This window comes from Anser brachyrhynchus, assembly GCF_964034855.1.
Source record: "Anser brachyrhynchus genome assembly, chromosome: 1".
In the NCBI taxonomy this organism is placed as follows: domain Eukaryota; kingdom Metazoa; phylum Chordata; class Aves; order Anseriformes; family Anatidae; genus Anser; species Anser brachyrhynchus.
The window spans coordinates 74139995-74383787 of record NC_137694.1 but is presented as its reverse complement, the minus strand read 5'-3'; the positions used below and the strand labels follow the sequence as shown (position 1 = coordinate 74383787).

The following is a 243793-nucleotide window of genomic DNA, read 5'->3' as shown; positions in this document are numbered from 1 at the left end:
GCTTCCAGGCACATACGTCTTCTCCTCGCCTTTTTCTTTTGTCTTTTAAACTATTCTTTCTCTTGTTACTGTCAGATATAACTCTCTCCTTGGGTTCAGCAGAGCTTCTCCTGCAGAATCAGGGCTGTGCTTACCTCTCTGCTCCAGCACCAGCCTCTGCCATGCTGCTTGTTTATGCTGCTGCTCCCTGTTCACCGTCACACAGCAGAAGCAAAGTACCTCTTGGTGACTGCAGTGTAAAAGCAGACACTAACTTTTTAAAGTGACAAACAAGGTTTATCACATTGTCTTTGGAGAACTTCTATTCTGGCCTGTTTGTGGAAAGCTTTTTACTTAACTTTTCTACAAAGTCAGAAAAGGAAATAAAAAGTACCATATTTTTAACATGTTCCCAAATGTTGTGTGCTTCCCAGTATCTCAGATAAAACTATGCAATTAGGCAATTTTAAAACTTGTAAAAGCTGCAGACAATGCAAGATCAGACAATACAGCATAGACATAACACATTAGACTGTGTTACTTATAAATTAAGAGACGACATGCATAATAGGGAAAGGAGTGAATTGAGGGCAGGAAAGGAAATGGAGGGCTGAAATTCCTTCAGCAGTCTCAGTGGTTCTTAAACAATTGTATCTAGTTGCATGCTCCAAGTGTTTTTGGACTTGTCTTGTTGCTCTGTAGGGTGGGAAGCTCTTCCTTCTGTGGCTGTTCCTTCAGAACAGCCAAGTACCCTTTTTCTATTCTGGGCTCAGGCTTCTTTCCTAGTTTTCTGTAAACTCATGCACTTGATGCAGGCATGATCTCTGCAGCCATGAAAAAACAAAGTCATTGTGGCCTGATTTAATACATTTTGGCAAATAAGCATAGTGAGTGGGATTCTCAGCAGAAGTTTGGCTACTGAATACGGCTTTAATTCTTGGGTCTCTCTCTATTCCTTCAGCTGCCTGGCTGACGGACAGTCCCAGGCAACACTTACCAGTGCCCTATTTTTTTTATTACAGTATTCCCAGGCATTAAAAGAAAAAGGCCTTTGCCCAGCTCAAACTCCATAGTGCCTGATAAAGCTGATATTTATATTTTTTGTATGAAGCTGTCTGCAAGCCATAAAAAACCCTCTAACCATTACAACATACACTCTGCCACTGGGACCCTTTTAAGGGGTGACCTGCTTTCTTAAAGAGCTTCAGGCTTGCAGAGTTCTTCATTAGCGAAGTGTATGGGAGAGAGGTTGTAGGGCACTCTGGGACCTGTGACTGTCCAGAAGTATCCGATCTATCTTCTTAATTTTAATTATCTGCACAGTAGTGAAGGCAGTATGTCAGAACTTTGTTCCACATTGGGAAAGGGAAAACATATCTCTGACACTTTGCCTATAATACTATATTTGATTTCTTCAAATGATGGGCAGGGTGCTAACCAGAATCACACAGGAGAACTCTACAAATGCTATCAATTTCTATTTAATAAGTTAGGAGTGCATATACAGAGAGGCAGCAGAAGATATAGAGGTATTTATGTAGAATATTCATTTTTGTACTTAAAATCTTTCTCTGGTAGTTCAGGCAGAGATGGCACTCTGTTCACCTCACTGGGGGAACTCAGGGTTTAAATAAGTCTTCTCTAGCTAGTTAAAATTTCTTGGCAGATTATTACCTTTGTCCTTAATTGCATTCATTTCCCTGTGGAGAATCCTTGGAGAGAGGTTCTCCATTACATGGCTGCTGGGAGATTTCCAACAATTCATATTTTTCCCAATTAATTTCAGGCTGAAATATTGATTCATTTTTGCAATTAACTGATAATAGGACTGAATTTCTGGGTTGGAGAGTCAGATCTGTGTACCATGGGGTATTATCACTATATACTATAAATTTATGCCCTGTTGGATGAGTCTGTAATGTCTGCTGTATAGATGAACTCACCCAGTTTTGCTTCAGAAGCAAATTGAAAGGAATAACATGATGATGACTTAATGCCTTTGAAGATAATGAAAACATCAACAACTCTTTAGCTCGTGGTGTGAGAAGCTGGTGAGAATACAAGATCTGAATGCTGTAAATAACAGATGTTCAAATTGAAAAGTTTGTAGATGGTAGATAAACATTTTCTCCACTTAAGCCTAAAATATTACATCGAAATCAGTGGATATCATGCTATGGTATGAATAAGTTGTCAATGGCTGTCAGGTTTTAACAAGTCCAACTTGATATGGATGCAAAAAAAAAAGAGCCCAAAAGCATTTTCAGGCTCATTGCTAGGACTTCATTCTGTCTGTATTAGTTTTTAACCAGTCTCCTGACAGCACTGTTGAAAAGAGACATCAATTTGAAGTTAAAACATAGCATGGCATCCCTGCTTTAGTTAGGGAGCACAATATTAGGACTTTCCTCAATGTCACTCTCCAAAAAATGACTCCTTAAACTGTCAAAGTACCTTAAAAGGAGCGAAGTATAAGGGTGTGTGGGTTTCTGTGACAATGTCCTCCAGACTTTCCCCACTTCCAACTTCTTCATGTGCTGCTGTTTCATGAGATGATCGTAGAATCAAAGAATGGTTTAGATTGGAAGGATGACATTGAAGATCATCAAAGCACTTTTCCTATGGAGACAGGCTGAGGGAGTTGGGGTTGTTCATTCCAGAGAAGGCTCCAGGGAGACCTTACAGCAGCCTTCCAGCACCTAAAGGGGGCCTACAGGAAAGCTGGGGAGGGACTCTTTGTCAAGGGCTGTAGTGATAGGACAAGGGGTAATGGTTTTAAATTTAAAAAGTTTAAATTTAGACTACATATTTGGAAGAAATTCTTGACTATGAGGGTGGTGAGGCAGCGAAACAGGCTGCCCAGAGAAGCTGTGGATGCCCCATCCCTGGAGGTGTTCAAGGCCAAGTTGGATGGGGCTGTGAGCAACCTGGTCTGGTGGCAGGTGTCCCTGCCCATAGCATGATGAAAGCTCTGCTGGACTGCCATAGCCCCTGGCAATTTTTGAGTAAGTAGCCCCACTGTGCTGGTGTGCTTACACCCAATGAGACCTCATGTTCTGAGAACTGAAATGATTCTTACATATTATCAGATATCCTTAGATTATGTTAATAATTTACTGTTTCTTGTTATAGAGGTCTGCTATTCTATGCAAAAGGACTATTTAAAGTAATAAAACCTTTCAGCTTTAATCACCTGAGAAATGCCTGTGTCTTCAACTAATTCCCAGAAATAATGCATGTCCATGAAAGAGAAATTTAGTCTGATGTGAGTGTACTTTTTGGCATTCATATTGCTATTAGCCAGAGATTGCTACAGATCTGGAAACAGTCTACAACATCAGTTAAATTGAAATAATTTGCATTTTTTTCTCAAGGTATCTGAAGAATTCTCCATAATAGTAATAATTTCAACAGGACATATGTATGTGTATGTGTTAGAGGTTGAGGGGGGGCGTTGTTTCTTTATTTTTCACTAGCAAGTTTATTTTCCTCCATAAAATGTTTGGATTTTGTATCTATTTCCCATGCGTATTCCTTGGATCCATTACCATACGTATTATGACCATATATTATATGACCATAGCATTGTAAATGCTCAGTCAGAGAAAACAGTTGTAGCAATACACAAGTCAACTAGAAAATTAACAAGCTTTCTTGCAAAGCAGAAAGAAATCTGCCAAAGCACAGGACACAGATAACAGCAAAAGTATGAATAATATCTGTCTTTAGGATATATGAACTTCCAGATATTACTTACCTCTACATCTTTGAAATGTAATTCTAGCACCACTGTACTTTTGTCTGGCTTATGACTTTGGGGGCTAGATGTACCCCTAAAGGGAATCAAAATACCAAAGCAACCATCGCATCCATGTGTGTAATTTAATATAACACCCCCCCCCCAAAAAAAAAAAAAAAAAGAAAAAAAAAAAAAGAGCTGGAAAGGCATCATAATCCCTGAGGCTGGGCTCATACAAACAGACCAGCAGTGATTCATTAGATTCATTTTCACCTTGGTGTCAGGGTCCTGGGGAAGGATACTGCCAAGCTCTGCAACCTCTTCTCCCACGCTGGGGGTTTGGCTGATGTGATGCAGACACATGCCAGGCTGCAGGGAAGCCAGCTAGCTCAGGAGAAAGAGCTGTGAGAAATCTTGCCAGTGACCTCCCCTTCTGTCTTGAGTTCCGTGTTTCAATCAAGCCTCAGCCTTGGTCCTTGCTTTAGCTGTTCTGCAGGCATGCTCTGCCTGGCCATGCACCTTGCTGATCCTGACTGTCTTCAAGACTTGACTTCCCAGGCTGGTGCCTCAGAGCTGCCCCATCACTGCAGACATATCTGGAAATCATAGGAATCTTGGCTGACCCTGATCAACATCACCAGACCCTGTCTGCTCCCCTTCCACTGCTAATAATGGGTCTGACCCCTTGTTGGTGAGGACACCGCCCCAGCCTGTCTTGCAGTTGCCTTCAGCTCCTTGCAGTCTGCCTTGCTGTTCCTTGACTTTTGTTAATATATTTTCATTCATCAGCTAAATATCAAATTATGATAAAAACAACAGTTAGCATTTCAAACAAGCTTACTAAACTGTGTATTTGAGATGGAGAAGGGGGTGGGACATGGTGAGAAGATGTGACATTCTGGTCAGGAGTTTTTCCAACATTTAGTACCTTCTCAGATCATTTGGTTCCCCCCATATGACAGGACAGTAAGCACTTTATGGGGACATAGAAAATGGAAACTTAGAAAATACGGTGTTTTTTAACTGATGTCAAATATTCCTGCCTATTATTGCTTCATCTGAATATATTTGCCTAACATAGCACAGCAGTACTTGTCACAGTGACTTGGGATTGAACTGGCACCTTTGACACTGTGTGAGCTCTACATCCTCACAAAGAGACTTTACATGCAAAGATTATTTCCTTTTCCTGTATTAAAGGCAGATAGAAATGACTGGAGAAAAATAAGTTGATTGCCACTAATCATAAACTTTTGTATTAAGGTTCCGATGGTACATCTCATACACCAGGTTGCTATAGTCAGGGTCTGAGCATTTTTGAGGGGCTCTGACTAAATGATAGGGACAGAAAATCTCAGATATCGGATGAGCAAGGGTGGGAAAACAGGGGAAGGGACTGGGCCTGTGGAAGAGAGGGGACTGGTTAGGAGCAAAGGGGGAACATTTAAGGGGAAAAAAAAAAGTCAAAAGAAAGACAGAAGAAAAACTCTAGATGGATAGAAGTCACTGTACTCCATAGCTCAGCAACCTGTATTACCTTTATTTTCTTTCAGCTGCCCCATCAGTGCATCACTCAGGTTATTCACACATCACATTGTACCATTTTGCAAGAGCAGCTTTCGTCTGTACTTCCAACACATGGAGTCACAAGCTTCTGTGACCTCTGAGAAGCCAGACACGATGGCAAAGAGGAGGTTTCTGTGGGCACTGCTTCTCAAAAGTGAAGTTAGCGCTTTCCTGCAGGGAAACAATCTCTTTGGTGTACTTCAGTGCTGAGATAACATTGTACTATCTGCAAACAAATTATCTGTATTGATCTGTCCAACTAGGTGTGTCTGCCAACGTCATTAACTCCCTTCTACAGCTAGAGGAGCAAAAGACACCTCAGGTAGCTGATAACACCATTTAAATGCATTCTTCCTGCAGATATTTCATTCCCCTAAGAACCCCGTGGAATTAGATACTCCTTTTAATTATTTAATCCTGGACCATTTCAGATTCAGACATTTAGTAAACATGCTATACCCTATTGTAGGAGATTATAAAGCACGTGCTTGGCATGCTTGGAGCTGAAAAAGTTACTAGATTTATTATTCACAGCCACTGGTTAAATTTTTGTACGCAAGTAGGATAGACAACTCTAACAACTAGAAAGAATTTAGTGTGGAAAAAAGAATTAGTACAAATATTTAATCTTATTTCTGTTTTCTGAAAAGGAATCTTGAAGTAAAGCTGGGCTGAAAAAAACATGGACTCCCCTGCTTACCGTATAGATGAAAAGTCTCATCTCTCTTCTTCCTTGTCTTTTGCCTAAATCTTGAAAAATAATTATCATATTATACACTTCCTTAACACAGTTTATTTTTTTTTTGTTTTTGTTTTAATCACAGGCTCATAGGCTAGCTGCAATCTTTTTTTTTTTTTTTTTCAAGGAGAATTTGAAAAATGTACCAATCAGTTCCTGACGTTTAGCTTTCAATGTTGTTTTAGAAGCCTGTAACCTATCAAAATTAAATTTATTTTCATCCATCTGGGTGAAAATCTTTTAAAGGGTCAGGGGGTGTAGTTTCAGAGACTGATATTCTCTGTCCCATCAGGAACTCCTATTGCAGAATAACCTCCTGTGAAGTTCTCCCATTTAGATTTGACATATCTTTGAATGTTTCTCTTCAGCTGGCTTCAAAGATCTTGAACCTGATGCATCACTAGCATCCTCCCTCTTCCTTAATATTAGTGTTCACAAGATATGAACCTGGCAATACACGAAAATGAGACACTGTTTCTCATGTATTTCAGTCACTTGTCAGTTTACAACAAATAGTTAACCTACTCACCTTTCAGAGGTTTTGAAGGAGGAAAGGACCATGAAGAATTCCTGGTGCTGAGTGGAAGAGGATGCAGTACAGAGAACACCACAAAATCAAAAGGACAAAGTCTTAAAACAGCATTCAGTTAAGCAGTGGAATTTCTTGCCCCAGGAAATTGTGGGTGACAACAGTTTACACAACTTAAAAGGACATTTGACAGGTTAATATAAGAGAAATACAATTGAAGGTTGTTAAATACAGTGGATGCCCCTGAGACACAGACTGTTAGAAACTGGAAGAATATTACTGGAAAATGTCGTGCTTTGTCTGTTCTAATACTTCTACTCCCCCTCAGACAGGTACTTCTGTCTCTTGCTGGAGATGGGATACTGGCAGAGATAGACCTTTAGTTTGACCCAGGGCAGGTCTTCTTACATTCCTGTGCAAGTAACCACTTAACTGGGGTGGAGGGAGGTATTTCTGGCTTGGGTTCTTTTCTGGGATGGCATGTCAGAGGCCAAAATGGGACACTGAGATTGGGGGAGAGAATCACAGAATCACAGAACTGTAGGGGTTGGAAGGGACCTGAAGAGATCATCAGGTCCAACCCCTCTGCCAAAGCAGGTTCCCTAGAGCAGGTTGCCCAGGAAGGCGTCCAGATGGGCCTTGAATATCTCCAGAGAAGGAGACTCCACAACCTCCCTGGGCAGCGTGTTCCAGTGCTCTGTCACCCTTACCGTGAAGAAGTTCTTTCACATGTTGGTGCAGAACTTCCTGTGTTCCACTTTGTGGCCATTGCCCCTTGTCCTGTCCCCACAAACCACTGAAAAGAGGTTGGCCAAATCCCTCTGTCTCCCACACTTGAGATATTTATAAACATTAATAAGATCCCCTCTCAGTCTTCTTTTCTCCAGGCTGAACAGACCCAGGTCTCTCAGCCGTTCCTCATAGGGGAGATGCTCCAGGCCCCGTATCATCTTTGTTGCCTTCTGCGGGACTCTTTCGAGAAGATCCCTGTCTTTTTTGTACCGGGGAGCCCAGAACTGGACACAGTACTCCAGGTGAGGCCTGACCAGGGCAGAGTAGAGGGGGAGGATCACCTCCCTTGACCTGCTGGCCACGCTCCTTTTAATGCACACCAGGATCCCATTGGCCTTCTTGGCCACCAGGGCACACTGTTGGCTCATGGTCAACCTGTCGTCCACCAGGACCCCCAGGTCCTTCTCCGCAGAGCTCCTCTCCAGCAGGTCATTCCCCAGCCTGTACTGATACATGCGGTTGTTCCTTCCCAGGTGCAAAACTCTACACTTGCTTTTGCTAAACTTAATTTGGTTTCTTCCTGCTCAGCTCTCCAGCCTGTCCAGGTCTCGCTGAATGGTAGCACAGCCTTCTGGCCTGTTGGCCACTCCTCCCGGCTTTGTATCATCGGCATACTTGCTGGGGGTGGACACAATTCCCTCATCAAGGTCGTCGATGAAGATGTTGAACAAGACCAGACCCAGCACCGACCCCTGGGGAACACCGCTTGTCATAGGTCTCCAGCCGGACTCTGCGCCGCCGATCACCACCCTCTGAGCTTGGCCAGTCAGCCAGTTCTCAACCCACCTTACTGTCCACTCATCTAGCTCACACTTTTTCAGCTTTGCTAGCAGGATGTCATGGGAGACAGTATCGAAAGCCTTGCTAAAGTAAAGGTAGATGACATCACTACTCTCCCCCCATATACCCAGCTGGTGATGCCATCATAGAAGGCGACGAGGTTGGTCAAGCACAACTTCCCCTTGGTGAATCCATGCTGACTACTCCTCATAACATTCTTCTCTTCCAATTGCTTGGAGATGGCATCCAGAACAAGCTGTTCCAACACCTTTCGAGGGACAGAGGTGAGACTGACTGGCCTGTAGTTTCCCGGATCCTCCTTCTTGCCCTTCTTGAAGACCGGAGTGACATTGGCTATCCTCCAGTCTTCAGGCACCTCTCCTGTTCTCCAGGACCTTTCAAAGATGATAGAGAACGGTTCGGTGATCACCTCCGCTGACTCCCTCAGCACACATGGATGCATCCCATCAGGGCCTATGGATATGCGTGTGTTGATCCTACTCCGACTCTCCTGAACAACTCCTTCATCCACCAGGGGGGAGCTCTCCATTTCCCAGACTCTTTCTCCTCCCTCCAGGGTCCAGGAGTCCTACGGGGGAGTCTTTGAAGCAAATACCAAAGCAAAGAAGGCATTCAATATCTCTGCCTTCTCACTGTCCCCCGTTACCAGGACACCCCCCTCATTCAGCAGGGGACCCACGTTATCTCTAGTCTTCCTTTTACTGTTTACATATTTAAAAAAAAAACTTCTTATTATCCTTTATCTCTTTTGCAAGCTTCATCTCCATGTGGGCTTTAGCCTTCCTCTTCACGTCCCTGCAGGCCCTGACAACACTCCTATACTCCTCCCAAGAGGACAGGCCCTCTTTCCACATTTCGTAGATCTTCCTCTTCCTTTTGATCTTGTTGATGAGCTCCTTGCTCATCCACGCAGGTCTCCTGCCCCCCTTCCCCGATTTCCTAGTCTTAGGGATGCACCAATGCACTGATCCTGAGCTTGGAAGTTCTTCTGTAAGGTGTTTTTTTGTTGTTGTTGTTGTTTTGTTGTTGTTGTTGTTTTTTCTTATCAAAACTTCAGTACAAAATGTACTTGGTTCTTTAAAATCATCATGTTTTCCCATATCATCTTTCTTTTTTTCCCTATCTAATCTAAACTTACCTAACTATTTAGAGAGTCCTGGATTCCTTTAACCTAGCTTCAAGTACCAAGCTAAAGAATCTATATTTGGATCAAGGTCACTGTAGGGTCCCTCTGCAGTCAGTGAAGAATGCTAGGCAGTTCCACGGGTGATTCATAGCATAGTTGGGGTGCATCTCCCTCAGGAAGCATGAATTAGCTATGTAAAAGCCTAACATGACCTTGTTTCTAATTTAAGCATTTAAGCACATCAGCTAAGTAACTAAATTGTCAAGTCCTCAAGTTAGCTAGGAACAGTGTTTGCTGTCGTTGTACCTGCATTCTAGATTTATTATGTGCATGTGTAGTGAAAAGTCATTTGCTCTTTCAAACTTCTAATCCACAGAAACCATAGAACAAGTGTTGTGACATGAATGTAAAATCAAAATATACAATAAACAAAAATGAAGGTCAGCTGCTCAGAGTCCTTCATTTCCAGACAGTTTTCATACACAGACAAAGAACATTATCAGGATAAAACCGAACAAATTTAATAAGCAGGATAGAGCACACATAACACCATGTAAAATCAACATTTTTCCTATCCATCCAACAATACAGGTCCTGCTATAATATGTGGCTAATCGTTCTTCATTTTCCAAATACGATAAGAAAGACCCATAAGGATTTTATTTGCCATACTATTGTTATATCTGTTTCTGTTGGAATTCCTTTTTAATTTAGTAATCAAGCTAATTTTGTATGCAATAAAATGTCACGATAGCTTAATTTTGCATTTCCCTAGGAAAAAAGAAGCAGTGCATAAATGAGGTTTTGCTAAACTTAATTTGGTTTCTTCCTGCTCAGCTCTCCAGCCTGTCCAGGTCTCGCTGAATGGTAGCACAGCCTTCTGGCCTGTTGGCCACTCCTCCCGGCTTTGTATCATCGGCATACTTGCTGAGGGTGGACACAGTTCTGGAAAATTCTTGGATACTGGCAAGCTCTGCAACCTCTTCTCCCACACTGGGGGTTTGGCTGATGTGATGCAGACACATGCCAGGCTGCAGGGAAGCCAGCTAGCTCAGGAGAAAGAGCTGTAAGAAATCTTGCCAGTGACCTCCCCTTCTGTCTTGAGTTCCGTGTTTCAATCAAGCCTCAGCCTTGGTCCTTGCTTTAGCTGTTCTGCAGGCATGCTCTGCCTGGCCATGCACCTTGCTGATCCTGACTGTCTTCAAGACTTGACTTCCCAGGCTGGTGCCTCAGAGCTGCCCCATCACTGCAGACATATCTGGAAATCATAGGAATCTTGGCTGACCCTGATCAACATCACCAGACCCTGTCTGCTCCCCTTCCACTGCTAATAATGGGTCTGACCCCTTGTTGGTGAGGACACCGCCCCAGCCTGTCTTGCAGTTGCCTTCAGCTCCTTGCAGTCTGCCTTGCTGTTCCTTGACTTTTGTTAATATATTTTCATTCATCAGCTAAATATCAAAATATCAGTGACTGATGGACTACAATGTAGTGCTGTTATTCAGAAGAACCTCAACAGGCTGGATAAAAGGGCCAACAGAAATCTTATAAAGTTCAGGAAAAGGAAATGCAAAGTACTGCACCTGTGGAGTTATAACTCCATGCACCAGTATATGCTGCAGGATGACTGGCTGGAAAGCAGCTCTGTGGAAAAGGACATAGTGGTCCTGATGGACACCAAGTTGAAAATGAACCAGCAATGTGTCCTTGCAGCACAAAGGCCAATGGCCTCCTGATCCGCATCAGAAGAGCACTGTCAGAAGACTGAAGGAGGTGACCCTTCTTCTCTGGTCAGCAGTGGTGAGACGCATCCGGAGTGCTGGGTCAATCTATTGGTTCCCAGTACAAGAGGGACATACTCGAATGAGTCCAGCGAAAGGCTATGAAGATGATGAAGGGACTGTAGCATCTGTCATACAAGGACAGGCTGAGAGAGCTGGGATCATTTAGCCCAGAGAAGAAAAGGCTTGCGGTGATGAACTTAAAAAGTTATATAAATATTGACTGGGTGGGACTGAAGACAAGAGATAATGGACATAAATTGAAATACAAGAAATGCTCTTTAGACTGAACATCTTTATTTATTTATTTTTTAATGTGCAGTTGACAGAATGCTGGCACAAGTTGCACAAGCTGCCAAGAGAGGTTGTGAAGTTTCCTCCTTGGAGATCTTCAAAAGCTGCCAGGATGTGGTCTTGGGCAACCTACTCTGGGTGGCCCTGGTTGAGAAGGGGGTTTGGAGCAGATGGTCTCCAGAGGTCCCTTCCAGCCTCAGACATTCTGTGGTTCAGTTGAATAGGGTGGTTTGTCTTTGGTATCAAAGAACTGAAGCCTGTGCTGCCATTTCTGAGCTATACCAGATAAAACTTGATCACATTTGTTACAAATATCATATGAAAACAGTCAACTGCAGGGCATCGATCTCTTTCTTTAATGGAAAGGTTGGTGCTTGTGAGAAATAACTTTTCTAGAAACACATTTGGAGAAAGAGCAAGATGTGTATACCTTACTGAGTTTATTTCCAGATAACAGAACGATAGCTAGAACAGAAGAACCCTTAAAAAAAAAAAAGAAAGAAAGAAAGAAAAAAAAAGCTTATACAGCTTTTCATTGCAACATGGCTTGCAGTCCCAGATAGCTGATTTTAATAAAAGAGTCTTCTTCACTTCTGCTAATCAGATTAGGAGGCATGCAATTAAGTATCAGCTCTTACTAAGATAGAAGATTGAAGACCCCTTCCCAGGCATTGATAGGATAAGGAGCTGGAAAATCTTTTCTGTGTATTTGGTAGAAGGGAGTAAAAGAATGAGGATTATACAATATCACAGTGAATTTTAAGAAAGAAACTCAAACACATGCCATTAAAATTAAACCAAGTATCCTGCTAAAGGAAATAGAAAGCTTTCTGTTTCTGGGCCTCTGAAACACAGCAGAAATATTCAGGACTGCATTCAGGATGCACAGAAAATATTTTGCCTACAAATGATGCCCTTTGGGTGAGAATCACAGTATATTGGTAAGAGAGGGAAAAGCTCCTACTGTTTGTACTAGTGTATGGTGTTACTTTCCATGAATAAGAAGGTTTGGTCTGCAAGTCTATCAATTTAACAGACTCCTCAATTTAACAGAGTGAAAGCCCCGCTGTCTTGCCCGTGGAAGAGGACCTCTTCTATTGCTCTCAGTAGTTACCAGGCCCAACTCTGGCAAAATAAACCCAGGAATCAGTAGTCACTGAAGAAGCTTTCACCTCTGACTTCATCTTGCTCTGTGTCAAGGGCTCTCAAACTGTGGCATATAAACTGTTTCAAAGAGCTGTGCCTGTACTGTGCTGCTACCATGGCAGCTGTGAATCTCATCCCAATTCATTTAACAGCAAAGACAAAGTGAAAAGCATCAAGTGGTCCAGCAGCTTGGTGAGGCTGAGCACCCCTGCAAAAGATGTCCTGGAAAAAGCAAGATGTCCTGCAAAGCAGGGTTGGGATAAGTACAAGCCCACCTATGTCCAAGCACAAAGCTTAGGATGTAGAAGTACAAACAGAGCTTCCCTAATCTCTGCTCATGTGTACAGCACCTGGCAATGGCAACATTTGCTGCTGAGAATGACAAAATCTGGTCAAAGAAAGTTTGGTCAGTATTACTTATGACCAGGTATACAAAATGGAGGCACCAGGAAGAAGCAGAAAATGAATTGTGAATGTTAATGAATTTCCTCTTGCAGCTTTCATCTCATACATCACACATTAATGCAGCCTTTAAAATTTTATTTTATTTTTCTAAAGTCAGTAATAGAAAAATTAAATTATGCATAATATAACTTACAAAGAGTCTGAAGACTTTCAAGAAGGTGAACAGAAATTTCTGAGACTATTGCAAAAAAAAAAATATTATGGTGCTACCTACTGAGAAAAGTATTTGGAGCCCTTTCTAAAACCACTCCGAAGTGTGTTTGTGGACACCATCAGCTACAAAGGATTTACTGCAAGGATGGCAACTCTCAAAGCTGGTGACAGACTGGAAATGAAGTTGGCTTTGCCATTCAGGACAGATTGGTGAGTACTCCCCTGTCCAAGTGCATGTTACACGCGGATGTAGTTCATACAGTTCCATTTGTTAAAGTGAAAGGTTGTTCTGTGGCATTCATCAGTCTGAAAACAATTACTGATCTCATAAAAAGTAATTGCCACACAAAGCATCTTGCTTCTCAACAAAGATATGGAAAATAAACAAACAAACAAAAACGAAACAAAAAAAACACAAACCACAGCTCTCAGGGAGACTGTTAGTAGAAAGAAACTCTCCACACAAATTGCTATGTCAGTGTTACAGAGATGTGTGAGCTGAAGCAGATGTGTGATATCTGATATGTGTGAGGTGAAACATAAACCAGAATTGGACAGTAACCAGTCTGCATTTTCAGAGATCTCATGCCCATAAAAACAGTTTAAAATGGGTTTCACAAAGCTCTATAATGAGAAATTGTGCTTGGGAGACCAGATCTGCTTTGCCAGCCTGGTCACAAGCACCTTGCTGCCCTCAGCATCATCCCTGCTCATCCCAGCCTCAACCTCCCACTTAGGGGAATGGGCAGAGCCATGCTCCTCTGCCTTGCAAAGACCTCCCATGTCTCCCCACCATGAGGCTACTGTTCTTCTAATAGTCAAACTTGTGCTTTAAAAAGCCTTACTCCTGCACCCATTTAAACAGCGTCTTCCCATTTTTATACACATATTGAGCTGCTTTCAGTACAAAGTATAGTATATAAAGCAGATCCCTTTCCATAGCATGGCTATGTGGATATAAAGATGGCAGTTTCATTGTTACTGTTACGCATAGGGCAAAGAAAAAAGTATTGACAACAGCTGAATGGATCCATACTAAGATTTCTATCTGTATAACCATAAAGAAATCCCTGCTTAGCTATAATAGTTAAACCAGCACAAGAACTGTGCTAAGAACTGTGGTCATGTAATCCAGAGCGCCTGAAGTACTGGGATTTACGTTACTGCACATCAGCAGGGTACCATGATAATCTGTAGCCTTCAACATACACTAACTAATATGAGTGTATAGTTCCTTTAAGCTAATTTTACTTCTCGGATCAGATGGATTAAAAAGAGCATGAACAGAGTTGCAAACAGAAATTTGCAAAGTGGTGGTAATATAATAATACTAAGTCATAAAGCAATATCCTACTTTTCTTATGCTGCCAGAGCTGGGGTGAAGTGACATTAGTGCAACAGAAAGAAAGAGATTGCTTTTGTAGACTTCCTGGGCAAGGTCTTTCAGTGGGGTGTACCAAGCTGAACAGAATCAAGCCTCCCCCCTTACTGCAGTAATAAATAATTACTGAACCAAAGCAGATAAGGGAAATTACCAATGATCTTGAGAATGGTTCTTTTAATATGGAACAGAGCACTGTTAAAGCAATTAAATTGCTTGTAAAAAACAACAACAACAACAAACACAAAAAACACACAGCAGGATTTTAACAGCTGCAGGTATGTAAGTCTATAAACACTACTGCTGTGTTTTCAGTCAGGCATGGTTTACACCACGGTCCTAATCTGTTCTACGGTGCCGCTTCTCCTGTCATACTTTGCTACTCCTTTTTCCCAAAGACTGTATGCGCATTAGCAGTGAGAGGCAGCAAACCCTGCCTGCCGTAGTGATAGTTTATGCAGTCCCTTCACACCCTGCCACATGCATGAAGGGAAGTCTGTCTCAAATTCTGAAATGTTTCCTTTTGAGCAGGAATGGAGGCAAGGAAAGGAACTGTGCAACAGAGAGCTGGGAGGGAGGGAAGCTTTTCTGTAAGTCACAGCATGGGAAATATAAGAAGAATTTCCAAGTGGTAAACCCAGAATTCAATTCAGGACACTTACCCTCATGTTGAAATTCTAAAAAAAAGGCATTACATAATCTTTATGCAACAAAGTGATAAAACACAGCTTGTTTTTATGCTATCAAGGTCTCAATTTGCTTATTCAGATTAGAAGCATCTGTTATTGAACTGAATTTCCTTTACTATGTGAGCTAGTAAATGTAGCTCCCAAATGAGCTACATAGCTGAAAATATTTGTGAATATTTTTCAGTATATGTTGACAGAAGCTTCTCTTAGTTTTTCTTTCAAAACATTGCTGATTGGGGTGGGATAACAAGAGATAATACCTGCACGTTTGTCCTGGTTTTAGCTAGGATAGAGTCAATTTTCCTCCTAGCAGCTGGTAGGGTGCTATGTTTTGGATTAGGATGAGAAGAGCGCTGATAACATGCTGATGTTTTAATTGTTGCAGAGCAGTGCTTACACCAAGCCAAGGACTTTTCAGCTTCTCGCTCTGTCCTGCCAGCGAGCAGGCTAGGGGTGCAGCAGGAGCTGGGAGGGGACAGACCCAGGACAGCTGACCCAAACTGGCCAAAGGGGTATTCCATACCATCTGACGTCATGCTAAACAATATATAGGGGTGGCTGGCCGGGGTGGGGGGCCGGCTGCTCGGGGATAGGCTGGGCATCGGTCAGCGGGTGGTGAGCAATTGCATTGTGCATCACTTGTTTCGTACACATTATTATTAGTAGTAGTATTATCATTATTATTTTTTTCCATCTTAATAAACTGTCTCTATCTCAACCCACAGGCTTCATTTTCCTGTTTCTCTCTCCCATCCCAGAGACGGAGAGGGGAGGATGAGCGAACAGCTGTGTGGTGCTTAGCTGCCGGCTGGGTTAAACCACAGCAGTCCTTTTGGAGCCCAACGTGGGGCCCAAAGGGTTGAGATAACGACAGATCTGACCAGAGTGTGTTAAACCAAAATTAGTATAAGTATTAGACCTGCTTAATAGTTGCTAGTCACAATGTTGATTGCTTTTATCTCGGGTCTGCTGTGCCTGTTTTCCAAATTGAGTTATATAGCACATTACTTATTGTATGTGTTCCCTGTTGTGCTGTTTATCCTTTCTGGGGCCTGGTTTAAGATCATTATTTTACTGTGCAGTGTAACACTGGCTTATGGTATGATGAAATTGCTGATCATGAGACTAATCTGGTATTTGTACTCAGCACTGTTGTCGACTGTACTTTGGAAACCATACCTCAGAAACTATTATCAAGTACACCTATTACCTTATTTCTTCAGGTAGCCAATGCCAGTTTTGTGCTTCTCATATATACCTGCTGTTCAAAGGTTAAGTTTAGTGACATAAAACATTCTCTGTCATGATGATTAATTGAAGGATATCAGCTGATAGCCACTGCACTGAAGTCAGAAGTTTCATACCTTCTTGTTGCTTGACAACAAATTCCCAAGAAATAACATGATACAATGGCTTTCTACTGGCTAGTCATTCTTGTATGTGTAAAAAAGAGGATGGATTTCCTGATAAAAGTAGAATGCTGTTAAGGAACACCTTTTCAGAAGTACAGAAATAGAGAACTGTAAAGCTTTTATACTACAGATGGACTAAATACTGTTGTATCTTCTGCAAGTACGGAAGCTGGCCCAATTACGACTTCAATACAATCTTGGTGAATAAAGAGGTTTTAAGGCATGTCTGAATTACTGCATCTCTGAGCAAAGTGAGAAAATGACAAATGAATACAAGTTTCCTAGGGGGAGATATTTTTTCCTACTTGTTCACTCTCCCTTTCTCCTTCACCCCCCTTCTTATAATGCAGGCTAGTTACGATAGCTTTTCAAGATTTTGAATACCCTTGGGATGTTCAGACCAGCATGCTGTTATTGTTATGTCTCCTGAATGCACTTCAGATTTTGTTTAAGGTTAAACAACTACTTAGGAATGCCATCCAGAGATCTGTCCTGAGGTGGGATGGTTATGAGTGGCAGGGAGTGTGGGAGGATATGGGCAGGTATCCAGAGCAGTGGGCACCTCCAGTACTTTGGAAATTCACCCCTGAACAACTGCAAAATCCTAAAAAACTGGTAGAATGTTTGAAAAAGGGGTGTCATCATTCTGGCAATTCCAAAGAGACACAAATCACTGCAACGTGCTGGGGTCTGGCCTGTGCCTATTGAGCTGCAATCGATGCCACTATAAACCTAGTGACAGACCCTGCGGCCACTCCAAGTCCTGCGACAGGCCCAACGGCCACTCCAACCCCTGCAGCCACTCCAACCCCTACGATGGACCCTGCAGCCACTCCAGCCTCTGCAGCCACTCCAGCCCCTGTGATGGGCCCAGTGGTCATTCCAGCGCCTGCATCCTCTCCAGTGGCCTCTCCAGCTCCTGCGGCCACTCCAGCCCCTGCGGCCACTCCAACCCCTGCGATGGGTCCAGCAGTCGTTTGAGTTCCTGTGACGGGCCCAGCGGTCGTTCTAGCTCCTGTGACGGGCCCAGCGGTCATTCTAGCCCCTGTGATGGGCCCTGCGGTTGTTCCAAACCTTGTGGCGGGCCCAGTGTTTATTCCAACCCCTGTGGCGGGCCCTGCATTCATTCCAACCCCTGTGGCAGGCTCTGTGGCTGGCTCAGAGAAACGAACTGTAGCAGTGCAAGTTGCCCCTGTAGCCAAGGTGAAAAAATGGTTTAGAGAGTCAGATTGTTTAGAACGCAGAGAAACTCCTGCTAAGACTAAGCATGGAGAATATGAGTCCGGGCCTTCAGAGGAACAGAAGGATGAAGATGAAGATGTCGAAAAAACAGAAGTAATTACCCGAACCCTATACCAGCGTGAGCTACAAGATGTACGAAAAGATTTTGGTCGCTATATAGGTGAGCAGCCTGTCACCTGGCTGCTCCGGTGCTGGGACACTGAAGCCAATTGTCTGGAATTAGAGGGCAGGGAAGCCAGGCGGCTGGGATCCCTTGCTAGAGACGCAGGCATTGACAAAGCAATTGGAGATGGAGCACCACCTTACAGCCTCTGGAGGCGTCTCCTGTCAGCTGTGAAGGAAAGGTATCCCTTCAAGGAAGAACTTGTATGTCTACCAGGCAAGTGGACCACCATGAAGAAGGGAATCCAGTACCTGAGGGAATTGGCCGTATGGGAGGTGATTTATAGGGACCTAGACAACGAACAAATATCCACAGATCCAGATGAAGTCAAGTGTACATGACCCATGTGGCGGAAGTTTGTAAGGAGTGCACCACCATCATATGCCAGCTCATTGGCAGTAATGGCCTTGAAAGAACATGAGGAACCCACAGTGGATGAATTGACTAAACAACTCCGGCAGTACAAAAATAATCTCTCCTCTTCCCTACAGGCCTGTGTCTTGGCTGTGGAGAAACTTTCTGAAGAGGTCCACCAACTTGAAGAGAGTTTATTTTCCTCCCCACCTGTACAAACCAGTGTCTCAGCTATCAGGGGTAAGCGTCCATCCGTGCAAGGAAGACGATACAGTGGGTACACACCCCGTGCCACCCTGTGGTTTTACCTACGTGACCATGGAGAGGACATGAGAAAATGGGATGGAAAATCTACCTCAACCCTAGAGGCACGGGTATGTGAGTTGCAAACAAAAACAATCGGGAAAAAGGGGTTCTCTGAGAAGCTTGCTGCTCCAACTTCCAGCAGGCAGTCCTTCAGACACAGAAATGTAGATTCTGACCAGGATTAGGGGGGCCCTGCCTCCAGCCAGGGGGAGGAAAGGGACAATCGAGTTTACTGGACTGTGTGGATTTGATGGCCTGGCACGTCAGACGCACAGAAGTATAAGGCTTTAGTAGACACTGGTGCACAGTGTACTGTAATGCCATCAAGCTATAAAGGGTCAGAACTCATCTGTATTTATGGGGTGAAGGGGGGATCCCAGCAGTTTACTGTATTGGAGGCTGAAGTGAGTCTAACTGGGAATGAGTGGCAAAAGCACCGTATTGTGACTGGCCCAGATGCTCCGTGCATCCTTGGCATAGACTATCTCAGAAGAGGATATTTCAAGGACCCAAAAGGGTTCCGCTGGGCTTTTGGCATAGCTGCCTTAGAGACAGAGGACATTAAACAGTTGTCTACCTTGCCTGGTCTCTCGGAGGACCCTTCTGTTGTGGGGTTGCTGAGGGTCGAAGAACAGCAGGTGCCAATCGCTACCACAGCTGTGCACTGGCGGCAATATCACACCAACCAAGACTCCCTGATTCCCATCCATAAGCTGATTCATCAACTGGAGAACCAAGGAGTGATCAGCAAGACTCATTCACCTTTTAATAGTCCCATATGGCCAGTGCGAAAATCTAATGGTGAGTCGAGACTAACAGTGGACTATCGTGGCCTGAACGAAGTCACGCCACCACTGAGTGCTGCAGTGACGGACATGCTAGAACTCCAGTATGAACTGGAATCAAAGGCAGCCAAGTGGTATGCCACAATTGATATCGCTAATGCATTTTTCTCCATCCCTCTAGCAGCACAATGCAGGCCACAGTTTGCTTTCACTTGGAGGGGAGTCCAATATACTTGGAATCGGCTGCCCCAGGGGTGGAAACACAGCCCTACCATTTGCCATGGACTGATCCAGTCTGCGCTGGAGCAGGGGGAAGCTCCTGAACACCTGCAGTACATCGATGACATCATTGTGTGGGGTGACACGTCAGAGGAATTTTCGAGAAAGGGAAGAAAATAGTCCAAGTCCTTCTGAAGGCCGGTTTTGCCATAAAACAAAATTAAGTCAAAGGACCTGCACGAGAGATCCAGTTTTTAGGAATAAAATGGCAAGATGGACGTCATCAAATCCCAATGGATGTGATCAACAAAATAACAGCTATGTCTCCACCAACTAGCAAAAAAGAAACAAAAACTTTCCTAGGTGTCATGGAGTTTTGGAGAATGCATATTCCAAATTACAGTCTGATTGTAAATCTGCTCTACCAAGTAACCCGTAAGAAGAATGATTTCAAATGGAGCCCTGAGCAACGACAAGCCTTTGAACAAATTAAGCAGGAAATAGTTCATGCAGTAGCCCTTGGGCCAGTCCAAACAGGACCAGATGTAAATAATGTGCTCTACACTGCAGCCGGGGAGAATGGCCCCACCTGGAGCCTCTGGCAGAAAGAACCTGGGGAAACTCGAGGTCGACCCCTAGGGTTTTGGAGTTGGGGATACAGAGGATCTGAGGCCCGCTACACTCCAATGGAAAAGGAGATATTGGCAGCATATGAAGGAGTTTGATCTGCTTCAGAAGTGGTCAGTACTGAAGCGCAGCTCCTCCTGGCACCCCGACTGCCGGTACTAGGCTGGATGTTCAAAGGAAGGGTCCCCTCTACACATCATGCAACTGATGCTACATGGAGCAAGTGGGTTGCACTGATTACTCAGCGGGCTCGAATAGGAAACCCCAGTTGCCCAGGAATATTGGAAGTTATTATGGACTGGCCAGAAGGCAAATATTTTGGGATATCACCAGAGGAGGAGGTGATCCGTGCTGAAGAAGCCCCACTGTACAACAAGCTACCAGAAAATGAGAAGAAATATGCCCTGTTCACTGATGGGTCCTGTCATATTGTGGGAAAGCATTGGAGATGGAAGGCTGCTGTATGGAGTCCTACACGATGAATTGCAGGAGCTACTGAGGGAGAAGGTGAATCGAGTCAGTTTGCAGAAGTGAAAGCCATCCAGCTGGCTTTAGATGTTGCTGAACGAGAAAAGTGGCCAGTTCTCTATCTCTATACTGATTCATGGATGGTAGCAAATGCCCTGTGGGGGTGGTTACAGCAATGGAAGCAGAACAACTGGGAGCGCAGGGGCAAACCCATCTGGGCTGCTACATTGTGGCAAGATATTGCTGCCCAGGTAGAGAACCTGGTTGTAAAGGTATGCCATGTAGATGCTCATGTGCCCAAGAATCGGGCTACTGAAGAACATCAGAACAACCAGCAGGTGGATCAGGCTGCTAAGATTGAAGTGGCTCAGGTGGACCTGGACTGGCAACATAAGGGTTAATTATTTATAGCTTGATGGGCCCATGACACCTTGGGCTATCAAGGCAGAGATGCAACATACAGATGGGCTCACGATCGAGGGGTGGACCTGACCATGGACACTATAGCACAGGTTATTCATGATTGTGAAACATGTGCTGCAATCAAGCAAGCCAAACTGTCAAAGCCTCTTTGGTATGGAGGACGATGGCTGAAATATAAATATGGAGAGGCCTGGCAGATTGATTACATCACACTCCCTCAAACCCGCAACGGCAAGCACCACGTACTTACAATGGTGGAAGCAACCACCGGATGGCTGGAAACATATCCTGTGCCCCATGCCACCGCCCGGAACACTATCCTGGGCCTTGAAAAGCAAGTCTTATGGGAACAAGGCACCCCAGAAAGAACTGAGTCAGACAATGTGACTAATTTCCGAAACAACCTTATAGAAACTTGGGCCAAAGAACATGGCATTGAGTGGGTGTATCACATCCCCTATCATGCACCAGCCTCTGGGAAAGTTGAGTGATACAATGGACTGTTAAAGACTACACTGAAAGCAATGGGGGCTGGGACATTCAAAAATTGGGATACACATTTGGCAAAGGCCACTTGGTTAGTCAATACTTGGGGATCTGCCAACCGATCTGGACCTGCCCAATCAAACCTGTTACGTACTGTACAAGGGGATAATGTTCCTGTAGAAACATGCTGGGTAAGACAGTCTGGGCTACTTCTGCCTCAGGAAAAGGCAAACCCATTCGTGGGATTGCTTTTGCTCAGGGACCTGGATGCACTTGGTGGGTAATGCAAAAGAATGGGGAGGTCCGGTGTGTACCTCAAGGGGATTTAATACGGGGTGAGAATAGCCCATGAGTTGAATTGTATTATGTTAATTATTATATAATACTGTATGTCATCACTACCATGATTGCTATATGTCAATGTCCTATTAATGGTATCACAGTAACAGCCACACAGATAATAATGAATGAATTTTGATGGAAATGGACAAGCACAGAGATGTGATGGAACGAGAACAGGCTTCAACGTGTGACGATCCAACATCACACACCATCTCTTCTGCCCTGAAACACTGCCATGACAGATGAAGCCTGATGTCAGTCACAGACTATGCAGACTCAGTGGACATTCCATATAACATAGATGAAAATGGTGATTAATTGGAATGTATTGGAAAAGGTATAACCTGAGCATGACAAATGGTATGGAATAAGGGGTGGATATATGTCCTGGTTTCAGCTAGGATAGAGTCAGTTTTCCTCCTAGCAGCTGGTAGGGTGCTATGTTTTGGATTAGGATGAAAAGAGCGCTGATAACATGCTGATGTTTTAATTGTTGCAGAGCAGTGTTTACACCAGGCCAAGGACTTTTCGGCTTCTCGCTCTGTCCTGCCAGCGAGCAGGCTAGGGGTGCAACAGGAGCTGGGAGGGGATAGACCCAGGACAGCTGACCCAAACTGGCCAAAGGGGTATTCCATACCATCTGACGTCATGTTAAACAATATATAGGGGTGGCTGACCAGGGTTGGGGGCCGGCTGCTCAGGGATAGGCTGGGCATCGGTCAGCGGGTGGTGAGCAATTGCATTGTGCATCACTTGTTTCGTACACATTATTATTAGTAGTAGTATTATCATTATTATTTTTTTCCATCTTAATAAACTGTCTCTATCTCAACCCACAGGCTTCATTTTCTGGTTTCTCTCCCCCATCCCAGAGAGGGAGGGGGGAGGATGAGCGAACAGCTGTGTGGTGCTTAGCTGCCGGCTGGGTTAAACCACAATGTTCAAAATCCATTCTTGTTGAGTCTTCACACTATTTAGAGCCTCCCTAGGTCCTGATGCTCCGCTTCTTCTCTTTTCTTTATATGTATTTCTGGAAGGGGCATCTTGCTGATGGTTAATTAATACTCAAATATGGGTAAACTGCTATGCAAAGGAGCACTTGAAGTGTCCAGACCTTTCCAAAGAGGTGACAATGGATATGGCTTGCCCTCAGGAGGATTTGCTACCCATGTTCAGCTCAGGTTCTATAGGCGGCTTTACATTATGGGCATCCTTCTAATTAAATTTCAATAGTTTGAAAGGCTATTACTGCTTATAGGATTGACTTCCAAACCCTAGAACATTGCTCTTCTTAGTTGTCTTCTCTCTCATACATTTTTAGAGAATTATACTAACAATGACGGGATTAATATTTAGCCATTTCATTATAAATGGGTTGGATGCACTGTTAATATCTTGAATTAATCTGCATTTGGTAAACACATCCCTGCCCTTGTCCTTCTTTCCAAAAGAAACGTAGAATGACAGATTCCTTATGTGTCATAAATAAAATGACTGAAGGTAACCTGTGAGACAGGAGTGGATACCTTTTACAAGGAAGGAAACTAAGCATACCTTCCAAAGAGTCATGGAAACTACACAAAACTACAGATGTTTTTGTTTGCTTATTCCCTCCTCCTAGTTTCTGTCAAACATAACAGCTGGTTTAATCAGCTCAGATCTTTTTGTTGTTGTTGTTGTTAGGTGCTGTATGGACAGTAACAATGAAAAGGCTCACACCTTTCCCCTTGAGCTTGTCAAATGAAGTCAGTTTGCTTTGAGATGGCTTCAGCCTCCCTGCCTCTGCAGTGATGCAGTCAGACACCCACGTCTTCCGCAGAGCCAGCCACCTGCCAGGCCTCCACCACACGTGGAGCAGAGGAGCAGAGGGTTCAGCAGAGCAGAGAGCTCAGCCTGAACCAAGTCACGCTTTGCTCTCTGGAAAGGGGCTAGGGAACTGGGCAGTGCTAGAAGGAAAGAAAATCAACAACAACGACAAAAGACTTCCTGAATTATCTTCCCCTTTGCAATGCAGCCAGCTAAATGCAGTCTCCAGCCTTCCTCTTGGCGTGGAGGCATCTGGAATCAGATCCTGCTTTAGGCGGGAGAGCAGATGGAGATGTCAAAGGGATAGGAAGTGGTCCTTCTGAGGAAGAAACTCTGAGGGAGGCTTGGGGACTGGATGCTTTCCAAGATTCACTTTTTGATAATGGTACAAAAGCCACGTTTGAGGAATCACTATTATTGACCATGTTATTGGCCAAATAAATCACCAGGGCTTCCTAGAGCAGTTAAGCAGCCTGACTTCCCGCATCAGGCATTGCGCAGGTTGAAGTGGGGTGCAGGAAATAAGGGATATTACTTCAGGCTTCTGCTTGGCTTTGAAGTGAACTACTGCAGGCCAGAGGAGGGGAAAAAAAAAAGAAGAAAAGGAAAGGAAAAAAGATCGATTTTCCTTTTGGCAAATATTTGGCTATAAGGATGTGCTCATCTGTCATTTGTCTTGCCTCAAGAATTGGCCTTTGCAGAATGAAACAAACAAACACTGCTACACTATATGGCAATTTGTATTGACATAAAATCCTCACTGAGGGTAACAGACATTTATAGAGCAATTCACATGACTTTAAAATTATCCACCTTTGCCTTTGCTTAGTGTTATTTAATCTAATAGTTTTCGTTTGTTATTTGAAATGTACACAGAGTAGATTGTGTTGCTCACAGCTATGTGAAAAGCCTGCTGTCTGTTAAGACTTATCCTTTTTGTGTGTTCTAATGTCCTCTCCTGATAGCAGGATTTTGGGTAGACAGTTACAAGAAGACAATGTTCCCCACCTATTCTTTAGAGGGCGCAGGGACTGGATGCACCAGCCTAGATTCCCTATAAGATCTATAAAATTCCCTAAAAGACCCATATAGAGGTTTTCCCTGTATACAGCAGGTTGGAAATAGAAAATATGAACTGTTATACTTGCTCTGATTGTGCTCAGCTTGCCCCTGCTCCCTTGAAGATCATTGCCAATTGCCAGAGGTTATCATAATACTGCAGCTTCTATAAAGCTGCTGCGTGGCCAGGCAAAATTCAGGGGCATGAAGGCAGCTCGCTCACAGCAAACTCCCTGACAGTTCATCCTGTGCATTTCCTACCACCTGCTCACACACAACACTCCTTACTTTGTGAGCACTTGGTGAAACAGGGAATTGGGCTTTTATTACAAGTCTCATCCTGTGGGTACTTTCTGCGAGGTAACAGCTTCACTGTGAAGTCCTGTGATGCACAGCTAGGATGTGGTCAACCAAATGAAAGAAAGAAAAAAAATGTTCTTGCATCTATCAGAATATAATTCTATGATTCTATAATTTAATTATTGAATCTTCAGCTAAAGTCCATTATCCTTCATGAAGAGTGAATTTGAACCAGGAACATCCACATTCTGATCTTCACCATTGCTCATCTTGCTTTGCTCTATCACAAAACAAAAACATGGATAATTTAATTGGCTGGCTGACAATGCATAAAAGAATACTCCAGAGACAGAGATATCTGTGCCTGAATGTAGGGCTCACATTCTTATTGAGGTAGCTGGATAACCACTCTGACTGTCAGGGTTATTATCATATCAAAATTTTAAAGGCAGCTGATCCAAATAGGTATAACAGAGATGCCACTCAGGCCCAGCTTTTCCTTCTTCTTTTAGAGATCTAGGAAACCTTCAGTAAGTAGATGATACACAATGTATACTTTCGTGTAGGCTAAATCTTAGAAATTTTGTCTGATACTGAAACATATTTTACTGATAACCAGTGGAAAACGTAGCATTTTAGAGCATATTATCATTTTAATACAAATTCTAGGCTTTTTCCCATGCAGTATTAACTTATTAAGTACAAGAAAAGCCAGTAAAAAGTTGGGAACACCCTAACAATCAAAGCTTTCATGACCATACCAAATAATTTGATCAAGGATACTTCTAAGAGTAATCTGAACTACTATCTCTAGTGATATCATAAAGAACAAGTGGAGACTGCAAATACCTACGAAGCACAGCAAAAATTGCTTCTCAGTTGCCTTGTCTACTGCGTTTCAAGATTTCAAAGTGAAGACATTTTGTCATGGTATAAGAACATGTGCCCAAACTTTTGGTTATGGTTAGATTCTGGAAAACACTGTACATGCAGATGCTAGCAGTTACATTTACTATATGGTTTACCAGAGATGTCTACCTTCAATATGGAGGTAAATACACGGCACATCAATGGTACACTGATAATGGAAACAGTCTTCCTGTTTCAGGTAGCCCTTTTCAGTAAAGACTGAACAGTTGTTTCAGTAAATAATGACCGATATTCTTAATAGAACCATTTTCTACTTTTTCACTGGAAAAATAGTGTTAATACATGTTAAAGAGAAGTTTATTTTTTTTCTTAAGGTATGGGGACAAAGCAATATGAAAGCCTAGTATTGGTTTCATGTGATATTAAACAGACTCCAATCAATGAAAATCCCTAGCACTAACAGCAGTGCAAAAAAATACACAGGCTTATGGGCACAGAAGCCCTTCCTAAATTCTTAAGTGGAAGCAACAGCCTTTAAAGCTAAATGCAACCGAGTATAAATGCAAGTTAGCAGACTTCTCTGTTAGACTGGTTATGTCAATTGTTTAGACAATCTAAAACAAAAGGTGGTTGGTACCTGTGAAATGATATTAGGGGCTAATGCGTTAAGCTGGCTGAGGCTGCTGGAACAAGGAAGCATTGCAGCTCCACTAGCAGAGACTGTTGAAGGCAATTCACAGTTCACCTGAGCCAGGTTTAAAGCCATGATGCTTCCTTTCTTTTGTTGCAATGCTGTGGATGCCTGAGATTCAAGGATTAGGATATGTGACATTTTCACAGCATGAGCCTCAAGCTAGCAGGCTCTTAAATCACTGTGTCCAAACAGTTTTCATTGTGCTCTCATCCATTCTCTGCAAAGTAAGATCAGCAGGGGAAAAACTGCCTCCATATATGAAACGAGAATAGTACAACACCTGCTGGGGCGGAAACTGTATTAATGAGGTAGGTAAATGAGTTGACAACAGGAGGACGATTTAACTGGTCCTGCAGCATAAACGCTGCTGCAGCTAACACAGATTTTCTAAAGTATATAGGGTTCATGAACTAAAACCTTGCTATTACAGAGGCAAGCAGTGTGTGTTTTTCAGGAAGCCTATAAAGTGCAGGTAATTTAGCCTCATCTCAGGGAAAACAAACAAAAAAGATGAAAGTAACAATTCCAGAGTATCAAAAAGGCCTAAGAGGCTTGCAGATGTCCATTCACAGAAACTCTAATAGACACCCAAACCTATGAAGGTTCCTGCAATGATCAGCCAGCACCATCCTTCTCCATCCAAATGCATATTACTTCATAGAAACAGGAAGATATTTTTACCCATAGTGTTAAGTGTGGTATTTGTTAGAGGGAAGAAACATTTCTCAGCACAGCAGACTTGGTCAGTCCTCCACCAGCACCTTTGGAGAGTTCCTCTTTATAGGTGCTGGCATTAGAAAATGAGATAGAGCACGGCTGCTTGTCATCACAACAGCACCAGGCTAAGATCCCTAAGCTAGCTCTCCATCAGAAGCAATATAGACACGTTAATGAAACACTACTTCTCAGCCAGGTGAATGAACCTGGGCAAGGTAGCATGTTAATTCACCTTCCAGCTGAAGACGTGCCCTGATGTCTCTGAGCCAACGGATGGCTGGGGACCTCCTGAAGTCCTTTCTGATTTGAAGTATCTTATTGTACTATGAACAAACCATCCTGAAATCTGGTAACAAAAACCTGAAATGACTTTCTAGAAGTAAAAATCATGTGCCTGATTTCCACTAGTTTTTCCTGAAAAAAATGCTTTTTCTCAAAGGTACAGGGCAAAGTAAAGATGTTTTTATCTAGAAGTCAGATTTTGTAATGTATTGCAAACAAGTTGCCTCCATGGGGAATTCATTTCAATTCAGTAAGATTACTCCAGGTAAATAAACACTTATCCAATAGAATCGAGCATGGTTTTGACCATTAGTTTCAAAATGTCTAGGAGAAAAAGACCTAGTCATGGATGGTATCAGCCAGCGACTAGATACAAGCAATATATCAACAAAATGCTAAAGGTTTTTCACTGCCAGAAGTATTTTCTGGTTCTATTTCAGTTTTTCCCTCCTTCTTTTTAAAATTTTCTCAGTATGTGAACTGGTATATTGATGATGAACCTTGTCATTAGTCCTTTGCTAGGTCATTCTTCAATTAAACTAAATATAGCCATAAAATCCTCTGTTAGATAAGATAATAGAGTGCTACAGTAATAATCTGCCAGCTGTTAACAAGAGCTGTTAACTCCCTCAGAGAGTCAGAAGGGCTGGGACTGCTGCCACTGATGAATGGAAACCATCCTATGACAGTAATATATATGTAGATGCAATTAAGAGTGGGGCTAAGGCAACGTGAATGTATGTGCTGCAACACTGGCACAAGCAGAGACCAGCATAGCTCAGATGTGTTTTTAGAAGACGTAGTTTTTAACTGGAATAAAAACCAATCCAACCAGTTCATATCCCATAACGAAGATAAACAAAGTAGCTTCATTACTGTTCAAACAGTGCTGAAATATTTTTGTTTATGCTGGCAAATTCCTGAATTAAGTGAAATGTCTGATTTAGATAATAATAGATGGTAATTGCTTGCCTTTGCTAAAGGGTAAACATGACTGATAACAAATGACTTCTTCTCGCAAGAAAAGGCTCAGACATGGTTGTAGAGGAGAATCAGTGTGTTAACTCACAGACTGCTGTTAAGGGCTTCTTACATAGTGTTTTCTGTTACATTACAACTATGTTGCTGTCCTTGTATGTGATTATATGGTATGCACGCATAACAGACTGAACGCAGTCTATTGACACAGTCACGAGCATGAACACAGTGTAAAGGTGATAAAGAACAAATACAGAAAAAGGAAGAAAGAGAAAGACAAAAAAGAAAGGAAGAAGAAAGGGGAAAAAAAGAAAAAAGGAAAAGGAAAAAGGGAAAAGAAAGAGGGAAAAATAAAAGTAAAGGAAAAGTATTCTATCAGCAGAATAAGGATGCCCACGCAGGGGATGACAAAGGCATATGTCTTCACAGTACACATTTCTGAACAGGCAAGGTTCCAGGCAGCTCTGGTTCATGAGAGGCAGGTGTCAGCTCTTTTAGCATGCTGGACAGACATACTCCCTTCCTTGTAGACAGTCTCCAGCCATACTAAGGCACTGTTATATCTGTATAATGTTAGCACTTTAATTTCACATTCTAATTCCTAATGGTATAGCTTTATACAGACCAGTACTGAACTGAAAAATTTGGTCATGTTGGATGTCTTTGGGTACGAAACATATAAACACCTAGCCAGAGTTTTAGCCTGGGCTTAGTAAGTACAAAAAAAAAAAAAAATCAACACCGAGAAAATAAAATTCTCTAGGGTGCTTCTTCTGAAAAGATGTCAACTGACTATGCAGCAATTCCCCACTGAGGGATTTCACTTGGTGGCTACCATCGCTTTGCATGGACTTTGGAGGCAGAATAGTCTGAATCTTGTGCTGTACCTACACAGGATCATGAGAGAAGCTGAGGATGCTGCAGAGCTGAGCAGAGAAGTCCATGGAAAAGAACACACAATCTGAGTGAGCAGGAAATTTGCCAGGCAGATATAATGGACCTGTGTGGATGAGTGTAAAAACAGAGAAGGGATTATGTGGTGTTTAGCTTGAAAAAGAGCCAAACAAACCCACAATTGTGTCTTCTTTTCTTTTTTAACCCAGATTGTTTCACAGGCTAACAAACAGTTAAATCTGAATATAAACAGTAGTAGGAACTGCCTACCAAAGAAGCAAGGATAAAATGGTGAGCTCTATACCTGTTTATAAATTGGATGAGTCACCAGTGCAACAGTTTGCTTTGCTACACTGATAAACAAATGGAGGCTTTAGCCTACTCCTGGTTAACGCAGTTGCTGTTCAGAAAGATGCTGCTTGCTGTAAGGCAGTCTTTCATTTGGCAAAGGATGGAAATCCACCTATCTCCCTTATATTTAGAAAGGGGGAAGAAGTGAAGTAGGATGACTGGGTATGCAATTAGTGATTTATTTGTTAGGACTTTGCTGCTGTAAACTTACGCCAAGACAGGGCTGCAAGTTTAGCAAGCTGGAAGACCCATCTGAAGTGCCTGGATATATCACACTCTATTTATAATCCCCTTGGACCAGTAGTAGCATTGATGCTGCATCCAATATGACTACGGGCATATTTGCACAGGGTAGTTTAAGCACCGAGGCATGGATCACCTAGCTATGCTTTGCCGCATTAGACTGGGACTGCATCCAGATATGAGGCAAGAGTGCTCTCAGAAGATCACATTTCTAAACTGCTTTATACCTGCAGAGAGTTCAGGCAATTTGTAATGACATTGCTTCTAATAAGGCCAATGAGTAAGGATGAAATATGGGCATGTCAGAGAAATGCAAGTAACAGATCTGACAAAGAACTAGGGTGGCATGAGGATAAGGGGAAGAAAGAACAGGATGGTTGTGAACCACCATTTCCAAACTGGAAAGCCTGAAGCACTCTGCCAATTTCCTTTAGGCAACCTTAACTTGCCCCTGTCTACAATGCTGGGGAAAGTTCCTTACATTGGCCTCTTGAACGAGCTTTCCAAAGACGCTCTAATGACATGCATGGACACCTTTGCCAGAACCACTGTGAATGAAAAAGGAGACTGTCCAGCTCTCAGAGACAGCATCACCTGTATTGTGTTAAGGAATAGGTTGTGTGCAGGATTGTGACTTCAAGAGCTGCTGCCAAAATGCCCTCTGTGATGACTCATACCCTCTAGGTGCACCCTGCTGCGCTAATGGTGCAGCAAAATGCAGTAAAAATGCTTTGTGCTGTGTGGTATCCAAGGTTTGGCAGCCATGCGAACAGATGGGAGGGAGGCAGAGCGTGGCTGGGAGCATTTTCAGTTTGCAAGGCTGCTGCATCAAGGATATCTGATCAGTGGCACTAGGTGCCCTAGGAGTTGGTGCCTAGAGCATTCCCACTCTGTAGAGAGCTGAGTGCCTTGCTCTGCACCTCTGGATGCCCCAGCTGTTGGTGTAGGAAGCCCACTGCCCTCTCACATCCCACTGCAGTACAGATCTGGAAGGTGGAAAAGGCAGATTTGGCTAAGTCAGATGCTTGTTCCTGCTTTCCCACGCTCAATTTCGATGCAGCAAAGATGTAACACGTAAAGCTGATATGAAGCTGGTACAGAGAGAACTTTTAATACTTGAACCAACTGATGCTTTTCCACTCAAAAGACTTCTTTGTAGTTTTCTATGCAAAAAGAAAGGGGTGAAAAGAACACAAGAACTCAAGACCCCTGTTAGGTATAATTTTCTCATACTAATTCCTCTTCCCAGGATTTGGACAGGACATGACTCCTGCAGACTTCTTACAGACGAGCTGGAGAATATTTCACACTATATATATGCCAGACTGAAACTGTCTCCTCAGAAGTACAAAATAGCTTTTCTACAGTAGGGTTCGACAATCTCAGCTGAATGTCTCTTCATTTATTTGAATTTTGAGAAATCTCACTTAGACATTTTCCACTCCTGACTTTAGAGAGTCTTTGGATTTTTTTTAGATAAAAACTGCAGTGAAAAAATCCTGAATTTTTATGTCGTTTCTGTTAAAAATAATGGTGCCAAATTATGAATGCACTGAGTAGCTATGTTGAGAGATGTCTACTATTTACAAAACACCTTCCTAGTTGTCTCGTATTTCAAGATTCTGAAATCACCTGAGAATCTCTGGGAAGTAAAATTTAATTCAGTTTCTTGGCACGTGCAATTAGTTGGTTGCCTTAGCTACTCCTCAGATGAATGTGTTGCATCCAAATGAAGGTTGAGCCAAGGCATCTGTGTTGGGTTGTTGGTTAAAAATGAGATTTAGAAACCTGTGCATATAGGATTTAAGCAACATCAAAAATTCTGGTAACTGATCAAAACCTTACTCTGCTCTTGTTAGTGAGAACTTTATCATTATGTTTAACGCACTCAACATGATGCAGATTTTACCCTTTAGCTTTGTTTGCATTCAGGGATGTCAGCTTTTTTTGAAATATCTACTGCAAGTGGATATTTTAATCCAAAAGAGATACTGAGGTCTTTGTGCTTGGACAGACAGAGCAATGCCAATGCAGTCTGTCCAAGGCAGCTTGAGGCTCAGCATGCAGAGCCCATTTCAAAGATGTTGTTAAGAGAACTGGAAATTGGTCCTTCTCGTTCAGCCCAACACTGAAATATCCAGATAAAGAAGGTTCAGTCCAGCTGTGCACATGTAAGTCTTCAGTGCCTTGGGCGTCCTGCCTGGCAACCACCTGCCGCACCAGAAGAGCACAGGTCTCCTGCAGGTGCCATGTCATATCTGCCACGTGGCCATCCCAGACACTCTAGGGCATCACAAAAGCACGAGGGAAATAGATGACACGTTTGATATTTTCCTGTGGTGCCAGAAGGGGCAGCTAGGATATTATTAGATAAATAAGTCAAATAGCTCCCATGTATTAACAAAGCCCAGGAGAAGGCACTGCTGACCTGCATAAGCTGAACACCTAGAAACTGTCTTACACAGACAGGTAAAAGTAAATACTGAAAACCTTCCAGTGTGGTCCTTGCTGACTGAGAGAGCTATAGTTTGCAAAACACTCTCATTTTGAAATTTTTAATGTAACTGAAAAGTGTGTAATAACAAAACAGTTATTTGTGTTGAGCATCAGAGTTTGAACGCTTTATTAATATCAAACATGCTGGAAACTGCAGTTATTTGTTTTTAAACACTTTTCAAGGTAAGCATGCTCAGCATGACTATCCACTTGCCTCTTCCCTATCCATATACAAATACACACACATACAGCCCCTCCAGTCACCCATACTATGAATTTACTTTGCTGAAACTCAGGTTCCAGTTCTAGCAGATACTTGCGGATATGTCTGGTGAGAGAAGCGTAACTACCATGTGCTCAGTTTAACATGTGGATGACTTGGCTCCTCTGCTTGAGGACAAGAGAGAGCTGGGTATGTCTCTGCTGACTGCCACCCTACGAAATCTTCAGGTTCTTGGGCACACTGCGGTGCCTTCACTCTGATCTCAATCACCTTCAACAAGGCATAAAGACCTGTCTGTAACTGAGAGCAGAATGGGTACGAGACTCAGTATTTCTGCTGATACCATGAAAAAGGCTATACCTCTCTCATAGCCAAGCAATTTTTAATATATTTGATCAGGGCTTTCATGTCAATTTCTGCTATTTATATAATTGTCCTGGTTCCAGTTAGGACAGAGTTAATTTTCCTCATAGTAGCTGGTAGGGTGCTGGTATTCCTGTCTTAATAAACTGTCTTTATCTCAACTCACAGGCTTCACTTTCCCGTTTCTCTCCCCCATCCCAGAGAGGGGGGAAAAAAAAGATATAGTGACACAAAAATTATATGTAGCTTCAGTCTAAATCAGGACAGGGCTCTGAATGAATCTAAATAGCAGAACTCTTCAGTCAGATGGTGACTTTTCCCAGAGTCACATCTCAAGAGTATAATTGTACTTTAAGTGCTGCTTCAGTCCACTCGTGTTTCACAGTTATAAATTGTTTCATTTTCTTCTTATTGCATAACACATAGTGGTTTCCAGCTCCCATTTCTCCTTTACAGACTGAACTTAAATCAAAAAGACCGCATACTTATTTTCTTCTATGGTAAGCTCAGCATGTGCTTGCTTCTTAAGCTCTGTCACTGACAATTGCTGGAAAACAGTTGCTGGAAAACAGTATCAGGAAAATGTTGACTAGCCCAAAGGTCCTTCTCAAAACTACAGTCTGCAGTCAAGAGGTAATTAACTTAAAGTATTGATTCATGAGCCCTGGTATGGGGAGAATCACAGTAAGTTATCAGCAACGCTACGCGTGGAAATTTTGTATTTACTGACACTACATTCTAGGAAGTACTGCATAGAAATGAAAAAGGTGTTGCTTACAAATTTGAAACATTTTCATTTAGAGTTGGCTTTAATGGTGCCTTATTTCTCAGCATTATTATTAATATGCAAATAGGAGAGCAATCTTGTATAAGCAGTGACCATGATTTATGCCACCTGAGCACATTTTCTGGTAGAAACAATGGCATTTGTTATCATGAAAAAGTAACATTATGTGGAGGAAGGGAAGAGAAACCAGCAGAAAATAGATATATTCTGTTTCTGATGTGTATGCTTCAAGTTTCTGTAGTTACCATGAACGGTACAGAGGCTTTTCAAGCAGATCTCATGGACTCAGTGGCTATTACCATATCCTAGCTCTGGCTGTATTTGTGAGATGGCTTGAGACTGGATGGGGCCTTGGCCAACCTGATCTCGTGGGTGGCATCCCTGCCCATGGCAGGGAGGTTGGAATTAGATGATCTTTAAGGTCCCTTCCAACCCGAGCCATTCTGTGATCATACGGTCCCGCATGGGTCTGCAGGGAGGAGTACTCAGAAACACCCTGACAGAGCAGGTGACTATGCTTGCACTCTGCCATGTACTGGACTCTCTGGTTCTTGGCACGTGCCAGAGCAGCATATCGGGGGCTTCTGTGGCAGCTTAGGTTTCTTTTAATGAAGCTTTTTGCTACCTGAGTGGATAAAGGCTGGTTCAAAAACAGGGATCCAAATTCACATTTACCTAGTGATGGAGTGGTTCATACCATCTTTACCGGTTACAAGTTTCTAGGACAACACCATTTCAGTGGATGCCTGACTGAATACTAAGGAAAGTGAGGTTTGTAAGACCCTAATGTTGTAAAAAATTGCAGGACATATTTAAATTTACTCACTGAAGTTAATTTCACTCATTTTGGACTACTTTCTTTCATATTAGACTTGAGGACTTTAGACAGCAAAGGAAAATCTGTAACTCATATCTGAATAGAGACTGAATGATATATTTCCTCTGCTTCCCTAAGCCCTTTTAGACATAACACAACTGCTTGATAAAAATAAAAGTATTGAAAATAACATATATATAGTGTATGACAGCTGAACTGAAACAAAACCTAGCCCTTTGAGGGTCAAAATACCTCCCATATGGTTGTAAAAGAAGTAATTTAAGAAAGCTGGGTATTGAAAACATTATTCCTTTTTGGTATTAAGAGCTTTATTGCTGTACAGGGATCTTGCAGATGGCTCGCTGCATATTTGAGTGTCTCCATTTAATTAAGCACTGCACAATGTTGGTACAAATGAGCTGGAGTCTCAGGACCCAAGATCCCGACTCAAAGCACATTAAAGGCAATGCAAAGACTCCCATCACCTCTGATGGCTTTAGGTCAGGCTATAAATGAGCTGAAAATCTTGAAAAAACATTCCTGAACTTGCCAGAGAATTTCAAAGTCATGAGACTGACATATTTTCGCTCTTCTTGCAATACAAAAGCAGCTTTTCATTGAAATTAAATCCATCTTTCTTCTTATAATACATGTTAAGACTTTTCACCTTCCTTTATTTTGAACAACTCCTGAAACAGCTGAAATATGGAGAATAAATATAACTACAAGGAAAAGAAAGGATTTATAAAATGCCATGTGTCATAACAGAACACAGTACATCTACATCACTTAAAAGGCTTTTTCACTAAAATACCTTGTAGAAAAATATAGCAAAGGATTGCAACTAAATGAAAAGATGAACTTAACCTCTCTGGTTTTACACCCTTCTGCCTCCCTCCTATCATCTTCTTTTGTCCCTTTCACACATGGGAGTCACCCTAGACCTTATCTTCTATTTTGGTTTTCCAAAGCATTATTTTTCCTTTCCCTGGTATTCAAGAAACTACTTGATCCATCTGGCCCAGCTTCCTAGAAAGGGAACGCAGATCCCCTCCCCTTAGAGAGCACTCAGTCATGAGCAGCCATGCCCTCGGGAAGATCAGGTCACAGAGGCAATGTGCGATGTAAGATGCTTTCCACAGGGACCCTTGGGGGTGGCAATGTGGAGTTTGCCACAGCACAACAGGCCACAGACAGTGAACAGTGAGGGCTGGAGGAAAGGACGTGGCTTGTAGGATGCAGTGGGTGAAGGAGAACACTTGTTTACAAAGTCCTCTTTTTTCATCCCCTTCAGTCTAAGCTTTCTCTGTTGTTTTTAAAAGTAAGACCATACATTTGTACCTTTCTTCATCATTTCCCTTAAACCTTCTGTCTTTTGTAAGGGTCGAAAAGGAGGGAAGGGGAGGCATAGGAAAAATAAAATAATCCCAGACATGGGAACATTATTTTTTGGCACTTGTGTAGGAAAATGAAAAATGTTAAAAAATATATAAAATCCACCAAATGACATTGAAGGCTTCAGTTAAAACGCAGTTATTTATCATGAGCTCTAGTTTGGGACTGTCTTTTTGATTTATGATCTGTAAAGTTATTCATTGAAATAATATGCAAATGTCTATGATCTGAAGGCAGAAAAGCGAGCAAAAAAAAATAAAATTCAGCTCATCAGTTTGTTGAGTGTTATTTACTAAGCTACAATGCTGATGGCTCACTTTTGATTCTGGGCAATGACCCCAAGAGTCTTGCTTTTGTGGATTCTCTGGTGATAAGAGAAGTGAGCCACCGAACTAAAAGAAACATAGTCCATGGCATGTGGTGACGCTGCAGTTACTGCACCCAGTTATCACAATGGACTGGTCTGACACGGTGTGTGGAAAATTGCTCAGTACACTGAATTGGCCAGAGAGGGGCTGGGTAAAAACTACTGCTGTTCCTCTGTAAAGATAACAGTGATTTATTGGGTTACGTACTTATTCTGCTGACACCAACCATCTCAGGGACTGCATGCAGAAAGAGAAAGCATTAATCAGGACAACAAGGTGAAGTCATTTGTGTCTCTTGCCTGCACCAAGCCAGAGGTATTTTTCCAGGTAATGACTGAAGCAAAGACTCAGCTGTAGTTTTTGGCTTCCCGATCTTTGCTTTTAACTGGGGTTCACAACAAAATGAAGAAATGCCAAGTTCATTGACTATTTCAGGAAGTTACCTGTTGTACAGTCTTTTCGGCTCACTGATACAGACACGGGGCATAAACAAGATATAGCTCTGTCAAGAAAAAGCTCCTAGGCTGTATCACCTTGCTGATGGTCATATTACATTTTTTGAGGTCTCTAACTTTGTTGAGTTCTGCAGGGCATAAGCAGAAGACTAGCCTGTCTTTCCAAAGGTGCTTCTTAATTAAAGCAGATGGATCGATAATGCTGGATAGACACAGAAGAGACTTCCTGAAGGGTATTAGTCAAAGACAAGGCAAAGTTTGCAATGTATACGCAAAGAGTTGCTACTGGGGAATCACACCCCACTCCCATAACAAAATCGCTGTGACTACATATACCAAGAACTAAGAGAGAGAGAAAAAAAAGAAAGATTTGGGAGTAATTAATATGATTAATGTAAATATGGTTATTATTATTTAACCATACCGATGATATGCAACATGAAGTAACAAGGCCTGGTGCAGGAAACCAAAGCCTAGTGTCCTCACAGAGTTGTCTCTGAACTCTTCAGAGAAGGAACAGATAAATGTCTCCATTTTACAGGCAGGGGAATGGGTGCTTGGTGAGATTAAGTTGTTTATCAAGCTGTTTATCAACCCCAGAACTAGGACTAAGAGCTCACGCTTCTTAAGGTAAATTTGACTTTCTATTCACTAGGTATTTTATTCTCCATTTAAGTATATTCCTCCATAAAGCATCCATAGTACAGAAAAATCTGTGTTAGGTCAGAAGAAGAGATTGAGGGAAAACACTGTTAAGAGGGATATTGCTTATTCTGTCACTTTCACATACTGAAATTGCCAAAAGCTTGAGAGGCATAGCCTTCTCTTGGTACATATAAACACTAATGGCATTTATTAAACACATGCACTGAGAGGGAGTCACAGCCCATTGAAATGAGATGAAAAGCAAACCCTTGAATTTCATAAGCCTTGCATTCAGTTTGGAGAGAGATAGGTAGAGCAAAATCTCCCTTTCTCTTCTGACTAATGCACAGAACTAGTCAAGGGGAGCTGCTAATGTAGTAAAATTGTATCAAGCAAAAAATCATAAGGAAGGAGACTTAGCAGTATTGTCTAAGAGGTTTCTTTTACAAACATGAACCTTGTTCCATTGTGAAGTTCACCACTTGCCTGCAAACCAACATTTTTCAGAAGGGAATAAGTAGGAAAAAGCAGGTAAGGCTTATGATAAATCACACTCAAAGTTCATGTATCGGATCTGATGAACTTTTCTTTAGGGATTTTAAAATGCTCAAATCTCAAAATCTCATTGTTTCGGTTAAAAGCTACTGTCTAATCTATTAATCTATGTCCTTTTTTTTTTTTTTTTGCTGCAAGGTAAATGATTCGCTACAAAGATGTTCAGAAAGGCTCCTTACCTCAGCATGCAGCAAACCATGTCTTCATCAGTTTACTGTTCATAGCTCCTGGCCGTGTCAGGGCAAGTCAAGGGCAGAGGAAAAACTGAGATTCTAGATTAAGTTACATTGGCAGAAGCCATCAGGTGAGGTTTTACAGATAAACATTTACAACCGGGGCCTGATGAATCCATTTCTGTTTCATAAGAGATTACTTTTTTCCCTTCTGAGGGTTAAGAGGTATATATCAAAAGCACGATAAGCCTGGTTACTGCTGAATGTCTCCAAAATAAGCCAAGCAGCCATCCTAGCCGTAGAAGTGCATTGACATGGTAAAAGGCTGTGGATATTTATGAACAAAAGAAAAAAGGGAGACTCTTACTCCACTGCAGATGGGTGACAAATTGTTTTAAATACTAACTTGTTATTCTATGGGTAGGCTAGACAGTATTTACCATGCTATCCCCATCATGCTAAATACTAATTAAATACTTGTGTTTCATATGGTTCTCTCATCCTGCAGTACTTTACCACCCCTTTTCAGCCTTTCAATAACAGCTTAACACCCTCATGCCAAGCTGTGGAAAATTATATTGCAGCTGCAGCATCTGCTCCCAGGCTAACTCTGTGGATAGCAGTGGTGCTGGTATTAAAGCCATGGCTTCACACAGTACTTTGGTGGGCAGCTCAAGGACTGTGGGATCTCTCATTTCCTCACTAGGTTTTAAATGAGAGATGTTTGGTTGGGATGTGTGTCATAAATGCATTAACAACTAAATCACATTCATGTGCTGTGCAGAACATCTACTTATCCTTGGATAAGAAGCTACATAATGACAAAATGCTGAGATGTGGCTTCCAGGTGATGAGGTTACAGACCTTTTGTGCCCGTGTTGTGCACCTCCAAGACCTTCATTTCCAGATACTGTCTTTAATAATTCCTTATTTCTGTTGCTTCTAATCATAGAGATCTCTTCCTGAAGGACAACCTATCTTGGCAATTTTTGGTGATAACTTCTTAAAATCTCAGTGTTTCTGGCCTCTTAAAAAGAAAGCTGTTGTGTGTTATAGAGGATGTTGCACTGGAGATGCTTTAACTATTCCTATTCTAACCAACAGCTGTCCTACCCAACAACAGGATGACAGTTTTCCTGAATCGTTTGCAAAATTTGTACAAAGAATGATGCATCTTAACAGAAAAAGAGAGAGATTAATGTTTTGCTTTTATGGCAGACTGCATTTGAATTTTGTAAGAGGTAGGATGGCCTTTACAGTGCAGTGTTTTTTTAAACATTCCCAAGATTCTGTTTTTCAGACCTTTCTTACTTAAAGGTGAGAAAAAAGTAGATTAAAGAGCTACATTTCCCAGCTTGTACTCTTTTAAATTCATTTATAATCACTCACAGAAGTCCTGATCCTTCAAAAGAATTTTCCACATAGAGAATCTTGTAATAAATTATACCCCATCATAATGTTGTTTTCTAGTTCTATAGTCGCTTGTAGAACACAAATGTAAATAGGTATAACAAATTAGAGCTTGTTAGGCATCATCCATCTTTACTTCTCCTCCTACAAATGCTGTTTGTGCAAGCCTGAATGGTTCAATGAGAGAATTTTAATTTTGCAAAAAGGGAACAAAAATCCTTAAACATTTAAAAACAAATGGCTTGTTGAAAGGTGAGCAGCTGATGAACTGAAATCAGTGTTTCTGGGAATCCTGTCACCTGAAGAAAAACAACTATTTTGACTCTTCTTTCATCATTCCAGGAGATTGTTTGTCTGTTTGGTTTTAAAAGCTTGCATTTTTTTGTAAGATGTGATTCCAGAATCGTATCTTGATCATATCTTGATCATCTTGAGCTGCAACTGAACTTTTATAATTGGCTGATTTTCATCATTCAGGGTTATTATTACGATATGTTTCATATTATTAAACAATTTTAATACTGAAAGAGGCTCCCAAAAAAAGCTGATTAGTCAGCTTCTTCCTGCCTAAGATATAGGAGGGTTTAAAATATTCTTTACTTATATTACCGTCTTATGAACTCATGTAACTGTTCAAATACACTAATTTAATTTACATGATAGTATTGTTCATATTTTATGATCACATACTGAAAACCTATTATTATGTTTCATGATCTCATTTTAAGACTATTACATTTATCTTTGCTGTTCTGCATTACTACCATGAACACACTCCACCTACAGTCTGAGATTAGCTCTTTTATATTTTTGTCATGTTAAGAATGCAATATAGAAATTAATTTAACACCACAAAAATAAGTTGCTGCTGCTAACACATTTAGATGGTTTCAACACATATTTTTGAATAATTGCTAAATTAGGAACTCATGCAGTGGTAGATGTTGGGATGTTATATTTTAATCGTCTTTATCCAAAATTGCTGTCAACCCAGAGACAGTGGAAAAGCGGAAAGTCTACATAAGTCTTATGTAAAAGAAAGCACAAGTCTATGCAGAATGGGATTTTGTTTGCATGCAACCTCAACAGTGAAATTTGAATAGAGTTGGCTATAGAAATAAATGGCATTTGGGCATTGATTACATGTTCATTTACCTCCAAATCTCAGCTCTCCTTAAGACTGGCTTTGTCCCATATTTTCAGTCTGATCCTGCATTGGTACTGGAGCTTTGGGATGTTCATTCAGCAAATGCAGATGCAGACATCAGCGTATGAGATTTAGTGAATTGGTTGTATCAGATTTTCAAAACCGCTTCCCTATGACAAAATTCATGTGTTCTCAAGCAGCCCAAAAAGTTATGGAAGGTGTTCTGAATTTCTGAGTTTGTTTTCAAAACATATGTCAGTGCCAAGATGTCAGTACTAACACACAAATACATCTAGAGTAGACAGGGCTGATGAGGGTCCTCAATGACCAAAGACATGGCATTTATAGGAGATCTGCTTTTAGCCTATTAAGACAACTTTCAGCAGGAGCTTCTGAGAATACCTGGGGCACCTACGGGTGTCTCAGAGCCCTGTGCAGGTGCATTTTGTATTCAAGGGTGAAGGAAGGTTGCTGTCTGTGACTTGGCTGTGGAGGGCAGTGGAGCTACTGGACAGGATAGGTGCATAACACTGCAGCAGGGAGAGATCGGAGACAGATGACATCAAGTAAAATATAATCCTTGGCCTCCTTTCTTTGCTACTAGCTATACATTTTCCTTGACAATGGTGTATCTCATTGCTTATTCAGCAGCCCACTTTTTCCCCCCCCGCTTTTTACTGAAATCTTCCTCTCCTCACAATTGCCCTAAGCAGTAAGTTTTTAAAGGACTCAGCCTGACATCAGCATTATTTTATTTTTAAAACTGCTTTTTCTGCATGGTTTGGAATTTTCAAGGCAATGTGTTTGAGGGAGGCCAACTGAGCTGGGTGCTTACATTTTTCTCTCATGCAATATTGCTGTAAGAAAGATTTTGCTTCATCTGTTCTTGCTTCTCAAACTGATGATTTTTAAGACAGCCACTCACCTGGTATAAGTTGAAACCATTTTACTGGTGGCCAGCTCAACTTGCACTAAGGGAAAATGTGGCCCTTAACTCATGAATCAACAATTTTTCCCAGATAACATGTAAAAGAAGTTTTTCCACTGTTTTTATAGGTATGCTTTTTCTGGTCTGTAGCAACAGATGCATGTCTTAACTGTCATTACAAAAAAAAAAAAAAAAAAAAGCACAAATCACCCTGTTTATTTGATACCAAAGTGTAAAGATAACAGGAATGAATTCAGCACATGTAGCAAATTCATTTAAGGTATTTATAGCAATAGACAGGGCACTGAACTATTGAAATGCAGCTAGGATTTTTTCTTAGAACTGAAATTGATACTGATACTTGAAATGTTAAAGGTGCCAATAGCAGTGAGATGTTAACAAGAGTTATATTTGACTTCCATTATGTCCATAAGTTGAACAGTAGGAGAATTTGCTCAGTAGAACAATTCTGATGCCATGTGAGAAGAAAAGATGCACTGAGGCTATGGAAGGAAAGCGCTTGACGACGTCTGTAGCATTAGACACGGTTGCATGCTAACCAATTGCTTGATCGCAGCAGTGGAACACTGTGTAGCATCAGGACAAAATCTTTTTGCTATATAAAGAGCGGTCAGAGGTCCAGGCTGGCTGGGAGCCCCCTCAGCTCCAGCCTGGAAACACACCACATGCAAGAGCACTTGCACCACCAGCACCGAACTTGGGTGTACGGAGGGTCTGTCCCAAAACCACCTTCAGCTTTGTGAGCAGTGAGGTGCACAAAGTTAATCCCAAGTAGATTGCGAATTTCTGTTCAGCTAGGAGACGATTTCAGTGGGAGCCAAATGCCCAAAGAGATTCTGTCTTTAAGGACCTGGGTCAACATTGGCAACTGCAGGTCCTGCAGAAATGTGCAGCAGAGGCAAGGACCAAGAGAAAGCTGCTGGGTCCCAGCCTGGAGCACTGAATGCAATGTCCTGGTCATTTAGCCACCGTTGCATGTTTTGCCTGTGCTCCCTAGACTGAAATGATTTTTTCACTGTATTTTTCCCTTCTTGGACATTTGTATCGTATTATATCCCTTCACATTGTTTGCCCATTTAAAGTGAATAAAAGTAAATCTTACAGATTGATCTAATAGATCATATTTTTAAGGTTTCATACATTTGAGTTGGACCTTTCCACTGTAAAGCATTAATATAAGTTATCTTTCACAGACAGATACAATTCTCCAGGATATATCCGTACAAGACAGATAGTGGATGTTTCTCCTTATGGTATGCTATCATAATTCTGACAATATAATTTAGTTTCTTATAACAAGCTACTTGTCTCTTTCTTTGCTACCACTTTGTAAATGCACAATTCATGCTTCTCCAGTAGGCATCCCTGTGGGGACCGTCACTTCCTCTATTCCTGGCCCTGAGGCTCCCTTCTACACCATGCATTCATGCAGACTTAGCCTCTGTTCCCATCAGCTATCAACTCACCCTGACTGGGCAAGCACTGCACTTGGCCACAGCACTCAGCCATTAAAACAGTAAACCTTATTTAATGGGTCCCTCAGTCGCTCTGCTCAGGATGAACGAATGAAGGAGCAGCCAGACTTACTTGTCTGACATCCTAAAGCCTCTGCAGAAATGGTGCTGGGGTGTGTGAGGCTCGCAGGCACGGTGAGGTCCTTCACACTGTCCTCGCCAACCACCCCACCCTGCTGGAAGATGTCCACCCAGGCTGTCTGATCTGCTCCTCAGCTGGCACATGAGCCAGGGCTGTTTTCAGCTTATGTTATGCCAAACTGAAATGGAAACTCCCTGTGGCGGGTTTGCAAGCCAACAGTTCTCCCTCCCTCAAAGAGAGGCATGGCAGCTAGGAGCTGGGATGCTGGTGCTGACGGCTTCCGGCAGTCACCTGGGTTCTCTACAAGCTTTAGGATGGTGCTTCACATATGTAGGCGGCAAACAAAACAGCGCTCCCAAAGCTTCTCTCACTTGAGTCATCCCATAATAACCACAGGATACCTCAACAGGATTTACTTATTTAACATTAAGCGCGCTCTTTTGTCCATCCCTCTTTAACAAATGACAAATATATATTTTGTCAGTTCAGAGGTAGCTAAATGCTTAAACATGCAATCCACTGGCGCTTTTGACAGAGATGATTCTCACAAATAGAGCTTTTAAAATACCAACGCAGGGAGGAAGGCACGGCAAAAAGTACCTTCTAACATGTCAGTGTGATTATTTTTTACAGGCACTGTTTCCCAGCTGCTTATGTCCACCAGAAGTTTTCCCTACTGTGTTGTGCAGACAAACAACACATGCTCTCTGCCCTGCTCCCCCAAAGCAGATCTTCCTGGTGCAGCAGTGCTCAGCTTCCAGCCCACTTCCCACCTCCATCTCCAGGTTTTCATTGTCTATTGGTCTCCACAAGTCCACATTCCCTTGCTGATAAGTCAGATTCTTCGACTGTTTTTCCACATTACCATGCAATTCCACAGAATAGTGACATGGGGCCAGCTTCCAAAAGGCACAATGATCCCAGGGGAGGGTCCTTAGCACCGTGCACCGCTCACTATTTGGGTCAAAGCTGCTCAACCGTTATAATCCTGTTTCTACAAAGCACTGCATTCCCAGCTCTTACTTAAATGAGCGTCCTGTGCTGGGCCAATGGGCTTGAATACCTTCTAGTCTCTCACAGCAGTTTTAGGGACTGTGCCATAAATGAAAAGCAGATACAACATAACAAGACACAAAGAGTTCTTTTAAAAATAAATAGAGGACTCTGCAACAAGGACTGAAGCACAGACTTCAGTATATATGCTGTAATATTAGCTCCACGCTTAAAAGTCCTTCCAGAATTAGGGTCATTTTTGCAAGTTTTTGGCAGGATGTTTTACAGCTGAAAGCACTCTTTGTATCCTCACTTACAAACGTTTAGCAATTCCTGTCAGTGGTGTGCTTAGTGCTTCTTTCAGGATGGGAAAAGGGAGCCTCCTGGCTCTCAGGCCAGACACAGCCTTGGAGGCATTTCCCAGTGCTTGCAGCTGGTGGGCGATGGAAAGGTGGGGTGCCCAAACATCAGCCATTGTTACTTGGTGTGCTGCTGGAGAGCGGCACTGTGTGACCTACCTAAGGTATTTCAGAGTCCCAAACAACTTTTCGTATGGGAGTGTTACCTCTAGGAGGATGGGTAGCTGTGCATGCCTGAGAAGTAACAACCTGAAACAGCGTGTAGAAATGATGTTGATGTAGAGTTTGTAAAACATCCCCTGCAGCACTGAAACTAAACTTGTGTGCAGAGCCTGGGTTCGGTAAGGGTCTAAAGAGATACTTAACAATAACTCTAGCTCTGCTGCATACCCCCTTTACAAAGCTTTTAAAGAAAGCTTGAAGTTTATTATTCCCAGGCATGTTATTTATGTAAGCAGTGGGCAGATGCAGTCTGTACTGTGTGCAACTTGTTAAAAGCTTTTAATAATACATGATGAACCAGGCTGAAAAAGGTCAAGTAAATAGTTGTAATAATACTATAAAAATATGCTGTATTAAACTTTAAAACAGGTTGTTTTCCTAGTACTAACAACTGTTTCTTTATTTTGTGTTGTTGCTTTGCAATATTTTAGAAACAAATTGCTTTGTGTTTTTCTAGATAACACACTGCAGATGTGCTAAAACTAGCCATGCGTACTGGAAACAGTCGAAATTCTGGAGATCTGTCAGCTCACATTACAGTGCCCTAGTGTTTGTCATCTTCTAATATGCCATAGATACATTACTGTGATGCCACATCTAGAGTCAGATACTCTACCTATTTAATATTAAGTGGCGCTAATGAATGGAGCACAAGTGCTCTGCAACCAGCAAGGGAATTTTCAGAGGACAAGGGTTAAAGTTTCATAGAATCATTTAGGTTGGAAAAGACCTCTAGATAATCTGGTCCAACCTTTAACCCAGCACTGCCAAGTCCATCATGTCACGAAGCACAACATCTACGCATTTTTTGAATAACTCCAAGGATGGTGACTCAACCACTTCCCTGGGCAATACTTCACAAACCTTTCAGTGAATAATTTTTTCCTAATATCCAAACTAAACCTTTCCCCAGTGCATTGTTAAAACTAGTGGGTTTTAACAATCATTTACTCCTACAATTCCATTAAACCATTTAATGACAAATAAAAATATTGAGTAAAGTTGTCTATGAATTCAATTACTATTTTTTATTTTTGTCTTGTCACTAGATAACATCAAGTTATGGCCAGTTACTCAACAAAAATCCTTTTATTTATAAGGTAGCAAATACTCTCCCCTACCAATATTGTGAGTGGGTGGGTGGTGGATATTAAAAACTGTAGTCTGAAGATTTTGACTTAGTTATTATAGCACCTCACTATCTGGCTATCACAAGTGTCTGTTATTTTTTGTATGTATCAAAGTTGGGCCCATGGTACTAGCATGGAAAGAAAACTCAGTCTGCATCAGGAAAACATAATGTTAAAAAAGGCAGATGATGCCTCAAAGAGGCTATAATACTTGGGGCCACGTTGTTTAACCTTACTTATGGCAGTGTGCATTGCTCATGGCCTAATTTGGGGTCAGTTATTAAATTTAAATAGACGGTTAAACAAATGGGTTGGAAGAGTCAATTCTGCCGTATAATCTTGTGAGGCATTAGCCCATAATCATCATTAACGTTAGGTGGGTTACTTTGCTTTATTGTATCTGTGTTTTTTCTGTCTCTGACATCTAATTTTAATCACCTCGCCTTAAGGACTATATAGCCAGATAAACAGGTAGAGCTGTATTCAATCTAACATACTATCAGGTTGTTTTATATGCATTGTAACAAATGTGGGTTATGAAGTGGCAAATATTAAAGTCAGGAAAAGGAAAATCTTGTACAAAATTTACCATATAGGCCTTGAATGTTCATTGGCCATCAGTCTTGCAAAATGACATTTCCAGAAACTAGCAAAACCAGACAACATTACCCAATTGAGACCTCAGCTAAGCCTCCAAAAATGAATGAAATTTCAATGGGTTTTGGATCAGGCTCTTGAAATTTATTCAGCTATGCTTTCGGCATACTTTAAAAATGTATTCAAGTAATATTACATATGTTTACTGCAGGATTTCAAATACTTCAACAGGTATTGAATAATGACAGTGCTGAATAATGAAGTGTTTCAGGCTAAGCACTTCCATAAGCAGCTAAGGAAGCAGGGCCCCAAATCCCTTTTCATAACTGACTTGGACACTCAAGTGACTAAACCTCAGTGAAAACCAGGGGGACCAAGATTCCTAACTGCATGTCAAACTATGTAGCAATTGCTTCTGGGAAAGGTAAAGGAGGAAAATTAGCATATGAATTTTTGAAGAAGTTGCAAGCAAAGAATAGGTCACCCCAAGCTCTTCTCATTCAGAGAAACTACAGCAACGTTAGCAAAAGAAATTATTTGAAATAGTTGCAGATTATGCCTCAGCAACAGGACAGCAGGCAACGCAGCGTCCGTCCGCCCATCCTTTGCGCAACGGCTGCCACGTCCAGATTCCTGCTGTACTGTACCCCTGCACATAAGTTCACAAGTGCACCAAATTCTGCCCCCTGTGAAAATAAACCACACTTTAAATGTAACTTTTACTTTTTTTTCCAATTTGAACGGTTAGCAGGGACTACACCTAGGGATACATGACCTTTCTTAGCTGAAACAAATTTCCTGAATTTTCACCAAGTCTGTAAACAGAGCAACTTTCACTGTTTAACTTCGTTTTTCATTTTTATTCTTTTTCAATACTCTTCTACTTCCTGGTGGCAGAGCTATAGATGCATATGAGAAACACAAAAAGAAGCTGCCTGATGCACCGCTTTGACAGATGAGCTCCGCCAAGTCTTGCTGTTAGCAGTTTAAGGCACCAGCACTCCTAGCTGCCTGCCCAGCCCTTCTGTCAGAGGTTGCTGCAAGGTAAAGTCAGCAGAAATGAACCAGCCTCTCCTGCCAAGAGTCTGATACCTTAGGAGACAATCACCGATTTAAGACAAAATACTGAAACCTGAGTTGAAACTGCATAGGTAAAGGCAGAGGTTCCCCTGCAGGCTGCATTAGAGGGCTGGTAACCTCAGGCAGTGAGACTGGAGGGAAAGCTGGTTAACAGTAAAGCTTTTGACACAGTTTCCCATAGGATCCTACTGGACAAAATGTCCAGCATACAACTAAACAAAAACATCATGCGATGAGTGAGCAATTGGCTGACGGGCAGGGCTCAAAGGGTTGTGGTAAATGGGGCCACATCTGGCTGGCTGATGGTCACTAGCGGGGTCCCCCAAGGCTCCATTTTAGGGCCAATCCTCTTCAATGTTTTTATAAATGATTTGGATGTAGGACTAGAAGTGTCTTGAGCAAATCTGCCAATGACACTAAACTTGGAGGAGTTGTGGACTCTGTGGACTCTCTAGGGTGGAAAGGCCTTGCAGAGAGATCTGGACAGATTGGAGAGCTGGGCAATCACCAACCGCATGAAGTTTAACAAGAGCAAGTGCCAGGTCCTGCACCTGGGACAGGGCAACCCTGGCTATATGTAAAGACTGGGCGACGAGACGCTGGAGAGCAGCCCCGCAGAGAGGGATCTGGGGGTTGTGGTTGACAGCAAGTTGAATATGAGCCAGCAGTGTGCCCTGGCAGCCAGGAGGGCCAACCGTATCCTGGGGTGCATCAAGCACAGCATCACTAGTCAGTCGAGGGAAGGGATTGTCCTGCTCTACTCTGCGCTGGTGTGGCCTCACCTCGAGTACTGTGTGCAGTTCTGGGCACCACAGTACAAAAAGGATGTAAAACTGTTGGAGAGTGTCCAGAGGAGGGCTATGAAGATGGTGAAGGGCCTAGAGGGGAAGACGTATGAGGAGCGGCTGAGGTCACTGGGCCTGTTCACCCTGGAAAAGAGGAGGCTGAGGGGGGACCTCATCACAGTCTACAACTTCCTCATGAGAGGGAGTGGAGGGGCAGGTGCCGATCTAGTCTCCTTAGTCACCAGTGATAGGACCTGTGGGAATGGTGTCAAGCTGAGGCAGGGGAGGTTTAGGCTAGACATCAGGAAGAGGTTCTTCACTGAGAGGGTTGTCACACACTGGAACAGGCTCCCCAGGGAAGTAGTCATGGTACCAAGCCTGTTGGAGTTTAAGAAGCGCTTGGACTGTGCACTTAGTCACATGGTTTAAACTTTTGGGTAGACCTGGGCAGTGCCAGGAGTTGGACTTGATGATCCTTATGGGTCCCTTCCAACTTGGGATATTCTGTGATTCTATGATTCTATGATTCTAATATCTTAAACCTCAACAGTGAGATTTACCAGGGCTCATCAGTCAAAACCCAAATTTTCCTCTTTTTTTTTCTGCACTGAATTAGAGGGCAGAAAAAAGGGGAGTGCTACTTTTATGCCAACAGTTCCCATTCTCATCTAACACAGCTGGATTAAACACTCTTGGAGGCTTTATGATCCAGAGTTACCTTCTCCTGGTTACGGAATATATGCCTTGATAATAATTCCATATTTTTTATAAGCCTATATGTAGCTGGGTCTCCAACCAAAATGAAAATTGTAACCTCATCTGAAAAAAAGGATGATAACTACACCCCCAGCTCCATCACAGAGAAGTTGTTACCCGAGGACTCACAAGATAGGGCTCATAGATGTTTAATTTCATGAAAGAAGTAAGTGATACTGACACAGGTGCCAAAAGGAAGAATTATACCAGTTTTCCAGCTACATGCAGAACATATTTGGGAAAAAAAATAAAAAATTAAGCTTCTTCCTAATTATGAAAAAGGATCCACAGAACAATACTAGACTGCAAAGTCCTCCTTCATTTTCTCATGGCTCACATCGCCCTACTTACTACTGCAGGCAATGTCTAGCTCACATACCAACTGACGGGGGCTTATTAACTCATTTTTAGGTGATGTACACCTGAACTATTAAAAAAAAAAAGTAGAAATAAAACCCTTCCTGTGAATATGTTACCAGAAGATGGTTACCCATAAATCTCTGGGAAGCCAAGGGAACACTCCTCAGGGACAAAATAATTGCTGATGATTCAGTCAGAACAGTGGTAGTAAAGGTTAACTATCTAAAAAAGAGTATTTCTCTAATAGAGATGCAGTGTGAGGCAACTCAAATCAGAATTCTCTAATTTCTATAGCATGGCAGAACTGAATCAAGCAACTTTCCAAAAGGGTCAATATAAAACAAAAGCAAATTATTACAAATGTTGGAAATAGAAGAACACAAATATCCCTACTTTTAATAGGTAAAACAAAAGACTGATGTATATAGACAGGGGTGGAAAGGGACTTCAGTAAGGACCTTGGGACCTTCTCTGGATAAATTCACAACCATTTAAAAGAAGCTCTGCACAAATTGTAGTCAGAGGTTAAGGTCCTTTAATTAATAAGAAAAAAATAATCACAATTCTTCTGTTTAGACCAAAAATGCTGATCTAATATTGCTCATGGAGGTCCAGAGTGATTTGTAAAAATCTATGTATAGTTTACGCATTTCTGAGAAACCATCAGACAACAGTCAAGAGCTGACAAGCCACCAGCTTCTGAAATTCCCCAAGTGAGATGAGCTGACAAAGGAGAGTTCAAAGAGGGCTGTCAGGAAAAAAAAAGATACATAGGAAACACTGAAGAGAAGAGAGGAAAGAGAAAACTGTTTTAGAGCCGGGAGAATAACAGTTTTACAGTGAAGTGACCAAGGTCATCTGAGGGTCTGATCAGCCTAGAGGCCACACTGGCTACACATAAGAACCACAGACTGACTACCTCAACCCACCCCAAAGAAGGTTTCAGAAGACAGAAATGAAAACAGCAATGTACAAAGAAGACCGCATAGAGACCAAGGCATTTTCTAAACTTTTGAGAAAGCACCACCAGTACCTAGCAGAAATGTCTGCACGCTTGAGGCCATTTGCTTCTCTTTAAAGTCTGCCTTTGTGCAACGTTTTCGTTTTGAGCCTACAGCTGTTGTACAGAAGCCGTCCCACACTGCTGATCACTGCCTCCCACTCCCTACTTTTCTAAGAATACTGCTACATGCTAATTAAATGAGAGAGGTGGGAAATCAGAACTATGCTTAACATTAAAGATATGAGCATATCACAAATGTATACATAGCTGTTTAGTTTTGCTTTCTATTGGTTTTCTAATAACATGAAACATTTGAACTTTTATCGTCTCTGAGCAGCCATGTCCCTAGGAAACCTATTGCATACACCTCTATGATCTCTTTCCTGCATGGAAATAGTTACTTTGGAAACCCACACTGTCTATGCAAAATTAGGATTCAAGTCCTTTTTGGTAGCAAAATAGATCCTATTGGATTAAGGTTTCTTGATGAGGACTGATAATTCTCCAAGGAGAGATACTGACCAGAACTGTGTGTATCTCATATTCAGATTAAACCATTAACTAAACCATCTAGGATTAAAAAAATTGTAATGTCACACTGATAGTGACATCTTTAACTCACAATTCAAACCCAACAAATGCAGGACTCAAAAAAATGTATTTTATTAACAGAAATAAGTGACTATTTCCTTAAAGCTTTAGACTTTGTAGGCATCCCTTCATCCTAGTGTTGTATGGACGAAAAGCAAGCAAAAAGGACCCAGAGGCTTAGGATTACCACACAGGAATCCAAGAGTTAATCATACAACAATATAATTGCAGTATTGGGTCTGGATCATCCCTTAGCACTTGAGATACAAGACATTCTTCAGAACAATCCTGGATAGAGCTGGATTGCAAGGAACAACTTGACTGATTAGCCTCCTGTTAGACTGCAGTGAACATCTACCAAGTAGTCCTAAGGCTAGACTAGGGGTTTTACGTGACTGTGGACTTTGTGTGGGGAAACTGCTTTCCCACCAAAAGTGTTAGAAACTCAGTTTTTAAGCCCCTTTTCTTGAATTGTTTGTGGGTTCCATCACCTTGATCAAAATATTGTCTTCCTGGTCTTTCCAGAGACACCAGCAAGAACATAGAAAACAAGGTTCATATTTCTCTTAATGTATTTAAAACACATGTTTATCTGAAGAGACATCTGAAGCTCTACTTAAAGTGGTTAAAGACATCAGCCTTTTAGTAAATAAATGTACATTGATAGCTGTCCATAGCTGAGAATGGACGTGTTTGATAAACATCTCGGGTCACTAGATATCAAAAGCACAGCCAATTTTAGTGCAAGACAATTCCAAACACTGATGGCACTGTAGGCAGATACTGCATCTCTTCACTGTCTTTCCCTACACATACCTTTGAGTTTTAAATGTCACTTCTTCCTGCCCAACATTCAAAATGTTGAAGAATGGTAGTAGATGTAGTTACACATAGCTAGAAAGCAGCAGACAAGAGGCAATAGTCAGGTGCTTGAAGAGATATTAAAGTAGGGAGTTGTGGATCTCAGTAAGAGGGATGAGGTGAAAGGTTTGGGTTAATTACAGCTGATCAAAACCTAGTATTGATATGCTCTAGTACATTTTCCAAACTCTAAGCAAATCAAATTTTTGGAGATGAAAGCGTGGGCTTCTTCTGTGGGTCCTGGTGGAAAATCTCAGTTTTTGATATTTTTCATAAGGGTTACATGTTTAAACACTTCTACTGGCTAGAATATAAAATATTTATTTCAATCATTAACTTTAAATGCCTTTCTACACTCCCAACTATCTTAACTAAAATAATATTAAATCAGTCTCTGCAGTTGCTAGGTGCAACTTCTACTAAATATAGCGAATACTGAAGTAATATTAGCCACCTAATAAAAGTGAAATTAGAAAATGGTAATTTATTTTTTTTTGTAAGCAGGAAATCCCACAGAAACAGACATTTTATTGTTGTTCAAATGAGAAAAAAGGGAATGGATTCAAATCAAGCATATCAGCAGTTTCATTAAGGCACTAGAAAATTCATGGAGATTATTAATTTAGTTCATTTATACCTCTCTTCTTCCCTCTTCTGCCCCTTCACCCCTCAGCACACTCCTGCATACGCACCAATCTTCTTTGTAGATGAAAAAAAAATCATTCTTCATCCCTGGACAAAAAGGAAAAGTAATTTTCCTGCTACTCTTTGTTATCATTGTTTTGCTGTTTCCACTTCGCAGTAATGTGCTGTGACGCTGTCAGCTCAGCCAGCAGAGCTTTCCAATTTACCTAGTAAAAGTGAAAAACACAAGCAGCAAGAAGACACAGGCCCAATTTGTGCAAAGATTGGCACCCAGGTCTATTTCTGGGCTTGCCATGTTTGCTTTTCGTTTGGGGCCGTCTATTCCTAGATCTTGAGTGGCTTTCCACCTGTGACCATGGGCTCCCTCCACCCTCCTCTCCCTCCTGGAGGGCAGCAGGGGTACGGCTGATTGTGGCCATGCTACAGGCATTCACTGCATGATGCTGATCGACATCTTCCCTCGGGTCAAGCTGTAACATGGCTTGAAAGGCTGCAGCACAACACCAGAACTCTCTGCACCTCTCCAGCCCCAATCCTGCTGCAGCCACAAGGTTGTCAGATGTAGGGGGTGTGGGGGTCAGAAGCTTCATATTGATGCATAAATAGCCCCAGAATTTTCCACGGCTGCGCAGGGACCTTCTTTTTGTGCTAGCCAGAATGACTGATGCTACACCCAGGGAGAAGCCTTACTTCATATCTGTTTTAGACCAGCCATTGTCTTTAAGCTAAGCTATGCCACCACAAACACTGACCTTCACTGACAGCACTCCCTGTGCTTTGTCTAGTAAATATTTTCTGTTTCATCAAAATGACCAAATGGCTCAACATTTTGCTTCCAATTAAAAAAAGACAAGTGCTCACGAATTCCTTTCCTGCTGTTAGAGTATTAGCCCATGTGTTGAAGTCACCTGTCCCAGTTTCAGTTAGGATAGAGTTAATTTTCCTCCTAGTAGATGGTAGGGTGCTATGTTTTGGATTAGGATGAGAAGAGCGCTGATAACATGCTGATGTTTTAATTGTTGCAGAGCAGTGCTTACACCAAGCCAAGGACTTTTCAGCTTCTCACACTCTCCTGCCAGCGGGCAGGCTAGGGGTGCAGCAGGAGCTGGGAGGGGACAGACCCAGAACAGCTCACCCAAACTGGCCAAAGGGGTATTCCATACCATCTGACATCATGCGGAATGATTAATATGGGTGGCTAGCCGGTGTGGGGGGGCCGGCTGCTCGGGGATAGGATGGGCATCGGTCAGCGGGTGGTGAGCAACTGCATCACTTGTTCCGTATACATTATTAGTAGTAGTACTATTAACATTATTATTATTATTATTATTATTATTATTATTATTATTATTATTATTTCTGTCTTAATAAACTGTCTTTATCTCAACTCAGAGGCTTCACTTTCCTGTTTCTCTCCCCCATCCCAGAGACGGAGAGGGGAGGATGAGCGAACGGCTGTGTGGTGTTTAACTGCCGGCTGGGTTAAACCACAACACCACCCATGCCGCTCACATTGTCCTTTGCAGCAGACCCACGACAGGGATGCAGCACCCTACTCGCAGCAATGTGTACCCTGCATCTCAGCCCAGTTACAAGTGAGGGATCATATCTCTGGAAAAGCAAATGCATTTTTGTTGAAGAACGATTTGCAGAGAAGGGCCCAGCACTGTGTGCATGAGCCCGTTGGGCTGTGTCTTGAGAAAGAAGGCAGCTCTCGTGGCCATCTTTGTGCTGTGTTAGCATCTCACGGCAGGCATGCTGCTACTTTGCACTTCAGGACATTTAAATCCTATTGTGTATGCCTGCTGTTAACAGGCATTCAGTGTGACACCTAATGTGAGACAAACGAAGGTGTAACCTAAAGGTAAGTGAATCCAGGCTCTGGGACTGGAATTGGGAGATTAAAAGAAATAGATAGCAGTGCCTTGCTATTGCCAGCCTCTGAGCCACCTGCCTTTCCTCTTCACCAGTACTTTGTATTATAGGAAACTAATGCAAATAAAGCATTCTGCATCTCCCATGAGGGTCACTTTTTTTGTGCTAGAGGGATTATATCACGTAGTATTTCTTGGGGCTGAGAATGCACCGTTTAATAATTAGGTCAATATTTCCATGAGTAACACTGCCTGGTCAGTGCTGACATGGGAATCTGTGACTTCCCTAATAGCAGAGATAGGCTAATGGGGCATTAAAAAACAAAACCAAAAACTCTCAGTATTTATATTTCCTTTTTCTTCTGACAAACTCTCTATGCAATCAAAATATTTTGAGCTGGTGTGGAAAACACTTTTTTATTTTCACACAGAGCTTACCATAGTGGGAAACTGCAACAGAACTCCACCAGTCTTTGTATACCTATGGAAGGATATACCCCACCCAGACTTCAGACATTAAGTATTAGAAAATCGCCATACACGCTAGCACGAGAAAGGAAAGAAGCATTCATGCTTATTTTTCTATGGCAATAAACATACCAAGTCAGTCACTGACAAAAACCCTACATATTTCTGTGAAGGTTGTTGCATATACTGGGATATGAGCACTGTTTATTTAGGCAGGAACTGAGGACTTTAATAACATCCCTTTGCAGATTTTATGGCCTGATCTTAATTTTCATCTATACATATTTCGGATTGGAAATGTACAAAAAGCCATAGGAGTTCTTACGATAAAGAGAACTGTAACTATTTCTGTCACTTCCACCCAGACAGTTGTGTTTGATCTTTTGACACATATCTGTGCACTGACACCTGCCAAAGCAGTGCAAGTCAATCTGCAAAAAGCTGTGGTGAAGGCAGTGATCTGGGGGGGCGCTGCAATTAATAGAAGTTTTTTTGCTTGTGCAGAACTGGGTCCAACTTTCATTGTAAATTTACTTAGCAAACTTGAGGCAAAACTGGACACAGCTTAATCTGGTCAGATAGTTTATCTATATTTTTGGGTCAATTCATAAAGTCATTACAGTTCTCAGAGCAGAACAGAATCCTGTAGGTAAACTGGGATTATGTGCTCTGATTTTTTTTTTATTCAGTTATTTTTTTATTTCATATATACTGAATAGGCATGCAAAAAACTACAGTATTTTTGCACATAAATTACTACCTTAGGTTAATGCTAGACTTTCATATTCTCAAATGTTAGTGTTGACAGGTGATAGTTTTGCACTGCATATTGTCCTATTTCAGATAAAAAGGAATTAGCCCCTTTAATACAAGCAAATCTGGTAGGAAATTTTCTATAGGAATATTTTTCATCAAAAAGTGCCCAATCTAAGCTAAGGTTCTTAGAAAGTAGAGAATCTAACTAAAAATATTTGGAAAATATATCTGTTTACTAATACTGTTGAAATCCCTTGTTTTAACATTTTTCTAAATGGAACTCTTTAAAAACTGTTTCAAATTTGTAATACAGGTAACTAGTAAGTGGGTACAGATGTGAAAAGAATGTCCATCTCTTTTAAAGGTCTTGCATTTGAAAATGTATAAGCAGATAAGCTTATCTGAAAATGTATTTCAGATAAGCATGGCCATACCAGGCATAAGCAGGTAACTTTCGGGGTTTGAAAGAAAAGACTGCTGAGGATCAGAGGCAGGGAAATCTGGAACAAATTTCACCTCATGTTACCTGTGCACAAATAGCAATCACAAATGCAGAATCACAGCTGGGGAGATGGTTTGTTTTTATACATTAAACAAGGTGTGTTTTCACAAAAGAACATGATACATAGGATATATAATCTGTGTTTAAGACAAAAGTCAAAACAAAGCCTTTTGTTGGATCTAACTGCATGTGATTTTTTGAACGTTTTTTCCAGTTTTGATTTTTCTTTCCTTTTCAAGGCAGAATAAATGTACCTTTCCCAATCCCAACAATTACATCTTGCAATGAGTTAATTCATTATCGTTTGCCTATGAAATGCCTCATGAATTTCATATTTTGAGGAAAGACCGCTTACTCCTTCCATTTTTGTTAGCTTAAGAAGAAAAAAGATATGAAGAAGAGAGGGAAAGAAACAGCAACCTTTTCTACATATCCCACCAGCATCCTCATTTGGGAGATCTCCAGGAGATCTGAAGCTTGGCCTTGCCAGGAACAAGTGAAAATGCTGTAACGACAGCGTCCTTTTCATGTGCTCGAATATTTCTGCTACCATCAGGAATAACAGGTGTAAAAAAAAATAAAAAAGCACCAGCAGAAAAACTACACAGCAAAGCATGTAATATTTCCTATTTGTATATTGTAGTTTGATGCTGAAGAATACCACGCCCTTGAAAACCAGGCTGGAGGGCGGCAACCACTGAACAGATAACATGATGAATAATAGAAGGAGGTGGTGAATACCAACCCTTCTTCTTTTCTCCTGACACAGAGCAGAAGCAAACCCAACCCTGAATGCTTAATGACTATATGGTATAATTAGACTTCAGATTTTAACTTAATTCCAGTTTACACAATTAACCCTGTAGCAGTTAAAAGGGAGTGATTCAGGTGTATAAATAGAGATGGCCTGTGCCATTTTGGATGCCCCAGGGTATCTGAGAAGTCTGTAAAGGTCTGGCAGATATCAAGCAGGAGCTACGTGAAACATGCTTCTTTTCACAGCCACAGCTGGAGGCCAGGTAGCTGGCCTAGTGCACCTAAAATAGCATTAGGCACCAATGGCTGGTCATCAAAATCCCTCTTCTGTTCTCTATTTAGAAAGATGGACTAATTTATCCATAGCAATAAATTGATCTTTCTAGCAGTTTTCTCCTAACTGATACTAGCTACACACTAGCAACTTCATTTTCATCCAGACTTTCCATGCCACTTCTAGGAACTACTGCACAGATGGAGTACTGTGGCAAATGAAGAAGCTGCATCTTTTTGGAAGGCACACAATCAGCCTGTGGCAGTGCTCAGGGGTAATTCCTGTGCTTCTGAAGAGTGCAAGGCTGCCTCTTAGTCATCCATGCTGCATTCATAGAGCAATGAAACGGGCATTTCCAAAATAATGGCAGCATTTCTCAGATGAAACAAAGGCAATGAATTATCTATAACACTATGTTAGTATTAACTATGATATTAAATTACTACAGCACAACAGAATGAAATTTCAGTATTTTCCGTAACCTGCAGATATTGCCTGAAAACCAACAGGGTTTGTAGGGCACTTGCAAGACTATACAGTGGTGAATGCTGATGTGATGTGATGTTTCTTCTCATCTACTAAACTTTGATCAGAACAGACATCACACCTTTGGCTTGCAACACACATGAAAGAGCAAGCATCCTAGTGTTCCAAGTTTTAAACTTTTAAAGCTATTGATAAGATCTCAATATTCTGTCTAATAAGAATCAAAGAAAGGGAACACGAATAACTCCATTTGTTAGGATTCCTAGATGGACTTACAATAGGAAGCCCTCATTTTTTAAAATACCAGTAGTTTCAAGTGCTTTTTCCCCTTTAATTTAGAGTTGCTAAAATACCCTAGCTCACATAGTTTACTACCTATCCCAGAACAGATGCCCTTCCTGCTTTGATTCATGCCCTGCTGGAGTTTATTTTCCATAGCATTCCTCTAACGTAACAGTGACAAAAGCTTTTTATTGGTCAAAACCAGACAAATGCTAGACTCAGCTCGATGGCATTCTTTTCTCCAGTAGGCTGACATTTGGAGAGCATACACAGTCAAAGCACTTTACAGAGAATTGTGTTGATTCGGGGAAAAGCAACCTGAGAACCAGAAGTGGGAAATGAGCCTCAGCCTTCCTTCTCAGATTCTCTGCCTAATTGCTACAACCTTCCCTCCACCTACTGATCAAAGAACCAGCTGATCACATCCATCAGTAATTTTCTGCCCAGCAACAGTTGGCCTTTCAGCGAGTCCTTTCAGGACCTCCTAGTAGAAGCATTTTTAATGGCTCCTCTCCTAGAAAGATTATGAATGAGGAAAAGGCGAATAGGAGCAGGCATACAGCCTCTGGCTTCGGAAGAATGAGAGATGCAGGAATGGAGGCTTATAGGGACTCTGCAGGAAGGGCTCAGTAGAGGGGTCAAGAGGAAAATAGGGCTACTTATGGATCACAGTGTGCAGCAGCAGGTAGAAGAGCACATACAAGACACCTTCCTTAGACAAGGTGCACATAAGAAGCCACGAAAGAAATGCAGGAATGGGAGAAGCCCCTTGTACGCATGGTAAGCTCAGCCTATAGGAGCTAGTGAGCGTAAGTCTGTTGGTAAGAATCACTAAGAAATGCATTATGTAGGTGTCTATAGTAACCATCTTGTTTACTGCAGAGAACTTCTGCAATTATGAACAAGGCCATAGCATGTTAATCTACATCTAGTTATCAAAAGTGATTTGTTGGTTATGCTGCAAGGGTCTATATACATCTGCACCCCCAGTCCTCTGAGTACACGTCAGCACACTTTCACAGTGCTGGCACCAGTGTCCTCATCTCTTCAATACCTGCCATTCCTTATTTCACAAATTCCCTAGAATATTGAGGCCCATCTTCTTTTGATGAGACTGTGGGAGTTGATATTCCCAAAATACAACATTACACTATCAGATAATCACCACTACTTAGTACTGTTATAGGTAGACTATTTCTAGCAAAAGCTACTGAGAATACAATAGTAACATGGGAAGTCAGTGCAATAAAGTATTTCTCTGTTACTGCAGGAAATAGAAAAAGTAATTATGGACAAACTCAGACAGCTGGAAACTTTAAATACTTTTAAGTCTGATTTCATAAGGCTCTACATCTACTGAGCTGAACGAGGTACAGAAGCCAAGACAAAGAATGGCTTATGCTACTATGTGTGCAACAAAACCACTTACTAAGAGAGGCCCAGCTGTTTTGGCGTGGCATTGTATTTTGGATGAACTGGACATTCCAGAAGTATTGGAAAATATACTTGAATATCTTACAGAAGCACAGAAGTGGGGGCAATACTGTTTCTGGCAAAACTCCGAGAAAGGATGGGGCTAGCAGCATATATGGAGAGAGTAAAAAGAATCAAGGAATATTCCTTTCTTGAATTATCGTGTTTTTCCAACAACAAAATGTAATTGATAGGCAGCTTTAGAGATCATTGCACATAAAAAAAAAGTGGCAAAAGTTTTCATGGTAAGATTTTATCATTTTTATTCAGCTCAGCACATACTATTACTGATCCAAGCTGATTTGCAGACAAGCACTGATGTGAAAAGATGGAAATGTATTACCTTCAAAGCTTCCACTGGGAAGAGGAAGACTCAGAGTTTACTGTGCTAATGCGTTGTGGAAGATAAGCATGTTTAAATCTGTATGAACTACCAAGATCTTATGCTCTAGCCCAATCTTCTGGTAAGGAATTTTGTGATTATTCTTACTGTTTTTAGTTAGAGACCAATTCAGCAGCCAGAACATACCCTTCAAGTTTATTTATCTACATTTCACCTTATTAAAAAGTTGGTACAAGTTTGGTAGGTTCTGTGGCTTTGCTGAAGCCTTTGTCCATCTGGATAACATGGTGGTGGAAATGGCTGCATGGAAACAGGGTTGTAAGCTTCATTCTAGGCTGAGCAACCCTGAAAGAGGAACACATTGAACATAAAGGGGAGGAAAAAAAAAACCACAACATTATCTCATCATTTTATTCTTGAGCACAACTAAACCCAATGAAAGCAGATTTTTACAAAGTGGTTGTGCTTACATTGGAAAACATACTTGCTCGTCCCCATTGTACAGAACCATAAAGCTGTTCTCCAGCTCGTGGCAAAACAATAGAATAAAGAGAAGAGAAAGCCGTGTTGGCAAGGTTCATAGAGTAACAAGAGCAGCAGTAAGCCTTGTTGCAGCTTCCAGTGTTGCTGTCAGCACTGATCTCAGCTAAAGAGCTAGAAAAGGCCTATCTGTTTATAGCACAGAAGCTTTACAAGCTTGTCATCAATTACAAACACGATTGGCAGTTATCACCAAAGCTGATCTGTCCAAAATGGGATCTTCTGGGCCATTCTAGCATTTCTAGGACTTCATTAGGATAGGTGAAGAAAGGAATCACAAATTCTTTTCAATGGGCTAACTCCTTACCTTCTTGGTGTAGAAGTTCGAGCCTGGTATTCTCAATTGCTCAAGAAACTAATTTGGGGTGAAAATAATACACAGGGTGGTCCACCTGCCCCAGTTATTTCTAAACTACCTGCGTACCATTGCCCAGCAACTGCTTGACTAGGTCACTGACTGCACCAGCTACAGTCAGGAGCTGTGGCAAAATCAGTTTTTGATTCCAGTCACCTGGCTTGAAGAAATCCCAGGGGAGAATTTGCCACCTGGGAGACATGTCTGCAGGACAAGGTGATAGCTGGTGTCTGACTCCTACTCTAAGTCACTGCCATTAACCACTAGAGTCTCCATTACTGTAACCAGAAGAAGCCCTCAAACAGGGAGCCACAACAGCTAGCTGGAGGATGGGACTGATCTTCTGCATGCGGTTTGCCACCTAGGAAATTCAGCATGCATAATGCCATCATTACTCAAAATGGTTCCTGCAGTTCTCAACTTATTTATAACCTTTCAACAAAAAATGATAAAGCAGCACAGGTTCCCCTCGCCTCTCTCCCAGGATTTGTGGCCTCACTTTGGGTAGCTCACAGGGAAGCTTAAAAACCAAGAAACCTTCCTTGAGGTGTCCCAGATTCAGTCAGCCTCCTGTATGAGTATATGAGTATATATTCTTAAATGACTATGAGTACCACAAATTCAGAAGAAACAGACCTCACTTCAGGTCTCACATTTGTGAAGTCAAGCAGCTCTGATTTCTTTTACAGGGTAAAAAAGATCAGAGACAAATCATTAGCAGCCTTTGAGCCTATTTACATTACAGTCTCAGCTGTGGGTGGGCAACAGTATACCTGCCTGTTCTCTCAAGCGTATGTGTGAGATGAAGTCCACTAATTTGTTTAGGATTTGTAGAAATTCAGTCTAAGTATAACAGAATGGGATGTTTCCTTCCTGCTGTGTAATAACATGTACAACATGTACTATGTACTATTGTGCGGTAGTTTGGAGCAGCTGAGGGAACTGGGGTTGTTTAGTCTGGAGAAGAGGAGGCTCGGGGGAGACCTTATTGCTCTCTACCACTACCTGAAAGGAAGTTGTGGGGAGCTGGGGGTCAGCCTCTTCTCACAGGTAACTAGTGATAGGACCAGAGGGAATGGCCTAAAGTTGTGCCATGGGAGGTTCAGGCTGGAAATTAGGAGACATTCTTCTCAGAAAGAGCAGTCAAGGATTGGGACGGGTTGCCCAGGGAGGTGGTGGAGTCACCATCCCTGGGGGTGTTCAAGGAAAGGTTAGACGTGGTGCTTAGGGACATGGCTTAGTGGGTGACATTGGTGTTAGGGGGTGGTTGGACCAGATGATCTTGGAGGGCTTTTCCAACCGTAAAGATTCTGTGACTCTGTAAGTTCCAGTGCACTTCAGAAACCTGCTGAATATTAATTGTAATAAAATAGCAAACAAAATCTAATATGAGAATTGAACTACACAAGCACAGCTAAACCCTACCGGAACTTATGATCTGCCTTGATTTTAGTCACGTCTACTTTTAAATACAGAAAGTATGTCAACATTTCTAAGGCAAATAAAAAATCTATAAAAATCTTGATTTGTTTTAAGTAAAGAAGCTGCATTAAATTCCTCTAATATCTACATGTGTAAAAGGTACAGCTACAAAACTCTGGAAATCTTGGATATTCTAAAGACTCTGAATTAAACATCTCTGACAAAGAAATCACCTTATTCTCACAGCAAATCCTTGGATTACTTTAAATAAATCTCTGCAATTTTGAGTTCCTTAATAGATGAGACAATTTGGGAATTTTAAGCTTATTATCATAAACCTCCAGACCCCTGAAATATTCAATATTGTGGATGACATTTATTCATTTATAAAGAAAGAGAAATCTACCAATCTTTCCAATTTAAAACTCAGATTATAATACCTTTTTCTTAAACAAGAAAAAAAATTAACAATGCTTAGCATTTTGCAGTTTTTGTCTAGCAGAACCATAATGATTTGTTGTTCCTATTTATATATAAACTCAACATTTCCCTTGGCCAAGGACATCAGACAAACTTTTGAACAGGTCTGAAATTTTGAAGTGTTCAACTCCCTAATGGTTGCTTTATTTTCCTGTATCTGAAAAAATAAGTTAGTGGAGGTTTCGCTTGCTTTTTAAGATACACTTACTTTTTTCTGTTTGTAAGCATAGCTCAAACACTGGGTTTCCTCTGAAGTAGAGGATATATCGCTTTCTAAGTAATTTCATTTCTAATTTCAACTGTAAAAAGGACACAGCAAAAAATGTGCTAGAAAAGATATGATAATAGCCAGTGCCATTTACAAGAGGTTAAGTGCTGTGGGTGAAAAGTAAAGAAAATGGGGCCTCTTTAAGGTACAGACTAGCTCATGTAAGAGCAATATTAAAAAAAAAATAAATACGTACAGCAACTCTATTGAAATGGGGAGAGAGAAACTGCAGAGGTCACCAATTTCATCTTGATAAACTACTTAGAATACTGTCCAAAACAAAGTTCTCACATCAGCAGTTTAAGGACACATTTTTCCCTAAGGAAGGGATAGCATGTCCTCATCCCAGTCACAGAATAACTTGCTTGCAGGGCAAAAAGGAGTTCTAGTAATGCATTTCAAGGAATCATGGGGTGCAGGGTGTTCCCCAAACCCATCAGTATGGTGGGAGCCAAAGATCAAACTCATCTTTCAAGTGCTTGTGACACTGCACTTGCTGTCCCTGAGACGTAGCTCCTCTTTATCCTCAGATAAGCTAAGCAGCTGAAGCCTGAGCATCCCAATGAGATGTCCCACAGTGACCACCAGAAAATGCATCAGGATGGAATGGGAGGAGAGTTCAGCTCCCCTTCAAAGCAAATCCTCTTAGGAAGGCCTTTGAATGTTTGACTGTTCTACTGAAACTGCTATTAAGCACAGTGTGGTGGGTATGCTACTCAATTAGGCTTCCACGAAGAAACAGGATGAGCCAAGAGCTCTATCATTTGTTTTGCAGGCAGTGGGAGGAAGATAACAGTGTCTTATGGTTAGTACTTTAAAAAAAGGCAAACCAAAAAGATAAAAAGACCATGAACTGTGAACCAGATGGATGAGGAAATGCAGGAGGGAGGAACTGCTCTTTCCAAGCAATTGCTATAATTGCTTTCTCCCCATGCAAATCCCCCCAGGTCAATATTATTAAAAACCAAGAGCAATTTTAGGTCTTGAGAACAAACCAAACTTTCTTTTTCAGTTTTTTTTTTCAGGAAAGACAAAATTCCCTAGTGCATGCTTTTAGGTGAAGGAAGATTAACTAATTATAAATCATTTTAACCAATATTTATCAGGACACTTAGGTGCACTAACAACAGTTCAGAACTTAAAATAGTGGGTTGTATTCACTGATGCACTCCAGCTGCTTTGCCTTCCTCTGGCAATACTCAGAGGTTATAAAACTGACTTAGCCTGGCTGGTATAAGTTTACAGTTCTCCTGCATCACCAAGGCTGCACAAAACAACCAGAGTACACTGGTAAATTCAGCCCAGTATATTAGCTTTAAGTCTTAATAAATGGAAGGTAGAAATGAAAAAGGCATGAGACAGAGGAGGAGAAGACGATAAACATGTTTTGCTTCAAGGTCAACTTGTTAAGCAATAGAGCTATCAGAGAGGAATTTTATATACCCCATCGTAACAGAGATTAATAGTACTTGAAAACTATGCCTGGCTGAACCTAAAAGCAAGGTGCAGGAGACCTTTTTTCCTCCTACTTGTCCAATTTTGTCAGAATATCTAGTCTAAGGACCAATTTTCCTTGTACCTTATTGACACTTACTTCAGAATCAGCCTACAGACATCACAAATGGGACAACTTCACAGGTTTGTATCCAGCTTTCGAGAATCCTTTTACAAACATATCCAATACCCCTGTAATAGATTACTGGTAAATATATGTTATCTCTAAGACCACTAAGTCAAGAGTCAGAACTCATTAAAGCTTCAGTTTCTAAATCTGTGCTCTCAGCTATGCATCACTCACCAAAGGTATCAGAGATTACTTCCCCCTCTCCTTTATTTTTATAGCTTGCTAATACATTTCAAAAGTAAATGAGCAGATGTTTGACAATTCGGGCTCTAAAAAGCAACATAAAATCAAAACTGTATCTGCAGCTATAGAAAACATTGGTATTTTTTTCCACACAGAATCTGTGAAGAAAACTAATTTCTGTCACAAATCACATTAAAAAGGAGAACTTAGACTGAGTTACACTGCCCAAAGGGAAGGTGAGGGAGAGATGCTGGCTGGTACCCAGCACCAGGTTAACAGAGGTCCAGGCTCCACCTGCTTCTGGAGCAGGAGGATGCAGAGTTACATCGCTGGCTTTAGGCCAACAGAAGAAAAACAGTTTTGATTTGATTCTGCACAGTAAAAATAACACAGGTTGATTTTTTGTGCCCCCAGGGACACAGGGACATCTGCTACTACATCTTGTTGTCGGAAGTAATAATGTACTTACTCAGCAGTGAGTCTCCAAGGTAGCAAGGTCAGAAGGCATGGCCAGTGTATACCAGTTCTGCTTTCCTTTAGCCTAGAGCAAGGATCTTCCAGGCTAGGAGGGACGTCTCACAGAGGATTCTTTAACGTATCCTTCTCCCTCCAAGGCAAAATCAACTCTTTTTTTTTTTTTTTTGTCATTTCTGACAAATTCATTAAGCTGCTTTTAAAGGATCAAAATAATTGAGACTTCACAAACTCCATAGCTCACCTGTTTCAGCATATCACCATCTCTATTATTAAACAATCTTCCTTGCTGTTATGCAAGCCTGTTAATTTGCAGGTGCTCAATGCAGGTGACAGGTTTCATTTGCACAGTTCAAGAAAGTCTGGTCAATGCGATTCTTTCCTACCGGTAGGTAAATATTAAACTATCAAGTGTCCCATTGGCAATGACATATTTCTGACAAAGCTGAGGTTGTATGAATGTCTCTGCCAGTGAAGCATCAGCAAACTTTTTTTTTTTATTTTTTTTCTTTTTTTCTTTTTTTCCTGTTTTTTTCTTTCTTTCTTTCTTTCTTTCTTTCTTTCTTTCTTTTTTTTTTTTTTTCCCAAAGCTACCAATGCTAATTTGATCTGGGTTAAGCTGTCAGATTGTATAAATTGTCAACAATAAGTATTGATGAACTGTCTCTCTTCAAAAACACTGCCATTCAAAAATTGTAAGTATGGGAATTAAAATAGGCTTGATTGCTTAGGTTAAAGCTCAATATTTGATAAGAGGAGGAATGAAAGTTAGGGCAGTTGACAGTTGCTTGAGGCTTCTCATCTCAAGATTTGATGTTTAAAGATGCTTAGTTCCCCTGTGCCTTGTCTTCAAGGAACACCTCACAGGGAGCCTGTTCCACTGCCTAACTTAAAATATCCCAGCTTCCTGCACGTATGTAAAGAGAGGGTTATTTTACAGATGTGAGCTTAGTTCAGGAAGTATTTGATCTAGCCCAGGTTCGTGGAATTAGGCAGATGGAGGATTTACCTTTGCAGGCAACAAGGAATATAGCTTGTTCCTTTTAATTGGCAGAGTACGCAATAAATAGCAACATAGATTTGTGAACAGTAAGTCTTGTGACAACTTTGCTTTTATAAGGAAAAGGCCTGAGGATGGGTTTTAGTATACAACTTTAAATGTCAGCCTTCTGTTTTCTATCCAGTACTGCCTTAACCATATCAATAACTTACTAGATGTTTTAATAACACGATGATATCCACACGGGAAGAAGAGTTTCTGTGAAGCACTAATTCAAATCTAAATTAAAAAAACAAACACTTTCAAAGTTAGAATCTGTGCTGAAAACAAGGGGAGGAGAGGACTGGCCCTCATAGCTCAAGAAACCATCTGAAAAGTGCCATGTTTCCATTTGGGTGCAAAACATATACATACTTTTATATATATATATATATATTTAATCTAGCTGAATAATCAGTTGTATCTACAAGCAGATGTACATTAAAAAGTTTATTTATAATTTTCTGACTGAAGTTTTTGGTACCATCCACCTACACATGATCAATGTGGGAAACTTCTACAGCTTGTGACTGTCTGGCTACACCTGAAACCACACCTGCTAAACTGGAAAACAACAAGGTAATGCATTTTCCTCTGAAATCAGAATCACAGAATCAGTAAGGTTGGAAAAGACCTTCAAGATTATCTGGTCCAACCACCCCCCTACTACCAATGTCACCCACTAAACCATGTCCCTAAGCACCATGTCCAACCTTTCCTTGAACACCCCCAGGGACGGTGACACCACCACCTTCGTGGGCAACACATTCCAATGCCAGACGACTCTTTCTGAGACGAAATGTCTCCTCATTTCCAAACTCAATTGAAGCCTGGTCTTAGGAAGGAGCTCAAGTCAAACAAGCTGTCCGAGTCCAGTATAATTTCCAAATGATTTTCAACTAGACATTTCAAATAATTTTAATAAAATTCACTTCCAAATCTTCAGTGTGTCACATCTAGATTTCTCCTCTGATTTTAATTTGTAGCTCCTTAAATTATTGTTGTTGGTGATGCAGAAACATCTGAAATGGTCACTTTGTCACTCCAGAATGTTTTTTCAATAATGTTTCTTGCACACAAAGGTAATTTTACAGTTCCTTGTAATCCGAAGAAAAAAAACCTTGTTGCAAAGCTTGTTTCAGATTCCAAATCTTATCAAGTATTTACTTTTCTGATTCTTAATAAATAGGAAATTTTTATTTCAGTGATCCTCTATCCTTTCACAGGTTCAAGTCTTCACCTGTCCGGCAGGTCTTGCAGAACTGTGTCAGATAAGACACACGGCTCAGACTTACAGTGCCCTTGTAATTTTAACTCAAGTTTTCCATATTTGTAAAAGGCTCACAGCTTTTAGAAGAGACCTTTTCAATGAAGCCACAAGGAAACTTGTACTTGGTACTCCCCATCACTTAAAGAGCATATATGCTTTTAGCATTTTCCCTTCCAGAATAACTATACAAAGTGGTGCATAGCAAGGCAGTCCTCTGCTCTTCTACACGTTTTTCACTGGCTTGTCCTCAATCATCATGATTCCATGCAAAGCAGGATCTACCAAGCATCAGGCCTGAAAACAGATATCATAAATTGGCAGTATAAGGAAGTCACTCTGGTCCTTTGTGGAAGTTCTTACCACATGCTTAATACTTAGAAATCTGGTTGATTTCAGTGCAACCTTAAGATACACATTTTCAAAGCAGAAATTATCATCCTTTTCACAAGATGAGCATATTCACCACACCTTGAAGAAAGCAGGGGTAGAACCATTTTCCAGTGGCCAAGGCAGCTCTCAGTTTTTATCTGCCTCACTACTTTGAGCTCTCTTACTTACCCTTGGGCTATCCATAGGCAAATACCTGTCAGGTTTATCTTCAATAGATGCAACTTTTGTGGCAACATTAGATTCATTCCTCCTTCCTCTCATACTTAACCCCTTCTCTACAGGCTCTCACACTTTATTCATCTTTCCTTGCTCTCCACAGACACGAGGCTTTGCAAGTTTGCCATTTATTCCACACTTGCATTAAGTCTACTTCAGCTTTCAAACTTCATATCGATGGACAGACTGCCTCATTAAAGTCTAGACAACCAGCTCTGGCTCCTTGTTCTCACTGTCATGTTGAATCAGACCAGCAGTCCCTGGTCTCCAAGGTGGAGTTGCACCCTTATGCAATTCATGGCTGAGCTTGTTCTGGCAAATGGATATTTATCTATGGATAGGTCATTAAATTGTAGAGCTTTTTTTCTTGTGAACAAATGGTTTACTCTTGATGTCTGCTAATTGTTTCAGGACTTGATTTTGACCTTTTAGTACCCTTTGTAATTATTGCAGATAGGGCATGATTGATCTGGTTTATATTTGATAGCCTGTGCTAAATTTATGTTCTCCCAGCCCATTACTGCCATGTAGCATTTCTCTCATGATAATAATAAAAAAATTACTAAGCCATCAGATTCCTAACCCCAAAACCAGCATCACTAAAAGTTTCATCCAAAGACCACTGAAACGAACCTTCCAGATACATATTTTTTTACACATTCCTAAGTGGGCATTTATGCTTATAACATACACAATTTGATTATTTATATGTGCTCTTTTCCTATAAAATGCTTTAACATCAATATCTGAAAAGTGATTACTATTCAACCATTTAATCCTTATCCTTAGGTTTTACTGACAGAAGCAATACATGACAATTTACTAACTTAGTTTCAAATACTCATCTGTTTATTCAGTAGGGTCGGTATTTCTAAGACCTTAAACCTGGAATCATTCTCCTGTGGGCTTACATCTGCACTCAGGCAAAGCCTCTCTGATTTTCTACTTATCCCCTTGGAAGAAGTTTCTGCTCTGCCTTTCCTCAACACTAAGTGCTGTGCTTTTTTAAACCACTAGCCCCCTCAGTCTGCATCTAACCTGGGCACATGGAAAAGAAGCAGTGTTATTTTTGACCCATGTCCACAAACGTAACAAAAAAGTGCCAGTTTTAAAATGTGGCCCAGGATAAAAGGCAAACAGATTCTTGCTCACTCCCCCCTCAGCTGCCTTAATGCTGCAGTACTAACACAATAACGTGAAGATGTGTTCTTTTGAAATGAAAAACTGCAGATAAAGCTTAGAGTCAACACAGGAAAGAAGTCTGTTTTAAATCTAGTATTCTGTGCTCAGAGGAATACAGCCTCAGACTGATTCACTAGTATACTCAGTGTCTTTGGAGCTGCAGAGTTACTAATCAAACAGATTTTACTGCTTGGTTTCCAGCCAGTTTACATAACTGGCCTGGTGCGACATCATCAGCACGTAGTGGTAGGTGTGGCCCTAAGTTTCAGTAAAAGAGCTATTCACGATGAAGTTTTTTTGTTTGTTTGTTTGTTTTTTTACCATAGATTTGCCTTGGATGGAAAGCAAAATATGCCAAAACTCAATTGTGGGTGACTAAGATTCATAAAAAAACTACTCAAGATGCAATAATTAGAGCAATCAATGCATTTTGATTAACTGATTACCACCTTTCAACTGCCAGTGGCAGAAATAACCTCCTATAAAATCAGAAACTCAATTCAGATTAAATTGGGAGCAGATGGAAGGTTGTTCGTGTTGTTGACATTTCAGTTCCTGAATACCCTCCAAAAGCATGTAGTACTGCTACATTATAGCGTAATTACAATAAAGCGACAAAATCAATCTCTTTTCACCCCACAAATACAAAGATTATCATCCAAAAGGTCAGCCTGGCATACGGCAGAAATATTGACAGCTCAGAATACGTAGCTTTCTAAATGTCCTTCTGCAGTGTCCTCAGTGCATACAAATGAGACTGGATACAAATTCATTCAGAAAATTCACAGTATGAAGAAATTTACTAGGATTTCTATACAGGTAGATCAAAGGGTCTCAGATGGTGTAAAGCTCATCTCGAGCTAGTTTCAGCAAGCTCTCACCTATTTTTTACAATACAACAGAATTTGGGCCATAGACAAATTTTGAAGGAAGGTAAGGGAGCTATCATGCAGTTAGGTTTATGCAAGTTGTTCTGAATAGATTCTTAACGGCTAAAGAAGTTGAATTTGGATTTTGCATTGTTGTTTTTTTTTTTATTGACCTATCCTGTTTCCAGTGAAATAGCAACACACATTCTTTTCTTTTGGAAAGTGTTAAGATGATTATGGTATCTCTTGTTTTAAAACATTCGTTTTTTTCCCCACATGAAGAAAATTAACCCACCTTTGAGTAATATTTATATTATTTAGAAGACAGCTATAATTTCACTGAAGTCCACACAGTGTCATTCGGACTCAGCATGGCCAGTGGTTTTATATGGGGAACAAAGACAGCTAATATTTGGAAAAACACACTGAAAAATTTGAGATGAGTTGTAATCTTGAAATTACTGGCATGCAAAACAGCTGTTTAAGTATTTTATTAAAAAAGTACATCTCTACTTTCAAAATATCCTTTGAATTCATCCTGTTTCTTAGGACAAAGCAATTTTTTTAAATGCACTGCAATATTGAAATATTAAGTTTAAGATTTCTTTTTAACCATTTAATTTTAAAAAATCATTTAGGGGTTTTAAGAATGTTTTCTGAGCATTTTCATCACATATTGCTTAAGGATGCTTTCTACAGTACAGATAACACCATGGCTCAAATAGTAAATATTTAGTCACTGGATTGCTCCTCTTAACTCTGATAATAACAATTAAATATATTTAGTTTGAGCATCAGTATAAAGAATTTTCAATTGTCTTGCAACTGCAACATAGCTTTAAAGGTAATATAAAATCCAGTAGAATTTACTGTATAAAAAAAAGTTACGTTAACCAAAATAGGACAAACTATAAACCATTTTCAGCATTATTGTTCAGTACTACACCATATCAAATTGATAGGAAAGATTTACATTTATCTGTCTGTAGTATCCTGCCATTCAATAGAGAACTGGAATGTATTTACCCTAGTACCATCTTTTTACTTATTTTTACAGGCTTTGCTGTCTGAGGCAGGAAATCATGACTTTGGGTCACGCTGATCTTGTTACAAAAAGAGAGCACATTCCTGCACACAGATTAAGTTTGTTTGTAATGTCTTGATCTCAAATATCCATTACGGGTTTACCCACAGAGCAACAAAGCTGTTTCCCTCTGAACAGAGGAAAACTTGTTTGGAGCGACCAGCAAGACAAGCAGGACAAAGCCAGTGCTGTGCAGCAGGGCAGGCTGCAAAACTTGAGAGACCCTCAAGGAACCGTCTCCATTGCGGCACAGCTTCTGCCACCTTTTCCAGCAATTATCAAATACCTATTTACTATTGCCATCTCAATTAAGATGCACAATTTGAAAAAAAAAAGACTGGTTCTGTTCTTACAGTATTTCTCTTCTGTTCTCCAGACTGCAGAAGTGAACTGCTCCGGCAGTGGGCTGGTGTTGCCTGGCCCTTGCAGACACCTCCATGCACCAGAGAGTTGCCTCAGCAGATCCTATTGCCCAGCATCCCACAGGAGGTGATGGCAAAGCAGGATCAAGAGCAGCATCAAGATCCCTGATCCTTCCTAAACACCCTAGCCCTAACTCTAATTATGACCCTATCCCAACACATACGTCGCCAAATTCTCCCATCAAAAAGTGCTCACAATGGTGTGGTGGTTTTACTCGGGTGGGCGACCGAGCTCCACCACAAGTGCTCTCTCACTCCCCCTCCTCAAAGAGGAACGGGGAGAAAATACGATGAAAAGGGCTCAAGGGTTGAGATAAGGACAGGGAGATCGCACAGTAATTATCGTGACGGGCAAAACAGACTCAGCATAGGGAGATAGTTAGATTTATTGCCTATTACTAACAAGCTAAAGAAGCGAGAAACAAACGAAAGAAACCAAAAGCACCTTCCCCCCCATCCACCCTCTTCCACCTCCTCCCCCCGAGTGGCGCAGGGGAATGGGGGTTATGGTCAGTCTATAGCGCTTCTTCGCCGCCGCTCCTTCTTGGTCACTCTCGTCCTGTGTGCTGTGGGGTCCCTCCCACGGGATGCAGTCCTTGCTGAACTGATCCGGCGTGAGCTGCCCACAGGCAGCAGCTCTTCAAGAACTGCTCCAGATATGGGTCCATACCACGGGGTCCATCCCTCAGGAGCAAACTGCTCCAACCTGGATCCCCCACGGGCGGCAGCTCCTGCCAGGTCACCTGCTCCTGCGTGGGCTCCTCTCCACGGGCTGCAGCTCCATCCCGGAATCTGCTCCGGCAGGGGTCTTCCACAGGCTGCAGCCTCCGTCAGTGCAGGTCCACCTGCTCCACCGTGGCCTCCTCCACGGGCTGCAGCATGGAACCCTGCTCCACTGTGGTACTCCATGGGCTGCAGGGGGACAACCTGCTTCACCATGGTCCTCACCATATACTGCAGGGGACTTCTGCTCCGGCACCTGGAGCACCTCTCCCCCTCCTTCTTCACTGACCTTGGCACCTGCAAGGCTGTTCCTCACTACTCTCACTCTCCCAGCTGCTGTGTGGCACAGCATTTTTTTTTTCCCTGTCTTAAATATGCTCTCACAGAGGCGCAAAACAACATCACTTATTGGCTCAGCCCTGCTCAGCAACGGGGCCCTTACCAAACATGAGGCAGCTTCCAGATCCTTCTCACAAAAGCCACCCCTATGGCCCCCTGCTACCAAAATCTTGCCACGTAAACCCACTACATTCCACCCCTCACCTCCGTGAAAAGCATATTTAAGAATAATCACAATATACTCTCACTTTACAATTATCACAATCTTCACAAACTTCACTTACATCAAAAAAGAAAAAGAATTCCCCACACCAAAATAAACTTCACAACACCGACGAGGTGGACAATTTACACACACACCACCACGTCATTGCTCAGGCAGGGGTAGGGATCACAACACTCGAGGGCTACACTTTCTCTGTTACTGCACAGGGATAAAAACAACAAAAACAACATCCATCCACAGCTGAGCCCTCTGCACAAGCTAGTATCTGTGCTGGTCAGGAAGGCAGGAGATGCCACCAATCTGGAAGCCCATTGCAACTCTACCTGAAGCTTATTTTGCCAGTTGCCCATGAAATTAATACAGTAAATGTCAACCCCATTTGTTGGTAAACGGGTATCACCCTGTAGCTGTGAAATCAGAGTTTCTACAGATAATCACAGCTCTTTTGAAATGAGCTTTCATATCAGCTTTTACACATTTCTGGAATGATCACTCAACTTATTGAAGCACATCTGGCCAAGACTAACAAGAAGCATTTTAGAAATCATAGAATCATAGAATTTTCCAACCATTAAGGCTAGAAAAGACCTCCAAGATCATCTGGTCCAACCACACCCCTACCACCAGTATCACCCGCTAAACCATGTCCCTAAGCACCACGTCCAACCTTTCCTTAAACACCCCCAGGGACAGTGACTCTACCACTTCCCTGGACAACCCGTTCCGGTGCCTGAGTGCTCTTTCTGACAGGAAATGTCTCCTAATTTCCAGCCTGAACCTCTCCTGGCACAACTTGAGGCCATTCCCTCTTGTCTTAAATATTACATGTAGGCCTTTTAAGTTGAGGTGCTTCAAGCCTCAAAAAAGGAATGAAGAAATTGTGAAAGCATTGGATCATCGTATGACCACTGTTTGTAAAGGAAAAGGCTAAGCCATAGGATCAATGAATTTATCAGCTTTTATTATTTTGCAACCCCTCCTGTCATATAATACAAGCTTATTTCAGTCAAACCAATACAGCTTCTACTACTATAGAATATAGTTCTATGAAAGCTACTTTAAGCACAGTTTTGTCCTCTTATTTTATGGTTCTTGAGAAACAAGTAACAGGTCCCTTCTAGCCATTCAGAAAAAATCTGGTCCCTGTCCCTGCTGACTGCATCAGATACCATATTCTCCATGTATTTCTCTGTGTATCTAGCAGTTTGGAAGGAAAAGCCTTCAAGTCATATGAGTTGTCTGCTTTTTTACATAATACATATATATTGTTTTATCCCTGTTTTAATGCATTTTTCACTATCTGATTGTTTCAAACAGCAGGGAGCCTGCTGCTGCTGGCCAAGCCCAGGAGCCCCTCTGCTGACTCACCGTTCAGTGACAATGTTCACTAAATGAAGATAAAAATGTTTAAATGTAAAGCAAAGGCCCTAAAGCACATAGGTGAATTTAAACATGAGCTGAACAGCTTTGCTGAGCCAAGCCTTTCTACAGGATGTGCATTTAGGTACATAATCCATAAGGTACACCAGTGAAGCTGACAGATGTACAGCCTTGAGCAATAAAGCTAACATCCAAAGCACAGTGAAACTGACAAGTTTCTCCGCCAGTTTGCAGACCAACTGCAGCTGTTGGATTGGATCGCAGCTTATTAAATAGGTTAAGTATTTTATTAAAGCAGAAGTCTGTCATTCTGCAAAAGCTCTCTACTAGGCAGTAGTGAAACGTTAACAAATGCTGTGGAATTCTCTCCTACACTGATGCACACTAATAGCTCACTAATTTCAGTAAGTTATCATTAGAGACCAAACAGAAGTTATGCTTCTAGTTTTAGATGGGGTAATTTAAAATTTTCTTCACTAGGTGTCAGAACAAATTTTTATATCTAGGAGCTTGAGAGGTAGGAGAGGAGATGGACTTTTTCACTACCTAAATAATGTGTTTTTGATTTGTAATTTCTAAATCAATCTTTCTGCAAATTAATGAAAGCAATTTAGTGTTGTTTTCTCCAGTGCCCTGAGTGCCAAATTCAGTGTTTGAATAAATCAAAGTGGGGTGATTTATGAGTATGGAGAACACGTTTTCCTTTTTTACTGAACTACCATTAAACTGAGTTTTCTCAGTTTTTAAATAAAATGACAACAGCTATATTTAAATGCTATGCAAACATAACTGCATTGAATTGAATTAATATTGCATTTTATGGGCTGTACATAAACAGCCCATAAACTTAGTACAGTTAAAGTATTTATGAACAGAGACAAGTATTGAATACAGTATTTCTTTACACTGAATGATCTTGTTTATGCATGCAGGTCATTTTATAGAAAGCTAATCAACATACTTTTACAGTGAAACTACCTTACTATATACTAAGATTTCTTCATTCAGTTACAAGATCCCAGAGGTATTTCATGAATAATGGCACAGGATTTGTTTTATACCATTTTGTTTTCCCTTTTTCCTTAAGTAAAGACACTGTTTTTACACGTAGCATAAGGCAGAAGAAACGAGTAAGAACATGAAAATGTATCCAATATTAATGCATGTTCTTTCTAAAGAAATCAAATTTTCTATAATCATGTGTACTGGTGAAATACAAAGAGTTAAAATCCAAGCTTCATACTAATACGCAGGGAGGCAAACTGCATTACTTACACTTGATTTACATCAGCATAATTGAGACCAAAATCTCAATTTGAAACTGTAGACGAAAGGCTGATTCCTGACTTGTGCTGTAATGTCTCATTTTTGCAAGTACTACTGAAGTCCTGATACAGAAAAAGCACTTTCAGGAAGCCCGAATAAATGCCTATTCATTATTGAACTAGAGCCATTTTGCTGGGAGTTTTGGTGGGGAAAAGGAAGATTCCTGATACTGTTAGAAAGGTAGACCTAGCTGGAATTTGAAAGAGTAAGATGCTGCTAGTAAATATGCGTACAGATGTTTAGATCCTTTGAGTTCCTCCTAGAAGAGACCTGGATATATGCATAAATTCTGTCATTTCCCTTGCTTCATTCTTACTGAAGAACAAAAAGAAAATTCTCATAAATGCCAGCCAGGTGGGATGCCAAGATGTCTATAAATTGTTATCCTTCTTTTGTCTTTCTTTTGCCTAATTTTAAATAGTGCTACAGGCACTTAGACCTACAGACCACTTTCCCTTAAAATAAGATTTAATTTTGGATCACATATTCTGATATGGATGCCTAATGTTAGCTTAAATATGGAAAGTAAGGCAAGTCTACAAACCCCCATCCCTTACCTTATGTTAGTAAATACCTACACAATTATTTATTGATTTGGCTTATACTTTTAAAGTTGAAATATTTTCCATTAGATGCATCCTAGAAAAACTAGTATTAATTTTTGGGAATTTTGTCAGTTTTATCTGCAACACTCCATACATGAATAAGAAGTTCACGTTCCCTGGGAGATATTGTCTTAGCAGCCTCAGGTAACTATCTGAACTGGTTACATTAAATTCACATTTTTTCAGCCTCTCTGAAAAACCTTAACAGGCAGAGACCTACATAAACCAAAAACATAAAGAAAAAAAATCTGGGGAGCAAAGCTTCAATTTGGTGCATGAGCACATGCCATCTATTTCCAGACTTTCTCATAAATGGAAGCTACAACAGTGACTTGGCACAAATATTAGTTAGTTAGTTCTTTTTAAAGTTCAAAGGTTCCTTAAAACTAGGACATCTTTCTCTATGACATTTGTACAACACTTTACAAAACACTGTGCAAAACCAGTATTGCTTTAAACCTCCTAAGTGAAAAGCAGACAGCTCTTCCAAACAAAAAAACAGGAAATGAAAGCAACACATTACACCAGTAACACCCATATATTTAAGATGGGAAACATTAGGACAGAAATGCACGAGCCACGTAGAGCAGAACAAGCCACATGCTACTTTTTTTCATTCAACTTTCATTGACATACTATTTTTTTTCCAGGTTGCCAGTGAAGCCATTTCAAATAGTATATTATTTCTGAGGAAATATTACAAAATATTTTTGTCTTTACTTTTCATTGCTCTGAAGATAGTGAAGCATCCAGCTCAGGAGCTAAAAGCTAGACAAGGACTAGCTCCAGCTTGGCTGCACAGGGTAGTTTCTTTCGAACACCTCTCTCTCCATAGAAGGGCTCCTTCACTCAAGGGTTATTTGGAGCACCAAGGGGAGTTGGTGTGCCAGGGAGATCCAAGGAGACGTGGGGGATGCTGGGTCCTCCTTTGCCCCACAGTTCATTTGTGGCATAGGTGAGCTGAGGGACAGTGGAGAAGTCCTTCACTTATTGTGTTCTCCAAAATATTATCACAAGATACACTGCCCTCCACAGTAGAGAGCAGGGCCCTGCAGGATGATGCCCGTCAGCCCCATGCCAAAATACATTCAAGAGCACATAAACCAGAGTGTTCTGACTGCCGGTTGACCCATTGTAAGTTGCATTGCCTGAAGCCTCACATTATTTGCTTGGAGTGTATTTTCTACTGCTTTTTACTTCTGTTTTTCAGAGGTCACTTGCCTTATGAATAATCAAACCATTCATTCTGCTTCATCTGTCATCTGCCATTGCCCATGCTATTTTATTGCAAACGCCAGCTGAACTTGTTTTCTGGTAGATGGCCATAAATTATCTTGTGATGATTTGTAACAGCTATCATGCAAGGGTAAAACACGGGCAAAGATGACACATTTAATCATGTCTAATACACTAATGACACTACCCAATAATTTATTAAGACTCAAGTGGTCTGCCAGAGCCTAGACAATCCCCTTATAACTTCCCTTTCCTCTGCCCTACTCCTTCCCGTCTACACAGCCAAGCACAGCATCATCTCATCTTCTCCCAGAACCACCTCAAGCTCAGCATAGAGAATCACAGATGAGATGATTCAAAAAAATGACATGGGTATCATTTGAGAGCAGTCTCAGATTTTACATGTGCAGCTACCTTAGCTTTCCGCTTTCCTACAGAACCAGCTAGACATGAATCCAAGGGCCATATAGCAGTGCTAATATTCTCACCCAATGCAGTCTCATGCACAAATACTGTACAGGCCAAATCAGCCACTACACAGAGAAATGTTCCAAAATTGCACAGGCATCTACAGCAGCAGGAGGAAAGTATTTGCTGGCTTGTCCAGAGCAAGCAAACCCCACAGAATGAACCTGCATCAGAAACAAAAAATCAATTTTAAGCTCTAAACTCCTAATCTTTTATGATTGAGTAATTTCATGATCTATGTACCAGACCACTAGGAAGCAGGAGTTGATTTATCGTTACTTTACTTCTAAAATCAGAGATAGGGGATATGTTTCAAGGCCAGGCTGGACGGGGCTTTGAGCAACCTGGTTTAGTGAGAGGTATCCCTGCCCGTGGCAGGGGTTCAGAACCAGATGTTCTTTACGGTCCCTTCCAACCTAAACCCCTCTGTAAGTCTATGAATAAACTAGAGGAAATTAACCTGACTGGATTCAACCATTTTTATTTCATTTACTTTTGCACTTCACACAAAAAATATTTTTATAAGAACATGAGGAAAGGTGTTTAGCATATGCAAACACCACAGTAGCCTTCAGCTGTGAACAGAGACTAATGATTTGTCACAAAGGTGTTTTTTGACAAGTTTAGTTTTATCGCTAGTAAATTCAAACAGCAATGCCTGTAAGTATTAGGGACAAATCTTTAGCCCTTTAAATGCCACAAGGGTGTGTGCAGCAAGAGCTCATGAAATATAGCTCTGTGGGAGGTTCAATGATTCTGGAAAAAGCGTTTGTCATGGAAACCTACTTAAAAACGAAACAAAGCCAAAGTCAAATCAAGTGAACCATCTCTGATAACTGAGCTGAAAAATTAACTGTGACCAAGCTCATATACACAACACTCTCCTCCCTTTTCCTTATTGAGCATGCTGCATTTATACCCTAAGGCCTCAGTTACTTGACCAACACAGCACTTTCCAAGGAACCAGAGCAATGTTCACGTGCTTGCAGAGAACACCGGACAGCCCTGAGGGCACAGGGCTTGTAAGCAACAGGAAAGTGCCAGCAGCAAGCCAGGCCCCAGCAGCTGTGCTCGTGGCTGTAGGCGACCATTCACTGAACAAGGTGGCCTTCAGTGCAGTGAACGCGAACCAACAGTGTGGGCACCATCCCAAAGTTAGGGCATGAAGCCCTGGCCACGAGCCTGCCTCATGCTATAGCCGCGGGCTGCCTCCATGCAGGCACCTGCCCCTGCCCTTCGGCAGACAGACATCTGGGGGCAGCTTACCTTTGCAGCAAAATGCCTTGTCCCCTTCTCCTGCCTGCTATTGTATTTTTGTTTGTTTGTTTTTCAATCTACCACCACCTGCCAGATACAATTCACATTCGTCTGCGATTCATTATGCAGCAGCATTGAAACCTAGTTTTCTTTTTTCCAGGGACACAATGACAAAATGTAGTGCAGTGCAGTGTTGCACTCTGACACCTGTGAGCACTTTCAAGAGCAGAGGAAGTAATGATTTCTTAAAATACATCTGAAAACACTGGAAGAAGCACCCCTACACCTGGCACTCTGTTGTTATTTATGATGGTGAGCCATTCACCTGTGTGCGAGTCTCTCAAGTTTCAGTCTTTGGCACCATAGATATTACTCATGCAAAATCTAGACTGTGGAATCGTACATGCTTTCAAGATGTGACAGGATAAAACCCTGAATAATTCTGGCCTCAGAGCTGACTTTGTTTTGAACTTTGGACTAGAGACCTTCTGAGGTCCCTTTCACCCTGAAATATTCTGTGGTTCTATGGTGTTACAACATCAGTGCGAGACTTAACTTTAAGAAGTTTTCTTGGTTATTAGGGCACTCTGCCCTGGGAAATCAATGATACAAGCTCCTTACGCAGGATGAGTCTAACAGATGCACAAACTATGAAAGCTGTAGGTTATGAGACAGATACAGATGAACTCTTTACTTTTTCTTCCCCCAGCATTTTTTTTTTTTGACTGTTACCCTGAACATTTCTCCCTGAGCTTTTAGAAGATGCAATTTAAAGCTTGTCATGTTTCCAAATGAATAAAATCACATCTTTATTATTTGCTAAAATTCCCTGCCCAGGTCTATCTCACTGAAGCCTCACCTGCCTCACTACCCCTACTGAGGATGCTGAAGGACTGCTTTTCTCCAGTCAGGAAGTCCTGGGATGTCTAAGTATCATTTTCCTTTTATTTCCAGCTCCTAGTAAGGAGCTGGAAGCAGTACCAGCAAAGAAGGACAACTCATTTCCTTGAAACCCCCTGAGCTCTTCATACCAAAGAGGCATATTGCATTCACACCTGTAGTAGGGAAAGTTTATAGTTTAACATGAATTAGGTATATTAGGTGCTTCTTTCTAAAATCTGCACAACAAAAATCCTATATTTTCCAGAATAGGATGGTTTTGCTTATACTATTTCAAAATAGCTTATTTATGGAAAAACAGTGAGAGCGTGGAAGAGACATTAATATACTATGGCTTTTTGCAATTAAATATTGGGAATATCTTTCAATTAAATGCCTTTTTCAGCTACATAGCCATATGGGATGGTGAAAACAGTACCAATTCTTAGAGAGCTAATACTTCTAAAAATGTGTGAAGAGTATAAAAAGATAAAAGAAAAAATCATTTTGCAATAGGTGAAATTTTACAAAGAAAACACTATTCCTTACTGAGCTTTTGCTACTTGTATTTCTATATTGGATACAAGTAGCAGAGGTTTGGGGATTGAAGGACTCATTATTAACAGCCCTTTAAACTCCCATTTAAGTTACCTGCACTAAATTATTCAATGGCTTCACGAATTAACTCCTGAACTTCTCATTTTTTTTCATTATTTATTCTTTTTTAAGCACAGCATTATTCCATATTGGACCCCCCAGTCAGGTAAAACAAGTTAAATATGATGACTAAAACGTCAGATATAATGGCAAAAGTCTTTTGATGAGAATGTGAGAAACCAACTTTCTGAAAGCAGTTATAGCAAATTAAAAAATAAGGGATAGAGAATCAAAACTTAAGAACTAAAGTGTTGTGAATGATACTATTCTAGGCACATGCACTAAAGCAGTGGGGGGAAAAGGTTGCTGCAGTGGAAGTGAGAGGAAATCTTAAATGCATAATGTTAAGAGGTTTCTTCCTAGCTAAAAAAAAAACTTTAACTTGCTTTCAAAAGCATGCCTAAAGCAGCTCTCAGACACTCAAATCAGAAGGATATTGTGTTATTTTTTTCAGTAGAAAATTAGACTTTCAAGAATCACAAGCATCAGAATACTTCATCAACTTCAACAAGTCATACAAAATCAAAATGTATTAACAATTCTTTCTAGTGAGGGCAGTATTATGTCTGGATATTCACTGGTGTCTGCCTACCTGCTTCTGTGAAAGTTTGTTACTCCACAAACATGAATTAGATAACAGCTACTGTAATTTATTTATTTATTTATTTATACAAGCTACATTTGGAGATAGACATTTCTAACACCGCCAGCTGGAGGACATAGCTGTGTGAAGGTGCCTGTATTACCTTGCAAGTAGCAGGTTTTCCTATGTAACCCTGAGGTTATGCTCTCCCACTAATGTCTCGCCACCACCTCTAGAGTGGCTTTCAGTCTCCCTTGTCCGTTCAGTGTTTGGTCTGAAGTTAGAAAATATTTCTTTCAATCTGTAAGCTTTTACCTTCCCTTCAGTAAAAATTTACAGAGATTGTTCCTAGATCTGTGATGTGCCACAGTCCTTATTTACTACAAGAACTTTGTGCAAGTTGAGAATGAAAACCCAGGTTCAAGTGGATGGTAATTATAATGCCATCTCAGGAGGTACTCTCCTTATGCACAGTACTTTTTTCTTATTTATATTCTCAAAAAAAAAAAAAAAAATCAAGGAACGCCCACCTCTGTCTACTTACTGTAGTAGCTTCACAGCTCTACTATTGACATACCAACCATCATTTAAATGCTGTAACTCATTCAAATCTTTTTCTAAAGGATAAGGGGTTTCAAATACTTGCACGTAGCAATTATACATAAAACAGTGACCTGAGAAGAATATCTCTCACTTTCTACTAAGCATAACAAACAACTGTCAAATTAATAGGCTATGAATCCTTTAAATCACTATTCAGGCAAGCTACTGATGATACAGAATGAATGTGGACACAAATATTGCTGTTTGCAATGCAAACTGCTCTTATAATGCTAGTCTTTGAACAAGCTGTATAGAATATATTACTTGCAGTATCACTCCTGTTTGCCACCAAAGCATTTTATTAGCAGTGATTTACAATCCCAACTCTTCCTTCCCTTAAGTGCAATGTACTATATTCTTTAAGACTCCATTTAGGGTGAGGAAAGCAATTCAGCCAGTGTATTAAGAAATCACAAGTTGTAGAAAAGAAGGGAGAGATGTTTCAGATCATAACAGAAATATGCCAAGTGTTGTGTGCAAGGATGTTCACAACCAGGTATTTCAGAAGCATGCAAAATAATTCTGGAGTGTCCATTTCCTAAGGGAAAAAAGATAGCTCCTGTAATTATATGATGAACTCTGTGCTAAGCTTTAACATGTTTATCCCCGTTATCTGGGCGTGTCCAACATTATATTATGGAAAGGAACAACTTTCCTAGGGGTGGGCACTATGCTACTTACCGCAGTACAGGCTTTATACTGTATTTCAGAATGAGTTTTTACTGCACATGGCTCTACTTTGCTAAAGTAAAAATTCTTTACAACTTAAGTTTGCTGAATTTCAGTGGAACTATGCACACTAAGCTTGTAAGAATTAGGTAGTATGCTACAGAGTATTTTATAAACTGGTGTAACAATTTAAATTAGACTAGTGGGCAAGGTGTGGGGACTTTTTATGAAGATATTGATTCACTTTCTTGAACTTCAAAATTAAATGGCTTTGAAACGAAATAGACTGCTTTGACTCTTAAGGACTAAATGTCTTTCATTATTGGGGTGATTGCTGTACAGTAGTCAAGTAGTTATAGAGAAGAAAAATGATTCATTTAAACAAAATGAGATTGAGAAAGTTATTTTCTAGCAAACTAATACTATCATTCCCCAAACTGTATTGGTATTTGAACAGCTTTGATTTGTATTCTGCAATATGAGAAAAATGTAACTTAGAGAAACACCCAGCATTGCTATACTTAACATGGTTATTGCATTTCTGTACAACAGATTGACAACTTAGGCACATCTATATTAGTAATCATTAGGATACTTCCTTACAAAAATTAACAATATGACATGATCTGATTGAATATTTTAGAGCTACTATAAGCACACAGACAGAGAGCACAAGGGCAAAAATATGTGATCATACAAAAAAGGTCACAAGTTAAGTGCAACACACACCAAAGACCACATAAATGCTCTTAGTGTTTTTTCCCCAGTAGGATTTTAGAATAAATGGAACTTGAAACCTCACTCTAATTAAACAAATGCAAGAATAATCCAGTGCAAAGAAAGTTTTAGAGTAAAGTGCAGAGATCCAGAGGTAATATATTTTTTTCCAAAGACAAACATCTCTGCAGATAGAAAAAATCTCTGTAGAAGACAAGGTAGAAGGGAACTCCTTTTTTCCAGGGTTTACCATGGAATTTAGTGTCATTTTGCTTTAAAAATGCTCTGCTAGAGTAGAGAAAATGGGGTATTGAATTAGGCTCCTCAGAGCTGAACTTGTTATCTTGATACAAACAAAATTAGCTTCAGTGACTCCAGTAGTCACAGAAAAGTGGATTGTTATGACTTGCAAAATATTCCAAACCCTAAATTTTCTGTAGAAAGAGTATTAGAAACTGCAACATTAAGACAAGGACACCTAAGCAATAGTACCATTTCCTATAGCAGTGTTTTATGGAACACTGCACAGGCTAAACACACTGGAGTTGAGAACAGAACAAGTCCAAGCAAGAAGACATCAGTTTTAACAGCAGTAGAACTAAATAATTTTGCAGGACACAGCTGGCTACATGGTACCATTTTTTAAACAATATGAGAACAGAAATCAAAAACTTTTGGTACCTGATCATATTTCTGCAGGCAAGGTATGAACTACTGTCACATGAAATCTACTGCCATGTGAAATTTGTGGAAGAAACTTCATTTGATTCAAAGCCTGAGCATTCAGTAGACTAATACTTTTGCATTAAAATTTTTTAATTTTTGCTGGAATTAAAGGGGTTTATGATTTAATCTAATTACAAGAAATTTAAAGAAAAGCAGTATGAGAAAGGCTCTAAACTAACCAAAATGAGAAGAATCCATCTGAAATACAAATCACTTTAGAGTGAAGAATTACTGTTCTGAATACCTTTTAAAAAATCTTCAGGAAACTGAAAAGCTAAGTAGTAAGATTTTTGAAGAAGCTTACAAGACTTAGCCTTAGAACAGTTCTCCTTTCAACAAGATATTTTTTGCATTAGCACCACTCGAGATATTTAAGCAGCAGCTGCCTAATAATCCACCTCATTGCCTGGATATCTGAACTTTAAGTGTTTTAGAAATGTCACATCCTAATAGCTAAGGAGTTGGGGTTTTTTTGTTTGTTTTGTGGTTTTTGTTTACAGCTTCTCTGTAGACACTAGAAAAATTCCTTATCTCTTTCTCACTTCAGAAGAGGATAGCACAATTAAATGGATTTATCATACCTTTCTCCAACAAGTGGGGAGATTTGAAGGCTATTCCAGATTTTTATTTTTTAAACCCTCATAGCTGCACAAAAACATAGGGAAGATCAGAGAGAAGTTGAAAGAGTCAAATCATCTTTGAGGTGCTTCAGCATTTGTGCAGCTGACGCTGCCATTCCAGTTTTAGACTATTTTTCATGAAAGACAAAAGGAAGAAGAGTTTGACACAAAATCTCCCATTCCTCACCTCACTTCTAGTCCACAGTTTTCAGAGTTCTGGGTTTGCTGTACAGACTTCAGACCCACCTGGGAGCACGTGGAGCCCATGCAGACCCTCATCCTAACCCCTTCCATCACCTCCTGGATAGAAAAATAGTCAGGAGCTGGATAGAAAAATACTCAGTGCTGGCAACCCAGGAAATTCCTCATCTGAGCAGCAAGAGAGACAATAGTGCAAAGTAATTTGCACTAAGTGCTCTGCACCTAAATCTGCCTTTTTTATTACTGCCACTTGGTCTCTGACAGAAGGCAGCAATATTTGAAATGGCACTATCAGCATTATCATGTAGCTGCTACTTTTCTTACAGGTGATTACAGTATAGGATGGCGTTAAGAAGGAATTTAAGATATTTAATTCCATCTCCATTGAAAGAATTAAGAACAGCATGCTAACTGGGAAAGGAGAAACTGGTAAGCATGCAACTTGTGACTTCCAAGCAGAAATGGAAGCAAGACTAGAAGAGTCTTTTATTTTATGAAGCTATGTAAAGCCTATGGCATTTATCTGTAGCCATTGTGCTTTCAGTCTCTAAAAGAGAAAGCCACAATTCAATAGCTTTCTTAAGTTAAGCAGGAAGAATATTTCCCCATGAAGTCCCATTTGGTTACTTTCATAATGCATTTGTTTTGAATGGAAATCAGGTACAAGGCCAGCTATAGATCTCAATTAAAGATAGTTTAAAGAATCTTCACAATCGACTTTTTTGACCTCATCTCCAACTTTCTAACAAAGAATCTTCTCTGTTATCAGAATAAGTTCATAGTATATTCACCTCACACAGATTAAAAACAAGTGCAGGCGAAGTTGACAAGCTGTAGTTATTAGAACTGGATTTAGCAGATATATTATTGACACACCCTGTCTTCCACCCTAAGGAGAACATCAAAATGACAATAAAGCTGAGATTTTCTGTTACCATAAGATCCGATACTACCTTTGGCCAAATTCTGTGGAGAAGTCTTTCTGACAGGAACCTGAACTGGGATACTTTCCTTCCAGTAAGAGATGACATCATTTGGGTTTCTGAAATATTACTTGCTTGGACTGTGCTTTATGAAGGCCCATTTACAATGGTATAACACAATGGAAGTGGCATAAAACATGCTGTAAAACATTTCATTTCAAGTCATTCTTCAGTGTTCCACCAGTATAAATCAAGTCAGTATGTAGGAATGGGGTCCACTAAATGTCAATACAGCAAGGACCACATATCTCCTTTTAGGTGGTGGGATCACAACTATTTCATCATAAATTTCTACTAGACACATTTAATCATTAATAGTAATAATTAATACCAAAGTGAAGAGCTTCACTAACTATTATTAGCTTTAAGAGCTATAATAATCACTTACGTGCTGCAAATACCAAAGTCCTTTGTAAGTAATAGTTCACATGGCATGTTTTCAAGCAATTCTAACAAAGCTTTCTTGAGGCTTTGATTTTATGCAGAATGACTATGTTTGCAGAGGGTCAGATATCATCAACTGTTTTCTAGGTGTGTTCAACATGGAAGGGAACCTAGCGGCTGTAAATGACAATTTATGGACAATGTGAGTTCATTTAAATCCCAATTTACTTTTAGATTACAATTTTCATTATAATGATTATGGGATCATCAGGAGAACAGTTGTTCTCTTGCTTACACAGCTAAAGTAGTTTAAAACAATGGTGTAGAATTTGTAGACTAGAATGAAAAATAGGTATTATCAGGCATAGTCAACATGGTTCACCTAGGGAAAGTCCCACTTTAGTAATTTCATTTCCTGTGATGAGGTCACTCATTTGTGAGATGAAGGAAAGGCAGTGGATGTAATCTTTCTGGATTTTGGTACGGCCTTTGACACCATCCCTCACAGTATTCTTCTGGACAACTTGCCCATTGGTGAGATGAACAGGTCCCTGCTATGCTGGGTGATGAGCTGACTGAACAGCAGAGCCCAAAGCTCACAGCTGGTCACTAGCAGCATACCCCAGGGCTCAAGTTTAGGGCCAGTCCTGATCAACATTTTTTATCGATGATCTGGATGCAGGAGCTGATCGCATCCTCAGCAAGTCTGAAGACGATACTAAAAAGGGAGATGCTGTTGACTCTCAAGGGACAAGAGGTCTTGCAGAGGGCTCTACATAGACCAGAGCACTGGGCAATAACTGGCATGAAGTTCACCAAGGGTAAATGCTGGGTGCTGCACCTGGACACAGGCACAGACTGGGAGGCAAGTGGCTGGGGAGCAGCTCAGCAGACAGGGACCTGGGGGTGTTGGTCGGCAGCAGGCTCAGCACGAGGCAGCAGCGTGCCCTGGCAGCCATGGGGCAAACTGCGTTTTGGGGTGCATTAAACACAGCACAACTAGACGGTCAAAAGAGGTGATTCTTGCACTATACTTAGCATTGGTGCAGCCTCTTGACTATTGCCTGCAGTTTTTGGCTCCACAATGTAAAAGGGACATTAAGATACTTGAAAAGATCCCTAGGATGGCAACAAAGCTGGTACGAGGGCTGGCAGGCTTGTCCTGTGAGGAGAGGCTGAGGACACTTGTGTTGCCCAGACTGGAGAAAAGGAGCCAAGAGGCGACCTCCCTGCAGCTCCCTGAGGAGGGGAGTGCACAGGGAGGTGCTGGTCTCTGTTCCTGGTCACTGCTGACAGGATGCAAGGGAACAGCACAAAGCTGTGCCAGGGGAGGGTCAGACTGGACGCTAAGAAAAGTTTCTTTACTGCGAGGGTGGTCAGACCCTGGAACAGGCCTCCTAACAATTTTACCTAGCAATTTCATTCACAGCCAGGGATTTTCTTGAACACTACTGTGGTGTAAGTGTAAATGCTATCCTAACCCAGCCTTTTAATCATCTTAGTTATCAGAAATGCAAAAAATAACCACAATTACTGCAGTTACGTATTTCTGTTGCTATAAGAATATATTTATTTGCAGCTCCCCAACTAATACCTAGGCTTTAGAAGGTCTATGAATGCTAGTGTATCTTCAAAGCACTTTAGAGATCAATCTTTTTAGCATCACTCCAGGAATGGAAAGAATACCTTTATTTAATGGAGAAACAAGCTGCAGCACAAAGACACAGTGACTCATCTGCCAGTTAAGTGCCTAGATACCATGGGGATGATACAAGAGCAGAGAACAGAGTGTCCAGAGCAGATCACATCATCTGCAGATAGTTTCTAGTACATTAATCACATCTCCTTTCTATATTTATTCTTTCATGTATTTGCTGAGCATTTTTTTTGCCCATGTGTGCTATTCAGTCACTTCTCATACATGTGCATCTTCCATCTGGTTCCCTCATTTACGTGTATGATGCATAGTTTCCCTGCTAAGCAAATATTTGTCTTATAGTGGTGGTTCCTGGAAACTGCAAACATTTTTAGCTCTATATAACTGAGCTTCCTTTCTCAGTGGATCCAAACAGCTGGGCTCCCTTATACTTCCAGTGTCTTTGGAAATACCACAGTGGAAGAGGGGTACACCTTGAAAATGCACATGTTAACAACATTCAAAATCTTCTTGTGTAGTCAGTAATTCAGCACTTTCCAAATATTCCTGCTAAGCTTACTGTTCATTACATATAGATGACATTTTCCTTTAACCATTAAAAAATCAGACCAACTGTTTAAAAATTTGAGCTAGAGACCTTTCTTTCTTTCAGTACAGTGAAAAAAACAGTAATACTTCATATGTAACAAAAAAACTTAATACCATTTCTGCTTCCAAGTGTGCATTTCAGAGTCTAGATGGGATGAAGGCAGATGTCAGCTCAGAGAATGTATGCCAAGTTCTGTGCTTCACCTTACCAAGGCTGATCTTGTTTGGCAAACCCTAGTTGCCACCTATTTCCCTTAACTTTGGCCTAGCAATCTGAACTAGCTTTCATCATAGCTTGGAAGAAACTCAGACTAATTTCCCTGCCTTTTTATGTTCATGAGATTAAAGAGTTTTTGTTCTTATGAAAATCATATCTTTAGTTCTGTATAATATATACTTACATGAATTAAGGACTAAGAGACACAAATTACCTTCTGCAAACCAACTCCATATCTGTACTTAAATTCTATAAAAGCACCTGACATGCAGAGAAGTATGTGGGGGTAAATATATACTCAAAATATATTGGTTCCTCCTCTTCAGATGTCTTAGCTCCTCATTTGTGAAGTACTGTGGTATCAATAAGATTGCAACAAAACTGCTCAGACTTACTAGCTCCTGGAATCTTTTTAAAAAGTGCTCTTCCTTCTGGATGTTCTTTAAAACTGCAAGGCACCTTTGCCTCTGAGGACAGAGTGACCCTGAGGTTTAACTAGCTGAGAAATTGCTATAATATGATTTTATCTAACAAGAATTAACTAGATCAACAAGCCCTTTTTGGTAGAAGTCTTTCTACCAAAATACTTCTATCATATGCTTTTAGTCCTATTTTACCTCAAAAACAGTATGCATATGAAACAAATTTATTACCATTTTACAGGTGTTTTTTTTTAAACACTCTTAGGCATCTGATCCAACATTATCTGGCACAAGCCTAAGCAGATCTGTGTTGGGTCCTTGCCTTTAGGGCAGTTCCTAGCATCTCAATCAGATTATATTCCAGGCAAAGCAACAGGTCAAATAGACTCTGAGAAGACAGGTCCTGTGCTAGATGGATACCTCAAAAGTTACCAAAACAAAAACTCAGAATAGTACATGATCTTGGTAATGACTTGACTCGTGGAACCAGAAACATTATGGCAGCAGCACTCTTAACTTGATTCTCAGCTTTTATTTAAAATCAAAATGGTAGCAACATCTAGAATGATAGCAGAAAAAAAAATCAGTGTGGAACAATTAGATTCATTCAAAAAAAAAAATCTATTGTATCACCGTGACAATGCCACACCCTATTTTAAAATACTTCCCTGCAGCTTTCCATTTCAGTGATGGAATCCCTTCCTGCAATAACTGGTGGCTATTAGTATGCTATTTGGGCAGCTGCTAGTATAATGGTGTCATGGTACTTGAATCAGGCTTCTGAAACAATGCATAGCAATAATCCATATCATCTCTCAGTACTCTAACAGGTAGTTATAGGAAAATTCATGGAGATAAGTGGTAATGAACTTGAATATGTACACTATACAGTCACTTACAACTGAGACTTAAGAATTCTGTAGCCATGACTGTTACAGATATGGCCAAAATGCCTGGGAGGAAAAAGTCTTACAAACAGTCAAGAAGAACTTACAGGACACTTGACAGTCCTCCAGGCTTTTTTCCTATAGTTAAGATTCGTCCTCTCACCCCAAAGCATCTACCCCATTCAGACCTGTGGCTAAAGGAAAAAAAAACTTGTATAGTTGGCCTACAAATTGCTCATTTACAAGGCCTGCAGTGACATGCCCCATTGCCCTAGAACAAACTGGAAAAGCATTTGGTACTCATATTCCTCCACCTCCATTTTGGGTGTACAGTCTCTGATCATTGCTTTCAGCACAGTTGCCCCCACTCTGCACTATTTTTGTGCAGTTACAGTTTCAATTTTGAAGTGCTTTATTGAATTATGCACATAAGGGGAATAAGAGATTACCATCTTCTGAAAAGAAAGCAGACCAATCACAAAAAATTATTCAATGCTAGTAATGTTCAAAAAAAGATTTCCTACACAGCTAAAGATATGCATGACAGTTTATTTGAAAAATTACTAGTTTATTTCATCCACATGCAAAAAGAATAGGCTAATGCTAACATCTACACAGATACGGAAAATCTCTTCTAACGCCTGAAATCATAAGCAACTCCTCTCAAATCATAATTAACTTTTCCCTCCCCCCCTAGAGCTGACTTACACATCTCAAACATTGACTGCTGTATTAAACAGGTGACTCCTACTGACCTTTCTTGGATTCCTCAGCAGGACCTTGGGGAGCACTGCAGGGGCTTGTCCCTCCCCAGTGCAGCCACACACCCTGGTGCTGGCCAGCCCTGTCTGCCACTGACTCACAAGATGAGCAGGAGGAAAAACACTGTCAAAGCTGGCACAATTCAGTGCACTCAGCTGATCTGGCAGAAAGCCATGGAGAAGGGAATTGGTTTTGCTGGTGTTATTGTGATATTTCAACAAGCTTATTTGAAATATTTAGGCACGTTACCTACTGAGAACAAGCACTAGAAGATTTTACTTTGCTTATCTAAAGAGGAAGGGCAGTCCTGCTGTTGAGATGCTGAACTGTGACTGACTCAGAAGTTGTGGCTGAGTGACTCTACAAGCTGCTTCAACAGCATTCTTTCTTACAGACCTCCAAGACATCTAGGACAAGCAAGAGTTTCAGTTCCTCAGCTCTGCTACCTTCTCAGAAAGGTCTGCTAACCACTAACATACTTCAACCTTATCTCATGCCCTGCAATAAAACACCAACTAAAGGAGGAAATTATGTCTTTGCAGGAGGCAATATGGCATGCAGGTTTCATATTGAGCTGCTCCTTTACAGCTCATGGGGGCCACATGATTAATGCACCCCATATTTTGAACTGGCAGGAGACCAGAGTCTAAAGATATTTTCATGGCCATGCCTTAATTTTATACTCTGAAGTACCGAAAGCATAAATTCATGCTGTGAGCTGGTTTGCTAATGTACCTGTCAGAATGATTTTGTTTATTCATTTTAAGAGCTAGACAGTTCAAACCTAAGCTAAAAGAATCCACTTGCAATTGGTTCCAGGCATCATCAGTTTAGGAAGAAGTCCAAAGAAAAAGGGTATCACATTTGCATCCTGGGAATAGAAACAACCCTGGATGCCCCAATACTTTAACAATCTGGTCTTTCACAAAGGGATTTGGATCACAACTAATCCTTTTGCTTTAAGTGTCCTTTATACAGATTAGGCAAAGAATCCATTTAGAAATTTGCATTTGGTTATGTCCAACTATCATAGCATCAAGCCAGCTCCCAAAGCATTAAAGCAAATCTTTTCAGTCAAACAAGACAAAAAGATAATTTATTAGAGTTGCCACTTTACACAGTTCATCCAGAGTATCTTTGGCATCTGTAAAGAGAACCCCCTTCAGAAACTGGGAAGCCTGAAGTGTCATTGATGTGATTTCAATGAAACACTGACATGGCTATTTCCCACTGCCCACAACTTGCCCACTCCCTTCTCAGCATGCTGACAGGAGGACAAGTCACCTTTTCCTGCTTGATACAACGGTGTAAGTTTCTAGAGACTGGAAGCATAGATCAAATTTGTCTAGCCAGTATTCACTTTGTTTTCATCCTAAACAATACTGTTTTTCCAGGAGCTAGAGCATCAGGAGCTCGTATTTGGTATGCTGAATATTCTTTTTATAAACTCTAACCTTCTAACAGCCAGTTTTTTCAGCTTGCAGATTTCTCACTTCCCATATCATAATTTCAGTTGATTTCTAAAGAACACTTTTAAAAACAAACTAGCAGTAGTTTCTTAAATACATGTAGTATCATTGTGGATTAGAATGACATTGCAGTAGAAATCCTAGGGAAACAGCACTTGCTGTTTTCAGAAAAAAATCTGTCATTTGGGACCATGCAGATGGCTTCATGACAGAGAAATCTAGATTAATTTGCTAGTCTGATTATAAAAATTAAATCTAACTTACACCAGCAACTTCTCTGCACGTATCTTACAAGTTTGATTTCTGGCATACATTTCAGCTTTCAGGAGAAGCTAGTAGGACTCAAAACCTATTTTGTTTTAATGCAGAATTCTGTCAAAAGGCTTCACTTTGGCAGTGAGCATTAACTTGATTATTACACTTCAAAGAACTGCTGACAAACTGCAAGGGAAAAAGTGCTGCCAAGTATTTAAGAATGAGCATTATTAGTACCCCAAGACCCCTATTAATGATAGCCATTTTTTTTATAGCTGCAAGAAGTACTATAAATAACATTACCTGTTAGCAAGTAAGCTGTCACCACTGATGTGCCTGAGAAACAAATAATGGATTTTGAACTGGCTGCCTACTGATCAACTTATTCCAAGCTTCACGTACATTCAAATAAACTGCAGGTCTGAATGAAAAATCACTTCAGAGAGCAGATCCCCTTGGATAGCAGTTCCGTAATATTTCAAAATAGAAGAAGTCTTTCTCCGTCCTCCCTCTGCCAAAAGGGCAATGTCAGATGTCCTCTAAAGCCACCTGTCTCCAAGTTATCTAACGCATCACTCCAATTCACAAATAGATCACGTCTTAAATGCAGGATAAATTGATATAAAGCATTTGGTAATGTGCCATCAGAATCGGTTCGTAGTTTCCTTTTTCTAACCATAAGCTCCCTGACTGTTTCTCTTCATTCATTGTCTGAAAAGGTTTATATTTAGCGCACGACCCCTCTCAACACAGGAATTACAGGAGAGATTTATGAAGATTTTAAAATTCAGAATTGCAGCCTGTCAGTTTTTCTTCATACAGTTCTGATCCCAGTTGTGAATTCGTGGAGGTGGATGTGTGGGGGAGTTGCAGCCTCTTTTCCTTCTTGCTGATGAAAAAAAATAGGCAGGAGAAAAGAAATACCAGGTTCACAACATTAGGACAGAAAAAGCAACCCTAGCATGCATATTACCACAGAGCACAGCAAGCAGAGGGTGGTTTCTAAAGGATAGCCTGTAGGTCAGTGACATCACTCAACAACCCAAGGGTTGCCTAAAACTACATGCAATTTTGAACACCAGAGTTGATGAACTTATTTTTTTTAAACAAGAAATGGGCTCATCAGCTCATGGGTATCATAATCCATCCAGTGAGGAATTCAGAGAACAGAAGAGCTTCTCCTGAGTGTACAGAGGAGCACTTTATGCTGCATAAACTCTAAAAATACTTTATGAAAAGCCGCACATAATGAATACAAGTATGTCAGAGACTAAAGAGAAAGAAGAGGTCTACTTTTAAAAGCCTAAATAGGTTGTTCTGGTGTATGATAGATTTGCATCCTACCTTTATATTGCAACCACTAGTTCACTCCGGTATCTTCAAGAGGACTACACCCAGTGTTTCACTGGATCAGAAGAGCTGCATCTGAGCTTTCAATTAGAGAATCTCTCCTGTACTTCTTTAACCTAGCAGACAGAGCTTTCCTCAGATTCAGTGGAAGAAGCTGAAGTTAGACATATTCAGAGAATATAGTGTAGTTTAACTTTAGCTACAGTAAGGAAAACTAACTACTGAACAATCTTACCAAGTACGTTCTTCGTTACCCAACATCTTGGAGACCAGATTGTCTTTCCACAGCACATGTTACAGCTTTAAGTGCAAGAGAGAAAGGCATGTGGGCCTGATGCTGCTCTCCTTAAACATCAGCAGGATTTTGGCTTCTAAGACTAGACAGTGCTCTTTGGGTAACAAGGCTGGCTGGGGAGAAATGAGATCTACCTGATAAAGTAGAAAAGCATTTTCAGCAGGTTTGCTAGCTATGAGGAAGTTTTGAAACTAGGCTCACTGGTCCCAAGTCCGAAAAGAAGGGAAGGAGTGAGAAATGGAGGCAGTGGTATATGCACCCAACAGCAAAACAGTGGAGGCATTCACTTTCTTGAGAAAACACAATCAGGTACCCCAATGAAGTGCCTACACAGGAAAAGGATAATCAGAACTGCATAAGCCTGCAGAGCTGTGACAACCAGAACGGCATGACACATGGTGGGATGTTCACACAGAGCCCTGTAACAGGTGGATACATGCTTTTTAGGAAAAAAGAGGCTGGAGGGCAAGAAGGGGCTCTGCTCAGCACTGCATGCTGAAATCTCTACTACAGGATTACCAGCAGAGGGATGGGAGCTCACAGACCAGAATCAGAGAACACCAAAGCACTGGTAGCCACAGTGGAGGTCTCCTACAGACCCCCAGTCAAAACCTCATCTGAACAAAAGGAAGAAGACTTCTGAGAACAGGCTTTTGTTTCTCACAAGAAATCTCAGCTACCCTAGCGTACAATGAAAGGGCAATATAGTGAGGTGCAAGCAATTCAGAGGATTTATGGAGCTTGTCTGGGGGTATTTTGATAAAAGTCCTGGACAGATGGCTAGAGGTGGTACTCTGCTGGACCTGCTACTCATGACTAAGGAAGAAGTTGCTGAGGATGTGTTTGGTTTAGCCTTTACTACAATGATCACAGCTTGCAGTTTAAGATCTTAAAGGAGTGAGGAAGACAAGGAGCAGAACAAAGACCCTGGGCTTCACCTGACTTTTGTTTGTACAGGTGGGTGAAACCCTGTGAAACATTGTCTTGACAGGCAAAGGGGCCAGAAGAGCTGACTAAAAACTTTGAGGACAACTCCCACAGCACAGAAGCAATCAAATCCAGCATGCCAGGAACTTAACAACCATACCAGGAGTCCAGCTTGACTTTGAGAGCTCCTGAGTAAGTCAAATATAAAAGGGGAGTATACGGAAGTCGGAAGCTGAGGCAGGTATACAGAAACATTGCCTAGGCAACCAAAGACATAGCTAGGGAAGAAAGTTGGACTGAAAATGAAATCCAGCAAGGGATGCAAACTACAAAGGCTAGTGGTTAGAGTTTGATAGTGAAGAGATCTACCTCACAGAAGAGAGGAGCCAAGTTAGACCATTTAAATCAACTGGATGAACCCAGATCAATGGGACCCGAAGTGAAGCATCCAAAGCTGGCTAACATTCTTGTGAAGCAACTGTCGTTCTTACCTTGGAGTACTCTTATATATATGTATATATGCACACACTCAGACACACACATTCTTTTGGCAAGGCTGGCAATACCTGTGTTTTTCTCTTTCTGATTTAAAAGGTTTTGCTTCATGAGAATCACCTGGCTTCCTGAGCAGGATCCTGCAGATGCAGAGACAAACATCTCCAAAAATTGTTATCCTTCACATGAAGAGATTGTTTGTTAGTATCTGTCAGAAAAATATTGTTTCAAATGACATTTCCAAGCTTGAAGTCATATGACTGTACCTTACTTAAATTTAAGGTCATTGCCCTACCTATGTCTATATTCCATTCTTCCAGCTCTTATCTTTTCCTCACAACTCTAGCCCAGAGAGGAATTCCTACAGTCATGTCACTCTTGGGTAGTCTTCCATTTCCCCTATCCTACCATGCATAGAAATCTGTCATCTTCAAGCCATTGAATTGTGTTACAGGTATTCAAAATACTGCTTTAAAATCCTGTTAAAAGGATTATGCAAAAGGCTTTTGGCAGTGATATAAGGACAATACATTAGGCTGCAACATGAATGTCTATATATGCTGGCTGGGGGGGAGAGGGAAGAACAAAATGGGAGGTGGGGTAAGATTTTCTGAAGCTGGGATAAACTTGGAAGAGGAAAAGCTATGATTCTCAAAGCCTAAACAGAGAGTCATTGTAAAATGAACATAAGTGCTCTCAACTGAAAGCAGAGGGTTCCAGATGATCTTACGCATATGGGTGGTCCCATTAATTTCAGTGGTTCCTCCCACCCGCAAGCTGTATCACTTGCTGAGAAGTGATACCCTTATTTTATCGTAGCAATGCTAGAATTGTTGAAGGCGGTAACAGCTGATAAGAGATGCATTGACTGTTTTCAGCCCAACCACTCCACAGCTTACAGGTGGCCAAGGCATTTGAAGTAAACTACATGAGCTAAAGGAGGAAAGGCTTATGTTGGGGACAGAATTTGACAGAAAATTACTTTTAAGTGTAGGACTTTAAGGGAAAGTATCCATATAGCTCAGATCTAGTAAGCGAAACTTTGCTTGGAAAGTTGAACATTTATATCAAAACAGCATTATGACCTTCGTCATCAAGAATATATTTTTTATGTTTTGGTTAGCAGAAGTTGCATGTTTGGGCATGATTTTTTACAGCCATAGCAAGGGCATACCTCAATGCATTCTTCCTGTAGTATTTTCAACTGAGAAAATACTAACTAAGACATACTGAAGAAACTGTTCTAAGCTATACCTCCAATCAACATTTTCACTATACAGGAAAATACATAATAGACCAATATCAAACTTTCTGCACATCTTTAGATCTTTATAACCTACAAAGAACATGGCTCTTTTTTCCCTTGCTATAAGATTTGAGCCAACTATTGCTTTTAGCTAAGTTTTTCCTATGAACCAGTACTATGAATATCTAAGATAATGGTGGAGCAATTTTTGCTCCACCAACCATCTGGCTGCCAAGGAGGAGACGGAAACTCCAGCTCATGGGGAATGGCAGCCATGTCTGCTGGCGGACAGCTGTCCTGCCTGCCCCAGCACACCCGGGCCAAGGCAGCCCAGGACCAGGCAGCTGCCGCCCAAGGGACACAGATGGCGCCTGCACCAGGTCCCCTTGACAAATGTGCCGGGGAGGAGGGGGACAGGTCCTGGTCTCCATGCAGCACATTCTGATCTCCAAGGACACCCACTAACAGTTGGGACTCCTCAGCTGGCTCCCACTTGTGGGCAGCACTGCAATGCCAGAGCTCCCTCAGGACCTTCTGGTCATTGCTGACATGCCTCTGTGCCCTTTTCTCCTCCTCGTTCCGCTGCTCAACTTGTTCCACCAAGCCCTGCAAGCCTCCTCTCCCTGCCTGCAGCCACCACCCCTGCTGCTCACCTTCCTGGCCACTCCTGGAAATGTCTCCCAACAACGCGACACCCAGGGCTGCGTTGCATGCCTGAGGAGCGGCACCGGGACGCTGCACTACCACCTGGGCCCAGGAGTAAGACCAGAGGCTGAGAGGAAAGAGATGCAGCCACCAGCCGCACCACGCTGCATCTGGTACCTGAAATCGGCCTGGGTGAGGAGCACCTCTCGCTGGGTAGGGCAGGGCATGCTGCAGACAGGCCTCCCACCGGCAAGCACTCCTCTGCTCCAAAGAACTAGGCTGGTGGCAAATATCGCCAGAGATGTCTGCAGGCTTGGCTCTGCAAGAGACTGGCAAAGGGAACAGTGCATCTGCAAGATGACAGAGAGTTGCGGAAGCCCATCAGTCCACACGGCCTCAAATAAATCCACATTCAACAACAGGTTCCTGGCAGCCAAAGCAATAGTTATCCCCAACATGATAGACCTGGAGAAAGTGCTGATAGCAGACATTCCTAAAAACCCTGTGACACTTTTAACGGTGCTCTTCATTCTTGCAGCCTACTTGCTCTTGTCCCTCTGGGCCATGCAGAAAGACCGGGCTGACAGGGCCAGCAAAGACAAGATTATAGTTCTGCCTAACAATGACCCCTTGGACAAAGTCAGCTTTTTGGTCACCTTATACACAGGCAGTCGCTGGGGAGCTGGAACCAAAGCTGACATTTTTCTCCAGCTCATCAGTCAGAACGGCACAAGCGATGTCCACTGCTTATGGCACCCACAGGTTCCTTCTTTCCATCAAGGAAGCACTGACCGCTTTCTCTTGACTACTAGGGAAGGCTTAGGAGACATCTGTGCCTTCGGGATCTGGCACAATAACAGAGGCCCATCTCCTGGCTGGTTCTTAAGCAGAGCCAAAGTTGAAAACACGTCCACTCGGAAGACCTGGTTATTTATGTGCAGGAAGTGGCTTTCTCTCAACAGGGGAGATGGCTTACTGGAAAGGACATTTTCCGTCACAAACCCCAAAGATCCCCTACCCAGAAAGGACTTCTTTTTGATCCATCTCTCCAATCATCTGAGAGAGGGCCATCTGTGGACCTCAATTTTTGCTCGCTTTCCCACCAGCACTTTCACCAGGCTCCAAAGGTCATCTTGTTGGGTAGCAATGTTATTACTGAAGTTGCTCTTTAACATCATGTTCTTCAAAGTGGCCAGCAATGAACAATATCCAATCCACTTGATGTACCTGAGATCAATTATAAAAGGAACTGCCTGTTTTTTGGTGACCTGCTATCTCGAAAAGATTATCATTGCCTTACTTAAGTATTCCCAGAGGGAACCTTCTCCTCGTGCCTTGGCTCAGAAGGACTCTGCAGAAGAAGGGGGCAACTTTCTTAAAGCAAGCAAGCCAGTAGGCCTCACCTCCAGGCTCTTTCACAAGAGACCTCACATAGATCTTTGTCGGTGGTGCGTCTACCTCTCGTGGGCATTGCTTTTAGCTGTAACTGGGGTATCATCATTTTTCATTGTCCTTTATGGTCTCTCTTACGGCTACCAGACTTCAGTTGAGTGGCTGTCTGGATCGGCAACCTCCTTTTCTAAGAGTGTTCTTCTTTCCAGTCCTAAAATCCCTTTCAGTCTCAGCTATGAGATCAATTCGTCCAAAGTGCTGTGAGAACATTATGTGGTTAACTCAGGAATATTATTCCAAGATTAAGCTGGATAAGAAAAAGCCAAATGAAGACAAGATGAGGCAGAAGCACTCTAAACTTGCCCAAATCAGAGACACCAAGCAGCGTAAGCCTTCAGAAGCCGGAGAAATTGGAAAGGTGCTGGGAAGGGCAAAAATGAAAGTCAGGGCTTCTATTTTCAGAAGAAATTTCATTAGCCACCTCGCCTTTTTTGCTCTGCTATTAAATTTTGCCTATTCTGTTCAGAACAACAGTTTTCACTACAACCCACGTATTCTGAACTAGTTCGCTCCCAGACTCTCCCCTCTGAACAAGCTATTAGAACATCCTCACTCGTGGGCAAATCTTGTCTTCTTGCCTTTCATCTACAACGACACTCAGCCAGCCTTTCTTACCGAGAGCTGCACCTAAATCACTGGTTGGCCTAGGATGAGGGGGCAAGTATGGGTTGAAGGCACAGAGGAAACTTGTTTCCAACCTCACGGCTTTGTAAGCAACTCTGTGGCCAGGAAAAGCCACTGGCTTCACCAGCACAGCAGTGGCATCCAAGCTGCTATCACAGCTGGCTATAGAGACAGGAGACAACCTGTTGGCGAAGAACCATCTGAGGATGCTCAATACTAGAAAAATAAATACTTGTAGTTTGATAGAAGAGTGAATTTTAAAATGTTATCTCCCTACTGGTTAACATGTTCCTTTCTTTAAGTGAAACCAATCCTAGGTCAAATAAATAATGTTTTCTTGGGAAAACACTGGTATGCTTCTCTTTCTGTCCACACAATCAATTTGCTTTATAAAATGCATCTACAACAAAGCACTTCACTCACTGGATAGTGACACACACATGATCCTTGCCCATATATTCTACTCTTATTATCCAAAAAAAAAAAAAAGTCAGGCTTCTCTTTTGATATAAAAAGTGAGGGGCTTACTGTAAAATAACGCTGACATCACTACATACTCATGTAACTGATTGGGTTACGTGGCCAGGGCTTGGGAGCAGTGGGGTACAGGGATGGCCCCCGTGAGCAAAGCCCAGCAGCTGCCCCATGTCAGATCAGAGCCAGTTCCGCAAAGCTGCAAAGGGACCTGCCGCTGGCCAGAGCCCAGCCGGTGAGCGATGCTGGGTGGGCCTCTGGGAGAGCAGATTGAAGAAAGGGAAAAAACTGCTGCAAAACAGCAGCTGGGAGAGAGGAGTGAGACCCTCAGGCCCTGCAGACCCCAAGGTCAGAGCAGAAGGAGGGCAGAGAGCCTGAAAGTTCCCCTACGGCCTGCGGAGAGGCCCCTGGTGGAGCAGGCTGTCCCCCTGCAGCCCATGGGTCCCACACGGAGCAGATCTCCATGCTGCAGCCCGTGGAGGAGCCCCCCGTGGAGAAGGTGGATGTGGCCTGGAGGAAGCTGCAGCCTATGGAGAGCCCCCACAGGAGCAGGTCCCAGGCCGGAGCTGCAGCCTGTGGAGAGGAGCCCACACAGGAGCAGGGGATCTGGGGGGAGCTGCTGCCCATGGGGGACCCGTGCTGGAGCAGTTTGCTCCTGACGGATGGACCCCGTGGTACGGAGCTATGTGGGAGCAGTTCTTGAAGAGCTACTGCCTGTGGGAAGTCCTCGCAGGACCAGTTTGGGAAGGATGGCATCCCTTGGGAGGGACCCAACATGGAGCAGGGGCAGAAAGTGACCATGAAGGAGCGGCAGAGATGAAGCATTGGGGACTGACTGCAGCCCCCACTCCACGTTCCTCTGCGCCACTTGGGGGGAGGAGGTAGAAGATGATGGATCGGGGGTAAGGTGCTTTTGGTTTGCTTTTAGTTTAGAGTTTAGTAATTGATAATAAATTATATTAATAGATATTATATTAATCTCCCTATGCTGAGTTTGTTTTACCTGCGACAGTAACTGGTGAGTGATCTCCCTGTCCTTATCTCAACCCTTGAGCCTTTTCTAACACATTTTCCTCCCGCTTTCCCTCTGAGTTGGGGGGTGAGAGTGGCTGTGGTGGAGCTCAGCTGCCCAGCTAGGTTAAACCACCACAAAGATCCAAATCCAGCATCAGTGAATATCTCCAGGCAGTATTGAAAAGTGCAAGCCTGTTTTAGTTCATAAGGGACACTTACAGGGAAAGTATTTGTTGTATCTGCAAAACAAGTTGTGATTATAATCATTATCAGCTATAGTCACAAGACACTAGAAAGTGTTCTCTAAGCAAAAAGTCCTGTCACATCATGTACATATGTACATACCCACTTCAGTTCATTTTCCATTTACTTGTGGCTTAAAACTTGAGCTCAGAGCTAACACAGGTATGTTTGCAACTCACCTCTGCATCGGTATCTGCAATACACTGCCAGCTTAAAATAAACAGCAAGCCAGGTGGCAAACTGAATATAGCCCCTTTTTTCGTATTCTGTACAGGATCACTTAGGAATGACATCATTTCTGCCACTCAGCACCATGGGTTACACTTTCACCCCTCACAAAACTGAGGTAACCAAACAAAAGTATTAGTCTCATTCTGGCTGCTCTGCCACATACACGTACGTGAACTGTTTTTATATCCTCCAGACTAAACCATCTTTGCTCTAATGAAGAGAAGAACCTGGCTAGATTTAGCTGCTAGCTAGCCAGAACAGATGAACCAGGAAACTTGGCTCTATCACTCAAAACTCTTTAAACTAGATCTGAATTTCTAAGCAGTGTTTTCTAGCATGGAGAATTTTTACAGCCTTGAGAGAATCAGGGATCCTTAAAAAAGTTCCATAGCCAGCACACTACACAGGAATTCAGAGAATGGCCCCCCATGTAAAGAAAATCCAGACAAATTAATCACATTGGTTATTTTACTCATTTCATAAAGTAAACTCAGACCTTGTACTCATTACTAGGTAGAACAAGATTCAAATGCCACTGCTTGCCTTTTGCTTGGCCTAAAGACCAAGGAGGTATTAGCCCTGCCCTTCCTTTAAAAATATAAACCTCATTGTTGGCCTCAACATCTAAAAGGCATTAAAATGCTTAAGGTGTTGCCTGGTGACAAGGTTGAAATAGATAACTGGAAGTAAACCTGTCCTATTGGAAGTAAACCTGTCCTATTGGAAACAGGTAATGCATACAGCGGCTAACTTGTCACACACAGGTCATCTTCTAACACAAAATAATTCTTTACCAATAACCATGAATTTTGACACATCCTGTAAAAACAGGAAAACTGGCTTAGTTAGTTTTCACTGGAACACAGTTAAGTTAGATATGATTTTTTCCCTCCATCTCAGACCAATTCAAAATGGTTAGAAGGGACATGAGGAAAAGAATTTATTTATTTTTTAATAGAAAACACACTTGCAGAAAGCCATCTTTTAAAAGATTTTCATGAAAAAATGAGTATCACAACGAGGTGGCTTCACAGCTTCCAGTAAAGAACAACAATTTAGATTTAGAAGGCACTACTCCTACTTGAAATGAAGTTGTATGCTGTTTATTTCCAATGGTAAGGTAAAACCTGTAACTTCAGGGTTCTTTCAGTTTGTCTTTCAAGGAAAGAATTTCCAATCATGTTCAGAACAAGGTGAACCAGACAGGAAGTCACTTTCTTTCCTACTCAAAGCATGTTTCAAAACCATACTCAGTCTGAAGCCTTGTGTCTACCTTGCCATATATGAAGGGTCTAGTCATTTCATACTATTTTGAGAATACCTGTCAAAAATAACATAGGGGCTTGTCTACCCTGGAAGAAACTGTATAAACTTGGAGGAAATATATTAAATGGTAGCTAATAATGGCCTGATAAAGGTACCGTACTGGGTTTTGGAAATCAAGGTTCATTTTTAAAAACTTAACAGAATCCCAGCTAGACTGTGGGCAAGTTCTATCACAGATCTCCTTTTACAGGAAGGAATATAAAACCTACCCTATCCTGCCTTCTTGTCCTGTCCACTAGACCTTCTAGAGCTCTGAGAGTGCTCTGGTACTACTGTAATACAAGCAAGTAGCAAAATGTGGGAGAACTGGTCTTTCTGGGCTAAAGTGCAGCAATAGGAGATGAAGCTTCAGCTCATTTAAAGGTGATATTTTCAAGTTTGGCTTTGTATTCTCAGAGCAGCAGCAGGGTCTTTGTGCAGACTTAAGGTTAGTACTGTCATTGCCTTCAAATGATTTCCACACTGAGTAGAACCATGCACAGTAAATTCAGACCCAAAAAATCTTCCAAATAACTTCAGAGTTCAGTGCTTTGATGGCATACAAGAGGAAGGGAAAAAACACAAGTTTGTCTCCACACAGTGTCACTTGAGGTGTTTGCATTAGAATCTAGAACCATGAAACTGAACATCCGCCTTCCTTTATGTAAACAACCAGCATTCACTTTAAGATTCACTGTCCTTCAAATTAAATACTGTCCCAGCTGTCATTTCTAGCTATTTAATCAGTAACAGGTTTTCTAGGAACATAAAACAGGAGGTGATTAACTTAAAGTAGCGCCTATATTTACAGGTATCCCCCTCAGCAAGTAGATTTTCTGCAGCATATATATTCCTAAGGGTTGTTCAGTCTTGGTATCTGAGTAACTGAGACTGCTAATGGATGAAGTGCACATTATTAATCCCACTTCTGGATACCCTGCTACCTCTTCAGCAAACAATTGTTACAGGTCGATCAGCAGTATAATGAAAATTCCCAGGGGCAGGTGAGCTAGTGCTTTCCATTCTTCTCTCTCATCCCCTTCCATCCAATTCTAGCTACAAAACCATTTTTGAACACAGTGCCAGCTCCTTCCTGCATCCACCAGCCTTGTCAGGACAGCCACTCCAGACTGTCTTACTGCCTCCTCAGAAAAGTGGACATGAAGCGCAATACCTGTGGCTGGCTCCTTTTCCCAGGGAAGCAGTTCTACCACAAACTGCAAGAGGATTAACAGCAGCAGAACGAAGGACCTACAGGCCTAAGCGAGTCCCATCATTTTTTCCCATCTCCCAACAAACCTGATTAAAAACATACCTGCTTTCCAGCCTTTCTAGTGTGTATCCATGGCACTGAAGAGTTTGAAGAATTTGAAGACCCTCTAAAACAAGTGGCTGTAAAGGACCAGTCTTACAGATAAGTTGGATATTGAAATTGGTTTCCAAACTTCTTATGAAAATCTTGTCAAAAAGGAGAACAAAATTCCAAGTCTCACCTCATGAATCATCTTCACAAGATTCTGTTATACTGGATGAAACAGTTTCCTTTAAAACCAGAGACTTGCACAGTAACTGTTTTTGGATTGTTATAGTCTACATATATTACTGAATATATAAGTAGAAATACCTATTTTAACAAAATACCTTTCATACTATGATTCTCCTAAATGGGAAACCCTCATCATAAAATACAGAGGGCCAACATGCTCAGCTGGATGCTATGGAAACTTTAATTTGGTACAGGTGAGATTAATACTGTTCTTGATCTGTCCATTAAAGTATCCCACCTATATTTATATTTCATCACCTGAGATAAAGTGAAGGAAGAAGTACAGCAGGAAGAGATCTAGTTCCATTTTAATGGCAAAGCAGTGAATAAAACTCTGCCTTGTGATGGATATGTGTATATCACACTGACTGTGGGTGAGCTGAGGGAAAAAGGGGGTGCTGAGATACCTTCTCTGCCAAGACATCCCTTTTCTTCCCACAAATATGCCAGCAAACTCCATGCCAAACCTTGTTGTTCCAGAGATCTCAGCCTTTTCTTTCATTGCTTTACGGTTTAACAAATTGCAGCGATGAACACATTCATTTTCATGACATTAAATATGTAGTTCTGGATCACATGAGAATGAAACCGAACAGTTGATTTTGGGGGAGATGGGCTGTTGTTGAATTAGCAGAGAAATATTTAATTGCAAGAGTCCAGGGACAGTTTTTCAGTATTTATGAATACTGTAATACACAGCCTAGGAATGATTTCAGAACCCAAATCCCCAGTTTGCCTGTTGTATCCGATAGCTGCAGGACATATACAAGGGAGGATGTCCAGTTAACAGCATGGCCTGACACCCTTGAGATTCCTCACTGATAGGGAACCGCACAGCACTGTAGGTGAGACCTGAGCTGGCAGCACAGCGGCATGAAGATGCCTGCCCTGCTGAGAAGGAGCTATCCTGTGGTTAAGTCCACACGCAACATGCCATACTTGACTGAACCAAAGTCACTTTTTGTAGCAAACAAATTAAGAGCTCAGCAGTTCCTGTGTTCCTATAATGGAAAACCTTTAGTATGACCTTTGCTTATGTTCACCCCTGGTTAACACCCCCAAGAAGCTATACAGCCAGAATACAGCCCATAGCCCTGTGTCCCTAGCTGCTGGGAAAGAATTCCCCAAGCTTCTTGCATGCTCCCATGTTACAACAGGAGCTGTTTCTTACACCATCAGCTTGTTCAGGAGAATTGAGGACAGCCATTACCTCCATATTCTCTCAAGATGAGGCATTGACTTACACATTAGGACAAGGTGTTGGGATGGATGACTTAGTCCTCAAAAGCACAAGAAAATTCCAGAAGACTGAATTGTTCAAGTCTGGAGTTTTGCACCTGATTGGCAGTTGTACATTTTTTAGGCATGTGCATGGGGAGAAGCAAAATTAAGACCAGTCTAGGAGAAACATATGTAAAGTTTGCTTATGATTACCATTCCTAATATGTTCCAGAAATTCCTAATATGGACAGATTTAAATACTTAATTTTGCCCATCAACATTTTGGTTTTCTTTATATCTCTAGCATTCATACGAGCAGTGGAATTCCTAGTATAATCTCTTACTAGGTTATGCTGTATACTTCTACCCACTAGAAAATAACTTTGCTTACCTATATGCTGCTTTCAGTTTTTGACTAGGATTAATCCAGTCATGGCTCTACTCTCACTGTGTTTTTGCCTATATCAAGACTGATGGTAGCTTCAATAACCAGGCATATAGTAAAGTAGAAGTTACATAATTTCAGAGAACAGGTGAAATGGTATACATTGCAAGTATTGCTATCTCCTATCAAATGCTCGAGACTAGTTAAGAGATGTTCTTTCTATCCCTGTGTCCACACATGACAGTGTGCCTTCTACATTTACTGTCTTCCCAATAATGGTATCTATCCACGTGAAATACATTGCTTTATTCTGAAAGGTTGCTTCACAAGTTGGTAGCAAGAATAAAGTACCTTTAACTGGTCAGCACAAAGTATCAGTTAAATCAGGCTGAAAGAGGTTTAACATGCCTGATACAGAGTTCTGCTTCTGCTTCCTGGTTTTTGAAGGAACTTGGTATTAGCAAGAGAAGTGTGGTAGCACTGCCAGCATTTAGAGGTGATGGCAGGCCTTAGGAATGAACCAATTGAAATTAATGTTTGCTGTGGTTTGAAATAACTCATGGGACAGCTGAAACGTGCTGTTGAGCTTTGATATTTTAAATAGCAAGGAGAAAACAAGTATATTCTAATAGCTCAGAATAAAACACAAGCCCTCAAATAGGTTTCCTGCAGGGCAGAGCTGGCAAAAATCTTATGAAATTTCCCCAAAAGAAACTATAACTATCCAAGTGTAGTTCAAAAATCGGAAATGACAAAGCAACATGACTTAGCCCCTAGCCAACTCTGAGGACTGAGCAGCTATTCCTTCAATACAGGGTTATACCCATTCTAGAGACTGAGAACTATCAAATACAAAGGTTTGCTGTGTTCACTCATCCACTGATATTTGCCTTGCCTCTGTGTAATGTTCTTTTTTTAAAGCATTTAATCTGGGCAAGCTCATTCAGCAAGTATATACTCTGATGTCTCATCTGACTTTTTCTCCTTCTAGCTATTCTTTCAAAAGAAAACATGTTTTGCCACAATATTTTGAACAGGGATTTATTATTCCTGTCTGTATCACTAGATGACTTTCTAGTTTTACCCTTTGGTTATTTTGGGGGCTCATACTCATACTGAGCTTTTCTCAGATGCTACAGAACTTGAAGATTTCCAATTTGTTCCTCAAAAGATAGTTTGAAAACAAAGCACTGGGACCCTTCTCTGCCTCAGACACCCCTTTCTAGCTTTATGCCAGAGCAAGCACTGCCAGCACTTCAAGGAGAGAACAGCAGCAGTGGTACAGGAGGCACCTGGATGTGGATCAGGCTGTTCCTTGGGCTGTTACACCTTTTCTGGAGGCTGTTTTTAAATACTGTCAGTTGCTTACTATCAGAACTAGAATCCACTCATTTTCAGTGCGCAGACCAACTTTTAAAGTCATCTCCCACCAAAAGCAAAGTACTTTTAAAAAATAAATAGAGGTTTGGAAAGAACATCCACTATACTTTGACTTCCAAAAAGTCAGCAACAATTCTTACACATTCTAAGGTATTTTCTAAAGTGTATTTATAAGTCAGTGGAACATCTATGTCATACTTCCCTTTACATCTCTGATATCATGTTTTTTCTCCCAATTCATACAGAGCCAAGATCCTGTCAAGTCTGTTGACTACCCTGGTCTAAAAAGCTGTGAATCATTCCAGACGAACAAAGTCCTATATCCTCCTTCATATAGGAAATTCTTCAGGCTCACTGAACTTTCATGGGCTTCACTTGCTGTACAGTAGATGGCATATCTATCTTAGAACATCATAATTTAATCATCATGAAGATAACTTCTCACAAATAAGATATAGGCTTAAACATTCTTCAGATCAAAAAAGATAAGGAAAAGGCCAATTAAGTTTCCAAAGTGATGAACTACCCATGCTGCAATTATATATCCAGCCATAGCTCTGGTCTTGACTAAGCACTTTATTTCATATCATTTCTTATAAACACCAATGTTTCATCTCCTATTAGAAGGAAGAAAGCTATATTAATTCCTTCAGTTAAAGATCTACCAGGATGGCAGCACCCACGATGAACATTACCCACCTATCAAGTTTCAAGTCTCCTGGGAAGTGTCTGACCCCAAGCAGAGGTACATGATATTGTCTCTTGGTATGTCAGGAGATGCTTATTTCAATAATTAAAGGAGCCGAAATCCTTCTCAGGCATAGTTTTCTAGCTACTAGCTTAGGCCAGCCTCACATTACCCTATAACAAAAATATAAACATGAAATCTCATGTCTTCCAGCAGGGCATCAATGTCAAAAGCTTAACCCTACACTTAATTTGTGCTTCTGCTACTGCATATCCAGGTTTCTGGCACGAGGGTACCTTGAGAGAGGAAACATTTAGGGAAACAAACTCACCTAATAAATCAAAGCTCAAGTTTCTAAACAGAAGCTCCTGACAAATGATTTGTCAAATTAAAAGCTCCAAACACTAGGTGTTGTGCTATCTCACTACTCCCCTTATCTTTCTGCTTCACTAAGCATTTTCTTTGTCTGGTTATACATACCACATTTAACCAGTATTTCCTTTGTCAGACCCCTGTGGCAATAGATGTTATGCATTTACTATCAGACCAAGTATAAAATATTGATATCCTAAAGATTTAGTGAAGTAGGACATGTTTTCTGCTTCCTTTTATTATAGGGATCGATGAAGGGTGTTTTGTTTTTTCAATACCAGTATCCCCAGGGCATAAAGCAGTACAGATCCTTTGGCTTTCCACTGCTGACAATGTGGGAATAAAAATGTTGTTTTTGCAGAGTTACATTGTTTAAAGGTAAGGAATGGGGTATTGAGATATGCTTGCAGTGATAAGAAAACTTAGCAGGCAACCTTGTAAAATGCAGACAAGGAGACTCCTTAGGACAATTAGGTGAAAATCACGGTGTTAAGTCAAGTCAGATAAGTGAAGAAACATTACCACTTCAAACAGTAAAAAAGTCAAAAGAAATTTGAAATTTAACAGGCCCGCAACTGAAGGCCATGCATTGTCTGTGAAGCATCAGATAGATTGTGAACCTGGATTACCCATTCAGTGGGGAAACAGGGGAGGGTCCTGTCATCAAAAAGTATATAAACTGTGTTTTGGAACCAGTAGGTGCGCTCCTGCTTGTGGGACGCCCACCATTGCAATCGTGAATAAATTACTACTTCACTGAGATCCTCGCCTGAGCCTAAGTTATTGGCTACGGAGTGTTTCTCACAACACTGCAGCACAGTGAGAGCAGCAGAGAGAAAACAGAGTGCAAACATGGCCCAGTTTTGGCCTGTGCACAGCTGCAGTATTTAAGTGTTCCATACTGTGCTACAAGTGAGATCACTAAAACATGGTGTGCTTTGTGGCTGTTACTTTCGGAAGAGTGACAACTGCCAATAGTAAAGCCTCCAACCATTGCTCCTCACATCACTTGAGCCCACCTGTCATGTCCTTTGTGTTACCAGTGTGGTTGAGCTTGATACAAACTGTGAAGCTTCCTGTGAAGCTTCCCCTAGTGATCATGAACATCCATCCCCATTCCCCTCAGACCACATTACCCTGACTGTAGCTGCACAGACAAATTCAGACATCTCATTACAATCCATCAGTGAATGCAAGAATGATAACCTACGATTTCCTACATGTGAAGTGGCCATGATCTTTGTATCAGAGGGCTCTTAGATGGGGATTACTTTGCCATTGTCCTTCCTGTTTGACTATTAGAATTTTTCACTGCTTCAGAGCTGCCTCATCTTCTCACAAAAGAGCTGCCAAGCTGTCAGAAGTTACCATGCTACAAGAAAATGAAATCATTGCCCGTTTACCTGAGTACCAGCTGTACACTATGGCAGTTCAGCAGCTGTGCCTGCAGAAGGGGCAGGGATTTTTATTTTTTTTTTTGAAAGAATGAAAGAACAGCTGGGGACAAAAACTGCTAGAGCTAGCCCAAGGTAAGCCACCCTCGGTTATTAACTGAAGTCTTGAAAGGGTAAATCTTCTGTTATTAATAGACCAAGAGTCAGGAGAAATGAGATTAGACAGAAATTCCCTTTTGTCCCCTTGAAGTAAAGTCTGTGAGTATAATGATGCAAATATGAAGTATTATTATTCAAATACATGAGACCCATGTAAATTGGCTACCACAGGCATCCTCAAAGTTACACAGGAATTAAATGCTATTTATAAAGACTTGAGTTGAAGTGATTATGTCTCACATCTTAAAGCTGACAAAATGGAGAAAATGCAAGAGTTGGTGATAGCTGGTAATTATTCCACATGAGATGGAGATCCAAACTCCAGATGGTTCTCTAGATTCATGTGAAACTAAAAGCTTTTTTTTTTTTTTTTTATTCAAGGAAAAGCTCCTGGTGACAATGCTTACTGAAGTCATTCCCCACTCCACACATCTCATTTGTACCCCTTGGCACAACAGAGCACCTGCCCCAGTTTGACCAGCTATCTTGTGAACAAGGTCAAGGAAGTGATCCAGAAATAGACAGATGTCAAAACATCATTGCTGATATTGACTTCGTCAAGTGTAGTCACTGAACACACTCCAGGTTTGAGGAAATCAGGCTCCTAACTATGATAGTCAGGCCTATCAACACAACAGACAACTCAGCATTCCAACATATTACAGAAAGAATAGCCCTCAAATATCCTATTTCACTTGAAATAGGATCTGAAGCAAAAATCTAGCCTGATCTAGTGGGAAACATCCTCTGATTTCAAAGCCAACCATTCATCCTTACTTTTATGGGAATCTTGTGGTACATCAGAAGCAGACCTGCAGAAATTGCCTTCTCCCTTTTGACAGAAACCCAAAAGCATCCAGACACTGGAGTAGAAGAAACACAAGCTCTGGAAGTTTTGATTTCAACATTTTGAAACCATTCAACAATTTCTGAATCATAATTTTCCCTTCAAGTACATCAATATAATTTTGTTCATGTTTTCTTTCCCAAAAGAAAACTTGAAAAATTGGCACAATCAGTTGTGCCACAACAAGAAGATAGCCTGTCAGAAGACTTCTTAAAAATACTAATCAGAAAATTTCAGGAAAAATGAGTACTACCACACAAGCTGGCCCATGGAAGTTTGTCACCTCCAATAAAGCTTCCTTGGACAACATATTTTAAAGAACTTCATCTAGTTTTCAGCTACAGTACCTTGGATGAAATGTTTCCAAATTACAGATTTCATGTAAAATTAGTATTGATTCTGACATTTGCCCAGTTTGAATAAGTATTTTAAAGCTGAACAGTATTTTGAAAGCTTATGCCATGTTGTGCACTACTGGCTGGAACAAATGGACCAGACGTTAAGATCGCTTTCCATCTAGCTGTGAGTCAAACTGCATTTCTGCTTTTAAGATTTCAGCTTAATTCATACTCTACAGTAGCAGGTGCTTTAATAAAATGAAGTCTGCCACTGAAATACAGGCTTACTTAAGCAGCAAAAAGTTAAAGTATTCTGACAAACAAAACTTTAAAGCAAAATGTAGAAGGTGCTAGTTACTGGTGATAAGTGTGGTCCTTCTTCACAGCTTCTAAGCCACCAGGGTGCCCATAGCTCTGTCCCTGGCTACAGGAATCTGCTTCAGAGCACCCAGATTAGACCCAGAGATCCTTCTGTGTACCCTGAGCCAACCAGTATGTTGTATGTTTATAAGAATAGAAGTGCCCCTCTACTTAACCAGCATTTAGAGCAGTTGATCCATCTCCAGAACGCAGCATTTAGAGCAATTGATCCATCTCCAGAACGCAGCAACAGCCACCTACCTTTTGGCACATAGCCTGGGATATGACCACTGAGCTGAGGCGAATGGGATGAGGTTTAATAACACCAAGTGCTGGGTCCTGCACTTTGACCACATAAACCCCATGCAATGCTACAGACTTGGGGCAGAGTGGCTAGAAGACTGTGAAGAGGAAAGGGACCTGGGAGTGTTGATCAATGCTTGGCTGAACATGAGCTGGCTGTGTGCTCAGGTGGCCAAGATGGCCAATGGCATCCTGGCCTGTATTAGAAATAGTGTAGCCAGGAGGAGCAGGGAGGTGATCATCCCCCAGTACTCAGCTTTGGTGAGGCCACACCTCAAGTACTGTGTTCAGTTTTGGGCTCCTCACTACAAGAAGGACATCGAGGTGCTCAAGCGAGTCCAGAGAAGGGCAACAAAACTGGTGAGGGGTCTGGAACACAAGCCTTATGAAGAGCAGCTGAAGGAGCTGGGACTGGTTAGTCTGGAGAAGAGGAGACTCAGGGGAGACCTCATGGCACTCTACAACTTCCTGAAGGGAGGTTGTGATGAGGAGGGGGTTGGCCTCTTCTCTCACATAACTAATGATAGGACTCAAGGAAATGGCCACAAGTTGCACCTGGGGAGATTTAGATTAGATATCAGGAAAAACCAAGTACTTATCCTCAGAGGATACAATCATTTTTTATTTACTATTTTAGTTACATACTCAGGGTGCTTCTCACTTCCTTTAACTTTTTAAGACTTTGGTGCTATGAGTCCCTATTCACCGTGAACAATCCTGTGATAAGAACCTCAATTTCCAGGAGCCCAAAGCCACATAACAAGTACAGCTGAGACGATACTGTATAGGCAGTTACCAACTCATCACTTTGAAAGAGTACTCTTGAAAACCATACATAAGATGTTTAGTAAAACTGAAGCTAAATTGCAAACCATAACAGTAAATTACTATGTGGAGGGCAAAAAAATGAAATTTAAAGGCAACAGAACCAAATGATAGTTTGCCAGGCATTCCCCCTATATTTTTATTGAAGCTGAATCACATGCAGTTGAAAATAACCTTAGAATGCTTGATCCACCATTGACATGTGCACAGCTGCAGCAAATAAAGGACCCTGAATAGGAGTAGGAGAGTAGGAGTAGGAGAACTGAGCAGGAGCTGGAAAAGCCATTGTTCTTAAGATTTCCAACCAAATGTTTATTTATATTATGTTAGACAGTGACCAGACTTCTGCAACGGACATTTTGACTGTAAATGTTCTGCTTGTGCAAATGAAATATGGATTGTTTCAACCGTGAAATCTACTCTCACTGTTTCTCCAGATGAAAAAACATCTCACTATGTTGCTTAGTGTCTAATGATAAATGTAGAGCTGAAGATGTTACCAAGAAGCCATGTTTTCCTGGCTTGCCTGATAGCCAAAGTAACTCATTTTTTCCATTGTTCTTCTGAGTTCAAATAGAAAAAGTGAGGGGATATAGACTTTGTTTCTCCCAATCTACTTTTTATAACCCTGGAAAAGAGACAGATCCTACCAGCTTACAACCTGAAGATTGATGGCACAACTCAACAGCAACAGCCCTTTGCATCTCCACAGAAGATTCCAACCACCCAGAATTTCTTCCTCCCCTTCCCCATTAAATTAATAAGACAGGATTTTTTTATCACACAGAACTTGGAGGATTGGATGAGTCATTTGCTGATGAGCTCTTACAAGCACTCAGCAGATATTAACTTGTCTTCACAAAACCCTGTAGAAGTAATTTTATCCACAGGTTTTATCTGAGAAACAGATAATTAGAATATATAGAAGCACTGATATTGGAGGTCCAACCTCAGATTGACAGTACTTTTCTAGTACCAGCCATCCGGCAAAAAAAAAATAGAGCTTGCATTGCCTCCCACAAGGAGTAGCTGGTTCTACTTGACTTCAAATCTTGTTCAAATTTCCCCTTGCACCTTCTCTCCCTTTCCCTACAAGGGCACTTGATCTTCTCCTCCCATGTGTTCTTGAGACTTCTCTCTTTTGCAGTCCCAGTTTTGCCCTTCCATACTTTATTAAGCAAACCCCAGTCTCCCCAGTTGCCTTTCTTCAATGGGTCATGATTTCTCTTGCTTGCACAGCAGACCCCCACTGCAGCATTCATATTAATAAAACCCTGCTCCCTCTTTTTGATCTTGTATCTGCCTCTTCCCATCGAGGACTCAGTTCTTGGTGGCTCACCACCACATTCCCTAGCACAACTCACACCTGTCCCAGCTATGCGCCTCCAGAGTAAGCTCACAGCTTTCTCCCCTGCACTGGAAATGAAGGCTCAGTGTGAGAAACACTCTGTAGCCAATAACTTAGGCTCAGGCGAGTAGTAATTTATTCGTGATTGCAATGGCGGGCGCCCCACAAGCAGGAGAGCGCACCTACTAGTTCCAAAAACACAATTTATATACTTTTTGATGACAGGACCCTCCCCTGTTTCCCCACTGGAGTGGGTAATCCAGGTTCACAATCCATCTGATGCTTCACAGACAATGCCTAGCCTTCAGTTGCTGGCCTGTTTTTGAGATGGTAATGTTTTCTCCCCTTATCTGGCTTGACTTAACATAGTGATTTTCACCTGATTGCTCTAAGGAGTCTGGTTGTCTGCATTTTAGGAGGTCACCTGCTGAGCTTTCTTATCACTGTAAGCATATCTCAATACCACATTCCTTCCTTCTATACAATGTAACACTGCAAAAACAACATTTCTATTCCCACATCAGGAATGAAGAAAGTTGCTCTGGTTCACTGAACACACCATGCACTAGGCCAGCTATGAGCCCTCACCCACATTGACAGCCTGCACAGCTTCCTAGGGCTCATAGCATTAGAAAGGCCTGCCTCCCATCCTGCCACCTCCCTTATTTTTTAAGATGTTTATTTAAGTCTAGTCTACTCCTTATATCCTATTCTTTTGCACATCAGAAATAGGTATTACAAATCAACAAACATCACCATCTGCATCTGTCTTCAGATGATATTAAGTCCCACCAATTCACATCAGCCACTTCAAGTCAAACAGCATTAAAACCACAGACCATCTGTAGGGCCCTGCATTGCTAACATGTAGCTCAAGATTAGGAGTCCACTACTTAGACATACCTCTGCAGGAAAGTGAGCCACTTCCCAGAGGTAGGGGAGCCAGGAGCCATGCGCAACCCCAGCATAGGCCAGGCCCTCTCCAAGGAGCATGGTCCCACAAGGGCTGAACACAGCAGGCAATGCTCATAACAGGGCCCACCAGCAACCCCCATCATCATTAGGGGATACACCAGGTCCAGGTAGCACAGCCAGGAAGAAAGGAGATGGCTCCAGAAACAGAATTAGTGACAGGACCACAGGGTGCATCTGAGGGGTCCATTCAGGAGAAAAGCAACTCCCAGCATAGGTCTAGCCAAGAGAACAGAGCCAGAGACACAAACACAAGCCCTACAACAAAGCTTAAGATGAGTAGAGGGCCGGGGCTGAGTTTAAATAGGGCTTCTGGGCTCAAGGGCTTGGGTGGGGCTGAAGGCCCCAGGTGAAGCTGGTCAGGGCAATTAAAGCTATTGAGGCCTGTTAGTGCCCTTAAGGCTATTATTGCCATCGGGCCCTGACAGCAAAATGCACTGAAAAGAAATATCTTAGCTCCACTAGTAAGAATTTAGGGCTGACCTTCATGCACCCTGACCATACCTCAAGAACTCATAATAGGTGTGAGGGTTTCTGCTTTTGCGATTGGCTTCTTCATGGTTTGGAGTCACCTTTCTAGACATCTACCACTGCTCCTTCCCCAAGTCTTGACACTTGCAGGGGCCAGAACCTTTCAATTTTTAGAAGGAGAGCTCCTAAAATTGACAAACTCCCATACCAAGCATGCATGAAGCATGTTTGTTTAAGGATTTATTATTCAGCCAACTGGGACAGTGCTTGCGCAGAGAAAAAAAGTCCTGTCTGCGTCATTACTAGTAACTATCTGTCATAGAAAAGCTTGACATACTTAATCCAAAACCTAGAAGGACTAAGAAGAAACTTCTTAATGCCTTGATGGAAACATTTCCTTAGAAAGAGATCAACAGGTTTGGTAGAAATATTCTGCACCCCTTCCTCTTTCCTCCTCATTCTCTCCACCCCCTTCACCCTCCAATTAGTCAAAATTTTCCAAGTTGTTAAACATATGAAAACAAAATGTTAATGCAAAGAGTCACCTTAATAGTTGACTGTTAGTCCCACCTATATCAAAACACGTTACACGTGTTCTGATATCAGAATCTGCTCACATGCACAGTGGTTTCTTCAGTTTTAGTTTATAAATATACAAAATACTACACTTTATCTATTTTCTTTTTAAACACACCACAGATAAGCAATTTCAGAGTTTAAAGGGGAAGAGAAACTGAGCTACTACATTATTTTTTATTGACTTTTCATTTTATACCCTTCTGGTAGCATGGACAGCTATATTCTCATTGGAATTAGATGTGCACTGTGCTAATGAAAAGAGCACTCTGGTTCTGCTGCAACCAATTTCACTCCCACAATCTTACATGGAAGAGTGAAATATGGGAGGAACTTTGAGGGTTTTATGCCACTAATAAACAGTATTTCCCCAGAATACCATGGTTTTGTCTATATTACTGGGTTACTATTGATCAGTCACCATGTAATTGTCTCTCTTGATGCTAACAGCACACTTATGACCACATCTGAAAACCTTAGGCATTTTAAATGTGAACATAAATGTTTATCTTGTTTAATCTGTACCTTATGTTGGCATATAGTCAGAAGTAGCTACTCTTTCTGGCATGTTGTCTGCTGCTGCACGAATAGCTGAATTCTTCTTAATTTATCTGGTATGATTTTTTTTTACTTCACGTTTATCTGTGAGGCTATTCTTTAGGAGGTTTCGAATCCCTTAAAATATTACTGTTTGGTACACATAATGGCAGATGTTTCTGCCGTTTGATTTTAAAGGCTGAATCAAGGCATTCAGCCAAGAGATGAAAAATCTGTGTTTGTTCTTGAAAACAGCAAAGAAAAGTATTGAAAGAGTAACCTAGAGAGAATGGTGTTTCCATGCACCATAAAACCTGACATCTCATTTTTTGAAGATATGAGCACCAGAATTTGGAGACAGTGCCCTAATCCTTTATGTTTCCACAGAAGCTGATAAATTAAATGAAAGGAAACACTTCATTTCACAGCTGAAGTCGAACAGGAGACACCATGCCTACCATGCATTGTTACTTGCCTGCTAATGAATTATAGAGCAGTATTTGTGGCACCACGTCTATTACTAAGACTTAACTGTGAGCAAAGCTTCTGCTTTAGATTGTTTCTGTTTTGACTTTTGTAATTTGGAAAGCAGCTCAACCAAAGATGTTTCAGCTGACCCAAATAATTTTCCCAGTATGTGTGAGTGTCCTTAAAAATAATATTAACGTCAATAAAAGAAATTAAGCTGGTAAGACAATGTGACTTGAGTACAGACCTGCCTGGCTGATAGACTGTAAGTCACTAAAAAAAGGTAAAGCATCAACACTCCAGATTACACCTACATTGATTTCTTTTTCTCTTAAATGTATTTAAAAATAATCAGGAGATTGATACTTCATGTCTGTTGTTCTGTCACTTCATTCCCTCAATGTGCAGTACACCATCATCATCTAGAGTATGGCATTAATTTTAATGTACTATGAGAGCTTCTGCTACAGATTAATGATTTCAAGGCAGCCTCTGAGCTAGTGGCTGCACTGATTTGTGGGAGAAATTTCTCCTCCAGGTGTTAGGAAACATCAAAGGTCTGAGCACCAAGATTTGCTGTGTCTCCTTTTTCCAGTGAGTCTGTTTTCAGTCTATATACCTAGAGAAGCTAAGAAAGATGGAAGAAACAGAAAAAAAGTAACTACCATATTCCCCCAAACAGTAGCATAACATATCAGCTGCCCCAAACCTTACTAGCGAAAGCTGAAGCTCTGACAAATGTAAACACCAGGGGTGAAGGGCTAAGCTGGTGGCACAGCTGTCTCCAACCTGCAGCCCACTCACAGGAGTCCACTGCCTGCCTCCTGCAGACTACCAGAAAACCTGTTGAGGCAAAACAGACACCATGCAAAACCATCGACAGCTGCATTAGCAAAGTACCTCGAGGTTCTCTGGATGGACACTGTGGTAGCATTAAATGCTGCTGACAGCCTCCTTCCCAGAGGCAGATGGAAGATATTTTCAGCATATGAGACAGTTTTATTGTGCCTTTCTCTTAAATAATTTTGAAATGCTTTAGTCATTTTTGTAAGTTATTCATGCCTTGGGAGCATAATCCTGTTAAAAAACGAAGGGTAGCTCTGGCACATGGTCTACAGATATTTTAAAAGAAAACTGAAGAACTGAGATGGCTCAGGAAAAAAAAAGATGAACAGAACATCCTGAGCTACAGGACAGCTCTTATTTCCTAACATTCCTTGAAAAAAAAACTTAGTATCATAAAACATGAATCCATTCCTCCATAAGAGCCATATCTGTGACCATTTATTACCAGAAGAGATTTTAGAGTCACCTGCTACATTTCCCAGAGTCCTGGGGAACCTGACTGACAGACCCTTAAGAAAATCAAATGGAGAAAAAAAAGCGCACACATCCTTCTCAGCAGGGCTGGGGGTACCTGGCAGATCCCATGCATGCAGTCACATACCCATGAATCAGGCCCCGCAGGCTGACTGCAAAACAAATAATAAATAATGACTTACCACTTCTGACCTCTACTGCCAATTTCTTTTTCTGACAAGTGTACTGAGTGAGGAAAAGCAAAATCTCTATGGGTTAACTTTTTTGGTTTCTGCCTCCTGTACAAATAGTAAGATTAAAAAAAGACTGACTGTCCCTCCTTTCAACGCCCCCCCCCCAAACGTGCAAAACAAAATACAACAGTTCTTTTTGAGAGGGAGAAACACTTTTGATTTTATTCAGGAGAGCCAGAAAATACCCTACAAGGCCTAAATTACAGTTAATGACCCACATGCTTCTCTAGCATTAGGCTAAAATCCAATATTTCTATTTTTATGAGTTTACAGAATTGATCTAGATGGAATCAGAGTAGCTCGAAATGATCAGGAATGTAAATAGCTGATGTTCTGGGAAATTACATAAACATTTGTGGACATTTTTTGAGAAATACTAATTAAACTGCCATACCTCTTGCTGGGAAGGGGATATATTTTTCCTAGTTTTCTCATACCATACTTCTGAAGTTTACAACTGTCCATTTTTCTCCTTTGTTAGGAAATCTGTTACCCGACAATAAACAACTGTAAATTGGTGGTTTGGCTGCACTGAAGTGCATCCTAGATTTGTTACTGAGTATACTGGACATTGCAGAAGGAATTTTGATAAATTATTTTTAGCAGATGCACAGGAAGAGAAACCTGCTGAACTTATTTCTAACTTTCCTTACTCTTAGTCTGATCTACTGAAGTGGAACTAGCTAGCAGTAGTAATACCCAGCTTTTATATAGTGTTTTTGTCCTTCAAATACAAAGCGTTTTTACATACATATATATATGAGATGAAACTATTTGACCAGGGTCACAGTACATATCACTGGCAGGCTAAGGAGAAAGATTTCCAAGTCCCAGAGCATCATGCACTTCAGAGCAGAGATGGAAATCATCAATTCTAAAGGAAATATCAACTACTCAGTGCTGAATTAAGTTAAAGGGGAACTTCCATCCCTTTCTCACATAGATCTGTTAAATCTCCTGGTCTTTGCAACAATACATATTTCGATTTACTTTGAACTTTGTCCATTCTATTAATATATGTGTAGTCACAAAGACAAGAGCAATGAGGAAAAGTGCATACCTGGTGTGGGAATAGAAATGTTGTTTTTGCAGTGTTACAGTGATAAGAAAGCTCAGCAGGTGACCTCGTAAAATGCAGACAACCAGACTCCTTAGAGCAATCAGGTGAAAATCACGGTGTTAAGTCAAGTCAGATAAGTGAAGAAACATTACCACTTCAAACAGTAAAAAAGTCAAAAGAAATTTGAAATTTAACAGGCCAGCAACTGAAGGCCAGGCATTGTCTGTGAAGCATCAGATAGATTGTGAACCTGGATTACCCATTCAGTGGGGAAACAGGGGAGGGTCCTGTCATCAAAAAGTATATAAACTGTGTTTTGGAACCAGTAGGTGCGCTCCTGCTTGTGGGATGCCCGCCATTGCAATCGCGAATAAATTACTACTTCACTGAGATCCTCGCCTGAGCCTAAGTTATTGGCTACAGAGTGTTTCTCACACTAGCTCATCTCTTTAGCTTGAGTACTACTCAGGGCAGAGACAGTCTCTTTCCTGTACAACACCCAGCCCAACAGGACCTTGGACTACTTTGGGATACTAGGCTTCACAAAAGAAAATGACAAGTTCGGTCATGTGTTTTTTGACATCTGGCCTTTGTTTGTTCTGTAAACACCCTTCCTGAACCCAGCTTTTAAAATGCATTCAGAAGAACTGTCAAAGTTAACCTCATATGTTCTGCCTGTTAACTCAAGTCATGGTCATTAGCATTCAGCTAAGAGCTTTTAAACACTACACTAGGCAAAGACAGTATTGCAACTGACAGTGGGAGGCTAGCCAGGCAATTGGAAACTGTAACTGGTGTTAATTCCCAACAGAAAGACTTTCATGTTTCATTTTTTTCATCGATAGAATTTGAATGATTTATTATGTCAGAGTCCTGCAATGCTATTCACAATAACAATCCATTGCAATTTTGTCTTATAAAGGACTGCTTTTTCTCAAGTTTGCTTATTCTTGCAAAAATGTTGCTGGAGCCAATAAATGACAAGTTGCTATAAGTAAATACAACTGCTCTTATGGGTGCCCAATGCAGGTGCACCAATGTATATTGAATTTCACACCTCTGACATGACTAATCTTTGTGAGTGCTTTACAATGCCTGATGTATTTACAGAAGAGGCACTTGTAGACAATTAACTTAAGCTGTGCAATATTTCCAGATAATGTGACTGCTTTAAAAGGTTCCAGAATAATGTTGAGTATCTGAAGCATGGACAGGCAGTACTTGTAGTACTTCATTCCATCAGCAATTGCTTTTTCTGGTAAGTTTGTGTCTTAATGTCAGTATTCAAGGATGAACAAATATATCTGGGTAATACACTAAAAGACAAGATGACATTTCAACATGTGTATATTTCATAGACATATCTATATTTGTAAGACTGATTTTTCTCAGGTGCTGTCTTGGTAGGAGTTGAAACATCTGGTTTAGCAGAATGTATGTTTTGCCTTTATTTTAGTGCTGTGTTTCATATCAGACTCAGCTAATACTTCAGCAAAATGAGGTCATGTAATAGGAGAATTACCAGGGCTTATTCTCCTCTAGTATCAATGTATACATTAGCATGCACCAGCAAAATACGGTTTACATCAGGAGACTTAATTCTCATATGCAAGACTCAAGTTCCCTGTGCAGAAGTAGGAAGTTAGAACCCCAGACCCATGCCGATGTGGGAGGCAACTTAGCCAGAGTGCTAGCTTTTATGGCATGAAGTTCTCAGGCTGTGAGAGCAAGCTCTCTAGATTGAGCAGCTGCCTCTGAGTTACTCGAAGCTCATTCTTATTTGCATTTAAAACCAGTGCCAGTACCAAAGTGGTTTAAACCCAACCTTTTCATCCCCCTACCTGTCCAGTTCTACTCTCAACATCCTCTTTCAGCCCTTAAAAATTGCAATGAGGGTGATTGAAGAAGGAGGTGCATAAGGCAAAGAAAAACTTAAAGCAATACATGTGTACACAGAAAAGACAGCTGTATGGCATCAGTCTGAAGAACTCCCAAGGACAATAGCAATAAGAGATTCTCAGCAGTGGAGGATGCAGATGTGAAGGAATAACAAAATACTTACTTTTAGTCACGTCTGCTAGTTGCTTATGTAAGTGATCTCGTTAGAAACAAGAAAGGCGCTTTGAAATAGAATTCCACATAAAAGGGATTGTTAAGATTGGCAGAATAATGGCATACCTAGTTATTGCTCTCCTTTTTGTCTTTGTTAATTGGTGTACTTTACAGGGCTGAGGCTAATTTGGGTTATAGTAGTATTAGCATTGACCTAATAGCATTATTTTTTTATTATTATTTTTTAAGTGGAGGGAATAAAAACTTTGCAAGACTTGTGTGTCTTTCTTTCTCTAATTTTGGAAAATGCTGGAAAAACAACATTGAAGCCACAGGGCATCTTGGACCAAGTTGAAGATTCAAGACATTCAGGATAATAAAGCACACCAGAAATTGGCGAGAATGGGGCATTTCTGAACACACATGATAATGGGCAGCCGTAGTTTTGAGATGAATTTATCCCTAATTTGTGCCAATGTTGCCGAGATTTTTCTTATCCTATAAATCTGAAGACCTGTAGTCAAAACATGAATGTCATGAAAACAGAGTTTCCATTCTTGATTGAAACTTGTCTGAGCTTCTTTTAGTGAAGCAGTCTCAGTTTTCTATGTTGATACTTAATCACCCGTTGACTTCAGTAGGTAACAGATCTAAATGGGACCAAAATGTCTGGACATTTTTTTGTCTTTGTCATGGAGAGACTGTCTACTTGTGAATGTGGTGTGCATTCAGCAATCCAGACATCACGGTATGAGAGTCCCATAAACACAGCTGTTTCATTTAGAAAATCATTAGGAGCAGTTGAGAGTACTAGAAACTGAAAAAGCCAGAGGAAAAAAGTGTGCTCTGGCAATCTACAAATTGATCTTCAACATTTTGTATATGCATATCTTCCCACTATGTTCATTGTAAAATATATGTACTTATACAGTCACACACACACACACACACTTCCCATCTATATAAAGCCTTCATAGAAGCATTTTTGTGTAATTATGCCTGAACACGTCTTTCTTCAATGATTTTAATGTGTTCTGCAATGCAGTAGAGAAATACATAAATTGACTGAGATCGATCCAGTAGCAGTTATCAGCAACAGTGGTTCAATTCAGAAAGTCCCCATGTTGGAAGTATCCCTTTGTACAAATATCCCATGTCCATTTTGAGATCAATTGCTGGCAAAGGTGTCTCAAGGAGCAACCACAGAGAGCAGCACCAGTTGATCATGGGTCCTAATTATAGCTTCAATACCAGCTATTTTCTTTGACTTTCAGTAAATTACTTTCCTGGCCCACAGTCCTCCTATCTTCGAGCAGGAATTAAACTCTTCTGTGAGGGAAGTTGTGAGGAGTAGTTAAAGTTCGCAGAATACTTTGAAGATGAGCTTCCATGTGAAATAGTAGTGATAATTTTAAAAACCTTCAGGCTGGGAATTAGTCGTGTGGCCTGTTTGATTTAACAACATTTATAATGGGACAGCAGTCTTTTTATTTAATATATATATATCCTCCTGTCTCAAGATAAGAGTGAGAGAAATTCAAGAGTTTCTTAGTCTCTGCTTTTGGAATGCTAAAAACACTAGCCAGGAATGATTTCTAATACTAGAAAACCTAAAATAAAATACAGAGGCAAAGTCAAAAACCACCAGAGAATAAATGGAGGGAAGGTGGGAGACATCGCTAAAAATGTCTGTATGGAGATCACACAAACACCTCACCTACTCTATGATTTTCCTGCTTTTTCTGGATCTTACTGGGCAAGGAAGCAGCTTCATATTTTTTTCAGAGCTAACATCTTCCTGATTATCAAGTCTCTTACCTTGCTTTTATAGCTCTTTTCTCCTCCAAGGTAGAATTGTCATTATTGTTCTTTAAGTACTAACAATATACTTGGCATTAGATGAGACATGCTGTCCTACACAGCTAGGAATTTGAACGTAGACTACGTAAATCAAATACATAGTACAATGAAACACCTGCCCTGGGGGATGCCAGAATAATGAGGTAAAGTGACCTTAGCCAGAATCAACACTAGAATTAGATTTAGAGCACTGCAAGCACTGTATGTCAAATAGTATGTCAAATAATGCCTTTGGAAACAGACAAAAAAAATCCTTTGGAAACAGACCCCCAAACAAACTGAAGACAACCAATCAAAATTCATAAATAAAGCTGTTAAACTTATTGGACTAACGGAAGCAGACTTCTAGTGACAGGCCGATGCACACATTTAGAGACCCAGGTACAAACTGCCACCAGCCATTTCACCCACGTACAGTGCAGAACTATGGGATATTTCACAATTAAATTTTCCTCATACGAAACAGACCTGCCCACAATCCTGGGCTTTTCCACCCCCATGCCTCGCCTAGTCTTTCCTCTGCCTTTGCCTTACATAAACCTCTCTGTTAGGTCCTCATTGTTTTCATTTCATTTTGAGCATTTGTTCATAGGTTTTACGGAATGTACAAAGTCTTATCACATGTCCTATCTCAAAGCAAGCACATTCATTTTGAATTAGACATAATTTATATAAAAATCACCCCACCAGCTTCTGATTACTCCAAAGTAATCAGAAGAAGGAAAAACAGCTGACAAAATGGAAACCACATTATGTTCCATGGAATGAGTAGATGGGGAACAGATGTCATTGCTGAAAGTGAGAGGTTAACCTGACATAAATAACTAAAGGACATCGGTAGGGAGTCCAATCAAGGCTGAATCAATGCTCTGATCTTGCAGAGCCTGACAAATCTTTTTTGCTATTTATGGCTTCATTCCTCCTCTGATCTCTGGGATTGCAGGTGGCAATTATGGAAGAAATTGTCAGGCATTTTTTCACTTTTTGTCACTGTCCAGCTTGTGAAACCTGTCAAAGATTGCCAATGAATGAGGAAATGGAGTTTGTCAGCTGGGATTTGAACATCATGTCCACAACTGCACAACTCAGGTTCTGCATTGTCTTTGGCATGTATATTCCTTGCTAGCTTCTATAAAGCACAAAAAACACCTATATGCTTCTTAGACAAAAAGCCTAGCATCACCCAGGAATTTTATTTTTGCTACTTAATAACTCACTTCTTTGTGCCATAGGAACAAGGCTGTGGTTTCACTACCATGTAAAATAAGAAAACTGAATGCAGGCAATGCTTTTATCAATTTGTAGATAAGTATTTTTTTCCATAAAATACTAAATATGGTATTCAAAACAGAAACCAAACCAAGCTAAAAAAATATCTTAGGATATCATCTAGTTCATCTCCCCACTAATGGAGATTGCAGAAGACCTTATCTGACACTGTAAATCAGGAAAGCAGACCAAAGCACGAAAGACAAATTTTACTCAGAGTTAAAAAGCCTTTTGGCTTACACGATTTTTTTTTGTCTGTATCAGGCCAGAGAACAAACTGTTTCCTAGACCCTGTTTGGAGACACTGGACTCAAACTTCATCCTTGAGGCACATTTTTCCTCTCTTCTTGGAAGACATCTGCATGTCATTTCCCAGTTCAGCCTCACTGTCCCACAGGGAAAATTGCTGTGACCTTATTCATGACTTCAAAGCCTGCCAACACTTTTCCCAAACACAGAGCTATAATCTCTGGAGCCTTCAGGAAGGGGTATGCAGACAGGGGCATCACTGCATCATCTCCTGCTAGAAAAACAGCTGGGGGGGGGGGGGGGGAACAACTGTTAATAAATTACTAACAACTCAACATCTTCCCAGAGATGTTGAACCCTTACCAGAAGTACAGCTTTTAACTGGTGAGCATTTGTACACACTTCAGTGAGCAGAAGTGAGAAGCATAAAGATAAAACCATAAGGCAGCATGCTGAACATTTTTGCAGGTGGCAGAATTGCTTTACTTTTACTTCTGTGTGATGGCTCTGTCCAGCATAAATAAGAGAGAGCCTGGAAGAGAGAGACAAAGTAAATATGTGCATGTGCACATGTGCATGTGTGAGGGAGAAGGAGGGTTGTGAAACCACTGAGACTTCTCTGGCAGCAACAGAAACCGAATTCCGCATGCAGGATCTGAGTAAGGCTCCAGGTGCTACATCACCATAGCTTTTACACTTGTAATGGCTCAGAGCAAAAAGCATTTTCTAAGTCCTTTTATCAACTGCTGAACTATAGCATCCTCCAAGAGTACATACCCTCCCCCATTTTTATTATTATTTTTGTCTAAAAATAGAAGCGTGATCATCTGGGATGTAGATGCAAAGCATAAATTAATGCATTTCCGTAGCATCAAAGGAGCCATAGCAAGACACACATGACAGAAGGACGATCTGTGTGGGCTCGCAGGAGGCAGCTGCTGCCCCAGCCTCTTCTGATGGCTGGGCTGGCACAGGCATCAGGGACCACTGTGAACACGTCTGCAAAGTGCAGTCTTTGCCAGGTGAAGGATGCACAGCTTAAAAGGGAGGTCAGACCAACGCAGAAAACAAGAGCAAACTTTCTTCTCGAAGCAAGAAGCCAAAGGAAGTCCCATCTATGGACTCTTCTCCCATGATAAATGCCACTTCTCTGGTTACAGAGCTTTAGCCTGCAGTACTGCTCTGCACAATGGTGCAATCATATTCTGCATTAATAGATGCTATTACAGATTCAGTATAGACTTTTCATATTGATTACCCAATTACACATTTCTCAATGTTTTTTTTCCCCTTCTACTTAGGTAATGTGATTACAAGGCTGCCACATTGTGAAGGTCAAGGCTATTTACACAGCTCCTTCATCTCCATAATATTCAAATTTCGGATCATAATTTCTGACCTCCATTCACCACCTTTATTGTCAGTGAATCTTGTATCATTACTTCCATGACTTTATTCAGTCTTACTCATGCCATCTGCCTTTCTGAGCCCTACCTCCTGACCCCAACACAACAGATATTCTCCAGTATTTTAAATAGATATTTCTGCATAGTCCACAAATACTGTCCTACTTCAATCAAATGCTCCTTCCTCTTCCCCATCAGGAATTTCTTAATGGCCACTAGTTCATTGATCTCCCAGTGTGCACACTGCAGTTGTGAAATTGTTTTTGTGTAGAACTGCAAGCATGTAGGAATAAAAGGTGCAATGTACACCTCCTCAGGTACATAGACCCCCACGTTTTTTCTCTTTTCTCCAGATTTCCTTTGAAGTAACCTCCCATTATATAATTTTGTTCTGCTGTTTTCAGGAATTCCCCATCCACTTTCTTTCTGATTTTCTGTATGCTAAACCACTTACGTAACACTCTCTTTTTTTCTGAAGGAAAAAAACAACCAGCACTAAAACTCTTGGAAGATGCTTCTTCAATAGTACTTATACCCCTTCTCTAAATACTTATTTAAAAACAAGCCTAAACCAAATTAGACTGAGGAAGAAAAAAAAAAAGGCAGAAAAAAAAAAAAAGCAGAAAAAAAACCAAACAACAAAGAAGCATCTTTAAACTCCTCTGATATTAATGATCACAGTAACTGTGGGATGTTGCTGGAGTGCAAAAAAAAAAAAAGAAAAAAAAAAAGAACAAATTGCAGTATAAGGTGAGTAAGGGCAAAAGGCAAATCAAGGAAAAATGAGGGGAAGAAATGACAGAACCAAAGAAAATAAAAATGACTGGATTGGGCTGGAAGGGAAGTGGGGATGGATGGAAAGCTAAGAAGACTGGCATCATACCGGGGAGAAAACCTCAAAGTTCAGAGACGTGTTTAAACATTTTTAAGCTTGCTGAAACCTAACCTAACTTCCAAACCCACTGACTTAAGTTTTCTAATACTAGACATATTCTCTACATAATTGCAAGTGACATGTGGAGAAAATGTGACTTTCAAAGTAATAGCTCTTGTAAACCATTTAATCTTTGCTTTATTAAAGACAAAAGGGGGGAAAAGTAAAATGACTGTCAGAGAAAGAGCACTGTTGTAGATGGCATTTAAACATCATGGATGAGTTATGCTCATGTTATGCTCATGAGTTAGCCTCATGGATGAGTAATGCTTATATTCAAGAACTGGTGCTGAATACAGTACAAAGGCTATTTCACACTTCTGTGACCTTTTTGCCAAGGGATTTGCTATTTCACTTCTCAATAATGAGATTTCTTCAGTGCTTAGAAATTCAGATTGAATAGGGAAAGCCATAGGAGCCCTGATGCAAGGTGTTTTTACTAAAAGAATTATCCTTGCATTTTATAAGTGAAAGATCAATATTAAATTATCCTTTGCATTGAAAGAATGCTGCTGTTTCCTTGCAGCAGGCTATCACTTCATGTCACACAAATCAATAGCTAACCATCACGGAAGACCCTAATTGCTGTAAAAGCAGCTTGAAAAAAAAATTCCCAAATGACCCTTGGTTGTTTTATCTTTCCAGCAAATAAGTGAAAGAAATGTACTTTATCCAAGAAATATACTACAGTCAGATGGGAACTCTGACTTGATTTCTGGCTCTGCAACTTCAGCCTTCAAATACAAACAAACAAACAAAAATATCCGGAACTATGAAATTATGTTGGTGGATCCCATTGAACATGCACTGATGTCAGGGAATGGCAGCATGTACCCACTGCTGTCACCTCCCCAGGAGGAGCAATCTCTTCTGTCTCTCTGCTGCCAGTTGAGGCACACAGGCAAAAGTACATGCAGAAATCTGTGTTGTGTCTGCAAATGAATTAATTTATTTCCCTAGTACCTCTGTTGCATGCTGGGCTTGAAAATAAGTTTTAATTAAAGGTATTAGTGAAAATAACACCTATTACTGCATGACTTTTGAAGCCATTTGCTGTAGGGAATTTACAATCAATCTACCATGTTTCCCACCTGTATAATAGGAATTATGTTTTCTTAATTCCTGTAGGTTTTGTTAAGATTTGGTTCAGGAGAAGGTGGGAAGCACTTGGGTATTTCTATGATAAGAACCATCTAAGTTCCCAAACAGGCTGCAATTGACTAATTTCTGATGCTTCCTGTTCAGAAAAAGGATGTTTGTTCTGCCTGTTTCTCTGAAGAACTTACTGCTTAAATATATTGTTAAGCATAAATTTCTTTGAAAATACCTTCTGTGAGTTTGTACTATAGGCTTCAGGAACTGATGCAGCTGCCAACTGCTGTACCATCCCTGGTGCCACTTGCCCACCCTTGCTCACCAAATGCTGCATGCATTTGTATGGACGAGTGTGTCACCATAACATGAGGAAACCGGACAGTTCAGCAGCTGCACTGGCAGAACGGAGGAATTGACATTAATGCAGACCTGCTGTCTCCATTCCACAAAGCATTATTTCTTACAAACTGATATGTGAGAGTTTTGAAGAAGGGTTCCTGCATCCACCTAAATCACAGCGGAAAAACGCTCAGACCGAGGTGCAGCCAGTTGCCAGATCAGCCCCAGGGGTACCATCACACCCTTGACACAGTCAGCCAGGACATAGGTGGTCACTGCTAAATTTTTTTGAAAGTATGTGTTAATTTAAATCTCTGTTAGGCTCTCCTGAATATTTTATGAAGGGAGCTGAAGAGTTTTTGTTTGCTCTCAGAAGCAGAGTTCACTTTCTGACTTTCTCTCTAGCAGCCACTGTTACAAGGGACTCCTGAAACACATGCAAGCTCCTGACAGCTTCAATTTCCTGCCAGGTTTGTAAAATCATAAGCTTGAGCAGTCAACAAGTACTATAGAAAGTCCCTGGATGTGTATCTAAAGATTATGCTTAATATGGGATTTGGCTTGGTAGGCCTCATCAGGAGTAGATTTAAACCAGAGCTTAATTCTTATGAAATTCAAGCCTCTTGGGTAACCAGAGCTTAATTCTTATGAAATTCAAGCCTCTTGGGTGATGCTTTGCGTGATGAGCTAATGGCCACGTGCAGGGCTGGAATCTGATCTCACAGCTAGAATGCAGGGCTGATTAGGGAATGAGAAATTAATGCCCTAAGTCAGAACATGAGCCTGTGTGGTTTGGGCCAAGATCCTTGTGAACGGTGTGTGTTCATTCCCCTGATGTAAGCAAGCAGCTTCTGAGGAACTGGTCTTAGGCACTCCAACGGCAACCTCTCTGTTGGAGACAAAGTTCAGGTAACCTCCTCCAGAGAAACCTTACGGACACACCAGAGGGGAGAAACTCCTGAATACACAGGAACTGGGCTAACTCCACCTGTACAGGACAAGGCAGCACGGTACTGTACTTGCTGAAGGAACTGCTGATGTATCAGGCCAACACCTCCACATCATACAGCACAGGGCCACACATCTGTATGGTGAAGTACCATGATCTGCCATGAAGATCCGACTGGCTACATTTAGGCTGTACCATACCTCAGTTAAAAAAAAAGAAAAAAGGCAGGATCTGGCTGCCTCCATCCGGGGAACTATGGTGGTCACTGCTAGCTTTTGGTCACATTGCTAGCTAGATTTTCACGCTACCTATGTGCATGCTCTTTGAGGCAATGCTAATTAGTCTAAGGAGATCACCAGGTTAGCCCAGCTGTGCTGGGACCCGAACTGACACCTCCAACAAGCACAGATCCTAATTCAGGGCCTCACAAGGTGAATAAAGGAACTGATTTAAAACTATTTCATATCTATATATTCAGCATGGTAGATGTATCTATTTGAATTGAGAAAAACATGAACTTAAAAGGAAACACAGGGAGGTAACCCTTATTAGTAAGTTTAAGCTACAGATCATGTGCTTTGTGCTCGGCTTCCTGTTAAATGACCCTTATTGACTTCAAAATATCTCTGTCAAGGGAAACCTTCAAAGCTGACACCTTCACAAATTTCAGAGGAGAAGATTTGAAAACAGTGAGTCTTATGCCACTTGCTCCCTGTTCAATGCTCTAGTACTGAGCTTGAATAATATCATGAATCTTCTTACATGACATCCTTACATTGGTGTAAGCCCTTGTTTTTAAGGTACTACTGATTAAAGCAATGTAAATGAGCATTCAGCAGGATCCAACAGCTTTTTCACAGATGGCGTACTACTAGAATAATATTCATTCAGTGTCGAAGAATTCCTTCCAAGAGGGGCTTGGTAGGAAGTGGACAGGAAAAGGAGGCTCAGTGGTGATCCCTTATACTGCTTCTTCATTACTGCTGGCATACACAAATAAACTACTCAGTGTGCTTACCAGATCTCCAGACACCTAGTGAAGAAATGTCACAACAAATCATATGCATATGCAGGACACTTAAAAATCACCTGCTCCTGCAAAGGAGATTCAGGGACAAAGCCACACACAGAGATCAGACAGATCGGCGCAGTGGATTCCAGCTTTCTAACTGGCCGCCTTGGTCATAGCGACCATGAAGTGGTTGAGTTCAAAATTTACGGTGACAGAAGGAAAAGTGCCACCAAAACCTCATCCCTAGATATGGGGAAAGCGGACTTCAGGCTGCTCAGGGAACTAGTCAGCAAGGTCCCCTGGGAAACTGCTCTTGAAGGCCTCGATGTCCACCAGTGCTGGTCATTCTTTAAGCGATGCCTCCTAGAAGCACAAGATCAGGCAATTCCTAAATATCGCAAGTCAGGCAGGCGGGGCAGGAGGCCGGCGTGGCTGACCAGGAACATTCTAATGGAGATTAGGCGGAAACAGAGTGTTTCGCTACTGGAAGGAGGGCCAGGTGTCATGGAAAGAACACAGGGATGCTGTTCGTGTTTGTAGGGAGAAAATTCGTGTGGCCAAAGCACACCTAGAGTTGAAGCTGGCTGTGTCTGTGAGAGAAAATAAAAAGGGCTTTTTCAGATATGTGAATCGAAAAAGGAGAACTAAAGAATACATAGGGCCGCTCCTTGATAAGGAAGGTCTCCTCACAGACAATGACATAGGCAAAGAGGAGACGCTTAACGCCTTCTTTGCCTCTGTCTTCAGTGCCAATGATGGGCTTCGGGACCCGGGGTGCCCTGAGCTGGAGGACCGAGACAGTGGGGATGACAAACTCCCAACCGACCCTGAACGTGTGCGGGATTTGCTACTCCACCTGGATCCCTACAAGTCCATGGGTCCGGATGGGATTCATCCCCGGGTGCTGAAAGAGCTGGCGGATGTCATCGCGGAACCTCTCTCAATTATTTTTCAACGATCCTGGGAATTTGGAGAGGTCCCGGTAGACTGGAAGCTGGCAAATGTTGTGCCGATTTACAAGAAGGGTCAGAAAGAAGACCCTAGCAATTACAGGCCTGTCAGTCTCACGTCAGTGCCTGGTAAAATCATGGAGAAGATGGTTCTCGAACTTATTGAGGCGCACCTGGGGGACAAAGCAGTCATTGGTCCCAGCCAGCATGGGTTTGTGAAGGGTAGGTCCTGCCTAACTAACCTGATTTCCTTTTATGATAAGATCACCCGTATGATGGACCAAGGGAAACCAGCTGATGTGATTTTTTTGGACTTCAGCAAGGCTTTTGACACGGTTTCCCATAGGATCCTACTGGACAAAATGTCCACCATACAGCTAAATAAAAACATCATACGATGGGTGAGCAATTGGCTAACGGGCAGGGCCCAAAGGGTTATGGTAAATGGGGCTGCGTCAGGCTGGCGGGCGGTCACCAGTGGGGTCCCTCAAGGCTCCATTTTAGGGCCGGTACTTTTCAATATTTTTATAAATGATCTGGATGTAGGAATAGAAGGTATTTTGAGCAAATTTGCTGATGACACCAAACTTGGAGGAGTTGTGGACTCGAATGAGGGTGGAAAGGCCTTGCAGAGAGATCTGGACACATTGGAGAGCTGGGTGATCACCAACCGCATGAAGTTCAATAAGAGCAAGTGCCGGGTCCTGCACCTGGGACGGGGAAACCCTGGCTGCACGTACAGACTGGGCGATGAGACGCTGGAGAGCAGCCTAGAAGAGAGGGATCTGGGGGTCGTGGTAGACAGCAAGTTGAATATGAGCCAGCAGTGTGCCCTGGCGGCCAGGAGGGCCAACCGTGTCCTGGGGTGCATCAAGCACGGCATCGCTAGTAGGTCAAGGGAGGTGATTGTCCCGCTCTACTCTGCGCTGGTGCGGCCTCACCTCGAGTACTGTGTGCAGTTCTGGGCACCACAGTATAAAAAGGACATGAAACTGTTGGAGAGTGTACAGAGGAGGGCTACGAAGATGGTGAAAGGCCTGGAGGGGAAGACGTACGAGGAACGGCTGAGGTCACTGGGCCTGTTCAGCCTGGAGAAGAGGAGGCTGAGGGGAGACCTCATCACAGTCTACAACTTCCTCGTAAGGGGGTGTCGAGAGGCAGGAGACCTTTTCTCCATTAACACCAGTGACAGGACCCGCGGGAACGGGGTTAAGCTGAGGCAGGGGAAATTTAGGCTTGACATCAGGAGGGGGTTCTTCACAGAGGGTGGTTGCACACTGGAACAGGCTCCCCAGGGAAGTGGTCACTGCACCGAGCCTGTCTGAATTTAAGAAGAGATTGGACTGTGCACTTAGTCACATGGTCTGAACTTTTGGGTAGACCTGTGCGGTGTCAAGAGTTGGACTTGATGATCCTTAAGGGTCCCTTCCAACTCGGGATATTCTATGATTCTATGATTCTAACTGAACTGAAGTTTCTAACTAAAAAGAGCCCAAGAAAACACTGCAAGGATTCATTCAGAAGCCAGCGATGCCCAGCTTCTGCCTGGGAGAACCCAGCACTGCTGCTTCTACACCTCACGTCTAAACTTTGAAGCCTGTTTGTGTGTATCAAGGTGAAACACCACCAGCAACAAAGGGCTAACAGAATGAACTTTAATGCAATTTTGATTAACAGAAAGCACTGCCTGTCAACTTGAATAATTTTAAAAATTATTTCCCACTTACAAGCATTATGAAAGATGCAGAGGTAGACAAGCCACTGATAGCAGAAACTAGCCTCAACCTGGTTTACACACTAGAATGACAAAAATGTATCAGATGTGAGTGCAGAAAATGAAGTAGGAACTCCCAGAGCCAGCCATTCATCACCCAGGCATTGGCACAACTCCAGTGACTGGATTGGGAGGTGCTATTGTTTACTAATGTAAGTATGACAGGGATTTAATGCCTTTACTAGAGCTCATCGATCCTATTCCTAGCACATACTTATTCAAATATCAAGGGAAGATTCACCCCGTTGGTCATGCACTATGCCTTTCTCCTGTGCATTAGAGGCACTATGGCCCTTCTCCTGTGAGTTAAGAAGCAGAGAAGCACCCGTCCCTCTGGATTTGGATACACCAATTCCAGAGAAAGCCCAAGCCAACTATACACCCTAGGTGAGCACCCCAACTAGGTAAAGAACCTCAGGCCTACTTCCAAGCTCAGGTGAAGCTCATCCAAGCAGTGATGTGCACAACACAAATGGAAATGATGCATAGTGGCAGTGGACATGGCCAGCACCTCCAGGTTTATGGGATAGTAATTTAATTGAGTTTGTATATGCTGTGGAAGAGAAGAGTGCAGAGAGGATGCTGCGAACAGAGGCCCTGGCCAAAGCTACAGTTCTTATATCTTCAGAGGCTGCAGTGAAGCTGGGGAGAGCACTCTTTTACCAGCTGGGATTCTCTCTTGGCCATGGGAGTGTCCAGAGGGAGAACCCAGGAGGAGCTGATGCCACCCTAGAGTTAATATTTGGAGGAAAGCTGGCTGGAATGGCTCTGGGAAGGGCTATTCCCCTTCCATGAGAGCACACACTGTACCCCAGCAGTGCTAACAGCACCGTAGCATACTTATTTTCACCCTGAACACAAGCTTATTCCAGTCAGGCCAAATTTCAATAGTAAGATGGTGTTCTCATTTAGGGCATGATCCATTATTCCATGCTCCTGTAGATCTCACAGAAACTCCCTGGGACTCCTGACTTTCAAATCTGTTTTACCATATTTCGCCTGGATGTCTCCATGACTGCCTGTTAGTCAGCCTATGATTAACTTTACTACTAATAATAAATAAAACATACTGTTCTTTTTTCATCTATAAGAAAAAACAAACAAACAAACAAACAACAACAAAGACCAACAACATTTGTATGCCTTAAGCACAAATCTGTAAACTCTCTCAGTTACAAATGCTTAATGATCTGGGAATCTGGCAACAGTAGAAAAGCATACCAGTAAACATTAGTGAGCTGGCAGCAATGCCATGCTGGAAACTATGTATAAAAAGCAAAACACCTAAAATATAGACTATGAATCATGTAACAGGGTTCATTTCAGAGACCTTTTGGATGCCATGTGAAGAGTTACTGATTTTTAATTCTGTCTGGTACAGTATTCCCTTTCTAAATTTCTGCTATAAAGTCCTAAAAAACAGCTGGGGACATAGATGTGATCAGAGCAGTTATCTAACTAACTATCTAACTCAGTAACTATTAATCATCAAATAAAACTCAACTGTTTCAGAAAACAGATAAAAAGGCAATTAAACAGAGAAGAAGGAAACCTAAGTTACATCAATCAGGTATAGGCTAAACGGAAAAGCTGATGCCATGAAATTTTGTTTCTTTCCAAAACCTTTATATGTGAGGAGCTGTGAATTATCATTCCATTCCATCTTTGCATTTTACAGCTTTTTAGAAACACTGCTGCTACAGCACTGTGACCAAAGTAAAGAAGGGCATGTGCTAAATGCCGTGTTCTGTCCCAAGTGAAATACTGAGTCTCAGCACCCCTTGCTCACACGACTCTTCTTAGCCCCATAAAATATTTACCAGTCATATAAAAATGTTGCTTTTCTTGACAAGTCCACATTCTTCCTACACTTCATTGTACTGATATAGTCCTTTTGAGAAATATGGGCAACACCCTTTACTCAAATCAAAGGAACATGATTTATGTTGCAGAGTCACTCATTTCTTTGGTGTTCATGTCCTACAATACTGTTTTTAATTCCATGACCAGAGAGTATGTTTTAAAGGATGTGTTTGCTTTATTTAGTAAAACAGTGAGCAGTGCTCAATGAGCAGCTGTTCAATTTTTAATTTTATTCTCATGATGCAATGTTTGTTCCATGCTTTTTTTCACTGAAAAAGAATTCAGACTGTTTTTAAGACAGAACAATTCATTTCTTCCTGGGTATATTGATGTCCTTTACTACCTTTATTGCCCTTTATTTTAGTATGCTGGGATTCACAAATGTTAACTGACCTTTACAAAACAACTCTGACATCAAAAAGATGATTATTTTTGATTTCTACATGAAGGAAAAAAAGCACAGATAATAAAGGCAAAAATACTCATGCATCATGGGTGCCCAAAGCACAACTGTGAGCAGAAAAATTCCCTTAATTGTGGTATGTGATGTTCTCTCAGTGGTACAAGTAAATAGCTGACCGTGACGGTTTGTGGGATGATCAAAACTCTGTGAGTAAAAGTCTTGCTGTCATGGATTTGATATTACACAGAGGGAAGATGCCCAAATGCCAAGAAAGAGCCTTTGTCATGATTGTGGTGGTGGAGAAAAGCAGCATTGTTGTAAGTCCCCCATCAGTACTCTGAGCGCAAATTTGACACAGTGACCCCCGGCCAAGACCCAAATAACAAGGTGAAGAAAGACAGTCTTTTTAAAAAGCCACATAGGACAACTGTGCAGGCCAAAGGTAAAGAAGCCGCAGCAGCAGCATACAGGCTCAGATGAAAAATTTTGGTATGTTCAGTAGGATAAAAGACGCTGCTTTTCACAAACAGGCTTGTGCAGTCATCCAGTCACTGCCACCTGAGCTCTGGCACTGCAGGATGCTGGACATTCATAAAAACATCTAATAACAATTCAATTTTTCTTTAGTCATGCCCTACTTCACCTTTTTTTTTTCCCCATTTTCAGAAATCTTACTATTTTGCATAGCAAATTCAAACCTCTAGCCAGATATGATTCTCCTGTAATATGAAGGTATTCAGAACAAAGAGTGAAATCACAGCGCTGGTGAAGTCAGTGGAAATACCTGAATTTCACTTCAGCCAGGATTTTATGTCATCATCTGGGGTTGGCCTTGGCAAACTCCACATGTGAATAGCTAATTAATGGAAAACCCTTCCCTGAACGACACAGAAATGAAATGCAGATGTTAAAAGGAAATTCTGTTAAACCTTGGAGAATAATAAGATTTTCATTAAACAACCTCATTTGAAAACAAATGTAAATATAATGATGCCTATGATTCTTTTGTACTAATTTTCCAGTTATTTGAATAGTTTTGCTTTAACTCAAAATATATTAAGTTCAAATATTCAAATATTTGCCATCTTTTATTCCACCACTAAAATATTTTCAGTTCTGATAATTTAAATCCACAGTGTTTTGTCTAGACTTGCAAATAATCTAATTAGGAAAACGAACAGTCCCAGTGACTTATATAACTTAGCAACCATCACCAGTGCTAAAGTTCAACTACTCACAATGAATTACTCACAAGATATTCACATGGAAAACTTGTTTTGAAGAAATACACAAATCATTTCAGACATCCAATCTCAGCACCTCATAATCAGCTCATAACGGAAGCAGACACAGTTAGACTAATTGTTCATTATAAATTATTCACTCAGCTCTACACTTGCTATTCTAATCTCAATTGATATTGATGTTTATGTGTGAAAGGAGGAAGAAATTGCACTTTGCAGACTGACTACCTTCAGACATCATACACTGTTTGTTGTGATTTATGAGGGCTTCACATCAGCAGTTGCCTGAACTACAAATCAAGCCATATCCCCATTCACAGCCTCTGATGCCTGCAGGTGACACAGCTATGACATGCTGATAGAAACTCAAGATCCCAAACACATTATAGCTAAATAAAATGTGTGTCAATCTGTAACTTAAAGGATAAGGTTGCTTCAAAGGATATTTTGTTCCTGCCAGTGATTAATAACTACCTTCTTTTTTTTTTTTTTCAGCAAGTTGCCACTATTATTTGAAATCTAATTTGAATTAAGAACTACCTCCCAGACAGAGGGAATGAGGAGCAAAGCTGTCTTCTCTGGGAAGATGGTTGTCAGAGTTCAACTAACAAGTCCTGCAGGCATTCAAAGCAGTAGAGAAAACAACAGATCAACTGGAAAGTGCTGTGCATAAATAGATTGGGTAGACTATTCATTTTATCTATGCATATAAATAAATGCATATGCATATGCAAATGAAAACATCTGCAGTGGTTGGATCAGTCTGTGACATGATATCTAGCCAATCTTTCACAGAATCTTTTTACAAACAAACTTGAAAGAAGAGGCTGTGTGAGTTTGGTTTCCAGTCACAGGGCTTCCTCACTTTCTTTCAAGATGTTCAAGATCATTATTAAGCTGACGCACTGAACTCTGAAGTTTTCTTAGAATGCACAAAAATCTATTAGGAAAGAACACCTTTATGAATGGGCTTTAGGAAATACCCACACCCACCTAGTACATCTGGTATTACCTATGGCTGGAACACGGGGTGATGGAAGCACATGAGAGAATCCACCTCCAAGTTCAAAATAACCTCCCTCTCCTCTGACCTGGGCAACTGACAAAAGAAAATTCGAAACATCCTAGTGAAGTTTTGTTTATCAGCTTAATGGCTATTTCTCCACCTATAGAGTAATCCTGTCTCATTGCTCAGAAGGTTAACAACAAGATATATACCATGGTCTGTTAAATAGAAAATATTCTTTATAAAAATTTGCTCTATTCCTTATCTTCCCCGCACAGAGAGTGAAGGGAGCCTGGAGGGTGCTGATAAAAAGGATTGTGCTAGACAAATGAATGGAAAGGTGCTGTACCCAGCCTTTAAAACTTGTCACTCAGAATAAGCAATTCATTGTGCAAATAAGCTGTTTCTACGGAGGCCATTTAAAGGGGGAATGCTTGAATACTCTTCTTTTTCAGAAATAGAGAATTGAGGCGCATTTGTGGAAGATGTGGACTGAATACAAACTGTGTAGCCAGAGTAAAGATACTGCTTGTATCATCACTGCCGCCCCTTTTAGCATAGACTTCATTCCTTAAAGAAATGAATTAATCATTTTTTTATTCACTTCATACCAAATGGAAATGCTCATTTCCTGAAAATATTATATGTTTTTAGTGGCATGAGAAAGGTTTTTTTTTATATAAAGTTCTACTGTACCTTTCAAAAAGAATGTACATCATATATTCTGAAGAACCTGTAAGAGCTTCAGAGATGTACTCTGACCACAGTATATAATTTTCTTCATGCAAACCTATTAAAGATGTACTTTGCAGTCAGCACAGGATTAGATTTTGCCCTTTGCTGGGCTCATCCACTGTATTCAAAGCACTAAGCAGAATTTGACTTGCTGCCTAGTCAGTAATATATCAAACTTTAGCACATCTACGAAAATCCTCCAAGTCACTTCAGACTGTTGTTTTTGCACATGAGGATCCAGATCCTCAGCAGGGTCAGTGCAACAAAGTTAATGAACACCAGTTACCACCAGGAAAGGACCTGATCTAAGATCTTAGCTAGAAGTAGGTAGCATTTTTAACATTTATAAAATCTCTTTTAAATGCATCCTTCCAGCAGATCTTTAAAGACATTTTCACTGTTCCTCTAAAGCTACTTCAGGTTCCTAACAAAATAAGTGATTGTGAACATTCACTTTTTTTTAAATGTCTACTTGCCATATTTATGATTATTTTCTTTACTGTTCTCAACACCACACTATCTGTTCTGAATCCGCAAAGACCATGAGCACCTTCACTCAATCTCTGCTATTTACAGATATCCATTGCCCCATCAGATAGCCTTGCTCCATCCCCTTGAAGTCAATGGCAAAACACTAAATTCAGGAGAATGGATTTAGTCAGCCTTGTACTAACATGTTAACACCCGCAGGAAAAGGATATTACTTAGGCAAAGAAGGCCTCCATCTTGTGAAATCCCTGAACCATGTGCGACTCCACTTACTATAAACAATGAGGCTATTCATAACCTTAAGTATGTGCAAGGGTAAAGCAGGTTTCCAGACTAGAAAAGAATTAACAGCACGCATGCTCTTCACTAGTAAAGTATTTTGAAGAGAGAAATTAGAGTAGTACATCATTAACCTCTGAAGAGCCAGTCTCTGCCTGAATTTCCATGAGAACCACATTCTTACCTGACTTATGTGGGAATAAAAATGTTGTTTTTGCAGAGTTACATTGTTTAAAGGTAAGGAATGGGGTATTGAGATAATGCTTGCAGTGATAAGAAAACTTAGCAGGTGACCTCGTAAAATGCAGACAACCAGACTCCTTAGAGCAATCAGGTGAAAATCACTATGTTAAGTCAAGCCAGATAAGGAGAGAAAACATTACCACCTCAAAAACAGGCCAGCAACTGAAGGCCAGGCATTGTCTGTGAAGCATCAGATAGATTGTGAACCTGGATTACCCACTCAGTGGGGAAACAGGGGAGGGTCCTGTCATCAAAAAGTATATAAACTGTGTTTTGGAACCAGTAGGTGCGCTCCTGCTTGTGGGACGCCTGCCATTGCAATTACTACTTCACTGAGATCCTCGCCTGAGCCCAAGTTATTGGCTACGGAGTGTTATTCACACTTAGGATATACATGTTCAACAATACCCCTGTCTGTACTTTCTTGTCCTCAACAGCCTGGTGAGCATAATGTCTTTCTTTCACATTTATTGTCAGATCCACTTTCTGGCTTATATGGATGAACTCCTTTATCCATTCTTGTAGTTCCTATCTGCTTTGCACAAAGGAAAAATATGATTCAGGAACCTGAAATGATTTTGTAATGTTATTTCTTCTACATTTTCCTTTGGCTTCTAAAAACCTCCAACTATTTGCAAGAAAAAATAGTTCATTCTTTAACATTTTTTTTTCAGAAGAAAACAAGAAGTCTGAATTTAGCAGAACAGTTCCTAAAATCATAATACAATTTATATTCAAAAACAAACAAAGGATTCATTTTAGATGCTGAAAGCAAATGTATACAGTGAGCAAGAGAAAGAGAGCTCATTAGGCTTATTTCAGTGGTCCTGCCATGATTGTTCATAGGCACCTCCCAGCCTATTTGCACAATCACTTTGTGAGGAAAGAGAACATTATTCCTATTCCACAGTTAGGGATCCAAGATCCAGAGAAGACAGAAAGGTATCTGTATCATGTAATTTGGTCTGCTTAGTATTCCTCAGTGCAGAGAGACGGCCTTTCTTCTACAGGGCACAAAAAACACCCAAGTTAGGATCCTGCTTTGCGTCATCACTATTGAAACTTCTCTCTTCCCTCAATGATTATATGGGAAAATTTGTATCTCCTGAAGTCAGCATTTAAGCTAGGTGCCTAAAACTAGGTGTTGAGAATATATTAAGTGCCAAAAATGAGAAGAAAGTCAGAGATGAAGCCGAGCTTCCTTTGCATGTCTTCCATGCATCTGGCCTGGTTTGCTGTGCTGCTCTTTTGCTAGGGAGCCATTGGCTGATGTTGTATGTCCCCAGTGCTTAAGGAGACCCGGCACGTGTCCTGTAATAACACAGATTAGAACCAGTGTGCCTGCCAAAGCAGAAAATTGTAATTTTCAGAGATGTAAGGCAGACAGAAGTGTCTAAAGGACCTAGATGAATTAGCCCAAAGTGCAGGAATACTTCCAAACAGCTTTCTGAAAAACAAAATGTCTCTTCTTTCTAACTTTGTAGAACTTATTTCTTGTTGTGATTGTGTTGCTGTTCCTACAGGATGATGCAGAAGCACGGCATGATTCCTTTGTATAATAACGCCTCCTAGCCCATTGGGAATGCTCTAGATACTAGCTGGCAGATGGTGGACAATAACCCTGGAAGTGTTACAATAAGTATTTTTAAAGCCCTATGCACAAAGGTCCTGATATGGGAATGCTGTGCCTTTCAAGTTTGCAACACTGTGATCATTTAAGAATAGCCATTCACTTTCAGGTGATTATATCAGTCATTCTCTTATTTATTGATGCATTTTCCAGTGATTAATTCACATCTCTGTTGGTAGGAAGCTGTCCATGTTTATGCAACAAAAAAGCTAGCTCTCCAGGGAATTTTGCATGAAAGTCAATTCACAGACAGAAGAACCTACTTCTAATCTCAGGAGCAACTTGGTGTTTCAATTATTTCACTGCTCAACTGGAAATTAATTTTCAGAGCTGCAGTAATTTTATCTGTCTCTTACAATAAGTATTTTTTCTCTGTTTATTTTTGTTTGGATTTTTGTTGTTGCTGTTGTTTTTTTACTGAAAAATAACAAATTAATTCATCTGTGCAGTATGACATTGGTAGAACTTTATTTTTTTCTAGAGTGACTCAGTTAAGGGATTTTCATGTAGATGTGTAATGATTACCTTCCAATGGATCAATAAGAAATTACTACAGCATCTAGATATGGGTACTAAACAATTGCTTGAGGAAATGATAGTTGGGGTGAGAAGCTGAAAAAATACTGAGACTTTCTAATGTAGGTCTAAGTAGGCCATGTAGACCCACCCATATGGGACTTAATTAAGGTACTCTGTGTAAAAAAACACAGCAAAATGAGCTTATATTCAAAGTACTATACAGGAAGAATCTCATTGACAGTTCTTCACTGAGTCACCTGCAGGCAAGTACAAAGGGATTATTCGGCTGTGTGACACATATTGTAACTCACACGTTTTTTTACAGCAGCAAACACTATACTCCTAACAACACAGAGAAGCCTCTCAAGACTGTTCTAGAAATCTTTTCTCCAGGCTCGGAAAGCTGTTTCCATCCTCCCTTCCCACACAGAGTAACACTAGTTTTCCCAGAGAAGGAGTCATCCAAGCCACTATTTTTCCAGATTGGTAGGAAGGGAATATTGAAATCATCTGGCATGCTGGGAAGCACGAGTCACTTCACATTGTGCTACATGTGAGTGACAGTGCAGTACTGAAACATGGAAACATTCTGGATGCCAAAATGCAAAATAGAACCATCCAAACCAAGATATTTTTTTGTTGGTGGTATTTTTTTTGTTTGTTTTTTTTAATGTTTTCCGAGGAATCATGAACTGAGCCAAATGAACTCTAAATTATGCCCAGTTTCTGTGAGCAGCCCAAGAAGGGCTGTGAGTGAGAAGGCTCCCTTTCATCTGGCTAGATGCAAAGGATTTGACAGAACAAGAAAGCTGGGAGCTACACCGTGCCTTCTTCTGCCTCTCTTTGAAGGGCTCTGTCCTTCTGCCAGCCCCAGCCAGGACGGCTGATCTCTGTCTCTGCACCAGATGGCTCAGTTGTGCCGGCGCTTCCTACATTCCCATCCTTATGAGTACACTTGCAGGAAATAACAAACGTGAAGGCCTAGCTAAGCAGCCCTTTAACGACCATTGCAGATGAGAAACAGCATACTGAGTGCTTAATTCTTTCTCATTTCCTTCATTGCCAGACTAGAGTCAGGCATCAACCAACCCTGTGATAATTTCTACATGTGTTTCACTACCCTATATAAGATTTTTTTTTTTTTTTAGCATCCAAGCATCTTGCTTATACTACTCTACATATATTTGTTCCTGGTTTTGCTGGCCAAACTCCTTGGTTTTGCTTGCTAAAAAACACAAATGAAACCTGGCAGGAAATGGTTTTCTGAATAACACAAACCTGATCTGAAATCACCCATGCTCTGACCTTTTTGTCTGGTTTCAGAAGACTGACAGAAAACACCCAAGCTGATTCTTTTCTTTGGTGCCAATTAAATTAAATGAATTCTACAATTCCAATAACTGGGCAGGGAGTATGTTAAAGGATCTTGAAAAATAAAAAGCCTTGTGGGAAGTCCATGAGCTTTTAGGCCCTAGCTGTGCTTAAAATGGACACATCATGATATGGACAATAAATAAACGCACCAAGCAGTTGACTTTCAGATGAAAGTCAATCAGTAGGGTGGGGGTCCAAACTTCTTCATTATCTGCCCAGCACTCAGTGCTACTGCATAATTCGTTTTGCACTCAAAGCACTAAGTGCAATAGAAAGGGCATATTTTATAACACCCTTCAGTAGTGAATGAATGTGATCGAGAGAAATTTCTTCAGAGTGGCTTTCTGTCTTATCATACATGCTCTACTTTTTCAGCATGTTTCATGGGAATGCTTTTTTGGCATTTATAAGCATAATTTCAAGTATCTCTTTCTTAGAGTTCTGTATCAGAGGACATGACTCAATTTCTTCGTTATAATAAATCTCCATCTAACTGAAGAGCCTGTCAGGAATATATGGTACTCCTCTGCTCTAAACTGAGTGAGTGAATTCACCTGTCCTCATGAGCATCTTATTACTATTCATCTATATTATCTAGAGGAGAAAGCTTTCCATAAAGCCATTTCAAGATCTTAAGATGTCTCACTCATAGAAAGAATTGGATCCAGCTGCAAAGAGTCATTCAGGATTTCTGGTACTTCAGGTTCCTGACTGATTCAATTTGAAAGTCAATCACTTGATATTTTTACCTCATTGTGCCTTCCTAGTGTATTACCACAGAATGTACACCAGGGTTAAACAATGCTGGTACTTAAAACTGACATACCTGTACCTTCCTGCTCCTCACTGACTCAACTGATATTTTACCACCAGATCTGGTGAGTGTTCAGTAAAAGCCATTAGCTACTGAACTTGTCCCAGAAATTTAGTGGTTTTCTATCTGTCCCTGTCTTCATTTTCATTAGAATTTCTGTATTGTGCTAGGTTTTGTACACATAGACTGAATTAGAGGGAATGACTCCTTTTTGCCTATCAACTGCATCAGATAGGAAAAAAATACACAAAATGGAAGAATTCAGCAGAGTTTGATTCTGACTCTCGGTAAAATCAAACAGTGACTCTCAGCAAAAGATCAAGAAGTTGCTACAAAATTTATCAGTGATTGTGGGGTAATTTATTGTTGACTGATCTGTCTTTTTTGTGTATCTGTCTTCCAGAGCTCCCACCCCTATCTAGTGCCTTAAGGTCTGTAACATTTTTTGAATTTTAAAATTCGTAGAAGTAGAGATGTGCCACGAGGAGATGAATGAGGCACAGAGTGACTAAACTCCAGTGATTGGATTGACAACCTGTGCAAACTGGGTATATTTCAATGCTTGCAGAGTAGTTAACTGGCTGCAGATCAGTCCCTTGCTTAGTTAGATAGATGCAAGATTTGTCTACCAGTGAGGGATAAAAGTCCACCCTGGGTATAGCTGCTGCTGAGAGCACATCCACTCATTTAAAAGGCAGCCAAGAATCCCCCCACAGCCTCTTACATAATAGCTAGCAGGTAGGACACAAACTCACGCAGTGGCTCTGAGAGATGTTAACCTTAAAATGAAGAGGATGTAAGCTCTCCTTTTAAGTCTAATGCAAGAGTATGTGTAATTCTGAGATTATGGAATAGGTGGGAGAAGTAAAACCTTCATGCTAGAACTACTTTCTCCTCCAGGATTATTTATACATTTTGTTCTAAGAAAGCAATTCTTTTCTTGTAAAATAAACAGTGACTATTTTTCTTTTGAATGGGTAATTCCATGTATTCACATAAATGACACAAGATTCCTTAATTTTTTAGTGAAACAGACATATTTTCTGTCCGGTCAGAAGTTTCTTAGCTCCATTCTTCTGAGATAATGGTTCAAATTATTCATGTTTGTTTGTTTGTTTTTGTTTGTTTTTTGCCATATGGCTTTTCTGTGGGTGAATCTTCAGTTAACCCTCATTTCCTCATAAGCACATATGGCCCCCTTCCTCTTCACTCCTCCCTCTTCTTCCCCTGATTACATACTTTTCAACCTGACTGTTTTAGAATTTCACTCACTGGTGAAAAGGCTTTCTTTCATATTCATTTCTGGAAGCTGTTTACAACACAAGCTGCGTGATCAGCTAATAACCATGCAGGTTATCACCTAATAACCATCCAGCTACTTATCTTGGCTATAACATAATAAAGGGTTAGAGGAATACCCACTGCATTTATATATGAACTCTAGATAAGCTGTAGTGGGGAAAAGTGTGACTCTAAAAGCAAATCACAAGACACCAAGTCCCGTTCTGGCTTTTCAAAGTCCCCGTTCCAGATCCTTTGTTGACTGTGGTTTGTTTCAACATTGATTTTAGTTCCTAGGGCACCAAAAACTTTTGTGCACACTCTCACTCTAAGACCAAAGCAAAGGAGCAGCCGAATATTGATACTACATACAGGCATACTGCTTACAAGAATTAAGGCTTTATCACATAGGAAACAATTAGATTTTTGTGATAATTATAAACAGCTTGTCATGAATGTATTAAGTTTATTAAAAGTTTATTAAAAGCCATTTCTTGATGTCTCTTAGTAATGTGTTAAGGCAATCTGTTGCTCATACCACACAGGTTACAGCAAAGGAGTTCATCATCCTAAGGCAGGGATAAACTATTTCAGGAAATGAGAAATGGACACTATTTCAGTTTTTAGTTATAGGTGGCTGAACAATTAATTTAATAAAAGTCCCTTCTTTTTGTGTTTGCTACTTGGCCATAGGAATAATTTTGATTTCATTTTTGCAAAATATTCTGGCTAACATTATTTAGAAAGGATTTTATGTGATCATATTCTTGCCATAGTTTGCTCATTAACTGTCTCAGGCCAGCCTTGCTTTTGGCATTCTTTATTTGCAATGTGCTGTTTGTACAGCGCTGCTAACTTCTTAAATCCCAGGGTATTCATTTGGTTGTCTGTCATCCAACCACACATAAGAAAAAGGAAAACAACTTGAGTAAGTTTTGTCACAAGTGAAAATTCATGCAAACACAGTCATCTGAGAATTCACAGGACTTTCAGGGCAAACATATATTGGCATGATTAATTTTAAATTTTTAAGGAATGTTATTGCTAAGAAAAATGCAGCTTGCATGAATATTCATGAGAGCAAACAAACTTTCAAATACCAGACTGAACTAATTTCATTAGAATGCATTTTCATAATGGCATTTTGAAGTAGTCTCACAGCTCTAGTTTTAATTATTTAATTTTTTAAAAGCATTATTAGTTCTCTCCCAATCTGCTAGTACAGTGAAATATCACTGGTATTCTGAATAATACTGAATAAAGTACAGTTAACCTAGTAACTCTTAAAAGACATACAAGTAAGAAATCTGCATATATTCTGTAAGGCTAGGTCTAGGTTTGTATAGTAAATTTGCGAATGGTAAAAAAAAATATTTCTGCACGTTAGTAGCCAAATATGTTGCATATTTGAAAAGAGGAGGTGGATCATCGAATCCTCAAGATAAAACCTGAGTTACCAAGGGCCTATTGTCAGAGAACATTTTCCTTTACAGTGAGTTTTTATTTGTGAAGTCTGAACTCTGTAACTGAAGCAAGCCAGCTGACTCTGCCTTAAGTATTTTAGTGCGCAGTCACAGTCCGCTTTGCCAACAGATTCACGGGATGGCAGCTTCAAAGAGCAAGATGAAAACTAGCATCTGGGAGCTCCCACGTCCACCAGCACATCTGAATTAAGAGGAAGGTATTTGTTAAGAGACCAAGATGCCGAGCGGACTCTCCTTATACTATCACATAAAGCAGCAGAGTTAAGATGGCAAAGCTTTTTAGTGGAGATCTGCATTAAGAGTGAAATGAACATTTTTGTTGGAGCTTTTGCAGCATCAAGTCAGAAACTCCTGAATGAAGGCACATAGTAGTGAGTTTGCTGGTACCCTTCTGTTGTTCACAAGAGTGCTAGTGTCTATGCTCACTCCTGTCTTTCAAAGATAACAAGACTGGTTAACAGGATTCCTCTAATGCGACCACAATGATGCCTACGTGATTTTCTAAGGCTGAAATCTCTCATATGCACAGCCCAGCTCTGCTGCTGGAGCCAGCAGACTGAGTGGTCACAACAGCAGTTGTTGCCTTCATGCAGCCTGGCTGCAGGAGGGTGATGGCTCCGACCCTTCCCACTGCCTCTGCAGTAGAGGTCTGCAGGCAGCAGTAGGGCTGGGTGGCGTTCAAGCCTCAGGAAGAAGGCTCTGACACCCTCACAGCCTGCTGCTGTGGCCTGCAAACCCTGCTCTCTGGGCTGTCTCTTTTCAGCTGCTTCCCCTAATCCTTCTGCTTCACTTTTTTTTTTTTTTATTTTTCAAAAACAAAATCCTCTCTTCTTACCTTACATCACATCTCACCACCACATCCCATCCTCCTCCTTTGTTTCAGGCCCCTGCCTGTTCCCTTTATCATGGGAGTAACAAGAATAAGTTAAAGGGAGACAAAGCAGGATTTCAGATTAAGTATGAACAGGAGACAGGGTTCTTCACCAGCCCAGATCTATTTGTCACAAATGAAGAATACTGCCAAAACCAGGTATTGTATGAAACAACACGTCAGACCCCACTCTGATCAGAACTAACCACTCAGTCTATTAATCCACGTAACTCTTGTCAGGTAACACCTAGTGTTTCTGAGGTTTTCTTTCTCAGCCACAGTTAAGAATACAGCCAGGTCTGTCATGATGCTGCTTTTCCCCAACTGCTGATAAATTTCCATAGGGTTATTCCTGTTTTTTTCTATTTTCTTTTTTTTTTTTTTTTGTGAGTTACAATCATTCCTTTTCTATGTTCCTCTAACACCTATTTTTACTACCTGTACATAAGCCAGTTCTTTGCCAACCATGACGTCTTCTTCAGTGAATGGGTCTATTTCATACATCTAATTATACATTGTGTTTTGTTCATCATTTCCCTTATTGATCAGGAAATAGATCTATTTCCTTGCTAGAAGACTGCTTAGAATGTGTTTCACAAAAAGCATGTGCATTGCTTCAACAAACAGCTCACAACTTTCCTGCCCGTTTCACCTTTCCTTACTATTGCAACAGGTTCTTCAGTGAGACAATCCTGGTTGCAAACAGCAACAGGAAGTCAATAGCTTTGCAGATATAACTGTTCTAAAATTTTGGGTAAGGGCTGGCTATGCTAGACGTGTGGAACAGAGTTTGTAACATCTTTGTTGTAAGGTCTCGTGATATTTCTGTTGACAAAGGCAAGGTCAAGATAGTCTCCCCATAGACACTGGCTGCTACTAGAAGATTTTAGAAGATTCAGATCATGGATTAGGTCAGCAAGATGAGCATTTACTTGCATGCTGCCTAGCTCTCCAGCTTCAGTAATTCCTCACTCTCAATCCTATGGCTATTGACATCCGGGTGTTTATTTCTAGGCCACCAACAGATAGAGGACTGTTCTGCATTTTCAGGTCTTGTTGTGAGTGTAGGTTATAAAGAGGAACTTCAGGCATGCTGACTTACTCAGAGAGATTCAATAAGAGGCAGGTAAAAAACTGAGTAAAATAATATTTCTAGATCTGTTTGATTAAATTATAGTGAGGTGACCAAATGATGTCAAGTAAACTTTTCTGATAATTGACTAGCTTTACTAAAAGGCATGTCAAGATGATAACAGCGGAAATGAAATTAGAGGATAAGAAGGCCAATGGAAAAAAAAAAAAAAGATAGTGACTCAGAGAGAATGCCAATATAGAAACTAAATACATACAGAAATTAGAGATGAGAGCTGAGGACTTCAGAAAGATGATGCATATAAACATGGCATAAATTAGAGCATCTTGGTATTTAATAATTTGCTGGCTTTGATATGCTAAAAATAATTGAAACTGCTCCTCTAACAAGACGTACAGATCTTTATTATTGCAAAATTGTACCGTCATTAGTATGATGTTGGATCCTTAGGATATAGCATCTGGCAAATTAGTGTGCCAGATGTTTTTGGTTTTCATTTTGGTAATAGCAGTGAAGCTAATTTCTGAACAAAGCAGTGCAGAAAGTGCCATATTTGCACAGAAGTTTGTAGATAACAAAGATGAGAGAACTGACAGATCTGGATCTGCTTTTAGTACATATCGATATGTGCTATTAGTGTTTTTTTTGTTGTTTTGTTTTTTTTTTTTTTCTTCTGTATAGCACATTGTGTTCACACAAATTGGGAATATGTTGGAAAAGTAACAGTCAGGATAGCTCATAATGACCATTTTGCCATCCTTCTTTACTCAGGATGATATGAAGGATTCTAGTACAGGATAAGGTTTAAGACAACAAGAAAATGAAAGGAGTCTAATTTGCCTAAAACGTCACACTCCTTCAGAGAGGGAATGAACTTGTTTAGGTCAACCAAAATGAAACTATGTCACACGTGCACAGAAGTGCAAAGATTCAAAGATTCAAAGATTTTTGAGCTACTATAAATGCATTTCCCTAGACACCTGTATGAGACAGCAAGCATCAGACTTGCACCCTTTCTCTACTTACCTGAAACTGACACCCTCTTGATTCCTCCCTTTACTTCACCCTTGTTGGCTTGACAGCTTTCCTCAGCAATATCTGCTGTTCTGTTATGGACTCCAGCCTAGCATTTTGTCTGAAATTTTGTTACCTTTTCATGTGTCTTTATTCCCTACCCTTTGAAAAATCTATTTCTGACTCTATTGAGTCCTGTTTTCACTAAACCCTTACTGAAGTGAACAGAGTCCATGTAAAATAGTAACAGAAATAACATATGAAAGATACTATGGAAAATAAAGTAAGATGGTTTCTCTTTTCAGTATCCATTCAACACTTTCACAGTGTCTAAGAACAAGTATCTGACTGAAATTTGTCTTTGATGTCAGTTCAGTGTGAAAAGTTGTATTATCTAATCAGGTACAAATGCAGTTCTGTTCTGACAGTGAACTTGATAAAAATGGCATCCCAGGTTTCCATTTTTGTGGTGACTCTGGCTCCAGCTCATGCATGCTATCTAGAAGAGAAATATCCTTTTACTGACTACCACCTGCCTTGTAAAATCTAGCATGAATCTGCAAGCCTAGCTGGCCCCTTTCCTCATTTTTCTTAATCAGTTAACTCTTTAAAGCACTGCAAGCCACCTTTGCAATCTCTTTGTTGTCTTCTCCTGGTGATATCTCTATTGCCATTAAATGCATAGTCAGCCCCAATGCATTCATCAGATTTGGCTCCCACTTGTATCTGTGACTGACTGACTTTGCCAATTTACCCACCAGCAGCAATCTAGGCTTACTCTTCCCAGCCTGACATCACGCAGAGACAGATTCACAGCTGTGCTTTGCTCTGGTGATTCACAGGAGATAGTAGGAGCCAGGTCCTTCTCTCAGTGCTCACTGCCCCTGCTGCTCTGAAACAGGCAAAACATGGGTTACGTGAGGGTGGCAGATGGCACTGCACTGGCCCACGGGACACTGCTGGATAGCGAGCAAGCCTGTGTAATGACTTAGTAGAGGGGAGCCCCTCTTGGTTCAACTGGAATGAATTTGTACACAAACATGCTAGTCGAATGTGCCAGCAGATATGCGAGGGAGTTCTTCTGGAGGTGGAAATAAAAATATTACAAATCTGAAAAAAGTTGTCTTACCCCTCCTTCAGGTTATGAAAAAAACTTTACAGCAGGTCCCTTTCCACAGACACATAGATCCAAGTAACAAGCTGAGTGTCTGCTTATTATTCAAGTGACAGGTTAAATATTTGTGATGTAACAGCAACATTTCCACTCATGTCAGTTGGACAGTTTCATTCCAGTTTCTGCATAGATTAGATTAATATACATCACAGTCATTCCATACTTCTTCTCCTCTGTCATACGTCTAATGTATTTTTATCTCTCTAAAAATGATATTCCAGTTAGCAGAATAAGACTTCTCCCCGAATTGCTCATTACTTCTTGACATAGTTTAGACAAAATTGATTTAAGTTTTGAGGACCTGTCATCTAACTTTAACTGCCAGACAAGTGTAGAAAATACTCCTGCTCAAGAAACAAATCTAAAGAGATATTTGAAAAGCTGTTAAAATCACTTTTTTTTTGTGTGCGTGAAAGCCAGCACATTAATAAAGCCAAAACTTTGGCTCTTTCAAATTTCAGTATTGTTAACTCTATGACTGAGAATATAATTTTTGAAATATTCCCATTTATCTTGTAGTAGTTGCTCTGGGGACATATGGATAGCAGTGGAGGGAATTCTCTACCCAATATGTTCAATTGAAAATATACTGATGCAAAACTAATGGGCTAAATTATACAATCCCTCCTGATGAGGAGTCTCATCCTAAATATGGCAAGTGTCCTTTACTTCCTGTGACTGCAATAAAAACGGAGAATGTGCTGTGTCCTCCATTAGCTACCCCATGCTCCTTTTCTGAGTTAAAGAAAACATATGCTCTGAAACGTACTTAAATTTAGATAAAATGTCAAATCAAACACCTTCCTGGGCACACTGCTCCAGCTGACCCTGCCTGAGCAGGGCAGGTGGACCAGAAGGTCTCAGAGGTCCCCTCAGTGCCCAGCTACTTTGTGACGGTGTGACATAACTTGTTGCTCACTGCCTGGGAAGTGATCACAGAGCATTTGGTGTTCCTTTAATGAACACTCTGGTCCTTGTGATTCAGATTGTGCGTGAAAAGCACGACAGAGTGCGTCTTCCTGATGATTTCATTCTTGAATCAGTTGGTTACTCGCTTTCCTAAGACAACCTGAAAGCCCAACATGCTACTTCCTTTATAGCTGCCCTATAGTACACACATGTGCAATGGCCTACGCATGGTTATAGTCTGAGGGCTCCACTTTCCTTGGCCTGATGCAGACTGGAGTAAGTGCTGTGGGGAAGTAAATGTGAGTTTAGACTCTGGATAAGAAAATGCAGTTTTCTCTTTATTATATACCCCAGCTGGCTAAATAAGGTGCTATACTTTGAAAGTATTTACTGACACTTAAGAAAAATATAAGGAAATCAAGGAGAATCATAGAATCATTAAGGTTGGAAAAGACCTTCAAGACCATCTGGTCCAACCATCACCCTACTACCAATGTCACTCACTAAACCATGTCCCTAAGCACCATAGAATCATAGAATCATAGAATATCCCGAGTTGGGAGGGACCCATAAGGATCATCAAGTCCAACTCCTGGCACCGCACAGGTCTGCCCAAAAGTTTAGACCATGTGACTAAGTGCACAGTCCAAACGCTTCTTAAATTCAGACAGGCTTGGTGCAGTGACTACTTCACTGGGGAGCCTGTTCCAGTGTGCGACCACCCTCTCGGTGAAGAACCTCTTCCTGATGTCTAGCCTAAACCTCCCCTGCCTCAGCTTGACACCATTCCCACGGGTCCTATCACTGGTGACTAAGGAGACTAGATCGGCACCTGCCCCTCCACTCCCTCTCATGAGGAAGCTGTAGACTGTGATGAGGTCCCCCCTCAGCCTCCTCTTTTCCAGGGTGAACAGGCCCAGTGACCTCAGCCGCTCCTCATACGTCTTCCCCTCTAGGCCCTTCACCATCTTCATAGCCCTCCTCTGGACACTCTCCAACAGTTTTACATCCTTTTTGTACTGTGGTGCCCAGAACTGCACACAGTACTTGAGGTGAGGCCGCACCAGCGCAGAGTAGAGCAGGACAATCCCTTCCCTCGACTGACTAGTGATGCTGTGCTTGATGCACCCCAGGATACGGTTGGCCCTCCTGGCTGCCAGGGCACACTGCTGGCTCATATTCAACTTGCTGTCAACCACAACCCCCAGATCCCTCTCTGCGGGGCTGCTCTCCAGCGTCTCATCGCCCAGTCTGTACATATAGCCAGGGTTGCCCTGTCCCAGGTGCAGGACCTGGCACTTGCTTTTGTTAAACTTCATGCGGTTGGTGATCACCCAGCTCTCCAATGTGTCCAGATCTCTCTGCAAGGCCTTTCCACCCTCAACAGAGTCCACAACTCCTCCAACTTTGGTGTTGTTGGCAAATTTGCTCAAAACACCTTCTAGTCCTACATCCAAATCATTTATAAAAACATTGAAGAGGACTGGCCCTAAAATGGAGCCTTGAGGGACCCCACTAGTGACCATCTGCCAGCCTGATGTGGCCCCATTTACCACAACACTTTCAGTCCTGCCCGTCAGCCAATTGCTCACCCATCGCATGATGTTTTTGTTAAGTTGTATGCTGGACATTTTGTCCAGTAGGATCCTATGGGAAACTGTGTCAAAAGCTTTGCTGAAGTCCAAAAATATCACATCAGCTGGTTTCCCTTGATCGATTAGATGGGTGATCTTATCATAAAAGGAAATCAAATTTATTAGGCAGGACCTACCCCTCGTGAACCCATGTTGGCTGGGACCAATGACTGCATTGTCCCCCAGGTACACTTCAATAACTTCAAGGATCATCCTCTCCATAATTTTACCAGGCACTGACGTGAGACTGACAGGCCTGTAATTGCTAGGGTCTTCTTTCTTACCCTTCTTGAAAATTGGCACAACATTTGCCAGCTTCCAGTCCAATGGGACCTCTCCAGATTCCCAAGATCGTTGAAAAATAATTGAGAGAGGTCCCGCGATTACGCCAGCCAGCTCTTTAAGCACCCTGGAATGAATCCCATCCGGACCCATGGACTTGTAGGGATCCAGGTGGAGCAGCAAATCCTGCACACGTTCAGGGTCGGTTGGGAGTTTGTCATTCCCACCGTCATGGTCCTCCAGCTCAGGGCACCCTGGGTCCCGAAGCCCATCATCAGGGTTGAAGACAGAGGGGAATAAGGCGTTAAACGTCTCTGCTTTGCCTATGTCATTGTCTGTGAGGAGACCTTCCCCATCAAGTAGCAGACCTATGTTTTCTTTGGTTCTCCTTTTTCTGTTCACGTATCTAAAAATAACCTTTTTTATTGTCTCCCACAGACATGGCCAGCTTCAACTCTAGTTGGGCTTTGGCCACACGAATTTTCTCCCTACAAACACAAACAGCATCCCTGTATTCCTTCCTCGTCACCTGACCCTCCTTCCAGCAGCCGTACACTTTCTTTTTTTGCCTATGCTCCAGTAGAAGATCCCTGGTCAGCCAGGCCAGCCTTCTGTCCCGCCTGCCTGACTTCCAATATTTTGGAATTTCCTGATCTTGTGCTTTTAGGAGGCAGTGCTTAAAGGTTGACCAGCACTGATGGACACCAGTGCCTTCAAAAGCAGTTTCCCAGGGGACCTTGCTGACTAGTTCCCTGAGCAGCCTGAAGTCTGCTTTCCCCACATTCAGGGCTGAAGTTTTGGTGGCAGTGTTCCTTCTGTCACCATAAATTCTAAACTCAACCACTTCATGGTCACTATGACTGAGATGTCCGCCAATTGCCACGTCTCCCACAAGACCCTCTATGTTCTCCAGCAACAGATCTAGGAGGGCACCTTTCCTAGTTGGCTCTCTTAGCACCCGCACCAAGAAGTTATCATCTAGGTGCTTTATGAACCTCTTGGACTTCCTCGTGTCAGCTGTGTGGTGATCTCAGTTGACGTCTGGCAAGTTGAAATCCCCCATAAGGACAACGGGAGTTGATCTTGAGGCATCTCTTAGTTCTGCAAAGAATAATTCATCGGCGTTGTCGTACTGGCCAGGTGGTCTGTAATAGACTCCCACAACGACATCCTCTTTATTTGTTCATCCCTTAATCCTTACACAGAGGCTCTAAACTTTGCCATTGCCAACTTGAAGTTCCACACAGTCCAGCCCATGCTTCACATACATCGCCACCCCACAACCTCGCCTACCCTGCCTGTCCCTCTTGAAGAGCCTGTAACCATCTATTGCAACACACCAGCCACAGGACTCATCCCACCAGGTTTCGCTTATGCCGATGATGTCGTAGCTGTGGGACTGGGCCAAGACTTCTATCCCTCTCTGAGAGAGGCGCATCCCATCTGGTGCCAGCAGGCCTGGTGTCACGTAGACCTTCCCATGATCGAAAAACCCAAAGTTCTGCCAGTCGCACCAGTCCCGAAGCCACGTGTTAATGTGATGTGTCTGCCTGTCAGCATCGATCCCCCCTATCGGAAGGACAGAGGCAAACACAACCTGTGCCCCTGATCCTTTAAGTAGTCGCCCCAAAGCCCTGAAGTCCCTTTTGATCGCTCTCGGACTTCTCGTTGCTACCTTGTCATTACCTGCCTGAAAGACCAATAGCGGGTAGTAGTTGGTGGGCTGTACCAGGCGCTTGACTTTCTCACCACATCCAACCTTTCCTTGAACACCCCCAGGGACGATGACTCCATCACCTCCCTGAGTAACCTGTTCCAATTATTCAGGTATCATACCCATGCAGAAGCTAAGAATACCTAACCTTCTTGCAATACCAATGTATTTGAATATTGAGTCTAAGTCAGCTCATTGAGTCTAAGTCAGTTTTTCAATTCAATCCAACTACTTCTGCCTACCCTAGTGCAAACACTGAAAACTATTATTCTCTTTCCTTTATAATAGCCTCTTACATATATTAGACTCTGTCTTATCCTTCTTCAGGCTTACTCATCTCTATTCCCTGACAGTTTCTCTGTAACTCAACCTTTCCAGACCTCTGACTGATCACATTTCTGTGTGCTAGACTGTTCTCAGTCAAACCACATCTTTCTTTAAGTGTCATGTCCCAAACTAGTCACTGCCCCATGTGAAACTTCCCAAGCAGTGAACACAAGTCAATATTTCACCTATTTTGCTGGACACATTTCTCTTTCTGCAACACCAGTTCAGCTTGCCCTTTGCATTAGCCCCTGCCGAATAGCATCTATTTTTTCTGATCACACTTGACCAGGTCTTGGTTTTAACATTGACTGTAAGCAGTCTCTTGCCTTCTGGGGATGTAGCCACAAAACTAAAGAGAATTCCACAGGAAATGAGTGATGATTTAAGTTGTGATACTATTCTATACAGAATTACTCTTTAAAATGAAGTGGGCTATTCAATTCAAGCTGGAATAGCACTGAAAGCTTTAAAACAGTATATTCCTTGTAAAAAATAAATAAATTAAAAAAATAAGGTAAGGTAAGGTAAGGTAATTACAATAAAATAAAACAACCCTCCAACCATAGCTTTGTAGTGACGATGCTATCCCGGAGCTTATTGATAATATTTCTAGGTGTGACAAATAGTTCTGAACTGTAGCCAAGCCACTGTGAATGCAAAGGTCCCTGGAGAGGAAGAAGTGAAACTATTTTATATGCAGTGCTTTTCAAATCTTCTACTCTGGGGAAGATCTCCTACGTTATTGGCATTTCCCTCTTAAAAATTATGAGCATATGTATTTGTTATTCTGTTTTCACTATCATTTCCCTTCTGAAACCCACCTTGCTGGCTTGCCTCGCTTCCCTGTTTTACTTTGCCTTATAGACAGATCAAGGGACGATAATTACTTTCCCTCATACAGAACCTAACATAATAGGGCTTGTCTGCCTGACATTTAGGCACTACAGAATAAATATGTTAAATAAAGTTAAAGGGCTGAAACCTTCCTCGGGCTCATAAACAATTTAAATGAAAGACTATTTAAAAATGTGGCTGCTGTAAATATCTTTGCATCTCTAACATGGGCAAAATGAACAGATTTATCAGTAAAAGTATTGCAAAGTAGCAGGGGAAATCAGAGTGATGAGAAAGCTATTTTTAAGAGGAAAATAAATTTTGCTTCATAAAAATGCCAAGTGATGAAAACATGCCAAAAGAAAGGAGGAATCTAGTGAAATACATTCAGGCCACGGGAGAAGTTTATCAAGGAGGAAGGAAGCCTGAATAAGAATCGTTTCTCAGCTTCATTTCAGCATTTATTTGACACAACATTTACAAGTTATTGTTTCAAAGTAAAATAATTCATTTCAAAGCATGCCTATAAATCATCATACAAGCAGGTCTCTCTCTTTCAGATGTGCGAGAAACCAAGAGATGAACTCAATTGTTTCTTAAACAGAGATTGTCTCCTTTTGTGATATTCAGTATTTTTCGTCTCAGGACTCCAAGAAAGATCTGACTGGTACTGCTAGCTAGTCTGGTAGTAATATTGAGGAGCAGCAAAGACATCTCTGGGGCATTTTAAAAATCCTAAAAGATCTTTGGTGCTCTTATAAAAGCAGAATTTCTGATTCTGAAGACACTAACCTGTTTGTGAAAATACAACCTCCCACATCAGAGGACAGACATTCAGGAATAACCACCCACTAGCATCAGTGGGAACCAAAATAGAAAAGAGAAAAGAAGTAAAAAAAATCTCATTTGGTTTAGGTAGAGATGAGATTATAAAATATGGTTGCCTGGACTTGAGAGAATGGGAAGACCCCTCCAGCCTTTTGTTTCCATGATATTATCTGTCCTTGAGCAGACACCAAGAGTTCCATTATTTATTAGCTAGCGGCTACTCATAAAAAACATACAGGATCAGCTCTTAATTTTCTTGGTGCTTTGAACAATGAAGGGAAAAGTGCTAAGCCTAAAGTCAATGCAACATTTATTCTGACTTTCACAAAGACTCTATTTACACCATGCATTTCAACTATGCAGCTCTGCCAGCTGTTGGAGGGACTCCCTAGCCACATTTCCTACAACTGCTCCCTGTCCCCATGCCCACTTATGTCTGCCTAAGCTTTGAGAAGTCTTTCTTTAAAATTAAATACTAGGACACAAGTGCAATTTCTTCTGTCCATAAGAAATTAAAATTAGAAGAGATGCTAATGATATCATGTATTCTAATAAGGATTAGTTTAATTGTGTGGCTGGACAAAACAGTTCAAAATATACTTGGGAGTTTGCTCTCTATTGGCCATTAGTCCCCCAGTACTGTAATTCTATGTAAAAGAAAAAATGTATTTAAAGTAACTAAGTTGCATACAAACGAGGTCATCTGTCAAGCTTAGGCTTGTGAACTACAGAGAAGCAGCAGGCCTCATACCTCAAGAGAAATTGTAACTCAGTTATCTTTACTGCAGAAGTATTTCCAATCAGACAAATTAGCTGTGTATCTCAGAAATGCACAGGCATGCATATGTTTTATGCACAGTGCCTTACATAAACATGTCTGCAACAACACATTTAAACAGTAAGGAAAAGAAAACTTTTGGGATACCCCTTCCAAATTCCCACTGTTCCATTTGTGGAGCAGACATTTCCTTCTGAATGTTATTTATTGCTATAAAGTAGCAAACATAAAGGAAGATAGTGAGGAACATTAATCGTGCTGCTACTTCACAGCAATCGTATTTGTAGTGAAATAATGTTTGAGGAATTAAAATTGCAACTGAGTAGTGTTTATTTTACAGCATACTGCGGGACTCTTCTAACTGTGACAAGGTGGGAAAAGAGGCTAGAACAGGTTACTGTTTAAGTCAATGTACTCAACTCTAACAAAATAAAGTTCGTTACTCACTGATTCTGAAGGAAAAATACAACTGTGTTCAGGTTCAAAGTGTGCGGAGATCAAATATTACTAAAGATACCTGGGGAACCTGTTTTTTGTAGAAAAGAAATAGCCTTGATAATACCTAAAATAAAAGTAAAATAAAATAAAATAATTTTAAAAAGATTGAATATTTCAAGAAATCTTTAACAAAAATATATTTCACATGCAATATTTGAAGAAACCTGTAACACAAATACAATCCACCACCACAAGTCTGCCAGGCAGAACTTGCATCCTCTGGTGGGCTCTGCTGTGTTCCCAGTGGTCTCTGCTCCAAGATTGCTGACAATCTCAGTGAAGCAGACGTAGGAGTTATTTCTAAGGGCTGTGATCAATACTATTTACAGCAACTTCTGTCGTACCAAAACATAAGTCTCTGCGAGTCTGGTTTACAGTAATAGAAGCCACAGACAGGAGAGAGCAGAGCCAAGCACTGTGCACTGTGGCACCGTGCTGCCTAAGGGCCTTGGTAGGTGAAATATGGTAGGCGAAACATAACTTAAATTGTGAATGCTGACAGGCAGCTGACAGTTGTGTGTATGTGAGTGGGTGTGGGTGAATGCCTAAAACTGAACTTTTGGACTTTCAGGAACAAGCCTGCTAGTTACAACCGGTAAGGACTGGTTGTAAATTTTCATAGCACCTGGACAAAACAAAGGTGACACGATCCCAATCCTCCAACTAATATAACTGTAATAATATATAATAATATATAGAGGGTGGAAGCAGGGCTAGCTTCAGCCTGGGAACCCAAGGCAAAAAAACAAATAGTCACATTTATCCTTTCTAAGGCTGAAAAATCATGAAAATTACTCAACATCTTTCACAGAAGGTTTGCTGAGATGTCAAAGTCTACTACTGACTGAAAAGGGGAAGGAAAGATGATGAGATCCCAGTTTAACAGTCTGAATAGCTAATCCTCAGCTAACAAGTCATAAGCAATAGTTTATATATATTTATATATATATATTTATATATATATATTTATATATATATTATAGTTTATATTGTCTTATGATGCTTAAAGGAACTAACTCACTAGAAACAACATCTTGTTACTGGCTGTAAATTATTCTACCTTTTGTTCCTTTTGGACACTTTCTTAAGGGTCAATGTGATCTGCTTTTCCAGATTAGACATTCCTTTGATAGCTACCTGCTGTTTGTTTAAATAGCAGATGCATACTTGTTACTTCCACTGGGCTTTAGGCTACCACTTTTTACCAAGACTAATAGTTCAGTTGTAAGGCACAGAATGCAAGCAGACATTGCCTCAGTGGCAGGTACTGATGGTATTCTTCCTCATTACCTTGCTCAGGTAATCTCACTATCATTGCTTAAAAGCTCAAAGACAGTCAAAGGATGAGGAAAACTAACAGCACCTTCCCAGCTTTTATTTTACTGACAGACATACAGGATTTCTCGCACTTTTTGCTAATTACTTTTCATCTGTGGCATTTCATCAATTGCAATATTAAATACACTATAAGCCTGATAGTATATTTAATGTGTGTATATATATATACATATTTAATATATATATGTTTAATGTAATACCTCATTAAATACACTATGAGCTTCTGTTTACAAAGGTGCAAGAGCAAAAGGACAATCTGTCAGTATGCTACAAGAAATCTAACAGATCTTTTAATCTACATGGACAGCATAATATGATAAACAGTACAAAATTCTGGCCTCCAGGAGGCCTGTGCCCTGGTCTTGGTTCATTTCCATTTGCTGTGTTGCGTACTTTGCTTTCCTACTTGTAAAGTATGGATAAGGGCACTGATATGATTTATGATCAGCTTAAAGATCCAAGGCTGAAATGTCCTAGGTCCTAAGTGAATTATTATTCACTTCTGAAAGAAGGAAAATCTACTAAAAAATGTGTACATCTCTGACCCACTTGGGATTTGGGCTCCACTGTTTCATCTTTGTTGAATTCTCCTTCTTCAAGCTTCCTACTTAACCAATTACTAGCGTCACTGCATGGCCTGTTATAGATAGCTCATTTTATTAGAAACCCTCAAGAGGTAGCAAACTCCACAAGAAGATTCAAGTGGCCTACCAGAAGTATCGAGGCAGCATCTCCTCCATTCAGATCATAGTGAAACAACTTTAGGGTTACAGCCATAGGCACAGGAAAGATTTGGGTAATCTCACTTTTTGGAGTATTTAAATCAGAATTACATCCCTTTGCAAAAATCTCTTTTGCCAATAGTTAGATTAAATCAATTAATTTAAAATAAAAAATAATTGATTTTAAGGATCGCGGCTTGGGTCACCTCAACAGGATAATGACTTCTTTGGAAAGAACAAGTTTTGCTAAAGATTTATTTTATAAACTTATTAACGAATCCCTGACAGTTGTGTAGGTTAACAGATATAATAGATTACGGAACAAGAGTGTTTAGAAAACCTGGCCTGAGGATGATCTAGGGCAGGGCAATGACAGCATAATATACTTACTGTCACTGAAAACATCTGACTAGGATGTTAATTACTTGAAACACTGTGTACTTAATTAGTCCCCTGGGTCTTCAGGCACTGGCTTTTGTCCCTAAATCTACAAACAAGTGCATGAACGAAGTGAGCTGAACAGTTCATTACAGCTCTAATTAATAGATTCTATACATAAGCCAAGATTATGTCCCTGACAGATGACAAATAAGCACAGACCCATCTTGTCATCTCCCAGGCTGTTGTCTTTTCCTTGGAGTTTTCCAACCAGCACATTCTCACTTCTGCGTATTTTCAGCCTCCACAACAGCTGTGCCAAGTTTCCTTGACATCTCAGCAATGTCAAACCAAATAACTTCCCAAAATATTTGTTGGCTATTCTTTAAGATGTCTGATGTTGAGGCAGCTCTGGTCTGCCAGGTAAACACACGGCAAAAGAGCTGCTGAGCAGGTAAGCAAACAGATGTCAAACTATCTTACTCAGCTGTCATCTTGCTACAGATTTACTATGCAGCCGTACATTTCACTTCTGTTCTGCCGATGTCACATATATGCTTTGTTCACGGAAATGGGTAAAAGTAGGTCAAAAATAAGCATCCAGCTTTATACGCAGACAGATCAATAAAAATGCTGAGTACTATTATTATCGTTTAACCTGTTTTCAGAGTCCTGACCAGGGCACCATGTTTGACTTCCTTCTGCTCATATTCTTACAACCCATGAGAGAATACAGATTTTCGACTTGTTTATAAAATCCAAAGGCTTGCACAGCTCTCTCTGGACTTCCTGTACAAACGCTGCTTTCTGATAAACTTCCCATAAAAGGCTTGAAAAGTATCCCTGTGAAAATGGCATCACAGTACTGACTTCGTAGAACTTCTCTGATTTCTGTTAAAATCACATTGTGGTTGCCAACAAAGAAAGGAACTTCATAACTGCTAGTTACACACACACTCCACCTGCTCTCCATAAAAACTTCTGTATATCACATACAACACAAGAGCATCAGAAGTCCTGCGGGTCTATGCAAGGCTTTAGGTGACCTGTTTGAGCTCAGTGAGCTTTCACACATGAAAACAACTACATAACATCAACCATTTTTGTAGATATATAATCCAAATTAGTATGTATAGATGAGGCTGTGTAAGTTAGGAGCTGCAGTCACTATTAGCTGTGTTAGCTCTGAAAGGCCAACAGGCACAGACAATGCAAAAGTCAGATATAAATCCGAAGAAAAAAATTGAATCGTTCTAAGGAGGTAGAAGATACCAGTTTTATAATCCATTATCAGAACAAGCCCCGCACTTCCAGGATGAAATATGCATTGTTCTGGTGCCACTAGTAAGATCCTGATCTTGAATTATTGGAAGATGAAAGTACTCTTCAAAGACTGCCTGATCTGAAAAGCAATGGGACAAGTCATAGCACATAGGAGAGCATTTCAAAATGTGTTTAGGAAAAGAAAAATCAATTAAAACAATGTTCTTTCTAAGCATCTGCCTAGTCTTCTAAAAGATTAAACCTTTCTTTGTTTCAAATTCATACTTGTGTCTGTATGTGATTAATAGAGCTGAAAAAAGCGGAAGATGTTCACAAAGTCCTGTAATCTTGCATCAAACACCCAAGCCTATTGTTTTAAGACAGAATGTTACAGAATGTCAGCTCTGATAGTTTGGGGCATCTAAGTATCTATAATATCTATATATTCTTATAGCTATCCTCTTTTGGTGTTCTACTTGGTGCCTGGTAGCTAGGCCCCAGATCCTCTTTTCTCAGGCTGGCTAAAAGTAAATTTTTAAAATACAAATTCGTTTTCCTCTCAGAAAAAAAAAAAAAGTTAATGGAAAATACTTCCAACTGGAAAATTTAAATAATTTCCCTTGATAGGTGCTAAATACAACTTTTACTAGGTCTTCCCATCTTCTCAGAAAATCTATTCAATCGGCCTTTCCTTCTGGGACGGGGTTCTGTATAAGAACATCTCAGATCCTAAAAAGGCTGACTACAAATCACTTGTGGCCAAGCTTCTTGCCACTGTGGGTTTTAAACACACCAAATATACTGCCTCACTCTCCAGAGTACCATCAGACAACAACAGAGTTGTGAGTCACCATCCCTGGAGGTCTTTAAAAGACATTTAGATTTAGAGCTTAGGGATACGGTTCAGTGGAGGACTTGTTAGTGTTAGGTCAGAGGTTGGACTAGGTGATCTTGGAGGTCTCTTCCAACCTAGATGATTCTGTGATTCTGTGTGTTATTGGATCATTTTCTCACTTTTTGAGAGCACCGAAGTCCAACTGTTTCTGAGGAGGGCTCAGCCTCTTACAGATCTTAAGATCTGTAGCAAAGTCAGCCTGAGGTGTCGTTATCCAGAATCACTTGCACACCCACAGATTTCCAGTGGGTTCCCCAAAGCCTCGAGGTGCTTCAAATTCCACCGTGGATCTTCAGCCGTGGAGTGGCAGGGGGACACATTCCTGGGAGCCAGGCTTGGCAGATATGGGCTCCTCCATCTTTCTGCACCTGTGCCACGGGTGAAAGCTTAACCTCCTCTCTATTAAATATTTTCCAATAGTTTGCTGCTTTCAAAAGGTTTTTGGGGTTAGGGGGTTAGAAGGAAGAAAGAATGTTACCAGCATCTCTAAAGGATAATTCATCTTTTATAACCTCAAAAAAGATCAGGAAATGTTTATCCTTCTTTCTTTTTATGAGGGGGAAGGGTGGCAGCAGGATTACTGTTGCTCCTATTATTATACTCAACCATCCGCCCCAGAGGAGAACAAAGGCAATTCCGTTCATTGTTTTCCTTCCTAATTTTGCCTTTTCCCTTAAAGCAAAGTGCAAACTAAAGTATTCAAAGGCTGAATACAATGAGATTCTATTCTCTGCTACCTGAAGGACATAATCACCACTTCTTGGAAACAGTCTTTCACTGACCAAGGTTTTGTTGCTATGGCAACTTCTGTTACCATTTGCTTTGGTGTTTACAGTCTGACAATGTGTCAAAAGCTTTAAATAACTAAAAATCTTTTCTCTCACATTCCTAAAGGATGGCAGTTTCCGCTCTCCTACCCCCTGACTCTGTTTTGTGGGCGGCTTTTACGGGGGGACGCAGCATTCTGCATTCCATAATAAGCCTTTTAGGGCAGAAAAAGCAATTTCAGGTAGGTAAAACCTGAGCATCTTTACCTGTGCTGCAGTCATTTAGCTCAGGTAGTGGCTGCTGGGCATCCAAGCCCTCTCCAGGCTGCAAGAGCACCATGTGTGCCACTACACACCAAGACAGCTGATCCACCACAGAAAGGAGAGGCATTTTTACATCTTAAAATAAAAGGAAAAGAAGAACGTGAAAAGATCTTCATTAGGGAGAGGATATTTGAATAGTCCAGACGTGGGCTCTGTGATTCCAGCTGTTTTCTGAATATATGTTTGTGTATATCCACAAAGAGACTTGGAATTTGTTTGCGCAGGTCAGCTGATGCCAGCTTGGCAGCACTGGTGTGACAGGTCAGGGCCGTCCTTTAGCTTTGCTTGGCCTATAGCAAATGCTGTGAGGCCTCTCTGTGTAAGGAGTTTGATAAGGACAGTGGGATTTTTCCCTGTAAAGTGGCCATACTAATGCAATGCACAACCTAGAAGCAGTTATATCGGTATACTACAAACAGCTATCAGAAAAGCTTTTTTTCTTTTTCATCTACATAAATTACGGTAGATAAATGTATCTGTACACTGAGATGTAGGAAGAGCAGTAGATATGTTTTATGGCAGAAAATGACGGGGAACAAGCACATACCACCAAGCTTGCAGGACATTTTCCATGTCTTCTTGCATGTGCCCCACACCAGACAATGCTAACAGCTTCCCCCCAGACCCAGCTTCAGGCAGGTGCCCATCCAGCCAGCCCTGGCAGTCCCAGCTCAGCTGCTGGAGCCACCATCCCCAGCTCCAGCGACCCCAGGGTGCTGCTGCCTCAAGCTGATGACAGCTCTCAAGTCGCTTCTGCACTCTCACCATGGGCCTCGCTGGTCCCTGACATCCTGACCCTGTCCCTGTCACTGTTCCTGTCCCCATCCCCATCCTCATTCCCGTCCCTGTTCCCAGGGAGGTGTGGGATGGCCAGGGCTCGGGCTGTCCCTGCTGCCCTGCTGCTAGATGTGAGGAGCCCCTGGCCCCACTGTGCCCCAACGCTGTGTACCAGATAAAGTCACAGCAGCAGTAAGTAGCACATGGGTTTGGGAGAAGGAAACTGTCGGACCTATTTTGGTGGTGCCTCTGAAGATTAAGAGGTGAAAGCAATTGGGGTCGCTGGATGTGATAAGCAGCAATGTGTGATTGCAGAGCCAAGGGCTGGGACAGCAGGGCAGGCAAGGTTTACACTACTCCCCATGTTAGGCTGGAGAGAATCCCCACAGTTTTCAGAGGTCACTGTTCTAGGTGTTTACACCCCTGAAATCACTTCTGATGGCTCAGTGTACAATTTAGTGCTATGCAAAGCTTATTCCCCCTCTAAACTCCTGTAGCTACTCTGCTAATTACCCTAAAAGCAGCTCTTCAGACCAGCATACCCTTTTATTTCTCTTTTTTTCCTTCCCTTCAACTTTTTTTTTTCTTTTTCTTTTTTTTTTCTGGTGACCTCTCAAAAATCTGTAGCCACTTTAGAGACAGGGTGAGAAAAAAAAAAAAAAAAACCTATCAGAAAAATCCAAGCTATCATGGGCAAGATTCAGACTGTCTCCAGACATTTTGCTGAACTCATCAGAGTCACTGCTAGGTCACCTCCACTTTATGGACTACCTATAGATGGGGCTTATGCCCTGGTTATACAGATAGGTAAAAGTGCCAGGTCAAAAAAAGTGCTCTCACAAGCCTACCTCAATTCTTGGGCATAAAACCCAGCACACCTCATAGAGGCTGGTGATCTTTCCGCTTCTTTAAAGACATTGATCATGATACTGGGAAGCTATTTCTGTGCTGAAGGGAACTTTCAGGATGATCCAACTAAGTAACTCTAAGAAGAGGGGATCATCTCAACTACTCTTGCTGAAGACAGGAAAATCACCATGCAGTGCCTATTCTTACAGATTTTACTAGGGAAAGTCCAACCTGATCCTGGTACTTGAAATGAAATGAAAAAAAAAAATCCATTTCCATCCTAGAAAATCTGATGGAAATTTAGTAGATGTTTTCATAGATTTAGTAGATGTTTTCATAGATTTAAAAACAATCTACAGAGGATTGGAGAACAAATTACTCTCTGAGGGGAGAGAGGTTAATGGAGAGTTCAGACTCCATGGCACCTAGTATTTGAATATTTATTAATAACTTGGTGGAGAAAATGGGGAGCAAGTTGGCAAACTGCACAGAAAAGTAAGGCTGTTTCATTTGATAGGACACAGAGCCAAGTCAAAAAAAAAAATCACAGTAATTAAACAGAAGGATTTAATATTGTTGAGGAATATGGTGGAAATTGATGAATTCCACCTTTTGATCTAGCAAATCCCATTAAGCTCTGAGGTTTTGCTCTTTTGGAAATTACTCCTGTCTTATTACAGTACTGAAGCACTCAATAGACATGGCCAAACATCTTCCAGGTTTAATAATCTTATATATTACTACCTCCTGCTGCTGCTCCCCACTGCCCACTGACCTGGCAGTCAGGTTTGCCCTGATCATCTTCATAGACTACCTCAGCTCCCACAGTGAATTCATTAGAAATCAATGTCTGTACACTTCTGGTAGCTATACTGTCTGTGCAGGGGCAGTAATTTCTGCCAGGTGGGTGGTAGCAAGAAGCTGAGGAGAAATAACATTTTTTTTGACAGAACAGCTATATGTGAAGAGGGTGAGCTGATCACACACTAGCTAGCAAATGCTGCTTCAATGGTCTGTGGCAGGATGTGGGGATGTCTTTCTAAGATCCATGAATAGTGCTGGGCTGGCCGAAGCAGGGACACATAGCTGCTGCTCTTGCCTTCACCACTGCACCAAGGCTGTCAGCCGTTTTGAACTAGCAGTGTTTTAAACACATTTTATGCTGGGTGAAACAAATACAGCATGCAAGACAGATGAAAAGTCCAATCATTTGTCAGATATTAGTAAATGCCAAAGACCTGTACACTAATATAGGTCCCAAATATTATCTGAAAATTGGAGGCATAAGTGGGGTATTGAGTGTTGGTTACAACTCCTAATTTACATGGATTCTCATAACAGATGAAGCAGATCTAATTCAGAACAAAACCAAATTATAAGCAAAGTTAAAACAACATCTTCCAGAAGCTATTCTTCTCAGCCAGCCATACCAAGAAATAAAAATACTGAACTGGTACTCTAAGATACTTAAACATCTTTCCTGAAACACTGGACTGCTTTAGTTCACGCCAAAGCAGTCCGATGTCACTGAAATGCTAGCAGTCACTGAAATGGAGTTTGGAGTACTGTATATTTATTTTTTATGATGAATTTTCATTTAAAGCTGCTAAAAAATTTCTATTTATTTAAGGTTTGTCAGGGGAATACTCCTAAAAGTCAAAATTTATGAGGTTTCAGGTTGCGTATTAGAGCCCTAGAGAGTAATCCGAGGTATTTTGTGGGTAATTTGTTATAAGTGATTATGTAACTGAGCTCCGATGTTGAAACACAGATTAAATGCTTATAGGATTTCAACTAAGTTCCTGGTTCCTGAAGTTAATATTCTACAAGACTACGCAAACAGTAAGGAGGGCAATAATGTGCCTTCTGATGAAAGCACTGTATTTATACTATATACCTTCAAAGGAAGCTGTATTCTCTTTGTCATTGTGACTTTCAAATTATGATCCACAGATAAATCTGAAAATCCACAGAGATTTATAAGGGAGCTGCAAAGAGTAACTAAGAAACCAGTTTACTCCTAGCAGTGAATCTGCCCTGCTGAGTCTGCTATTGCATTTTTTACAATTTGATTGATCAAGAAAGACTGAAAAATACTGGTTCAGCAAAATTAATCAAATAAAAAGATAGAAAACTTGAAAAAAATTCAGTTACACACATAACCTCTTCTCCAAAAAAGGTATTCATATGAAGCATTCAATTAGCCCTGAAATCTGCCAAAAATGTTTTCTAGGAACAGGCTCAGTAAACAAAATAGCTGCTATAGTAATTAGTTGACCTTCATTTCTCTTACGGCAACTGCCAATAGAGAAGTGTTATTAACATTGAAGCAAAAGGCCATCCTCGCAAATCAGGAGACAGTTTTCAGATAAATTACTTCAGTATGTCTGCACTTCAAGCTGCTACAGCTCTATTCTTTCTTCCTGGGCTGTTCTTCCCCAAAAGATTTCAGTGAGATGTCAAAAAGAAGAAGCAGGGGGAACATGTCTGATGAAATAAACTCTCCAAGTTTCAAATGGAAATCATTGAACTACATGCTATGGCAAACAGAAATTTCTAGACTCATTAAAGCATGGGGCAGAAACAATAACATCATTTTTATGCCTCTAATTAATACTAACTAACCGATTCCTTTTATATTTTCAAATCAAAGGCTGCTTACATTCATCCCATGGTGAAGGAATTACTAGGACAAAACTTTATGTGCTTTTTGAGGAATAAGCTTTATCACTAGAAGAGCAGCCAAAGTGGCTTTGAAAAATCAGAAACAGAAGGACAGAAGAGAAGTTACCTGGCCCATGCAGCAAACCAGTTTCTCTGGCTTACTCCCTCATGGTCTCACCTAATAACACCACTGAAATCTGCAGTATTATAATTGGTTATGCTTTCTGAGGCATGTAGTGCTTTTTGACAAGTCTCTTTGTGCTGTGCCTCATTTCACATCACTCCAACACTTCCTACTGGTTCCTTCTTTCCCCTTCTTTATTCCTTCCCTTGTACTCCAGCATATTCCTGAACAAGCTCACTGCCTGGGGCTGCATGATATTGGTTGGCAACAGCAGACCCCACTTGGGAAGTCACCACCTCCCACTGTCCTGCAGAGGTTGTCTCACCCAGTGCCCCACCAGTCTGATAGTTTGTGTGGCTGTGCTTTTAACAGGATTCACATATTGATCCAGCTTAAAACTTTTCCTCTCCACCATGTATACCAAGTGTGCTCCTTTTCAGAAATGCATTTGAGGACGAGGCAAAGCAAACAGTGGTGATATTAATAGTGGTGATAGCCTTTAACAAAAGGGCATGAGTGTGTAGCTTGTGAGATGATGGTGTGTGTCCAGCAACAGGACAGAAATGTGGAAACATAGCTCAAGACCTACCCTCAATTCCTGCTTGACAAGCTAAGCCTAAGAGAGACAGGCAAGATGGAGGGACAAACAAGATTTTACCAGCTGGGTTGGGACAGTGGACAGGGAAGGGAAAGAACATCAAACAACTTCCTACTGCAAAGCAGTGACTTTGGAGCTGGGAGGTACATGGCAAAGGATGGCAAATGGCTGGTGGCATAAATAGGAGTCATCAAGCACAATGCTTACATTTGTATCATTGCTATCTCCAGTGTTACCAAACTTTAAATTACCAGGAAAAAAAAAGTTTTATTTTATTTCACTTCTTATTCTTAAAGGAGGCATTTAGACATCTCCTGCTTCATCAACATCTTTATGTCTGTTTTTTACTGGAGTGCCTCACCACTGTTCACACTAATTCAGGCCCAGAGTTATGTCCTTTCAGTGTGGTACACTAACAACCTCTGCATCTCCTGAAAAGTCTTTGTTAGCTGCCCACATTATCCTGATCATCAGTCTCCTTGTTTTTCCTCTTTTCATAACTGATTGAGTTCACCCATATGACAAAAATAAACATTTTAAACAGCTGCAGCAAATGAGAGGGAAACTCACTGGAAATGTCTCACAAAGTAACTAGGTGGAAGAAGAAATACAAACCAACAGATGCCTTTTCGCTCAACTGCATTAAATGATGGAAAGAAATAGAGAAATAGAAAAAAAATCAAAACTTTAAGTTTTAGGGTTTCAGAAATGAAAACAAAGCATCCATTCAATCAGATGAAGATGCCTGCTCTGCTCTGAGAAGCACTTCAGTGCCAAAATCCCAGTTTTAGAAGTGGAACAAGTTGCAGGCAAGTAAGGTGGCAACCTTGGCACCATACAGAAACTAAGCAACCAAGGCAGGAATAGGACCAATGTCCTAGTGACAGATGAAATGTTCCCATCTGACAGAGCAGCTTTGTCCAGTTACCTGCCTTCACTGTCTTTCTGCCTAACACAAAAATGAGTGAAAAAGACTACAGCTCCAACGCTACCTATCTTAGCATGTGCTTATGCTCTGCTTAGCAGGTGGGCTGAAGGGATTACTGTCTTCAAAAACAAGGGAGTGCTCTGAAGGAGATGTTAATTAGCACAGTCTTTCCCTGTGAAACACTGAAAAGCACAAAGTGACATATTGACAGTAGTAATGCAACAGATGCTTAGCACAAATTGCATTAACTGAACATCCAGAAGCAAAAATTGCCTGTACATCAAACAGATACTATATATTCAATATGAAAAACATATAAGCAAGTAGAACAAGGAAATATTTTTCCAGAATGAATAAAATAATATTTGCAAATATCCACATCCTGCAAAGGATAACTTTCTTCTGGAAGACAGATTTTAGAATTTAAGAAGCACACTAAGTTTACAATCAGATTGTTGTAGAAAAACTATTCTAGAAGACAATACAATTATCACAAAGACACACACACACAAAAAAAATCTGTTTGATCTAAAATGTCACTGAATGCTTCACTGATTTTCTTCTTGAGCATTTTCAGCATCTTTAAGTATCTCAACAGTCAGGTTGTTTCTAAGAGCATGTTGCCTTAATACATTATGTTTTGGAATTAAATAAACAGCATTTGACACGTGTCACCAGCAACATTAAAATCTTGCCATGTAGTTTAAATTATGTGTTTCAGTGCCAGCTGAAGACATTCCAAATTTATAAACAGGATCCAAGAACTTAGTAATGAAAACCGTAATTAAGATTTGTCACTGGCAGACAGAGAGGAGACTCCAGTGTATTTCCCAGGCCCACGTAGATGAGGAGGATCCCAGAATCACAGAAAGGTTGGGGTTGGAAGGCATTTCTGGAGATCATCTATCTCCTACCCCCTGCCTGAAGCAGGATCAGCTGAAGCAGTTTGCTCAGGACCATGTCCAGTTAGGTTCTGAGTACGGAAGGTGGAAGACTTCACAACCTCTCCAGTCAACCTCTGTCAGGGCTCGGTCATCCTCACATTGAAATTTTTTTTCTTATGTTTGGATGGACCCGCCTGTGTTTCACTTTGCACCCATTACCTCTTGTCCTGTTGGTCATGATCTTCCTAAAGCAGCTGAAGAGTTGGTTGGCTTTCTTTGGTTCCTGGTAAACTTGTCCACCAGAGAGGAGCTGCTTTCCAGCTGGTCAGCTCCTAGTGTGCACTAGTGCATGGAATTATTCCTCCCTGAGTGCAGGACTTTGCATTTCCCTTTGCTGAATTTCTTGAGAGTCCTGTCAGACCACTTCTTCAGCCTGCTGTACAGCAGCACAACTGTCTAGTGTGTCAACAGCTCCTCTGAGTTTTGTATCATCCGCTAATTTACTGAGGGTGCAATCTGTCCTATTGTCCAGCTAATTAACAAAGACATTAAAGAGAAGTGGCCCAAGTATCAAGCCCTGAGGCACACCACAATCAACTTGCCTGCACCTGGACTCTGTGCCACTGACCATAATCCTATCAGCCTCGCAGTTCAGCAAGTTTTCAGTCCACCTCACTGTTCATTTATCTAGTTTCTGTTTCGTCAGTTTGTCTACGAGAATCTTACCGGAGAGACAGTTGAAAGCATTGAAGTCAAGATAAACTACATTCACTGCTCTTCACCATCCAACACACCAGTCACCAGGTGTCATCAGGTTGGTCAGGCATCATTCCTCCTTCATAAACCCATGATGACTACCCCCAATCCCCTTTTTGTCGTTCACATTTCTTGAAATGTATTCTAAGGCTATTTGCTATATCACCTTTCCAGTGACTGAGGTGAGGTTGTCCTTACCTTGACCTTCTATCAAAAGTGAATATTATTAAACTTGGAACTAGAAAGCACTAATTCAAGTAGGGATCTTGCATATTATGACCTTAGTAGCTGTAAGAAAGAATAAGGCCTTTTTCATAGAACACTTTGCCCATATTTACTAACCTGTATCTCTCATTACCCAGATCTTTATTTTCAAACACTTTCCCTCTCTCTGCAAAACAGTGCCTGTTCCTCAGCAGCAGCACACACCAGGAACTGAGGGTCTCCCTGCACCTCATTCTCTTAATTCTTTCAAAATGCATTTTCTTCATCTCAGCTCAAACTTCCCTCCCATATTCTACTATTATACTCCTCTACTCCTTTCCTCTCTTACTCCTTCCCAGTCCAAGACTATATCCAAAAGGTCTTCAGCATCCTTTCTACCAGCCATTCTAGCAATGGAGCCAATTACATTAAGTGGCGTGTTTCTGAACAAAGTAGTCTGACATATTTGAGAATAGCATAAAATACCAAGATGAGATTTATTCTCAAAAATCGGCTAGCAAACGTGATGCCCATCTACAAGAAGGGCTGGAGGGTAGACCCAGGGAACTATAGGCCTGTTAGTTTGACCTCAGTGCCAGGGAAGCTCATGGAGCAGATTATCTTGAGTGTAATCACGCGGCACTTGCAGGGCAAGCAGGCGATCAGGCCCAGTCAGCATGGGTTTATGAAAGGCAGGTCCTGCTTGACGAACCTGGTCTCCTTCTATGACAAAGTGACACACTTAGTGGATGAGCGAAAGGCTGTGGACGTGGCCTACCTTGACTTCAGTAAGGCTTTTGATAATGTTTCCCTCAAGAAACTGGCTGCTCGTGGCTTGGACTGGTGTACGCTTCGTTGGGTTAAAAACTGGCTGGATAGCCGGGCCCAAAGAGTTGTGGTGAATGGAGTTAAATCCAGTTGGAGGCTGGTCACTAGTGGAGTCCCCCAGGGCTCAGTACTAGGGCCAGTTCTCTTTAATATCTTTATCGATGATCTGGATGAGGGGATCGAGTGCACCCTCAGTAAGTTTGCAGACGACACCAAGTTAGGTGCGTGTGTCGATCTGCTCGAGGGTAGGAAGGCTCTGCAGGAGGATCTGAATAGGCTGGACCGATGGGCTGAGGCCCACTGTATGAAGTTCCATAAGGCCAAGTGCCGGGTCCTGCACGTGGGGCGCAACAACCACAAGCAGAGCTACAGGCTGGGAGATGAGTGGTTGGAAAACTGCCTGGCAGAGAAGGACCTGGGAGTATTGGTTGATAGTCAGCTGAATATGAGCCAGCAGTGTGCTCAGGTGGCCAAGAAGGCCAACAGCATCCTGGCTTGTATAAGAAGCAGCATGGCCAGCAGGACTAGGGAAGTGATTGTCCCCCTGTACTCGGCTCTGGTGAGGCCGCACCTCGAGTACTGTGTTCAGTTCTGGGCCCCTCGATACAAGAAGGACATGGAGGTGGTCGAGAGAGTCCAGAGAAGGGCAACAAAGCTGGTGAGGGGTCTGGAGAGCAAGTCTTATGAGGAGCAGCTGAGGGAGCTGGGATTGTTCAGCCTGGAGAAGAGGAGGCTCAGGGGCGACCTCATCGCTCTCTATAGGTACCTTAAAGGAGGCTGTAGCGAGGTGGGGGTTGGTCTGTTCTCCCACGTGCCTGGTGACAGGACGAGGGGGAATGGGCTAAAGTTGTGCCAGGGGAGGTTTAGGTTGGATGTTAGGAAGAACTTCTTTACTGAAAGGGTTGTTAGGCATTGGAATGGGCTGTCCAGGGAAGTGGTTGAGTCACCATCCCTGGAGGTCTTTAAAAGATGTTTAGATGTAGAGCTTAGTGATGTGGTTTAGTGGAGGACTTGTTAGTGTTAGGTCAGAGGTTGGACTAGGCGATCTTGGAGGTCTCTTCCAACCTAGACGATTCTGTGATTCTGTGAAATGGCTTTAGGAATTTATTTATGCATGGGATATGTAGTCCTATGTCCCACTGAGACTTGCATGCCAAACCAGGCCATCAGAATGGCCTTCTGCTGGATCCTGATCTTCCCTATAACACAATAGGACATCTCTATTGCCTGAAAGTAGGAGGACACTACCGTGTAAGACATTACAATCTTGCAACACATGGAAACGATTCTAATAAAACATTCAGGCATTTTATCTCAGACTTCATATTTCTCCATAATCCTTCCAACCACAATGAATTTCTCTACTGCTACTGCCGAATTATATACAGCTCAGTGTCAGTTTTCTGGAAAACTGTTCACCGTGACCACCTGAGTTTTGACCAACCCATTTGCTATGCTCTGCCACTGCCACAGCCTCATTCTGTTGTCTTAGTTCCATGAAAATAAGCCCCCAGGCTTGTTTTCACTAATTATTAGTGTATTTATTAGAGTACTGACCTGATGATCCTTAATGAAGACTCTTCATTAGTAAGTACAGCAAGTAATATATACATTAACTAACGAATACTTTTAAGTATTTTAAGTCTTCCAAAGACTGGGTATCACATTTTCTCTATTCTAGGATTTATGATTTTCAGAAAACTAATGTTACTATCTCAGACTAACCATGTCTTAACTTCCAAAGTATAATCACTACGTAGATGGCATGAAGCCCATATGATGACATCCTAATCTGAATCAAAGTTTTTAACTCATGCACACATAACAAATTTTTGTGTTTGGCTGTCCTGAAAAATCCATCTTTCTCCTCAAAGCATTTGCAGCCACAGGCCAACCATACACATTTCATCAAGGGAATGCTACTTCCAAAAGTACTACCAGAGAAACATAGGTTTTATGAGTCTGACAAACATATTTGTTTTTAGTTTAAAATTTTAGTTTTAAAATTTGCTTTTTTAGTTTAAGGCATGTATGAGAATTTGGTCTTACAACATTTTAATTTCTTCATCCTGTTAAGACAAGGGTAAGCCACTCTTTTTGTATTCAGCTGGGAAGCAGATTCAGACTCTCTTTCTTAAATGGCATGAAGACATAGATCAACTTTAAATTTTGCATTGACATCCGACTCTTTCAGACCATCTTTAACAGATGAGTGTCTGAGGTGAAATCAGAGAAACTCGTGTAAAATAAACATGCAGCCACTAGTACGCTTGTCTCACAGGCACTCATCCGACAGGGTTTTTTTTTGGCATGCAACTACTTCATCTTGTATTACAGTAGAACTGAATGTTAAAATATATTTCTATTTCCCTATACAATTTATAGCACACAATACTATGACTCTTGGACATGAATCTACAGTTTCAGTGGAAAGAGATTGTGAATAACCTGGTTTTAGTTTTATAATAGGATGAGTAATACATCGGTGACACTTCTATCCAAACCTGAAGAGTTGAAGTACTGTGGATTTTACTGTGGACTTACTTTAGAATAGGTATCAGCCTGTGCCTAATGTTCTTAGCTATTCTACAGCAAACTTACAATGTATTTTCTCACTAAGCCCTTGTAATGACATAGATGCACCATATTACTTCCTGCAACAAAATCACAGGGTTGGAGGGGATGTTGGTTCTTTTTGAAGCAGTTAGGCCAAAATCTGAATGATTTAAAAGTTGTCATTTGGAGGCTTTCTAATATACGTTTATATTCTATATTTTATCTAGTATATACTGATAATTTTATGGAATTATATATGAAATATAGTAATATGCATTGTATCTACAGGGTGCACAATACGCAGAGTAAGGTAAAATTCATATACTAAATTAAGAAGTAAAACTACCAGAGAACAGATAATGAAGATGATCTCAGCAATACTTCATGACCCAACGAACAGTTTCACGGATTCTGTTAATCAGTTCAGAGTTCAGAAAAACACCTCAGTCTCCATCAAGTCATGGTACAAATCCTTGGACTTGAAATATTTTTCGTAACAGATATTCACCAGATTTCTTTGTTTTCTACAGAATGTTATGAATAATAACTTCTGAGATAGCATTTTGACAGTGGTATATAAACAAATGTTAAATATTCCTATTAATAATAGTACTTAAAAACAAACAGATGGTAACAAAAGTCCATAGATGACTAGCTCTCACATGAATTTCAGTTTCAGCACTGCTGCTCCAGCCTCCCTTCTCCTCTTGCAATTTCCCTGTTTAGGACACGGCTAGTTTCATTACTTAAACCCTATCAGTTACATGGGAAACAGCTTAGTTTAAAACTTCTTCATCCTGCTGGTGTCAGAGTTAAAGACCTAAAGAATAGGTTTCCTTTGCTCTTTTCTAAAACCCTCCTGAACTGTGTATGATGATGTCCCTTGCACCTGTACTTTCTTCTGTTGGTGTCAAAGCACTTTAGAATCTCCCAAGAGGCTACAAATCTCAAAAATAACACAGCTTTCAATAACTTCAGTAAATTCTCTTTTTTCCTTGTCTTTTATTCAATTGCACAAAAGAACAGTAGGGGAAAAAAGGTCATTTAATTAGCTCAGAGTTATGTTTGTGGGAATTAAAGAGAAGTTGTACTCTGAAGTGTATCTCTGTGAAATGATACTTCACAGTGTCACATTACAGTGCCTCAGTGATTTCAACCCTGAAAAGCGATCACAAGTCCTGTTCCCTATTGCTTTCTTAATATTACTGGTAATAGATTGATATTACCAGTAATAGAGATTGTCATTAAAACTTGTTAACTACTTTGCTGATGAGGCTCAATTCACATTGCTAGCTGTACTGAGTCTGCCCATGTGAGTGGAAATAAGCAGGAGACAATATTTGGCAGGACATAAAAACAGGCACGGTTTTGAGTATCAAAATTGTACCCCCAAATCAAAACCCACAAAAGCTGAATTCTTCAAGAAGTCCAGCGGGAACCAACTTTCCCAGGTAAAAGCACTACCTAGCTCTGGTGGGTAAGTGGTGTCCCTGTCGGCAGAAATTTCCCTTTCATGCTGCATGCACTTTGGCAAAATACTGAGAGTAAAACGCCAGCTCCATTCACTTTTCTCTTAAAACTAGAAAAGGGCCAAATGATCAACAACATTTACACTTGCTCTTCATACCCCTCCATGCAGTGAAATACAATGGAGTTAAGGGAATAGGTCCCTTTCTGCCTGCTTTTGCTTAGTTTTAGATATGTGTATGACATGAAGCTAGCAGGGATAGCTAGTTTGAAAAGAGAAAGCCTAGGTTTTTAGATGGTGGGAGCTGCACTCCTTTCCCAATTTAACTTTTCTGATTAGAAATCTCATTTTAAAATTCCTAAATACCAGCAGGATCCTTGTACATCTCATAAAATGAATATTTTCTTTTAATATCTGGTCTCCTGTGGTGCAAGAGAACTTCTTCATTTGGCTAGTAAACAAAAAATACTATTTTTATCCATACAGATATTTAAATATTCATCTCCATCCATAATTATAGGAGAGAGAGAATAAACTAAGTTCATAGTGACTTCTCCAGGGTCTAAAACCTTTCCAGTGGAATTCTGTTGTTGATGAAAGGCACAGTTTCTCATCGTACTGCTCAAATTGCTACAACATAACTGATAGCATTGTTAGACTCTCTGAATCTCAGAAGGAAATTCAATGTAATATTTACAACAGTGGAAAAAAGAAGCAATAATCAACTGTATAAACTTGATCCATGCTCATTGAAGGACTTTACAAGGTTCCAACAGCTTTGCTCTGCCCTACCAGAGACATGATTTCATTTCCAACCCTGCTTAAAGAAAAACTTTTACAACTACTTTGGTCTTCAAAATGGGGTGAAAAATTGTTGCAACCACTCAAGACTGGAATCTTGTTTGATACAAAAATACTTTTAAAATTGACCTAGATGCTAATATCAATAAGAAAAGGTTGTGTAGAAATCCTCATCTTTCAGTTTGCCTCTTTGTATCATTCCTATGCCATAGGTCATTTTAAGAGAAGTTGACTCAGTACACTATGGAGCTATCTTGTCATAGCATCTGTGATCTGCTCTGGAGACAGCTTGCAAATTGTCAAGTTGAGTCAGAAAAAGATCTTTTTCTCAGCAAAATACTAATCATAAAATAATAAAAAAAAAATAATATAAAAAGAGTCCCTAGTGTCAGAAATCCTGAGATTGTTGTGTTTCCCCAGAAATATTCCTCCTTTCTGAAGCATCCACCTTACAGCCTTTCCTTTGAGCACATTTGCTGGAAGAGAGAAAATCTGAGCTAGACTTTTTCCTTTATGCCCCAGAGACTCCTGGCTTGTTGCAAGCATTTTGAAGTCAGAAGACTACGTGTGCCCCTGCAGTATGTATATTAGAAGCATTCCCTTAAGGATAGAAATCAAGAGCCTGCAGCATTTATGCTACAGCTGTTGCCCAAGTTGCTCAGCATAAATGTAAAGACAATCCACTGTGTGTTGAAAACCAGATGCCTTATGAATGCAAGTGCTGACAAATAATTCAGGATGAACCACGGTTGTCTCCTAAGTGTAACAGACTGAGCAAGCAGCATGAAAGAAGCAGAGAGAAATAAAAAGATGCATCTTTTGAAGAGAAAACATTCTCAGATTTTTACTCTGCCACTCAGGCAAAAATAAGAAGGAAAACAGTACTTCCTAGGTTAACATATATCCTGACCATAGGTAGTCTTACTGAGAAAGAAAACATTTTCTCAAGACCAGAAGGTTACAAACAGATTCCTAGCAAGAACCTGAGTATATAAGAAAATATAAGAAACTGCTCTTTGCAGTTTAGGAGGTCTCTTTAATTTATTTTTTTGTTTGTTTGTTTGCAGGTCTGAAAATATTAACAATAAAACCTTGAGCTTGCTATCTGTTTTCTTATACTGAAATATAAAATCAGATGTTGTAAAGATATTTTCTTACATCCTTTGAGCCTTGTTAGCATAATGTGTAGCTGCAATGCACAATAACCACTCAGCAAGCAACTTGGTTTCTTCCCTCTCTTCTTTGAAAGAAAGATAAATACCATGACAGAAGGTGAGCATGTAGAAATAGAGGATCGGATGCTCCTAGAAGGGCATTCACCATCCTCTATTTTCACATATTCTAGGCAACAAGGCAGCCATTTCAGCAACTTATTCATATTTTTTGCTTTGTGGGTCTTCAGTGTTTTTTATCCAACCTTTCAACAGCTAGTACTGCTTTCCCCTCTCCTTGCAATTTAAGTGGTTGATCCTTGTAGTTCCAACAGGCTTTTCTGTACATTAATCTATTTGCACACAGCTCACTGCAAATGAGGTCAGAGGAAACAGCAGAACAGTGTCACTGTGAGTGCTGTCAGAAACACTGTGCAAAGCCTAAAACATTTATTTCAAATATTACATCTTAAGTTATTAACGGTAAAAGCATGTTAAATAGCTAAGACATTCATGAAGTAAATTAGCTGCTTTTGTTTCATAGAACTATTCATGTGTGCACGTTATTAAGATAATAGCCTTCGTTGCTTCTTATCATTTGTACAATTTTACTATTTGCACTAGACGTGACAATGAAAGGCGAGTGTTTAGGTTCAAATTCTAGCTATTAGCACATTAGCACAACGCTGAAATGTTTATATTGCAAGAACAGCAGAGAACTTGTGCCTAGTGAAAAGACCTTTAAGAGATTTATGAACATATTTCTATTAGAAAATCCAGTTCAGATGCTGAACTGTGACAAAAACTTCCTTCCATCAGAATCAAAGCAAAGGAACAAGACGAGACATATATAAACCACGTATTTTCTGTGTTCTATAAAAAGGAAACCCGAGTAAAAGCAAAAATCTTTTCTTATCCTAAGATTAGGAAATGTATTAAGACAAGACTTTGAATGCACCACTGCATACAAAAGAAGAAAATTGCCATATATTTTGTAGTAGTCTATTTCTACATCACAAAAATCACTGTAATGCTAATTCGGGTGTATTTTTGATGAAACTGACAATATGTCAGCAAACTTATTACATAGATCCAGAGCAAGAGGCAATAACAAACACCACAGCCCTTACTAGCAGCTTTGCTTTACCTGTGCAACATGCAGTTCTCATATCTCATATTCATATTTTCTCAGGGCACCAACGAAAACTTCACTCCACTTTAACTCACCATAAATATGACTCACGTATTTAAAAGCACTTCATATTGCTTAGTGGCAGATATTCATATAACAGTTTATTTCCACTGCCTTATACTTTGGGAGTTGCTAACGCAGTCCAAAAGGTCCACCATGAATCCCACTCTTATGAAATGCCTACCAGAAGTAAAACGGGCCATAGAAAGCACATACCAGAAGTGAAACGGGCTTTTCGACAATGGGACTTTTACCCCAATTTCCCAAGAAAAAATAGTGAGGAGAGAGCTTGGGCTGCTGGAAGGAATGACAGATGGCACTACTCATCACACCCACCAAACTACTGAAGAAAACATGACTGAAGGTTTAACTGAATATCCCACTGGACTACATCAAATCCCATCAGCTTTAGATTCAGTTCACTTATGCAGACTCAGGCAATAGAGGAATCAAACCCTTCTAGAGGCTGTGTTACCTAATACATTTATAAGAAATGTTTGGTAAAATAACGAGCATTTCTCACTAAAAGGTAATTAAAATAAGATCAAAAGTTTGTTGCTTACATGCCTAAGCAGTTCTTGAAGGAAATAAGGTAGAAATTTAAATGAAACTTTGTTCAAAAGGATTGTATGAATCTGTTAAATCCAACAAGGCTTAGAAAACAATTTTACCATTGGCAAGTCAAAGGCAGAGAGTTAGATGGCTTTTGAATCTCAGTTTCTGTTCTTTCCAAGAAGAAACATCTGAATTTTGAAATGTCTTTAATACAGGGCTGTATTAAAGATGATGGTTGCTATACATCAGGCCAACATAATTTCATTACGGTTCACTTGTTCGTAAGTTCCAGATTTAATTTCACCATTTTTCATATAATCAAATAGTTAACTAGAACTTCAGTCCTGATATGAGTTGTTATGATTGAAAGGTCATACTTATATTAAAAATACTGCATAAAGTATTGCAAAGTCCAAAAAAACCACAAGAATTTATGATGAGTGCAGCTATATGGTATCTTTTTATAACAAAATATTTGATTTCTTTCATTAAAGAAATCATACGATGAGAAACTGGGTTTAAATCAGGTCAACAAAGAGCTGCATTTATTTTCCTCTATTTGGTTATCAAGATGAGACCAGACCCAGTGCTTCATATTACAGCTTGTTTGTGCCTTTCTGTTTGTAAGAACCAATCAAATGGCAAAAAATGAGATGTAGAATTTCACCTGAAAAACTGTGTATGTGTATCTAATACTGTTAAATAACTTAGAAAAAAGTTCCCTTTTGTATCTCCCCTTCACCCAACATTCAGCAGTGTTTTCGTGAAAACTTGGCAGAGCTCCCATTAGGGTTCTACTTTGCTGGTGTTGCCAGCTTCACTGCTTTGCTGATTTTATTTTTATTTTTTTTTTTATAATATGGCTGTCTCATGTATTGACAATACTGCACTGTGCATGCACTCACCTTTTCCCAGAACACAACATGACAATGGTTACAGGAACAGACGTGGTACCCACATGGCAGCAGGTACAGCTGTAAGAAGTTACATGTGATGCTCACCATCCAAGCAAAGGAACTTGTAGCAGCTACTGAAGCTTCCTTTGCAACAGTGCAAACCCCATTCCTAGAGACCCCACTGCAATGCAAAAATCCCTTCACAATCTTGGCTACCGCTCCATTTGCCCTACAGTTATCATAATAAGCTGTGTTCTTTCTCCCTTTCAATGGCCATAAAGGTAATGCAACAAATACTTGAAATGTAGCTGACCCATATATTACAATTGATTTTTGTTGCAGACTTCTTTTGGCCTCTATTGCATGGAAAATCTCAAGGAAAGCCATTTGGAAAATATAGTCCATTACATTTGCATAACTGTGAGGACAGAAGACTCATTTTAGCTATCAAGATCTTAGACTAATTTTCAGAGATTTTAAAGAATCAGTCAAAGGCAAATATTATATTATCTTGTACTGAAGGAAGAAGTAATGTTTTGGCTGAAACATCTAAAAAGATTCAGTATTTCATTAGTTGAAATAAATGTTTATTTCCTTTTTCTTTGGTAAATGTACTAATTTTTCATCTCTACCCACACAAACACATCAATAGGCTAATTCTTTTTCTCTAGAAAATTGTTTTATAATTTCTTCTCATTCTAAGGCATTTAAGAGTTTTTCAGAAAACATGTCATTAAATAAAACCTCAGGAAATACTGAAGAGAAGTAATTCCTTCCTTCCTTCCTTCCTTCTAAAGGATACATTTGTCTTTCTGGCCACATTTTTCTAATAACCAGACTTATCTGTAAAATATAGTATTTGTTGCAGGAACCTTGTCTTACTCTGTTTATGTAATGACCATCTCATTATGAATAGCCTATACTTAGGAATTGAGGAATACTAAAAATAAATAAATGCAAAATTCATGATGAACTGTCTGTGATAGCACTGATATTGCTACATATTTATATTAGTTTGGTAATTACTTTGGGAAGAACTCAGCAGGGATAATCATCCAGTGTATTTTAGTCGTGTGCCAATTATCTCACAGATTTCTGCCAGCTATTCTCACCTTATATTGCAAAGGAATAAATCCTGCTTACTGGACACAGTTAATTTCGCTATCAACTTCAGCTGGACTACTCCACGAAAACAATCAGGATTTGGGCTGTATCCCTGACAGTCAAAGCTGACAAACCATTAGTTCTTGATTGTCATTTTCTCAGTTCTCAAAGCTATGACTAAGACAACTGCAAAATCATCCTCCCCATCCTACCTCTCCTTTACCGAGGATGTCTCAGTATTGTTGTTTACTGTAAGACATCCTCACAGAAAGTCTCCACAACAATGTAACTCACCGAAAGATATGTGAATAGACTTTTGTCTGTTCAAAGGTTGAACCTGTATTGTTGCCAAATGAGTTCAATAATTTATTCTGGTGTTTAAATGGTAATCTAAATGCCATTCCTCACCCACTAGAGTAAACTGGCTGGAGACATATACAGCACAGATGACAAACACCACAGGAGAGAGAAAAGCTTGACTTCCAGGTTTGCCCCAGATGATAACAAGACCTGTCTGGTATCTGGGAACCAGGGACTCAGGCTGCAAAATAATTTGACAAGAGCAAAAGGACTGTCTCAGTAACTGCTGCCAACACCAGCCCAAACCTCTGTTCCGGATGCTTGTGCTAAAAGGGCTGCCCCTTGTCTCACCCAGGTTGATTTGAAGGCAGTTCTCTGAGAACCACGGCACGTTGTTTCATCAGCCAGCTTGTCAACTAGGCGATGAGAAAGCTGTAATGCTGTTGATGCTTGTTTCAGTGAAAAAGAGAGCTGAGCTTTCAGCATGCTGATGACACTGCAGCCTCATCGCCCACCACAGACTTCCTCTAATGATCTTGCCACCAAGGGGGAGTGGTGGCACGACTGGGCTGGGGGAAAGGGTAGAGGGAGTCCTACTCGTATGTTGCTTCGATTTTCATGAAAACCTACACTAATCTTATTGCAACTATTAACAGCACTTTCCCCCCAGCCTGATTTGTGGCTACAAATCATTTCTTGAAATACATTCAAAAGAAACAGAAGTGGCTCTGTTAAAATGAAAAATGCTTAATTTAGAAACTATTAAGAGGAAAAGCTGACAAATCTTTCCACCAATTATGCTGTTTGTGGAAGTGACATAACAGAGTTACCTTTACTCGTTCCTTCAGTAACCCAGCCACAGCTAATATCGGTTCACATTTCTCATGTAATAATACCTTATGTGTTACGCTACCTTAAAGGTAATGCCCTTGTTGAAGGAGTACACAAATCATGAATTTAGATGACAAAAGATATGAGATCTATGTTTCTTAAAGTTTTATCTTTTCTTCACAGGTACAAGAAAAAAGCTTCAGAAATATGAGAATATTGTATACAATATAATACAATATTACATTTGGGAATGGTGCTGATATATAGAACTGTACAGCAGATCCATTCAGAACCAAAAAGTTGTCAAATGCAGAAGAAGGCACCAGCAGAAGTTGCCTGCAAAATTCAACGCTGCCTCTACCCACATTGAATTCAAATGCCTCTAATGGAGAACATTTTTGAATGTGCACTTGGATGTGCACAAAGATGGGTCTAAATTCTCTCTGCAGCAATCTTGGGCTGGTTCTGGCAGCCACAAATGCCTGTGCAAAACATTGAAGGAATTGCCTTGCAAGCAGGAGACCTAACTACAGCATTTGCAATACACTGCCAAGCCGAGCAAGTGCACATTATGAGGAACATCACAGGCTGCTTAGGAGAAGTGACTTGCAAGTCTGGGCCAGCCAGGACAGGCACAGAGCATGTTCTGCCACACTCCACTGCACCGTGCTTGTGAGACACCTGGGTCAGTGTCCGTGACTACCTGTCACAACTTGGAGAACAGCCTACAGAGCTTGTAGTCGAGTACAGCTTGCTCATGTTATGTCTGGTGCACGCAGAGAAAACAGGGAAACAAATTGAGTATGTTTTAAAATTCCCTGTATTGCATGCAGCAATTCTGAAAATGAACCCAGGAGCTGGGATGTAGCATTCTGGGATGGGCTGCCAGAGATCTGATAATAAAGAAGATTATCTGCTCTGTGTAGGTGGTTGGGTTTGCTCCCAAAAGTTTTCTAATATGCTTCCCATTGCATTTTAATACTGCTGTGCTGTGAAGATAGCCATTTACTATGGGTTCTGGTGGCTGACACAACAGGAGCAGGGTCACAGCATTAAAGTATCAGTAGACTCGGTGAGTATAGCAGGTCTGGAGATGCAGGTTAGTGATGAATTTCCACTTGACCGAATTAAGATTTCATCACAATTTAACAAATGATAGAGTTTAAACATAAAAAAAAGAGAGAAAAATAAAAAGTCAGCAAGCATTTGTGATTTTACTGTTCCTCTGAAGCTATGCTTTGTGAATGGGTCTTACTGGTGATACAGGTCTTCATTACAAGAACTCTTCTTTCCTTGCAGTTTGTCTTGGGTGCAGAGCTGAGCTAGGACGCCTGAGGGATCTTGCAAAGTTTCAGGCTCCTGGAGGCACTTGCCTTTCGCACTCCAGATATGGTTTTATTGCAGGACTTTTTACGAACTTGCACCTTTCCCATTTATCGTTCTGAAGACAGACTTTCTGCTGCTTCCCCTCAGAGGTTCATCTTACCAGGAAACAGAACAAAGGTACTTTTTAAGTTACCTTAGTGTTCACGAAGGCCACATTGAAAGTAATTATCCATATTATCCCCCACTCAGGTATTAAAAAATCAGGAGCCTTTAAATAAATAAATAAATTCTAGATATTTTTCTTTGCCTTTAGATATCTCAGTTTTTAAGGTTTGCTATTGTCAAATTTCTTTCATAAGTATGAAAGTTTGAAAGACACTCTTTCTACTCATGTGCTTCCAGAAGCAGGGTTCTTCAGCAAGGCCAAAGGTTATGAGAATTAACAACACTGCTGCCAAAGCTGTGAGAAGCTCCTAACTCCATTTACTGAATTATGCTGTAGTCTTTCATCCTCTCCAAGGTCCACTGTTGTCTATCTGAGTCTTGGGGGTTTATTGGATGTCTGCTCAGAGATGCTGCTCAGAAATACACAGGCAGCTGGTAGGCACTAGATCTTGATTAAAATCTGTATTTCTGTTTGGAATTACATTTTGAAACCTGTGTTTTGTTCTAGTTGGGAAAACGTTTGAAAAGTTCACAGAAATGCTATATTACTTATACTGTTTGATAATATATGTTGCACACACACCTTAAGATTTTGTAAAAAGATGTAATAAGATTTTTGTAACATTACCATTTTCTAGTAGAAACAGTTTCAATAATTTTATAAATATCAGGAAGAAGACTCAGTCATCAGAAGTGATACTTTATACATGTGTGTACAGATCTACAATCTTCATCCACAAGAAAGGATTTAACATTACAACTAGAACAGGAATAAAATTGGAAAACAGCAATAACTACAGTTGTTCTTTTTCTGAATCCCAGCCAAGCACTGAAAAGTATTTCTGTGTAATTTCTGATTTTTAGTAGCACCACCACATCAAACTCACTGTCTCTTTATGGTTGGTATGTTTCTAGTGAGAAGGCCAAAGCTTTCACTATGTTTTAAAGTTGTTTTTTTTTTCCTTCTCCTTTTTCTGGTAATTTTATGTCCTGTAAGTGTTACATGGATGAAGGCAGGATATGGAGTCTGGAGTGACGATCTCAGTTTTGGCAGTGGGGTTGGTTTTGTTTTGTTTTTTTTTTCTGTGAGTCATTGTAGCTAGATTCATTTCTAGAATCTGAGAATATGGATTATTATTTCCTACATAGTTTTTACAGCCTAAGAATTTTTAAGATTTGAAGCCAAGGTTTTCAATTAAGGTGAAAAAAAAACTGTGTGGAAATATTTTTCAGTGCAAGATTCCATTGCTGTTTTTTTTCCAGGATCTTCCCTAGTTTTCTGAGCAGTGCTGCCCAACAGCAATGCACAAGGACACTGAATGGCTGGGGGAAGCATTTGCAAATGTCCCAGTAGCAGAGAACAGAGATGCTTCTACTGCTCCATCATGTCTCCTCTTCAGCAGGAGAATATCATTTAGTTGGTCCTGAAGAATTTTAATGATGTTGAATTTTCAAAACCAACATAAATTTTAAATAGGGGTTTAGAATTTTTCAGTTTTGTTTAATGCAAATCCTTGTCTTTCTTCTGTGTAAAGACTGGTGCAGGAAAATAAAAATCAAGGCTTCTTCTGAACATAAAAGTGGGAATAAAATGTTACAGGCCATGATACTGCACAATGTGACTGCTCAAAAAAAAAAAATTGTCTTGGCACTCCCAATTGCTTTTATTTCTAGTTTTTCTGTTTCTTCTCCTATACAGAGCAGAATGTCAGACTTCCTGTCATCTGTTTTCCAATAACTGAAAGCTTGGAAGTTTGTTTTACTCTATTAAATCGACTCATTAAGATATAGATAATTTGCACTCCACAGAGACATCTGTTCAGCTATCGAGTGAATTATTTATAACCCATTTAAAGGCAGTATTGCTGTAAAATATTTAAATGTAGTTTAGCCTCTGTATCAAAGTCAATATAAAACAGACTAGGTTTTCCAAAGGGAATTCCATAATACACAGATTTCCTTTCTATTCTAAAATTGTTCCTTAAAGATAATTTTTAGCAGGATAATGTCTGTCTCTGAAGATTTTTTTTTTTTTCAGAATTAAATGCATGTATATTTTATTAGGGGAAAAAACCTACAGCTGTATTGATAAAAAAAGCAAACACAAATCCCAATCAAACCAGAAATGTTTAGTGCCAATGAAGCATTTCACCACTCTGGACAAACAAGTTTCACAAAGAATTATAAATTCTTTAGGTTTACTTTAAATTGCACACCTTCCATAGCAAATCATATTTCATATTTTCATGGGACATCTTTGTTTTAAACATTACTTAACTTTTATGAGGATTATTTGGAACACCTGTATATGTTATTATTGTGCTCATGAAAGAAAAATGTCCTGAATCATAATCATACCTAACGTGTTATATGGAAAAGCATGTTCCTACTCTTACCACTTTATCCACTTAGCTCATCAAATTACTTATGCAAATAATCACAACAAATTATTTGTTCAGACACTTTCTAGAAATGTTCATTTTTCTAAAGGTAGCTATGAATATTTGTAGGCTGGAAACCAAGTCCTAAGTAACTGAGCAAGCAGCAAAATTATATCAATTTTATTTCAAACATTTGGAAAGTTTGCTGTTCCCTTCCTTGGTGAGTTTAGAAACTCCACTAAGATGACAAGATTCTAGGTTTATTTCATTTGCAGGTGATTTTCTAAACGCATACATAAGTGTACACACAGACAGAAAGAATTTCCCCTGTGCTTTTTATTGGTATACTTAAAAAAAAAAAAAAAGGCAGAAGAAGACCTAAGTAAGCAATTCTTTCTCATTAAAAACAAATAACTCAGTTCTAACAAACACTTCCACCAGCTGTACCACTGGCACAGGCAAGAACACAGCAAAGCAACAGAAGACCGTCAATTTTCATGTTTATATAACCCACCACTGCCACTATTAAACAAAAGAGCACAGTATGGATTTATTTGGGTTGCTGGCACTGAACAAAAACAAAATAGTACTAAGGTGATGACAGCAATAAAATAAATAGTTTTTTTTCATCTGATTAAAAACAGCATTATTTTTCAAATGATCACAATCCTAAATTTTGACAACGTTTATATTATTCTTACTATTAAACCAAATTCAGTCTTTGGCATATTGCAATAGGAATCTGTTTACTTCTAAAACAGAATTCATTCTTCCAATGACTTTCCCATTATGTTTGGACCCAAACAGCAAAATCTCATTTTATTACTGGGGAGATTTTTTTTCCTTCATTTACTACTACATCAAAAGGAGGCTACCTTAAAGTTCAAGATCAACATTTGCTGTGCACCTTCCTGTATTTGAGGGACACAAATAGGTAAGCAGAGAGGTCAGGATAGAAATTGAGGGCAAAAGAGAGAAAGAGCAAGGAGAGTACATGTTTAATGAACTCTCACATGCATGGCTGACTTAAAGAGCAAAAGAAAGGCAAGCAGGATTGTAGCAATGACCACATATTTTGATATTCCCTTTCCCGCCTACTGCTGAAAACACCTCTGCATCTCTGCTGTGCTCACTGCACAGCCAAGCTTCATAGCCTTTCCTTTGGAGAAAGGCAATTTGTATTGCTTCCCGTTTTGCGGAGAAAGTGAGAGCTGGGAAAAGGTTACTGTGGGCAGACTGCAATAGACATCTGGCTCCTCGCTTCTGAGCCTTTCCCCAGTGCTCAGTGTGCACATATTAAGCTAAATTGTACAGTTGTATGCAAATTATTAGCAAATGTACAAAATAGCTTAGTCGATAATTTGCATAAATGTTATCCAGAGGTGCACAAGGCTTGGCACCAGTGTCACTGCTGATAAAAATGTAAGGAAGAAGGAATAATGAAATACTGCCAAGTTCAGTGTGAATGGCATATCATTTTGGCATAACCAGAGGGGCTCTGGATGCAGGGAGGGGAGGCTGTGTGGGGACCACCAACTCCTCTTTGCCAGGCAGAAAGTAAATGGAAAGTGAGAGCTGAGCAAAAAAAGAGCTTCTGGGTTGAGCCCAGTTTTAATTACAGATGGAGCAAAACATCGTGTGAACAAATTCAGTTTCAGTGCATAACACATACAGTCCCTCCTTCCCAATTTCCCACTGTCAACATACCTGACAGCTGTCTGATGTTTCCCAGCGTTTATCACAGTTCAAATCCTCTGTGCTTGGAGAAACATGGTGAGAAACTGCCAGAAGTTATCATCCCGCACTGTTAACCAACCAGACGAACTTCAGACTTGCATCATTTGCAGTGATAATGTCCCAATCTATTTCCACTGGGCGCACCTGGGACAAGCAAAGATGCAAGAAGTTACTGTTTGGGAATGAATTTAGTTCAAGAATGATTTTCATCCAACCAAACTCACTTTGTTTAACATACTTGCATTATTAAGGCTTACTGTGTACTTGCTTTTGTTTGGTAGCTCTCAATCCAGACATTTACAGGGTGAATATGCCCTGCTGCAATGAGTGCTCCTTATAAAAGCCTGGAATAACAAAGCCATGAACGTGAGAAGAAAAATCATGCCTTTCTGAAGGCCTTTACTGATGAAAATAGTCCTTCACAGAACCGGTGGGACGGCTCTACCCTGAGAAGGAACGTCTTACAGCAGTGGGTCCACAGCACACGAAGGTTGAAGCCCACTGCAACAAGATAGAACACTTTGCAGTGCCTTGCTGCTGCAAGCTCCTCCACTGCTTAAAATTCCCAACCAGTGGGAGTTGTACAAAACTTTAGTGAAGACATTACTTGGCTCTTGGCTGACTGGTGCCTGTTAAGTCTTTAGGAGTATGTTTTACTGTAACAGCAACAAGCAGGGCCATGCACTCTCAGACCACTAAAGTTACAAAAGCAATATTTATTCTCCAAAATGAAAATGCTAAGCTAAAACTCTACATTCTTGGTTCCAAGAAAACCCTGCAATAGGATTTTGTAACACAGATAAACTCATTATTGCATAGGTCAACAGACTTTGCTGGAGATTACACTACCTATGCCAATGTTAGGAAACATCCAATGAAAATTTTATCTGAGGATTCTGTTGGACAAAAACTCATTATATTTGCATTTTTTTAAAGAAGTAAATCGCACAAAATAAAACTATCTCAGGCGGAGCACTTGCTAAACTAGAGGGTTTTGACTTCACTGTTCCATGGAAGGAATAAGTAAGGTAAGGTAGAAAGTAATTTGGTTATAAATTTCACGTTTCCTGGCATATGAATGTTTAGCTATGAAACTTTATTTAGCATTAACAGAGGTGGTCTCTGCATGTTTATTCTCTGAGTGCTCACAATGTGTTTAGTGGCATATGGGCAAAGAGAAGTAACAGCTCTGCCCCTGGGATCTTACAAAATGGTTTAATGCCAAGCAGCGCAGTGAAAAGAACACATTTGTACATGAGTTGCACAAGTATGTCCTAGGCATACGAGACATCTTACAATGGCAGCTGGAGAAAACATGAGACAGATCAAAGCAGCACACCAAATTGAACTAATAAGGGAGAAAGGCAAGCAGAAAATGGAGGGAGATGCCAGGATCTGTGACAGTGAAAGGAACCTAGGTAGAACAGACAGAGTCCTTTTCTTGTGCAAGAGGAAGCTTTTTCTGTTGTAGAAAACCTAGATTTCTGCATTTGCAGAGAACATTGAGAAGTTGAAATCAATTTAAATACCCAGCACAAATAGATAGTATAGTTACACAACACGTTTTATGATATATATGTAATAAATACGCTTCTGATCAATCAAAACAGATCCAATAGCCAACACTATTGTTTATCAACATTATTATACTGATGCAAAATATAATAAACACATTGTATTTGGTAAGGTTAAACTGCAGCCAGAAGTTATGTCAATTTGTAAATGAAGTTCAACTTAGCAAACTGTAGCATGCACAGTAATGGCCAAAGCCAACTGCTTAGGGTTTAATTGCATAAAATTCTTAACACATAGGGCTTGTGCAGTAGAAAATACTAGTGAGACTAGAAACACAAGAAAAAGTAAAAGAAAGAGTTAAAACAATACTCATGTTAGAAAGAATTATTCATTTCTACTTCAGAAAGTAGCAAGCTATGTTCCTGAACAAGATTAAGTCAATTTAAGGGCAGAGTAATTAGGACTAAGCAGCTACATGTGACGGAGTGGAATGTCAGCAGCAGAAAAAATTAAAGAACTCAAGAGGCTGGTTTGCTGCCAGAAACAGACTTGTCACCAGTTAACATTTGTCTCTGTAGGGAATGTTGCAATAATAATGAATTATGATTAAAAGCAAAGTAAAGATGGCTGATAGAGCCCTGGAGAGAGAGCAAGACAAAAACCACTGTACATGAAGGCTAACAGCCTGTATACAGAGATCACCTTCTTCAACCACACAGTGCTACTGCCTTTTGAACTCTAAAAACTCAACTGTATTATATACTGAAGTCCACTAACAGTTCATAAATGCATATTATTCTTTCTCCAACAAATACATTAGAAAGATATCTATAATTCATATGGAAATTGCTGTCCCAGGGTGTTAAGCAGCAGCACTCTTTAGTAAGATTAAAAGGATTAGGAAGTTACTTATGTGAAAAAAAACACATCTGTAGATAGAAGATCAAAGATGAATGTCACAGAGGTATCAGAGAAACAATCCAAGGAAATCATTTCTTGCAGAGAAAAATCGCAGAAGTGGGCAGCTGTATTATGGGAATGTTCAGGCTATGGTGAAAATAATACTCCATCACAGTCTAGACATTCAAACACAATAAAAATAAAATAGTTGTTTTTAATTCTTATTTTAGACACATCTCTTTTGTTTCCTAATCTCACCTTCAAGTTAAAATTGAAGGAGCAATTTGTGAAGTGCGTATTCTGTGTTTTAGAAACCATCTTTATTTAAAAGTATCTGGCTTAGGCTACTAACAGAGGAACTTAACAAAAAGCCTCCATTTCTAACCTTGTTGATTCAGGAATATGTCAAAGATTTTATTAAGCAAAGCACCAGCTCAAAAATACTTACATGTTTAAGATACATAAAGAATGCTATATTAAAATCTTACAGAGTGCTGCTAGGTAGGGTCAAAGTCTATGCATTGCAGTATGAGAAGCCCTGGAAAATCAGACCTTCAGCAGACAAGGAAGATGCTTCTAAAACAGGAAAGTAAAGTTTCTTTTCATACAAAAGAGAAATTCAGCACGGGCTTGAAATTCTTGATGTAGTGATTGACTTGATTTGCTTTAATCTCCTAAACAATTGACTAATGTAATCTGATTATTTATCTTCCTAAACAAGATGGAGGAGATGTGGAGCATAGAACATTTAGAAGAAATAGAGTGGCATTTAAATTGGATAACACAAACAAAATAAATCATCCAAACCCTAAGGCATTCAGTGGATTTATCATCCAGATGCTGGCAACTTATCCTGCTCAAATCTCATTGTTTTGCATTTCACTTTGCTGATGGAAAGGAAAGACTAGGAATTGGTTGCTATATGGCTGCACGGTGTTTCACTAGCTCAGGAATAAGATGCAACAGACATATACATGAGATAAGCACCTTTTTCAAAAGTTAGCCATATATTGTGAATATTCTTTATTTTCTTCTCAAATAACAGTAACTGGTTCCAGATAGACTGAACTTTCCATCTGGAAAGCAGAGAGTTTATAGGATTCAATATCAGCACTCCTTGTCTATTCTGTAGTCTTTCTTTATTCAAACATTTTTGCCCCATGTTAGGTAAGGGCCCCACTGCTGACCAGAGCTGAGCCAATAAGTGACGTTGTTAGCACCTCTGTGAGAGCATATTTAAGACAGGTGGAAGAAAAAAAAATGCTGCACCACACAGCAGCTGGGAGAGTGAGAGGAGTGAGAAACAGCCTTGCAGGCACCAAGGTCAGTGAAGAAGGAGGGGGAGAGGTGCTCCAGGTGCTGGAGCACCCTGCGGCAGAAGTCCCCTGCGGCCTGTGGTGAGGACCATGGTGAAGCAGGTTGTCCCCCTGCAGCCCATGGAGTACCAAAGTGGAGCAGGGTTCCATGCTGCAGCCTGTGGAGGAGGCCACGGTGGAGCAGGTGGACCTGCACTGAAGGAGGCTGCTGCCTGTGGAGGACCCCCGTGGGAGCAGATTCTAGGCCCCACCTGTAGCCTGTGGAGAGGAGCCCACGCAGGAACAGGTGACCTGGCAGGAGCTGCTGCCTGTGGGGGACCCAGGCTGGAGCAGTTTGCTCCTGAGGGACGGACCCCGTGGTATGGACCCATATCTGGAGCAGTTCTTGAAGAGAACCACAGCAGTCCCCCACAGCACAGGGGACAAGAGTGATTGAGAAGAACTGGTGGAGATGAAGTGCTATAGACTGACCACAACCCCCATTCCCCCCTTCCCCTGCGCTGCTCAGGAGGAGGAGGTAGAAGAGGGCGGATGGGGGGGGAAGGCGTTTTTGTTTTTTTTCCCCTTTGTTTCTCATTTCTCTAGCTTGTTAGTAATAGGCAATAAATCTTACTATCTCCCTTTGCTGAGTTTGTTTTGCCCGTCACAGTAATTGTTGAGTGATCTCCCTGTTCTTATCTCAACCCTTGAGTCCTTTTCATCATATTTTCTCCCCGTTCCTCTTTGAGGAGGGGTTGTGGTGGAGTTCAGCTGCCCACCCGAGTAAAACCACCACACATAGCTATCATCTTTCTCCAAGCAGTTAGTTATGAACATGCTTTAGGGGAGCACTTCCAGTTCTTTCCAACACTGCTTAAGGAGCACTGTGATCTGGAGCCCTACAGATCATTTAATTACACTCTTAGCAATATCAGCACTTATTCTAGAACTACCTTTGAAAGTTAATACAAGTATTACAAACGTCAGAATTACGGTGATGTGCTGCTGTGCCCTTTGTGATATATGTGAAGTCTGAGAAAAACACTCAACAGAGACAAATGAGCTGTATTTTGAACTCCTGTGGACTTCCTTGGTAATTTGAGTAAATGACAAAAGCATCCATCTTAATGTCCTCCCTTATCAGCTACACAAACCCAGGTTCAACACTGGAAATGAAAATTTGAAGTGTCTCCTGGGCTCACATCCTGGGCAGCTGTGGTGATTTGATGGGTGATTTCTCTCAAATGCAAGCACTTTTTTTGCTGTATAGTTTCTGCTTTATTGTGGAATGCACTGCACTAATACGTTACAGCGCTTTAAATTGGTTGCTGTATTATTTGGGATTTTTTAAGTTACTTACCCTGTGATGAAGGAGCCACTGATCTTTATAAGGTATACCGCACCTAAAGAATTTTATGGATGACATTGGTGTCGGCTGATTTCTTAACCATATAAAATCTCACTGGAAATAGTGACTGCTAGTTTATGTTCTTGGAGTGCCATCTAACTGACTTACATAGACTGCTTACAGTTTTCTGATATTTTAATAAAACCTTTTTGCAAAGTAGTGGTAATTTACTTCTTTACAACTAACAATATATGCTAAACACAGACACAATGAGCAAATGCCAAACAAAACTTTGTTAAAGTCACAGTTATGTTTCGGGAAGAAAAATGAATGTGTAGCAAGCTAAGCTGGCTGCTTATCCTTATTAAACTGCCAGAGAATCGTGTATTGTCACACAGAGTGCAATAAATAAAATTAAAATGCAAATCAGGTACAATTAAACAATTCCCAAGTTTTGCATGTAATTTCAAAGTACATGCAGATGAATACGGGGTCTCTGCCTCTCCCAACTTCTTTCTGCGAGCCAAGGCATCCTGAGATCACATGGGGACCAGGAGCACAAGAGCTGTTCTCCCTTTTGAAAGCTTTTGAGCCTTCTGTCTCCTGAGAAACACTCATAATTTCAGCTGCTGGACAGCATGCAGGTTCCAAAAGTGCTCTGCAGAGTGTTGAAGAAGGGGCTTCTGCAATCCTGTGTGTTTGACCAAGTATTAGCAGAGGAGCTTGTGTTGCCAAGACTTTGTCTTATTAGGTGACTCACTGCACGCAAGTGTCTGCACAGGTGCCAGACTCAATGCAGGGTCTGTTACTAGGGTCCATGCAGAACCTGCATAGCAGCATCCTAGGTCACTCATCTTTTCACCTCTTGTTGCAATAACTTGTCTTACATCATCTCCTCCTGTTTCTCCTGTGTTTGCATCGCTGGAAAGCACCTTGGGATCTATACTCTTCTTTAGCATTTTCGGAACAATGGAATCATGCATTCCTGCTCTATTTCCTTTCTTGGTGACAGAGATGTGCTTAAGCCCCAAGGTGGCCCCACAGCCACCCTTCAGACCCTCAAGTGCCTGCAAAAACATTCTGCTCATCACCTTTCTTCTCTGAAGAAAGGAAAAGCAAGCAACAATTTTCTCTCACTTCACTTCTGCATTGCAACTTTACAGCTGGCCCAGTATCATTTTTATATTCTTCCTTTTTTGTTTGTGAACTCAGCTGCCTTGGAACTGCAGGTGCCTGCCCATAAGACAAACAGTGGAGCATATCAGAGCAAGATCATTGCCAAAAGAGTTACTTTATTAAAACTTTCAAGAAAGTCTAAAGTACACATGACATTTCTTCTCCCTGAAAAAGTGATGGCAGGATAAGATTTACAAACAGAGCTTCCATTACTGACCTCAGTTCCATAATCTGCTTTAGTGTGGACAACCCACTAAGGGCACAGCTGGGGGCATTAAAGAAGATAAACAGAAACTAACGAGGAGTTGTGGAGGAAAGATGCAAGGAGGAAAGTAAAATGCTGTATAAATCCTTGGGCAGCCCAGCACGCCTCAAAGAATTCTGAAATACCTGTAGAATTGATCAGTCATCTGTCAGCACAAGGACGTCTCACCTTTGGACATAATTATCTGTCAAAGCAATAAACAATATGGTGCAGATCACGTACGGTGTTGAAACTCCCACTCCTCTGGTCCCACTGCTTATAGGTGTCTGAGAACCCACCTGTGAAGCAGTCCTGGAAGGTTCCTCCTAGGATGCCTGGTGGGACAGCATGCTGATGAGCCACCTCCATTTTCCTGGCAAAAATTTCACTACTCAGGGCCTCCTGTGCTCTGTCCTCTCTCTCTGTTATAGAAGAGCAGTATAATGAGAGGTTATCAGTAAGTTCAGCTCTTGGAACACTGGCACATACTTTATCAGACTCCACATGACAGAAATATAGAAGCAGGAACTCTGCTACTTGTGGTCAGTAACCTTTGTCTCCCAGCACAGTTGTTTCAGTCAGTTGTTTTCCAGGTACTACCAGCAATGCGACTTGCCCTTTGTCCAAGGAGCTGCACATTGGCAGCACACTCCTGGTACAGCAGACCACACGATGGCTGGCAGTCTAGAGACCCAAAGTGCTACGTTGGCAGTCTGATGCAGTCCAAGAGGAAAATGTATAACTATGCACCAAAGAAGGTGATAAAAAGTACCATCCATCTCCCACAGACTAGAGGGGAAAGGAGTAGTTTGCAAAAAAAAAAAAAAAAAAAGACCAATGAAAGGGCTGTTAAGAGAATATCTGTAAAGAAATACTTGTTTTCATACCCAGTTGTTTCCAGATGTGCTATAACCACACTATGAGGAGTTAGGGTGGAAAGGGTAAGGACAGCTCAATTGACTGCATACTTGAAACCTGAACAGCACTTGCAAGCTCCGAGCGTATTCATCCAGAAAAGAAGGATAAGGGTTTTCAGCGTACATGGGCATAAGCAACCACATGAAACCCATAAATGCATATAGGATTCAATTTCAGCTACTGAACAAAACAGTGTCTGTCCCAGCACTTATAAATACAAGCCATTTCTCTGGGCTTTACATCTCACATAAAAGAGAAATATAGTTTCTGATCTAATTCCATAAGAGCTAAGAAATATTTGTTATTAATGTAAGGTATATATGCTCTGTTTTACAATCAAAACAAGTGAATTAATGGTTATAAGGCATGAGTCAGCAAAAATTTAACAGCTTGTATCTATTATGGTTATAGTAGCCTCAGAGTATGCAAAACTGTTCAGATTTGTATCTACAAGGAGCCATTCTTTAGGTACTATCATCAAAAAAATACAGCATTTGTTATTCTTACTCAAGTTTTACTATTATAGTTATAGGACAAACAGAAAGGAAGGACATTACTGTGTACCAGTCAGAGTGTTTCCCCTTACCTTGACTAATTTTTTGTCTTTTCAGTTCCAGAATACCATATTTACACCTTAACAACTTAAAGGTCTTGGGAGTCTGGAGAGGTCCCTGCTGACTGGAAGCTTGTCATTGTTGTACCCATCTACAAGAAGGGTACATGGGAAGACCCAGGAAACTATAGACCTGTTAGAGTAATCTCAGCCCCTGGAAAAGTTACGGAGAAGATTATCCTGGGTGCCACTGAAAGGCAGCTAAAGAATAAAGCTATTATCAGGCATAGTCAGCATGGTTGATCAAGAGAAAGTCCTGTCTTAGTAAATTCATCTCCTCTGATGAGGACACCCACTTGGCAGATGAAGGGAAGGCAGTGGATGTAATCCTTCTGGATTTTGCTATGGCCTTTGATACCATCCCTCACAGTATCCGTCTGGACAAATTGCCCAACTGTGAGATGAACAGGTCCCTGCTACGCTGGGTGATGAACTGGCTCAGTGGCAGGGCTTGAAGGGACATAGTGACTGGGGCTACACCTGGCTGTCAGCTGGTCACCGGCAGCAATCCTCAGGGCTCAATTCTGGGGCCAGTCCAGATCAACATTTTTATCAGTGATGCAGGAGTTGAATGCTTCCTCAGCAAGTTCAATGATACTAAACTGGGAGATGTGATGCTGTTGAATCTGTGGAGGGACAAGAGGCCTCTAGAGCCTCTGAGGACTCTAGATAGACTGGAGCACTGGGCAATCACTGGCATGAAGTTCACCAAGGGTAAATGCCAGGTGCTACACCTGGGATGAAGCAATGCCAGACACAGGCACAGACTGGGAGGCAAGTGGCTGGGGAGCAGCTCCGTAGAAAGGGACCTGGGGGTGCTGGTTGGCAGCAGGCTCAGCATGAGGTAGCAGCATGCCCTGGCAGCCAAGAGGCCAAACTGCATTTTAGGGTGTGTTAAACACAGCACAGCTAGACAGTCAAAAGAGGTGATTCTCCTGCTATGTTTTGCACTGGTGTGACCTCACCTGGTATGCAGTTCTGGTCTCCACAATATAAAAGGGATGCTAAGGTCCTTGAAAGCATCCAGATGAGGGCAACAAAGCTGGCACAAGGGCTGGCAGGCATATCCCGTGAGGAGAGGCTGAAAAAGTGTCCTCAGGGTTGCCCAGTCTGAAGAAAAGGGTCCAAGAGGTGACCTCCCTGTTCCCTGCAGCTCTCTGAGGAGGGGAGTGCAGAGGGAGGCGCCGGTCTCTGCTCCCTGTCACCAATGACCGGATGCGAGGGAACAGGACAAAGCTGTGCCAGGGGAGGGTCAGACCGGACACTAGGAAAAACTTCTTTACTGTGAGGGTGGTCAGACCGTGTCAAAGGCTTCCCAGAGAGGTGGTTGATGCCCCAGGCTTGTCAGTGCTCAAGACTCATTTGGACAATGCCCTCAGTAATAGGCTTTAACTTTTGGTTAGCCCTGAAGTGGTCAGGCAGCTGGACTCGATGATATTTGAAGGTCCCTTCCAACTGCATTGTTGCGTTCTATTCTATTAAAAGGCAACCCATTACAAGTCACTTGCAGAGAAGTCTTGTACCAGGTACCATTAAAAAAGACACCCAGAAAAAACTTGTGTTGAATATTGTGGATAGGTCTGATCATCTGGACCAATGAAGAATTAACTCAAACAGGAAAAGGCACAAAGTCTCTTAAGGTGAACCCGGGCTGGGCAGCTCTATCACAACCAAACACATTTTTTAGTGTCCCAAACAGAGAAGCCAAAGATAGGAATGTCATCGCTGCCTACAGTTCACTACTCAATGCCCTCATGTAAGCATTATGCAGGGAGAAAACGCTTTAAGCTGGTGGATACTGTTGGCACAGAATGAAAATATAAATCGACCATAACTAAATCTATCCAGGAAATCTGGAGAGATCTGTAACAAAACAAAAGTATGGTTCTGAAACACTGTCCCAACAGATGCTGAGAAAAACTGAGCTGGGCTGAAAATGCATGATGTATTTTCAGTATAGAGAATATATTACTGCATGTCATGCCTGTGAGAACAAGTAAATTGGACTCAGCACCAGAAGGTCATTCAATACTAAATTCCCCAAAACAGATAGACAGGAAATACATCTTTCCAGTTTTTATCTTTATTTATTTGTAAAGTCCTAAGTCACTTGCATCTACTAGGAAACAAAGAGACTATCACCAACACACTGCTATAAATAACCTCTGTGCAGGAGCACTGTAGCAGAGTCATCAAAGCTAGCTCCTACTTGGGATATAGGCTGAGAAGGATTTTATTTCATGTGCACCATCCTCCTGCCACAGCCATCTTTCAATGGCACATCTCCATGCTACCACAACACAAACAAGGCTGACAAAATTAACATAGGCATGAAACATCCAGGATTTTTAGCAGTTGTTCTGATGTCTCTCCAGTATCCCAGGTCTTACACATCATGAGATTTCTCGCCTTTTATTTGCAAAATAAAAGAGAAACTGTCCTATTTCAGAGAGTTTTTAAGTTGTGAAAGGGACACAACAGAAACTCAGAGCATACCAAGTGGAGCAGAGCTACTTCAGACATGCACTTTTTCCACTTCTCTCCAAGCAGCTCTGTGAAAATTATGTGGGAAATTACATAGAGTGGTGTTACATTGCCTCTCCTTTGAAACCACTCCTTAGAAGACATCTCCCTGTAAGTGGGATCATCTTTACATGAGAAGGTGAAAATGGAGCTGCAGAGCAGTGTGGTGGTATAGATATGAACACCTTGTTTTCTGGCAATCCAGAGGGCTAGGAAAATGCCCCCAGCTTGTGAAAAGAGTTGTTTCCCTTGCATCCCATGCCACCTACTTGCACTATAGTAACTCTGGAAATATCACAAATTTCTATAACTGAAGGAAAATGACTAGCAAGGAAAGACAGGCAAGTTTCAGAAAGGTTTATCATTTGCTCATGTTTCCAGTAATTTTCTTTTTCTTCTACTTTATCCAAATGACATCTCTCTGCAAATATGGGCTGCAAACTTCACAAGAACACTTATTTCTATGGGGAACTAGTCTAATAGTTCACAGTGAGTCATTTCTAAACAGTTTTAGCTTTTATCTACTCAGGAGGAACATAACATCTCCGTGTTTGTTTACTAGCCAGAACCATTCTTTTTATGGCTATTTGTCTATTCTTTTTGTTCTCAAGATTGTTCTCAAGTGAGTTCATTACATGTGCCTAGTATTTCAAATGCCAGTTTTACTGGTTGTTTTCACTGGATAGTATTCCCCTAGCAATGCTCCTGACTGAATGAAAACTACCACCCTTACATAATCTGTTTTATGGAAGAAATATTTACATAGGTGAAGTTCCAAACTTACTTCTGGAAATACCTCTTTTTCTCAGCTTACAGTTTGATGTTTTTGTGGACACTCTAACTAATGACTCACTGCTAGGAATATTTAGAGTAAACAAGGGTACAAAAATGCCAAGACCCATCTTCGCCTTCTTACGTGATTAAGATCAAAACAGTTGTGGTCTGTTTGACTGAGCAACTCTTCTGAGACTTTGAAACATATTGATCTTCGATCCTAACCAGAAAGCACAAATCTCCAAGTCAGTTTGTTTCAGTCTTAGCTATGGGCCATTAGTGAACAGACAGCTACTTCAGGATTTCAGAGAGTGGACTTCTTTCCTTCACTCTGTGCAGCCTCCATAAGTGACGGAATCTGGAAGGGCACTAATTACCCAACCTGTCGTTCCCCAAGTGACCCACTTATGCAGGGAGGAGCTGCAGGAGATTGGCTGCAGTTCATTTACGTAGTCTACATGCGGTGCCAATGGCTCCCCCAGGAAGACTGTCCAGGCACACGGACAGTTTGGAAAGGTAGTAGGGAGGCCCTGCTGCTCCTGCTGATGTACAGGCTCTGCTCTGTGACCAGGAGCAGCGAGTTGCCAGCCAGGTCCTGGCATGTGAACTCCATCTGGTAGTGCTCATCATGTAAGTGTATGCTAACAGAGCTGGACGCTCCTCAGCTTGTTTAGAGGTTTAAAATTGCACCAGAGGAGCCCATGTTTGCTTTTGCTTTCTGGAAGCTTAAGGAAGTCACCATTTACTTACTAGTCCTGCCCTAGACCCTTTTTCTCGTCATTAAAAAAACCCTGTTAGAGAGATTTAGAGAGGCAACCAATACATAAAAGCATATGGTGGTAAAGCCAGACTAACTAAAATCAATAGCAAAGATTCAGGTGACATTAGCAGAGTAGGATCAGTAGGAGCCTTATTACATAAGGCTTCTCCATACATCAAGATTATTTAGCTTGGATTTGACAAGACACACTGCTGTACACTATCAAAATCCCAGCTCAGATGAGCACACATGCTTAATTTTAAACTATAGTGAAGTCCCATAATTTTTCTGAAAGGAATCTGTGACAGCTAAGCTAAAATTACCTCCTTCCTCCCCAGCTTACATGGAAACCTTAGTTTTGGTATATCAGCACCTCCCAGGGTATTCTATTTTTTTGAAAAGTACTTTCAGTGCAGAAAAAAAAAAAGTACTATTTTGGCTTTAGCATTTAAATTGTTATTCCTAAACAGATTTCAGTTTTTATGAAGACCATGTTTATATAGAGCAAATAAGATAACAGTAACTAGTTGTCAGTAAATGTTTTGGTTCGCTCACATTCAAAAGCTGGTTAGGATCAACAAGTTCAAATGCACCGCTCTTTGCTTTGCTACACTCCAGAAGGCTTTGCTGTGTGTTATTGGCAGCCACGGCTTTTGACAACCCAGGTATGTGCCCATGTGGTCACACAATCTCCAGCATTGAGACAGGCAACAAGAAGGCATTCTTCATTGCAAACGGCAATTAGTTGGTAAGCTAAAGAAATGGGCACTTCACTTTCTCAGTACATTTTCCAGAAGAATTTAAAGGGTAACAGAATGTGTTCATATTAGCAGCTGAATAGGCATAGAGGAAAGCCACTACCAGCTTACCAATTTTCACAATTTTTACTAGTTTATCAGGCTAAATTATGTTCCAAAATAATTTTGCACTAAGTTTAGGCATGATGGAGTTTTCAGCTTTACTTCAACCTCCTAACAACAGAGTATCTTTTTTCCAAGAACAGGTCAGAACCTCTTCTTCCTTAATAAGAATCAAATATAAATTCAGCAGAACCGTGGAAGAAAAACATGACATTTAATCATGCTTTTATTACTAAGCACTAAGACAGCACCTCTAGAGCAGCTATGAGCTTAAATAATGAGAATCACAGAAGGAAAGAGCCGTATTTGTTCCTCCCATCTTTGAATTGTTCCCAAGTTCTTGTCTTCTGTTTTCTACTCTCCTTTCCCTGAAACTTTCTGTCTGCCCCTTCAGCAGAGTCTACTCTTTATACAGAGACCCAAGGGCCCACTCTTCCATCGCTGGAGGACAAGGATGTCCCAAAGACCTCATGTATGCAAATCCCAACAAGAAGTAAAGATGAGAAGTGCTTCAGTTCCGTCAAAATGGAGCTGAGGAACACAAGGCACTGATTCTGTTCATATAACCCTTATCTTAACCAACAGTCTATATTTTTCTATTAACGGTACATCATCGGACTTGAGTTTTATTTTATAGAATGTTGATTGTAGAGATCCAAGAGAAAAGCAATCGTTACATCAGCATCTGTGAAATAATGACTCATATGCCCACAGAGTCCTTGTCTCACACTAACAACATGCAAAGCCTAGAGAAGCCTTGTTAATGATCTCTCTTGAGGGATTGATGGTCACACAAACGGCTGGCATCTGCTGTTCCAGAAATGAACAAAACAAATTTAACTTCATCACTTGAAAGAAAACAACGTCTACTAAATTATCAGACACAGAGTTTCTCTGTGATTCTCTCTTATTTTATAGACATTCACATTCATTGCAGTGACAAGTTGGGTATGCAAATATGAGGCTGTCAGGAAACTTGACAGTCTTTAAAATGGAGGCTTTAAGATACAGACACACAAAACAAATGGAGGAAGGGCTGCCGTAAAAGTGACATGTGTTAGCAAAAAAGCGAAAAAGGGAAGTGCAAGTAGAAATCACGGTATGAATGGTGGATTCATTCCTTGGATTTTCACTGTACACTGGAGGACTGTTCGGAAAATCATCCAACAGTCAGAAGGTGGCTTTGCTTAGTAAGTGGTGCTGGTTACCCTGTCAATTAATGCATGAAAAATTATATCTTATCACCTCAGTTGCTCCCTGAAAAGGCACCCATGAAATCACCAAGCAAGCTCAACGTCCGCAGTGGAGATTCTCATTCTGACAGAAAGCAAAGCACAGCTATGCTAAAAGCATACAACCCCCACACACTCACTTTTACTTGCTTCTCTTTGCTGATTATGAAAGGAAGCACTGAAGCTGAGATCTTGTAACCTTTGTGTGTTTTGAAAATGTTTTTCTGCTTTAAAAGTATATTTTGAAAATGTTTTTCTGCTTTAAAAGTATAAAGAATATAGCACACAAGGAGGAGAGTGGAAAGTAGTCATTGTCAGCCAGTACACAGATAGCTTAGTAACAGGAATCATATCTCTCTTGTCCCCTATTCAGATAAACAGATATGTCCTTACGCATACTAGAAGTATTTGATAACTTCCACGGGTTATTGTAAAAATATTTTAAATGACACATGCACTTTTCTGTATCCAACCTTCACACCAAAGGTGATTAAAAGCAGCACATTAGATTAAATGACTTGCACAATTAGACCTCAGCTCCTTGAAAACTGACTCTCTATCCTGAAGTGTCCACTCATATTTCAAAAGGAAATGAAGGACACAAGTAAATTCTAATATATCGCAAGAAACAAACTCTTAGCTGAAATAAACGAACAAAGTTTTCATTGATGTGAACAAAGCTGAAGTGATGCATGCCAAGGGTATGACCCCTAATCATTGCCTTTACTGCTATTTATTGCTTTTACTGCTATTAATTCTTTATGGATTTTTCTCATAAACCTCACCTATGCCACCCCTAGGGCTTTCCAGGAAAAAAAAAAAAAAGAACACCTCACAAGAGTTACATCTATTTTGCCAGCATTATCAGGAATGCTAGAACCATGTTCTAAATTTTAGCTTGATGGTGACTCAGTCTGACACCACACTGACTTCCAAAGCAGACAAACTTTTTTAGTCAAATGGTGACAGATGCTGTGGATCTGAGGCAGGAAAACAACCTTTAGTATTTAATGTGGTAATGAGAAATTAAATTGCCTGACGCATGAAATGTAATTGTTCATTTACACTGAAAACATATTGATGAAAAAAAAAATCATTACAGTCATGGATAAGCAAAGCAGTAAAATAATAGACCCAGATCTACTAACCACAGTGCTGAAACTTCAATACCTTCTGTAAGTAGCCTCTGGGGAGAGTGCATGCTTTAACGATAGCATTGCTACAGGTCTCTTGGTGCCAGAAATGGTGGAAAAGTCAGTATATACACAGAGCTGTTCATTATTGAGTCCTTCTCAGCCCACGTGAAAGAGCTGACTGAGCACTGCAGTGCTAGACAATGTAAGGCTAGGCTATCACTGCAACTAGCAGTGGTAGACAGTTTACATGTAGTGATTAGGGAGGAGTTCCTCAAGAAGTCTTAGAAATACACCCTTCAGCAAAGGGACAGCTTACGTGAGATGGATTTTGCCTGTTTCTTATGTGGCAGTGGATGTTGTTGTTTTTTCCACAAACAAAAAAACACTACCGCACATGCACATAGCCTCTAACTTCTCCCTGTGTAGCTTATGCACTCCCTTCAACCAAGAGCTTTCAGACTGTAAAGCTGCCATTTTTCTCCCTTGCTCTTCTGAAATATCTTCAGGGCCTGTTCCTAGTGCACACTGAAGTCAGCAACGTAGTTCTAGCAAGCTCCAATTCCCTGATAGTTGCCAATATCCAAAGCAGATAAATACCAAAAAATGCAGCACCTTAAACTCAAACTTTTATGTAAAATCATACTACAGTCCCAAAGCAATCATGGGAATAACGTTGTCATTATTAATTGTATTCAGAACTTCCACTTCAGAACGAACCATTCTGATCCAATCTTTTACCAGACATTTGCATGTAATTTTTTCTTTTTGCAATTTATGTAAGAAATGTCACCTAGAAAGAACTGATGGAGTTTGGGGAGTTTAATTGCTTTGAGTATTTATATTAAGCAGGGTTTATCTGCGATTATGTTTGACTTGGAGCTGAACCTATTCATTAGATACAAAGGAAGCTGTTTGTTTGATTGTGGAGCAATAAAGCTTCCACTTTCTTACCAGGGAGTCAACAACATTATCGTTTGTCACTATAATTTTCTTCCTCTCTATAGCAGGCAACAATAAATCTTGCTTGCAAAATGATGGTCAGCAGCTTTACTCCCTATCAGCATCACTGGCAGGGAGCTGTAGGTCGTAGCACTGCACTGTTGACTATTACCTCCCTCCCATTTCTGGAGCCTTCCATAAATAATGAAATGACAATTCTATAATGCTGGCTGGTACAGTAAACAATAAAATAATGATGCCACCATACCTCCCTGGCAGAAAGCCACTGCGGCTGAGGGTTCAGAGAGAACACCTTAAGGCTTGAAATAAGGAGCTGTCACTCTTCCAGGTCAGCAACTGCAAATGGACACGTCAGCAAAAATAACAGTACTTAGTAGTTTATAGAACTACTATACTATAGAACTATGGAATTTGGAATAGTTTATTCCTTCCCCAAACCCAGTCCATTCTATGAAAATGTCTTTCTAAAATAGTTTTCCACGGATTTTTTTCCCTCTGAAAGGAAAAATGACAAAAGCAGTTGACATTTTTTTCTAAGCTTTTGGGAAAGCAAAGCTACATAGTAGTGTAATACAGGAATGAGAGAGAGGGAGCACTAATGGAGGAGAGCTGATGTCTGAAAGGCAAACACTGAGTAATGGGGCAAGAAATAGAAGGAAAATACCACAAAACTAAAACATACATTAGTGATATAAAGAAATGGTCTGAAGTAGAACTGCATTTCATTAACTGTCTGAATCACTCACTAAAAATAGTAAGTATTTGGGATTTATATAAAACAATTTTTTTTCTCCATTGAGGAAATCACAAATTCAGCTTGTACCACACAAAACAAACCAGTCAAATAACACTGGCCCTTCTCTCCCAAAATCCTCCTTCAGTTCAAGAAAAACATACTGAGTAAAACATTGCAAAGAAAAAATGTTTCAATTGACCCTTAAGTAAAATGTTTTGTTCTAGAAGACAAAATAAAACATGGACAAAATCTGGTATAGGTCAGGTTAAATTTCCAAAATTAAAACTGGAACTAGAAGGCATTGCCTTCTTCATTTTCCCCTTAAGCTATTCTGAGTTAACCAAAACTCAGCAAATCACTTGAATCTAAAGTGAAAAATTTCAGCACATAATTTATTGAAGATACTCAGACCATTTATGTTCATGACATCTACAACCCCTTCTGATTTAACCCTTATACCATTGTGTTAGTGCTTTACGCATTCTGGCCTCAAATGTGCCTGACTGGGGTTCCACTTATTTCCTAGGGAGATAATTCTCTGACTGTATACTTGTTTTTATCAAGGAGTTTTCTTATTTCTTTAATCTATACTCTATGTTTTTTATTAGATGCATTTGACTACTTCCTAATTTATTTGTACCCTTGAGTTATATAAAAAATACCATTTTCATCACTGAAATAAGCTATCACATTCCTTAATTTTTACCTTTGTTTTAATCATTTATCTTCAAAGAGAATGTTTGTGGTGTCAGTAACTCTGTAGTGTTTTTTACTCTCTGAAGTTATATCTAGAGAAGACGTTATCTTTTTGCTGTATCAGAGCACCTCACAAATAAAGAACCCAAAACAGACTTTTCGTGGCTGTGTGGTATAGAGAGTTATCAGCTCATCTTTCTTTCACTGTTCACTGTTGTCCCATGATAATCATTGAATGCAATCTTTTTCTCACATAGTGCACTGCTAACATTTTATACCGCAGCCTACAATCTCAATGGGGATGCTCCAGGCACACAACAGTTTTGGTACATAATCCCCCATCTCTGCAGTGGAAGGACAGGACAGGATGTCCAACGTGACAATATTAAAGTGTTTATCGATGGCATCAGCTGTAGTCCTTCCTTGTTAAAGCAAGGAACTTCTTCACCTGTAAAGGTGATTTAATAGGCTGCCGCTTGGCTTCAGTAGACAACTACTTTCTATAAAGCAAACCAAAAAAAAAACAACTTATAAACTCAATAAAATCAGCAGTTACCCTTTGTGCAGAGATGTCTGATGAATTCTTCACTCCAGCAATAAAACAAATGATGTCAAAAGGAGATGCATGTAAGCTTGCAGTCACTCTCACATCTTTAAAGATGTTACTGGTGAAGAACACAGTCTTACATATTCACACCCAGCTGGCTAACTTAGATTACAGGTAGCCATTTAAGTGACTTTGAGGCTCCTGTCCATCACATCTATAGTTCTACTGCTATACAAATCTTCCTGTCCTCTCTAGCTACCATTCCATTTCTTCTCCTCCAGAGACTAATTTTCTGATGGGGTGGCAAAGGCAAATTAAGCTACTTTAAAATACAATTAGAACTTTTAGGTGGCTTTGTTCATTTTACAGAATGAGCACCTCTCTTCTGCACTGCTTTCATTTTATGTACAGTTCTGACAAGGGCTACAAAATTACTTAACATTTTGTGATATGTACATCATTGTTGACATATCACAATGTAACTAGACAGGCAATCAGTCTGCAGCACACACACGTACCTTTGAGAGCAGTTTGGGAGAGCTTCTCGGTCCTCAAATCACTTTCTGCATGCAGTCATGAGAGCAGTAACTGAGAAACAAGGAATAGAATGGCTCTCTCAGCTAAAATTATTCAGGTTCTACATCAGATGGAGAGAGTTTTTCTTTCCATCTTCAAAGGAGGGGCAAAGATGAAACATGAGTCTTTCGCAAGCATTCAGTGATGTAAAAGAAAATGTATTTAAACAGGTACATTTTGAGATGACAGAACCACAATTTCAAGGGCAGATTTTTCATGGGCTGCATTATCAGTGCTCCTCTGTAGGAAACTACCCTTTCAATCAATCACTTTTTTTTTTTTAAGAGATCTGTGAATGACAAAGTTTACATCAATACAATTCAAATGCGGTTCTATTATGAGTATGCAAAGTACCAGGCAGGCTATGCATTTCGAATTCATGCTGATTTTTTCTGGAGGATGAGCACTGAAGTCCAATATCTGCCTTAGAAAGTCTCATTCCTACCATACAAACTTGCATCTTTGTGGCTTAGAAAAAGAATAGGAGAAAAGTTGTTTTGAAAGTAGGATGCACTGGCAGAGAGACCCTCATTTTTCATTGTAAACAAGAGTCTGCAGGGATAGTTAAAGATTTATGAACTTGTTTGCCATCTAAGTAAAAGAAAAACTAACGAACATATGGCCTAAGTACTTGTCTCCGTCTCCCTAGTTTTGCTTTGGATGTTCTGAGTGTGACTTTGCCATTAGTGTAAGGCAATGAAAAGAGATAAAAATACATACTTTCAGAAATTTCCTGTAACCTACATCAAAAGCAGTTGCAAGAAAAGCTGTTCTTCATTTCTTATTTATAAAAAGTAGCTAACAAGGAAGGGAAAGGGAAAGGGAAAGGGAAACAGACAACAGAGAGGCATCTTCCTCTCACAGCAAGCTGCCAGAGATGATATCATGGCAAGAGTGATGCTTATCAGTTTTTCTTGAATCAGCCACTTTTCAACCTTATCACCTTATCACCTGCAGATGAATTACACATAAGAAAACAGGAGCTGTTTATTTCTTTTAGATAATATAACACTATTATTAGGATGAAAACTTTTCACTTAAGTCTCTTTTCTGTCAAAATAGTTGTTTATTTTGAATGCAAATTCCACTTGTATCTAAATAGTGCAAATGAGTTACTGAAAACTTAGATTTTCAGCATTTCTAAATGGAAAACTGAGGCTATGCAAAACCACTATGCAACCCAAATTCCCAGTACTTGGATGTTATGAAATTATTTTTATTGGTTCAGACAAATTTATTTCCAGCAATAACTTTCATAGAAATGGCTACACCAATATAAGCTGGTAATATGGACATTTATTCAAGCATAAAGGTATGCTGGCTTTGACATTTGCTTTCCCTCACTAGAAATGATGATAATTCCTGTAGTGAATAGTTGTGTAACAGCTGCCTACATACAAAAGGCAGATGATGAAGAAAAGTCTACTTGTACAAGTCTTTAAGTGAATAAATAAAAAAAAAATCCATACAAATTTTTCAAGAATGTATTCACAAAACTAAACACTTAGCTGCTGGTAAGACATACCTCGAGGACTTTTGGGCTGCTTTTATGCTTAGGATTAAAATAAGGAGTGGCCAACCTGGCTGATGCTACAAGCTTCATATCAAAATCACTGTGCCAGTACAAGCCACAAGACATCAGACAAACATGGCCACCAAACCAAGAGAAAGGAACAACTCTGAAAGGGTTCGCTTTCTAGCTGACACTGAATCCTCAATAGTTATCCCACACTGAGGAGGTGAGACTCCTCAGGAGCAATGAAGTTGGGCAGCAGCCCTGCATCCGCACAGCTCTGAGACACAGTGCCAGTGAGAGATCTGCGCCTGAACCACACAAGGCGCATGAGCCACAAACTAGTCAGCCCTCCTTTAAATAGGACAGACTTTAAAAGACCAAGACCATCAAAATGCCAGAGGAGCTGTGAATAGACAAAAAACAGAGAAACAGGTGAGGGGGGTGATAGTTTCATTGTCAATATGAAACTATTCCTGTAATTGTGCAAAAGATTGGATTTGCATTAAAAATAAAAACATGCTTTTTCCTTGTTATTATTACTGAACTTTTTCAGGTCATACAGGCTGGAGACAGAAAATGAGTACTCAAGGATGAAAAAGGGTAAATACCATGACTGGCTGAGGGAAAAGAAATCAGTGGGAAATATTAGGCAGGAAAATAAGAATTGTTTGAAGAGAGAACTGGGAGCCACAAACAGGAGGACATGCAGCTGAAAGAAAAAAAAAAATTGGACATTGTTATATTATTTTGTGGGCTTTGTTTTTTTGTTATTTATTTATTATTTGCAGCCTGACTATTCAAGTGGTATTACCTCACCTGTTTGGCTTCAGTATTAGCTAATACATTTGCCATGAGTTTTTCTTGCAGTGACTTGAACAATTCCATTTTGAGGAGGTCACGATGCCTCATGCAGTACTTGAGCAGTCTTCAATAATTTGCCTTCCTCTGCAACCCAGCCATCTCTCTTTCTTTTTTGAAGCAAATATGCTCCAACCCTCTTTGTGCTGAGTGTTGCCCTCCTCATGTGCTTCATGAGCTATGAACTGCATTTCTTCTAATCCGCTGAGCTCCTCCTAATCCTAACCGTGAGTCCAAAGATGTTTGCCAGCAGTATGATGCACTCTCCTGAACTGGCTTTACCAAAGGCAAAATTCTACTGTCTGTGGGTCCAAATATGCTAAACTTCCTTTCATGAGTCAGAGCTATGACTAGATTAGATGTGCAGAACTGAAGAGGATAGGTTTGAAGCAAAGCATTTACAACCCCAAATCTTTGGAGAGAAGGATAAAGGGGAAGAGGGTGGGTGTTGGAGGGAGTCATTTAAATTAAATGCTTTAAATTGGTAGGGAAAACAAGAGAAAAATCAGAAGCAAAAAGTGTCAGAAGAAGTTTTAATATTCTGGAAGGAGTACTAGACAGTAGAAGTTGATTTAGGAAAACATGTTGAATTTAATCTGATTTTCTGCCCAGTACATTTCCATATGTCATTTAAGTTCTCATATGGCTGATAAATGAATGGTACAGTAGGATCTCTGATATACTGATATAAACACTTGAATTGTCCGGCTGGATCAGATTAGTAGCCCATCTCATCCAGTGTCCTGTCTCCAAGCAAAGTTTAAGCATGCTGAAAAGCACAAAAAGGAGAGAGATTATCAAGCTACTCATGCTACAAATAACCTAAGTGGAACAACTGTGTGAACATTGATATTCTTTCATCAAAAAGAAGAGTGTGGAGCAGAACTACCCAACCTTAAATCCACTGGTAAATATACACAAGCTCATGGCAGGGAATTCATTACATTCAGCCTGGGACCCACGCACTAATTCCCTCAGTTCTTCATTTTCCCATGGTCAGTAAGTACTGCTGCCAAGCACCAAACACGAATTTTTGTTTATTCATGGAAGCTACCCTTTTTGCCCCGACTTATAAATATTCTTTACAGGAGTGAACAATAAGTGAAGCGTGGTCATTCTGAGAGGATCTCCAGATCTCTGCTTCCTTAGAATGAAAAAATGCCCTACTGCCCTCAGACCAGAAATCTGCCCCCAGCAGTGCTGGTGCCATTTTGCAAAAGGCAATTAACTACATCCTCTAATCAACACCATCATGTTTCTCTTGTGACTGCAGGAGGAAAGGAAAACCTAGTGCTAGCAAGCAAAAGTCATACCTGCTGTCTTTATGTGCCTGTCCTCAAAACATATATATTTCACAGTTCAACACACACTGCCTGGCAACTTGTTTTAACATCAAAAAAAAGGAACAAAGGTGGATCAAAAGGTTACAATTAGCTCAATAGATGGATGCTCTGATGACTGTTTTACAGGTGGATCTCAGCAGCTTCTGCTGACTTTCTGCTATTCAGTGTTAAATCTGCTGGAGAGGTAAGACAGGCTAAGGTAAGTACTGCTGCGGATTGCAGATGTTCCTGTCAAGAGAACTGTATCGTTTAATTCAAGTATCTTCTGGTGCAATTCCAAGAAGGAGATGCTGAAACATTTGAAAGCAGCAGCTTCTAACGTAAGGAATTTGGATGAATAAATTTAGATGTGAACGCTTCTCCATTGAGAATGTTTGTACCTAGCCTTCCAACCAGAGCTAAGCAAAAAGTGGCTTTCTCATCTCATGAAAATGAGGTTTACGTAAGAGTGTTATTCAACAGCAAGTTGAAACAGAGAACTTCTATCACGAGAAGGCAGGGAAGAAAGCCAGTAGAGCAAACAGTTACAGTTAGGTTACTAACATACTTGTACATGTCTCATTCCCTTCCAAATGTGTAATTTAGACCAGGGATCCTTCGTACCTCAGCTGAGTGCTCTAGACATCTAATTAATTGTTTTGACAGGAGACTGATGCTCTCAGTTTGGTCATAAACAGAAATTTTCCTTGATGTTAATCACGACTGTCTAAGTTTCCACACAAAGGTTCTGTTTTGACTTATTACAAATAAGCTTTTAAAATATCATCTCGTTCTAAGTATCAAATTAGTGCCAAAAGTTATAAATTAAAGCTCTTCAATAGAGAAAAATAAGTAGAAAAGTAATTCCTACAAACCCACTTATAGCTATTTTTGAAGAAAGGATCATGTACAAGAAGAGCTTTTTCTCTGACTAGCATAGCTGTTCCAGCGGAATACTTCAAAAACTGATGAAAAATGTCCAGGGTCCTGCTTGAACAAGTATGTTTGTGACAAGTACATTTGTGACAAATATACTTTATTGACAAGTGTATTTCTGCAATAAATACTCTAACAAATTTGTTTTTGTTGTTGAGCACTGAATTGCCATTACTAAATCATTTCTTAGTCCTTTAGACCAGATATAATAACACAGCCTTTCACTTAGGAAGATTTTTATTGGGCACATGCATTCAACATCACACGCGCAGTTAGATGTGCTCAAATATCTTGCTAACTAGGTATGCAGTGTCAAAGCCCACGCTGTTTGTGAGGGTTTCCTAATGTTCACATATGAAATTCTCTGAACATGCTTTAAAAACCCCCTAAGTGCTCTCTTGGACAGTTCATTCCCTCAGGAGGCAACACTAGGTTGTATATGCTGGGTCAGTTTTTATCACTGGTATACTTACCTCCAAAGCAGGCTGTCCAAAGAGCATCCTTATTGTTTTCAGCAGGAAAAACAAAAAAGCAAATCAAACGTAGATAAGAGCTCGAAGCCTGAAGAACAATGCCTTTATCAGCCTGGAGAGATCTATCTGCCTAAGCCACAGTCACACTTTTGGGAGCGCCAGAGCCATCTCTGTAAGCTAAGAGCAGCCCTGTAGCTGGAGATGATATTCAGGAAAACGATACAGAAATATCCACTGTTTTAGTAAGAAAACATGAATACGCAGACAGCCATAGTTCATTCCTGTGCTATTGAACAAAGACGTGAGAGTCCTCGTCCTCTAGAGAAATCAATGTTAGGAAACTTCTCAGCATTGATCAGGATAGGTGAATCCTGGAACACCCCTGATTCCACAAAATCAACCACAAAATCAACAGCTTGACAGAACTAAGCCTCTTTGAAGGATGTAGACAATTCCTAAAGCTACAATAGATGAAGCTGTGTCAGGGAAAATAGAGAGAAACTGTTTATGTAAAATATATACTAGTTAAATGACATAAGATTAAGGCTGAATAGCATCACTACATATTAGTTTTCCATACATGCAAACATAGAGAAGTTTTTCCATCCCCAGAACCACCAAGTTTGTTGAGCTTAAATCTGAAACTGAGTACCTAACATTCTGCAATTCCTTATCTAATCTTCAAAAGAAATGAGTTTTCCTTAAATACCTTTAGTACTTAAGCACTTGTACAGAACATTGGTGAAGAGGCTGCCAGCTTGCAATCCCAGCATATGGGCTTACAAACTGTATGTTTTTGTCTCCTCAAATATGACAGCAGACTAAGCAGCTGGCTTATTATTTCCATGTTGCGACTGAAACCATCAGACCAAAAACCTCACACCTCAATCTCTGTAGCATGGTTAAGAAATCTTGCCTCTGCTCTCCAATTTACAAAATGTAATGTCCAGACTTTAATGAGAAAAAGATGTCTTTTTAGGTTCAGAAACCAAGTTTATGTCTTCACTGATAATTTATTAAACAAGAAATTGGCATAGAGTCTATGCATTTTTTAGACTGCCATTCATAACTTTTGCATGCACCTTTCCTGAGGATGTGCAGCACCTGACCAGGTTGTTAACATCTGTAAAAAAAGAGGACTGCAAAGGAAGAACTTATTTGGCATAAGATAGCTCTTTTGCGCCTCCCCTCAGCTTAAGGTGAAGGAGAGACCATCTTCAGAACAGAGCATGCAGCAGACAGAAGAGCACAGAAAAGCAGAGCTCTGCTCTCTCTGTTACTTTGCAGGCAAAGGGTGCCTCACACTGCCATGAAGCCCCAATTTGCACTCGCCCTACTGCATCTTCCCAGCCTACTCCACTGGAGCTCACCATAGCATCAGACCAGTGGTTTGCCTGAGATCAGTATGCACACCAAGCTGATAAGCCAAGAAAATAAACATGACGAGAAATCTGGTAGATCATCAGAGTGATAGCAAAGAAAGCAGTTGTGGCCCTGGGGAAAAAAAAATAAATAGAAAAGAAAGGATCAGCAGTAAAGAAAAAAAATAAGAAGAAGGAAGCAAACATGCAAAGGAAAGAGAAAGGATAAAGAAAGAGTGGAAGAAAAAGAGGAAAAAGTGAGCATATCTTCAGTATCGAAAAGGTGGAAAAACAAGGGAAAAGAAAGATTACTAAAGCAAGGGAAAACGATGTAGAAGTGTGATGTGCTGGGGAAAGATGAGGGAGAAAGGAAGGGAGAATTAATGTATTTAAATATATCAGCGAGGAAGAAAATCTGCAAGACTTTCATGAGAAGACATTCCCTCTGCTATAAATAATACCTCATAAATATTGTAAAGAGCCTTTCCAAATGTGAATAGAGATAGCAAGACACTAAATAAAGGAAAAGAAAATGGGTAAGATATAGAAAGAAAAAAAAAATGATTCAAGCATTACATGACAGCATATTGTGGGGGGAAAAAAAAAAAAAGGTACTCTCCTTTCCTTATAGGTTAAAAATTATGTTTACCACCACTTTGATTTTTGACTACTGGGAGTCTTTAGTTAGGACAGGAGCCAGTCGATGTAGACTGCTGCCATGCCATGACTGCTATGATAGCTGCCCTTGATCCACAGCATGTCATATGCTGTAGGAAAAAGAAAGAAATCTAAACTTCGAACCAGAACTTCAGTGCCCTCAAATCTTAGAATAACTGCTAATGAAACCATCCTATTTAGCGACACAGCCTTAAGAAACAGCTGGTGGGGAGCTGGTCAAATTCCTCCTCAGACTGGCACCCTGCATGAGCTGCCACGGCTGCACTTACCCTGCCCGCTGCCACTGCTCTGAAACACATACAGCCATTTTTTTCCCCGTGTTTTTAATGAAAAGGAGAGTAGCAGCTCTGTTAAAATGGATTAAGGGTAGAAATGAAAAAAAAAAAAAAAGAATTATGAGCTTAAATGGACCTCAGTTTTTTCAATCTGTGTTAATGAGGACAATCCTGAAAGAGATTCTCTTCAACTTCACTCAGTTGAATGAGTAATTGCACGCTGTATTAACAGTAGTATTATCTTGTATTTACATCTGTTCCAAACTGCAGCAGTTTAAGGTTTAGCCATTACTAAACTCTGTGCTCCCAACCAGTCTAAACCTAGTCTTGGGAGTGCTCATCTGCAATGTAATTAATTGGAATTAATTGATCTTGGATGGCCCTGTATGTGTTGAGTCAAAAAAGTCAGTTAAAGCTGACAGAACAGCACTGCATCTTCTGCAAGAAACATACCGTAGCCAACACAACAGGTTTTTACGGTGACAAATCTAGGCACAGAGAACACTATAGCAAGCAAAACTGATTTAACAGTAGGAGAGAACAGGCTCAGGTCATCTGTACATAGGCAGGTGAACAGGCTTTTCGTACCCTCCTTCTCTATCCAAGGGCAATGCAAGTTGCTGAACAGTATTCTGGCTCATTACTACAGGAGGAAAACCTGAAAAATTTGGAAACTGAAAAATGTAATTTGTAGGACAACAGTAAGAAGAAAGCACAAAACTGGTACATGGGACTGGCACACGCCTGGGGGCAGCCCACACTGGGTCAAACCACGCGGTCTGTCCTCCTTGCAACAGAACAGCAGCAGATACAAAGAAAGACTACAAGCCAGGAGGATGGATACTTTTCCGTATGTACTTTCTATCAAGCATTTACAGCTTGAGCTTTTTGTTTAAGAGCCCTGAAAGCACTTTGCTTCATCTAATTTCTCTGAGGCTTGCTCAGCAAAAATATTTATATTTTCATATGCATATAACCTGTAAATCACGTATAACATATAAAGTGATTCTGCTCAATGTCAAGTTACACAAGGCAAAGTTAATTCCCAAACCTCCTTGCATAGTCTCCATAGGCTGCTCCTCTCCCACAATAAGCTCCACTTCTATACATATATATATAATTTCTTCTATATATATATAACTCATATCCTCTCACACTTGAGGCCAGTTTCCCAAAGGAACCATTAATTTATCAGCACATATATTTTATCAATACTTTTTTTAGAAATACAAATGCAGTCATATAAATCTTCCTATTACCCTTTGGAGGAAGGAGGGTAAAAAGAAATTGCTCATGTTGGAATGGTCAAATCTTGTTCCTTCATCCTTCTTGATATAAGATCTGGTTTTGTATTACTTACTGATTAATAGTAAATTACATCCCTGTACACGAAAACACAACAGAACAGACTGTTCTGTAACTATTGTTGTGTTCTAACTTAATTCTGAACAAGTTGCACATGTTTAGGCAAACACATGCCTTGCATGGTCATAGTTCACAAAGGAATGCTGAACATAGCACAGACCGTCAACAGGGAGGAGATTCCTTCAGAAGTAATCCCTGCTTACATGCAACCATGAAGCTAAGAGAGATAAACAGCTTTATTTTAATCAGGAAACATTAAAAGTATAGACAGAGTGGACATACTTATTAGACAGATAAATCCCTCTGATGAATCCCAGGGATTGAGAATCACATTACTGAAAAAACAAATAGGTCCTTGCTGCTAACAGTGCAGCATTTGTCCAAAATCTAGTCTCCATTTTCATGCTTACAGGAGATCTACTGCACAAACTTTTGGCACCAAAGAGATTGTGGGAACTACGCTAACATTTTAGTTGTCTAGATGGCAGCTTTCTCAGACTACAGCTGGTCAGAATTGGGCTCCAAGTGATACAAGTATACATATTTTTTTCTGAATATTGTGATTCACTGGAATAGCAACTTGCAGCAAACATCGGATTTGATGCATTTTCTGTGGTATTTTCTTTTTTTAAAGATTGGGAGATTGCAACATGCTGTCATTTTAAGTGGAAAGGTTCCTGTTTTTCCATTTCAAGTGATGTGTTGGGTTTTTGTTTGTTTGAGATATAAGTCTATAACAGAAAATACTAAAGAATCAAACTCTTAAGTTTTCTGCACAAGAGATTTCCATTGACATGGTTCTTCTTTCCACATCTTCCCCATTAATTTTGGTTTCTGACAATTTCAAAGTCTGGGAGGTGCTCTTCCACATAAAGGGGAAAACATTTCTGTGCTGGTTTTAACAATCCTTCAGCAAGACGGGAATTCAGCACCCAGTGGTATAGAATCAGTGGCCTACATAACCCACAGCTGAGCTCCCTATCGCTCATGTTTTAAAACTTTTCCCAATAGCCAGAAGGAAATCTTGCGGTGAAAGCAAACCCCCATGAACTGGAGGCACAGAAGTATCTGTGCAGAGCTCCCTGCGCCTCCCTACCCACCCGGCTGTGAGCAGGCAGGTCACTGCAGGATGCTGCCCTCATATTTACCAGGGTTTCGCTGCTCCTGCAGGCTGAAATTCATACCTCTCCTTTCCAGTCTCTCAGTGTCTGCACCAAGCATGGTTTTTGTTGACCACAGGGTTTTGGACCATGAAAAAGAAATGAAAAACTGAAGCTGGCATTTGGATGGCAGACACAAGAGACTTGGTGCTGCTCTAAAGGCATGAGACCTTCAAAGTATTTCAGCTTTTTTTAATGGTTTTGTGAGTTTGAACTTCAAAACAAGCGTTCAAACTAGAAGAGAATGAAGATAAACAAGTAGGAATTCTCACCCTGGGCTTATTCTGGTGCACTTACTCTTACCTGCATGCCTCAAACACCTCATACAGGCCATTGCCAGGCCGACTAACAGGGCTGCAGGACCTTCACTCTGACCCATTCTAGCACACCTTTCCCCAAACACTGCAGTTTAAATACGCAAAAATATTTACATCACCATCTAAATAAGGTACCGTAAGGTAGGCTCTATGTAACAAAAGCATACCAGCTCAGCGGCAGGTTAAACAGTCGGAGATTGGCACCGAGGCAGTCGCATGCTGCAGCGGGGCGGGGGATGGCGGCGGACAGGGGAATTTCCTGCGTGGAGGCACTCGAGGCATCCGAGGGAGCCGGCAGGAGCCGGCAGCCCTCATGAGGGCGGCTGACTGGGCGCGGGCGGCGCCTGCAGCCCCCTGCCGTACAAAGGCAGTCCCTGGGGAGCGCGGCCAACAGGGCGGGCAGGGAGGGGTGAGTATCCCTCCCCACTCCAGAGACCGGCTTACCTACCGGCTGCCTCCCAGCCAGCAAACCCAGGCATGGTCACCACCAGGCGGCAAGTGCTCGCTAGAGAGCCTGCGGCGACCCAGACGGAGTGCCTGCCCAAAGATGCAGCTGTTCAGGTCTCTGGCGGAAGGGAGTGCCTCAGCCTGTCGCTGCCAGTGGTGTGTGACAGAGATACTGCCTGCATGAGGTGCGAGCAGGTGGAGGATCTGATAAGCCTGGTGGCTGAGCTCAAGGAGGAGGGGGAGAGATTAAGGACCATCAGGGAGTGTGAGCAGAAGTTAGACCAGCAGAGTCACTCCCTGCCATGCCTGACAGAAAGGCACCGGGGTTACACACCCCAAATAGTGGTGGACTCCCTGCCCTGTCACTGTCGGGCAGAGGGAGGGGACCTGAGAGAGGAGAGGAATGGAAACAGGTCCCTGCTCGGCGTCTCAGGCGAGCCCCCTCCCTAGCCACCTCACCTACCCAGGTGCCCTTACGCAATAGGTCTGAGGCCCTAGAGCTCGAGGGACAGTGTGGTGAGGATGTGGGGGAAAGTCTAGGGCAAGGAATTCGACTCCATGCCTCAAGACTTCCTCCAACAAGAAGGAAAGAAGGATAATGGTTGTAGGCGACTCCCTTCTGAGGGGAACAGAGGCCCCCATATGTCAGCCGGACCCTACCCATAGGGAATTCTTGCTGCCTACCTGGGGCCTGGGTCAGGGACATTACCAGGAAACTTTGTGACTTGGTTCACCCCTCTGATTATTACCCCTTAGTGATAATTCAGGCTGGCAGCAATGAAATTGCTGAGAGAAGCCTGCAGGCTATCAAAAGAGACTTCAGGGGATTGTGGCAGTTACTGCAGTGAGTGGGTGCGCAGGTGGTGTTTTCCTCTGTCCCTTCTGTGGTGAGGAGGGATAGTGAGCGGACCTGGAAGACCCAGCTGATTAACACATGCCTGAGAGGCTGGTGCTGTCACAGGAAATTTGTTTATTTGATCATGGGGAGGTTTTCTTGGCGCATTGTCCTGATGGCTGCCGATGGGTCCCACGTGTCCCAAAGTTTTGGGCCCCTCAGTACAAGAAGGACATTGAAGCCCTGGAACGTGTCCAGAGAAGGGCTACGAAGCTGGTGAAGGGCCTGGAACACAAGTCCTGTGAGGAGTGGCTGAGGGAACTGGGGTTGTTTAGTCTGGAGAAGAGGAGGCTCAGGGGAGACCTTATTGCTCTCTTATAGCTGCTTGAAAGGAACTTGTGGGGAGCTGGGGGCCAGCCTCTTCTCACAGGTGATAGGTGGTAGTGATAGGACTAGAGGGAATGGCCTCAGGTTGTGCCAGGGGAGGTTTAGGCTGGAAATGAGGAAACATTTCTTCTCAGAAAGAGTAATCAGGCATTGGAACAGGTTGCTCAGGGAAGTGGTGGCGTCACTGTCCCTGGGGATGTTCAAGGAAAGGTTGGACCTGGTGCTTAGGGACATGGTTTAGTGGGTGACATTGGTGGTAGGGTGATGGTTGGACCAGATGATCTTGGAGGTCTTTTCCAACCTTTATGATTCTATGATTCATTTGAATCCTGTTTACGGTGTCTAACAGACTGCATACATGGCAGAAATGAAACAAAACAAAACTAAAGCAAACAATAAAACAGTCTGAGTACCTTTTCACTGTGTAACGACCAAGAAAGGCTACGAGTACAAACCTGGCAGTGGTGGGATTTTAAAAAGTAGGCATTCACTTGCTGCACTAGTAATCTCAAAGGAGCATTAATAAATCACTGTAGGAGAAATCTTTGAACTCAGAGGTCTATGCTTTCTTCGGTTTTCTTTCTTATTCCTGAGGTCCTGATTTAGACAGACATAAAGCAGCCAAAATATGGGCAATTCCCAGATGGCATTAATTTGCCTTGAAGTTGGTGAACCAAGCCAAAGTCTTAAGACTGCAAGCACTGGAAAGCTACCTAATGTCATTTAAAGGTTTGGCATTAAACCAGAGCTTTACAACAGCTTGTTGACAAAACTGGTCTTTATTACTTCATAAATGTTGAAACTAACAAAAAAAAAATTCCTCCAACTTATCTTCCTTACAGGAGTAGGAATGCAATAATATTAATATATATAAATATAAAATATAATAATATATATTAAATATATATATATATATGATTGTATTAACAGTAAACATTTTCCCTATTGATCTGAGAAGAGAGAAGGTTATCATCTGAAGCTGTTCATCATACTACTCCCAGCAGCTGCAGCATGTTATGTCTCCAGAGCAAAGTCTCCACACATGTGATTCCCCTCCTTCTTAAAAGCAGTGTGATCTCTGAGTACCAAAGTGGAGCATGGATAGATAACCAAGTCTCCCAAAGAACAAATTAATTCTGCTGTGCTCAGAGGGGCATCCTAGCCTCAGAAAGAATGGAGGGAGAATAAATGTAAGAAACCCAGCGCTGTGGTCAGGATCACACTTTGAGGATCAGAGACCGATGACCCAAGGTGGGAACTTGAGATGAAGCTACTAGGAGCTCTTTCCTTGGCATCAGCTTTGCACAGACTCATCCTATGGCACTTTTTACGCCAGTGCACATACCTGGATAAAGTCCACTTACCTCAACAGTACTCAAAGTGCTCTAACAATTTGAATATATTGTAAAATCATAACCAGGTAATAACTAACTCCTATTACATTTTCTCTTCTTGTCAAACTAGTCTTCTTTTTCAAGGAAAAAGGACTTTTTAAACACCATTTTACTTACCACTATATGAGCAATTTTTAATAGAACAATATGCTGTTTGCCTTATCCTTCTACTGCAGAAGACAACCATAGATATTGTGCATGGAAAAGAAAAAAAAAATATCTGTTATCTATCAGCAACTTAGGGCTAATAGGGGACTTTTTTTTTCCTTCAAGTTGTAATTTCATTAAGTGCTGATTAATAAATTGCATTGTAATAAATTTGATATCCCTCTGCAAACTTACATGTAAACTCTGTTCCAGTTTATTTGTGGAACAAATATTTTCCTACCATAAAAAATATCAGACCAATCGTTAAAAAAAAAAAAAGTTTTGTGAAACCATTAAACAGTACATTAAGAAAAAATATTACAATGATGGAAAAATGCATTATTTCCAACAGCAGCACAACATAGCTTGTGGCACTATACAAAGTGGCAATAAAAGACTATCAGTATTGGCCAAATGCTTCTAGCTTGTAATCTTAGCTCTGTAAACAGACCAGAGGCTGATCCAAAGTCAGCTCAAGAGAAATCTTAACTTTAACAAATAAAGTCCTTGTTCAAAACACATAGCTCTAGGTAATATTTTATGGTCCATGAAATGTCGTATCACCACTCATCTCAGTGACTCAAGGATTTTTCTGCATTTATATAATACAAACTGTGATGTGTTCAGGAAATGTTTAAGTAGGTTTTAAAATAATTATAATCATTCATCTCATTTAAAATCTTAATTGGTTAGTATCAAATTATATTTCCTCTTTCAGTTTGCAAAATTAATATTAACTACAGATTAAGCATATTATCCAGGATTATATTTCCTGTGCAACAGTAATAAGACTTATTCTCAGTTCTGTTTTGGTAAAGTCATCTCATAATTAAGTTTCTCTGTAAGGTACAGCAGCAGCAGAATATAGCCTGAAGAAGCCCATTTTCTATCACCTGCATCATAAAAAGAGCTTATTTATCCAGAATGTTCAAAGATAGAACTCCTAAATCCCTGAGCTTGTGTGATGAATGAATGTTTCTCCTTTTGTGTACAGAAGACATCTTCCAAAACTTTGTCTCTCACCTCAGAAATCCAAAAGGCTGTTACTTTTTAAAAGGTGTTTAAGAACCGGGGTTTTTTGGTCATAACTATTTTTCTCTGATTGTGGCACAAAGCTGTTAACCATTTCAGGGTGTGTGCTCCTGTTTTCAGTTATAAATTTTGGTCTCAAAAGAAGCTGTGGACTTTCTCTTCAGACCTAGAGTTTCAAAGAATATGCAGCAGTTCGCATTTACAACAATACCTTACTGACAATGCAAGGCATGATCATAGAATCATTAAGGTTGGAAAAGACCTCCAAGATCATCTGGTCCAACCATCACCCTACCACCAACATCACCCACTAAAGCATGTCCCTAAGCACCAGGTCCAACCTTTCCTTGAACACCCCCAGGGACAGTGATGCCACCACTTCCCTGGGCAACCTGTTCCAATGCCTGATTACTCTTCCTGAGAAGAAGTGTCTCCTAATTTCTAAACTAAACCTCCCCCTGGCACAACCTGAGGCCATTCCCTCTAGTCCTATCACTAGTTACCTGTGAGAAGAGGCTGACCCCCAGCTCCCCACACCTTCCTTTCAGGTAGTTGTTGAGAGCAATGATAACACAGTTATGCTACTCATCCCTACAGTGTGCAGACAATTTATCATCCAAAGCACAGTGTGTGCAGCTTGCAATCTGTGATACTACGTGTTGCTGATTCTGCCATATTAAAAAAAAAATAATCAAAGTTTGATCATAGGTTTGAACATGTATTTCTGCAACAACAGGTCATTTCAAATATAAGCTATTACAATTTTTGAGTAGGAATTGATAAGGAGTATAGTTACGGAGCAGAACGAGGGATTCATTCCCCACACTTGTTTCCCTAGAACTAATGTGAGGGAAGACTGAAACTACAAACTACAGGATAAGATCAGCTGTAAAAGTAAAATTTAAAATACACTGCTGTTTGCCTTTCTTTCTTTTTACACTTAACACATACCTGAAATCCTACCAAGAGTAAGGAAAAATACGAAGTGGTTTCAGAAAACTCAGCTCCTTAGTCTGACAGGGACTAGTTAAGGGGGGTTCAGCAGTACAGAAATACAATACCTATTCCTTCCAATGCTTTAGCTACTTAGAGATGAAATACCACATACCTAAAATGACCATGGAGATAGAATAGGAAGTAAGCCTTTATTATTGAGGAAGTTTTTCAAAGCTTATGTTTTTCTCCAGGAAACAGAGCTACATGTAAAGGGACTAAGGTAATCTGAACACCTCTAAAGAATGAAAAATAAAGTGTAGTGGTGAGGGACAAGACAAAAATGCAATGACTCTCAGGATTCCAAGCAACACCAGCAGTCATCTCACCAGCATCACCAGATCCTGTATTTTATGCAGAAATTCTCTCACCTTTCCATTTCTATTGCAGTCAGTTGGAGGTTTGCCTTTCACATGCAGTGAGGCTGCTGTTTCAATCCTGCCCCATTTTTTCTCTTTCTGTTAAAATTCACTCAATACTCACAGGATGGCACAGTGTCACAGCTCTAATAGATGGGAAATGGCCTTGAAAATCTGTATTTGTGTGCTGAAAATGGGTATCAGCAGATACTTTGTATTATAGAATGTAAATGAATGACATCAACACAAACCAGAATTTCTTTCTTGTTCTGCTTTAACAGGCTTCAGCCAAAGTCACCTTAAGATTCACTTGCTGAAGTATGTGCTATAGACAACTTCTGGTTCAATGTCAGGACCTTCATTTTCATTCTGCTGGCTTATCATAAATCTGGCATACTCAAGTCATGGAAGCAGCCTTCAAAAAGGGCTATATTACAACAGTCTGTATGAAGTGGAGTGTCTGTGTTACTTTCAGAGCATGCAGAGTTGGGCTCTATCTCATCTCTTACCCTGAGCACCCATAAGCTTCCTAATATTCACAAGTTGTGAGTTCTGCAAACAAGCCAAAACACTGTCAGCAGATACACACTCCAAACTGATATCTACCAAAATAAAGTATTTTCTAGCAGTAGTGCATTTATTAGTATTAGAGGTCTACACAGAAACTTAAAAAGAATGACTACCTTATCTTTACCTTGTGGTCAGGGTGGTAGCCCTATCTTCCTTGTCTCTTCTGTAGGCCACCATCTGAAAAAAAAAAAACCTTCCCTTTATTATGCTCAGCAGAGTGTCCCACAACATTTTTGTTTCCATCCTTTCAGGTGGAAATAACATGGTTTGGGATTTCAAGGTAGTTTCTCCACTGATATTATTACTGGAAGCTATGTTAACTATATTTTTAAAAAAAAAATCAATTTCAAATCTATTCTACAGGCAAACTCTGAGGAAAGTAATGAAATTATTTGTGTCACTTGTTCGTTCTATATCTTTTCAGGCCGTTTCAGAAGATGAAAGCCTCAAATACGTCTTTCACTGTCAAACATCACCACTGAATTTTATATGATTTTTGGTGGCAAAAATGTTCAGTAGAGATTGTGGACTGCAAATATGAGAAGTTGCTATAGGTCACAATTTCCAAAAAATGCTGGAGGTAGGGCCAACTTTAGAGGATTTAATTTTCTAGGAAAACAAAACAAAACAAAACAAAACAAAACAAAACACCACTCCGCAGGCATCCCTTTTAAAGTTTTGCTCTTTTCAGCTATTCCAACTTGAGCACTCAGAAAATGCATGACTCCAGAACAAAGAGTTTTCAAAAGCCAGTGGGATTTTGATTTATGGAATCTATCCAACCTAGGTAACAGATTACTAAGGGAGCTAGAGGGAGCAGCATCATTCTCTTTTTTTTTTTTTTTGACATTTTTCTGGAGAAACTAAAAAAAAAAAAAAAAGACATTTCATTCTTGTTTTCATTTCATGCTTTTAAGTTATGAAAAGCAGAGACTACATAGAGGCTTTGCCATTACCAGTAACAACCTTCCAACCTCCAGCACAGAATATCAATCACAGCTGCCTGCATATTAATCCGTATTATATGTTGCATGCCCCACTGTTACCTCAGGCAACACACAATCTGGAAATTTTCTGGAGATGATCGTAGGAAAGAGATTCAGCCCAATGCTTGGCAGGAGTTTAACTGTCCCTGTTCCTAGCAATCTCATGTAAGCTTAGAAATCTGCAGCCAGTCAGCACAGCAAGCATTTTTCCGTGTTTTATGAAGTGACTTAAGGTGTAAATTTTCCTATCAGGAAGGATTGGATGTACCCATTCAAGTAGAGTTGTTGTTCCTTTGATTTTTGCACCATGACTTTTAACAGGCTGCCCATTGTCAGCAATAAATATGAAAGCCACTCTCATTAGAAGGATAAGTATTTTTTTCCAAACTTTCCGTGTTAGTTTGCATGAACGCTTTATGGGTTTGCTAAAATGCAGTTTTGAGATCAGATTTGCAAAATTACTTAGGACGCCATTAGAGTTTTAAGTTACAGAAGTACTTGAAACACTTAATTTACATAAAAAAGATGAAACGCCTAATCTGTTTAGATATTTCCTAAATCTCCCCGGATATCTTTCTGCTTCTTTAGGAAACTAAGTGAACCAATGTCGTTCCTTCTTTCCAAAATAGGTCCTAGCAGCAAGGCATCGGCAGCTAGCACCACCAAATTGTCTTGATTTCTCTCCTGACTCTCCAGCACACAGTTTGTTCATTTCATTTTACAGGAAGTTGAATGACAGAGACCAAATAACTCTTCCAAGTCACACACTGAAGCAGTGTTGGAGCTCAGTATGAACCTGGCCCTCAAGTGCACGCGATGCCAGAGGCAGCCACATGGAGTTTTCCCCGACATTTTTTGATAAGGAGTGAATCCAATAGAAAAATCCAGTTAAAATCGAAAATCATTCATGTGCAATATCCTTCTTCATTACTAAGGTGCTGTAATTACAAGTAGCACTGAATTCATTCGCTGGTTGAACATTAATTATAGTTTTACTCTACTGCAGTTCAGAAAAAAATATCAAGCTTCATTACAGTGAAAATGGATACCAAGTGGTGCGATTGCAACTCATTTTTTCTTTATTACCCTTCCAGCTGCTTTTTAAAGGAGATTGGTTTACTACAAATGGGAAGTTTCTCTATTCTTACACTTGACGGAGGGGTTGCTTGCTATATCATATATTCTTTCTTTCAAGGTTTAAGACCACTTTCCACTGAATGCAAGTTCCCAGAAATAAAAACAACCTCCTCCCCAGCATCTGCATGGAACATGCCAACAAAATTCAGGATCAGAGAAATGACAGAAAATGAACTTCATACCTCTTTTTTCCTAAGTAAGCTGGGCTTTACATCTGGATAGCATCGCTAATGACATACTGCCATTACAATATTCCCAATAAAGTACTGTTATAGCTGAAGATTTCTTAGAGATCAAAGTAGATGACATTTTTTCGAAGTACAAACTGGTTGTGCATAAGGAAGTTGCTGCTGTCCTTGCCCTGAGCTGGCTTTGTACTAGGTTAGAATACCCTAAACGTCACACAACTTTGTTTTCCATTTTGAGAAGACCCATGAAACTGACAGATACAAGAAAGAGAGTGGGTTTTTAATACCGAAATTAAGACTACATAATCTGTCACGTGGATCCCAAATGGAGACAACCCAAAAAGGTGCCAGTGGCTTCACAAGATACCTTGGTGGGTTTAATTGTGGACGTTTTAAAACCCTCAGAAAAGCATGTTAAAACAAAGCAAAATAAAAGCCATTTGTATTATAAGAAATTTATACATGAAGTAAGCATTGACAATTCAAAACCAAGGAAATATCAGTGCTGTGTTCTCTTAGTACTTTGGCACCTGGGGAGTTAATTCAAAGCTATGTGCTATAAACAATTTTTTCATTCATTTATAACATGGGGCTGTAAAATGTTTTCTGGATCAAACTGCAGCATAGAAGCAAACAGTGAAAGCAGCATGTATTACTGGAAACAACAACAAAATGGACTTCGCTGTAAAATTCTCTTACTATTTCTAATGTAATAGCTTTCTGGTACAATGGATAGCATTAAGAAATTATTCCATTTTAGTTAAACAGCAAAGAAACAAAATTAGATTTTCTGGGTACATTTCGTTTATTTAAGGCATTCAGTTTATGCACAAACATAAACAGCCCGATACAGAGATGATTTGTTGTCACTGAGGATGATGCTTTGGCCTTGTTCTTTACGCTCCACTCAAAGGATTTGAGTTGCATCCTCTTTGTATTTTTAAGGGCCACCACAATGTGCTCTTCTCTTTCTTTTCAAAGGATTCTCAACAGAGCAGGAAATCCTCCAAATACACAGGAAAATCTCAAAAAAAACCCTCCACTTTAGTTGGGATATTTGTTGCCATTATCCCTATCAAACACTGATTCAAACACTAAAAATTGTCTTTTCCTTGTTTAAGAAAGTCACTCAATAGGCTTCTGCAATCTTACTTCATTCTTCAGTTTGGAGGGAGGTTTTGAGGTGTTTTGTATACTTTTAAACCTCTTCTTGATTCTGCAATCAGATTTTTCCCTGTGTCTTTGATGGAGAGACAACAGACAGCTGTTATCACCTCTTGAAACACACTTGTGGCCTGCTCTTTAAAGGAACCTATGCTAAATTGCATTCAAACATAAGTCAAAACCAGGCGATGAGCAACCCCGATGAAAATGCATTTGAACCACGTGACCAGATGATGAAATAAGCTGGTTGTTGACCAGTTCTGCAAAGATTTCCAAACTTTATACGGTGAACAGAAACTTTCTTTAACAAACTGGCACAAACATATTTTCTATGTGAAAGAGTGTACTTGAGTTCAGCAGCCTTATCTGCTGCCCGGCATCACATCCTACTCCAGAACCAAAGGACTAAGAAGAAAGCAAATAGCCACCTTGGAACATGTCTTGTGGGGAAATCTACAATCTGAGCAGTTCTTTGCCACCATGTTCATTGTTGCAAAACAAAAGCCCAAATATCTGAGAGGGAAGCAGATTCAGCTGTTTGAGATATTCCAAATTCAATTGCATTTTGAAAAAGGAATAGAAAGGGGATATATGGCCACATTCTGTGCTGAACGTGCCTGAAAGCCAAGGACTCTTCAGCCATTTTTATTCACAAAGATGAATTATTTGCTCAGGTGGTAAAAGAATTTTGGTATGGCAGATGACACAGAGGCATATTTTTCCATTTTATTTTGAACAGGACTGTTCATTTTATTTTGAACAGACTGAAAAATAGCTTGTGGTTCAAAAAAATGACAATAAATTAACTCTTGATCAGAGAGACTGGAAACAGCCCCCAAAATGATTAAATTAAGCTTTTCCTTTCCCAAGAAATGAAAAAAAAAAAAAAAAGAAAAAGAAAAAAGAAAGCTGCTTTGGCTCAGACAAAAAGATTATTATAGACAAATTTCCTGTAGTTTCCCTAGAATAACTAAAGAAAGTAAGGGTAAAGAAAGTAATGATAGTAAGGGTTTAGATTAAGTATTTTAAAATTCTTTGCAAATTTGGACTGCAGCACCTATGACCATGCTTGCCAGCACTACTTTCTGAGTTTTGATGAGGCTGAATTCTGCACAGAGGTTCCCAGAACAGGACTGTTACACCTTGGGAGAAGAACTGCTGCTGACCAATTTTCTGAGGTCTCGTAAGCATGTTTCGGTGCTTGTTATCATTATTTTAGCAGATATGGTAAAGCCTCTGTATGAGCAAGTATATGCTATTGTCTTACTGAAATGCTTTAGTAATCCAGGAAGAGTGACACTATGCATCTTAGGCAACCAAAGCTTTTCAGTGGGTAACTATAGAGGTCATGTGCAAATTGTTCTTAACATGAAATAAGGATAATGTTTATATGTAGTAATAAGTTGCATTATGAACATCTCCAGGTGGGCAGGTGGAAATTGCTCAAACAGAGCTAGAACAGCGTTCCACACATTCACTTCAAGAAAACATGAGGTACTAAGGGCAGGAATGCTTTGGAGGACTTTTCTAAGAATGCCGAAAATACTGCTAGCAATATGTCAGGCTGTAAAAGATGACAGAGAAAACATCAAGATGAGAAAAGTACTGAAATGGAAGGTATTTTACCCTGTGTACACACAAGTGTAGACAGAACAAGAGACTTGCCTTTCCTCAATGGGTATTTGGCAAGTTAAAAAAAAAAAAGTAAAAAAAGTTGATTACAACTCTAAGTATTAAGGGTATAATGAGCACAATATTATTAGATTATATTGTTTACAGCTTTATTAGTCCTACTTGTGTCACCATTTATCTCACTTTCTTATCACACAAGGCAATTTTTTTGATTGTTTGTTTGCACTAATATACAGGGCAGCACAAAGTATAAAATCTAATGCCTATTTATATTACTTTATCTACTCCAACATAACTTCAATTCACAGTAGTTATTTCTGTGCCGTATTTCAACACACTGGCTAGCAATTTGCTATCCCACAGATGTTCTGCAAGTTTGGCTTACACTGGAATGAAGCAGTAGCCTTTCTTGAAAAACAACAGAAACTCTCACCTTAATGTAACCCATAACCTGGGAAAAGAAGTGTACAATATTTGGAAAGCCATCATCAAATCCAAATGATGGATTGGATAATGATTGAATGTTGGTTGTTATTGCCCCAGTAAATTGTTTGTCATGTGCAAGAAGGAATTTATCAATTTCAATGAAATCAATCACAGGATGTGGTTTGCGAAGAGAAGGCAGCAACAGGCAACAGGAAGAGGCAACAGCACTACCTGCAAGTTTCTGGTTGTGAGATGAGTTCCAATAGAACTACAAGGACTGGTTTGAGGTAAAGTTTAGAGTAAGACAAGGTCTTCAATAACCAGAGTTTTTCTTCACCTTTTTTCTTAAACTGAATGTTACGGATACTAGATGAGTTGAGATTCAAGCCTCTTAGCTTTTGTAGGTGGCATTGTACAACTGACAGCCATTTGAATTTATGAGGATGCTTTTCTTTAGTTCAGAAAAAAAGTAGAATAGATCTGGGCTCAAAATAAATGCCTCAATGACAAAGCAGATTTCCTAAAAAATGGGACAATAAGTAGCAGTGGTGAAACAGGAGTGTTCTCTTTGTGCCTAAAGATCTTCATCAGTGCTGGTGGTTCCCTTCACACTGATGTGAACGAAGACACGCCATAGCCATACATACCGTACAAAAGTACAAAATTACCACACCAGGCTCACTCTATGGTCTAGGAGCAGCTCTGCAAAATGAAACGTGGAAAGCAGTAGGCAGAGGGGGCAGTTCTTTGAAATATGGTGCATACAAAAATGGAAATATTTACAGAAAAATGAAGATGTTTACAGGAAAATCTTGAAGATCCAGATGTGAAATGAGCTAAAGTTGAAAAAATTGTAATGGCAGAAATACTGCAGAGTGCATCAGAAAAAGTGCCAAGGAAAAAAATTGTTCCGGTTTAAAGCTGTCTGCATTAAGCTATTGAGTATAGATAAGGGTGAACATAATGGTAGATTATGAGTGAGTGGTGGTTGCTTTCTGCTGCTTTTTGTAACAGTAAAACTAAAATTGTGGTACGAAAGAATAATAATAATAATTTTAAAAAATAGCATAGGAGACAGGGGAAGAGGAAAGGTGATTTTCTACTTCCTTCACTAAGAAAAAGTTAACAGCATATCCACAAGGAATATGGGAAGATGGTCCAAAGTATTTTCCCCAGTAGGAAAAGTAGAAGAGTTCAGCTAGTTGCTCAGCTATCCCTATGTTTTTTTAAGATGTGCATATTGTACCTTTAAAAATCATCCTTTACTACATAGAGGATTTACCCTTCATTTTTAGAGATGTTTTCTACAGCTTTGATCTAATTAAAATACTTTTTTCCTTCAGAGGCCAAGTTAAAGAAAGCTTCAGTAAACCAAAAAATAAAGATCCACCTACATTAAATATCATATTTCATGTCTGTATATACAAGTCACAATACCAATAGTAAAGTTTTTAGTAAGTGAACTCCTATATTTCATAGCAGATCACACCTAAATATGAATCTTCCTGTAAGAAATAGTAATTTATAAAGAAGTCATTTTAACCACTGTAATGTTTCCATTTATTATATTTCTCAAACTGCTGCTTTTTTTCTGTTGGCCTTGAGTAGAATATATTTCCTAACTTCGAGAGATAATAAGTTTAAATAAAGGTGTGTATATAATAGATTTGTAACAGAAACTCCACCTTTATGCTTACCCTATACAACCTCCTGATAAAGACAAAATTGATTACTGAAAGAGTAAGTTTCTAAGCCCATTCATAGCATGCAGGTAATCTTTTCACCTTGGACAAATTGAGGCTAGGAGGGACCTTGGGAGAGAATGACTTCCTCCAGAGCCCTAAACAAATGTGGAGCAGATCCCACCTTTCTGAGATGCAGGGACTTTGACCGAATCTCTTCAGCAAGGCTGGGGTCCACATCCAGTCACAACAGAACCTTTGAGCCATGAGAAATTTTCCTCTCATCGCAGTAAGGGAACCTTTTCTTCCTCATTTCTGTAGCTTAATATAACAAATGCCTCTTGAATTACAGAGAAAAAGTTTATCTACCTCCAGTTACAAACAAGGGATTTGTGTTTTGCAGATCACGTGCTTTTCTTTCAGCCCTAAAGGTAACTGCTGCCAAGCACAGCAGCCTTATGGAAAAAACCTTCACTGCCTGTGTAAAACAGTTACTTAAAAGGAACATCCTGCCCTGGTTGGTCTCCGAGCAGCTACAAACAACAGCATTTTCTCTTTCACAAACTGCATGCAATTTGCACAAGCTCTGAAGCACACTTCAATGCTGTGAGACCTCTGGGAGCGAAGAAAAAAACCCACTTTGATGGCAAGGTAACTAGTGCAGACTGCCAAGTTTGAAGGTGGGCACTTGGAAGTGCAACAGAAATCTTCCAGTGTCTCACAACTTTTGCTGTCCTTTGTCAAAAGGTTATTGGGTGCTGCGGGGGTGCTCATCTAGATGTTACTTACCATACAAAATACCACTAAAATTGCAGGGTTTTTGTTCCCCTTGCAAGTTTTGATAATGCAAGCACATTAAATTAATTGTGAACAACTTATCCATGTCTGTTTAATTTTGGTTTAATTTTATCTGAGTTTATTTTAATCTGAACTTCTTTTTCCCTCCTGAAGGAAGAAAGCATGGATCACTACAGTCGTTAAACCCCTAAAATAAGACAGCTGAAACAAAGTGAGCCTTTGAAAGAGCAAAGAGAAGAGCCCTTTGTCACCAACACGAGTAATGCAGCAGACTTGTCAAGCCTTCTTGCATTGCAAATACCTGCCGTTTGGCTTGCCTTCATTACCTGCTGCACATTAGCGAACAGCCCAACACTGAATGTTTGACTTTTTGAATGCTCTGTTTTCCTGAGCACTGATACGATGCAATAAAATGATTGAAAAAATGGAACAAACTACCATGTAGAGAAAGAGCATAGCACACGTGTACCAAGCCCAAAGTGCCAGCTACATACTTTGCCTGCAGCATTTACTTTCTTCACACAGCACCAAGAAACCCAGGTGGGGATGTCACCTTTTTCACATATGGTCTTTGCTGCATAAAAAATTGATAATCCTAGTGCTGGCATTGATGCAGAACTTTTAAGTAAATACGGCAGAGTTGATGTAAATAGTCTTGGCATGCTGAGCCCTACCCCGTTCCTATTGCCAAAATTGTTATGTAGCAAGTAACCAAAGCGTGTAGATGTTAAAAGGTAGCTAAAATAGCAAAGCATAAATGTGTTCTTGAGAACTGGAATTAATACATTTTGGTCTTGAATACGTATGCTGGGGAGACATGAAAAACCAACAAGGGGCAGGCTCTTATTCTTGATGCCCTTCTCAATAAATTCTTGCAATGGCATTTAACAGGAGATAACAGCAAGGGTTGCATTCTTCTGCCAGCAAACTTTGTTTTTGCCAGTGGAACAGATTGCAACTGACAGGTGAGAAAAGTGATCCTTGTAACCATTATACATCTGAGTAATTCAATTTTCTGGTGATTCTTAATTTAGTACTTCGGTGGTTACCAGGCCAACATAGCACCTGCTAATTATATACCTGAAATTCCCTTTACATTAAAGAAGTAAGCCTTTCCCTTTGGGTTTGTGAAGGCAGCAGACACAAAGGCAACAAGTGAGTCAGGAAAATGTCAAAATGACATCTGAGTCCGTAAGGATCAGAACATTATACCTGCCGTTAAGTACCACATGCATCCTCCGTGCTCTGAGCAGCACAACCAAAAAAAAAAAAAAGGGGGAGGGGAGGGGAAGGGAGGGGAGGGGAGGGGTGGGGAGGGGAGGGGCGGAGAGGGGCGGAGAGGCAAGGCGAGGCGGGGCGAGGAGGGGAGGGGAGGGGAGGGGAGGGGAGGGGAGGGGAGGGGAAGGGGGAGGGGAGGGGAGGGGAAGGGGGAGGGGAGGGGAGGGGAGGGGAGGGGAGGGGAGGGGAGGGGAGGGGAGGGGAGGGGAGGGGAGGGGAGGGGAGGGGGAGGGGAGGGGAGGGGAGGGGAGGGGAGGGGAGGGGAGGGGAGGGAAGGGAAGGGAAGGGAAGGGAAGGGAAGGGAAGGGAAGGGAAGGGAAGGGAAGGGAAGGGAAGGGAAGGGAAGGGAAGGGAAGGGAAGGGAAGGGAAGGGAAGGGAAGGGAAGGGAAGGGAAGGGAAGGGAAGGGAAGGGAAGGGAAGGGAAGGGAAGGGAAGGGAAGGGAAGGGAAGGGAAGGAAAGGAAAGGAAAGGAAAGGAAAGGAAAGGAAAGGAAAGGAAAGGAAAGGAAAGGAAAGGAAAGGAAAGGAAAGGAAAGGAAAGGAAAGGAAAGGAAAGGAAAGACACAAAATACAGCAGCAGGGGCATAAGGACCACGATCATCAAGCTGTGAAATAAACCAGTGGAATTATTATTTGTGCACTGCACAGTCAAGGTAGGATTGTTGTTCTCTTCAGTTTTTGCCAAGCCCTTTCTCAAGTTCCATTTTTAATGTCTCTGGTGCGAGGTTTTCTTCCGGGAGTGCATTCCAGGGGCTCAAAGATTTTGCTCTTAAAAACAGTCAAGTTGCCAATCCAAACTGGGATCAGGATGGATGTAAACTTTGGATATTGTTTGTTCCTTGGCCTGGTATCTGATGCAAATAAATATTTAAAACAGATACCAGTTTGGTCTCCTGGATATCAACAACTGCACGAAGGATTTAACAGGTGGTTAAGATGAGCAGCGTCTGATCTCATATAAACTCCCTAAAGCTGTTCAGGTAAGTACTTACTAGACATATGTCTCACTGTCTACCGCCCTTTTCTAACTCTCTTCTTATACAGCTACTGCAAAATCTCTGTGTTTATCTTCTCAGCATTCCTGGAGGGTCACTCGGACACCAGCCCATTAGAGCAAAACAGAGATCAACCCCAGGACTGCAAAGTCCGACATCTGAATTAGCGGAGGACATTTTTAGAGGAACTACACGCAATATTGGCTTTTCTCGGTTCTTTAAAAGGTATGCATTTTGAAAGGGTCTGCAGGATTAGGGGAGCTCTAAAGACAATTCAGATTCAAATTAAATAATAGCCTAGCTTTTAATGAAAACGATCATCTATCCCAATCTGGAAAACCCACAAAAGTATAAGCCACCTGCCTTCTTTCTTTCTTTATGTGCCACTTTCTCTGACGTCCACTTTTCCTGTTTCCTTACACGTGATAAAGCAGGCACTGACATATTTGGGATGGAGACTGACAAATGCTTACAAGGTCGGTGAATAGCTCGTTCCTCTGAACCCTCATCAGAGGATTTTTAAATCTTCATCAAATTTGTGCTCAAAGGTTGAGCACTTTGTGTTGGCTGGGACTCAGTGCATTACTGTGGAAATGATTTAGAATACTCAGAAGCATTTTAACAGTCTGGTCATTTCTTCTCACTGTGAAATCACAAGTCCATAAGTCGTGTGTCCTACTAATGAAAAGAAATGGGCACTGACTTAAGTCACTTGTACATTTGCCAATTTCAGAATAGCTTATTGCAATTATTTAATACTGATAACAGTACTTCAGAAAGATTACATTTTACCGTTATATTCTCCCATTGCAATAGTTCCTTGAAAAGCTTATTTCAGAACAGAACTGTTAGCAGTATTGCATTTTATTTTATTAGAATGTCTGCACTTATGAAAAATAGGTACTTTAGAATCCAAAAAAAAAATCAGATCATCGTAATATTCCAAAAATACACACCATACATGTAAGTGCTGCCAGCAAAAATTTACTCCTTACAACGGGCATGGTTCTGTTTACTGGCCTATTAAAAATAATAATAAAAGCTGGTATACATAATACAGAAGCAGAAGACATGGAAACAGTCAAACATCTGGAAGTAGATCCTGTGCCTACAGTCAATTTGAGAAACGTGAGGTATAATGCAGCTTTGTTACATCAATGCATTTTCGAAGTAATTATTCTTGAAGCAAATTTGCATCGCTTTTTAATCATGGGTGACAGGCTTCCCATGATAACAAGCTTCAGGCAATTTATGAAAGAAACTCAGCCTTTCTGCTTTAAAACATAACAAAGATAAGGAAGTTTAGGAGCCAGAGAATATTTCCCTCAATGGTGTTATATTGCACAGATAATTAAACCAAACAGATTTCTTTGTCTTCATCCACTGACATTAAAGTTTCACAGACAAACTTTCAGGCAATGATGCTTGATACAAGGATGCCACATGCACATTTCAAGTAGAAGTGACCTGACTGTCAAAGCCATTGAATATTTATAACATTTGGAGGTGTTCCTGACACAAAAGTTGCAATTGAGAGTTTTAGGATGCAAGAAAGACTTTCCAGTAGAAGGCTCTGTACAGCCCTTATCAGAATGAAGATACTGGTATCTTCAGCTGGAAGAAAGGTCAAGAGCAGTGCAAATAACAGAAAAAAAAAAAAAGAAAAAAGAAAAAAGAAACAAAACAAAAGAAAACCAAACCAAACCAAACAAACAAACAAAAAACAACAACAACAACCACCAAAGCAGCAAAAATATAAGCATAGCTTTTTGCTGGATGGCTGTTGTTAGGCAGATGGATGTGCATCTGTGCCTTTCCTGTGAGCATAAAAAGAATCCAGGGGAAAACAAAACCAAAACCAAAAACATATTTTACAGAACACAAAAAGCCTTACAACACAATGAGCAAGCCTTGAGAGAAAGTTATCTGTGAAATGTCCTTAATAGTCATAAAGAGGTGCAGGGAAGAGCTTAAAAGAGCAGTCAGCTAAGTCACCTGGTCGCTATGGTACGTGCAAAGCTAGACAATAAGTTTCTGTCTCAGGGTAGCAAGTAAAAAGGAGACAAGACCCAGTCTTGTACAAAATCTTGCGCTGAGAAGAACACACATTACCAGATGATATTTTGCAGAACTTATTTACACGACCTAATGAGAAGTATTATGAGAAGTTTGTTGTTTCTTAATGTTTAGGCAAGGTACTCAGATCCCCACTTACAAGCATTGCGTATCTAAATGCAAGAATTTACATAAAAAGTGATTCTACTCACATAGAACGAAGTTATGCATAAGACCTTTTACATAAAAATAATGGAAGCAGATAAATTATTTGATGTTTAAGGTTAAAATTATATGCCTAGAGTACAAAACTACTCATATCATTTCAAAATTAGATATGTGACAATGTTTTGTTAACTGTACTATAGACAAGACTCATCTGTTGGAGAAAAGACAATGTCTTTTTGAATTATCCACTTCACTTCTGAATGACCTTTACAAAACTCACTGACTGTGCTTACCTAATGCTATTTAATAAATGTTATTAATGCATGCAAGAAAAGCTAAGAGACATCACCACAGAACTGTGCGGCTGCAAACTGCTAAGGGAGTATTGCTTTTTCCTTGGCATGGTGACATCATTAGTTCTTCTGCATCAATGGACAGATGTTCAAGGTGTCCTTTTTAAATAAAAATAATTTTAAAATGAAGTATGGGCTATGTTTTTTGGGGTTCTCCAGGATATAAGACTTAACAGAAAACACTACTGAACATTAAACAGCTTAGTGCTGTGCATGAGTGCCAGGACAGTCTCCATTAAATCTGTTCTAGTTCTGATGCATGACCTTTTGCATGACAAAAGTGAGTCTGTTATTTTCTTGGTGCATTGGTTTTGAACAGCATAGCACAGTATACTACTGGTCTTCAACACGTTTGACGTCTGAAGGGTCTTTTCCTTAACAAAACCCATTAAAGTCAGACCACAGTATCACATGATTTTACCTTAAACCAGATATTGCATTCCACCAGAAGCATGCAGCTCCACCACTTCAATAAAATCTAGTACAACTGTTTTACTGCTTTTAGGAGCTCTGAATTCATTGATATAATGACATAACAGATGCCACCTAAAAACAAACAAGAGGATAGAGAAATGATGCAAATCTGGAGAAACAAATAGAAACAACAGTCTGTTCAACAGCAGAATATCGGCACAGTTAAGAAAGTTCACAAAAACAGTATCTGTAAGGCAAGCAACTTAGAGCTTAAGTGTCTATGTACAAGTCAGCAGGGATGGCTTTATCCACATGGAATGTACCTTTCTGATTTCAAGTACTGTTTTGTGAGGAGATACTTAGCAATGGAGAGTTGCCTCTTATCTTTCTTATCCCAACAGCATTTCCCCTATTTGTCTATTTCCTGCCCCCTTGTTTTTCCCCCTTAAAAAACACATTCAAAACATTCAAACATATGTGCATTCAAAACATATTATTGCAGAAAGAAATCACTTGATTTTATAAGCAAAACACTGTTTCTATAACAATTTTAAGCAGCCCACAAAGCATTATTATAGAGCTGACAAAAATTACGGGATTATTAATAGAAAACAAGTATGTATTCAATTTGTCCAAAACAGTTTTTCATCCCCAAATTTGTCACAAACCAGTAATGTGGAGGAAAAGGTTAAAAGATAAAAACACTTTCAGGTTCCACAGTGGAGTGAGGTTATCATCAGGATATCTCATGGATCGTATTGTTCAGCATGTTCATACAACTTTTTGAAGAGAGGATGAACACTGTGGTTACAAAAGGTGGTTAATGTTACTGGACTTGTTCAGGATCCTCCAAACCAAAACAGATAACATAGGGTTATGCATAGATATCACAAGAGTAAGTCACCTGGTGAAAAAACAGCAGATTAAATTAATTTAGAAATTAGTGGTGGGAAATACTACATTAGTTATATGCATGATAACTGACTAGGACCAAGGTCTTCGTCATTGTGGATGGTTTTCTCTGAACTTAACCTCAACTCTCAGCAACAGAAAAAGGAGTTGTCAGGGATGAAATAGGAAGCTTCCTTATATCACTGCTTTTATCCACTGTGCTTCCACATCTCGACCACATCTTCTCTATGCGATGACCCCATCTCAGACATCTGGAAATGCTGCAGAAGTGGTGACACATGATCAGAGAAGTGCTGTAAGATCTTTGTAGAAAGAAAGAGCAAATATATTAGAACATCTCAGCCTGGAAAAGAAATTACTAAAAGGACATTAGATAAGAGTATCTGTAAATTATGCATGGTGAGGATAACAATAGTTACCACTCTGTGTTTCTGACAGTGCAGGAACTTCAGGACACCAGGTTAAATCTTCAAATAACAGTTTTAAAGTTAGACATACGAAATACTCTAAAATTTTGAAACTCCCTGCAAATGATGTTGCAAAGGGCAGGTGGTATTATGCAGATGTATTGAGGATGTATGTCAATTGTTGTCAAAGAGAAAGGGAAGCACTTCAGGAAGTCCCCAAATTGCTGACTGACAGAAGCTGAAGAGTTTGCATAGGGAAGGATTGTTCTATTATCCAAGGCATCTCCTTTTGACTCCTGTCGGATGGAAGGTGCACAGGTCTTTGACCTATCACAGTATATCAGCTCATTTGTTTCTGCTCAAGAGCAAAATATTCTGGAGTTCTACTTCGTCTTCAGTGATAATACAACATTTATTACTGAATCTAAAATTATGGACTCATAACATTTAAGGTTCATTAACTATTGCCATTTTTCAACAAAATAGTCTTCTACTGCATGATTTTTAGGCAGCTGTGTTCATTAGGTTTAAAACTTGCATTAAAAAATGCCCATTAGGCTGCATCCTGAAAGGAACCAGCTAGAGTTTACCCACCTTTTTTTGCCAGCAAAATTATCTTACTGGAATCTTTTATGCTTGGACTTTGGCAGTCAGAAGATTCGCTTGGTTTAATACTATGATGCGTGTATACACAAAAGGTTTTACTGCATCCTCACAGACAGCACAGGAGTTAGTATGCATATTACTGATATTTTTTTTCTGGAGAGGTGTAGTATCGACAACTTTCAAAGCACATTTTAAATACGGTGTGTAAGTTGTTTTAGAAATGTACATTAATGTGCTATAGTCAAGATCTTCAAAACTGAAAACAGACAAAAAAAACTATTCATTGGCACTCTAAGGATAAACAAAAAATCAGAATATGTAATTACATGCAGAAATATGGATAGCACCATTTTTTGAAAGCATCATTAAAGAGAGCCCCAACAGCCCTTCCAGTATGACTGGAAGGCAATTGGGGCAATTATTCTTCAGACAGTTTAGGATGTAGATAAATACATTAATATCAGTACGGATAAAACTGGTTATTTTGAAATGCATAATGTGAGAATAGGGGGTAGGAGACTTAAGAGATGGTGTATTTCATAGGTGCCTTCCTATAGCTGGGCCTAGTAAAGTGTTGTTGCAGTAGACAGCAGCTGATTATTGTGGACAAAATGTTTCAGAATAATTATCTGTAACTGTCATTGCTAATATGACAAACGAGGCCATGAGCTTCACCTGATACTCATGAGTGCTACAGAAGCAGCAGAATTTGTGGTGAAAATACTCATTGCCTGCAGCTAGAAAACTTGGATGGTGTCAAACAGACTTGATGAGTAAACACCACATATTTTATACCAGTTAGTACAGTACCAGCCGAGTTGCTTTTAAACCCTGGGCCAAGCATGGTCAGCAAGATATTTACACGCCTGTAAAGATATTCTGGAATCATTTGTCACTTCCTCTCTATGAATCTGCTTTTTCTGCCTGCTTTAACCCTACCTAAGAGCCTTCACTGAAGCACCTTCCACCATCCTCTTCCAGAAAATGGGATTAAAGACACCAGGCAAAAAGGCTCCATCTGCCAACAAAAATCACAGGAAAATACACTGATACATCATTCATTTTCTCTTTCCAAAGTAGTTAAGAGTTGTTTTTATCCAGAAAGAGGAGTTCCCTAAGCTCTCTTGCTGCCCTCTGAGTGATGCACTCTTACATCTCCCTCAAGCCAGCTGAAAGGGAGGTTGACCCTCCCCAGTTGGGGGCAGATGCAGCCAAAGCTCCAGGCACCTGGGTCAAGGGCGGCTGGCCAAGTTCATCAGAAGCTGCTGGAGCTTCCTCAGGCTCACAGCCTTGTGGCTTCTTTTTCCTTGCCCATACCTGATGGCAGCAGGCACCCTCAAATTTCCCAGTGAGTTCCCAGGAACTCCCCCATGGTCCTAGACCTTGTCCACAAAAGATCCAGAATTTGCATGAAGTATTATGGCCAGTTCTGGGATCCCCAGTACAAGAGAGACATGGACATACTGGAGACAATACAACAAAGGGCCATGAAGATGATGAAGGGACTGGAGCACCTCTCCTGTGAGGAGAAGCTGAGAGAAGAGGAGGCTCAGGGTGTGAGCTCATTAGTGTGTACAAATACCTGAAATGAGGCTACGAAGAGGACGGAGCGAGGCTCTTGTCAGGGGTGCCAGTGCCAGGACAAGAGGTAGTGGGCACAAACTGGCAGACAGGAGGTTCCCTCTGAACATCAGGAACCCCTCTGTGCTGTGTGGGTGAGGGAGCACTGGCACAGGCAGCCCAGATTGGTTGTGGAGTCTCCTCCTTAGAGATCTTCAGAAGCCACCAGAACGTGGTCCTGGGCAGCCTGCTCTGGGTGGCCCTGCTGGAGCATGGGGCTGGGCCAAACGGCCTCCAAAGTGCCCTTCCAGCCTTAGCCCTTCTGTGTGATTCTGTGGTTCCATGGAAGTCAGCGGTGTGGTCCTGAGCATCTTTTCTTTATTACACCATACCAACTGGTGACATGACACTGAACAGATTACTTGTTGGCAGTAACATCTGTTAATTACTGCTACTAATCACTTTTGAGTGCAGAATTCTGTAGTTTGGCCAAGTCGTGAACCTCACCTAACTCAAAATTTAAGAAGACATGAACTATATGCAGACAAATACCAGTGCTGAATGCCACTCACAGGCACAGACTCTTAGGAAATCAGCGTTAACACCTCAAACAAAACAACTATATTCCTTACTAGTAGACTTTGGCCACCCTTTATGGGAGTTTGGAGATCCTTACTAAGACTTTCAGTTATTCAAGAATAATGTACAGAAAAAAGTTTTAAATATATGTGTTAGACTGTATGTTGGTTGTTTAACAGAAAGCTTATTGCTGAACTAGTTATGATGACGTATATAACATTAAATCTTGTTATCCTGTACCAGCAATACATGGGATGCATATGGAATGTTCAGTGGGATGCACTGAGCATCCGATTAACAAGACTCACTCATGAGCGTTCTCTCACTGATGCATAATAGTATGCCATCTTTAATCAGTAATGTGCATTTTACAGAAATGCCTTCTGTTACGTTCTTTGTTTTCAAGAGGAGCCTTGTGCAGGATCAAATCTGCAGTGGTGCATAAATGAAACTGAAAAGGTCTGAGAGAAAGCCCTCAAATCATAGTGTAACTTCATATCATGACATAAATTTTCTCTAAGTGTTGTACAGACACAGACTGTTTATTAAAAACCCTGATTTACTGGGATGTTTTGAATACAGTAAGACTCACATGGAGAACCTCCTGAATAAACCCGTTTGCTATCTGGATGACAAGAGTCCCTGGGGTCTTGGGCTGGGACAGTCTCCTTGACCTGCTGTTCTGCCAGATCCTCATATACAGCAGTCCCCTGGTCCTCCCAGAATTAGTACTCAATGCATTGAGGCATGGAGATAGTACCTATGAACAGTCCTGTGCACTGCAGGGGCTGCCTGCAGGGAATCTCCCAGACTGGAATTCCCACACAGAGTGCTCCTGTAACAATTAGTCAGATGTGGTGGCTATGAAGCCAGCTAGGTGTTCAGTCAACTTCTGTAACTTTCCACCTTACAGTAGGTTGAAAAAAGTGACTTTAATGTTAGGCCAGACAGAAATGCTGTGTCTCACTGGAAACCTCACTTTCACAGAAGCAATCTGCTCTGTCTAAACCTGATTATGACAAGACAACAGGTGTTCATACCTTCATATATCAAGAATGTCTCACTGGACCAAAACAGCTTTAGAGGGCTTTCAGAGCATAATGTCAGAGATGATGTTTCACATCTAAATTTCTTGGAATTAAAGATACGGTTAAGGTGAAAGCTAATACCTTTATCAGCCAATAAGGATAAGCTTCGTATGCAGCTGTACCTTTATCCTGGAAATGTAAAATCAACAGCTCTACTTTTAAACTGAGAGAAGTGTCATTCATCTGGCTTGGATTCCCTCCCTGTTATATTCTGATGAGTTTA

At 40.6% G+C, this 243793-nt stretch overlaps 1 protein-coding gene and 2 long non-coding RNA genes across 11 annotated transcripts; 2 read left to right on the top strand and 1 right to left on the bottom strand.

Annotated features, from left to right (window-relative positions):
- Positions 1–1825: 1825 nt before the first annotated feature.
- On the bottom strand, positions 1826–221588 carry LOC308198611. Of its 7 annotated transcripts, XR_013954056.1 has the most exons (6): positions 219146–221588; positions 196686–196808; positions 189879–190052; positions 6553–6599; positions 5985–6034; positions 1826–5455 (listed from the first exon to the last, which is right to left on the bottom strand). It is a non-coding gene; the product is annotated as an uncharacterized lncRNA (long non-coding RNA). The 7 variants fall into 7 exon arrangements; XR_013954052.1 differs by having other exon boundaries at positions 1826–2052; positions 2434–6599; XR_013954053.1 differs by having other exon boundaries at positions 1826–4507; positions 5256–6599.
- LOC308198492 (polycystin family receptor for egg jelly-like) lies at positions 59783–166288 on the top strand. Of its 3 annotated transcripts, XM_080600970.1 has the most exons (3): positions 59783–110255; positions 110661–121195; positions 137832–166288. In XM_080600970.1, the coding sequence occupies exon 1, from the start codon at positions 97657–97659 to the stop codon at positions 99445–99447; it is 1791 nt and encodes a 596-aa protein (XP_080457096.1). In that variant the 5' UTR covers positions 59783–97656; the 3' UTR covers positions 99448–110255; positions 110661–121195; positions 137832–166288. The 3 variants fall into 3 exon arrangements, with proteins under 3 accessions (XP_080457096.1, XP_080457097.1, XP_080457095.1); XM_080600971.1 differs by having other exon boundaries at positions 59783–121195; positions 141612–166288; XM_080600969.1 differs by having other exon boundaries at positions 59783–121195.
- On the top strand, positions 219491–222968 carry LOC308198642. The gene is made up of 2 exons (XR_013954072.1): positions 219491–219610; positions 221578–222968. It is a non-coding gene; the product is annotated as an uncharacterized lncRNA (long non-coding RNA).
- The last annotated feature ends 20825 nt before the right edge of the window (positions 222969–243793 follow it).

Coding starts and splice junctions, on each gene's coding strand:
- LOC308198492 (XM_080600970.1), top strand. CDS start 97,657: ATGCCAGAGCTCCCTCAGGACCTTCTGGTCATTGCTGACATGCCTCTG.